The 215,238-nt window shown below is 44.9% G+C and overlaps 2 protein-coding genes and 1 long non-coding RNA gene across 5 annotated transcripts in view; 2 read left to right on the plus strand and 1 right to left on the minus strand.

Annotated features, from left to right (window-relative positions):
- The window catches only part of fpgs (folylpolyglutamate synthase), a 65,097-nt gene extending 24,361 nt beyond the window's left edge, over positions 1-40,736 (plus strand). The window contains exons 9-16 of the mRNA XM_085965487.1: positions 5,358-5,435; positions 6,892-7,039; positions 12,071-12,172; positions 23,315-23,412; positions 25,678-25,730; positions 28,646-28,721; positions 32,111-32,177; positions 33,682-40,736. Coding sequence (XP_085821613.1) covers positions 5,358-5,435; positions 6,892-7,039; positions 12,071-12,172; positions 23,315-23,412; positions 25,678-25,730; positions 28,646-28,721; positions 32,111-32,177; positions 33,682-34,100 — 1,041 coding nt within the window. The 3' untranslated portion in view covers positions 34,101-40,736. The remainder of the gene's footprint in view (positions 1-5,357; positions 5,436-6,891; positions 7,040-12,070; positions 12,173-23,314; positions 23,413-25,677; positions 25,731-28,645; positions 28,722-32,110; positions 32,178-33,681) is intronic.
- An 8,657-nt stretch (positions 40,737-49,393) lies between these two features.
- LOC147101684 (transforming growth factor beta receptor type 3-like) lies at positions 49,394-190,942 on the minus strand. 3 transcript variants are annotated; one of them, XM_085965489.1, is made up of 16 exons: positions 190,811-190,942; positions 133,471-133,637; positions 120,404-120,517; positions 102,219-102,378; positions 98,535-98,697; positions 93,526-93,673; positions 89,086-89,260; positions 84,414-84,520; positions 82,030-82,167; positions 80,052-80,093; positions 77,518-77,661; positions 74,300-74,569; positions 73,690-73,756; positions 57,199-57,240; positions 54,574-54,687; positions 49,394-51,780 (listed from the first exon to the last, which is right to left on the minus strand). In XM_085965489.1, the coding sequence occupies exons 1-16, from the start codon at positions 190,866-190,868 to the stop codon at positions 51,662-51,664; spliced, it is 2,028 nt and encodes a 675-aa protein (XP_085821615.1). In that variant the 5' UTR covers positions 190,869-190,942; the 3' UTR covers positions 49,394-51,661. The 3 variants fall into 3 exon arrangements, 2 of the variants coding, with proteins under 2 accessions (XP_085821615.1, XP_085821614.1); XM_085965488.1 differs by having other exon boundaries at positions 84,414-84,523; XR_015073337.1 differs by lacking the exons at positions 49,394-51,780; positions 54,574-54,687 and adding an exon at positions 61,913-62,059 and having other exon boundaries at positions 57,205-57,240; positions 84,414-84,523.
- LOC147101685 (uncharacterized) lies at positions 146,798-191,529 on the plus strand. Its single transcript, XR_015073338.1, has 3 exons — positions 146,798-148,100; positions 148,930-149,112; positions 190,913-191,529. It is a non-coding gene; the product is annotated as an uncharacterized LOC147101685 (long non-coding RNA).
- The last annotated feature ends 23,709 nt before the right edge of the window (positions 191,530-215,238 follow it).

Genomic DNA, 215,238 nt, shown 5'->3' on the forward strand with positions numbered 1-215,238 from the left:
CTGGTTCTGGACTCCCCGACCATCGGGAACATCCTCCCTGCATCTAATCTGTCCAGTCCTGCCAGAATTTTATAAGTGATGTGCCTTCAATAACCACAAAACTAGAAGTTATAGACTTTAATAAGTTGGCTTTTAATCACTAAGATCAGAGCTAACATCTCAACACACTGACTGGCTCGCAGGAATGAGTCATACAGATCCTGGGATCTTTATGTAAGAGAAGTCAGGGGCGGAGCCAAGAGCCAAGACCTGGAACATTCCAGGTTAGTCAGGAAAGAGGAAGTGAAACTATACACCGTGTGGGGGAGGGTAATATACATGAGTGCGAAACGAATACAGGCAAGCCAAACACATTTCATTACATTCACCCCTTCTTTAGATTTAGTCCATCGGGGTGATGTTTCTTAAAAGTTGGTATAAGTGAGTCTGTCAGGAGGTTTTGTGGTTCTCAGTGATCGGCGCAAAGCCGGTTGGGGTGCCTCTAGGGGAGTGGATTCTGGTTCCTCTGCTGTCCGGGCCTCCGCAGTGTCTTCCAGGTTATCTGCAGTGTCCTCCAGGTTAAAGTTGGGTATTGATACCTCTGGGCGTCCTGTCTCTTTTTTTGGTGTAGGTCTTCCTCGGGTAGTCTCTCATCATTCTCTCCGCTCCCCAAGGGAGCGAGGTCTTTTATGGAAACAGTGTCCTCTCGCCCGTCAAGAGTATTCGATATAGGCGTACTGAGGGTTTGCATGGAGGAGCTGTACCTTTTCCACAAGGGGGTCCGTTTTATGGCCTCTCACGTGCTTCCGCAATAGTACTGTCCCCGGAGATGTCAGCCACGCGGGTAGAGATATGCCCGAGGTAGATTTCCGGGGGAAAACGAACATCTTTTCGTGAGGGGTAGCGTTAGTGGCTGTACATAACAGAGACCTTATGGAGTGGAGCACGTCTGGGAGGACTTCCTGCCAGCGGGAGGTCGGAAGGCCTTTTGACTTTAAGGCTAACGTGACAGCCTTCCAAACAGTAGCATTCTCCCTTTCCACTTGCCCATTACCCCGGGGGTTGTAGCTAGTGGTTCTGCTAGTGGCTATCCCCTTTGAGAGCAAGAACTGGCGCAGTTCGTCACTCATAAATGACGTCCCCCTATCGCTGTGTATGTAGTTCGGCATGCCAAACATGCAGAATAGATTACCGAGACACTTGATGACCGTGGCACTGGTCATGTCTGGGCAGGGAATGGCGAAGGGGAAGCGGGAATATTCATCGATGATATTGAGGAAGTATACAGTACGGTCGGCAGAGGGAAGGGGTCCCTTGAAGTCCAGACTTAGGCGCTCGAATGGCCGTGTGGCTTTGATAAGGTGTGCACGGTCAGGCCTGTAGAAACGAGGCTTGCATTCCGCACAGATGCGGCAGGCTCTGGTCATTGCCCTGACCTCCTCGATGGAGTGGGGCAGATTGCGGGACTTTATAAAATGGTATAGTCGGGTGACCCCTGGGTGACGGAGGTCGTTGTGGAGACCCTGTAATTTGTCCGTATGAATGCTGGCACACATTCCCCGCGATAGGGCGTCTGGGGGTTCATTAAGGGCTCCCGGCCTGTACATAATATCATAGTCGAACGTGGATAGTTCGATCCTCCACCTGAGTATTTTGTCATTCTTGATTTTCCCCCTTTGTTATTAAACATGAAAGCCACCGACCGCTGGTCGGTGAGCAGGGTGAAACGTTTGCCGGCTAGGTAGTGTCTCCAGTGCCGCACTGCCTCCACTATAGCCTGTGCCTCCTTCTCGACAGAAGAGTGCCTGATTTCAGGTCCCTGAAGGGTTCGGGAGAAGAAGGCCACAGGTCTCCCAGCCTGATTGAGGGTCGCAGCTAAAGCAAAGTCTGACGCATCGCCTTCGACTTGAAAGGGAATGCTTTCGTCCACTGCACACAGTGCAGCCCTTTCAATGTCCTGTTTGATACTGGTGAAAGCCTCCCGAGCTTCAGCTGATAGTGGGAAGGACGTCGATTTAATGAGGGGTCGGGCCTTATCAGAGTAATTGGGCACCCATTGGGCATAATACGAGAAAAATCCCAGGCACCTTTTTAAAGCTTTGGGATTGTGTGGCAGGGGCAGTTCCTTTAGGGGGCGTAATCGGTCAGGGTCCGGTCCAATTACCCCATCTTCCACCACACAGCCGAGGATACAGAGACTGGTTGTGTTGAAGACACATTTGTCTTCGTTGTAGGTTAGATTCAGCTTTAGGGCAGTTTTTAAAAATCTCGCAAGATTTAGATCGTGGTCTTGCTGGTTGTGCCCGCAGATAGTGACATTGTCCAGATAGGGGTAGGTAGCTTGTAGTTTATTCTCGTCAACCATGCGGTCCATCTCACGTTGGAAGACCGAGACCCCATTTGTTACCCCGAATGGCACTCTGAGAAAATGGTAGAGGCGTCCGTTCGCCTCAAAGGCGGTGTATGGGCGGTCCTCTGTTCTAATGGGGAGCTGGTGATACGCGGATTTGAGGTCGATAGTCGAGAAGACTCGGTATTGCGCGATCTGGTTGACCATTTCTGATATGCGGGGTAAAGGGTAGGCGTCCAGCTGGGTATAAATATTAACAGTCTGGCTGTAGTCAATTACCATCCGTTTCTTTTCGCTATTTTTAACTATGACTACTTAGGCACGCCACGGACTGGTACTGCATTCAATAATGCCTTCCCGCAGGAGTCTGTCCACTTCCGCCTTGATAAAGTGTCTGTCTTCCAGACTGTACCGTCTACTTTTGGTCGCTATGGGCCTACAGTTCAGAGCAAGATTAGCGAATAAAGAGGGCGGGCTGATTTTTAAGGTTGATAGGCCACAGACTGTGAGTGGCGGCTGGGACCCGCCATATGCTAGCGTGACACTTTCGTGGTGGCACTGGAAGTTCAGGCCCAAGGTTACATTAACACAGAGTTCTGGCATCACGAGGAGTTTAAAATCCTTGTAGTCCGTGCCTTTTACAGTCAGTGTTACCACACAGTAGCCCAAAATGTCCGAAATGTGGGGCTTAGCAGCCATAGCAATTCTGCTCCGTGTAGGGGTTACCGTTAATGAGTGCTGCCGTACCAGGCTAGGGTGGATAAAACTCTCGGTACTCCCACAGTCAATTAAGCATTTCGTTAAATTCCCGTTTACCTGTATGTCCATCATGGATTTTGTCAACGGGTGTGGCCTGGATTGATCCACCGTGATCGAAGCCACTGTTGGGCCCTGGGCGGCCGTTGAGTCGGGAAAAGATGGCGGATCCCAAGATGGCGGCACGCACGAGGCGGTGACGGAGTTGGAAATCGGATTCCCCCTGCAGACTTTGCTAAAATGCCCCTTTTTCTTACACTTGAAGCATGTAGCGTCCTTCGCTGGGCATCGTTGTCTGGGGTGCTTGGCCTGGCCGCAGAAGTAGCATTTCGGGCCTCGAGACATTGCCGCTGTAGTAGGACTCCTGGGTGAACTTCTGTGTGGGGACTCCGGCGGTGTAGAGCTGGTCTGAGACCTGGATGGGGAAGATGGCTGATTCCAAGATGGCGGCCCGCTCGGTGCGCACGAGGCGGTGAGGGCCGCATGGCCGGAAGAATAAGAGTCAGAGTTTTTCTGGGCCACGTCCAGCGATCGCGCAGTGGCCACTGCCTTTTTTAAGTCCAGGACCACCTCCTCCAGCAGTCTCTGCCGGATATAATTCGATTTGAGGCCCGTGATGAAGGAATTGCGGACCAATTCGTCAGAGTACGCGTTGGCCGTCACGGCCTTGCAGTTACAGTCCCGGACCAAGTCCTTTAGGCCCTGTAAGAAATCGTCCATTGATTCCTCAGGTCGCTGCCTGCGTGTAGCCAGCAGATGTCTGGCGTACACTTCGTTTACTGGCCTCTGGTATTAGGCCTTCAGGATAGTAATGGCCTCCGTGTAAGAGGTGGTGTCCCGGATGAACGAATAAATCCGATGATTAACGCGAGTAGTCAGTAGACTCAGTTTATCTACCTCGCTAGCGGATGAGGCCCTCACGAAGAGTTCGAAGCATTTGAGCCAGTGTCCAAATTGATTTGATGCTTCAGCAGAATGTGGATCCAAGTCCAGACGCTCTGGTTTTAGGAGTCGATCCATCCTAGTATTCTTTAGTGATTAAAATTGATGTGCCTTCAATAACCACAAAACTAGAAGTTATAGACTTTAATAAGTTGGCTTTTAATCACTAAGATCAGAGCTAACATCTCAACACACTGACTGGCTCGCAGGAATGAGTCATACAGATCCTGGGATCTTTATGTAAGAGAAGTCAGGGGCGGAGCCAAGAGCCAAGACCTGGAACATTCCAGGTTAGTCAGGAAAGAGGAAGTGAAACTATACACCGTGTGGGGGAGGGTAATATACATGAGTGCGAAACGAATACAGGCAAGCCAAACACATTTCATTACAATAAGTTTCAATGAGATCCCCTCTCATTCTTCTAAACTCCAGCGAGTACAAGCCCAATCGTCCCAATCTCTCCTCATACGTCATTCCTGCCATCCCAGGTATCAGCCTGGTGAATCTTCGCTGAACTCCTTCCATGGCAAGAATATCCTTCCTGAGATAAGGCGACCAAAACTGCACACAATACTCAAGGTGTGGTCTCACCAAGGCCCTGTACAACTGCAGCAAGACATCCTTGTTCCTGTACTCAAACCCCCTCGCTATGAAGGCCAACATACCATTTGCCGCCTTAACCGCCTGCTGCACCTGCATGCTTACCTTCAGTGACTGGTGCACAAGGACACCCAGGTCTCGTTGCACTTCCCGTTCTCCCAATCTATTGCCATTCAGATAATCTGCCTTCCTGTTTTTGCCACCAAAGTGGATAACCTCACATTTATCCACGTTATATTGCATCTGCCATGCTTCTGCCCAATCACACAACCTGTCCAAATCATCCTGTAGTTTCTCGGCATCCTCCTCACAGCACACACGCCTACCCAGCTTTGTGTTGTCTGCAAATTTGGAGATATTACATCTATGAATGGAGATTTCCTGCTCCGATTGGCTCCCCATGGCCCACGTGATCCCAGGGGACGCTGCGAACTAACTGCGCCGCTGGGATACGCGAGCACTGCACACTGGCAGCTGGAGCAGGCCCAGGATCGGCATCCCACGCGGTCCCACAGCACAACGGCCGGCGCGCTATGTAAGTGCAGGTCGGGGGCTTGCGCCCGCGGGAAGCCTCCGACCCGAATTTCTGGCCCAGTGTGCTAAGTTAATGCACGTTCTTTCTTTTCTATTTTTCCCTTCCTTGTTCCCTCTCTTCACGCCCCCTCTGTCGCTCTGTAATGCCGGCCTCCGATTGTATGGTAAACTGATGAGTTTTCCTTCTGTTTTCCAGCCAGGAGTTCCGGCGTTCACAGTTTCGCAGCCCGATGGACCGATGGCCGTCCTTGTCGAAAGAGCAAAAGAAATTGGGGTGAGTGGTACTGGGGGCGGAGGGGGGAACAGTTCTGTTTTCAGTGGGGTCGAGTGCTCCTCGCGGATGAAATCTCCCTCTGCCGAGACCTGCGAGTGTCACTACCTGCAGTGAGGAGCATGCATATCTCTGGAGATGCACCAAAGATTTATCCCTGTGCAGATTTTAAATTAATGTCACCACTGCACTGACTCTTGCTAGGGGACAGGCAGTGCCTCCATTATCCTTTATTCTTTTTTATATATATATATATATATAAGGATCTGTCTGTCTGTCTGTTATACACTCAAAAGTTATAGAGCATACCTACACATGTTATATCAAAAGAAAGCTTATGATTAGGGGAGTCTCATAGGCGTATTTACTTTTTGGTCAGACAAAAATTGTTCGGACAGTATACAAAAAACGTTCAAAAATCCGCTCATTAGCGGTTGACCAATCCTACCGCTCATTAGCGTTGAGTGACGTGATGGTTGACCAATCCTACAGTTCAGTGACCTGATGGTTGTCCAATCGGTGCGTCACGGGGGGCGTTTCATTCCGTGTGTGGGCGGGACCTAATCCTGCAGCCTCCCGAAACGTAGCCGCCATTTTTTTCACTGCTTTTACTCAACAGCGAGCGGGGCAGCTGCGGCGGCCCGCCGGAGCGGGAGGTGAGTTGGGGTCACTCGGGCCGGGCCTGACAACCGCTCGGCCCGAGACACAGAGCGGCAGCGGCCAGCCGTCGACCGCGCGGCCCTGTAAACTGCCGTTTTACAAAAAAGCCGTGGCAACGCCGGGCCCCCCCAGCTAGTTCTATATACAGTGGGCACAGGCTACTTAACCATGGGGGGCATGCCCGCCTAGTCTGATCCCGTGCTTGTCTGGCGCGCTCTTGCGCACATTCTCCAGCAGCAAGCAGTCACTGAGTCCAGGAGAAATGGGAATTCTCTCTTTTCCCCCCTACCCCCCTCCCTCCCTCTGAGGCCCTACTGCTAATTCAAACCTGGGACCTCTTGGTCTGTGTGCCTCGGTTACCACCTGAACTTACCAACGGTGCCTCCAGAGTGAGCTGTTTCTCAGCTGCTGTGATACTTCCTATGTGTACAGGCAGCAGCATTTATCTCCGTCCACGGGGATCTGCTGTCCGGTTGAGGGTCCTGTTTATGGGAACGTTGCTGGAGACACTGGGAAGGTGCTGACAACATTATCTCCCATCCCTCACACAGTGCTGTCCCTTGCTCTGCTGAGGTCGCTGAATCAGGCTGGTTTACCGTACCCAAGTGAGCCGGTCATTCCTGCAGGGGTCCCCAGCAGGAATCCCGGACACTTTATTTCCCTCTTATCCCAACGTGGGGGCTAATTGTGCCACTGCCCCGGCTGAATGATTCGCAAGACTTGCCACTGAAATTTCTGAGATGCAAATTAAAGCAGCGAGGCTGGATAATGAGCTGCTTCCTTGTGCTTCTTTTCCCAGTGCTCCCTTAACGTCTGTCCGGATTTGGAGGATTTGCAGTCGGAGGGGGAGAAGCTGAGTTTGGGATTGGCGGGAGACCACCAGAAATCCAACGCATCTCTGGCGCTGCAGCTGTGCCGGACCTGGCTCCAGCATCATCGTCACCCAGGTGTGACGCTGCCGTCCTGGTTTTGGTTGCTCCCTTAGTAACGGACCGGGGGGAAAAAAAAAACACGTGGATTTGGATTGAGGGTATATGGGATTGAGAGTCTTGCGATCTTTCTTTGGGTTAAATATCTGCTTCTCTAGCCCCAATCTTGGTCCCACTGGGAGTCTCGCTTGTGTGTGTCCTCCCAGTGGCGAAGTGCCTGGCCACAGTAACTCACTGTGGGTGCAAACCTTGTGTCACCCTCTTGACGTGCTGCGCTCTCCAATTACAAGAATATATACTGTACTTTTTTTGCTGAATTTTGGGCTCATCGAGGTGAAGGACGTCAGAGCTGGTTGGAACTTTTTATTGTTAACCTTTTGTTACCCAGTCTCCAGAGGGCCTAGAACAGGTATAGTACACTTTGGGTGCAGTGTCCCGTTATCTTTACAGTTACAATGGCCCTGCTTGCTCACTGTGACATTTCCAGTTACCAGAGCAGCCTTCTGGACTCTCTGAAACTGATTGACAATTTAATCCAAAATTAGGGCAGTTTTGTGCCTCAGTGAACTGGATGAAGACTGCCCCGGGTATAATCATTAACCCGGGGGGGGCTGTGGAGGGGCGGCTTTGGCTCTGACTGGTCCGTGCCAGATTCAATATCTGCTCGAAGCTTCCTCCCCTTCCACTGTTTAAGTAAAGAAAGGCATTCCACAAAAACAGGCAGAAGTAAACACGGGACCCTTGCAACCCAGCGGAGACGGGAGACTTTAAACCCACCGCTCCGGGCTGGGTTTGAACTCAGAGGTGGGGAGGGCAACTGTTGTAATAGACTGTGCCAAGTGGTCTCTCGGTTACAGGGGTTTATGATTAACGTTCTTCTTCTGTTTACTTCTGCCTGTTTTTGTGGAACAGTGAAAGGGGAGGAAGCTTTGAGCAGATATTGAGTTTGGCACGGACCAGTCAGAGGCAAAGCTGCCCCTCCATACCCCCCGGGTTAATGATTATACCCGGGTTCAGTTCCTTCCATATCTTGCAGTCACGTGCTTCACAATCTAGCCAGGGAGGTTCTGGAAGCCGGATAGCGAATTAAACTGCTGCTCTCTCCCACCCCCACCCCTGTGGCTCAGTTGGGAAATATGGCATTTCTTCGTAATATTGAACCGAATGACCCAGAGCGTTCAAGGTTTAATTTGATGTCTGCGTTGAGTTAGTCCATCTCGGTTGGGGAGGTGGAAGAAGGGGGGGGGGCTACACTTGACCAGAGAGAGAGAGAGAGAGAGAGAGAGAAGGGGGGGGGGGGGGAAATCAACCAGGGGTCCTGCTGCTATTCGCTGCCCAGTGACTCCTGCTGGATGTTGGGGGAGGGCACCGCTGGCCTTGGCTGTGCTGCCCCCACCCGATGGCCGATTTATCTTGTGAATACAGACAGCGGGTGAAGAATGGCCACTTGGCGGTGGGGGGGATTGTGGGGTTGGTGGGTGCTATCGGAGGGGTGTCTGCACCTGTGGAATGGTACCCCCAGCATGAGTTGGTGCCTGAGAGGAAGCAGGGGAATACAAATCAAATTTGACGGGTTACTGGAGTTGCAGCTGTGGGGACAGAGCAGCTTGTTGTGGGGACAGAGCAGCTTGTTTTAAGTGGAAATGTCTGACCTGTGTCACTCTGTATCTTGGGAACCAGTGTCGGAAACATAATACTGGTTACAGTACAGGTATAGTGTTACACTGCACCTTTTAGTTTGGTTCAATCCTGTTTGACATCAATAATGAAACACTATTTTCAGGCTTCAGTTTATAGGCTGCCCGATCCAGCATGGCGCTCTCCTGCAGTACATTGCATGTAGCACTATGTTATAGTGAACATGAATACACCGTCTACTGTGTGGTTATTTGACTGCACAGAAATATCACACGAAGTGAGCATTCTGCAAGTCGTTCTGTGGTAGCCACGTTGAGAGTTACATAGAACATAGTATTTACAGCACAGAAACAGACCATTCGGCCCAACTGGTCCGTGCTGGGGTTTATGCTCCACACCAGCCTCCTCCCACCCTATCAGCATATCCCTCTTCCTTTCTCCCCCACCTGCTTATCTAGTTTCCCCTTAAATGCATCGATGTTATTCGCCTCAACTACTCTGTCTTCAATCTAAACAGAGGAAACTACAAAGGTGAGGGACAAGTTGGCCATGGCAGATTGGGAGACTACACTAAAAGGTATGAAGGTGGACATACAATGGCTAACATTCAAGGAAATAATGCATCATTTGCAACAAACATATATTTCTCTAGGGCATAAAAACCCAAAAGGAAAAGTGATCCAACCATGGCTAACAAAAAAAATTAAAGCTAGTATTAAGTCAAAGGAGGAAGCTTATAAAGTGGCCAGAAAAAGCGGTCAGCCTGAGGATTGGGATCTTTTTAGAAATCCGCAAAGGGGGACCAAGAAATTGATAAAGAAAGGAAAAATGGAATATGAGCACAAACTAGCGAAAAATATAAAAATGGATTGTAAAAGCTTCTATAGGTATATGAAAAGGAAAAGACTGGCGAAGGTAAATGTAGATCCTTTACAGTCAGAGACGGGAGAATTTATAATGGGGAATGAGGAAATGCCAGAGAAATTAAATAAATACTTTGTTTCTGTCTTCACGGAGGAAGACACAAAAAACCTCCCAGAAATACGAGAAAACCAAGGGTGATGAGAATGAGGAACTTAAAGAAATTATTATTAGTGAAAGAACAGTAGTAGCAAAATTAATGGGACTAAAAGTCGACAAATCCCAAGGACCGGATGACCTACATCCTAGGGTTTTGAAAGAGGTGGCCATTGGAATAGTGGACGCATTGGTTGTCATCTTCCAAAATTCTATAGATTCTGGAACGGTTCCTGCAAATTGGAGGATAGCAAATGTAACCCCGCTATTTAAGAAAGGAGGGAGAGAGAAAACGGGGAACTACAGACCTGTTAGCCTCACATCAGTAGTTGGGAAAATGCTGGAACCTATTATAAAGGATGCAATAACTGGGCACTTAGAAACTAATAGTAAGATTGGGCAGAGTCAACATGGATTTATGAAAGGGAAATCCTGTTTGACAAACCTATTGGAGTTCTTTGAGGATGTAACTAGTGGAGTAGACAAAGGGGAACCGGTAGATGTGTATCTAGATTTTCAGAAGGCCTTCGATAAGGTCCCACACACGAGGTTGGTGAACAAAATTAGGGCACATGGAATTGGGGGTAATATACTAGCATGGATTGAGAATTGGTTAACAGACAGAAAACAAAGAGTAGGGATAAACGGGCATTTTTCAGGATGGCAGGCTGTGACTAGTGGGGTACCACAAGGATCGGTGCTTGGGCCCCTGCTATTCACAATCTATATCAATGATTTGGATGAGGGGATTAAATGTAACATTTCCAAATTTGCTGATGATACAAAGCTAGGTGGCAGTTGCGAAGAGGATGTGAAGAGGCTTCAAGGGGATCTCGACAGGCTCAGTGAGTGGGCGAGAACATGGCAGATGGAATATAATGTGGATAAATGTGAAGTTATCCACTTTGGTAGAAAAAACAGAAAGGCAGAGTATTTCCTAAATGGTGAAAGATTGGGGAATGCAGATGCTCAAAGGGACCTGGGTGTCCTTGTACATGAGTCACTGGAAGTGAATGTGGAGGTGCAGCAATCCATTAGGAAGGCAAATGGTATGCTGGCCTTCATTACAAGAGGAGTTGAGTACAGTAAAGAAGTCTTACTCCAATTATATAGGGCCTTGGTGAGACCACACCTGGAGTACTGTGTACAATTTTGGTCTCCTTACCTAAGGAAGGATATACTTGCCATGGAGGGAGTGCAACGAAGGTTCACGAGATTGATTCCTGGGATGGCGGGACTGTCTTATGAGAAGAGATTGAGTAACCTAGGCCTGTATTCTCTTGAATTCAGAAGAATGAGAGGGGATCTCATTGAAGCATACAAAATTATTACAGGGCTTGATAGGGTGGATGCTGGGAGAATGTTTCCCTTTGCTGGGAGTCTAGAACCAGGGGCCACAGCCTCAAGATAAAGGATAGGCCATTCAGGACTGAGATGAGAAGACATTTTTTCACACAGAGGGTGGTGAATCTTTGGAATTCTCTACCCCAGAGGGCTGTGGAGGCTCAGTCATTGGGTATATTCAAAACAGAAGTCGATAGATTTCTGACTAGTAAGGGCATTAAAGGATATGGCGATAGGGCCGGTGAATGGAGTTGAGGCAGAAGATCAGCCATGATTTCATTGAATGGCAGAGCAGGCTCGAAGGGCCGAATGGCCTACTCCTGCTCCTATTTCTTATGTGGTAGCGAGTTCCACATTCTCACCACTCTCTGGGTAAAGAAGACTTTCCTGAGTTCCCTGTTGGTTTTATTAGTGACGATCTTATAATTCTGGCCCCTAGTTTGGACTCTTTCCCCACCCCCCCCCCCCCCCCCCCCCCCCACAAGTGGAAACATCTTCTCTAAGTCTACCCCATCAAACCCGTTCATAATTTTAAAGACCTCTATCAGATCATCCCTCCGCCTGAGTGGCCATGTTACAATGTGATGTTCAGGGAGATTATATTGGTGAAAGATGTTCAAGTGTCTGCTGAGCCGTTGTAGGCTGTACAGTCAGTGCCACACCAGATCTGTCTTGCTAACAAACGGGGTGGGGGAGGGAACCCTCAAATTCTAAGATGATGCTGTCTTGCACTCCGTGACACACTTTGTGTTACTGATCTCCGCTGTGCTGTTGAGGCAAGTTGATGAGATTCTGCGACAGACGCCTTCTAGTGGCTGGATTCAGAATAGCATCATTGGAGGCCTGACCAGTACCTCGGCTGTGTGGCCATTATGTGGTGTCGGGAGAATTGCCGTTTGACTCTACGTACCTGAGATGGCTTCACAGATTTTCATTTTATTTTCTGGGGTTGGGTTTTCAAGTGATCTGTTTCAGAGGTTCCTGTTTGCCTTTTATAACTGAACACGAGGGATTTGGAGCATCTGCGATGTCCTTTTTTGTTTCTTGCAGATTTTCCTCCGCTCCAGGAAACGCTGGACTTTGCCAAACAGCACACGAGGCAACGGCCGCCTGTCAGCTCGGCATTCCGCCCGACCACTGCCATGGTAGAAGGTAACAACCAACTGATGTGCCTCAATAATCCCGAGACTCGATGTTAGCGAAACAAAACAAGGCTTTTATTAACTTAGAAGATAACACGCAGTGGAGAGAGGTATCTTCCCTGGAGGTCTGCAGTACTGGCTGTGAGGCCAGACTGAGCTGGCTTACATAGAGGCCAGGTATGGGCGTAGCCCTACACACAACACATTCCATACATTCCAATACACAATACAATGGTGAGGAGAAACCTGAAACCAACCACAGTCACAGGCAATACAATGGTAAGGGGGAACCTGAAACCAACCACAGTCACAGGCAGTGATGAATGGAATATTTCATCACATTCACCCCTTCTATAGATTTAGTCTGTTCGGGGGTTTGGTAGTCCTCTGCGACCGACGTGGCTGTTGTGGTGTCGCGGGTGTCGGCTGGGTGTCCCCGGTGGCCTCCTGGGTCTCTGCCGGGGATGCCGCCAGGGTTGTTGAAGGGGTAGTTGGTGGGGGTGCCGTTGGTCGATGTTCTTCCGGGGGTGATGAAAGAGTAGTGGGTGGGTAAGAGTTGCTGTGGTCATTGTTGCTGCTATTGCCGTGGTTGTTGTCGTTACCGGCTGGGGCGACGTCTTTTATTGACACGGTGTCCTCCCTTCCGTCGGCGTGCCGGACATACGCGTATTGGGGGTTGGCGTGGAGTAGGTGCACTGGCTCCACGCGAGGGTCCGTCTTATGGCCCCTCACATGCCTTCGCACGAATACCGGACCCGGGGTGGAGAGCCATGATGGCATGGATACGCCTGAGGTGGATTTCCGGGGGAAGCTAAACATTCGTTCATGAGGCGTGGCATTAGTGGCAGTACACAATAGCGACCGTATCGAATGGAGCACATCTGAGAGGACTTCCTGCCAGCGGGAGATAGGGAGGCCCTTGGTCCTTAGAGCTAGAGTGACTGCTTTCCATACTGTCCCGTTCTCTCGCTCCACTTGACCGTTACCCCGGGGGTTGTAGCTGGTGGTACGGCTCGTGGCGATACCCCTGGACAGCATGTACTGGCGTAGCTCTTCACTCATGAAGGACGCCCCCCTATCCGTGTGGATGTAGCTCGGCATACCGAACAGGCAGAACAGGCTGTTGAGGCATTTAATGACCGTGGCGCTGGTCATGTCTGGGCAGGGGAAGGCGAATGGGAACCGGGAGTATTCGTCCACAATGTTCAGGAAGTAAACATTGCGGTCGACGGACGGGAGGGGGCCCTTGAAATCTAAGCTGAGCCGCTCAAAGGGCCGTGTAGCTTTGATTAAGTGGGCTCTATCAGGGTGGTAGAACCGAGGCTTGCACTCAGCGCAAGTGCGGCAGTTCCTGGTCAGAGACCGAACTTCCTCAATCGAGTAGGGTAAGTTGCGGGACTTTATGAAGTGGAACAGCCGCGTGACCCCTGGGTGGCAGAGGTCGTTGTGGAGGGTCTGTAGCCGATCCCCGGTGGTGCTGGCACACATCCCTCGTGAGAGGGCATCTGGGGATTCGTTAAGGGCCCCTGGCCGGTAAATGATGTCATACTCGAAGGTGGAGAGCTCGATCCGCCACCTAAGAATCTTATCATTTTTGATCTTCCCCCTCTGTTTATTATTGAACATAAACGCTACCGACCGCTGGTCGGTAAGTAGGGTGAAGCGTTTGCCGGCTAGGTAGTGGCGCCAGTGGCGCACTGCCTCCACGATGGCTTGGGCCTCCTTTTCCACGGAGGAGTGTCTGATCTCGGGCCCTTGGAGGGTCCTCGAGAAGAAAGCTACGGGCCGCCCCGCCTGGTTGAGGGTGGCCGCCAAGGCAAAGTCAGACGCATCACTTTCCACTTGAAATGGAGTGTTCTCGTCCACTGCCTGTAGCGTGGCCCGCTCAATATCCTGCTTAATGCTTTTGAAGGCGGCGTGGGCCTCAGCAGAGAGCGGAAAAGAGGATGCTTTCAAGAGGGGGCGGGCTTTGTCGGAGTAGTTGGGGACCCATTGGGAATAATAAGAAAATAACCCCAGGCACCTTTTCAGGGCTTTGGGAGTGTTGGGCAGGGGCAGCTCCCGTAGGGGGCGCAATCGGTCGGGGCCTGGTCCGATTTCCCCATTCTCCACCACGCTGCCTAGTATGCAGAGGCGCGTGGTGTTGAAAACGCACTTGTCCTCGTTGTAGGTGAGGTTGAGTTTTTGTGCAGTTTTCAGGAACCTCTCGAGGTTCGAGTCGTGATCCTGCTGGTTGTGACCGCAGATGGTGACGTTGTCGAGGTAGGGGAAGGTTGCCTGCAAGTGGTGGTCATCGACCATGCGATCCATCTCCCTCTGGAAGACCGAGACCCCATTCGTCACCCCAAAGGGGACTCTGAGGAATTGGTAGAGGCGTCCGTTCGCCTCGAAGGCGGTGTACGGGCGGTCCTCTGGTCTGATAGGGAGCTGGTGGTACGCTGACTTGAGGTCGATGGTGGAGAACACCCGGTATTGGGCGATTTGGTTCACCATTTCTGATATGCGGGGTAGCGGGTAGGCGTCTAGTTGGGTGTACCTGTTGATCGTTTGGCTATAGTCGATCACCATCCGTTTCTTCTCGCTACCCCTTACCACCACCACTTGGGCGCGCCACGGGCTATTGCTGCATTCAATAATGCGCTCTTTCAGGAGCCTGTCTACCTCGGTTGCGATAAACCGCCTGTCCTCCCAGCTGTACCTCCTGCTTTTGGTCGCTATTGGCCGGCAGTTAGGGGTAAGGTTCGCGAATAGCGAAGGCGGCTTTACCTTCAGGGTAGCCAGGCCGCACACTGTGAGGGGCGGCTGGGACCCACCGTACTTGAGCGTGATGCTTTGGTGGTTGCACTGGAAATCCAGGCCCAAGATAACGCTCGCGCATAGATTCTTCATGATTAATACTTTAAAATTATCGTATACAGTCCCGTTAACGGACAATTGTACCGTGCAGTAACCCAGAATGGTCGATGTCTGGGTTTTATCAGCCATAGAGATGGTACCCCGAGTAGGGACCACCTTTAGGGAGAGTTGTCGTGCCAGTTCCGGGTGGATAAAACTCTCCGTGCTTCCACTGTCAATTAAACATTTAACCCCGCACCCGTTTACCTCGATGTCCACCATTGATTTGGATAGCGGGTGGGGCCTGGTCTGGTCCACTGTGACCGATGCCACTGTAGGGCCCTGATCGAGACAAGATGGCGTCCGCGCTGTCTGCTCACAAGATGGCGGACCCCACGAGGTCGGGCACACACCAACTGCTAAACCCCGTGCACGAAGCCTTTGACCAATCGCTCTGTGACTGCTTGAAACGGGAATGGTAGCGTAGTGGTAATGTCACTGGGCTAGTAATCCAGTAAGCCTGGACTAATGATCCAGAGACGTGAGTTCAAATCCTACCACGGCAGCTGGGGAATTTAAATTCAGTTAATTAAATAAATCTGGAATTTAAAAAAAAAAAGCTAGTACCAGTAATGGTGACCATGAAACTATCGGATTGTCGTAAAAACCCAGCTGGTTCACTAATGTCCTTTCGGGAAGGAAATCTGCCGTCCTTACCCGGTCTGGCCTATATGTGACTCCAGACCCACCCAATGTGGTGTGACTCTTAACTGCTCTCTGAAATGGCCTAGCAAGTCGCTCAGTTGTAACTAACCGCTACGAAACAAAATAATAAGAATGAAACCGGACGGACCACCCGGCATCGAACTCTGCACCGACTACGGACATGGCAACGGCACACCCATCCCAGTCAACCCTGCACAGTCCTCCTCACCAACATCTGGGGACTTGTGCCAAAATTGGGCGAGCTGCCCCACAGACTAGTCAAGCAACAGCCTGACATAGTCATACTCACAGAATCACACCTTTCAGTCAATGTCCTGAACTCCTCCATCACTATCCCTGGGTATGTCCTGTCCCACCGGCAGGACAGACCCACCAGGGGTGGCGGCACAGTGGTATACAGTCGGAAAAGAGTAGCACTGGGAGTCCTCAACATTGACTCCGGACTCCACGAAGCCTCATGGCTTCAGGTCAAGCATGGGCAAGGAAACCTCCTGCTGATTACTACCTACCGCCCTCATAGATTCATAGAATAGTACAGCACAGAAGGAGGCCATTTGGCCCATCGAGTCTGCTCCTCAGCTGATGAATCAGTACTCCTCCATGTTGAACACCACTTGGAAGAAGCACTGAGAGTAGCAAGGGCACAGAATGTACTCTGAGTGGGGGCCTTCAGTGTCCATCACCAAGAGTGGCTCGGTAGCACCGCTACTGACCGAGTCCTGAAGGATATAGCTGCCAGTCTGGGCCTCTGGGGACTTGTGCCAAAATTGGGCGAGCTGTTCCACAGACTAGTCAAGCAACAGCCTGACATAGTCATACTCACAGAATCATACCTTTCAGTCAATGTCCCGAACTCCTCCATCACCATCAAGTCCTCAGGTGGTGAGAGAACCAACACGAGGGGAAAAACCTACTTGACCTCGTCCTCACCAATCTACCTGTCGCAGATGCATCTGTCCATGACCGCATTGGTAGGAGTGATCACCGCACAGTCATTGTGGAGACGAAGTCCCGTCTTCACACTGAGAACACCCTCCATCGTGTTGTGTGGCACTACCACCGTGCTAAAAGGGATAGGTTCAGAACAGATCTAGCAGCTCAAAACTGGGCATCCATGAGGCGCTGTGGGCCATCAGCAGCAGCAGAATTGTATTCCACCACAATCTGTAACCTCATGGCCCGGCATATCTCTCACTCTACTATTACCACCAAGCCAGGGGACTAACCCTGGTTCAATAAGGAGTGTAGAAGAGCATGCCAGGAGCAGCACCAGGCGTACCTAAAAATGAGGTGCCAACCTGGGGAAGCTGCAACACAGGACTACATGCGTGCTAAAAAGCGGAAGCAGCATGCTATAGACAGGGCTAAGCGATCCACAATCAACGGATCAGATCAAAGCTCTGTAGTCCTGCCACATCCAGTCGTGAATGGTGGTGGACCATTAAACAACTAACGGGAGGAGGAGGCTTCAAGAATATCCCCATCCTCAATGATGGTGGAGCCCAGCACGTGAGTGCAAAAGACAAGGCTGAAGCATTTGCAACCAACTTCAGCCAGAAGTGCCGAGTGGATAATCCATATCGGCCTACTCCCGAGGTCCCCACCATCACAGAAGCCGTGATATCAAGAAACGGCTGAGCGCACTGGATACAGCAAAGGCTATGGGCCCTGACAACATCCCGGCTATTGTGCTGAAGGCTTGTGCTCCGGAACTAGCCGCGCCTCTAGCCAAGCTGTTCCAGTACAGCTACAACACTGGCATCTATCTGACAATGTGGAAAACTGCCCAGGTATGTCCTGGCCACAAAAAGCAGGACAAATCCAACCTGGCCAATTACCGCCCCATCAGTCTACTCTCAATCATCAGAAAAGTGATGGAAAGTGTCATCGACAGTGCTATCAAGTGACACTTACTCACCAATACCCTGCTCACTGATGCCCAGTTTGGGTTCCGCCAAGACAACTCGGCTCCCGACCTCATTACAGCCTTGGTCCAAACATGGACAAAGGAGCTGAATTCCAGAGGTGAGCTGCGAGTGAATGGCCTTGACATCAAGGCAGCATTTGACCAAGTCTGGCATCAAGGAGCCGTAGTAAAACTGAAGTCAGTGGGAATCGGGGAAAGCGCTCCACTGGCTGGAGTCATACCTAGCACAAAGGAAGATGGTTGTGGTGGTTGAAGATCAATCATCACAGCCCCAGGACATCGCTGCAGGAGTTCCTCAGGGCAGTGTCCTAGGCCCAACCATCTTCAGCTGCTTCATCAATGACCTTCCCTCCAACATAAGGTCAGAAATGGGGATGTTCGCTGATGGCTACACAGTGTTCAGCGCCATTCACAACTCCACAGATGATGAAGCAGTCCATGCCCGCATGCAACAAGACCTGGACGACGTTCAGGCTTGGGCTTAAGTGGTAGGTAACATTCGCGCCACAGAAGTGCCAGGCAATGACCATCTCCAACAAGCGAGAGTCTAACCACCTCCCCTTGACATTCAATGGCATTAGCATTGCCGAATCTCCCACTATCAACATCCTGGGGGTCACCATTAACCAGAAACTTAACTGGACCAGCCACATAAATACTGTGGCAACAAGAGCAGGTCAGAGGCTAGGTATTCTGCGGCGAGTGTCTCACCTCCTGACTCCCCAAAGCTTTTCCACCATCTACAAGGCACAAGTAAGAAGTGTGTTGGAATACTCTCCACTTGCCTGGATGAGTGCAGCTCCAACAACAGCTCGACATCATCCAGGACAAAGCAGCTCGCTTGATTGGCACCCCATCCACCACCTTAAACATTCACTCCCTCCACCACTGGCGTACCATGGCTGTAGTATGTACCATCTACAAGATGCACTGCAGCAACTCGCCAAGGCTTCTTCGGCAGCGCCTCCCGAACCTGCGACCTCTTCCACCTAGCAGGACAAGGGCAGCAGGCGCATGGGAACACCACCACCTCCAAGTTCCCCTCCAAGTCACACACCATCCTGACTTAGAAGTATATCGCCGATCCTTCATCGTTGCTGGGTCAAAATCCTGGAACTCCCTCCCTAACAGCACTGTGGGAGTAACTTCACCACACGGACTGCAGCGGTTCAAGAAGGCGGCTCACCACCACCTTCTCGAGGGTAACTAGGGATGGGCAATAGATGCTGGCATTGCCAGCGACACCCTGATCCCATAAATAAATTTTTTAACAGTTCCAAGTGCCTTGGGCCAATCGCTCTGTGACTACCTGTTACAGGATCCATTGCTCATAACTTCCTCAGTTTCATAGAATTATATGATGGTACAGCACATTCGGCCCTTCAGTGCCTTTTCCCCACAGGCCACCTTAAGGAGTATCTCTCCTTCGCTGACTCGTGCTGTGGAATGTGGTGCTGGCTGCCCTCTGCTCATTCCTCATGTGTGAGCCTTGTCGGTCAGTTCGGGAAGGCTGTGTAGCGTGGCGGAGAGGGGGCTTCACAGCCGAGTCTGATTCTGTCCTCACTTTCTGGGGGTGGGGGGGCGGTCACTAGATAGTGATCGTCAGCAGGAACCCTGGCTGATTTTCTTTTTTCTCTCCATCTGCTGGCTTTCCCGGGGACACTGGCACAAATTGCTGCCTGCACCATCCGGCTGCCCCAACCTCACTCGCTCTGCCTACAGGCTGAATGCCCAGGCTGTTCTGGTTACCATGAGTGGGCCCCACTCTTCCTGGTTGCAATAGGGAGTTTGCAGGCACAGACACAAGTTTTGAGTTAGACATAGAAACATAGAAGCAGGAGTAGGCCATTCGGCCCTTCGAGCCTGCTCCGCCATTCAATATGATCATGGCTGATCCTCTATCTCAATACCATATTCCCGCTCTCTCCCCATACCCCTTGATGCCTTTTGTGATTAGAAATCTATCTATCTCCTTCTTAAATATATTCAGTGACTTGGCCTCCACAGCCTTCTGTGGTAGAGGATTCCACAGGTTCACCACCCTCTGAGTGAAGAAAGTTCTCCTCATCTCAGTCCTAAATGTCCTCCCCCTTATCCTGCGACTGTGATCCCTCGTTCTAGACCCCCCCAGCCAGGGGAAACATCCTCCTTGCATCCAGTCTGTTTAGCCCTGTCAGAATTTAATACGTTTGTCAGCATTCATTGTTTTTGTTGCTTTTTCTCAGTAAAAGTGGGAGGGTCTTCCCTCTGTCGCTGTACTGCCCCCTTATTCACATCACAAATGCCTCCGTTCAGCGGGAAGACTTCCATCCACATTGAAGGGGTTAGAAGAGAGCCAGCTGACCCTAAAATCCAAGGCATTTCTTTTCCACGACCAAACTTCTTTTTTTTTTGCTTCCTGGGCAGATTAGTACAGCGGAATTTTGGGGAATCTGGTACCAACCAATCCGGAATGGGAAAGAATGGGGTGTTTTTTTTTTAGCACAATCACGAGCTCCGGCTTATTCAGATACCTTAAGATGTAGAATGTTTGTGAAAATATGGCGTGTTTTCCAGTTCCGGTGTTGGTGGAATAGTAACAGGAGGAGGCAATTCAGCCCCTCGAGCCTGTTGCGCCACTTGTGGCTGACCTGTATCTCCGCTCCATCTACTCGCCATGATTCCGTAACCCTCAGTAGCCTAGCCTAACAAAAAATCGATCGATCTCAGTCTTGAAATTTTTATTTGACCCCCCCCCCCGTACCCACAGTCTTTGAAGGGAGAGAGTTCCAGGTTTGAGTGAAGCAGTCCTTCGCCCCTGAATGGCGTGGCTCTAATTTTAAGGTTGTGCCCCCTTGTTCTGGACTCCTCCCCACCCCCCAGCAGAGGAAATAAACTCATTTGCTGCGATTTGTGAGCTTGGAACCTGCTTTAACCATCAGAGGTTGAACACATTGGGTGGCGCAGGAGAATCTAGAGCCTCGTGCGCACGATTTCATTAAAGAACCCTGTGCTGGAGCGGAAGAAACGCCTGCTTGGCAACATATCAAGGGGCGGGGGGGTGGTGTTGCTGTAGATCTTATTCTTTGTTCTCGAGTGGCTGGCATTGCCCATCTGCAGCAATTACTTTGTTCAACCGAGTATCTTGCTGGGCCACTTCAGAAGGCGGCAGGAGCCAACCACATAGCGTGGGCTCGTCACAAGGCTTGGGATTTGTGGCCTTGGAGCCCGCTTTAACCATCAGAGGTTGAGCAGGTTGGCTGGAGCTCGGAAGGGGGTGTTCTTCCATGAAAGGCATTAGTGAACCAGTTGAGGTATTGTGACAATCCACCATTTTTCTCCCCAGGTGGCAGTCCATAATTTCACAGTTGCCATGGGAGTGTGAACTTATGAGTTATTGGATTGATAGCCCAGTATCTTAACCACTACACTGCTGTACCCTTGGGGATCGACTCTGTGGTTGTGAATTGGCCAGATCTCTTGTGGCTGAAGAAATAGAAATGTGTGCAGGTGCTGCCCTCTGGTGGATTTCGATAGTAAAATCACTGCATAACACCTGGTCATTGCAGCAAGATAGAAAGAACTGTCCTTTATTACATCATAGAATGGTTACAGCACGGAAGGAGGCCCGTCGAGCCCGTGCCGGCTCTCTGCAAGAGCACTTACACCCCCACCGCCCTTTCCCCGTAGCCCTGCAATTTTTTTTTCCATCAGATACTTATCCAACTCCCTTTTGAAAGCCGTGATTGAATCTGTCTCCACCACCCTTTCAGGCAGCCATCGGGTTTCAGCGTTCTTGAGTCTGCAAGTGGATCAGTTACGTGGGTAGCTGCTGATCCAGTTGGTAAATGGACTGAATGGTAGGGGATTGAGCCGTACACATTCAGAGTTAGAAGGATATGCTGAGGGAGGCTCATGTGTGGCATAAATGCCGGCACAGACCAATTGGGCCGAATGGCCTGTTTCTGTGCAGTATATTGAAATTATATAAATCAAATAGTGCATTGTGCATGGCTGCTGTTTAATTGGAGGAGGGTGGCGGGGAGGTTGAATTGACCCTCATAGACATGTAAGAGTTCCTGCTCCGGATTGTTATTGCTGGTGGAGTATACTCGTTTTTGGATGTCGGTGAGGATGGATCGTATTCATTTGCAATGTCCCCTGAAGTTGAATAGCCAACTTAAAGCTCTTGACTCATAGGTGAATAAGGGAGGCTTGAGTGAGGTACTGGTGCGTACCCCAGCAATGGTCAGCATCCCCAGGAGGAGATGAGAGAAAACTGAGGGAAGAAAAATTACTTGCATCAACACCATACTGAGTAACGGTGGCCCAAAATTCAGGGGTTGGGGGGGGAATGCTGCAGAATGCTGTTGGAGGGGGTGATGTACGAGAAATAGCTTCTCATTGAGAGGGGAGGAGGGCAGGGTCGCCTGAGAGATACACTGAGAGAATGATGGTTTTCTTTGCTTGGTATTTTCACTGGAGAAACATGGAGAAAGATGAGCTATAACTGGAAGCCTTTACCTGAAGCGGTGCTGAAGGTCGCTCGGAATTCATTCCGATGACCGGGACGCACTGGAGCTGTGTGTGATGTGCAGTGTCTTGTTTTGTTAAATTGTTACTGGGTGTCAAACTAACAACAAAAAAAAGAGGCGCTTTAAAATTGAAATTATATAAATCTGATATAGTGCATTGTGCATGGCTGCTGTTTAATTGGAGGGGGGTGGCGGAGAGGTTGAATTGACCCCCATAGACATTACATTAGGTTTTAGACTGCGCTCAGCTTTATTCTGACTGACTGGAGCTGCAGGTACTGGAGTGAGTCTGGTTGCCCTCTGCTTTTACAGTCTTTTTTTCTTCCCTCCTCTTCTGAAAGCATCGACTTTATCTCCAATTCGGGTTCCACGGGCATTGGCTAGATTCAGATAACTCGTCTGAATGCATCAGCCAAGGCAGTGAGCATCACAGCAGAACCAACCCCAGTCCTTATCCAATGTCCCCCCCCACCCCACACATGTCATTTCCAGCAGGACGTGGCGGGAACCCTGGCTTACTTCCCTCCGCCCCACCCAGCCGACCGATTAGTTAGCGCCTCGGCTGCAATCGTCACGAGAATCTCAGCCAGGCCCCTCGTTGTCTCCATGACTCATAAAGTCCCCACCATACTGGAGCACCAGGGGAGTTGAAGCCAGTTGTAGCACTCCTGGGGCCACTACATGCCGAGATCAACTAACTGAGACCGAGGATCGAACTTGAGACCCTCTTGTCTGGGCTGGTACACACAGTGCAGCGTATTTCCCAACTGAGCTACCGGTGAGAGAGAGCGACTAACACGCTGAACCTCTCCTTGTTTTTTGTCTAGCAATTGGCAAAGAATGATTAAGAACTGGGCAGTTGTTGTCAGCAATTCAGAAATCCACAGATTCACCTACACAACCAGTAGATAGCAGCACACCACAGTTCCTGCAGTGTATTAGTTACAGAGGAGGCAACATTGAATAATTTGTCCCCGGGTGCCCAGTGAGACTTTCCGATGCAGGCTTGAGTAATTGGCTGGTCCGATGTCCCTGGCATGGTTTGGGTCAGTGAGTATTTCTGCTGCAGACCTGTGTTTTCCCCCTGAAAGCTGGTCAGTGATTTTAAGTGAAGAATTCATTTGTTGTGTCTTCGCTCCTCTTTCCCTAGGATTACGCGATACAGAATGGCTGGGCCGATCGCAGATCCTGAAGCGAGGACCTGTGACGTATTACATTGATGGCGCTCACACAATTGGTAGTATAAAGGTGTGTTGGCATGACTCTAGGATCTGGCCTCTTCATTGGTGCTGTGGGTGCGACTTTGCATCTGTAGCACTGCGTCATTGACTTTTTGTCAAGGGCCGCTATCCCAACCAGTGCCTTGAACAAGGGCTCTCTGAACTGCTTGCAGCACGCTACACCATATGATCCGAGTCTGCGCATCCAATTCCCCACACACCGTGCTCCTGATTTCAATCGTCTAATTGTGGGCAGTTGCCAAACGGAAGCCAAAAACTCCCTCATAAGAGCAGGAGATAAACTCCAAAGCCAATAGCTGTGTTGTAACAGGGCCCTTTCTCTTTCTGTATGGAAGCCGGGATAGCCTTCCCTCCTAACCAATGTTCCCTCTTATTTTTTTGGGGGGGGCGGGTGTGCAGTCCCTTTAAGTGGCTGCGTGACCCGTTCAAATTTTCACGCATGCGTGGTTTCTCCCGTGTAAAAGCCGGTGGAGCGGCCTGCGCAGGACCTGCATGGTCGAGCAGCTTGGTGGAAATGTTGCTCCTAACCCTTGCTTTCCATTCCTGGGGAGGAATCCGCAGTGAAACTCCCAACATCCTGGAGCTGGACTGGCACTGAGTGGAGGACCAGAGACACCTGGAGCAGCAAGGCCCACAATGGTGCAAATGGTCATTTTGTGACGGAGAATTGACGGAGTGGAAGGGCTCCAGGCATTGATGTGAGCATTATGGAGTGGGGATGTCTGTATGTTTGTGGGGTGGTGTGGGGTTCATATCCCTTGTATAGGACTGGGTGAGATAAGAATGTGGAAAATCCACATGATTTCTGAGTTACAATCTGTGACTGTCCTGTATGTGAAGAGATGACACCACAGTTCGTTCTGCCTAACCTCAGTCACTCTCTGCCCACTGTGATGGCAGTTAGCAGAGTGTCTTTAAATAACACTACTGGGGAAACATATTTGCAAAGAGCTGTGTTGTAGGAACAGGAAAAAACAGTATAGCACTTGGGTCATGCTTACCCCAACTTAAGGCGCTAGAACATCAGGATTGAGATTCCCTCCTAAAGGATGAGTTCGCCCAAAGCTGGTCTTTGTGATGGAGACGATCTGGGGTCAGAAGCTCAGCTTGGGGTCAGATGGGACACTGAGATTTGTGAACAGTCTGGTTCAGTCCGAGATGGTGGCTGGGGAGGGGGGTGGAATTGCTGGCAAGAGTATGGAGTTTGGACAACACAAAGGCAGTGGAGGTGGTGGGGAGGTACAGCTGGGTGTCGAAGACATGTATGTGGAGGCTGGTATGTCTGTGGATGGTGTCGCAAGAGGCTGCATGTAGATGAAGATAAGAAAGGGGCTATGGATAGAGGGACTCTGGAAATAATGGCACCAGAGCGGAAAGACAAGTCATTGCTGGCGATGATCTGGCTATGGTTGGCTAGCTAAAGGTTGGAGCCAAGTGAGGATAGTCCCACAGAGTTGGACAACAGAGGAGAGGTGTTGGAGGAGCAGGGTGTAGTCAACCATGTCAAAGGCTGCAGAGAAAATGAGAGATAATGCAGCACAGTTCCAGAGAATGATTGTTGTCTTTGGTTAGGGCCGTGTTCTCCGGGGCAGAAACCTGGTTGAGAAATTGAAACAGGGTGTTGCGGGAAAGATGGGGCACAGATTTTGGAGGTGGCAACATGTTCAAGAACTTGGAGAGGAAAGAGTTTGTATTTGGGGGTGGTGGTTTGCAAGGAAAGAGGAGCAGTGGGTGTTTTTTGGGGGGAGGGGGTAATGACAGCAGTTTTGAAAGAGAGGGGGACTATGCACAGAGAGGGATAAAGTTACAGGAGAAGTTGTGATCCTGTACAGTTCTGTTCTTGGTGTGTGAGCATTATTGGTTACAGTAGCAAAGTGGTTATTGTCCCTGGAGTAGTAATCCAGAGGCCTGGCCTAATGATCCAGAGGCCCGAGTTCAAATCCCACCACGGCACCTGGGGAATTTAAATTCAATTAAATAAATCTGGAATAAAAAGCTAGTATCATAATGGTGACTGTGAAACTACCAGATTGTTGCAAAAACCCAAATGGTTCACTAATGTCCTTCAGGGAAGGAAATCTGCTGCTCTTACCCGGTCTGGCCTATTTGTCACTCCAGACCCACAGCAATGTGGTTGACTCTTAACTGCCCTCTGAAATGTCCGAGCAAGCCACTCGGTTGTATTTAAGAAGATGGCTCATCAGCACCACCTTGCCGGCGACGCCCACATCCAATGAATGAATAAAAAACAAAACTCTGCTCTTGTTTTCAGGCCTGTGTCAGGTGGTTTCGGGAGCAGTCACTTAAGGGGGCGAAAGCTGTGGAGTAAGTACCTGCAACTGTGTGACGTTTAACGGGATCGACACGAGCAGCTGCTTAGGGCTTGTACTATAATACCATGCCTGGACACATTATATCTGCAAGTTATTTACGTTGCAACAGGTTGCCCCACCGACAGCTCAGTGACTGAATACAGTGCCTGGCTGGCATTCACTGAGCCACACAGACAGACAGGCAGGTCCCAGGATTGATGCTGGTCTGTGCTGAGTGAGCAAATCTCGGTTTGAGCAGGCATTGAGGTGATAAAATGACCTCCATGCTATTTAACGAGGGGGTGGGTGGGGTGGGTGGGGGAGATAAATCAACCATGGTTCTCGCTTTTGATCACTGTCCAGAGACTCCTGCTAGAGGCATGTGTGTAGTGGTTGGGTGAGGCCAAAGGACTGAACAAGACTTGGAAAAGACCATTATGGTTCATGGGGCCAGAGCCAAACTCTTATCTTTCCTATGCCTTTTGCCAAATACTGTATAGGCTCTGCTGAAGTTTACCGACAATCCACCTCCACAGCTTCACCAGGCACTCCGCTCTGCACATTCTCTCTTTCTTCGACAACGCCTCCCAAACCCGTGACCCCTATCACCTAGAAGGACAAGGGCAGCAGGCGCACGGGAACACCCATCACCTGCAAGTTCCCCTCCAAGTCACACACCATCCTGACTTGGAAGTATATCACTGATCCTTCATCGTCGCTGGGTCAAAATCCTGGAACTCCCTCCCTAACAGCACTGTGGGAGCACCTTCACCACACGGACTGCAGCCGTTCAACAAGGTGACTCACCACCACCTCGAGGGCAATTAGGGATGGGCAATAAATGCTGGCCTTGCCAGCGAAGCCCACATCCCATAAACAAATTAAAAAAAAAACATTTATCACTCCCTCCGTGTGTGAGTGTATACGTGTGTGTGGAAGCTTTGTTATACCCTCTCCGAAGCCAAGATGTCCTTACAGTAGTATGGTGACCAAAGTCGCTCTGTACAGACTCACTGCTGCTGCCTGAGAATATTAGCAGACAGGATTGGGTTGACCTCAAGCCAAGGTATTTCCCATTGGTGTTATTTTGATGGCAGAGTTTACACTGTTCAAAACGTTAAAATAAATAGGCATCACTCTGTAGGCTCATCAGTCAAGAATGCCAGTCGTGGAGGGCACTGGCAACAGCTGCCACCTAGATAACTATTCCAGTCTGGGTCAGCGCCTACAGGAGAATTTAAAGTGAGCCTTATAAAGTGGGTGGCTGTATTCATTGTTTGAATACCGTGATCCTCTTTACTTACCTGTGTACTAGTACATTGCTGCTCACAGCACTCAAGAAATGTGTAGCCCGGAATTAGTCATCTTGGCTTAGATGGTAGGGTGGGGGCAATGGAACACACTGCCCAGACCCCGGGGGGAGGGGGGGAATGGAACACACTGCCCAGACCCCGGGGGAGGGGGGAATGGAACACACTGCCCAGACCCCCGGGGGAGGGGGGAATGGAACACACTGCCCAGACCCCCGGGGGAGGGGGGAATGGAACACACTGCCCAGACCCCCGGGGGAGGGGGGAATGGAACACACTGCCCAGACCCCCGGGGGAGGGGGGAATGGAACACTGCCCAGACCCCCGGGGGAGGGGGGAATGGAACACACTGCCCAGACCCCCGGGGGAGGGGGGAATGGAACACACTGCCCAGACCCCCGGGGGAGGGGTGAATGGAACACACTGCCCAGACCCCCGGGGGAGGGGGGACTGGAACACACTGCCCAGACCCCCGGGGGAGGGGGGAAATGGAACACACTGCCCAGACCCCCGGGGGAGGGGGGAATGGAACACACTGCCCAGACCCCCGGGGGAGGGGGGAATGGAACACACTGCCCAGACCCCCGGGGGAGGGGGGAATGGAACACACTGCCCAGACCCCCGGGGGAGGGGGGAATGGAACACACTGCCCAGACCCCCGGGGGAGGGGGGAATGGAACACACTGCCCAGACCCCCGGGGGAGGGGGGAATGGAACACACTGCCCAGACCCCCGGGGGAGGGGGGAATGGAACACACTGCCCAGACCCCCGGGGGAGGGGGGAATGGAACACACTGCCCAGACCCTCGGGGGAGGGGGGGAATGGAACACACTGCACAGACCCCCGGGGGAGGGGGAATGGAACACACTGCCCAGACCCCCGGGGGATGGCGGGGGGGAATGGAACACACTGCCCAGACCCCCGGGGGAGGGGGGGGCACACACTGCCGAGACCCCAGGGGAGGGGGGGGGGAACGCACTGCCCAGACCCCGGGGGAGGGGGAGGGGAACACACTGCCGAGACCCCGGGGGAGGGGGGAATGGAACACACTGCCCAGACCCCCGGGGGAGGGGAGGGAATGGAACACACTGCCCAGACCCCGGGGGAGGGGGGAATGGAACACACTGCCCAGACCCCGGGGGGAGGGGGGGAATGGAACACACTGCCCAGACCCCCGGGGGAGGGGGAATGGAACACACTGCCCAGACACTGGGGGAGGGGGAAATGGAACACACTGCCCAGACCCTGGGGGAGGGGGGAATGGAACACACTGCCCAGCCCCCGGGGGAGGGGGGGAATGGAACACACTGCCCAGACCCTGGGGGAGGGGGGAATGGAACACACTGCCCAGCCCCCGGGGGAGGGGGGAATGGAACGCACTGCCCAGACCCCCAGGGGGTAGGGAATGGAACACACTGCCCAGACCCTGGGGGAGGGAGGAATGGAACACACTGCCCAGACCCTGGGGGAGGGGGGAATGGAACACACTGCCCAGCCCCCGGGTGAGGGGGGAATGGAACACACTGCCCAGACCCTGGCAGGTAAGGGATATGGAACTGCAAGTGTGAAGTTGATATTGGGGTTTCTGATTATTGTGCTGTTCTTTTCTTCTGGCAGAGGACCCGTGGTACAAGTGTTGCTGTTCAACATGACGGGAGAACGAGATGCTGCCGCACTCCTCAAACTGCTCGTGGTAAGAATGGGCTGGACAGTGATTCATGTGGAGAACTGGAAGTTTGGTCTGGTTGCTCGGTGTGTCGGAGGACTAAAGTGTTATAATTAGGAAGGCACTTGTATGCTCCCGAGATTTTAGAGTTTAGCCTCGTCACTGCAGCCTCATCTCCTACCGGCCGGTTACAAAGTAAGAACGTAAGAAATAGAAGCAGGAGTCGGCCATCCGGCCCCTCGAGCCTGCTCCGCCATTCAGTAAGATCATGGCTGATCTTCTACTTCATGTTGAGCATATTCAAGGCTGAGATAGATAGATTTTTGGATTCTAGGGGAGTCGAGGGATATGGGCATTGGGCAGGAAATATATGCCCATTCTACTCGAGGTCTGTAGTGTGTTCCATTACCCTACCCTGCCAGTTTTCCGCCCGATCCCCATTTCCCTTGATTCCCCATGAGTCCAAAAATCTATCGATCTCAGCCTTGAATATACTCAATGACTCAGCATCCACAGCCCTCTGGAGCAGAGAATTCCAAAGATTCACAACCCTCCGAGTGTAGAAATTCCTCCTCCTCTCAGTCCTAAATGGCCGACCCCTTATCCTGAGACTATGAACCCCCAGTTCTAGACTCTCCAGCCAGGGGAAACAGCCTCTCGGCATCTACCCTGTCAAGCCCTCTAGGAATGTTATACGTTTCAATGAGTTAACCTCTCATTCTTCTAAACTTCTCAATCTCTCCTCCTAGGACAACCCCCTCACCCCAGGAATCAATCCAAGTCACACTGGTAGAAGCACAGGCCCTGTGTGGTACGTGGATAACGGAAGGAGTGGACAGAGTGAAAAATTAACTTGCAATGGGGAAAACAAACTGGATTTTCTTTACCTCTTCCAGTGGGTTACCTTCAGAGGACCCAATAGTTCAGGTTTTGAAAACCTTTGCTTGCCACGCTTCCTAAAGAATGTACAGGCAGCGGCCAGGGAACAGAGGAATGACCCTGGGGAACTGAGTGGCACAGTGGGCTTCAAACCCAGCTGAGACTGAGGGGATAAAAGTTTCTGCTGGCTGGAAGGGGTCCTATGTGAATGAGTTTGGGCAGTCTAGTTCCTAGCGGGCAGGAGCCTACAGCACAAAACCGCCCATACTTTAGTATTGAGTGGCAATGTCACTTGGATGGTCCTAAGGATGGTTGGCATGGGGAATGTGGAAAAAATGCCACACTGATGTACTGGGGAGTGCTGTTCTGATGTTGGGGTTGTCCCATCTAATTTAGGTTAACCAGCCAACAGAACCCCACATTGTTGGTGATGTACCTGCACAAGTGCACACAAAAAGGATACGACAAGCTCAACAAGCGACCGCTGCCCCCCCCGCCATCCAGCTCCACTCCGAGGGTTGGGAATCTTTGGAATTCTCTACCCCCCCAGAGGGCTGTGGGTGCTGAAACATTGAGCATATTCAAGGCTGTGATCGATAGATTTTTGGACTCTAAGGGGAATCCAGGGATATGGGGATCGGGCTGGGAAGGCGGAGTTGAGGTCGAAGATCAGCTGTGATCATATTGAATGGTGGAACAGGCTCGAGGGGCCGAATGGCCGACTCCTGCTCCTGTGTTCTTATAATTGTCTGGGAAAGGCAAACCCCCCCCCAAGCGAAGACTAACTATATTCTTTCTGCCTCTGCCTAGTTTATTCAGGCAGCGCTGGGTTATTCACCACCTGAAACACTCTCGCGCGTGACACCGCGACCTCTAGGGTGTCGTTTTTTGTATCTCGCCGCTGACGTCGTTGATGATCAATGTTCCCTGTAAAAGCTGCCCTGTGTTCCGCGCAGCCTATTTCTTTTGGTGCGCGGTCCCTTTAAATTTCCACCTATACGCGGTATTTACAAATGGGGAGGCCGGTGAGCAGCCTGGACGGGACCTTTCTCATTACTGCGCGGCCCCGCAGCTTAGAGGGAACGTGGTTGATGACACTCGACAGCTGAGAACCAGATTTGCGTTGACGTTGGCAGATCCAGCCTGGACTGGGAAATCTGAATCACACTTAAATATTTGCAAATCAGTTCCTGTAATTTTTTTTACGTGTCGAACAGGAAAGGTGAGGAAGATCCGTAGGATATGAATAAAAATCGCCCCATGGTGCCATCTATAACCGGTAATTTGTCTCGTTAGCCCACTCGTGGATCATAAATCAAATCCCACGGCTCCGCGCGTATCTGCTGCAAGTTTCTATCTCCTCGCCTCCCCGCATATTTATGATGCCCTGCACTACCCGTATCAAGAGGGCTCATGGTTTGCCCTGAGCTCCGCCTAAGCAGTTTACTGTCAGTCACTTGAGCTTTCCATTGTTTCTTTTTTTTTAAATTCCCTGCTCTCCAGTGAAGCCTCTGACTTCCTCTCCTGGTGCCGTAGCCGATTGGGAAATGAAACTCTGCACTTTCTTGATATTCCTGTGTGCGCGTATGTGGCTGTTCATTGAGTCTGAACAAGAAGTTGCTGTTTCTCTCTCCGTGCACGCACATCCTTTCGCTTCCCTCGCGCGCAACCGTTCATTACACTGTGTCCACGTCCTGTTGTTCTCTTGAGTTGAGGTGTCCCTCGGGCTGGATTATTTCTGTAAAATTGAAGTGATAAATCACGCGCAATGTATAAATTGTTTCCCGTATGTAACAATCAGCAGTTCCTGCTATGAGATGCTCCTTGTATTCTAGATTGTACAGTGAGTGGTAACCAGGCCAGTATTAATGTTGAGTTTCTAGTTCCATTCATCCTTTTCTTCGGTGAAGTTCCCTTTTAAATCTATTTATCTGTCCCTTTCTTTTAGTAGCGAAGTTTGTGGTGTGGGGCAAATGCTGTATCCTAACCCCCCTCTGCCACTGCATCTCGTAATACAAAAAGTGCCGCTGTTAGGACAGAATGCTCGGCACCTGTTTATGGCTTCTGGGTTGACATGTTATCCCTATTCTCAATCGTCTGGGTAAAGTGATGCCACTTGAGCACAGGTACATGAATCGGAGTAGAAGGGAGTGGAGAAAAAAAGTTTTGCGCAAGGGTGCGTTAGTTACAAAGCATAGAAGAAGCACAAGAATTGGCTGCGTGAGGAAAGGAGAATCTGTGAAGGAATAGTGAAAGTTCACAGCCTAAGGTGATGTCACCTTTTAATGTAACCTCTTTCTGCCCCCTCTGGCAATGCTGAATTCCTGATTTCAGCTGCTGGAGCAAAGAGCTGATGGTAAATCCGAGAGCCGTCAGTGGCTACTCTCCGATTAAGAGAAAAGCAGGAGGAGGTCGTGGGGTAGGTCTCTCTTTCGGGCAGGGTTGGTGCTCGGTGTAGGCAGACCGAGATAGCGAGGAAAAATAATGGGAGTCTTGCCCGCTGCTAATAAAACAACCTGATTTGTGATTTCTTTCAGCCTTGTCAGTTTGATTTCGCTGTTTTCTGTCCCAATCTCTTGGAGATGGCTCAGAACCTGAATGCTGGTAAGTGCAGTTCTCATAAATCACTTTTCTTGAAGCGTGGGCTGTAAAAAAGTGGCACTTTTAGGGGCTCCTTTGACGGTTCAGTGGGGGCGTATTGAGCTATACAGACCAAGGATGTCCCAGTTCATGGTGAAACATTGTTCTTTATCAGTATTTGGAAACTGTCCGGGGGAATCAGTGCAAGGTGTTAGACTAGCGCACTGGCACATGAAGATAGCTGACTCGCCTTTTAAACAGATCGTAATCCATCTTGGTCTAGAAACCGATCAATTGCTGATCAATAATAGCATTTTTCCCCATGACCCCTGGTATCATTTCAGCTGATAAGTACATTTTTTTCAATCGCTGTTTACGATGAGAAAGTTGAAACATTAGGACTCTATTCACTGCAGCAGAGAAGGTTACGCTGTGGGGGAATCTAATTGAAGTGTTCAAACTTGCGAGAGGTTGTGAAATATTAAACCGTGAAAGATTTTCACTGTCTGGTGAGTCAGTAACCAGGGGTTGTAAGATTCAGGATTAGTAATAGAAGTATAAAAGCATAGATATATTTAAGGGGAAGCTAGCTAAACACACGAGGGCGAAAGGAATAGAAGGATCTGTTGAAGGGGTTAGATGAAGAGTGGGAGGAGGCTCGTGTGGAGCATAAACACCGGCATGAACCTGTTGGGCCGAATGGCCTGTTTCTGTGCTGTAAATACTATGAAAATTTGCAATCTCACTCCGAAGGCATCGGTGTGGGGAATTAAGAAAGTGTTTAACTGGTGCCGTATGGGGTGCTGTTCTGCGGTTAGTGTTGAAGCACAATGTTGGGACTGGGACAATGCAGAGAAGTGGTTTTCAAACTTTTTCAGTCTGGGCCCCACTAAGGATCCTCTTGTTCTCTACTGGCGTTGGTAATACTGGCGCAAGTCATTTTATTACTGACTCAAGTATCGTAAAGATTAGCAAGGGAAGGTCACGAGCTCTAATTCTGTGGGGTTTTTTTTGAGATGCTAAGAGGTTGAACAAGATCAAATCTCATTGGCTTGGGTAACTTAGGTTGTACCCTCACACCGGGATTTAAAAATATCAGTTTGGCTCAGTTGGTAGCACTCAACTCTCGGCTCAGCAGGTTGTGGGCTCAGATTCTGCTCGATTTGAACATGTTTTCTAGGTCGATACCAGATTAGTACTGAAATAGTGTTACACTGTTGGAGGTGCCAATTTTGGAGGAGACATTAAACTGAATCTCAAATGCCTCGGGTGGATGGTAAAGTTCCTATGACCCCATTTAAAGAGCAGGAACTCCCCCCCCCCCCCCCCCCAGTAGTCATTCATCTCATTGCTGCTTGCGGAATCCTGCAGCGCTCTGCATCTGACCTGTTACACGAGGAGTATTCGATGCTGGCACTGTGCCTTATTCCCTAACACTAGCATCCTTCGTATAGATGAGCGCCAAAGATTTGCAAGAGGAAATAATGTGTTCATCTAGATTTGAGACGTGAATTTAACTTTTTTTCAGATCAGAAAAATTACACAGTCTCATTGGAGAACATTCTGAGCCGTTGCCTTGACAACCACCGTGCCTGGTGTCAACTAACGGAGGTGAAGCGTGACAATTTATGGAGCCTTCCAGGTGGTACTCTGGAGAGCTCCACCACACTGGTTAAGAAGGGTGATTTGGATGGGAAAATGCTACTGTTACACAAACCGGAGTGTGAGCAGATGACCACTCGTGCGCGCGTCTTCCCCTGCATCAACAATGGCCTGCAGTGGATAACACAAGGACGCGACCCTGATCTCCAGCCTTCATTGGCCAATCCACATCTGGCGGGGGCTACAGCACTGAAGGAAGCTTCCACCATACAGATCCTGATCACGGGTAGCCTCCATCTTGTGGGCGGGTGCCTGAAACTGCTTGACCAGTCCTTGTCTCAGTAAAAGCTGTGCAAAACCTATGCTCTTTTTTTGTCAGACCTTGCTGTGTGCCCCTATAAGGAGTGGGGTGGGGGCACAGGAGACATTTTCTAGGTTTGGGACAGTATCTGTTGTACTCGACTGTGTTCAAACACTAAGTACCTTTTATGTAAAAGCGTCAACGCAAAGGCAGAAGTGACGGCATTGGAGGGGTCAAGTGAAATCTTGCTTTTCATTTCACCAGAAGGTAGATGCGAGTCATGGGAATGAATGCCAGAAGATAGATTTTTCTGGCATGTTTTACGTGTGAAGTGAACTAATAGAGTATTGTTTAAATTTTTGCACATGAATTATTTTTTTTAAAAAGTCTTAATTTTTTATGGGTGTTAAAAACAAACTGGAAAGTAAGCTGGGTGCGGTCTGGTAGAGTGGTACACTCTCTTTGCCGCTGCTGTTCTGAAGTCGGCTGAGAGTAGTTGCACGGGATCACTTGACCTCTGATTTTCTTTCTTCCTTTCCTTCTGGGAAATGCATCATAGATTGGGCCTATACTCTCTGGAGTTTAGAAGAATGAGGGGTGATCTCATTTGAAACATATAAGATTTTGAGGGGGATTGACAGGGTAGATGCTGAGAGGCTGCTTCCCCTGGCTGGAGAGTCTAGAACCAGGGGGTTACAGTCTCAGGATAAGGGGTCGGCCATTTAAGACTGAGATGAGGAGGAATTTCTTCACTCAGAGGGTGGTGAATCTTTGAAATTCTCTGCCCCAGAGGGCTGTGGAGGCTCAGTCGTTGAGTATATTCAAGACAGAGATCGCTAGATTTTTGGACTCTAGGGCAATCAAGGGATATGGAGATCGGGCGGGAAAGTGGAGTTGAGGTCGATCATCAGCCGTGATCTGATTGAATGGCGGAGCAGGCTCGAGGGGCTGTATGGCCTACTCCTCCTATTATGTTCTTATCAGTTCTGGTGATGCATCACCAACCGTAAGTCAATACGAGGGAGAGTTGGACACTTCATTGCACTTTGTGGCTGTTCTGATGGACTCTCTTTTTCAGATTTTATTTTATTTTGAAGGTATCCAAAAGAAAAAGGCATTAAAAAAAGAACAGCGATTTTATAAAAATTAAAAAAAAATCACAATCAGTGAAACAGCTACCCAGTACAATTTGTGAAGAAATATTACCAACTATATTTGTGAGTTGTAAAGCAGAAATCTAGGGCAGGGGAGTAATCGTTAAAAGTGACAGCCAGATAGCATCTTCCATGTGAGGCAGAGCTTGGCTGAATGAGCTCGGTGCACATAACTGGGTGGGCAGGAATCCACAACGCCCCATGGTCTGGTTGTCATCTCTGGGAACAAGCTGCATCAATGGTGGTCTTGGGGATTTCACCAGTAAGGGTCCGTGGAACTAGGTTAGGAGGATGGCCAGCCAGCTAGGACAATGCCTGCGGGCAGGACACATGGAATTGCACAATCCTCCCCCGTCACCACAAATAATGACTCAGGCAGGGTCAGTTAGGTCAATGCATTTCTAATGTGAAAACAAATCAGTCCTTTTATCCATGTAGATTTTATCAGACTAACCTGTAGAAAGGATGGTATTATACATTTTTAAAAATTTCTTCCAGTGCCAACCTATCCATTCTTGAGCTAAGAGGACTAACTCCAAGAGGTTCCCAGCCCAATGTATTTGTAGAGTGGTCATCTGCCCTGTGCCGTACAAAAATGATCAACAGGTAAAGACCAACTGGTCCATCCAGCCTGTCCCATATAGTTATAGACGCCTTATGTATCATGATAAAGGCACGCCCTACCCACCTGGATCCATATGATCTCCTGGGAGAGGCAAAAAAACAGATTAAAAGCCCAAGACAATTGGGTGGAAATAAATATCTCACCGTAGCGTGGTCATATTCCCAGTATGTTGCATCAAAGAGTGGTCATGTGTGCCCAACATGCTATGTCAGAGTGGTGGGACACTGGTCTGTATTAGTGATTCTGCTGCATGGCGTATTTCCAATTTCAGCAGTGCCACAGGCAGAGGGGGAGAAGAGAACTCGGCAACGGTGTGAAAGGGGAAATCAGACGGTGAGTCACCGTGGGGTTGCTCTTGTGCACCACCGAGTGACTCGGTACAGAGCAACACTACTGGAGGTCTGAAGTGAATTACCAACTGGATCTTTCACTATAGTAATGTTGCAAGCAGCATGATCTGTTTTTAAAAAAAAATTAAATTAAAAAAAAAAAACCCATTGCAGTATTTTTTAGTGCTTATATGCAGGGCATAAGTTTGCATGTACTTAAAGACACTTTTTTCTTTGTGAAATTGTGCTTAGCCCCAGACCTCTTGAGATCGAGCAGGCTGCAAGGCAACATTGTGACTTGGGCGCTGCAAGACTGTATGCCGACAAAGTGGCAAGCTCTAATTTTTTTGGCTATTGTATTGCCTGTTGATGATGCTTTTGATTTTGTTGTGTTTACATTTTTACAGCTCCTCTGATTCAGAATACCCCAGTTATTGACACAGTAGAAACTGTTGTAGTTTTTCCTCCGATCACAGTAACAGGATGCGAACTCCGATTCCTTACAGTGCAGTGTGTTCATAATCTTCGCAGTGCCACTGAGGATTCACCAAGTGTAGGCCTATGTGCTTCCCCACAAAGAAAGAGGCAAAAATAGGAGACTCTGGCAGAGTCCGCTGTTCATAATCTTAGCAGCCAGCTATAAAACAACCTTGAGACGGGGCTCCAAGACATCCTAACGATTAAGAATAGTACCATGAACAGGATGGTCTATAAATCCAAGAGAAAAAACCACGCAGTTAAAGTTCATGTTCTGGTCGCCATAATAAGTGGCTGTTACGGATGCTGTAACCATATTAGTAGACAGAAAAAAAACTTATGGTTGTCACTGGCTGCTGATGAGATGTTCCTTCCTTCTAAAGACGAGCAGCTTTAGCAATTCTAAGTAACGACTGCTCAAAAGGAACAGGAAACTATTTAAGATCAGATTTCAAACTCCTAACTGTAAAGAGGAAAAAACAGCACATCACTGTATACTGTACTTAAATAGATCTAGAACTGCTGTGAATGATCTGATGAATTCAATGTTAGGTCTTAAACTGTTAAAAGCAGATTATTGTGTGATTTAGTTGATCCCCCGTGTTCTTGCTTCTAGTGTCAAATCTGATGGAATAATTACAAGCTGGACTACTATAATTTTTCCATATAACATGCACCCATTACATGGAAAATTAAACCTGTGATAAGTGTAGATTATACATGAACAAATTTTTAATTGAAAAAAGCGCCAGAATTTTTTTCTCGCATGTAACGTGAACTATTTACAATCCGAAAATGGACGTGGAATCCCAGCTGCATTTTTATATGCAAGAATGCATAATAAACGGTTGCTTTAATAATTTGTATGAAGCTGTACGTATGTGGATTTAACGGTCTATTGCCTTGATTTTAGACTGTGACCATCTCACAACTTGCTGTAATTGTTAATTGCCATGGAAAATAATTAATCAACAATGTTAATGGAGACCAAAAGGGGATCTCCGATTATCCAAACCGCTGCACTGCCCTAAATTTGCACACCTGGTTGTTTCTTTGCTTTGTTGTTTTTAAGCTTTAAAATTGCTGATTTTAGAGACGGATTTTGAGATGATGTTTTCAGTGACCTCATGAAATTCTGTTAGTGATATGCTACTAAAGAGAGTTCATACAAAATTTCAACTCTCTGGGTGTCTCTGAGGAGCAGTTTGAATGATTAGCATGCAAGAATAGAGGATGGTGGTGGGGAGGAAGGAGTTATTTAAAGTGATATTGTTTCCTTTTTAAGGAGTATTAAATGTCAGTTAAGAACGATAGTTTTCCTCTAAGGATTTTTAAAAATTTGTTTCTGGGATGTGGGCGTCGTGGGCAAGACCAGCATTTATTGCCCAACCCTAACTGCCCTCGAGAAGGTGGTGGTGAGCCATCTTGAACCGCTGCAGTCTGTGTGGTTAAGGTACTCCCACAGTGCTGTTAGGTAGGGAGTTCCAGGATTTTGACCCAGCGATGATGAAGGATCAGCGATATATTTCCAAGTCAGGATGGTGTGTGACTTGGTGGGGAATTTGGAGCTGGTGGTGTTCCCATGCGCCTGCTGCCCTTGTCTTTCTAGGTGGAAGAGGTTGCGGGTTTGGGAGGTGCTGCCAAAGAAGCCTGGGCAAGTTGCTGCAGTGCGTCTTGTAGATGGTACACACTGTAGCTACGGTACGCCAGTGGTGGAGGGAGTGAATGTTTAAGGTGGTGGATGGGGTGCCGATCAAGCGGGCTGCTTTTCCCTGGATGGTGTTGAACTTCTTGAGTGTTGGAGCTGCACTCATCCAGGCAAGTGGAGAGTATTCCATCACACTCCTGACTTGTGCCTTGTAGATGGTGGAAAGTCTTTGGGGAGTGAGGTGCAGCACTCGCTGCAGAATGCCAAGCCTCTGACCTGCTCGTGTTGCCACAGTATTTATGTGGCTGGTCCAGTTAAGTTTCTGGTCAATGGTGACCCCCAGGATGTTGATGGTAGGGGATTCGGCGATGGTAATGCCGTTGAATGTCAAGGGGTGGTGGTTAGACTCTCGCTTGTTGGAGATAGTCATTGCCTGGCACTTGTGTGATGCGAATGTTACCTACCACTTATCAGCCCAAGCCTGAACGTCGTCTAGGGCTTCTTGCATGCGGGCATGGACTGCTTTATTATCTGAGGAGTTGTGAATGGCGCTGAACACTGCAGTCATCAGCGAACATCCCCATTTCTGACCTTATGTTGGAGGGAAGGTCATTGATGAAGCAGCTGAAGATGGTTGGGCCTAGGACACTGCCCTGAGAAACTCCTGCAGCGATGTCCTGGGGCTGTGATGATTGACCTTCAACCACCACAACCATCTTCCTTTGTGCTAGGTATGGCTCCAGCCAGTGGAGAGTTTTCCCCTCAATTCCCATTGACTTCAGTTTTACTACGGCTCCTTGATGCCAGACTCGGTCAAATGCTGCCTTGATGTCGAGGGCAGGTACTCTCACCTCACCTCTGGAATTCAGCTCCTTTGTCCATGTTTGGACCAAGGCTGTAATGAGGTCGGAAGCAGAGTGGTCTTGGCAGAACCCAAACTGGGCATCAGTGAGCAGGTTATTGGTATGTGCCGCTTAATAGCACTGTCGATGACCCCTTTCATCACTTTGCTGGTGATTGAGAGTAGACTGTTGGAGTGGTAATTGGCTGGATTGGATTTGCCCTTTTTGTGGACAGGACATACCTGGGCAGTTTTCCACATTGTCGGATAGATGCTAGTGTTGTAGCTATACTGGAACAGCTTGGCTAGAAGCGTGGCTAGTTCTGGAGCAGAAGTCTTCAGCACGATAGCCGGGACCCATAGCCTTTGCTGTATCCAGTGCGCTCAGCCATTTCTTGATATCACGTGGAGTGATTCGAACTGGCTGAAGACTGCCTTCTGTGATGGTGGGGACCTCAGGAGTAGGCCGATATGGATCATCCACTTGGCACTTCTGGCTGAGGATGGTTGCAAATGCTTCAGCCTTGTATTTTGCACTCGCATGCTGGGCTCCACCATCGTTGAGGATGGGGATATATGGAGCCTCCTCCTCCCGTTAGTTGTTTAATGGTCCACCACCATTCACGACTGGATGTGGCAGGACTGTAGATCCGTTGACTGGGATCGCTTAACCCTGTCTATCGCATGCTGCTGCTTTTTAGCAATCATGTAGTCCACCGGTGTTGCAGCTTCCTCAGGCTGGCACCTCATTTTTAGGTACGCCTGGTACTGCTCCTGGCATGCTCTTTCTACACTACTTCTTGACCCAGGGTTGGTCCCCTGGCTTGATGGTAATGGTAGTGAGGGATATGCCGGGCCATGAGGTTACAGATTGTGGTGGAATACAATTCTGCTACTGCTGCTGATGGCCCACAGCGTCTCATGGATGCCCAGTTTTGAGCTGCGAGATCTGTTGTGAATCTATCCCATTTAGCACAGTGGTAGTGCCACACAACTCGATGGAGGGTGTCTTCAATGTGAAGACGGGACTTCGTGTCCACAATGACTGAGCAGTGGTCACTGCTACCAATACTGTCATGGACAGATGCATCTGCGACAGGTAGATTGGTGAGGACGAGGTCAAGTAGGTTTTTCCCCTTGTGTTGGTTCTCTCGCCACCTGTCACAGGCCCAGACTATGTCCTTCAGGCCTTGGCCAGGATCTCACAGGCAGGATTGTCCACATTATTTCCTTCCAATTTCTTAAGTGCATTTCTTTAATTTTGAATTTAGAGCAGTAACATCAAGAATTTATTCAGAAAATTAATTTCTGCTGAGTTTTTTAAAAAGTCATTAATTTATTTTTGCATTTTTACTTTATGTAAGTAATTCAAGTTTCTACTGAAAGTTGATCATGAGTCAACAAGTTTAGTGTATCATCAGTGATAACTTGAAATGATGCCTTCTAATGTAACTGGTTTGAATGATTTCAAACTGTAAATGGTGATTGAGAAAGTAATTCTAATCAATGTACTGCAAAGTTTTGGTGATTTGGCTGTAAATTATTATAGTTGTGTTTTACTGCACTATTTGATGTGAAACATGCATTAAAGAACTGACCTTTTTCATGTTGGTTTGATGCAAATCAGTACATACTATGAGTTGAAGTGCTCATGTTTGTTTAATACCCTAAAATGAATCACCTGCCATGGCTCTGGGTTCCCTTGCTATCTTCAGCACTTGCACCGTTTGACACCATTTTTACAGTTTAAAAAATTGCAAAAGCTCCCATTTAACAGCGCCTAAGTGGCGTAATGTGCTAGATACGAGTTTCCACCATCATTTTGGCAACTGTGGCGATCTGCTTGCCCAATGCCCATGGGGTTCTCATTTGCATAGCTGTGCCACTCACCTGATGGCTCTGTGCCTGGTAACTTCCTACATTTGTCATTAGTGCACTGGGAAAGTTTATATCCATATAAAACAGGCACAGCTGCTACCACAGTCACCTCATTCAGGCCGAAGTGAAGAGTTTGAGAGCTTTGAAGAGCCCCCAAACTTTTGCATGCTGATTGCTAGTTTCATAAGACTTTTTTCAGTTTTGCTCTCTAAGACTTGCACTTGACTCCTATCCCCCCATAGTGCTAGTTTGGACCCATCCCTCCATCCTAACCCAAGGCCCCCCCCACATACTCTGAACAACTCTGGAGAATGTATGGCATTCCTCTGGGTATACCTCTCTATGCCATCCTTATGGAGGAGCAACAACAGTGTGTGAAGGTAGGGAAAATAAGGCAGCATACCATAAGATGACTGCCAGGACCACCTCCCTCTAGGTGGCAAGGTTTATACTCCTGGGTGGCTTCCTGCCTGGCATATGCAGGAATCTGTCCCTGCTGTCTTCCAGCTTCTCCAGGAGGGCTTGCTGGTCTTTTGTGAAAAATTCACAGGCATTTGGTGAAATGCTGGGCGGTCATGGTGCCCTGTAAGCACAGCTGGCTTCAGTGTTCATTTCCTCCACTGTCGATAAATTTTCTGGGGAACTGTTTGGCAGGCTCCCTATTACACTCCCACATCCTGGATTCTCCTGCAGAAGTGATGACAGATGCTGTGCTATGCTAATGATGGAAATATATCTTGCATAGCTTTCTTTATTAGCACCTCCACACTGCTGGGCTTTGGGAATGCCATCAAATTCTGGTATTCAGCTTTGTTAAGGAGGTTCATTAAAATTTGATTACAAAGCAATTGATCAAAGAAATTTTTTAATTTTGTTAATCTTCAACTGGCTGTGCGTGCTACACTGTGTCTCAGCAATTGTCTCTCTCGCCCCTCCGCCCCCACAAACCTGAGATCTGTGCTTAATTTTTGCCATAAATCCTGGGCCACTGACAATCTGTCACCATTACAGGAGAAAAGGGAAATTTACACTAAGTTATATAACATTGTAAACTGGAACACAGGCCAGAGATAACATGAACCACATGTGACAGCTGACAAGGTTCAGTCTTGTGTTTGTGACATGCTATGTATTAGTTTATTACCTGTAGACCATTAGGTGCAAGATGGCCTCTGTATAAAGCAAGTTGTGAGTAATTGAATACATACTGGGAATCCCTAATAACTTGCATATTTTGCTGTACAATGTTTCCTGCTGCCACATCATTCTCTGAATAAAATTGCCATATCCTTCACATGACTTTTCAAACATATAATGGTGACCAGTTGACCCCTGAGGTAAGATGCTAAAGTCACAACCAATGAAACAGTATACAATGTAAAACTTGAGAAGTTAGGTATGTGACTCTTCATTTGTTCCAATAAATTTATGATGATTTTGAAAGTTACTCCCAGGATTATATATTATTAGAATGATGGTGAGCCTATGGGTTCTAACCTTTGTAGCACAAGCTAGCTGAGAAATTGACTGTACATAAGCAGTAACACACAGCCACAGATCGGTTAGCTGCTCTTTTCGGCAGTTAGCAGGCTCGTTATGAACTTACTTTTTTTTTTTTTAAAGTGTAATTTTTTCATTTGAGATCATTGAACAGTAGAATAACAATAGTAGTCATTGTACTGTTCAAGATGCTCTATTTGATATCAGTTTTCTTTCTCGCTTCACCCAACCCCTCTCGTTGGTGTATGTGCAAAGTCCTGGGAACAGGTGCAGTGCTCCCAGAGCTTAGCCAGTTCCACTGTGAAGCTGATAGCCATGGTGTATAATGGGAATCTGGAGACAACTTTCACTGACTCCCATTTTTGTTTCCCTTTCTTCCTGAGGTGGGGGTGGGGGGCGCAGTGGGAGTGCCTGGCCTCCAGTTACTGCCTATACATGTCAGCTCTGCATGTAGTGTTAATTGGTATTCAATTTTATATGGCTATTGGTTAAACATTAGCACGTGCTCCAATAAGTTTTTTAGAATATGAAAATCATATTCTATCAAGTAAAAGTTAAGAGTTGACTAAAATATAATCTTACTGAGGAGTTCTTGCAGCACTTGAGCATTTTGTCCTCCAAAACTGATGTTATAGAGTACCATTGAACCTGTTCATTAATGGTGCCAGGCTAGATGGTTCCATCGTCCTTATTTCAAACACCATAGATCCTGAGGACTTACTTTGGAAACGGCAAAAAATTGTAATTGACATTTTGCAAATATACTTGTTAATGAGCATGACAAAGCATGATACAGATAACTTGTAACGTTACTCTCATCTGCCACCCCTCCAAAAAAGGATTCTCTGTATAGTCTTGAAGTTTATTTGAATAAAATATTTGTGACAGTACTACAAATGCTACAGTACACCACAGCACAGGATTGTGCACATGGGAGAAAGTTATAAACAAAAGAACATCTGCTGGTTTTGCTGCACCTCCATTATACATTGTGTTTTAAGTGTGGTTTTATAATACATTCATAATGGCAAGGTGTGGTTATTACATATGTTCAGTGTTTTGGGGTAGAGTATCTTTTTCTAAAATGGGTATTTGGTTTTCTCCCAGCATTGCACATTGCTGGGCATGTAACCCAGCTCTTTATCTTTGTGATCAGTTATTAAGTGACACAAGCACAGGCTCTTCATCTCCCTACACAACTTGAAATAACATTTTGAACATAATTATGAGAAAAAGTAGGCACAAAAACATCACTTGAATAGCCCATATTTATTTTGTTTTATAACCAACTACTTATTCCACCTGCCACACCTTGTTTCTTAAAGTATTAATTTCAAATATTAAATTAATACATTTTAAAGCATTGTTTTGTTCTAGGTTCATTTCAACCATTGAGTTCCCATTATCCACAATTCAGCAACTTACACATTTAAAACATGACAAACTTGCTCAGGTCTGAATCCTAGGTTGATTTTCTGGTGCACGTAAATGAGATTACAGTATTTAGTCCTCAGCAAACCTTTCCATTCAGTTCTACTTTTCAACATTTTAATAATGTTTTACATGATTTAATAAGATTTTTTAGTCTATATGATTGAGCTATTCATGTTCCTAGAACAGGAACAGTTAACAATAAACTTTATAATACTGGCAGAGTAATAATATACATATCTCTTATACAAGACTGATACAGGTCAATAATTGTCTCTGTCTTCTTCGAAGACATTAAATCTTCAGAAAATACATACAGAAATAGAATTAGTGCTTCTATAAAAAGTTTATATAAACAGAATATTTAGGATCTTTCAGCTACTACTATTATAATTTCAATGAATATTCTGGCAACTGAAAATTCTGTAGGTCAACATATGCTACGGTTAAAAAGTACATACTTCAATATACTCACACATTGTTGATATCAAGTTACTACTTAAATTAGAAGTATTTTAATAAAAATGTTTGAGGATGGGATAACAGTTACTATTCCCTTACACATTTACATAAGCATATGGGCCAAAAAGGCTATATATTTTTGATATATTAAAAAAATCAGAATAAAATTGACTTGAAGGCTCTTGTTGGAAGGAAGGCACACAAATCCTCAACTTTTGCACAGATACAAATCTAATGCTATCCCCTTTTAGAATTATTGGTCAAAACAATATGCGTAAAAGGAAATGGCTTTTTGCAAAGGTACTTTTTTTTTTTTTTTTAAGTACACAAATGTTAACGAGTGTTTGTGTAATTATAGGGAATTTTCTGAAGTTGCTTTGTCCTTGTAATTGTTGAAATATAATTTGCACTTCAAAAAAAAAATGCAGATAATAGTTACCAGCAAAACAAATTCAGTTAAAAAGATCAGGTGTTTCTTGAATGATAAAAGTTGATGTAAAGAAGAAGCATTCTAAAACAAAAGAAAAAAATCACTCATAACATACACAAAAAAAATCTGGGAAACTCAGCTATCAGTTTCCCAGGATGTGCTCTGGATACATGCAACTGCTGTTTGTTCACTTGCGGTGCTGGAGCACATGATGCTTTAAAATTATGAAGGGGTTTGATAGGGAAGATGTTATCACTTATGGAGACCAAAACTAGGGGCCATAAAAATAAGATCGTCACTAATAAATCCAATCGGGAATTCAGGAAAAACTTTACCCAAAGAGTAGTCAGAATGTGGATCACACTACCACAAGAGTAGTTGAGGCAAATAGCATTGATGCATTTAAGGGGAAGCACATGAGGGAAAATAGACTAGAAGGATATGCTGATAGGTTTGGGAGGAGGCTTGTGTGGAGCATAAATGCCAGCAGAGATCAGTTGGGCCAAATGGCCTGTGCTGTAAATTATATGTAAAGTATGTTTCACAATAGGCTACCTAAAGGGAAAACAAGAATTTATACAACACCTTTTGGTACATTATCATATTTTCAATGTTTCTACTTAATTTTTTTATATAGTCCAAATAAGAGTTCTTTATCTTACTGCTGTTTATAACATAGGTTCTCTGTTTACCCATCTGCTTTCAATGTAGTGACAGCTTTTTTTTTTAATTGGCCGGAATGATGTCCCAATGCTCTAATATTGACTTGCTGCATATTTCCACATCTGATGCTGACTTGCAAGGTCTCATATTTCATTAGCATCTGGGCTAAATCTTTGTTTCTGCCATATACAAGTAGCTTGATGATAATGAACAGTAACTTTAAACAAACAGATTCTCAACCATTATGGTTTTTGGGGAAACAAGAGAGGTTTGAACGGCACCATTTTGATGATTCCATACCTTAAACAGTGCTAAACATATCATCTATTAATACTATTTGAAGTGCTTTTTGAAAGTGAGTGACACATGTAGAGTTAGTAGGCTGGGGGAAGGGAAGGTTACATGTTAGTTTGAAAAGTGCTAGATTTGAATGTTTACAAAAAATTAAATTAAAAAACTTGGGGCAACACTTTGCCAGTCACTCTGTAAAATGTGAGGGTCCAGCAAAACCTCTCAGTTCACAATTTTGTGACTGAAGGATGCACCCTGAACACACTGCATGTTTGCTTTTGCCTCCATAGCTGTAGATTTTGTTGTATGATTATAACAGACAATATAAAAACAAGGTCCATTATCAGAATGTTAATCAACACAAAGAACTTTCAAACATGAAAGCTCCATGGAGTGATCTCATTGCATTAGCAAAGAGTTATGAACAAAACTCAGAATTTTGACTTACTCCAACTTATTCCAGTCTAGAAAGGAATCGTAAAAACATTGAACAATTGCAGTCACAACTGCAACATTTTATATACTGTACTTTCAGTAATGCAGCCATGTTTTCTGGTATTTTAGGTAAGGTTCTCCCTCATTAAATTAATTTTCTAGTAGAATTCAGTCCTTATAGTTTGAAAGCACTCAATGTTCAATCTGCAGCAGCAAATCGAAGCAAAACAACATCATGCTTGACCCCTTCCGTACCCTGCACAAACACTGAAAATGGTGGACAAAGACACAGCATGAACATAGATAATAGATGGAAACTTCTTGGAACAAACTTTGGCCAAGCCCCATGAGCCTGCAATTACCAGGCTTCAGTGCATATGTACTTGCATCACAGAATGTGGAGTGAAATATCACATAAAACAATGTTTTGGGGAGATGGTCTTACTAAAAAGAAAACATTTTAACCTCGGTTTTAGGTGGTGCTATTAGCTGTTGCAATCATTAGTAATCAAATATGTCTCTATACAATATGTATGTCAGTTTTAATTACCTTTTTGTAAAATGTTTAATTTTACACAAAGCTAACTTTTTGATGAGACTGTTTAACGTGCCAGAAAATGTCACGATGGTTCTGAAGCTGCCAGAATTTCATTAATTTAAAAAAAACTTGTTAAATGTACAATGCTACAATTAAACCTTGACTCATAATGTTGAATACTATATTTGATTTACCACCCCTTCTGTACTCAAGATCAGTCCCTTTAAATTTTTATGAAAGATTTAATATTTTGCAATAAGCTACCTTTACAGTAGAATTTTACTTTTTATATTAGCTTACAGGATCTTTGTCATTTTAAAATCAAATGGTAACTAAAGCTTAATTGTAAAAGGGGAGCAGCTACTGATCATGGCTAAATTTATGCTGTCCCAGTTTCCCAGCTAAATAAGATTTTGAATACCAGATTGCCAATTTTGAAACACCTTGTTCAGAGATGACATAGGACATCCTGTTGTTAACTATTCCTTTAGTAGAAAAATTCTTGTGCGAATTTACTCAACTTATTTATTAACAAACATACTTGTTTATGTAAAGATCTGGGCAGGAAGGATGGGGGAGAAACTGAGTGACAGTGGCCTGGAACACTGATTTTCACATCTGACACCTCATTGATGGGATGGCAGTCTCTTGCCTCTGATAAATGTGAGAGCCCCATGTGAAATGAGTTTGAGCAGTTTCACCTGCATCGTAATGAGCATGGTTCCACTGCAGGAAAACTGCCATATTGCCAAAGTTCAATCAGTAATGCCATAGTGATAGCTGATGTGGGAAGATTCACTCTTGTACAGTAGGCGGCACTCTTCTGTGGTTGGTGCGGAGGTAAGAGTGGGGGGTGCTTTACTTGCTTCTAACCCATGCTTGACGCACTCAAATTCATGTTGCAAATGCTGGGATTTAAATAGCCATCAACTAGAAAGTTACTATGACAAAAAATTGTAGAATATTTGGGAACCAGAGATGATTTAAAGGGGAACTGGTTACACAAACAACATATGAATAAATAAATATGCACTATATTACTTTTGTGATGTGAATTTTTATGTAAGCCTCTTTACATTAAAAAAATTTATTGAAACATACAGTTCTCTTCCCTTTCTAAGAATGCATTTACATATACTCGCTCCAAAATCTAGAAATCTACAGAACAGACCTGCTGGCAACACACACACAGCCTGTTGGAAGGGTAGGTTACAGTGGTGACATCTAATAGTGCCAGTAATCAACTGAGAAGAATGTGGCCAATTCCCCAGGCTCTACCTACAGAATATTTATTAAATCATTTGCAAATTCTAAATGACCTGTGTTTCTAATAATCGCAGGGGGAGAGGGGGTGTTTCCAATAATCGCAGGGGGAGAGGGGGGTGTTTACGATAATCGCAAGGAGAGGGGGGTGTTTCTAATAATAGCAGGGGGAGAGGGGGTGTTTCTAATAATCGCAGGGGGGGGGGGGTGTATTTCTAAACATCAACTTTTGGATGAGAGTAAACAATCAGCCTTTTTTTGTTCTTGGAAGTGTAGCAAAAATTTAAGCAACTTTATCTGAACAAAAACCCATTATTAAAAAGTACAGAAATTGTAAATGCATTTCTTAGCTCAGTACTTAAATTCATGATTAAAAATTATTTCTAAGGTGAACAATTTAACAACAAACAGCAGAGGGATATATGTATCATGTAATGAGGTCAGTAAAGGTGCACTACCTTTCCCAATGGTCCACAAAGGCCAACATTAAATTAGAATTTATGACATGAAACTGGTCTTTGGATATGATATCCTGATTTGTGTGCTTACAGAAACATGTTTTTTCTTAAGCCCTCGTTTTTTTTTGTTATTTTCACACCTTTTATGTTGCCCTGATCTATATTTTCCCTAGCCAGCTCTTTGTGTCTCCACTAATGCCATTCTATGTCATTTGCAAATGGAATTAAATACTATTCCCCGTGGCTAACCACCATAATAGGACATTTATATAATTTTTGCATCCAACTCGTCTTTCCTTCCTCTTCCAATCTACAGGTCTTAACGCCCAAGCTTAACGAGATCTAATTACCGCTTGATTTATCTTATTCTTTTACATTACAAATTATCCTTCCTCTAGATTTCTTAATTTAAAAAAATTGATACAACTCATTGTGACTTTGCTGCTTGTGTGTTAATGCGATATGATGTGTTAAGCAGTTGGATGCACTGAGCTCAATATCAGTTCACACTGATAACTATAAGGTGCTAAGGGACATCAGATTAATAGCCTTTAAATTTAAAGTTTTATTGTAGCTCCTTGTTTCTGTGAAAGTGAAACTGTATGTTATAATTCAATAATATGGTCCAATATATGCTGCTTGCATAGTTTCTTCTGAACATGATCTTATATATTTTTATCAATGATCTCAAAAGGTGAAACACTTTTTTTTTAAATAACCATTTTAAAATTATTTGGATAGCAAAATACTGCAGATGTTGGAAATCTGAAATAACAACAGAAAATGCTGGAAAAACTCAGCAGGTCAGGCAACATCTGTGGAGAGAAATTTGAGTTGACGTTTCGGGTCGAACCCTTCTTCAAAACTGGCTTTGAAGAAGGGTTCGACCCGAAACGTCAACTCAAATTTCTCTCCCCGGATGTTGCCTGACCTGCTGAGTTTTTCCAGCATTTTCTGTTGTTATTTAAAATTATTTGATTTGCTACCCTTAATACACAGCTTCCCAATTGAGAGAATGGGCTGGGAAATACTCTCCAGCCTCCACATGCTGCTTTTTGACCTGTCACTAGGCAATGCCACTCTATAACCTGTCATTTTGAAAACGCTGGATTCCAGTCTTGAGGAATGCGTAGGACATATTGATGCACTGTTCAAGATCATAGAGCAACAGAAGGCCCGGAGAAAGCCATTTACATTCCTTTACTGATTTTCATAAAGCTTTGACTGCCTCTGGAAGAATCTGAAAGCTGAGAGTATCTGGCTAAATTTTAGATTTTATCTGGGATTTTTATTCAAAAATTGATACCGAGCCAAAGAAGGAGACCAAAAGCTTGGTCAAAGAGTTAGGCTTTAAGGACTGTCTTAAAGGAGGAGAGCTTAGGGCCTGGACGGCAAAAGGAACAGCCAACAATGGTGGGGCAAAGAAAGTGGGCAATCCACAAGAGGCCAAAAGTGGAGAAATGCAGAGTTCTCAGAGGGTTGTAGGGCTGGAGGAGGTTGCAGAGATAGGGAGGAGCGAGGCCATGGAGGGGTTTGAACACGAGGTTGAGAATTTTAAAATCAAGGCATTGCTTGACCGGGAGCCAATGTACGCCAGCGAGCACAGGGATGATGGGTGAATGGGTCTTGGTTTCTCCTATATTAATTGTTCAATAATAGAAGAAAAATTCCTCCTTTTTTCCCCATTTTCTTTAAAAAGAAAATTTTAGTCTAATTTGTATTTTCTACCCTCTGGTAAATATAACAACATGTATTTACATAGCACCTTTAACACAGTAACACTGATGGGGGAATGGTACAAAAAAATTTTTAATTGGTAATGATAGTGGTAATGGTTTGGAAATTAGGTTGAAATAGGGCTCAGCTGAAAAGCAATTGTCATTAGACATGGATTTTCTTTTTCATTTGCTAGCAGTGAATTCACACAAATGGCTGCTGGATTTGAGTTTAAATCCTGGCAAACAAAGCACTTCGAACTGTGATCGCTTTAATAATCATTTCTAAGGGCTACATGGATGCAGTGCTCAGTTGAGTCTTTGTTTTATGGCTCGTGAGCTCAGAATATAAAGATTCTGAGGATATTTAAAAGCATTCCTGGTAGTTTTAGGTTAATAATTCTGTAGTCAAAATCTATGTCCATGGTTTTGTTTTTACATAAAAAACAAACATTGAATGTAAGAAAGGTTTGCCTTTTTGATTCCCTGCGACATACCTTGTTTACAGAACATACCATCATAAGCTAGGTTTTTTTCCTCTTATTTACTCAGTCCATCACATCTTTCAATTTTCCCTTTTTTTAAAAAAAAGTTGCTACTAGTGATGCTGCAGTTTAATGTGTGCAGGGCGCAGAATTGCCCAATAGTTAAATGCAGATGATATCTTGATAAAATTGCGCTAACTATAGGAGTGCTTTCACTCTCCCAGCAGGGAACTGTACTCAAAGGGAGCATGGGACAAAGATGTAGGCCACAACACTGTAGCCCCGATTCTCTAACCTGCACTCCCGTCGATCGCAACTCCCTGCTGGGGGGCACAGGATTGTGGAATCACCCCTTATGTCAGTAATTGTTAAATTTCTTGCTTCAGCTAAAAGTCATGCTTTGGCTGAAATTTAAAGGGATGAGACTGGTTATAGTTGCGGCCATATAGGGGTGAATGTCATCACCCATCAATGACAGAGCACACCCCTATAGCTGGCATTACTACCGATAACATCTCCTGTGAGAAAAAAAGAGCCAAAAACTTATTAAATCCTCACAAAATATTTAAACAGTACTTCAATATTAAAAAAACACAAATACCTGAATATTCATGGCTTATTCTAGCCTTATGTTCAGACGATAGTAATAAATCAGTCAAACTTTTACCCTTCTGGCTTAAGACATCACCTGAACATTCTGAATGGATTACTGCATTGTAGTCACTGTCTGACATCATTATTCTCTAGATGCCTGGCAACAATTGGTAGGCAGTACTGCTATTGGAGTTGCTAATGGTACACTAATAGGAAATTTTTTAAAAATTGGGTGACAGCTACTAAATTTTTTTTTTTTCCAGCTGTTAAATTGGTCTACCGCTAAATTCACCAAAGTTTACTCAGGAGCATTTTTGCTGAAATGGTGGTTGCCATATAACAATGTATTTTAACCAGTCAGTGTTGTCGAAAGCATTGCAGATGATGGCTATGCAACGCTGCTGGTGGAACATGGGGTACTTTGGGTGCTACCGATGCTGTGGTTGGTGCTGCTGTTCTCAGATGCAGGTGGATTAGCAGGAACAGGCTGTTTCTTTTCAGAAGGACCTACAAAGCAGAAATAGGTAACAAACCAGTAACAAAAATTTTACCAGCACAAGTATGTCATGAACCTGTATACAAGTTTGCAGTATTTCCTTATTCATCTCCAAAAATGCTGTCACCAGTGTTAATTTAGTCATATATTCAAGTGTCCAATGGATGGTTCAGATTCCAATTTAGAATATATCCAAGTTGTCCATATTGGAAAACTTGTCATTTTACTAAAGTTTGGTGCAGTATTAATGTCCTTTCACTAGTACACTTTGTAAATATTAGGGTTGATTTTGCAGCTCAGACTTAAATACACAGCTACTAGTGTAAAACTAGCCAACTTCACAGTGAGCTGACTGCCCATAATTTGGTGGGGCCATTTCATACGAATAATTATTCTTAGTTGCCTCAGCAACTTTGGTCTTGTGCAAGGAGTTACCTTAATTGGAATGTGGGAGTGTGGGGGGAGGGTACCATAAAATCATGCCGTGGCTGAAATTTAAAGGGATGTGGCTGGTTATAGTTGTGGCCATATAGAGGGTAAAGCTTCTTACAGTCTTTAGAAAGGCACATTTGTTATTGTGCTACTTTAATTTACAATATCTCAAAGCTACTGATTACACAAGATGCACATAATTCAGGAGCACAATCGCAACCCGAAAACATCTCCCTCTGGTAAAGCATAAGTGGCAAAGGCACATCTCCTCCGACATGCCCAAACAGGCCTGGTAACAATGGGTCTATGCAAGGTCGTTCAAGTGCAGGTTGACCTGCCTTTAGTCATTTCTCAATAAATTCTCCTCATCCTCAAAGTCGACAAGGGCATGATGAATTCCCAGAGAAACGTCCATTGTACACTTTAGGCTGCTTAAAATGAAATGCTACAATATGAAAAACAAGCACACCAAAATTGCAAAAGGTAACAAAAGAATAAATGACCAAAATAAAGTAAAATTTGCCATTATCTGAGAAGCAAGCCATAGTTAACACAACACAGCTTTAAGAAAGAAAACCTCAGAGGCCAGGAGGGTCTTCCACTGCAACATTTTTGGGTCCTAGAGCACTGCCTTGCATTTTTGGGGCAAATCTTGGGAAATTGCAGGCCAGTTGAATTTTTGAAGTCTTAATGAGGCATTAGCATATTCTCAGTGAGAACATCCAGTGATTCCAGTCATCCAAACTGTTGCATAGAATAGGCACAAGGCTTACCGCAGAGAAATTTCTAGGCTGCGCTTCCCCCACCCCCTGGTACTGGTCACATGTATAACTGGCAGATCTGATTGTTACATTTCCCTTATTATTACTAAAACATGTTAAAGCCATAACATTTTATCTAGATATCTTTATCAGTCTTTTCTCCACTCTAACTCCTTGAACTGAACATGGGATTTCTGAAAGTTGGACACAGATGCCTCAATCAACTCCTAATTTAAGAATATTACATCTAACATTGTCTCTCAAAAGTTTCCTCAGGTAGAAGAACGGGACTATCAACTTTCATATAACTTGCTACTTTTCCCAACAAAGAGTGCTAGCTACTCTGTCATCATGATATATATGTTCAAAACAATGGTTTATAGGGAGGGCAATACTTTATTATTTTCACTGTATATAATTATAGAACCATACAGCCAGAAGGAGGTCATTTGGCCCATCGTACTTGTGCTGGCTCTTTGAAAGAGCTATCCAATTAATTCCACTCTCTGTTTTCTACTTGATTCTCTACTGTAATAACCTGATATTTATCATGAGCCTTCTTTTTCTGTTTCATTTTCATCTCAATTTCTTTAGTCATCCAGGGAGTTCTAGTTTTGGATGCCCTTCCTTCCCCCTCATAGGAATGTGTTTAGTCTGTACCCAAACTATGTCCTTCTTGAAAGCCTCCATTGTTCATTTGCTGTTTTACCTGCCAATTTTTGTTTCCAATCCACCTGGACCAGATCCTTTTCAACTCACTGAAATTAGCCCTCTTCCAGTTGAATATCTTTACCTTTGATTGTTCCTGTCTCTTCCATAACTACTCTAAACCTATTAGTTCAAGTTGTGCAATCCACCATCCCCAGCCAACACTGTAGCAATGTGTTCTGCTCTGTCAGCTGTGAATTACACTTCTGATGAAGAGTCTACACCTGAAACACTAACTCATCTTTTCTCTCCATAGTTGCTGATTGACTTGCTGAGTGTTTCCAGAAATTTCTGTTTTTATTCCACTTCATTAGTGGCTGCTTGAAGCTGTGTTTGGGGCAACTCTCACTATAATTTACTCCTCCTTCTCTGTGGGAGACACCTGGCCTCAGCTCAACACCCACTCCCGAAACTGGGAGCTCCTCATGTGGGGAATCACAGCCATAGACTATGTCATACTATTCTGTGGTGCCACTGCCATTTCTGGGAGTTTTAAATTCAGTGACAAGAATATTGTACTATGCTCCAGCAAGCAGATCATCAGATCTCTGGCCTCTGAATACTAGGTTGACATTCTGCGGCATACTTGCATCTGATGCGAGTAGAGTGGCAAACTCCTATTGCATCGAGCTGGTCCTTCTGGTAGGGAGTTGTGAATCAGGCCAACGACCTGTTCATGTTTTTAAAAAAGGATCTCTGTTACAGAAACAACCCAGAGCACAATCTGCTGGATGTAAAAGCAGTGGAAGAAATGGGTTGCCTCATGTGCCACTAGGCATGGAAGGGAATGAAGATATGGAAATCAAAGAGTGAATGTTGGAAACTGATGTTGAAAACTGCTGGTATGAGGTCAAAATAAAAGTATCTATAGTATTAATAATATACTGAGAAGTTGGTACTCACCAGTATGTGAATAGATATACCACAGAGCTGCAGTCAGCAATGCTCCAATGACAAATGCACCAAATGCAATTCCTAATACAGCAGACATGTCCAGTCCTTGGATCTCAGCAGGATCTAAAGCACAGAAATAAGAATGGCTTAATTAGAATCAAGCAACAAAATTTAAACTACACCAGACTAACAGAAAATATTCTGGTCTGCTAAAGTGTGCCAGAAATACATTAGCATCAAAATATTGATTAGAAAGTGCAATAATTAAAACTTCTTTTTGGGAATCTAGGCATGCAGAAATATCCACATTAGTGAGAAACAGTTTTCTTTACAACATGGGAATGTTGCAGCACAGCTTAAAAAATTATTTCAGTATTGGCATTACAGGTATTAGCTATTTTGAAAGAAATGTTACCTCAGCCAATTGCATTTTCAAAAAATACTTTGAATAATTCCATTTGTTCCCCTATCTTTCTTGCTATTTGTTTTATTGCTGGCTGTTTGTTCTAAGAGCCATCTGCCCAGTGTTTCAATGAAGACATCATTGGCTGCTTCTTGGAATATAGCTATTAATGTGCAGAATGATGTTTCTGGGGTCAGAGACTACCTGAACATTGAGTGCAAACTTTTTTGCTTCATGAAGGGTATGGAGCTGACAATGAAGAGCCCTGATGCCCACAAAAATCTAGGCTGACACTCCCAGTGCAGTACTGAGGGAGTGCTGCACTGTCGGAGGTGCCGTCTTTCAGATGCGACGTTAAACCGAGGCCCCGTCTGCTCACTCAGGTGGAAGTAAAAGATCCCATGGCACTATTTCGAAGAAGAGCAGGGGAGTTATCCCTGATGACCTGGCCAATATTTATCCCTCAATCAACAATCTAAAAACAGATTATCTGGTCATTATCACATTGCTGTTTGTGGGAGCTTGCGGTGTGCAATTTGACTGCCGTGTTTCCTACATTACAACAGTGACTACACGTCAGAAAAGTACTTCATTGACTGTAAAGCGCTTTGGGACGTCGTGAAGCCGTGAAAAGCGCTGTATAAATAAAAATATTTCTTTCTTTCATGGGTACCACGTGTAACTCTTTGTACTTGAGGGGATCATGCCACCCAATGATAGCTGTGCTGGTGTCGCCTTTCCATGGGAAAAATAATTAAGGTGTTTCCCCTTGCAAACATAGTGATTGTCACTTCCCTGACATGCATGCAGACTGTCTGATATGTCAGATGTTTCCTGGAGTGGTTTGGAAGGAGGCACTGTTGGAGGTGCCGTCTTTCAGATGCGACGTTAAACCGAGGCCCCGTCTGCTCACTCAGGTGGAAGTAAAAGATCCCATGGCACTATTTCGAAGAAGAGCAGGGGAGTTATCCCTGATGACCTGGCCCTCCCAGATTCAGATGTGCAACTGATGCCATAACTCTGTGGCAGTTCACCACTCTGACATCTTCATATCCAGGTACTAGTGTCAGTATAGTGACAGGTGTGGCCAAAATACCTCCAGGGTCAGGTCAGGTCAGGTCAAAGTCAGCAGCAACCAAGATTAATGAGGAGAAGTATTGACAGAGAAAAACAAAACTACAAAAATGGAAAACTATCCAGCAAAACCAACTAACATATGGAGCAAAATATAGTGAAGGATCCATGTACATACAAACCCCCTCCCACCAAAAGTGAAAACAATTATTGAAACCTGCTTCAGCAGGTGAAAGCCCGCAATTGGTGGTGTGCCCACTTTTGTGGGCGTGTCCTGTGCTATGGGCAGAGCCTCTAAAGACGTTTGATTTGTAGCCCCATGCTTGAATCTAAGAATTTTAATATTTAAATGAGAACCAAACCACCCTCTGGAAAATCGGGTGCCTCATGGATCGAGCGCATGAGGTAAAGCACCTAATTTTCTGGCCCTGCAGCTAACATAAGACATTGCAAAATTTATCCTACATCAGGCGTGGATCTCCTGTGGCATTGCTCGCAGTAAGTTTAGTAGATTACATGAGACTGTGCGGGTTAAATTGGATAAACTCCAAAAACAGGCACAGGCATCACGGTACGCAATTACCCTGCACCCGTTCATAGCTCATGAAATATATTGGTCCATCTAACACATACTGAAGTAATTTCACAGAAATCACAGAAACCCCAGTGCAGATAGAGGCCATTTCGGCCCATCGAGCCTGCACCGACACATATCCCACCCAATCCCCGTAACCCCTACACCAACACATATCCCACCCTATCCCCGTAACCCCACGTATTTAATCCCCCTAACACTAAGGGTCAATTTATCATAGCCAATCAACCTAACCCGCACATCTTTGGACTGTGGGAGGAAACCAGAGCACCCGGAGGAAACCCACGCAAACACGGGGGAGAATGTGCAAACTCCACACAGACAGTCACCCGAGGCCGGATTCGAACCCGGGTCCCTGGCGCTGTGAGGCAACAGTGCTAACCACTATGCCACAATTTAAAAGAGCAAATATTGTATTTTAGTAGCCCACATATGTTTAAGAGTTGAAATGTACTTTTCCTCCCCTATAAAAGATTTTAATTTTTCTATAATAAACAGATCTACCATTCACTTTACAAGAAACTTTTCAAATCTGGTACAACAGCCTGGCAAAGATACTAACCTTCTGGCCTGACACTTGTGGGGCCTTGGGATCCGGGACAATCTAGAAGATAATAAAATAGTTGATTATTTTAACAACCCCATCTTCTAACAAACCCTTGCAAGCCTTTCTAAATACATTATCAGTTTATTGTACTCATCATTACAATTTTGTTTGTAAATAAAATTTAAAAATCAATTGCCAATTCTGAAGATCTTAATAGTACTGATATTTCCAGTTTGATTATATAGACCGGGCAAAATATTTGAAAACAAAGTGATCACATGGTCTGACTACTGCTGTCACCATATGCTGTTTGGATGAATGTGAACCGTTTCTCTGTTACCCAGGTTTACGACGTTATAAATTGCATCACGAGATAATTACATATGAGGAAGGCCAGTCAACCCATCTTGGCTCTTCTGTCTAGAATAAGTCTAAAATCCCCTCATTGCAGCGTACAACTGCTTCTTAAATGATTCTTGGGGTTTTGCCTCCACTACTGTATCCAAAAGTCAATTCTGTGTATTGATTATGCTTTGTATGAAGAAAAACCTCTCGGTACCAGATTTAAATTTGTAAAAGACAAATTTAGGACTGTGTGGCTTGTCCTACTCTTTCGATTTAAAATAATTTTCCAGATTACTTTTTCCATGCCAATTACAATCTTGTATACTTCTATAAGATCACCTCCCAGATATCTCCTTTCTCCAGTCTTTCCTCATAACTGAGATCTTGAAGACTGGAGATTATCCTAATTTTCACTTTTCTTTGCACTGCCACCAGGACTTGAATGTCTCCTTTGCATCTCAATGATCAGAAATGGACAAAGTATTCAAGGTTTGGTCTGCCCAGAGCAATGTAAATTTTGATCGTGACTTCTTCAGACTTGTATCCTATTGTTTTGGTTATATAGTTAAAGATTCTATTGGCTTATTGATTGAGGGTCTGCACTGGTTGGATATTTTGAGCGTTGGCTCCTAGATATTTTTCAACTTCATTCTTAGATGTTTCAACACCATTCATAGACTACATGCATTGCTCATTTTTCCTTCCTACGTGCCGTACATGATCAGTTGTTTCTGGCTGAGAGAATTTCCTAACCATAAGATTGAAATCAAGCGAGCAGATGAAGTCAATCTGTTCACAATTGAAAATATTGCACAGATGCAGAGAACCTGTACTCTACAATCTAGTATTGTATATAGGTGGTGTTCCTTTCTTTACTGTCTGTTTATATCTCTGCAAGACCGCTTAAGTGTTGGTACAGTTAAGATCTGGTTCTGTGTGGCATTACATTACACTGTAATTTAAGGGGAGAAGAGTCCATCAGTGGGGACAATTTTTATAAAAACTTAAAGAACTTATCTGGCCCACTGTGCACCCATAGCCCTCGCCACATATTTGGGACACTGAAGCTGCACATACAATCTACCCACGTTTAAACACAGCTTTGACTAGGGAGACCCAACAAACTGCTGATTTTGCTGTCAGACATAACTCCTATATGTGCTTAGCCTTCCACTTTAGCCACAAAACAGGCTGATCATATCCTTTATTTGCTTCACTGATTGATTTCGGAAACTGATTGCATAGCACACATTTTTTCTTGTATGGTTTGAACCGAGAGGATGAATTGTCACCAACACTGTCAGTTTTCATTGAAGTAGAAGCTATTATGCACTACAACTGCAAATGGAACAATCAGTGTTTGTTGATCAGAAGAACAAAGTGGTTTCTCTCCGTGATTGACGGGAACTTATAATCAATATTTGCAGAGATACAAACAAGTATGTGTAAAGCTGACTGAATTGTTGGAATTCTGCCTAGCTCCCTGCATAATGTAATAATTCATAATTTTGTTTACAGCATTGTCTATTGTATACTTGAATTTAATATTAATTTTGTAAGAAAATCTCTACATCAGAGGAGTTTGGTTAAAGGCTAAAGTCAGTTTCAGTCCAACAGTTTTTTTTAAATGGAATTTGGTTATGTGATTGGACAAAGGACATAATTTGCATGAGACATTACTGTACAATGCACGAACACTGAAAGTGGCACGAGAAGACAATGCACTAAACTTGCTTTGTTAGTCACCAGGAGCAAAGGAGCTGTCATTTTCTAGCCAATGGGGCTCTTACCAAGGGTAACTGACCCATAAGCAACTTTTCTCACTGTAGGTACATTTATATATTGTATTTCTCGTATTTGCCAAATTTTTGTGCTTCATATTTCTAAACTTTAAGTAAACATATTAGTTCCTCTAGTCTGATCCAGACTGTAGGATACAATATTTACTATGGGAACCACTGTGAAATCACAGAGAAAAAGCTTCGATAAAACCCTATAAAACAGCTCATCTGCTGCTGAAACCTCATCCATGTCTTTGTTACATCTAGACTTGACTATTCCAACGCTCCTAGCTGGCATCCCATCTTCTACCTTCCGTAAACTTCAGCTCATCCAAAACTCTGCTGCCCGTATCCTAACTTGCACCAAGTCCTGTTCACCCATCACCCGTGCTCGCTGACCTACACTGGCTCCCAGTCTGGCAATGCCTCAATTTTAAAATTCACATCCTTGTCTTCAAATTCCTCCATGGCCTCACCCCTCCCTATCTCTGTAACCTACTCCAACCCTACAACCCTCCAAGATCTTGGTGTTCCTCCAATTCTGGACTCTTGCGCATCCCTGATTTTAATCACTCCACCACTGATGGCCATTCCTTCAGTTGCCACGGTCCTAAGCTCTGGAATTCCCACCCTAAATCATTCCGACTCTACCTCTGTCCGCCTTTCAGGCACTCCTTAAAATCTATCTCTTTGATGAAGCTTTTTGGTCACCTGTCCTAATAACTCATTATGTGGTTCTGTGTCAAATGTTGTTTGATAACGGTCCTGTGAAGCGCCTTGGGACGTTTTACTATGTTAAAGGCGTTATATAAATGCAAGTTGTTGTTGTTGAATTATTGCACATGTACAAAGTCATTTTCCAGTGATCCAGTTCAGGCCTCTCAGAAATCTTCAGCTGGACAAAATGACAGACTGTTTATTTTATCCAGAGGTTGAATCACTCTCGATGGCTCAGGAATCCAATGAGTAGCTGTTCCATAAGACTAGGAAAGTTCTGAGTTCAATTTCCAGTGTTTCCTGAGTTAGCTGATCTCAGCTGAAACGACGGTACAGGCACTAAAATGGGTTTCAAATCCCACCATTAACAAAAACAATGTTAACAACTTGCATTTATATATAGTGCCTTCAATGTAGTTGTTCAGTTCAATTCGCAACTCCTCAGATAATGAAGCAGTCCGTGCCCGCATGCAGCAAGACCTAGGCAACATTTAGGCTTAGGCTGATAAGTGGCAAGTAATATTCATGCCACACAAGTGCCAGGCAATGACCATCTCCAACAAGAGAATCTAGCCACCTCCCCATGACATTCAACGGGATTACCATTGCCAAATATCTCACAATCAATATCCTGAGGGTCACCATTGACCAGAAACTTAACTGGACCAGCCACATAAATACCGTGGCTAAAAGAGCAGGTCAGAGGCTGGGTATTCTGCGGTGAGTGTCTCACCTCCTGACTCCCCAAAGCCTTTCCACCATCTGCAAGGCACAAGTCAGGAATGTGATGGAATACTATCCACTTGTCTGGATTAGTGCAGCTCCAACAACACTCAAGAAACTTGACACCATCCAGGACAAAGCAGCCCGCTTGATTGGCACCCCATCCACCACCTTAAACATTCACTCACTCCACCACTGGCGCACCGTGGCTGCAGTGTGTACCATCTACAAGATGCACTGCAGCAACTCACCAAGGCTTCTTCGACAGCACCTCCCAAACCTGCAACCTCTACCATGTAGAAGGACAAGGACAGCAGGCACACAGGAATAATACCACCTCCAAGTTCCCCTTCAAGTCACACACTGTCCTGACTTGGAAATATATCGCCGTTCCTTCATCGTCGCTGGGTCAAAATCCTGGAACTCCCTCCCTAACAGCACTGTGGGAGTATTTTCACCACACGGACTGCAGCGGTTCAAGAAGGCAGCTTACCACCACATTCTCAAAGGCAATCAGGGATGGGCAATAAATGCTGGCCTTGCCAGCGACGCCCACATCCGAATGAATAAAAAAATAATTTTATGATTCTATGAAACTGGTATGTGATGCACCTGTTTTTTGGGCATAAAACAAGCACAAAGCATACCAATTTAGCGGTGGGACAGCCTGCGCCCAATCTGCACTGATGTTGGTCCCACTGCTAAACTCGTGTGACCCTTTTTCTTTTTAGGCGCCCAACGCTCGTTGAAGGACCCCATTAAGGAATTTGTTGGCAAGGGTTCTTCAGTCGTTGCCAACAACAGGTAGGTGAATTTAAAAAAAAATTCCCGTGGAGCCACAGTCCTCTCCCCGACTTTCCCCACCCCACCCACATCGTAGCCTGCTCCAACACCTCCTTCCGGAATTTACCCGAGGGCAGCCTGTCTCGCCGGTGAGGCAGGTGTCCTGACATTTATGTCTTTGCTCGTGCGAGCTGCCTATGGAGGCATGACCAGCGCTGGCAGCTCGCACCAATTATGCTGAAGAGGTCCAAGAACCAATTTCCATCCATCCTTGGGCCCAGACCAAAATCTACCCCCCAATTTTTTTTTAAATGACACCGTATTTCAGAAAGCACCGATTCCCTTCTTGACTTTAGCTGGCTTCTAATTGAACAACTTACTTCACCTCAGTTGCATACTTCAAAAAAATGTTCTAATGGAAATTTAGAATAGGATGCAAATGTTGGTTGCAATGAGTTTCAAGGTCCATCGTGCAAAGCCATATCCAATTCATTGCAGGTTTTCTTTGGTCTATGGTGTCTTGGGAGCTGAACAAACAGAAACAGGAAACAAGAATGTAGGAAAGGCTCAGCTCATGCACAGCTGCAGAGAGGGAAGGAAAAGCTGCCTTAGGAAAGATACAGAATATTGTAAAACAGGAAGGAAGATCAGATTTTGGGTCTGCCTGACACAATAACTTCATAACTATAAACAGTTCAGCACCAGTCCCTTATACAAACAGTTCTTTCTTCTAAAGATACTGTCAATAACATTTTTGAAGTATTTGTCAGCACTTTTAGCTACATAAATGATTTGGAAAGAAAGACACCAACTCAAGGTCAAGTTGGGGTTTGCAGATGTGTGTGTGCTTCTGAAAGTTTGAAAAATGAAAGTAGATATCAACCATTTATTTTTAACCCTATTTTTGTACATTTTTAGAGCTTCTTACTAATACTCTTCTCTGGCTAGGGATGATAATAGTTGTACGGTTAACTATTAATATTGCCCCACTGCAATGACAGTCATTATGGCAAGCTAGCTACTAGCCCTATATACATAAGCTGATTTCTTTGCCATTTAATGAGTGAAATTAAATGAGATTAATATTTTGTCAATTAGTTGCAAAATTTGAGATTTTGCTGACAGATCTAGAAATAATTAATGCTGACTATTTTCTCAACAATTAGTGTACATGCAAAGACAGAAAAATTAACAAATTATGTCTGGCACAAATATGTCACTTAGGTTACCAACTAATGTTCATGATTTAACTATGCCTTATAACCACAAACACCCATTTATTAAATTATGAAAGATAGTCATAAACATGTTCCATGGATTTTTCAAATTCCCAATCTTGATTACTAAATACAGTATTGAATAAATCTTCCTCTATTATCATAGTACCAGCGGATCAATGATTAATACATGAAAGCTGATCGATAAGCTTGACAACAGGATATTTGCTGTTACAATCTCCACCTAAAAAGGGTCAGCATCAGACTTCCCCTTCCCCTTCTTGTACAGATGCTGCACTTGGTAATTTATTTAAAAACAGATAGAATTCACGCAACTGAGTAAGGGACCTTTGCGTCACTAATCTATGATCGGAATGAGAAGAAAGAGCACCATCATCCTTCATAATAATTACTCTTCTACCAAGATCAGAATTTTCTTTGGGACATTTTTCATTGAGCTGATGTACAACTTATATGCTTATTGCCAGAAAAAGATAATTATTATTGTGCTGATCTAAAATTATTTATAAAGATATTTAATTAATGTATTATAAATGTGTAACATTTTAGAATTAATGATCAGCTACCCCATAGACCTAGGGGGAGAAATTCAACTTGTTTTGTCGTGTTAAATAAACAATATGGGCCGAATTTCGGGTTGCGTTCTTAAATCTGCCTAGTAATTCTTGGCACCAACAGTCAGGAAGCATGCTGCAGCAGTGTTATTTAAAGGGATACTCAGCTGCATTCAGCTAAGTCTCTGCTTAGTCTTTCTAGACTGATGGTGAGCTTCAAACCTTTTTTTGGTTATCTTGGCTGTGTTCAAAACGTGGACAGTGATTTTTTGGAATTTCAGCACTATCTGTGTGTAGGTGCTTCAGTACATTATGAGTGACATCATGGGTGTGTTGCTTGGTCTGCCATTGGGGCTGGAAGATCAGGAGCAGAAAGGAAGACAGCAAAGACTGGCAGAAGATGGCGAAGAGGGGAGGGCGCAGGTGTTATGGAATAGAGCACCGTACCTCAACTTAACTGATGAACAGTGTGTCCAGCAGCTCTGCTTCACGAGGGAGGTTGTGACAGAACTATGTCACCTGTTGCAGCACCAGGGCATGCACCCTACTGTCTCTGCTGTAAAAGACACTATGGCCCTGAATTTCTATGCATTAGGGTCATTCCAAGCTGCAACAGGTGGCATAAGCAACACAAGTCAATTTGCAGTCCACTGCTGCATCAGGCAGGTCACAGATGCCCCCCTCGCTAAGAACAACCAAATTATCACCTTCCCAATGGAACAAAACAGGAAGAGTGAGCTCTGGGCTTTGCCAGAATTGCAAGTTTCCCACAGGTGCAGGGCATAATTGACTGTAACCACATAGGCTTCCATGCTCATCAAGAACCTGGCATCTACCTTAACTGGAAGGACTTCCACTCCTTGAATGTCCAGCTGGTGTGTAACAACAACAGTGGATCATGCAGGTCTGTATCCTGTTTCCTGGCAGTAGTCATGATGCCTTTATTCTGTACCAGTCCTCAATCTCACCTCTCATCCACCCAGACTATCAAGTGTCAGGCTAGATGCTTGGGGACAAGGGGTATCCCTCTGACCATCTGCTTCATGACTCCCGTTAGGAACCCGAGCAGACACCGTGAAGCGCTACAATCAAAGCCACACCTCAACCATAGCACTGATTGAGAAAAATATTGGCATTCTAAAATAGAGTTTCTGCTGCCTGAATAGATCTGGAGGTCCTCAGTACAGCCCCGAAAGATTCTCCAGATCTGTCATGGTATGCTTCATCCTGCAAAGGGAGCAACTTGAGGAGGAAAGAGTGAAGGAGCAAGAGAATGAAGTTGATCAGGAAGTCGAGAACCAACAGGAAGAGCAAGGGCCAGCAATACTGCCAGCTGCTAGAATTCGATGGCAGCAAATCATAAATGAATGGAACAGTTGAATTATCCATCCCTACCCGTTGAAGGCAGCATCCATGCCCTCTGCACCGGGTTTAGGATGTGAGCTCACCCTCCAGCGAGCTAGTTCCTGGGCCAACCTATACCCCTAGCCTTGCTCCTGCGCACTTGTGCTGGGTGAATCCCGCAGTGCTGAACCCTGTAACTGACACTCTAAATGGCATGTGATGCCAGTTTCTGAGTTGGTGTTTGCAAGAGCAAGGTTGAGTGACTGTGTTTCTTCAAGAAAACTGTCCTCCTCCTCCTCTACCCAATTCACCAACAGTCCATTCCACCATGGCAGCTACTCCACACCCAGCAGATGGATGCCTTGTACTAAACACCAATGCAAAGAAACTGCTGCATAACAAAGTGGTTCATAACAGCCATTTCACAATTCATTATAGTGAACTTTGAAAAGTAAAAATCACCTTTGTGCAAATCCTTAGTGCCAGTCTTGTGTATATTGTTTGCCTATTCTGGTGCTCCTAGGAGGTGCTTCCCCAGTGGTTTCAGCAAGGAAAGTGGAATGCTGCTAAACTTTCACTGGGGACACTTGAGATGACTGTGGTGGGTGACCTCAAGGAGCTCTGGCCTTAAAGTCACAGCTGCAGTATCTCGGCAGCAGCCAGGGCAGTCTTGCCAGCTGGCTGCCTGGCACCAACACGAGCAGTGGTTGAGAGGCTGGTGGGGGAGCAGATGTGCTGTCTTCCTCAGAAATAATAGCATGTGCCTCTCCCATGGTGCCAACGCCACTGCTTTGGGGCTGAGCCCCAGCACTACCACTGCTCTGAGTGAGAACAGAGTGCAGGAGTGATGGCACATTTGGGAAGCCCTTATCCATGCTCTCCTTCATGCTTTCAAAACCAGAGGAATTGTTGGAACCCAAATCCAAGATGGCAGCAGAATGAGCTTCTATCAAAGTTGTAAGAATGTCACCTCCGAGGGACTGCCCAAGAAGAAGAAGAAGAGTGTCACCAGAGTCTCCAACACCGTGTACCCTATTGGAGAGTTCATAGAGCTGACCAAATACTCTGTGTTGACCGCATTGTTTCCGTGCCTTTCTGGAATATCACACACAAGTTGCAGTTGGACTTCTCCATGCTCACTCGCAGGTAGTCCAATTCACTGAGAAGTTGGTCATGCATAGCCATCAATCTTCTTCTATAGGCTGGACCATTGAAGGCAGCATCTATGCCCTCTGCAGCAGGGCTAGGATGTAAGCTCACGCTCCAGGGAACTAGTTCCTGGGCCAACCTATACTTTGCTCCTGCACACTTGTGCTGGGTGAATCCCGTAATGCTGAACCCTGTAACTGACCCTCTAAATGACATGTGATGCTAGTTTCTGAATTGGTGTCTGCAAGAGTAAGGTTGAGTGACTGTGTTTCTTCAAGAAAACTGTCCTCCTCTTCCTCTGCTCCTACTGGGCCCTCTACGTCTGCTAGACCTGGAAGGGGAAGAGAAGGACAAGAGTTAGCAGTTAGTGGTGAGGTTAAGCAGAAACAAATGAGTGACAGCTCAAAGCAGCTTGTGTTTAGGGAGAGATTTAAGTGAAAACAGACAAAGGGCAAGATGGCCAGACACCCGGTGATGCATACCCTCCAGCCTCGCCAGTCACTACACTCCTTAAGCGCCTCCCTCCATCTCCATGACCTCCTCTTCTTATGGGGAGAGAATGTGGACGGATGATGGCCCTCCTCCCTACTGTTGTATGCCAGGTTGTCCTGCAAAAAGAAAGGAAATTAGTTAAAAACAGAAAATGCTGGAAATACTCAGCAGGTCAGGCAGCATCTGTGGAGAGAGAAACAGAGTTAACGTTCAGCTCGATGACCGTTCATCAGAACTGAGTCATCGAGCTAAAACATTAACTCTGTGTCTCTCTCCACAGATGCTGCCTGACCTGCAGAGTAGTTCCAGCATTTTCTGTTTATATTTCAGATTTCCAGCATCTGCAGTATTTTGCTTTTGTATTAAGGAAATTAGTTAATGTGTGGCCTGGTGAAAAGTGTGACATTGTGCCCGTCAGTGCTGCTGTTACGTGAAATATAGCACAGGCGTGGGGAAGTAATTGTGTGAAATGTAGCAGGTACAGAGTGTGCAAATAGCAGATGAAGGTTCAATGAAGTTTGCTGCTATGATTGGAGGAGAGTTAAGGGAAGTGGGGAAGGGAAAGCTTCTGAGTGCAGGGCTAAGAAGTGTGAGAGAGATGTGAGGAGGAGCCTTACCTTAGCTACTCTGGTCAGATGATCGAATTTCTTGTGGTACTGCAGCCAGCTTTCACCTCTATGCATTGGTGCCAGGTAACTTGCCTTGGCACTCTTCTCCTGTCGGTTGGAAAGAGCAGTTCTCTCTTCCTCGTCACCTCCTCCACCAACATCTCCAGAGCAGTGTCTGAAAATCAGGTGGCCCCCTTCTTGCAACACTTCTGCCTGCCATTTCAACTGCTGAAGTGCAATTGAGATGACAACAGCCAAAGTACACCGCTCCTTTAAGAAATGCAGGCTGCCTTTAAATGGTATTGCTAATGTCCGAGGCTCCCCCACCCGCCCCCAATCAGTGGCCTGACAATAAATGTGAATAGCGCTACAGCTTGCTAATAATAATCAAATGAGGCACACACTCCAATTTTGCTTGTGGCTCTTGCTGATGCCACCCATTCCACACTTGAAACTGGCACGAGTTGAATTTCTTCCCTTAGATTTGTACAGTATGTAGGAAACTAAGTAAAAATGAATACTGGGTTTAAATTTATAGCATAAAGACTGAACAGCTCGGCTTATTTAACAATGGTAAATACTAATGATTAATTCATCAACAGAATTTCTTTCCAAGTGGTTCAGGCATATGCTGCTGTATTTTGGATAGATCTAATTTGCAACACTGAATTTTTCACCAATGAAGGGATTTGCTTTCTTTTATAGCCTGTGTTGAGCAAGTTTACAAAACTGTGATTCACAAAGATTTTTTTTTCTCTTCCTAGAATGCTAAATTTTGTGGAAAGCCAGACCCTGCAGAGAACAAATCAGCAACAGCAATGTTATTTTATTAATTGTGGGAAAGAGGAATAGCATGCCGACTGATTAAAAACCACAGTGGGGTACAAGCTGAATTTCTCCAAAACACATGTAACTCAAAATACTTGGCAGGGCACTCTGAAAATTAAATTTGTTTGTTCACAATAGAGACAATAAACCCAAAACAAAACTTTCAGTTATGCTAGAGCAGCAGGACAAGGCAGCACTGGTTCAGGGTTGTGAAGAGCAAATTTAGGATGAACATCCAGTAGTATTTATTTACGCAGAGGGTGATCAATAGTTTGAAGTGGTCACCAAGAATAATGGTTGAGGCGAGGACACTGGAAACAGCGAAATGCCGTAATGGAAAGATGTCAGGGTTATTGCTGGAAGGAGAAGAGCAAATGGGATGAACTCGTATTTGCATTTCAACTTCTTCAGATTTTAGGACAAATATTCAGAAGAAATTTGAAAAATAACAACGTAAACAGAATTATTCGATCTTTGTGTTCTCATTAAACAAGAAGATTTTTCTTTGTGTTTTATATGTAAACTCAAACTGCTTTTTATTGAATTCTTAACTGTAGTAAATATTACATTATCATTCATTTTGTAGAAAAAGTAGGCAACTATTTCAGAAAGTTCTGTAAAACATAATATGCAGCATTGAGAAGCTACCCAATGGGTTAGTAAATAATTTTACCATCTAATGTGGTACTGAGTCAATTAGACCACGAAGATCACTAGATTGAGCTAAATTGGCTAATCTCAGCAAGTTGGGCGGGGGGGGGGAAGGAATGGTAGTGCTGGCTTCCGATTACTATCCAATGCTGTAGAGTGCACTAGCGAGAGCCTCAGACGAGGACAGGTTCAAGACAACCGTGATATCCTCCACAGTTGAATAACCTGCCAACATTTACTGTCTAGGTTCACACAAGAGGGATAAGTTTTTGGCTTTGCACTCCCACCAGTAGAACTTAATCAAAATTCGGGCACATTGAATTTCTGACATACTGAATGTCTGACCAATTTGATTGAATTTTTCGAGGGGGTGACTAGGTGTGCGGATGAGGGTAGTGCAGTGGGTGTGGTTTACATGTATTTCAGTAAGGCTTTTGATAAAGTCCCGCATAGGAGACTGGTCAGGAAGGTAAGAGCCCATGGGATCCAGGGTGCCTTGGCACATTGGATCCAAAACTGGCTTAGTGGCAGAAGGCAGAGGGTGATGGTCGAAGGTTGTTTTTGTGACTGGAAGCCTGTGTCCAGTGGGGTACCGCAGGGATCGGTGCTGGGTCCCTTGCTGTTTGTGGTCTACATTAATGATTTGGATGTGAATGTAAAAGGTATGATCAGTAAGTTCGCAGATGACACGAAAATTGGTGGGGTGGTAAATAGCGAGGAGGGAAGCCTCAGGCTACAGGACGATATAGATGGGTTGCTCAGATAGGCAGAACAGTGGCAAATGGAATTTAACCCTGAAAAGTGTGAGGTGATGCATTTTGGAGGGACTAACAGGGCAAGGGAATACACAATGAATGGTAAGACCCTAGGAAAGACAGAGGATCAGAGGGACCTTGGTGTGCATGTACATAGATCCCTGAAGGCAGCAGAACAGGTGGATAAGATGGTTAAAAAGGCATATGGGATACTTGCCTTCATTAGCCAAGGCATAGAATATAAGAGCAGGGAAGTTATAATGGAGCTGTACAAAACACTGGTAAGGCCACAGCTGGAGTACTGTGTGCAGTTCTGGTCGCCACACTATAGGAAGGATGTGATTGCTTTGGAGAGGGTGCAGAGGAGATTTACCAGGATGTTACCTGGGCTGGAGCGCTTCAGCTATGAAGAAAGACTGGACAGGCTGGGGTTGTTTTCCTTGGAGCAGAGAAGGCTGAGGGGGGACCTGATTGAGGAGTACAAAATTATGAGGGGCATAGATAGGGTAGATAGAAAGGAACTTTTCCCCTTAGTAGAGGGGTCAACAACAAGGGGGCATAGATTCAAGGTAAGGGGCAGGAGGTTTAGAGGGGATTTGAGGAAAAACTTTTTCACCCAGAGGGTGGTTAGAATCTGGAACTCACTGCCTGAAAGGGTGGTAGAGGCAGGAACCCTCACAACATTCAAGAAGCATTTGGATGAGCACTTGAAATGCCATAGCATACAAGGCTACGGACCAAATGCTGGAAAATGGGATTAGATTAGACAGGGCTTGATGGCCGGCGTGGACGCGATGGGCCGAAGGGCCTCTTTCTGTGCTGTATAACTCTATGACTCTAATACTGCCAGTCAAGGCTCCCTAACAGAGGACAAAGTTGAAAAATTACTCCAAAGAAGCATGTCTAGTTGGTGTAGGTATCAGAGGGCTGCTGGAAGGGAGGTTTAAGAAACCCCAACTGGAAAGGCCTTTGTACATTTTTCATTCGGAACTAAAACAACAAAATATTTATGTTCAAATGCTCAAAAGGCTTATACATTATGAAAGCACTAATCTTAGTTTTTCTTGCTCTTGTCACATTAGGATTAATGTCTTGTTTTTACTGGCTTCTGTCCACATGCAAGATACAAACAAATCCTCTGCACCCCCTCTCTGACCATCATATATTCTAAATGTTTGATATCCTGCCAACAAGGTCACCTTCCACTCCTTCCTAAGGGCAATCCCACCCTGACTAGATGACACATTTCAAGTTCATCACCATGGTAACTGTAATTACCAGGAAAAGAACTGGAATGAAAGGACCTCAGGAGGTGCAAGTTGTCAGAGAATATGAAGTCAGCTGCCAAATTTCAGACTGCTCGTTTACAGCTTTACAGGGACAAAAACCAGGACAGCCCATTCCAATCATGAGAACAGATTTAACTTTTTCCAACCCAGCAGCTCCAGAACCATTTTAAAGAACAACAGCAAAACAGACCATTGCGTAATAATCAGTAAATGTAAAATTGTTTACCTTGAACAAACGAGACCAGACTAAGCTTTGCTTTTAACTGTGATTCTGTCTACTTAATGACAAAATTGTGAACACATCCTTTTTATTTACCCCTCCCTCACCCTACTTTTGTCCTGAAGATACTAGGGTCTAAATTCAACATAGTTGTGCCTGTTTTACAGGAGTAAAACAGGCAAAATGGTGACAAATTTAGCAGTGCGATGGCCCGTACCGGATTTGTACATGCACCCATACCACTGCTAAATTTGTCAGGGCCTTTGTTAGGCTGCCCTGGCGACCACCTGAAACAAGCACAGGCCTCAATTCAAATTGGAACCTCCATGGTTACAGGACCCATCCATAAAATTCATCTGCCTGGAGCTCCGCTCAGCATTACCTGGTCTATAAGCGGCCTAACCAGCGGTCCTTGCCGCCACCAAAGATGCAAGCTTTTTTTAATGATGTGGAGCCGCTAGGAGCAGGAGTGCTCCTCCCACATCCACAGCATTACTGTGGGCTGCAGCTGGCTCGGCTCAGGCGCCCTCCCATTCTCCTCCCCACTCCCCCCCACCCCAGGACTTACTTGAGGGTTGCAGCCAATGAGGCAGGCCCTAACTAATTTATCCCCCACCGACTCTTACCGATTCCTGACCAAAGGTATTATTCTTTACGCGAGTCTATGTAGTGTGTGAGCAGACTATTCACTGCGGAGACCACGTGAGCCCAATTTGTCCACTCAGAGTCCACAGTCCTGCACTCTCTGACAGAGGTTACTGAATAGTGATCAAGAAGAAGAACACTGATTGGCTTTTGCCCGCCTTAGCTCTGGAGTGCTGAGGCTAGTTATACTATGCCCCATCTACTGACCTGGCTGAGATCGGCTAATTCAGTATAGACCAAAATTTGAACCTGCTGTCTTTTGGTATCTATGGCTTAATGCTACACTGGGCAGTGTCTTTTACCCACTAGGCCATTGGCGATGCCCTGTATAATTTTCCATTTAAAGTAGTCAAATTTTAAGGTTTTAGTTACTGCATGCAGACCTGGCCACCTAATCATAGGAAGGATATTTTTGCCCTTGGGAAAGTAGAGCAATGAGCAATAAAGATGATTCCTGGCATCAGGAACTAAACTAAATTAAATGTTAAGGAAGCTCGGATTGTTTTCTTTGGAAAAGCAGAAAGTTTGAGGTAAATTGAAGTTTTCAAGATTATGAAGGGAATTGATAATGCTGACCTAAGCAAATTCTTCATGATGGTGAAGGGTTCAAGAAGCAGGGGACACATGTTAAAAATTAAGATGTCTGAAGGTCAGTTGGCACTTGTGAAGGTGGAAGGGGAATAAACTTGAGGAATAAGTCATCAGGGAAAGCCAGTTAAGTGGACAATATAATTGAATTCAAGGGACAGTTCGATGCATTTCAAGAGGCAAATGGATTTAGGGATATACAGAGAAGATGGGTAGCGAGGTCTGATCTATCAAAAGAGAATAGGCTTATTTGGCCTAATGGTTTTTCCCATTCCTGAAAATTCTTATGTTCTAATCAGATATCACTGCCACTGTCAAGTGCCACCTCCTACATACATTTGAAAAATGTATTTGAAAAACTGTTTACTAATTGCAAATTTATGTATTCTAGGAAACCAATTCAATAGTTGTTGTCAGCATTGAAAACAAGTAATCTTAAGGGATTTGAATATGTTGTGGAACAATCAGCAAAAGAATGTACTGTATAGGGTTGGAAGATGAGCAGAGAAGGTCATTGAAATGAAGGAAGAACAGAATGAAAGAAAAGACAGACAGAAACCCAATTTAGTGGGAAAAAATATGCTGTTATCATCAGAATACTTGAAACCACTCAGCTGTTTCTACAATCAGCACATTTCTCTTCTTTTGGTAAATTTACATTGAAAAAGGGGGCATGAATTGTTGTGCTCATCAAAATGCAGCTGGTAGCACGGTGGCATAGTGGTTAGCACTGTTGCCTCACAGCGCCAGGAACCCGGGTTCGAATCCGGCCTCGGGTGACTGTCTGTGTGGAGTTTGCACATTCTCCCCGTGTTTGCGTGGGTTTTCTCCGGGTGCTCCGGTTTCCTCCCACAGTCCAAAGATGTGCAGGTTAGGTTGATTGGCTATGATAAATTGACCCTTAGTGTTAGGGGATTAAATACGTGGGGTTACGGGGCTAGGGTGGGATATGTGTCGGTGTAGGGGTTATGGGGATCGGGTGGGATATGTGTCGGTGCAGGCTCGATGGGCCAAAATGGCCTCTATCTGCACTGTGGGGTATCTGTGATCTGTGATCTGAGTCAGCATTGTACTATGTATTTTTTCTTTAAACCATAACAAATGTGACCGAAGGGAGAAACCTGAAGGCTGCTTTAACCTTTGACAGCAGGTCAACCCTACCATGGACTACATGCAAAGTAAAGCTCTCTACATTGCTCCAACTATGGGATAAGTTTCCCCTATTGCTAAGTGTAACAAAAATCATAAATCCATTTATGATAAATGTGTTTGTTACACATATCGCATAAAATAAATCTCCCCCTAGTGTGCCTTAATGTCAGTCTCAGAAGAGGACCCCACTGCACGTGTGACATTTCTAATTCCCATACCTTCTGCCCTTTGAGTGCCAGATTCTGTCTGGTTTTGTTTTGTGGTGTTGTGCCCAATACGAACTAGGCAAAAACTGTTCTAAACTTATTTCACTTAGATCCCGTAAATCTAAAGAGAGAGGAGATTTTCCCCATCAGACCAGACTGGATCCTAAGCCAAATCCAAGAAGTGAAAGAATAATGGTTTAACCCATTGTGCCACTCTCTGTCCTTTTATGCCTTCACCCTCTCCTTTCTATTTGTTTGTCTTCACTTCTTTACCTTTCATTACACAAATTCAAACAAGTAATGATATTGTTCAAAGTAAAAAATTATGAAAAGCACAATAATTAAAAATACATTATAAAATTAAACAGTTTAATAATAAAAACTGAAACACTTCCACAACCAAGTGGTTAATGTGCTTCATCAGAAAGCTGAACTTACCAGTTTGTTGAGGAATACTGTTGTCAATTTTCAATGCTTTCGTTACTTTTTCCATAACAATGCAAGCCTAGGAATAACAACAGGTCAAACTATATTATTTTGATGTAACTCATTCAGTGATAGTGATGCGATCCAAACTACAGCCCTAGAAAGACACAAGATTCTGGGGTTTATTTTACATGCACTAGTAATACTGGTTCTACACTAAAATTCCCTCACTGTACTAGACTGCAAATTTACAATGTTATTGTCTTCTGCATAATATTGACAAAACATTCGAGTAACAACTTTTGATATACAGAAATTTTCATTTTCTATAGCAGCTAGGATCAATAGATTCACAAACCAGAAACAGTGGCACTATTCTACCTGGTGTTTTCATTTTGTTTTTCCAAACATTCCAGCTATTTTTCAGAACATTCATCTCAAGGTGTATTTCAAAAAATGTTGTATATTAAAAAATTGGTAGCATAATGCTGTGACATCACTAGCAAAAATGTAAAGATAGAGCAAAATTTGGACCAAACAGTCCTATAATCTCAAAGGGTTGATATTGTTAAAATATTTAAGTAAACCGTTAATATTGTTATATTGTGGAACAGTAACTTACCAAATCAGTACATGCTTTTATATTGCATTCCATGTCTACATCCTCAACAATTGGGCTCCATAAATTACGGAACATAAACTGGAAACGGTTGTGCAACATTTCTGTTCGACCACACTTTGTTTTATGTGGTTCTCGACTAATAAGAGCCACTGAGATGTTAGGAAGGATGACATCTTTATTTATTGAATTGATCGTAAACCTTGGGATGAGAGAACAGTTTTGAAATTCCATTTTTTGAAACACCATTGATCCCATCGAAGCAACTAAAATCTGTAAAAAATATGAAATTTCAATCAAAGCTGTGCAGCATAACATATTAAGAAATAAAATTTCTTCATTGTTAAAATAAAATAGAGCATCATATTGTAGCATTTCCTTTTCTAGGTTTAGGCTAAATTCAATTTCACCAAAAATCAGACAACAGTTTGTATTAGTACTTTGTGAAACATATCAATAATGTTGGGCATTTCATTCTCTGCAAACACTAATGTAAAAAAAGGATACACAGGAAGGAAAGTGTGCTGGAATACAAACGAAGACGAATGTTCCAAAACACTATCAATATGAGCAACCAATTTCATCAGTTGATTCATTGTGAATCATCCCACAACCCTCTTGCCATAGAAAACCACATGGATCTCATCTTCACCCAGATGAGTCACAAGCAGCTTTGGTATTGGATGCTGTAGTGGGTCCTTTAGCTGGAGAAGGATGGTATAGAGTTGAATATTTAGGAAAGAATATAGGCGAAGATTCAAAAAAAAGGATGGATCCATAAAAAGCTGAATAATTTAATCAGTTCAACATGAATTGTTTACTAGAAGGTATCTGTATGGTCTAATTTAAGATTGTGTTTGAACTTCAGATTTGAACTGGTTATAACTAATCTAATCAAATAAATATTTAATATATGATTATTTATTGAACAAATTTCCTTAATGTATTCGTCATTCACATATTACCACACAGTTAAATTTTGGAGAAAATTATTATAAATCTCATGTTATATATACATAAAATTATGGATGGTTGAGAGCAAGTAAAAAGTCTATAATGTACTTTGAAGGGTTAATTTACTCTAATTTAGTGCATGCATTAAATGAGGTTATTTCCCTCTCATCTTTTGAGTGCACATGTGGGAATGCACATGTTTACTCACAATGCTTTCTTGACGATCACATATATTACAACTTATACTCAACTGAGACACCAATCAAAAAGTAAATTAAAAAATGCAGCAACAAGTTAAAAGGGTGATCAGAGGGGCAAAGAGGAACCTAGAAATAAGCACAGCAGCAGAGACTAAACGTAATGATAAAAGATTATTTCAGTACTACAACAGTAATGGGGCAGTCAGAGAAGAGGTGAAAGCCATAAAAGATGCAAACGGAACTAAAACTGAGGATGAGTACAGGACAGTTAATATTATGACTGCTTACTTCCTCCACGTATTTACAGGGGAAGATATGAACAACATTATCCCTCCTGAAATAGAGTTAACCAAAGTAAAATTAATTACTTCTATATAAATAAGTTGGAAGTCTTGAACAGACTAATATGGCTCAAAACAAATGAGGCACTGGGGAAAGATGGTATTTATTCCAGAATGCTGAACAAGGCTAGGGAGAAGATTTGTAAACCAATTACTTCCATTATAAGGGATGATAAATTGACCCTTAGTGTTAGGGGGATTAAATACGTGGGGTTACAGGGATAGAGTGGGATATGTGTTGGTGTAGGGGTTATGGGGATCGGGTGGGATATGTGTCGGTGCAGGCTCGATGGGCCGAAATGGCCTCTATCTGCACTGTGGGGTTTCTGTGATTCTGAGTCACTGAACACTGAGGAGGTACATTGGAATCAGGCCAATGTAGTGCCCATATTCAAGAAGGGGGATAAAACTGACCACTGCAACTACAGTCTCACCTCCATTCTGTGTAATTTAAAGGAATCGATTACCAGGAGTAAAATTGAATATCTAGATAACAACCTAGTAAATAGTAGCTAAAATGGATTCATAAGGAAAACCTGACCAACCTCCTCGATTTCTTTAAGGAAGTAATAGTCCAAGTGAACGCAGTACCATATAGGGTATTGTGAAGCTCAACATAAGCTTGAGGAACAGCACCTCATCATTCTATTAGGCACTTTACAACCTTCTGGACTCAACACTGAGTTCAACAATTTCAGATCATAGCCTCCGCCCCCATTTTTTCGGACAGCAGCTGTTGCCTATAATCCCATTTACACCTCCTCTAGACCCATCTTCTGTTTCTCTACTTGTCCCATTACCATCTCCTTTCACCATCATCCCTTTTGTCATTTAATCTCTCCCATCTTCCACCCGATCATAAACCATCCCTTCTTTCCCTGTCTCTGTACTTGCTTAAAACCTGCTACATCTCTAACTTTGCTCTGCTCGATGGCATTACCTCAATAGCCTACCGTTACTGTGATAGTAGCATTGTTAAGTATCATATGTATTCTTGTATCAGCATAAGGCAGCAAGCAGTAGTGAGAGGAGTAAAAACACAATTACATTTTTTATGGAAAACAAGACTATTATGGGTTTATGAACAACCCTAGGTGGATGCCCCTTTAAGTGAAACTTTTTAAATGAGATTACATATTTGCATGATTTGTAGTTCAAATTGTTTAAACCATACAACCTCTATTAAAGAAAAGGAAGAAAAAACTTGCATTTCTATACCATGTTTTTATTGTCTTCAGGTTGTCCCAAAGTGCTTCAGAGCCAATTAAGTACTCACTGTTGTAATGTGGGCAAACACAGCAGCTAATGTGTACAGCAAGGCCCCACAAACAGCAAGGAGATAAATGTCCAGGTAATACGTTTTTACTGCCGTTGGTCTAGGGATAAATGTTGGCCAGGACACTGGGAAAAGTCCTCTGCTCTTCTTTGAATAGTGTCAGTACCTCTACAATCTACCAAAATGTACCCATTTAAAACAGTGAACAGTTTACACTGTCAAAACTATTTCATTATAGTTAAAAGTCTGGTAATTTTATAATAAGTAAATGTTATTCCTGATAAATGATTTGCCACATTTTATTCATCTAACAGGAGTCGACTGTACATATTTTATAAAGATTTCTGTAGGTGATGGAGTAAAAGAAATATAAGCATAATAGCCAGTCAGAGTTGAAACACATAAAAGTTAGACAATGCTGGATAAAACTGAAGTAAAATATTGTTGTACCTCTCCATAGACATGTGTGTTGTTGTAAACCTTTGAGGATGGTTTTTCAAAGTCAGGAAGCTCAAGAATTCTAATATAACCTCTTTCTACTGGAATGTTTAGCTTAATGATATCACAGAATGTTTTCACTCGTGGGCAAAGCACCTGATTAAGAAAAACAGGAGAAAATAAAATCGTAAGTCACAATGAATAGAATCTCATTATTAAAGGGAAGCTTAATTCCAGTTAAAATTATGAATGAAATATCGTGCCAGCCATTTTAAAAACAGGTGAGCAGTGAGATAAATTCATTGAAAAGAAGAAAGCACTTGCATTCATATAGCCCTTTTCCTGACCCCAGTACATCCAAAAGCGCGCTGCAGCGAATTAAGTACTCTTCCCCCCAAGTGTAGTCACTGTTGTAATGTAGGGAAATGCTGCAGCCAATTTGCACACAGCAAGATTCTGCATACAGTAATGAGATAAATGACCAGATAATTAGTTTTAAGGATGTTGGTTGACTGATAAATATTGGCCTGGACACCATAATTCCGCAGCTCTTCTTCAAATATGCCATGGGACCTTTTATATCCACCTGAGAGAGCAGACAGGACCTCAGTTTTACATCTCATCCACAAGGTGGCACCTCTGATAGTGCAGAATGTCCTTCGTGCTGCACTCAAGTGTCAATCTAGATTATGTAGTCAAATCAATGGAGCGGGCCTTGAATGCATGGTCTTTTGACTTAGAGGTGAGGGCACTACTACTGAGCCAAGGCTGACACCTTATGTAGTATTGTAATATTCAGAGTGCCAAAAAGTCAAGGAATTCAAAAACCAGATAGTCACTTTATATAAATACTTGGCAGCTGATAGTTCCTTATTTAGCAGATCTCCCGTAGTCGTTGTTCACAGCGAGTTGGAAGATACAATGTTTTAGAATAGGGGCATTTATGCCATGTAGGGTGTAACATCATGGCCACTGATTAATGATGACTGCTAAGTCAAATTCTGTTTTTATTACATTGTATTCTGGAATTTCTATCAGTACTTTGAGGATTAAGTTGCATGTTCATTATTGTATGAAGACTGTAAATAGTTAGCATTTATTATATATTTGCAGGTAGTGAAGGCTGCCCTTGAGCTCCAAATAGGGCCTATCTTTCAGCTAGAACCTAATGGAGTAACACTTCCAACACAGTGTCCTCAAAAGGTGCAGTCCTTCTCCTATCCCCACATTGTTGACAGGCTTGGTACATGTGTGTCAATTTCTGCAATAATTGGATCCAGGAGGTAGGTATAAAGCCACTTACCTCCCGGATGCAGCAGTCCCCGCCTCGGTTTAACTGCTGGGTTTCCCGAATTGTGTGAAACCCGTTCAGAGGCAGTTAAGTTCAAAATGGATGGGGGAAAAAAAGAGGCTTCCAGCCTCATTACAATATTTAAATTAATGCTCCGCCCCCTGGGAGCGGGTTCGTCGCCCGCCCCCCATCCTGACCTCTGGTAAAACGGGCGGGTTGGAGGCGGGATCAGGTCAGGAATCCCACTTTTAACAATTTAACTGCCCCCACGCTCCAAACCCACCCGTTTTTTTAGGGGAAAATTCCAGCCTAATTCTGCTTTACTTTTTATTATATTCCTGGCAGAGGAGCATTCTGCTGTGCAGGTATGATCTCTTTTGTCACTATTTTATTGTTGATGGTATTACAGTCGGTCCCCAGACATTCACTATGCAATATGAAGCAAGGCCTTCTGGGCTAGAAATTCAGTGGGCTTTGCGCCCAGTTACCGCCCAAATAGGGTTTCTGCGCTAGTGTAGGCGGGTGCGCTGATATTCAGCGCTGCGGTAATGGCGGCGGTAGCCGGTAGTGCTGCGCCGACACCGATGACGTCATCGGTGTGCGCAGTGCCCCGGTTCCGCCCCGCTTCCGGCCCAAACCCCATATTTAGTTGCGGCCGCCTCTTCTGCAGCGGCCGCAAACAGCGATTGAAAAACGGGGCCGTACTGCTGCGCTACTGGGGCGCTTTAAGGTGGAGGTGCGGCCGGCCGCTTTTCGGCAGCCGCCTGCCCGCACCTCCTTCCCCGGCCTCCTCCACCACCCCCCCCCCCCGCGGCATTGCCGGCTGCTTTCCGCGAGCCCGGCACTTCTCCGTGGTGCCGGGCTCATTTGCTGTTGCAGGCACCTCCCCCTTAAGAGAAGGAGGAGGCCTGCAGTACCGCAGCCTGCCGCTCCGCAGCGGGTGGCGCAGCGGGGCCTACAGCGCAGAAATTCAGTTTCAGCGCCCCAAGCGGGGGCGGGCACACCCTGGAATAGCGCCCGGTTCCGACTTGGGGCGCAAAAGCCGAATATCTGACGGGCGCACCTGGCTCCGCGCGCAGCGCTAACTTTTGGGCGTTAGCCTGCTGGCGGGCCTTAACTGAATTTCTAGGCCTCTGTGTTATGTTTGTGCTCGGCAATGGATGTTTTGGTACACTTTTAAAATTTACAAACATGCTGTGCATGGGAACAAAACCTGTTTGTATCAGTAATGTGTACTGAAAAGAAGGTTACTTACATCATGAATTATTTCAGTTCCATTGTACAACTTCACCTTTAGCTGTATAGAAAGGGATAATTTGTTAGAGTTGATTTTTTAAGTGTAAACTGATCGTTTTAAGTAAAAACAAGTATTTGGTCCAGTGGAATTTGACATATATTCTGTTTATGTATTTTAATTTATTTAACAGTTCCTTTATTCCCCCTAATTTTCATCCTCTTCTGAAGGCACCAACATGCTATAGTACTGTTCAACAGTCATCAACAACCCTCTATTACCTTGCTCATGTGATTATTGATTTATGATCTAGACAGATTGTCAGCAGGCTATTTGATCATGGGGGTGGGAAGAGAGGATCAAAGCCAAACCAGTTCTTGTCTTCAACCAATGTTGCTTCCTGCAAATTTTGCAGCAGGGGTTGCTGGATAGTGATAAGGAATGAGAATCCTGGCTGATTTTCCTTTCCCCCCTCCCCACAAGCCCAGAGATGCAGAGGCTAATTGGAGCATCCCATCACTGCCCTGAGATCTGCTAACTCAACATAGACCAAGACTCAATCCTAATATCATTGTTCTGTTTCCATTAGCTTTTTCTTAGGTCTATACAATATTGAAATACCTTTTTACCGGTATCATTACAATATGGGAAGGTTCTTGGACTCCCTTTTTGTTTTTATTCCCCCCCCCCTATTTTAAGGTCCCATGTGCCACACACCATCTCACTATCTGTTAGAAAATTGTGATCTATTCCAAGACTTCCACCACTCTTGAGCCAAATGCTAGGAGGTCAACAAGACTGGTCCTGGTGAGAGAGGGCTTTAGGTTTGCTCTGCAACCTCACAGCATGATTTCAGATGTTTCATCACGCCCCCCACCACAATCATCTGGTTGATTGTAACAGAACAGTACTTTTTGGAAAGGGATGTGATCTATTGGTGCTAGATGCAAGACCCTCACAAACTGAACTACCAGCTAGCTGTCATTAATTGTTGCATATTTTATATCTGGCCAAGTAGCACTCCTTTAAAAAAGGAAACAAATGGCTTCCAACCAGACTCTAAACACATTAACTAAGTGACAATCAATAACTTCTAGGAACTATGCTAAAATCATGCCCTCATTCATTTATTTCACAGTTCTTTCTCCTCAATTTTTTGTTTCCTTTCATCATTTTCTGAAGATGTTGGCTCATGCTTGAGTACCGTTTGATAGTGCATGCCTTATTCACTTGAGATTTTCATATTACCCCAGGTACTACACATAGGCCGCGAAATTCGGCTCCTTTGCGCCTGCCGTTAGCGCCTCTGGGGGGGGCGCTAACGGGATGCAAAGGCCTTATCGCCTGGGTGGGGTCCCGAGAAATTCGGTGGGGTGCTACTGAGGCGCTAGCGCCGCAGGCGATGGTGTCACCGCCGTGCGCCGTGACCCTTCAGGGCGGCCCTTGGCGTGATTCGTGGCCACCATCGCGCAGCCCAGCGCCGCATTTCAGTGTCGGGCTGCAGCCACGGCACCACGCCACCCTGGTGGGCTAGTGTGGGCCATCGGAGGCCCTGCAGAGCTCGCAGCGTCCCTCCCCTTTAACGGAAGGGGAAGGGCACTGAAACGTGTTAGCGCTACGCAGAGCGGCCGCGGTAAGCCGAATTTAGCGGCCGGGGTGGTACTTCCGCACCGGTCGCTAAATCTCCGGTGATAATTCAGTTACAGCCCCCAAATGGGACGTAACCAAATTTTGCCCCCATTGACTTTTTCCAGGTGCCTCTGTACGCACTTTTAAAGCATAAAATATGGTAAAATAATCACTGTAATATGTAAAAATTATTTCACTTTATAACATTTAGGACTATTTGAATCAAATGAACAGAATTTTCATTTAATACATTGATTTATGCTGATAACTTATTCAATTAGTTTTATTGTAGCTATATCCTGATAAAATCATTGTGTTAGTAATATAAACGTTTCTTGGAATTTTTTTTATTAAGAGGGATTACTCATACTATGTTCGTGTAGTTCTGACCATCTGAGCTCTTTGTAGTTTTACATTCTGTGTAAGGAAAGTATTTTAGGTAGAAGTGTGTTTCGTTACTGCTCGCTTTGCAGCTGTCATCCCGTAATGTGATTTGCTGAATTGAGTTCTGTGAAAAGAAAAAAGAGCAGAAAAAAAGGAAAAGATTAAATTAAACTCAAATATTAATACATATAAGCCTAGGATCAGTAAACTTAGTGAATAGAAACTGTATGGTAGGAGTAAGAAACACTGTTTTCCTCAACCGAGGACTCCCCTCCACTGTGGTTGACAGGGCCCTTGACCGTGTCCATCCCACTTCCCGCACTTCTGCTCTCACCCCTTCCCCTCCCTCCCAGAACCACGATAGGATTCCCGTTGTCCTCACTTTCGACCCCACCAGTCTCCACATTCAACCATCATCCTCTGCCATTTCCGCCACCTCCAGTGTGATGTGCCATCACCAAACACATCTTCCCCTCCCCTCCCCTCCCCCTCCTCTTTCAGAATTCTGAAGCGACACCCTAGTCCACTCCTCAATCACCCCCTCCCCTTCCCATGGCACCTCCTAGGCAAGCGCCCTTTTACCTCCTCCCTTCCCACCGTCCAGGGCCCAAACACTTTTTCCAGATGAAACAGCAATTTACTAGTACTTCTTTCTATTTAGTCTACTGTATTCGCTGCTCACGATGCAGTCTCCTCTACATTGGGGAGACCAAATGTAGATTGGGTGACCACTTCGTGACCCCGAGCTGCCGGTCACCTTTAATTCTCCGCCCCACTCCGACCTCTCTGTCCTCGGTCTCCTACACTGTTCCACTGAAGCTCAACGCAAGCTTCGGAACAGCACCGTATCTTTCGATTAGGCACTTTACAGCCTTCCGGACTCAACACAGAGTTCAACAATTTCAGATCATAACCTCTGCCCTAATTTTTTCGGACAGCAGCTGTTGGTAATGATTCTGCTAATCTCATTTACACCTCCTCTAGACCCATCTTTTGTTTCTTTACTTGTCCCATTACCATCTCCTTTTGCCTTGCACCATCATCCTTTTATCTTTTAATCTCTCCTGCCTTCCACCCTATCACAGACCTTGTTCTTTCCTCCCCTCCCTTTTCCCTGCCTCTGTACTTGATTAAAACCCGTTACATCTCTAACTTTAACCAGTTCTGATGAAAGGTCATCGACCTGAAATGTTAACTTTGTTTCTTTCGCCACAGATGCTGCCTGATTATTTCCAGCATTTTCTGTTTTTATTTCAAATTTCCATTATCCGCAGTAATTTGCTTTTTGTAAGAAACACTGTATTGGGCTAAAACAAGACAAATTTAGTTCAGTTTAGTTTTTTTTTGTTGAAAATATTACATTTGCGTAATCAAAAAAAAAAGCTGAAACCAAGCTAACAAAAACAACTCGGGTGGAGTTAAATAAGCACTTTACTCTCGAGTTTGATTATAATTTTAGTAGCTCTAGATTTCTAATTTGATCATGAGTTAGTTCAGATCACATCGAACTAAGCCTTCAAACCTTACTGTGTGGTATCTGTGCTTTGTACCCCACATCCAATGAGTGGAATGCCTTACTTTAGGGAAATAAGAGCTACTGACAGTACTTTCAAGCTTGTGGTGTGAAAAGTTAACGATGGCAGTATTTAAGCATATTCCATTTTTGACTTTTTATAGAATTACAATATTGAAATCTTGAAGTAGTTCATTTCAAAGTCTCTTTTTCAAAGAAAACGAGCTAATCTACCTTAATCATTCCTCATGATACACAGAATCATCTCATTGCTCATCTCTTTACTCTCGCAAGGGCTATATCTTCTCATGATTAAGTGACCAGAACTGCAAACATTGTCCAGATGGGACATGATCAACGACTTATACAATTTCCAGACAGGTCTGTAAATGCCTGCCCACCTGTTTCAGGCGTAAGGCTGCTTAAATATGCAATTCAGGGTCCCACACCAATTGAAAGACTTAATTTGCAATATTCAGGTACAAATTGGCAGAGTGTGTGCCATGCACGCTCTGTCCATTTGTACCAGGCAGTGAGCAGCCGAACCAGTGACCCTTAAAGGGACTGCCGGTGGCCGCTAAAGGGAAGGTTCATAATATTTCTTGGGAACATTTTTGTGGGACCAGGAGGAGCAGAATTACCATGGCCTGCTTCTGCCCCATGTTCTGTGTGGGAGCCAGGCAATTATCCACCCTCCCACAACTAGTGAGCTGCAGTGGGGCACCCGTTTGGTGCCTGTAGCTCGCCAGCAGCATTTAAATGAGGCCCAAAACCAAGGTTCCACTGACTTTGTGCCCATTTTCAGTGCAAATCTAATACCCCCTCCTTGTTTCAAGAGTAGTATACTTGATAGTTACCATCCCAAATTTGTTAACAGTGATTTCCATCTCTGATTCTCCACAGTGAACAGACTGAACATATTTGCCTGGAGACTCTGATTGCGATGCGGAAGTGTGGACATCATCTGCTGTGAAAATAGATAAATAGTCACCAATATTGTTTCTAAAAAATGTCCACATTCTCCGTCCTCCCGCCACAACTGCTGAACTTCATGCTATTCATTTCTACCTGGAAATGAAGTGGTTAGGCAATAGAATGGGAGAAAGTAATACATAATGAGCATTTACGAAATGACAGCATTCTCTCTTTAATAACTGGAAGGGCGCCAAGTCAAACTAATGTGAGACAATCTCAACTCAGTTCCAGACTATGGTTTCACAGCAGAAAACTGGCCTTCATTGTTGAGACAAATTAGGAGTATTACTCTGCATTTGACCCATGCTATATCCAATACTGTAGTTCTTTCCCCTGCACTGATTTTTTTTTTTTTTAATTGTTGCTTTTCTTTCAACCACAAACTTTGGATTTATTATGTTAAATTAATTTCTAATTAATTTTCAGAAGAAACAAAACCAGCAAGTTGGAATGTAAAGACTAACAAATGGGAGATTCCTACTGTGCAGGGGTGTCACATGATACATTAAAATAAATGCTATTTTGATGCATTTGTGTGGAGGCTTTCAACCAAGAGATTTGAAGCTGAAATAAACTATTCTTGTAAATAAGGAATTTTTTTTTTTATAAGCCATTGAAAGTTTGACTTGATTTTTCCCAGAACTTTTTAATTACATACATAAATATCTATATTAAAGGTTTTGCATATGGGATGCATTTCTATCCACGGTAAGCTTACTTACTACCTGTGTCACAAATTTTGAGCGAAATTTTTTATGGCAAAATCATGTGTCATCATATTATAATTGCAAAATTCTATTTGCTCATTACACAGAATGACATAGATTTTACAGCACAGAAACAGGCTATTCGGCCCAACTGGTCTGTGCCAGTGTTTATGCTCCACATGAGCCTCCTCCCACCTTCTCTTCTCTTCTTCTTAGGCAGTCTCTCGGAACTGAGGATGACTTGCTTCCACATTAAAAATGAGTTCGCAGGTGACTGATGAGTCCAATGCGGGACCTACAGTCTCTGTCACAGGTGGGTGGGGTGCTTGGGTTGACGTGCGCTCCTTGCGCTTGGCTTCCGCTTGCTCCCGGCGAAGAGACTCGAGGTGTTCGGCGCCTTCCCGGATGCTTCTCCTCCACTTTGTGCGGTCTTGGGCCAGGAATTCCCAGGTGTCGGTGGGGATGTTACACTTTTTCAAGGAGGCTTTGAGGGTGTCCTTGAAGCGTTTCCTCTGCCCACCTGGGGCTCTCTTGCCTTGCCGGAGCTCCGAATAGAGCGCTTGTTTTGGGAGTCTCATATCGGGCATGCGGACAATGTGACCCGTCCATCGGAGCTGATTGAGCGTGGTCAGAGCTTCGATGCTGGGGATGTTGGCCTGAGCAAGAACACTGATGTTGGTGCGCCTATCCTGCCAATGGATTTGCAGGATCTTGCGGAGGCAGCGTTGGTGGTACCTCTCCAGTGCTTTGAGGTGCCTGCTGTACATTGTCCATGTCTCTGAGGCATACAGCAGGGCAGGTATCACTGCTGCCCTGTAGACCATGAGCTTAGTGCCGGGTTTGAGGTCCTGGTCTTCAAACACTCTCTTCCTCAGGCGACCGAAGGCTGCACTGGCACACTGAAGGCGGTGTTGGACTTCGTCGTCGACGTCTGCCCTTGTTGACAGTAGGCTCCCGAGGTATGGAAAGTGGTCCACGTTGTCCAAGGCCTTGTCGTGGATTTTGATAATCGGGGGGCAGCACTGTGTGGCGGGGACAGGTTGGTAGAGGACCTTTGTCTTACGGATGTTTAGTGTAAGGCCCATGCTCTCGTATGCTTCGGTGAAGGTGTTTACGATGGTTTGGAGTTCGACCTCCAAGTGAGCGCAGACGCAAGCATCGTCTGCATACTGTAATTCGATGACAGAGGATGGGACGACCTTGGATCTGGACTGGAGGCGACGGAGGTTGACCAGTTTCCTGTTTATTCTGTAAATTAGCTCCACTCCAGTGGGGAGCTTACTGAGGGCGAGATGGAGCATTGCAGCAAGGAAGATTGAGAAGAGCGTTGGTGCAATGACACAGCCTTGCTTGACCCCAGTTCGTACGTGAATTGGGTCTGTGGTGGAACCGTTGGTCAGGATCACGGCTTGCATGTCGTCGTGAAGCAGGCGGAGGATAGTGACAAACTTTTGAGGGCAGCCGAATTTGAGGAGGACACTCCATAATCCCTCACGGTTGACAGTGTCGAAGGCCTTTGTGAGATCAAAGAAGGCCATGTACAGTGGTTGGTGCTGTTCCCTGCATTTCTCTTGTAATTGACGTGCGGTGAAGATCATGTCCATTGTGCCCCACCAATCTTCATCTAACCCTATCAGCATATACTTTATCCCTTTTACTCTCATGTACTTCCCCTTAAATACATCTATGTATTCACATCAACTACTCCATATGGTAGCAAGTTTCACATTCTAACCACTCTTTGGGTAAAGAAGTTTCTCCTGAATTCCTTATTGGATTTATTAGTGACTATCTTATATTTATGACCGCTATTTTAGGACTCCCGCACAAGTGGAAACATCTTCTCTACGTCTACCTCATCAAACTCTTTCATAATTTTAAAGACCTCTATTAGGTCACCCCACAGCCTTCTTTTTTCGCTGGAAAAGAGCCCCAGCCTGTTCAGTCTTTCCTGATGTTCTAACCTCTTAGTTCTGGTATCATTCTTGAAATGTTCACTTTCTCCAGTGCCTCTATATCCTTTCATCTTGCTGTAGTTGCAGGCCTCCCAGGATCGCTGCTACCTGCCTGACTCATTTGTGATCATCTGATTTAGGGTCTTGATCCACCACCTACTTGCCCCTTTCCTTTCCTCATTAGCAACTAATTCAACCTTCCACCTTAGGCCTCATGCCCCACCACTTTATGTCCCCCCAATCTCATAGACCCTGACACTGTGACCCCCAACCCCATGATCCCTTTCCTGACCCATAGCACCTCTCTGACCCCGCACTCCACCTAATTACCTTTTCTCCTCCTTATCCTTCAGAGGTTTCCTCTGAGCAACTAATCATCATGCTGGTTAAGTCAGCACTAAACTCTTAAACAACATGAATCCTTTACAAGCATACATTTGTAGAGTGATTAAACTCTACAAATGTATGGCATCAACTCTTAAGTGTTTAAGTAGACTGAGAACCTCTTTTGTACCTCAAATATTAAAAGCATTGTTTTTTTTAAACGTACCGTTCATATAGATGCAGGTGGAGCAATGAAATCTGCTATGGAGGAACTATATGCTTTAAATGATCATACTATACAAATTGATGCCATAACAAACTCAAAGCCTATTATTTAAAAAAGTGCAGAAATATTAGAGATTTAAAAATTTTTTTAGTTACTTTTCACCTCAATATGTGGGACATGAGCTCTGCCATGAGGGAATCATATACTTAAAGCGATTATACTATACTATAAACTCTAATTGGTGCAACAAGATCTGCCATGGGGACAATAAAACAATGTATCCTCCGACTCACCAGGAGCAACTCCGCAGGAGATTGCTAGTATGATTAAAAAAAGGAACCATAAGTGCATATTTGGTGGTGCTGGTAAGGTCTTTCTCACCCACTCATAAAAATCAGATTGTTGTTAAATACTATTACAAGAACGTGTTCCATTTTAAAACACATTTTAATAATGTTCAAAATCCTGATTATTATTGCCATCATGATGTTATTCCAGTTTTTTCCACAAGCTGTTCGACTGATATAGCATGGATTAAACAAATAGTGTGAGAAATATGGCTGAGAGACGACCTATGGTACCATCTCTAGAATAGTTTACTAACAGTAGGAACATTTACATGTACACAATATAATATTTAATATTCAGTGTATAGATTTAGAATAACTTTTTTTGAATATTATAATTTTAATAATGGAGCAAATTCTTTTATCATAGAATCACAGGAGGAGACCATTCGGTCCATCATGTCTGTGCCGACTCCCCAAAAGACTCGTCCAACTAGTCTCACTCCCTTGCCCTTTCTCCACAGCCCTGCAAATTACTTTCCCTCCACCCCACCAAGTATCTATCCAATTGCCTTTCGAAAGTCACCACTGAATCCGCTTTCACCACTCCCCAGGATCACAACAACTCATCACACCTCTGGTTCCTTTGCCAACTACCCCAAATCTGTGTCCTCTGCTTACCGGCCCTTCTGCCACTGGAAATCGTTTCTCCTTAGTTAATATATCAAAACCATTCATGATCCCGAACACCTCTATTAAGTCTCCCTTAACCTTCTCCGCTCCAAAATGAACAATGCCAGCCTCTCTTGTCTCTCCACGTAACTGAAGTCTCGCTTCCCTGGCACCACTTCAGCAAATCTCCTCTGCACCCTCTCCAAGGCCCCCGACACCTTTCCCAATTTTACTCTGCTTCATTTTTTGGAATTTGCCCATGCCATGTACCATTCCTGGCTCACATAGTTTACATGACATCATCACATACATGATTTCTTTGCCAACGAAAAATAATTTAATTAACATTTGGAAAGGCTGTGTGCAACTATTGTTCTTCTTACCACGAAGATCAAATTTAAGTTTGATCTCATCAACCAATGGAATCTCTGTCAACGATGTAGTAGCAACAAACTCGTTTTTAATAGCCCAATCCATCAGGTCTTCTGAGGTTTTTGGGAGGTTAGAAGCAACTGATGATTTCAATCCTGGCCATGTTCCATTGATTTTGTGAGATAGCTGAGAAATTATACAATATTGTTACTTAAATCAGAGTATCATTTACATTCAATTGCCACCTTTCCAACTTTTTATTTTGTCAAGCAGCAGGTTTGGTTTACTCTGGTAAAAACTAAGTACCTGTATAATGCACTCCATTGAGGAAATGATTTATATTTCCAAAATAATTAGAACTTTTTACATTGGTCAGCAAAGTCTTACATCAGTGATCATTACCACTTTTCATATTTTGGAAGACCATTGATTTATATTATATGTATATATTTGGATAAAGTACAAAGGGCACCAATTTGTGATGGCTATTAATAGTCAGTCTTAGTAGGAGCTTGGGCAGAACCAATCCAACTTTTATTATAAAATTCTCTGCACAAATTATGTTTTTTAAACTTTGAATTGCATCATCTTGTAGAAATGCAGTTGTCATAGGGGATTCGATAATTAGGGGGATGGACAGCTGTTTCTGCACCGCCAATGCGAGTCTTGCATGGTGTGCTGCCTCCCTGGTGCCAGGGTGGGGGACATGACAAAACGGGTGCAGAACATTCTCTGGGTGGAAGGTGAACTGCCAGAATTTGTGGTCCATGTTGAAATCAATGACATAGGAAAGAAAAGGATTGAGGTCCTATAGGCAGAGTTTCGGGAGCTAGGGAGGAAACTAAAGAGCAGGATCTCAAAGGTGGTAACCTCTAGATTACTTCCAATGTCACGTGCTAATGAGTATAGGAACAGCAAGATAAAGTAGGTTAATCTGTGGCTGGAGAAATGATGCAGGAAGGAGAGCTTCAGATTCTTGGGGCAATCAGGACCAGTTCTGGGGCAGGAGGGACCTGTACAAGGTGGACCAATGTCCTTGCGGGAAGGTTAACTAGTGCTGTGGGGGAAGGTTTAAACTAATGCAGAGGGAGGGAAACCAGGATGAAGCATCAGAGAGGAGAAACACTGCACATAGAGAACTGAGCGAGACAAACATCATCAGAATAAAGAGTAGTCCAGAAATAGGAGGGATCAGACAGGGGAACAATGCTAAGCAGGCTAAGGCAGGTTTGGAGTGTATATGTGTAAATGCATGGAGCGTAATAAATAAGGTTGGTGAGCTGCAGGCACTAGTTTGCAACATGGGGTTATAATATAGTGACAATAGTGGAAACCTGGCTCAAACAAGGCAGGAATGGAAACTTAACATTCCTGGATACAAGGTATTCAGGAGGAATAGGGAAGGGGGAAAAAAGAGGAGGGGGTGACAATATTGGTCAAAGATACTGTTGCAGCCCTGGAAAGGGATGATGTACTTGAGGATTCTAAGACAGAATCTATTTGGCGAGAATTAAGAAGCAGAACATGAGCTGTTACGCTGCTGGCTGTATACTATGGACCACCAAATACTAGAAAGGAGATGGAGAAGCAAATTTCAGAAAGATGTAAAAACGATAGAATAGTGCTAATGGGTGGCTTCAATTATCCTAATATAGACTGAGAAAAAATATGTAAAGGACAAGGAGGGAAGGAATTCTTGTATTGTGTACAGGAGAACTTTCTTGATCAGTATGTTTCTAGCCCAATGATGAAGGAAGCAGTGCTAGGTCTAGTTCTGGGGCAAGTGGAGGATGTTTCAGTGAAGGAGAATTTGGGAAACAGTGATCACAATATTAGATTTAGAGTAGTTTTGGAAAAGGACAAAGAACAATCAAAGGTGAAAGAAAGTAAAGAAAGATTTGCATTTATAAAGCACCTTTCACGAGCACTGGTTGTCTCAAAGTGCTTTACAGCCAATTAAGTACTTTTTTTTTTTTTTTTTTTAAGTGTAGTCACAGTTGTAATGTAGATACTCAATGGAATTCAGCTAATTTCAGAGTTGAAAAAGGATCTGATCCACGTGATATGGAAACACGATTATCGGATAAAACAGTAAATGAGCAATGGGAGGCCTTCAAGGAGGAGATAGTTCAGGTAGAGATTAGACACATTCCTAAGGTGGGGAAAGGAAGGGCATCCAAAGCTAGAGCTCCTTGAATGACTAAAGAAATTGGGATTAAAATGAAAAAAGTAAATATCAGGATCATTATACAGTAGATAATTAAGCAGAATTCAGACTGTGCAGAGAACTGAAAAAGGAAATAAGCAGGGCAAAGAGAATGTATGAGAAAAGATTAATGGGTAACATAAAAGGGAACACTAAAGTATTTTCTAAACATATAAATAGTATATGAATAGTCAAAGGATGTGGTCACTTAGTGGAGGCAGAGGGCATGGTTTAGGTACTAAATGAGTACTTTGCATCTGTCTTCACTAAAGTGGATGCTTTACTGTCACAGTAAAGGAGGAGGGGGTAGAGAAATTGGATCAGATAAAGAGAAGGTGGCAGTAAACAGCTGGCAGCACTCAAAGTAGAAAAGTCACCCGGTCCAGATGGGATGCATCCCAGTTTGCTGAGGGAAGTAAGGGTGGAAATAGCAGAGGCTTTGCTTACAATCTTTCAATACTCCTTCGATATGGGAGTGGTGTCAGAGGACTGGAAGATTGCAAATATTACAGCCCTGTAAAAAAGGGAAGAGAGATAAACCAGGTAACTATAGGCCAGTCAGCCTAATGTCAGGAAAACATCTAGAGACCATGGCCCTGATAATTACTGGGAGGGAGCGGGAGAGCGCAGGCGAAACCCTGAAATCCTCGGGACGCCAGGACATCATTATCATTTTTTGAAATCCGTTGCCCTTCGAAACCCGGCCGGCAACTGTTAAATTGAATTCAGGCTCCCAACTGCACTGTGGGAGCCTAATTTAAATATTATAATGAATGTTCCACCTTACACGCACATCTTGCAACTCGCCGGCGTAAAAACTGCAACGTGCGCGTACACATCATGTTGGGGGCGCTTACCTATTTATTAAAAATTTTAACCTCCCACACCCGCCTGTCGTGGGAGGGTTAGTATCAACTCCCATAATCTGGGATAAAATCGTTACTTGGAAAAACATGGGTTAATAAATGACAGCCAACATGGATTTGTTAAAGGTAAATAACAACAGAAAATGCTGGAAGCACTCAGCAGGCCAGGCAGCATCCGTGGAGAGCGAAACAGAGTTAATGCTTCAGGTCTGTGACCCTTCAGCAGAACTGGAAAAGGTTAGAGATGTAACAGGTTTTAAGCAGGTGCAGAGGCAGGGAAAGGGGGAGGGGAGGGGAGGAAGGAACTGAAGGAACAGTCTGTGCTAAGGTAGGAGGCAGGAGAGATTAAATGTTGCAAATGGGGATGGCAGAATCAGAGAATTAAAGTGACAGGCGACCAGAAGCTTGGGGTTACCCTTACGGACTGAATGGAGGTGTTCCGCAAAGCGGTCGCCCAATCTGAGTTTGGTCTCCCCAATGTAGAGGAGACCGCATCGTGAGCAGCGAATACAGTATATTAAATTGCAAGAAGTACAAGTAAATCGCTGTTTCACCTGGAAGGGGTGTTTGGGGCCCTGGACAGTGGGAAGGGAGGAGGTAAAAGGGCAGGTGTTGCATCTCCTGCGCTTGCACGGGAAGGTGCCAGGCAAAGGGGAAGGGCTATTGGGGGTGATTGAGGAGTGGGCCAGGGTGTCGCGGAGGGAGCGGTCCCTTCGGAATGCTGAAAGGGGAGGTGCAGGGAAGATGCGTTTGGTGGTGGGATCATGTTGGAGGTGGCGAAAATGGCATTGAATGTGGAGGCTGGTGGGGTGAAAGGTGAGGACAAGGGGAACCCTATCGTGGTTCCGGGAGGGAGGGGAAGGGGTGCAAGCAGAAGTGCAGGAAATGGAACAGACACGGTCAAGGGCCGTGTCAACCACGGTAGAGGGGAATTGTAACAGGTTTTAAGCAGGTGCTGAGTGCTTCCAGCATTTTCTGTTGTTATTTCAGATTTCCAGCATCTGCAGTATTTTGCTATTTTGTTAAAGGTAAATTGTGTCTGGCAACAATGAAATAACAGAGAAAGTATTCAAAACTGGAGGGTGGGAGATACTCTTACATAATGCAGGAAAGCGAAAATCAAATGGAGGTTGCATCCTCCCTTAAAATATCTTAAATGGATAGGTATCCTTGCAAGGTTTGCTTACTGGATATCAACTTCTCACCTTAGGCACAATAAAATGAAGAATACCAAATATAAATGCATCAATGTTTAGAAAGAGATATTATTACATGAATTATGTAATATTTATTTGACAAATGTTCTTCTCCCTAACAATAAATGTTCCAAATGATTACTGTAACTTCGATGATATATGATTCTGATAGTGATATGTTACCTTAAGGCGTAATGATGGAGGAACTGCTCCCTTGATGTTCAAGTTCATAGGCTGATTGCTCTGTATAATTAGCAAGACACTGCACATATGACAGTTATTCCCATGTGTAAATTCAACATCCATGTTAACGCTCCTCTTTCCTGAGCTCCTAATTTTGAGACCCCCAAAAAAAGATTTATCAGGAGTACAATATTGCATAAATGTACAAGTCACAACATTTTAATGTTTGACCATACAATAGAAATTTGATAAAAGAGCTATAAGAATCAACAAAATGAGTCCAGATATGCAAAGTTTAATATAGCTTGATCACCCAGCCTTTCCCTCAAATCTAAATTTGAAAGCTATTAGGAGGGATTGTGAAGGAATAAGCAATATACCTATTCAGAAAAATACACCATCCTATGAAAGAATTTTGACTTTATTAAAACATGACAAACTGGGCTTGAAAATCTAAAAACCTAACAACGGAGAAGCTGTAAACAGCATACAAGCTAGAGATAAGATAAGTTGTTGACACTGAATCAATAGCCTTATTGAAGCAGGAGGTTGGAGGTTCCTGAAAGTCTGAAGTTTTGGAAAGAACACAATGGTATACTCTGTTAAAGTGTCTTAAACCAACACTTTGGAAAGAAACACATAAATTAAAGAAACATATGTCTTTGTAAATATGACATCAAATGGAACACGGAGACACGAGTCTGTGTACAACCAGTTGAGGTAACTGAGAAGACAATGGTGCACCCGGTTGAGATGTTTTTAATTTACATGTCGTAAAACGATACAAACAGAAGATCTTGGTAAGAATGACATCAAATAGATGCACCAGCCATCACATTGTTTTTGTGTTAAGCTTGAGACACCTACACAGGAGACATAATTCTGCTTGCTACAAGCTGAACTAACTGTAAAAATAGCAGGGGTCAACAGAAAAATGACTAGAGATAATTAGCTTACATCAACAGAAAACTTCAAAGGAAATACCACTGAGAAAGGGTATAAAAATTGAACTTTCAAATGGGAAGACAGATTTGCTTGAAGGGGCAACGCAATTCTCAGCTTCAGAGGCAAGCTCTGTAAGTCTTTAACTCTTTGTGACTCGGGTATCAAAGGTATTTGATTTTGCTGGATATCCTGGAATAAGACTAAGAAATGTAAAAATGTAACGAAGTTAAGATTTGAGAATAAGGATCTCTGATAATAGAATTGTAAGATTTTTGTATTTGGAACTGTTAATGTTGCGATTGAAATACCTACTGTAATTACATGTCGGTTCTTTAATAAATCTATATTTTTTAGAATTGTCTCACATAGTACTTCTGTATCAAACTCACAAACTCAATCTCTGTGCACTCTTTGGTGAGGAGTTGCAGAATTCTGGGGGAGTTTTCCGGACCCTCATAATATCCGTAAGGTTACAATCTAGCTAAACTTATTAAAAGTGCTATCTGGAGGACGGTAACATCTTCAGGTTGTTCCTTTCCTTCAGGGAGAGATAGTCTGGACCTTTAGACCCAATTAAGCGTCTTTAGGATTCGGCTACCTCCAACTTTAGTTGAAAGTGAACGTCTGGGGAATAGGCCTGATCCGGGGTAGCCCTAAAGGGACTAGAACTAGTAATAATCCCTTTCAGGATGACAAAAAGCTTGGTCAAAGAGGTCGATTTGCGCTGGACGTAACTTGCGCTTGAAATTCCTCGATCTTTTGCACTCATTTGGCCGATTTCAGGCAAACTCCGCTGAAAACACCAGCGCAACCTAGCGGAAACTCTACACCATGTAGTTGTACCATTTATGTATTTTTAAATACAAATGATGATGAAACAATACGAATAAAACACTTTAATGATAATAGGCTAGAAACTACTTTTGGTGCTATTAATGGGTTAAAATAGTGGACAGTGGAAAGTTAAAGCAACAGATTAAGTATTTATTCACTAATATCGCCAATAGAAACATTGAGGTTAATATTCGATTCTTAAATTATTGGTACTAGATTATAAGGATGCGTTTCCCCTTCACATCCGACGAAATATGTTCTGGTCAAAGAATAGTGGAATGTAGACAGAAAACAAACCCACGGCAGAAAAAGAAAACAAGAAAAGATCTTTCAGATTATTTTCACTTTGTACTGGAATAAACATAAAACCTCAGCACAGTACATTTCTGGGAGAGGAGGTCAGGAACTCGGGGTGGGGGTGGGGGGAAAGAGGGGTTCAGGAACTCCGGGGGAGGGGGAAGGAGGTCAGGAACTCCGGGGGAGGGGGAAGGAGGTCAGGAACTCCGGGGGAGGGGGAAGGAACTCCGGGGAAGGAGGTCAGGAACTCCGGGGGAGGGGGAAGGAGGTCAGGAACTCCGGGGGAGGGGGAAGGAGGTCAGGAACTCCTGGGGAGGGGGAAGGAGGTTCAGGAACTCCGGGGGAGGGGGAAGAGGGGTTCAGGAACTCCGGGGGAGGGGGAAGAGGGGTTCAGGAACTCTGGGGGGAGGGGAAGGAGGTCAGGAACTCTGGGGGGAGGGGAAGGAGGTCAGGAACTCCGGGGGAGGGGGAAGAGGGGTTCAGGAACTCCGGGGGGAGGGGAAGGAGGTCAGGAACTCCGGGGGGAGGGGAAGGAGGTCAGGAACTCCGGGGGGAGGGGGGAGGGGGTCAGGAACTCCGGGGGGAGGGGGGAGGGGGAAGAGGGGTTCAGGAACTCCGGGGGGAGGGGAAGGAGGTCAGGAACTCCGGGGGAGGGGGAAGTGTGGTAAACCACTGTCATACCTGTCTGTGTCTGTATGTGTATTCCACTAGGTACAGGTCTGGACATGCCTCGGCTGACTCCTCCCACTATTCCAGGTATATAAGTGACTACCTCCCAGTCCCTTAGTATTCTGGACGGGTCGACCACTCGAGACAAGACCTTCATTCTTTAGTTAATAAAAGCCTGATTGTTACTCGCTCAACTTCAGTCTTTTGAGTAATTGATGGCGCATCAGGAAGGAGGTCAGGAACTCCGGGGGGAGGGGAAGGAGGTCAGGAACTCTGGGGGGAGGGGGAAGGAGGTCAGGAACTCCGGGGGAGGGGGAAGGAGGTCAGGAACTCCGGGGGAGGGAGGTCAGGAACTCCGGGGGGAGGGGAAGGAGGTCAGGAACTCCGGGGGGAGGGGAAGGAGGTCAGGAACTCTGGGGGGAGGGGAAGGAGGTCAGGAACTCCGGGGGAGGGGGAAGAGGGGTTCAGGAACTCCGGGGGGAGGGGAAGGAGGTCAGGAACTCTGGGGGGAGGGGAAGGAGGTCAGGAACTCCGGGGGGAGGGGAAGGAGGTCAGGAACTCTGGGGGAGGGGAAGAGGGGTTCAGGAACTCCGGGGGAGGGGGAAGGAGGTCAGGAACTCCGGGGGAGGGGGAAGGAGGTCAGGAACTCCGGGGGAGGGGGAAGAAGGGTTCAGGAACTCCGGGGGGAGGGGAAGGAGGTCAGGAACTTGGGTAGGGAGGGGGGAGAGAAGGTCAGGATCTTTGGGGGGGGGGGGTGGAAAGAGAAGAGACGGTCAGTAACTGGGAGGGGAGAAGAGAAGGTCAGGAACTGGGGCGGGGCAGGAGGAGGAAGAGAAGGTCAGGAACTCGGTGGGGGAGTGGGGAAGAGAAGGTCAGGAACTCGGAGTGAGGGGGGAGCCGAGGAGTAGGTCAGGAACTTGGGCGGGGGGGGTGGGTGGGGAGGGGGAAGTCAGGAACATGTTTGCAGGTGGGGCAAGGTCTTAACTGCGAGGGTGAACTCCGTCTGTTGCAAGTGAGCTCTGTTCTGTCTGGAGTAGGCTGTCAGAATGGCTCGAATTACACTTTGCAAAGTAACTGATTACGTAGGCAGGGAGGAGCTAATTACACATTCCAGAGAAACTACTGGGTGTGTCTTGTCCTCCAAGGGGACCAATCAGCAATCAGGACTCGTCATCCAAGGGGACCAATCAGAGCTTTTGGTATTGCGAATAAACACATCCAAGAAAAATAGATCAGAGTATTTTCTAATTGGTGAGAAGCTAGGAACTCTGGAGGAGCAGAGGGATTTAGGGGTCCATGTACAGAAATTACTAAAAACTAGTGGACAGGTATAAAAAAATAATTTAATAGTCTAATAGAATGTTAGCCTTTATCTCAAGTAAGCTGGAATACAAGGTGAAAGTTATGCTATGATTGTATAAGGCTCTGGCTAGATTGCATCTGGAGTACTGTGTTTATTTCTGGTCACTGCATCTCAGGAAGGATACACTGGCCTTTGAGGTGGACATTGCCAGCTACCCTGAATTTCTTTTCACTGGTGAAGGATGCAGCATCTTTAAAATGACTAACAGCTGACTTATACACCAAGCACTTTATGCACGATATTTGCTTTAAAAATCATCACTCATTGCCCTTTGACAGAACTAACTGCTTTTGTGGGCACTATAACTTTGGAAAGGTAAATTAAAATGCAGCTGAATAAGGATTTCCTCCTAATGCAGAAAAATTAAATAGAGGAGTCAATACAATTATTGAGATTATATTTGACACAGATAAATTGAAGCTGATTAGATGATCTACGATTCCAAAATAAATTGGGTTAATTGATACTTCGAGAAGCACCTGCAAGTACCTGTACACAGAAAATTATTCATATTTATTAACAGGTTAGTAATTTACAGATCCATTGCAATTAGATGCCTTTTTTTCCCCACTCCTGCTATTGCATTCTCAGGAAATGAACATTTTTAAAACTCCATGTTTCCACAATTTTGTTGGTGGGTCATGAATAATGATGAAAAAATGTGTGAAATACCTGTTTTATTAAAGAGAAAAATATGTGTGTGAGGAAGTTGCTCCTTAAATCACATTTAGCTTAAACTTTCCATTGATTACAATCACTTTACTGGGATATCTGGCCTTGGTTTTTCATAAAATACTTCACTACATTCACCTCATCACTTACATAACAAACAATATTTGTTTCTGAATTTTTTAAAAACGACAAAAAAGTGTTGAGTTAATGCATTCAACAAATTCTGTACCTGGAATAGGGTGTGGGTATTAGGTTTATGATGTGGTTTTGAGAAACGGCGTGTTGATTAGATGTCACACAACCCATCAAGTCTTTACGGAGAAGCTTGTTATCTAGATACTTTTGAGCATTGATATGAGACTGCTGTTCACATTCAGACGGAAGCATTTCATCTGTTTTAATAAAAAAAGAATAAGTAAGTTTAGTTTAAGCAATAGTGATTCCAGTACTGGCTGTACTACTGAAAAGAAAACCTTTAAAAAAAATCAGTGGAAAAAAACATAATCCTAGTAAGAGCAGGTTTGGTTTTAAAACAGTTGTTTCTCATTGAAAAACAACTAAGTTTTCAAATAAAGAAGAGTTCCAAGTTAAATAGAATGGTTTGAAAATTCTAGTGAAAGAAAAATTGTTAGGTATTTGGTCAGAAAAAAAATGAATAGTTTTTTCCAGACTGCTGGGTAGCTGCAGATAGCAAAGGCTCATTATCTAAAATGAAAGCAAAACAAAAACTCTATTACGCTCTTAAGATGGCTTGGTTGGTTAAAAACAATGGGCTGGAAAAATAATGGTGGTTAATGATTACGCTGTTACTGATGTGCAAATTGGCCAGCAAATTTAGGGGATTAAGAGATACGGCGTGAGTTGTGAACCTCTAGAATTGCTGGTTGATTTACGCAGCTCCACCATTTGCTTCGCACAAACGGCATCTCACCCTTAGCTTCCGTGTTATTTTTAAGGACTTGTTGGATTTGCACATTAATTGCCCACTAACTTACTACAGAAAGATTAGCCTGGTAATTAAGAGCGCAAGTATCCTTTTAATGATGTGATAATTGTTAATGCAATGCCCATCAACCTCTCTGGCTCTAAAAGGAAACAATTTAAATAGTTCAATCTCATTCCTGCCTGTAGTAAATTGTTGCTAGATATTTAAAAAAGTCAAATATAAAATTTACATTTATTTTTCTTACTTTTCCTTTCTGTCTTTTATTCTCTTTCTTAATCCAATCTATGTTTCCCTTTTCATTTCTCTTTCTGTACCTGTATTTCTCTTTCTTCTCCGTAGTTCCTCTGTTTCTTTCGCAATCCATAAATCTAATTGGTTAAGGAGATATACTGTTGGTCCCGCTGTTCACGAAGGTCCCAGATGTCCTGTTGCCCTCGCCACGCCGTTATCAGCTTGCACTCCCAGCAAGTTAAAGTGCAAAAATGTTTGCACTGAAGGGTGCAGAAAAAAGTCTAACTAACAGGGCACGCCTTGAGATGCCTTGCTCCAGCAACATCCTGCCCAAATACGCAACAGTAATTTTAACAGGGATCCTAGGTTTGATCCCTGGTCTGTGTTGAGCTTGCAGATGATGCAAGATGGGCAGTTGGGGTGCTTCAATTGACCCGGCGCAAAGAAGGGAAATTCAGCCACAGTTTCAACACCTGATTGTTATGCAGTAACTGAAAAATGCACATGTGTGGACATTAAAGACATGATTAAATTTGGGTGTGGTGCTCATAATGGTAAAAGAACCTGCAAATGAAAGTACCCCAGAATTCCCTTCCAAAGGAGGATGGAAGATAATTGACAAAAAAATTACAAATTGGTTTCAATTCATTTCACACCCAAGTTCAATCAATGGTGCCTTTCTTATAAGCAGGTTTCCCAAGTCTATTACTCCTATGAGGAATTCCCCTGTGACCTCAGCAAAGCTGGTAGAAGGCTGCTGTAGGGATCCTTGAGAGGCTTGTGGCCAGCAACTTCAAAGTGCTCGACCCTGCCTGCAGACTGCTGTACCTTCGCCTTCCCTGATGCTCATTGGTTTCCCCGGGCCACTAATGTCCAGGGCTTCCTACTCCATTTGGTTGAAGGCTATTATGTCTAGTACTCCTCTCCCTCGTATTATATACTGTTTTGTCCTACTAAAAGAGAGGCTGTTGAAAAAGTAGGTGCATCTACTGAAAGCGAGAGAAGAGGCAAGATGGAATGAGGACGGGGAGGTGATGAATAGAAAGCCAAGTGTGTGGAAGGTGAAGTTAGGAAGGCCTCCTGGGAGGAAGTGCTGGTTGTACAATTGCTAGTATGAGAAGAGAATGTTGTTAGTGTGTGGTGTGAAGGCAGCAAAGAGGTGAGTGTGTTTGGAATAAGAAAGGGAGGTGTTGCAGTGTGCCCTTGTGATTGTATGCTGAATGAATTGATGGAGGAGAAGGAATTATGGTGAGGGTGGGGGTGAGGGAGGGGGAGGGGGTGAAGTGTGTTGGGAGCTTTTGTTGAGGGAGAGATATGTTGAGGGAGATAAAGAGCTGTACACACCAATGCTGCATGAGGTCAATCAACCTCTTCCTACATAAAACCCAGGTGCTAGGGATGATGCTGCTGGCACCAACCATCTATGCCACCTCTGTCCAAGTCTGCAAGATAGTTGCCCAGGGTATACTCCTGCAGATACTGGGGAATAGCATCTCCCTCCTTGCCCTGACCTCCTCCACCAGGACTTCCAGGGAGGCATCTGAAAACCTGGGGGCAGCCCTGTAACTCATTTCAGAGAGTTCCCTCCTTGCAGCAGTATAACAATGAAATCTGAAAGCAGGGTATACAACCCACGCTTTAGGAGGTGCATTCCTGCTATAATTAGGCCTCGAGGGGCCCACCAGAAATTGCCCATTTCCAGAGTTAAAATCACCTGAACCTCAAGCTGGCAATGTCACGGGGTCTTGCCGCTCACCCCGCCCACCCAATTCTCACCCAGAGTTAAAATAGAGTCTAATTTGTCAGAGTGGTAACACCAGAGACCATAACCTGATGATGTTGTAGATTCTAATACATTTAGTTTATTTTGAGAGTCAAAATGTCAGCCAAGGTATTGTGCTTAATTTATATTTGTTCTCTTTTTTTTTTGCTAGAGGCTGGATTAAAGGGATTAAACTGAGGTACCAAGCTCAATTTCATTGAATACTTAGTGATAGCCAGGTGCTTTCTTTTAAAAAAAAAAGAAAAGCTGATAGGGCTGATTCCTCATTCCCGTACTCCCAGCAGTGAAGCCATGCTCAAAGGGAGTGCTACAGAGATAGGACTACAACACTATAGCCCCGAGTCTCCAACCTGTTAGCCTTGAGTATACAGCTCTCGAGTATACAGCTCCCCACTGGGATTGCAGAATTAGCTCATATATTTTTCCAATAGAATTCCTCACACACTCCAAACTTAAAACCAGGGCTTAAACTCACCCTGAGCTTTAGCTCTAACCTCACTCACGCCACACCCTACCATTCACACAATTTGGTCTCATCCTTAGACCATGAGAAGTAACATGGGAAATCCACTATTTAAAAGAAAATTTAAATAAAAGCTGAAAATGCTAGAAATAACAGCATCTGTCAAACAAAAAGACAGGTTAATTCTTCAGGTGCAAAACCCAGATCTGAGGAAGGATGTTACACCTAAAATGCTAACCTGTCTTTTCTCTTTGCAGATGCTACAGACCTGCCCTGTATTTCCAGTATTTTGTTTTTATATACATTATGTTTTAAAAAGATGTCTCATTTCAGTGTTCAGATGAGAGTTATAAACCCCCAGAGCTTTAGTTTGTCACCAGAATGATCACCATTTATATGAAACTGCAACTTTTTATACTTTTTAATGGCTTTTTTCCAGATACCAGAAGAGAAATTGCCCACACCTATTAAAATCTTTCTAAACACCTACCTTCTTTCACTTTTATTGTTATTGGTTCATAATTTTCAAGCTTAGCAAATGTAACGATTGAAGTGCAATTTTCCTCAACTAGCTTCAATAGGTCCTGTTTAGTTGAAGGCTTCTGAATTGTCCTTCTGTCACTGGTCAACAAAATGACCTTGTCAGAATACTGCAAAACAAAGAACTTTGACAATTAGAATAACCTCTGTAAAACACTTATTTACAGTCTTTCTTATTGATAAGTTTTACATAATACTTTTTAAGTTGACACAATTAAGAATGTTGGAATAGTTATTTTATTTCACAAATACATTAGGTAGCATTTATAGCAGGGATCTTTGTGAGTCTTGATAGAACACACTGTCACAATACTTGTGGGGGAAATTTCCTTTGATCACTATTTCTAAAAGAACACACTGATGATTTCATTAGAACTAGAGATCAAAGGCAATCCTCATTTTATGCTTACACTACCATTATTAAAAGATAGTTGCTAGAAAGTATTTTCCCTGTGTTATGTGCAAATGTAATTTTTCAACCCTTTTTAAAAAAAAGGGAGGGCTTAGGTGGAAAAGGTAGTATCAATACTAATTCTAAAACAAACAAAAGGGAAGAGAGTAGAGTAATAGTCAGAAATTGTGCTATGGGCACTACAGGTAAAGGGAAAACTAAAAGATGTAAACTTATTAAATCAGGAGAGAGAAATAAGATGTGCGTGAGGAAAAACAACATTAGAGCAGAAGGACAGGTTAAAGTGTGTGACCCAAATAAGTGTTATTTATACAAACGCACGGAGTATAAGGAACAAACTGAATGAATTACAGGTACAAATTCAACAGAGGGTACGACATGGTAGCTATTAATAAGACATGGCTGCAAGATGGTCAGGACTGGGAACTGAATATACCAGGTTATAAGGTCTACAGGAAGGATAGGGAACTGGTAGAGGGGGAGAAGTAGCCTTAGTGATGAAGGATGAAATTGCTTCAAATGATAAGAGAGGATATAATGAGAGGTAGGTAGGCAGTGGAGACTTTATGGGTAGAATTAAGAAATAGAAAAGGATTTAAGACTGTAGTGGAAGGCCCCTGGTAGCAGCCGTGAAGTGATAGAATTTATAAATGCAGAGATTGGGCAAGCATGAAGCAACAGCAGAATGATTTTAATGGATGATTTAAATTTTCATACAGGTAGACTATCCTTTATCCGAAAACCTCGGGACCAGCCGTGTTTCGGTTTTCGGAAAATTTCGGATGGTATTTTATAAGACTGGGAAATTTGTCGGGGGTGGGGGTCGGCGGGGGGTCGGGGTCGTGCGCACGACTTACGCTGAACGAAAACACTTTCGGTTTTCAGAGGATTTCGGTTTTCGGAAGTGCGGATAAAGGATACACTATCCCTTATCCGAAAGGGTGGGGGTCGGCGGGGGGTCGGGGAGAAAAGAAATATCGGACAGGCCGCTGCAGCTATCGGACGGGCCGCTGTATTGTTGGGTTCACTCTCCCGGTATACCTCCTTCACACTGCCCGGCTCGGCCTGCAATCTCCTACCCAGGAGGGAACTCAGTGACCCTCTGCCCTGCTCAGCGTAAGTCGTGCGCCACTCTGGTCATGTCGTGCGCACGACTTACGCTGAACGAAAAAACCTTCGGTTTTTAGAGGGTTTCGGTTTTCGGAAGTTCGGATAAAGGGTAGTCTACCTGTACAGTAAACTCTCTCTTATCCAGAACCTATGGGACCAGGATGGTGCCGGTTGATGAAAAATTCTGGATAACAGAGAGGTATACCTACCAAGGCAATTCTTAACACAAACAAAAATAAAAACCACTGACTAACTCGGCCACCGCAGGAGACTCGGACTCGGCAAAACGAGTGCTGGATGGATTCGGCAAGATTACCGGTTATCTATTTTGCCGGTTATTAAAGTATTCCGGATGATTAAGTGCCATTTAAACAAGAGTTTACTGTAGATTGGGATAAACAGACTAGCTTGTGTCAGAAAGGTAGCAAATTTCTTGAAAGTGTTCAGTGTAGTTTCCTGCAACAATATGTCCTCGAACCACCAAATTAGATTTAATAATGAGTAATGAGCCAGATTTAGTTAATAGCCTATCGGTGCGTGAACATTTATCTAATAGCGATCATAATATGATCAAATTCAACGTTGTGTTTGAAAGGGAGAAACGAAAAACAGCTATAAAGATTCTAGATTTAGGCAAGGCTGATTTCAATGGGACGAGACAGAGATTGTCCACAGTAAACTGGGCAAATGTGTTAATGGGTAATTTGACAGATGATCAGTGGGTGGTGTTCAAAAAATAATTTAATGTGATACAGACCAGTTTATACCCCAAAGGGGCAAAAGTTCTACTTGCCAAAAAAACCCAGCCATAGACGACAAGAGGTAAGGGACAACGTAAAACTAAAAGAAAAAGCATACAAAAATTCAAACAATAGCACAGATCCTGGAGAGATACAAAGAACAAAAGGTGACAAAACAGATAGCAAGAGCTACAAAAAGGGAGTATGAAAAGAAACTTGCAAGGGATATCCACAATTTTTTTTTACAATTATATTAGGGGAGGGTGGCCAGGAGCAATGTGGGCCCCTTGAAAACTGATAACAGTGATGCTGTAAATAAAAATAAGGAAATGGCAGACATGTTTAATACTTACTTTGTGTCAGTATTTACACTAGAGGAAGAGGATAGCATGACAGACATCCCATGGAAACTAATATTGAATCAGGGATGGGCACTCACCAAAGTTAACATAAACAAAATAACTGTAATGAAGAAAATAATGGCATTAAAGAGTGACAAATCCCCAGGACCAGATGGTTTCCAACCCAGGGTTTTAAACGAAGTATGTGAGCACATTGCAGATGCCCTAACTATAATCTTCCAAAGTTCTCTCGATTCAGGAACAGTTCCTTCAGATTGGAAAATTGCACATGTCACTCGCTACTTAAGAAAGGTGAGAGGGGGAAAGCAGGGAATTATAGGCCAGTTAGCCTAACATCTGTTGTCCAGAAATTACTAGAATTTATAATTAAGGATAGAGTGACTGAATACCTTGAAAATTTTTAGCTGATCAAAGCGAGCCAGCATGGATTTGTAAAGGGTAGTTCATGCCTGACGAAGTGAAATTTTTGAAGAGGTGACTAAAGTAGTGGACAGGGGAATGTCTATGGATGTTATTTATATGAACTTCCAGAAGGAATTCAATAAAGTCCCTCAGAAGAGACTTTTAGCTAAAGTCGAAGCTCATGGAATTGAAGGCAAATTATTAACCTGGTTAGGAAATTGGCTGAGCGGCATGACACAGAGAGTAGGGATAATGGGCCGGATTTGACTAGTGGTGCCCCACAGGGATGTGTTGAGGCCTCAACTAATCACTGCATTTATTAACGACTTAGATGATGGGAGAGAGAGCCACATATCCAAGTTTTCCGATGACACAAAGATGGGCGGCATTGTAAGCAGTGTAGATGGAAGCATAAAATTACAAAGAGATATAAATAGATTAAGTGAATTGGCAAATCTGTGAAAAATGGATTTCAATCTAAACAAATCCTAAAAAGGATTGATCAGAGTGCTTCCTAAATGGTGAAAAGCTAGAAACAGGGGAGATCCAAAGAGACTTAATGGTTCATGTACACAGATCATTAAAATGTCATGGATAAGTACAGAAAATAATCAAAAAGGCTAATGGAACGCTGGCCTTTATATCTAGAGGACTAAAATACAAGGGGGTAGAAGTTATGCTACAGCTATACAAAGCCCGAGTTAGACCACCCCTGTGTTCAGTTCTGGGCACCACAGCTTAAGAAGGATATACTGGCCTTGGAGGGAGTGCAGCGTAGATTTACCAGAATAATACCCGGACTCCAAGGGTTAAATTACGAGGAAAGATTACATAAACTAGGATTGTAATCCTTGGAATTTAGGGAGGTTAAGGTGTGATTTGATCGAAGTTTTCAAGATATTAAGGGGAACTGATAGGGTAGATAGAGAGAAACTATTTCTGCTGGTTGGGGAGACTAGGACTAGAGGACATAGCCTAAGTATTGAGCCAGATCTTTCAGGAGTGAAGTTAGGAAAGACTTCTACACGCAAAGGATGGTGGAAGTTTGGAACTTTCTTCTGTAAACGGCAGTTGATGCTCCGTCAATTGTTAATTTTAAATCTAAGATTGATAGATTTGTGTTAACCGAATGTATTAAGGGTACAGGAAACTTTATTATATCCGGCACCGACGGGACCGAGCTGTTGCCGATCTATCAAAACTGCCGGACATACCAGCGTTAATGTTGAAGCATACGGAGGTTTTCATCTCCGTATCGGACAACAAACACTGTTGCTTAGCAACAGCTTCAAACAGTCGGCCCGTACCTTGGAAGCGTCTCTGTAGCTTAGCAACAGCTTCAGAGAGACTTTCCAGAGCCTGACTGTTGGAAAAAAAAAAGCCACGAGAAGAAAAAAAACCTAACAAAATGGCTCCTGATTTCTGCCGGTAGATCAAGGTTTCCGGACATACAACCTCCGGATAAACCAAAGTCTCCTGTATATGGAGTTAGGTCACAGATCACCCAGGATCTCATTGAATAATGGAACAGGCTCGAGGGGCTAAATGGCCTACTCCTGTTCCTAAAGCATACATTCAAATTATCCATATGTAAAATAATTATACATTAGCTCATCTCCTGTGGCTTTCCAAATTATGATGTTAATTAATCTCACAACCTGTAACAGATAGCTGAAAGATCAAATGTGTGTTTGTGGGGAGAGAGGAGAAGAAATAGGACTTAAAGTCTTGCTTGAATAATATTTGATTGATGTTTAAAGAAATACATGCGTATTTCCAGAATTTTGTGTTTTGGAATTCCAGCATTTGCATTATATTTGTACTAGTCATTAATGGCTACTATTACCATGATTTAATTTACTAAATGTTACCTTAATCTTGAGAAGATACAGAAGTTCGCTTACACGGGATCTGCTAGTGTAAATGGTTTTACATATATTGGAGATAATTAGAATATATGTTTCAAATAAGTTGTAAAGCTACATTTGTACACACACACACACACACACACACACACACTCTAGCCACTATTTGTTAAATTGAAATAAAATTAATCATAAAATTGTTAGGCAATAGTACTACATTGAAATCTATTACCTCTTAAAACAGGATAAAGAAACAATGATAATTATTCACTGTCAATACTGAAAAGATTAGAGCTGTTATCTGGGAGTATGACTAGAACATAAAACAGGCAGCATGAGCTGACCCTTGAGGTGCCATTCCCCAATGTAGACCATTCATATGTAGACATATTAAGAGGACTGCCTTTTAGTGACTAACAGACTATTTATTCTTGGATACAATTAGAAAAAAAATGTTTATTTTCATAGCAACCCCCTCAAGTCTCAGCTGAACAGTTTGGAGCCAAGCTTTTTCCTAAACTTCCTTCGAGTAGGACAGGAAGCAAGACCTTTTTAACTTTTGTGCGTCAGCAGCTCAGAGTCTAACCTTTTAAAGGCCCTTTGGTGGCCCAAGGCCATGACAACAGAATTACTATAAAGTTTATTAAGGTGACCGCTTCTGACACACACAGTCTCTAGAGTTGCCGACTAAATTGCCATTATTTTCCCCAATATATTGTTATACCATATCAATCTAAGCAAGAAAATCCTACTTGCTAATCAGTAGAACAAAGAAAAATGTTCTATTTTAAGCATTCTGTTCAGCTTAACTCTTTAACTTTTGCATTTATTTAAAATATTATATGTAGCATTGAATAAGAGGCTGTCTGTAATTTTCATAGGGTTCAAAGATCACATTGTGGAAGACGTTAATGTGCCATGTACACCATTTTATATTAAAATAATCAATGCCCAATATTTTTCATCATATACATTTGGTTTGTGGTCTTTTCAAAAAGATCTAGATTACAGATTGTTCTTATAGAATTAGATATTTTACCACAGCTTAACTCAGTTAAAGTTGTAAAAGTTAGTAGACAGTTGAGGATAGTTATAGACTTCAGGACAACAGACAGGATGGTGAAATGGGCAGAAGCATGGCAACTTGAGTTCAATGCGGGGAAGTGTGAAATAATGCACTTTGGAGGACTAATATGGAAAGGCAATATACTATAAATGGCATGATTTTGAAATGTGTAGAGAGACCTTGGTGTCCATATAAATAAATCATTAAAGGTGACAAGGCAAGTTGATCAGGTGGTTAAAAAAGCATATGCGTTACTTGGGTTTATAAATAGAGGAATAGAATATAAAAGCAAAGAAATCATGCCAGAACTTTATAAATCAATGGTTAGGCCTCAGCTGACAATTCTGGGTACCACACTTCAGGAAAGAGGCAAAAGCCTTAGAAAGGGTACAGCGGAGGTTTATCAGGATGTTACCAGGGATGAGGGACTTCAGCTATGTGGAGAGGCTGGAAAAGTTGGGACTGTTCTCCTTGGAACAGAGGAGGTTATGAGGTGACCTAATAGAGGTTATCAAAATGATCAGAGGTTTTGATAGAGTAGATGGAGAAAAAATAGTCTCTCTGGTGAGTGGGTCAACAACCAGAGGTCATAAATTTAAAATCATTGGCAAAAGATCTAGGGGGCGATTTTATCAATGGGGACGTGATGGAGGCGGGACTGCTGCTTGTTGGGTTTTAGTCCCGCCTCCATCAACGTCCGGCCAACCCATGCTATTTTCCCTTGATTGACTTTGTTAAACCCGCCCAGCAGGCTTCAGGCCAATTAAGGGAAAGCCGGTGACAGAGAACGTCAGCGTATGACGTTTCATCTGTCAAAGATTGTCATCGTTCAACAGCTTGGAGAAGCTGTCAAACACTGACAATCTGTTCTTTGGTGAGTCCTTGTACTCCAGACTCACCAAACTTCTTTCCTGAGCAGAAATCAGATGGCTGTTGCATCGGAGAATGCGGCAGCCTTTCTGTCATCTCTGCCGTGGAGATGAGGCAGCTCTGCAGCCTAAAGCGATGAAGCCTGGAGGAAGAAGCAAAGGTAAGTAATCTTATTAAAACACTTGAGTCACCTCACACACTTACCTCTTCACACCTGCACTCATCACTCACCTGCACACTGGACATTTCAACCCCTCCGACACCCGCAAACCCACAGCTCGCCTCGCTGACCCTGGTGAGGTTCGGAGCCGTCGGGAAGCCCGCACTTTACGGCTCAAAATAGGGATTAGACAAAAAAACTGCCTGTTAACAGGCAGTTAATTGGCACTAATCCCCTTCCCGCCTTGCGGAGACGGGACCCGGTGCAGGTCGGGTACCCGCCTCCTGGGAAGATGGCAGAGGTGGGTTGGAGGCGGGATGGGTACCCCCTCCCAGATTCTGCCATTTTCCCGGCAGTCCTGCCTCCATACCCGCCTCCCTAGGGCTGGGGAAATCGTCCCCCTAGAGTGGAGATGAGGAGACATTTTTTCACTCGGAGCTGTCGGGGTCTGGAAAAGGTGGTGGAAGCTGATTCCATAAATAATTTTAAAAGGGAGTTGGACAGGTACTTGAGGATGAGGAACTTACAGGGTTATGGACAAAAAGTTTGGATGTGGGACTAACCATGACTGCTCTTTCAAAGAGCCAGCACAGGCACGGCAGGCCGAATATCCTTCTTCTATGCTGTAAGTTTTTATGATTCTATGAACTCCACTTTCCCGCCCTATCTCCATATCCCTTGATTCCCTTAGTGCCCAAAAATCTATCGATCTCAGTCTTGAACATACTCATCAACACAGCATTCAAAGGCCTCTAGTGTAGAGAATTCCAATGATTCACAACCCTTTGAGTGAAGAAATGGTCAGAGAAATGTCAAAGCTCATCACAAACATCTTTTTGGCTGAAAGCAATAAACATCCCAAGAGTAAAATTGCAAATAAAGGCTATTACAATATTCTTAAAACAACTATTTCACATTTTCTACTTAAAATTCCAAAAATACTAAAGATATTATCCATTTTAATTACGTTTTGTTATACAGCAGGAATACAAAGAAAAATGTAGATTTGCAGTATTCAGTTTTTTTTTATATCGCACCATGATTATTGTTCTTCATTATGGTCTTTATTTCACAGCAGACCACTTGCACTCAAAATTTTGGAAAGCTGCCTGTCACTCAAATCACAGACACCGTCACTCAAATCACAGACACTGCCACTCACCCTGCTGCTCAGACTCCTTCCTATACAGTAATCCACACAAAGAAACAGCGTCAGTTATAAACAATGAGATTCCACAGAGCAGGAATGCTGCCAGCAACAGGATAAAACAAAAGTAAAATGTGATGATATAATAAAGGAAGCAGTTTAAAAAAACACTAGAGGTTTGTTTGATTACAATTTTTCCAGAAGTGTAAATATGGGGTACTGTAGTGTAGTGGTTATGTTACTGGATTAGTAACTAGGGGCCTGGACTAATAATCCAGAGAATGCGAGTTCAAATCTCAAGAGAATTTGAATTCTATTTCTTTTAAAAACTGAAAATAATAAACTGGCATCAGTATAAAAATGTCAAATTGTTATAAAAACCAAATTGGTTCACTAATGTCTTTTAGGGAAGGAAACCTGCTGTCATTACCTGGTCTGCTCTATATATGACTCCAGTCCCATGCCAACGTGGTTGACTCTCAACTGCCCTCTGAAGTGGCCTAGCAAGCCACTCCATTGTAGCAGTTCAAGACATTCTCAGGGCAACCTGGGATGGGCAATAAATGCTGGCCTTGCCAGCGACGCTCACATCCCTAGAATGAATTAAAAAAATGTCTGTACCTTGGTTCCTACAGGCACCTTCTTGGAAAGTGGTCCATTAGTGCTTCCATCGCCACAGTTGTCTCACCTTCAATGTCCCTGTTCCCACCAGATCTTGGATAGTGTCCCATCCCTACCATTTCCCCTTGGTTCCAGTTCCATTCACTGCAAGCTTCAACACGCATGACGAGCAACTGGCTTGGCTGCTCTGTCACAATTTCCACATGACTCCCAGCCACACACCCCAGCCTCATTCCACCTTTGCACCGTTCTTTCAGATATTCTGAGGATATGAACAGCACTTTATAAATGCATGTTTTTCTTTTCTTTTGCACACTCCGCATTTTCTGTTTCATCCTCCCCTTCTCATCAAACTCATTGAAGATTAAATTGGGACACGTAGTGCCTGTTTTTCAGGCGCTACATGGCCACCTAAGCGTCCAAGATGCATGTGCACACTTCTGACGGAAAGTGCGCTGCACGCCATCTTGTTGCCAGAGCTTCCGTTATTCCCATGTTTACTTCCCTCAGCAACCTAGGGTGCATCCCATCCAGACTGGGTGACTTTTCTGCTTTGAGTGCTGCCAACCTTTTAAGTACCTCCTCTTTATCTATTTTTATCCTATCCAATTTCTCCATCTCCTCCTCCTTTACTGTTTTTTAGTGTTCCCTTTTATGTTACCTGCTAGTCTTTTCTCATACACTCTCAATGCCAAGCGCATGCGCTGAAAACCAGCATTTCTGATCTGTCAAGAATGCTCTTGACAGATCGGATGCCTGCCCTGGAGAAGGGCCTCTGCAAGCGGATAGTTCCGCTTTCTGGAGAACTTCCGCCCGCAGAAAACCCTTAGAAATCTTACACCTGGTAAAAGCAGGCATAAGGCCTGCTTTTACCAGCATAAGATTTGAAAAAAGTTTAAAAATTTTTTTCACTCATTTATCATTTAAAAATACTTTTAAAAAAAGGTACGTTTATTTTTAGCCTGGTAAAAAACTTTAATTATTTTTTTCAAAAAATTACATTTTTGTTTAAAATATTTAATTTATTGTAATTTCAACTAATTTTAAAAATGTGGGTTTTTAAACATTTATTTAATGTTTTACAGTGTTTTTGGGGTGCTCCCCATTCATATATTTGACAGGTCTATCTGTCAAGTGTATGAAGGGAGATTTCCTTCGATTGGCTCCCCATGGCCCACGTGATCCCAGGGACGCTAGTGAACCGCATGCGCCTCTAGGATACGTGGGCCCTGCACATTTCGAGTTGCCCAGGAGCGGAAGTGTCCGGACCTCGGGAGCCCTCAAGTAAGTCCGTAGATTTTTTCCAGATCAGAAGCCTCCGCACGCAGGAAGCCTCCGATCGGAAAATATGGCCCTATATGTCTTATTCACTGACTTTCCATCTGATGAAGAGAACAGTCATGCAAAGGACAAACTAAAAATGAGTGAAAACTGCAACAAAAAAAAATTGTTTTTCTTTATTAACATCTTCTCATGATATTAAAAAATAGTGCAGTTTTGAAAACATACTAAGATATAGTACATTTTTGAAGATTTTCTGCCCAACAATATCAATACCACTGGTGGTATTGGTTAAGTAGGTATTGGTTAAGTAGGGACTGAGAAATTAGTCTACGGTGCTACTGCCTGATGAATTCACACCCTGACCTACTTTCCGTTTGGGCTGTATGCCCATGTATTTCACTCCCACTCATTCTCGGCAGCAGCAGGCATTCAGCAATCAGGCAATGAGATTTGTGACGACATTAAAGGGAAGTTCGTTAAAATCCAAACTTCAAGGAACTGAAGGAGAAAAATTGTTTTATTCCAGATTTATATTTTCCAGCTATGTTTAATGTGAATGTATTTATAATTTAGCTAATATTTGATGTATACATTTTTCTTGCAATTGATGTTACTGTTCTGCCAGCTAATAGTTCATGTATTTTTCAAATCAGATCATGCAGAGAATGTTTATGTAATGAGAGAAGCAGCAGAATCACTGCTACCAATATAACTGAGAAACCTACTGCACAGTAACTCAAGAGTTCTACAGAACAGGAAGATCATTAAAGAAAATGTGACTTGTTAAGTGATGCCCACAATAGCAGTGCTCATTTCTCCCAGGATGTGCCACTGCATCTAGTTGGAAGATATATTGGGTCGGATGTTGCTGGAGCGGGGAATCTCATGACGTATGCAATTAGTTAAGACTTTTTCCTGCAATCTTCAGCTCAAAATTTTTTTGTGCCATAACTTTCTGGAAATGTGAGCTGGTAACAATGTGGCGAGGGCAAAGGGGGCATCTGGAAATTTAGTGAATGGTGGGACCAACTATCTCTTTAACCAATGAGATTTACGGACTGAGAAAGAAACAGGAATGATGGACCTGGAAATAGGGTACAGACAGAGAAATAAAGAGGGAAAGAAATATTGGATTAAAGAGAGAAAAAAGATACAGAAATGAAAAGTAGGAAAATCATTTAAAAAATTTAAATTTGACAGTTATATAATCTCTTAAGAACAATTCAATACCTGAAGGAATGAGACTTCAGAGTTTCTATTGTTCCCCTTCTGGGCCAGAGATTTTGATTGGCATTGCATTAACAATTATCACGTCACTAATAGGGTGCTTACGGTCTTACATACCAGACTTAACTTTCGGTGGCGAGTTTAATGGGCAATTAATGTGCAAATCAGGCAAGTTCTTTAAAATATCAGGGAGGCTAAGGGTGAGATGCCATTTGTGCGAAGCAAACAGTGGAGTGGCGTAAATTGACCAGCAAGTTCTGGAGGTTCACAACTCACACCCTCTCTCTTAATCCACTGAATTTGCTGGCCTATTTGCCAGTTAATAACGGCGTGCATCGATAACACACCGTTATTTTTCCAGCAAGATCCGGCCCATTAAATGTATTCCCTTTGGCAAGTACCTTTATCTTAAAGCCGGGGGGGGGGGGGGGGTTGCTTTCAAAGCACCCCGATCAAAATATTTCATACTTGAAGTGGAACCTTGATAAAATAAGGCATGCCAGGGACATCAGCAAGTACCAGTGCAGGTTTGGTTGCATCCACTGGGGTAAATTTTAACTACTGGGTAACTGACTGGCGGAGATTGCCATCCGGCCGCCCAATAGTGCCGATAGGAGGCCTGGTCCATTTTCATTGTCGGGCCTCATTACCATACTCCTGGCGGGCTACAGGCAGGAAGCTGGTGCCCTGGGGCAGCCTGCCAGCTCTGGACTGGCACAATATCAGGCAGCCTTTCCAAGAACGATGTAGGGCAGGAAGGGCGTTTTGTTCACAGGGCTGGTGGGAGAACCCGGTGCAGCACTATCCTAGGCTATTTTTGTGCAGCCCAGTTGGACGGCAAGCTGAAACTTGGCAGAGCATGCATGATGCAAGCTCCACCCCGTTCTGTCCTAAAATGACATTTGGAGTCCATATATATATATATATGTCATATAAGACCTCAATTTGTATATTAAAAGGGCCTACCGCCTGAGGTGCTTTGAAGATGGCGGCAGTCAGAACGCACTCCTAAATGAGGCAATAAGCCATTTTCAGGCCACCACCGTTTAAGCTTGGCGGCCCAAGTTAAAATCTATCCCTCTATATTTGCAAGTCCTGTCACATCTAACAATGACTGTTGAGAATTAGATTTGCAGGCTCTAGGTCAGAATGGATACACCTGTAGATCGCTTCCATCTGCTGTAAGCACCAGCAGTCAATCTGTTCCAAAGGGGCAGCAAGGTCAGCAGCAGGTGAGGTTACCAATTTTTTTTGCTTTCGCCTGCTTGCAGTCTTGCCTAGGGATCATCTGCACTATTAACCAGTGTGCTGGCCACAAATGTATGGGTGCATCAGTCAGCGTAGCCAGCTATTTTATCTCCTTTACTACTGACTAGCATCATGCGCATGACATGGTTGCCTAATGTTATCGCACTGCTGCAATTCCCAAACTACTGTGAGCTGAGCACTAAATGTGCTACAGGTTGCCTGGTCTGGCAAAACATTGTGGTATACATACTTGGTAAACAGTACAATTGGGTAGTCTATATTGGCAGCTTTCTTAAGGTGTGCTATCTTCTTCTACACGTTTCAAGATCTTGCAACTAGTGTGTACAGCACTGAACCTGCCCTCCACCTACCACCAGCCATGCTGCAGCACTACCCTCTGGAAGAGTGCCAAACAGAGTAAACCTCCTTAAACCCTATACATTAGCACATCCAACGCGCCAGCCATCAAAGGGTTCAAATACTGTACTGCTTCATCACTTGGCCATAGGCTTCATTTCCTGCCTCTGCATATATTTTTTATCTTTCACTCATTTTTGACAGCCAAAATTTCACCCCTCCCCCCCATGCACCTTTATTAAGGCTTTTTAACTGTTGCCCATTTAAGACAACTTTTAGAAAGGTTTTCAAATAATTCCCTTCCCCAGTACAGCCTTTATAAATGTTGTACAAACTTCTGTTTCCTTTTAAATTCTCCAATATGGCTGACACGGAACTTCCTATTTCCCACCATGCTGAGCCCCCAGCATTAGGTCCAATATGGAAGCTCATCCTCACAAAATTAAATAATTAAAACTGGCTGACCACAGGAAGTTCCAAGAAGTCGGTCTGTGGATAAGGTGGTGGGTGTAACGTTTTAGTGCTGAGACCGGATAATATACACCTTTATGTTTCAAGTGTTATGTATTTCAAGAATATTTGTTACTTTGATCTTGACCTGGTCATAATATTTATTTCAAAAGGGTGAAAAATTTGATATGGTCTCCAGCTTATACAACATTTGTCTTGCTCTTCCTTTTTGTCATATTGAATTGACTAAATAAATTATCTTTTCAAAACACACAAATATGGATGATTTTCATTTTTGTAAGGCGTAGAAATAAATAATCAAACAACTCAGGATTTAGGTTTGAAGTTCATTGTCTTCTCTTTAATCTAGAAAAACTTGGAGACAAATACTATTTTGAAGGGGATGCAAGAGCAGGGGGACATGGGGTGCATATTCACAAATCTTTGAAGGTGGCAGGACAAGCTGATAAGGTGGTTAGGAAAGCTTATGAGATACTGTACTTGGCTTTGTAAGTAGGAGCATTGAATACAAAAACAAGGAAGTCATGCTAAACCATTACAAACCACAGGTTAAGCCTCAGCTGGAATATTGTGTACAATTCTGGGCACCACACTTTAGGAAGGATGCCAAGGTCTTGGAGAGGGTACAGATGAGGTTACCAGGGTGATACCAGTGATGAGGGACTTCAGTTATGTGGAGAGGTTGGAGAAGCTGCAATTGTTCTCCTTAGAGCAGATATAATAGAGATATTCAAAATTATTAGGGGGTTTGATAGAGCAAGTATGGATAAACTGTTTCCTTTGGCAAGTAGGTCGGTAACCAAAGGTCACATTTAAAATAATTGGCAAAAGATCTATATGGGAAATGAGGAGAAATGTTTTCACAAAGAGGGTTTTCACAAAGAGGGTTGTTAAGATCTGGAATGCACTACCTGAAAGAGTGGTGGAAGCAGACTCCATAGGAACTTTCAAAAGGCATATGGACATGTATTTGAAGAGGACTAATTTGCAGGGCTATAGGGAAAAGCCTGGGATGTGGAATTAAATTTGGACAGCTCTTTCAAAGAGCCGGCAAGGCATGATAGGCCAAATGGCTTCCTTCTGTGCTGTAAGATTTTATGATTCAGCTGTTTTAAGTTTTCTGTTGGCAAGGGGGAAAAAATCCCATCAGTAAAATATCTCATACAAGACACCTGGTAACTTGGGCCAATGGGAATAACAGTACAGGAAACTTTGGTTTATCCGGAGGTTGTATGTCCGGAATACTCGATCTAACGGCGAAAATCAGGAGCCGTTTTCTGTAAGTTTTTTTTAGATCTCGTTCTTTTTTTCCCCCCAGTCAGCCACTGCAAGGTCTGTAGCTATAGCAACAGCTTCAGCTACAGACGCTTGCAGCTGCAGCCGACTCTTTAGAAGCTGTTGCTAAGCAACAGTGTTTGTTGTCAGATACGGAGATGAAAACCTCCGTATGCTTCAACATTAACTTTGTACGTCCGGCAGTTTTGATAGATCGGCAACACGCCGGTCCTGTCAGTGCCGGATATCACAAAGTTTCCTGTATGTCCAGAAAAATGTTTGGTAATGCAGTTGTTTTATGTAATGTTAAAATGGTTGTTTTGCTGGCAGTTTAAGTAAAAGAATGTACGCTTAAGACATTTACAGGCTTTATTAGAAAATAATAAATAGATTTGGCTTGATGGTGGCTGACTTGCTCAGAAACAAACACAAAACAGTAAGTGTTAATGACACACAAGATAAGGGATTAGCGTTCCCTTACATACTAAGGTTTATGACCACACTACCCTGGACATACTAAAGGAGATGGGTATTACTGCATGATGCAGTGCGCTCAACTACATTACCTAAAGAACTGACGGAAAACCAAATCTGTTGAAGACATCTTGATAGGAGAGCAACACCAGAGCCCACTTATAGAGAAAAAAGAATTGCAGTACAACAGAATGAAATTACTCTTTGCACTGTAGTAAAAAATATAATAAAGCAAGTTTTGCATAAAAAAGATGAAATTGGCTCCAGACAGACTGTGGAAATAGGACTACTGAATAACATCTTATGGTTGAAACAAAAGAAAGACTAGTTGCCATGGAAACCTACATAGCCTGTCTGTCCAGAGGCTGAAGTAAAAAGACTGTGTCACACCTCATGGATGATAAAAAAAAATATGGATCGCTGTGGAAATCTGTATAATTGAGCCACATCAAAGACAATGGATAAAAATGACCATGGGGAGGAAGTCATAACTCTGCCTCGCTGCTTCTTCCAGATCACTTCCTTCAAGATCACTTCCTTCAATGCTGCCCTGATCCTGAGAAGAGAACATGCTACGAAATTGCCAGTGGGCATCTCCACAGCCTTAACAACTATCAAAGCCTGAGCCAACAGTAAGTATACATAAAAAATTATTTTAAGGGACTGCATAATATAGGCCCTTTTCTCTAATAAAGGTATGCATTTTTGGAGTCAAATGGTTGTCCTTCCTTTTTTTGTTGTTGTTAAAGCAACACTTCTAAATTGTGCATGAACTATAGCTATTGCTCAACTCCAGGTCTGTATTTGTCTCATATATAATACATTATCCTATTCTTTTAAAGTTATGGTTCATGCCTGGTATTTCTTATTAGGATAACAAGCCCATTTAATTAAATAGAAAATTTAATGAGTCCAGGTAAAAAAGGCATTTGCTCAAAATAAAGAATAAATTCACATTGCGCCTTTTATCCTTACAGCACACATCACTAAATTAAATGGGAGTTAAAACTTTTGCTTATTTATTTTTACCCACTAGGAGAAACACAGAACTCTGGGCAATTTTTGGAAGATCGGATGTGCTAAAAGTATGCATAACTAAGAGGGCAATTAGAAAACATCTCCAACAATGCTGTTCAACTAGCTAAACAGCCACTTAAGGAATGAAATTCCATTCTTCGCACATTGGCTGCGCTAGTGGATTTTGCGATACTGGTGAAGAGAGGGAACTTCCACAGGTTTTCTGTTATTCCTTTACTCACATAGTGCTAATGCACTCCTAGTACAATTTCCATAAAGCCCAGGGAGTAGAGGTGGGGGTTTCCTCGGCAGGAGCAGAAACATGCTGGTGCTATTTTTTAGATTATACGCTACGCTATAAATGTTTTTGAATTCTTCATATTTAGTAAAAACAGTAAATTGGGGCATTAAATAAGTTTGACTTTGATATCCTGAAGTTCATTTCCATACTTTCTACCTCTAAAGATCATAGAATCATGCACCACAGACAGAGGCCATTTGGCCCATCGTGCCTGTATCGGCTCTTTGAACGAGCTATCCAATTAATCCCACTCCTCTGCTCTTTCCCCATAGCGCTGCAAATTTTTCCTTTATAAGTACAGTACATTGATGTATGCTGATGATACCCAGCTCTACCTCACCACCACCTCTCTCGACCCTTCCACAGTCTCTAAATTGTCAGACTGCTTGTCCGACATCCTGTACTGGATGAGCAGAAATTTCCTCCAACTAAATATTGGGAAGAACGAAATCATTGTCTTCGGTCCCCGCCACAAACTCCGTTCCCTTGCCACAGACTCCATCCCTCTCCCTGGCAACTGTCTGAGGCTGAACCAGACTATTTGCAACCTTGGTGTCATATCTGACCCCGAGATGAGCTTCCGACCACATATCCACACCATCAAGACCGCCTACCTCCATCTCTGTAACATCACCTGCCTCAGCTTATCTGCTGCTGAAACCCTCATCCATGCCTTTGTTAACTCTAGACTTGACTACTCTAATGCACTCCTGGCTGGCCTCCCTAGTTCTACCCTCCGTAAACTTGAGGTCATCCAAAACTTTGCTGCCCATGTCCTAACTCACACCAAGTCCCGCTCACCCATCTCCCCTGTGCTCGCTAACCCACATTGGCTCCCAGTTAAGCAACGCCTCGATTTTAAAATTCTCATCCTTGTTTTCAAATCACTCCATGGTCTTGCCCCGGTCTATCTCTGTAATCTCCTCCAGCCCTACAACACCCCTGATATCTCTGCACTCTGCCAATTCTGGCCCCTTGAGCCTCCCCTATTTTAATCGCTCTGCCATTGGTGGCCGTGCCTTCAGCTGCCAAGGCCTAAGCTCTGGAATTCCCTCCCTAAAGCTCTGTGCCTCTCTTTCCTCCTTTAAGACGCTCCTTAAAACCTACCTCTTTGACCAAGCTTTTGGTCATCTGCCCTAATATCGCCTTATGTGGTTCGATGTCAAATTTTGTTTGATAACACTCCTGTGAAGGGCCTTGGGACGTTTTACTACATTAAAAGGTGCTATATAAATGCAAGTTGTTGTTGTTATATATGATGGGACCACACCAGAGGAAAACTGCCATCAAAACCTGAATATGTCAAGGTATTCTATGCATCAAGACTCCCTATTGGCAGCACCAAATCAATCACCCCTATAGAGCATACCGACTGTTATTGTGCACAGTGACTGTCTTTGCTGACACAGAAACTGACTAAAAAGAGATAAGGAAGTCCTGATATAAAACTGAAACAGTATACATATTAAAAATCAGATACAAGGGATTGGTTTCAAGGCTGTAAAATCATGAGTGTTCAAATTAATCTAAAGAAACTGTCTATTTCTGAGAAAATGTGCTTTTTAACCAAATGTCCAGTTAACAGGATTTTGTTTAATTACGTGCAGTTAAAAATGCATCTATGAAATTACGGCAGAGTAAAAAATAAACTCTTTGTTGCAGATCTAAATAAGTGTCATTATAGTAACCAACTCTCTATATAAATTGATAACTATATAATACTTACATAGACTTCAAGTGGCATATTCATAGCACTCACATTCCAAACTACATAGTGGTTGCTGGTCAGAATGAGAACCATTGTCTTGTTGACACTAATAGGCTGCACATCCAAAAAAATCTGGAAGGACCAAATAACAAATGGTTAATGATCTATATAACAGTACATAGATTTATATCTAAGTATGAGAGATCTGTGCATTGGGATAACAGATATATTTTCATATTAGACTTTATGAAAATAAGTTAGTGGTGGGCACCGCAATAAAACAAGTGGAAATTCACGTATAGCATGCTGAGAGTTGACCTAAATGTAGTTGCTATTTTATGCTGCAGGATAAAATCTCCTATTTCTAAATTAAAAGTAATGAAATTGAACTTCACAGCAAAAAAATGACTCCCTTATAGCATCCTTGTTATTCTTTTAACGATATGCATCGTTCACATACTGCAAGACATAAGTTAAGATTCACTAGATCTGGGGAAAACACATACTTGACACACACATAAAATCTCACCATGACCTTAGAGATGGGCAGTTCTACATAGTCTCCTATTTCTATGTTCTATAAAGCCCCAGCCCTATATGATAGCATCATTCCATTTTGACTTAAAGCTAAAATTAAACTGATTAGTAATCAAAAACCACTAAAACCAAAACCCTGCCATGGGGTCTCGGGAGATAACTGGGTAGGATTTTGGTATGTGAAGGTTACATATCATTCAAAGAATGGAAAAGTATCTACAAGATAAGCAAACTTAATTGGCTGCACATTGTGATGCTACAAGTCCTAGCCAGAATGCAGATGACTGGGTAATTCCCCCCATCAAGCACACCTGGAGACTGCACTGCTGTAAGTAACTGGGATTGATTTTGTACACTTAATTTGTATTATTGAACTCTCTTCCACACAATGTATTTTGCTGGAGAAACAATCCCACTGTACTGAGAAGTGTGAAGTGATTACTTTGAGAGGACTAATATGGAAAGGCAGCATACTATAAATGGCATGATTTTGAAAAGCAGAGAGACCTTGGTGTCTATATACATAAATCCTTAAAAGGTGGCAGGGCAAGTTGATAAGGTGGTTAAAAAAGCATGTGTGTTACTTGGGATTACAAATAGAGGAATAGAATATAAAAGAGATCATGCTAGAGTTTTATAAATCAATGGTTAGGCCTCAGCTGGAGTAGTGTGGACAATTCTGGGCACCACACTTCAAGAAAGATGTAAAGGCCTTGGAAAGGGTATAGAGAAGGTTTACCAGGGATGAGGGACTTCAGTTATGAGGAGAGGCTGGAAAAGTTGGGACTGTTCTCCTTGGAACAGAGACGGTTAAGAGGTGACCTAATAGTGATTTTCAAGATGATGAGAGGTTTTGTCAGAGTAGATAGAAAAAAATTATCCCCTCTGGCGAGTGGGTCAATAACCAAAGGTCATAGATTTAAAATGATTGGCAAAAGATCTAGAGGGGAGATGGGAATTCCATCCCCCCGCCCCCGACTCAGAGTTGTCGGGATCTGGAACGCTCTACCTGAAAAGGTGGTGGAAATTGATTCCATAAATAATTGTAAAAGGGAGTTGGACAGGTACTTGAGGATGAAGAACTTTCAGGGTTATGGACAAAAAGCAGGGATGTGGGATTAAGCACGACTGCTCTTTCAAAGAGCCAGCACAGCCACGACAGGCCAAATGGTCATCTTCTGTGCTGTAAGTTTCTATGATACTCAGGAGGCTCTTTTTTGCTGTAGTTTCGGTTATGAGTTCGAAGACTCGCAAATCCCGTCCCGCCCTGCCTCCCACTCATTAATAATAATAATAATAATCAACTTTGTCATTGTTAGCGCACAAGTGCAGTACAACGAAATGTAGGCTTGCGGCTCCCGAGAGTGTACATTTAGATTAAGACATTTAAACATTCAACATACATTTGGTTTGTAATACATTAACATGAACATAACCATAATAAAATGCATTGGCAGATGTGCATTAGCTAACACAATGGTGCCAATATTCATGTCAAACTTAATTTACCATCCTCTCGCATATTAGGAGTCTACCAAAGTAATGCAGATGGGGACTCCCCGATAGGACTCATCGCTCCAGCTACCAAGAAAGATCTGTCAAAGATATTATGTAGAGCAGATCCTGGGGCTCTTTAGAGTAAGATATCACATATAATGTCACGCATCAACAACATGGCAACATTTTCTGAGTACTGAACACAGTACAAATCGAAGAAAATGATGAATGAAGAAACAATTATTTCAAAAATTCCTGCCATATCCTAACCCTCTAACATTCAAACTCTGACATCGACTTTTGCACTTTTGAAAGTACAAAAGATATCAAGTGATTTTAATCCAGTTCATTTTTAAAAGTGCTTAACCTATTACAATTTTCAAAAATTAGGTTTTAGCAATTTTTGTCAATCTTATTATAATATAAAGCTTGAAAAGCATATCATGATGTAGTCATTCAATGTTTTTTGTCACAGAAAACTCAGTAGGCTGCGCATGTGTTGCAGATTCATATGAATCATCAAATTGACAATGAATGGAAATAGTAGCCAGTTTCACACTTTAATGTATTTACTTAACAGTTTTCTTTTGTTACATATAATGCATGGAATGTTCCATATGCATTTTGTCAGTTGGGACACTCAGCAACTATGGGATACGTTTTCTTCTATGTCTAATGCTCAAGAGAACTACGATTACTAAACTATCACCGATTTATAATTACAGTTCAGTAAGTTCAATAATTTGCGATCTCTGTGGCGAAAACTTGCAATTTCTAAACGTGTAATTGATTGTAGTGCTGAATAGGGGATTCCTAGAGTGATGCAGCCATGACGTCATCAAGCTGTCTAAGCAGCCAATCATCATGAAGAATTCTCACAGACAGCAAACCAGGAAATAAAAAATGCAACTTTTATCCTCACTTTCTAAAAATGTTAGCGAGCAAAATAAAGATTCCACAAATATACAAATTAGTTTTTCAGAGCCAGAACGTTTGCTTCTAAGGATAAGGGGTAAGCCATTTAGGGCAGAGATGAGGAGGAATTTCTTCACCCAGAGAGTGGTGTGAACCTGTGGGATTCTCTACCACAGAAGGCAGTAGAGGCCAATTCATTAAATATATTCAAGAAGGAGTTGGATATATTTCTTAAGGCTAAAGGGATCAAGGGATATGGGGAGAAAGCAGGGACAGGGTACTGAATTTGGATGATCAGCCATGATCTCATTAAATGGCGGAGCAGGCTCGAGGGGCCAAGTGGCCTACTTCTGCTCCTATCTTCTATGTTTCTATGTTAGCAGTCAATACTCTGTTAAACTCCCAGTTGCACCGATTCCAACAAGGTCTAACATTTAATGGGGTATTTAACAGTGACATTAGCGCAAAAAAGCTCAAGTTTTTGTCAGTTCCACTGATTTCACTGATTGCCGGCTATGGGGTGTGGGGGGCAGCCACAGCGCAGCCTTTGTCTGAGAAGTACATGACTGACCGCAACTTTAGGATTTCCACATTTAGATGCGCATGCGCTAAATCCTGAAGTTGCGCTCGGATTCAGAGGGGTAATGACAGAGAACGCTGGCAGTTCCAGTCATTACCCACCGCAAAATAGGTATGCTCTCTTGTAACAATTCTCTGTTAAATGGGACTGAATAGAGAGCAAAATAACATATACGGAGATACAATTTAATAAGGACAGCAGTCACCAGGCTTTGATAAACTACACCGTAAATATGGTGTGGTTGATAGACACATTGAGAAATTAAGAAATTTGTCAGTTTAATCACCCTAGGTTGGACCACGATTTGTTCATCTCCATGACTGCATACACTTATAACCTTTGTTTCTAATAATATAACCAGATGCGTAGAACATTCAAATCTCATTGAAAGCGGAAATATTACTGTTTTAAAACAATTATCCATTAAAGTTTGCAATTTGCATGTATTAAAATAGAAACTACTCCCTGTGGGCAATCAGTGATCAAAAACTGGAGAGGGACTAACGTAAAGCTGAGCAGCAGTGCTTTGTTATAGAGCAGCTGCTGAATTGAGTGACATTTCCCAGAACATGCAGGTGGATGCGAGTGTTCCTGCAAACAGGAAAAGGAAGGAGTCATGGAAAAGTCCAAATCAGTTACTTAAATGATCAGTTCAGTGCTGACCTTTTTTAAACCGCTAAAGGTGAACTACATTATAATGTCCCATTAGCTATATGCATATAGACAGCAAATTATGGAAAGCATAATAGGCATTTGTATACACTGTATGAAATCTATAGTAAATGGTTATTTCAGATTTCCATACTGGAAGTGTAATAATCTCTTGTGTCAGTGCAACAAATAACTTTTGATCCATTTGCCTGGGTGAAAGTCAGTCTGGTTATGATCCAAATCAAATCATAGTTTTGAACAGCATTTACAAAATTGCTGTTGCTAATATCATACAAAAGCTTAATGTGTACTTAATAAATTATTCTCTCCCCGTTTAAATAAATTCCATTATATTTAAAATGGCTTCTTGTTAAAATAGCAATAACATTGCTGACAATAATTTCCACCCATGTGTCTTTTACAAGTTTATGTTTTTCCTCATCTTTTCCTTTGTTAGGACTCCAACTACTGACTCATTCACTTGAAAGGACAGGGCATCTGGGTCCTAAAATTTCTTAATGGCTTCCGCCATGCTTTTATAAAAAAACATTAATTATAGTGTATAGATGTGTTTGAAGTATATGCTCCTTCCATAGGGTGCACAAAACTGGAGAAACAGTCAACTTGCTTTAATAGAAATTCTCTGTTTGTAGACTAATATACATCATGGGAGATTAGTGCATTCAGAATTAGGAATAAATATTCAGGATACTAATTTTATAGAGCTTGCATGACAGAAAAATTCCCAATGCATACAGTTAAACCTCATTTACCCAAAAGATTTTGGAGTACATGAAAATAAATTGTTTAATTGTAGTGTAGCTCCCACAGACATAGAACAATTAGACAAGCACTTCCAGAAACATTTGCAACAATATGGAACAAAAGTAACAGTATATCAGATTTTAAATAAATAAAGTTAATCTCTTAATTAATACTTCATTCTCCTGCCAGCAATACCAGCAAGCACTGCAAGAGCTGATCTATGTAATTTGTTAGTTTATTTCCCCTCCATTAATCTGCTACAAAAATTAACACGGCTCCATTGCTTTTAATGGGATAATAATAGTTTGATTCTTTATACACCATTCATTTATGACAGAAAAAAAAACTTATAAAACAACACCTAACAGCAAATATATAGTTACCTTCTTGGTAAGTGCTGTCAGCTGAAATATAAACTGTCTATCTTGTTCTGGTTGCGGCAGAAACCCGGTTTTGTGTACTGCCGCAGAAATTAAATTCCACTGCTGGATACTGCCTGATGGAACGTATGAGCCAGGTAGAAATTTAAACAGGATGCGCTGTGCTGGGAAGCAAGTATAGCACCATTCTCCCGAAACTGGCACAGCAATGTAAAAGTGCAATAAACCTAGCTCTGGAAGCTTACTGAATTTTGTAGATGGGTACACGAAGGAGTGGTGAACTAGTAGATTAGCGATTTGATTTTGCCACCAATAGATTGGATAATGAAATATTAATCAAAAGATATATTGTACAGATGCTAAATTGCAATCAGATATTATCATACAAAATCTGGAAGTACTTGTGATTACAAAGTATTTGCAGCACAGAAACAGGCCATTTGGCCCAACAGGTCCATGCCAGTGTTTATGCACCACATATGTTTATGGGAGCTACAGTACATTATAGCTGCTTTTTATATTATGCAAAATCCATGGTTGTGCCACTAGCTCCAGACACATGGATCTTGCACAATCAGTGACAATGACAAAGTAACCTTGTCTAATTTGCTAAAGCCAGCTGCCACATGCTGGGCCAGGAACTTGCATAAATTGTTCATCCTTGCAAATTAGTGTAAAGTTGGACTTTGCAGCATTTGGGAATGGGAAGGGAAGAACTTGTAATTATATTGTCTACCTTCATGTCCTGTTTTAATTATTTGGTGTGGTTTGGTTTTGTAATAATTACGAATATGATCAGCCTAATGCTTCCTTTATACTGTCAAGTGTAAACCAAGACACTCTGAATTTCTGGGAAATTTCAATTTACAATTGATAATACAAACAATGCCCAATGCTGGCAAAACAGATACTCTCATTTTGCATTATTGCTTCTGTGCTGCCTCTCCCTCTAACTTAACCTCACTGTATGTATTTAACTTACTTATATATGTATAACCTACCTGTTGGGGCCGTTGCCCCTTTAACTTACCTTTTAGGGCCATTGCCCCTTTAAGACGCGCCTTAGCGTGCTGACGTCACGTCACGTACAACGTAGCGTGCTGACGTCACGGCACGTACGACGTGACGTGCGTGAGGCGGCTGCCGGCCCGACTCGGCCTTCCAGAAAGGCTGCCGGCACAGCCCGGCCTAGCGTCTTTGGCCGCATCTACCAGCCGCCGGGAGCGACGCGATCTTCCGCTCCCGCGGCAAGCATCGGCTCAGCCTGGCCTCCAGCTCCCGCTCCCGACTTCGGCCTCCACGGCCAGAAACGCGACCACGCGCATCACGTGACGCCCCAAGCGCGGACAACGCTACCGAGCGTGATGAGGTCATCACGCTCCCCACAGGACTGCTACGTAGTCCTCGTGGAGTCCTCGCTGGGACACAGACCTACACCACGGTGCTCCTACAGCAGCACAGGCTCCGGGCAGTTGTATTGTCCCCATGCTTGAGTCTTGGAAATTGTTTGTCTGTAAGTATTTTAGAATGCTATGGATGATTAATGTGCACTGTATGTTGTAGAAAATGTTTAGTTGTAACTTTTCTCTGCCTAGCTGATTAACTAGTAGCTGTATTTTCATACACTATGTACAGGGCTAATTTAAAGAGAATGCCTCCCAGTTTACTAAATGTACTGTGTTGCTCAGGCGTACCTAAATCTGTGTATACATATCAGTTATGCGCCTGTATACTAATGTGTGCTTCCATTTCTGTGTTGTATTTCAGTTTTACAATTAGAATCGTTCAGTAAAGTGTTACAAGAAAAGTCAAGCCTTGTGATTTTATTGGAAGATATCGAGTTGTTCGCTATCTGTCTAGCTCTGCATAGAATCGCGTTGCGAGGGCAGAACAGCTTCAGCTGAATCCAGGACCAAGCCAGAATTGGGGAATAAATAAACATTAATATAGACGGCTAAAGTTTTACACAACCATCTTCCTTTGTGCTAGGTCTGACTCCAGCCAGTGGAGAGTTTTTTTCCAATTCCCATTGACTTCATGATGGTTGTGGTTGTTGGAGACGAATCATCTCAACCCCAGGACATCGCTGCAGGAGTTCCTCAGGACAATGTCCTATGCCCAACAATCTTCAGCTGCTCCGTCAAACGACCTTCTCTCCATTTTATAGGGTTCCTTGATGTCACATTCTGTCAAATGCTGCCTTGATGTCAAGGGCAGTCACTCTCACCACACCTCTAGAATTCAGCTCTTCTGTCCATGTTTGGACGAAGGCTGTAATGAGGTCCGGAACTGACAGAACCCAAACTGAGCATTGATGAGCAGGCTATTTCTGTAAGTGCCCCTTAATCGACGACATCTTCCATCACTTTGCTGATGATTGAGAGTAGACTGATGGGGCAGTAATTGGCTGGATTGGATTTGTCCTGCTTTTTATGGACAGGACATACCTGGGCAATCTTCCACTTTGTTAGGTAGATACCAGTGTTGTAGCTGTACTGGAACAGCTTGGCTAGATGCACGGCTAGTTCTGAAGCACAAGTCTTCAGCATGATAGCCGGGATATTGTCGGAGCCCATAGCCTTTGCTGTATCCAGTACGCTCAGCCGTTTCTTGATATTACGTGGAGTGATTCGAATTGGCTGAAGACTGGCTTCTGTAATAGTGGGGACCTCAGGAGGAAGCTGATATGGATCATTCACTCGGCACTTCTGACTGAAGATGGTTGAAAACGCTTCTTTTGCAGTCACATGCTGGGCTCCGCCATCATTGAGGCTGGGGATGCTCATGGTGTCTCCTTCTCCCCTTAGTTGTTTAATAGTCCACCATCATTCACGACTGGATGTGGCAGGACTGCAGAGCTTTGATCTGATCCATTAGTTGTGGGATTGCTTAGCTCTGTCTATAGCATGCTGCTTCCGCTGTTTAGCATGCACTTAGCATGCACGCAGTCCTGTGTTGTAACTTCACCGGGTTGGCACCTCATTTTTAGGTTCGCCTGGTGCTGCTCCTGGCATGCTTTTCTACACGCCTCATTGAACCAGGGTTGGTCCCCTGGCTTGATGGTAATGGTAGAGTGAGGGATATGCTGGGCCATGCAGTTACAGATTGTGGTGGTATACAATTCTGCTGCTGCTGATGGCCCACAGCGCCTCATGGATGCCCAGTTTTGAGCTGCTAGATCTGTTCTGAATCTATCCCATTTAGCACGGTAATGAAGCTGTCCATGCCTGCATGCAGGAAGACCTGGACGACATTCAGGCTTGAGCTGATAAGTGGCAGTTAACAACATTCGCGCTACACAAGTGCCTGGCAATGACTATCTCCAACAAGCGAGCGTCTAACCACCGCCCCTTGACATTCAGTGGCATTACCATCGCCGAATCCCCCATCAATATCCTAGTGATCACCATTGGGCAGAAACTTAACTGGACCAGCCACATAAATACTGTGGCAACAAGAGCAGGTCAGAGGCTGGGTATTCTGCAGCGAGTGTCTCACCTCCTGGCTCCCCAAAGCCTTTCCACCATCTACAAGGCATAAGTCAGGAGTGTGATGAAATACTCTCCACTTGCCTAGATGAGTGCAGCTCCAACAACACTCAAGAAGCTCGACACCATCCAAGACAAAGCAGCCCGCTTGATTGGCATCCCATCCATCACCTTAAACATTCACTCCCTTCACCACCGGCGTGTCATGGCTGCAGTGTGTACCATCTACAAGATGCACTGCAGAAACTCGCTAAGGCTTCTTCGGCAGCACCTCTCAAACCCGCGAACTCTACCACCTAAAAGGATAAGGGCAGCAGGCGCATGGGAACACCACTACCTCCAAGTTCCCCTCCAAGTCACACACCATCCTGACTTGGAAGTATATCGCCATTCCTTCATCGTCGCTGGGTCAAAATCCTGGAACTCCCTCCCTAACAGCACTGTGGGAGTACCTTCACCACACGGACTGCAGCTGTTCAAGAGGGCAGCTCACCACCACCTTCTTAAAGGCAATTAGGGATGGACAATAAATGCTGGCCTTGCCAGCGATGCCCACATCCCATGAACGAATGAAAAAAAAGTACTGCCACACAACAGGATAGAGGTTGGCCTCAGTGTGAAGACGGGACTTTTTCTCCACAAGGACTGTACAGTGGTCACTCCTACCAATATTGTCATGGACAGATGCATCTGCGACAGGTAGATTGGTGAGGACGAGTTTAAGTAGGTTTTTCCCTAGTGTTGGTTCTCGCTCCATCTGCCACAGGCCCAGTCTGGAGTCCAGAACAAGGGGGCACAATCTTAAATTAGAGCTAGTCAATTCAGGGGCGATGTCAGGAAGCATTTCATGACACAAAGGTTAGTGAGAATCTGAAACCCTCTCCCCCAAAAAGCTGTTGAGGCTAGGCCAATTTAAAATTTAAAAATGGAGATTGATAGATTTATGTTAACTATGGGTATTAAGAGTTATGCAAGTAAATGGAGTTAAAATACAGATCAACCATGATCTAATTGAATGGCGGAACGGGCTGAATGGCCTACTCCTGTTCCTATCTTCTCCTAGATTAAAGATTTTTCTACCAAATGTGGCTAATTTCATAGTGACTGTGTCTGCAATTTCCCAGATTATTACTTTCAGGGGTTTTAATTTGTTATGCTATCAACAGCCAACTTATATAGCCCTGTCAATCTTTCTCCAAGATCTGTATTAGCCATTTGCATATGCATAGAAGAACTGATCAGCAAAAGAGAAAATAGTTCCTAAAGTTACAGGTCTGTAGTAGATATTAGATAGCCATCTTTCTCTCTTCCATCAGACTTTAGGAATGAAAAATCTGTGCAGTTGTCAATGCTTAATTGAATAGGTGAAATAGGAGAGTATCCAAATAAATTTTTAAAATCATGGTGTAATATATGTGCAACTGTATACATTAACGCATATACGTGTAGAAAATCCTCCTTCAAAGAAAGCCAGGAAACTATGATGACGAGTAATTTCCCACTTAACCTTTTCTACCATCCATCATTCATTTAATGAGATAATTTTAAAAATAGAATGCCTCTTACTTTACATATGATTTAATATTTTTTTCCAAATGTTTCCTGTAAAGAATTATTTTTATAATCTTGTTACTTGGAAATTTTATGCCAGCTACTAATCTACAATAAACCTAAAGCTATTCATTTCAGTTTTTGGAACTGTTGTACAATTTGTCTGAAGGCGTTCTCTTTTGATCAAATCACATGTACAACTGGGTCATTAAAATCAGCATATACAAAACAATTAAAATATTGGGCTACAGTTTCTATTTTTGCTTGTGTTTCTTGTAGATATAATTGTTTTCTGTTTGAACATTTTTTTTTCTTTTGCTTTCATACACTGTGCTTATGTAAACTGGTTTCCCGTAATTCTTCGATTCCATTTTAATAGAGACGGCTCCATGCTATGTTGGGCACTCTGCCAGCTATGTTCTTGCCAGACATAGGACATCAGCACTGCCTCTGTATATTTTATGATCTGTCTGGCAGATCTGTTTATATAATGTAATGTGAAGAACAGCTTTCATGCATTTCTCTTCTTAGAAAACTATCTATGGCAACCAAAAGGAAACAAAATGAAAAAGCATTTCTAATTTTTTAAAATGACCAAGTATAGACTGTATTAGGTAATTGCATTGATCCTGTGCTTCAGTGGGCAGCCACACTTAATGCAAGCACAGGTTTGAGATGGGACTATAACCTCGTGGTGTCAATTCTCTGACCCATGCTCCCGTTGGGTGTGGCGCCCCACGGGAAATGTAGAATTAGCAAATTTACCATTACAAAATATGAATGAGATCTAATTATTTTCCGTGTAGTGTAGAAATAACATGAATTTGATACAGCTGCACAAAATATGCTACAAGTGCGAGAGATTAAAGTACATATCTAAATTAGGCTACAGTTAAACTGAAGCTACCAGTCTCAGAACAGTATCTGTAGAATGCAATGCACAGCCAGTAGATCAGAATTATATTGTTTACTGTGTCATGTGGCAGGTCGCATGGCTAATTTGCAATGTTAAGAGGTAATAGCCTGCTTTCTTTGAATATTTTAGAACCATTGAAAATAAGTTTATAAAGTTCCCAGAAAGGTTTAATGAACACATCTTGGCACTTTTAAAATGCAGCTTCACACTGGGCTTCATTTTTACTATTGTTGGAGAAAGCTCAAACTGGAGTGAGGCTCTAGTGCTGGGGAATCAGATCAGGATCCGAGGCCGAGTTATACTGCCACTTCTGCATCAATATGTATCCAAAATCATTTTGGATCCATGCAAAAGTGGCAGTATAACTGCATGCTTAATTACTACAATTATTAACTTGGAATTTCAAACTTCCTTTGTCATCAAAGTTTTCTCACTTGGATTTGGAATAGGAAAATAAAAAAGACTTGGATAATAGAACTGGATGGAATAAAAGATCTTTTCTTGTTCTTACATTTTGGGTTATTGATTTTGATTTCCACAAATGACAAGTTACCTGTTCTGACTTTTTTCTAAATATGCTTCTCTTTTAAAAACACATTCACAACAGGAAAATACAACTGTGTTGCAGATCAACAAAGGCGTATTTATATTAAGGACTGAATGACACTGGATGACATAAATCACAGGCCTGTAGTACTGTGTATTATTTATACTGTTCACTTTAAATGGCATGTCATTTTACCATGGTTTAAATTCTCAACATGCAATATAGAGGAACAATCCATGGGAGAGATTTTCGACGGCTCCTTCAGGTGCTGAGGTGGCCAAAATGGGGTCTTGAGCTGAAACGACGATTTATCTCGCGTTTAGTGCAAGACGCCATCGTAGTAAAGGAATTGAAGCTTGCGCTAGGAATGGCCATTGAGGATCGTTAAGGGGCTGACTGTCACTTAAATTGCCTGCTAGCTCTCATTAATGAGGCTGCATGGGATTTTGATGGATAGCGCTTGACCTAATGCCCTCTCCTAACAGCGACCAACTGATTGGGAGTAAACAAGTCGTTGCAGAGGATTTCGAGCGATACTTAAAGGTATATCACCTTTTACTGTTCACTTGCTGCTGGCAGTTTGAAGAGGACTTTTGAAACACATTGGGAGACATTCTGGGACGGTTTGTCAAGACTTCACCAACACTATCAACATTTACTCTGGAAATTGTCTGAGGACTTCACCTAAAAAGAGTGAGTGCTCTACTACTCTACCTTATTGAAGTCACCAGGAGAAAAGGAGTGCTTGGTCATGGAAATTTGGCGAGGGGTCCCCCTTGTTCTGCAGGAGGAATGGGAGGAGGACATGAGGCCAGGCAGAGCAGTATCAGCTGCTGCAGGAGAGAAGGCGAGGTGGACGCTTTCCCCCCTGCGGGTACAGGACATCCCTCCTCCTCTGGACTTCCTCCACCTGGACCTCCAGTCCGTGTCCAAGAACCTGTGCGCCCTCTCCTTCGGTTCCTGAGCCATCCTGAAACCTGCCGCTGTGTGTCAGCCAGCACACTCCACACCTTCAGTGGCAGTGGGTGCGTGAAGTCCACATATACCGGTCCACAAAAATTGCTTCTAATCAGCACTTGAGTGTTAAACTTGCAAGTGTCTGTTTCAGCACCTCCAGGCAAGTTCAAATTATGGTAATCAGCAATCAGAACCAAAATTGCATGCTAAAATCAAACTTTAAAACAGCACAGCATCCATTTAGCGCCTGTTTTCACCCTTTCACCAAAATAATATAAATGCTTAAATTTGTTAAAATTACCAAACGGGGGCCATTGGAAGGAGAAATGATCAAATCGATGGCATGAACCATTTTGTTGACTGTAGATTTGCCATTGCACATGCAGCCTTGTTGCTTAAGGTGCGAGACGGTGACAGGATGGTTTGTTCCAATCTTTCCGACTTTACATTCATTGGTTGCCACAGGACCTATCAAACACAAAACAGTTATATTTTATTTTACTATAATATGGGAGGAAGAGTTAATTCAGGATGGAAAACTGAAAATTAAGCTAATAATTCAAAGTTCATATCAACAAGATGGAATTATGTACAATCTGCATTTGTCAGATCAAAATGATAGCATTATATCAACATTGATAACTTCATATTAGGGCTTTTCAGTTGTGAATTGATGTGTTTCTTTCCCTCCAACCATCTGCGATCATCAAAAGATCCAGCAGAATGCAGTTTCCAGTTTAAAATTTTATATGAATACATCATTTTATCTCAATAAGAATGTCCAAAATATCACTTGTGGTTGCAGAGATTAGTGTTACATAAAATTAATGCAAACACGACATCAAACTCAATAAACGACGAGCATTAAGGTATGAACAGATAAAATGAATAGTCCTTTTTACAGTACTATACAATGAACACATGATTTCCTGTAAAGTTTTTGCAAAGAATTTTACAGATAAACACAATCGGATAATAAACAGATTAGCCTACTTGTAGGTTGCACACATTCCCACCAACTACACTTTTAGCACTATCAAAAAGTTTGCAGTTCATAGTCTAGTTCAGTTGGCAGTATCCAGTCTGCAAATAGCATATGACAGCAAATTATTTTGCAGTCTGTTTAATACAAATGTAAGTTTTACCTAAATATGTGGGTGACCTGCCCTGTATAGAATGCTGCATTGTCAACACTATGTAAAGAAACTCAAATGCAGCATTCAGCTGGGAATCTCAAGATAGTGCTCACGTGGAGCCATAAACAATGACAGTGAGAATGTACAAGATACAAATTTTTTAAAAAACTGGGTTTACACAAAAGAAGTGACAAAACTCCATTCCCAGCATGGAGTTTTGTTCAACCGAAATGCAGATTGGAGAATCCGACAAGGTGGTCAGCACACCCAATTTGTGGTATTCCCAATTTTCGAGCCGGCATAGCCAACATGTCCTGATTGATATTGATCCTGAGAAACTGATGAAGGGTACACACCCAAAACAACAAATCCAACCTTCCGTCCAAGCTGCGCAGCCGCCTGCCAGTCCCGCGCAGCCTGGGATCAGCTTTTCCAATGTGAAATTTTGCGCATGTGCAAAACTTTGAATTGGCCATGCAGCCCGTTAAAGGGGCCGCGCACCCAAAAGAAAATGAGGGGGTGCATTACAGATGCTGATTGACCTGTTGTGTCCTGTTGTGTCTTTCAGAATTTTTTTTAATTTCAAATTTTCAGCATTTGCCGTTTTCCCTTTGTACTGATCCCAAAAACCCACTTATGTTACCATAACATGAGGGGCAGTGTAATGAGGGCAGTTACCTTGAAAAACTAATGCTGGTGGTTGGCGCTAGCACAGAAAAACTAGATGAAATTGTACTGAGGTGCCAATGATCAAGTCACATATCTTATAACCATGTTTAACCAAGGTAATGGTTAACTGTGTTTAAACTTCTGCATTTAAAAGTCAAAAGTTTCAATTTTGATCTGCAAGTGCTATATGGGGCAACCAGGGCACAGTTAGAAGTGCAGTCCAGCAAGACCACAACCTCAGGGCCTGAACTTCTTGTCAGGCATAATTAAGTATTCGTGATGCACACAGGACACACTACTGGCTGGAAGCTGGAAGGGAAGAGGAAATTTGCACACTTTTTGGGCACTGAAGGCAGCAGTAGCCTTAAAAAGGCATGTACTGTACAACAGAAGCCTTGGTAAAACCAGAAGGACTTTGAAAAGAATTACAGAGGTTACTGGAGCAGAATTTTTATTTTGTCAGAATAGTAGTAAGTTTTTAAATCCATTTACACTAGCCAAAAGCTGTATGTTGCATGTCTCTGGTGCATTACTAGCTGCAAAAATGACTACAAGTTCTGGAAGAAACAGCTGAAAGAGGGAGCGAGCAGGCACCAAATTTCCCTGATGCTGCACTGGAGGCCTTTACTGCGGGCAGTGGAGAGGAGGAGGGACATCCTTTTTCCCTCAGGAGGCAGTGGGAAGAGATCACTGAGGAGGTCAATGCCAGGAGCATTGCCCCAAGAACAAGGTTGCAATGCAGAAAAAAAAAATCAATGATCTAACTAGAGTTATAAAGGTAAGAACACTGCTAAAATACTTTCTCATCATAGCTGCCCCACTCACAGCCTCATTAGTTACAACACTCACATCACTCTTAACACTGCCCTCTCCCATTACCTTTCACTGTCCTGTAATCACTGCACCACACTTCAAACATCCTTCTCCTCATGATCACACTCTCACCGCTATTGTAACCCTTACCCACAACTCACATACGCTTGTCAGTAATTACACCATGACAGCCACATTCTCCAAACTCTTTACAAGACTCTCACTAACACACCACTTTTTCTTGCAGGAGAAGGTTGCACACAACAGCAGGCAACAGGCTGCCACCGGTGGACGAAGAGCCTGTCTGCATAACCTCTTTCCCCCTCCCTTGAAGAAAGCACCCTGGTTATAATGGGAAGGGGCAAAGTAGAGGCTGTAGCCACTGGCAACACTGGAGGAGATGTTGCACAGGGTTTTGTTTTTTACATACCTAATCCCCTTTGACTTTTCTGACTTCTCCCTTAGCCCACACACTCTGCATGACAAGTCAGAGATGATTTCAAAGCCCACTTATTTCTCTCTGCTCTCCCTCACACCACAGACTAACCCTTGTCCCTTTGTTCATTTCAGCTGCTTGGAATGTCAATGCCCCACAGCCAGTGGAGGAAGAGGAGCACAGTGCTCATGAACAGTCACTTGATTAGACTGTCGCAAACACCAGCTCAAATAATGACACTACACGGACTTTAGAGGCTAGGTTAGAGGAGGGATCTGTATGTGCGGAGTCATCGGGCACAAGTGCGCAGGAGCTAAAGCAGAGGGATTTGACTCCACAGGTGCTAGCTCGCCAAAGGGCAAGGCCGTATGGTAATACCGCTGCAGAGGATTCAGATGCTGACCTTGAGGGACCAGGCTACCAAAGAAGGCCCATAGACATATACCGGGAAATGTTTGGTGCACTGGGAAACCTGCCAGAGAGCTTGTGCACAATATCGTGGAGCATGGAGGAGTCCAGCTCAAGGCTTTGCACAGAGCATGGAGACTATTCTGTCCAACAGGAGCTAAGTGGTCAGCTCCATCAGTACCGCAGTGGAACCCATCATGGTGGAGCATGTTATGACAACTCTGACAGCTACTACGGCAGCACATACTGCTGCCTTGGAAGCTCATAGGGCTACTATGGCAGCTGACACTGATGGCATGGAAGCTCAGATGGCTTCCATCTTGGCTATGGGGACCACTGTTGAAAGGGGCTTCCAGGGTGTCATGGCATTTCTGCACTCCAACAGATCCCTAGGAGTGCTGAGGTGCAGCCCCAGGAGAGTGGCCTTGGCTCCATGGAAACCATCACCTGCTGTCCTCTCTCAGGATGACAGGATGCCTGTTCCCCCACCAGACACTCTGGCAGTGCCCTTGCTAGTGCCACTCATCCCAAGTTGAGATTCTGCAGTCTGCAGTCAGGCCCTCTAGGCCCAGAGCTGCTCGAGGTTGTCCTCCAAGACCATCTGAAGTGTCCTGAACGGAAGCTCAGGAGCCTTACACCTCCCCAAGCTGTAGCCACTGGGGAAGCACCTCACAGGAGCACCAGGACAGGAAAACAAGCACACAAGTCAGGTACTAAGGGTTTGCACAAAGGTGTTTAGTAATTTTCTTTGTCTAGCAGGCTAGCCGTTATTCTGCACATTAAAATTACAGCAGGTCTTAATTGCATCATAGGACCCCGACTTACATAAAATTCATGAGGCTTGCACCCACCTGCAGCGACAGCCTCCTCACTGAAGTTCCTCAATACTATTAAAATGCCACCAGATGGGAACAGAGTGACTTGGGGCCAGTAAGTACACTCGGCCCATTTTAATCCCTCACTTGACTATTTCCTGCCCGGCTGGGGGCAGGGGGTTTAAAATTAGGATCTCTATATTTCTCTAGTGTGAATGGCCAAGTACGAAATGTGTACTTTTGATCTGTTGTCTTTCTGTACAACTTCCTCTTGGAACCATCAATAAATAGCTAGCTAACAAATAATCATCGTCTTTCCTCAGGCCTCAGGAAGCACAGCCCTATTTTCTAAGAAGACTGGGAATGGCTTCCAAACAAAAAGTTTCATTCACTTGCATTCAGTGTCCCTATTTGACTAAAGCACAGTCACTATGCTACTGGATGATCACAGCACTAAAATGACAATTCTCTGCTGAGAAGCAAAAATTAAGAATTTCTACAGTAAATATACACTGTTGGGCATTATAAAGTCATGGGCCGAGAAATTCGAGCAGCAGAGAACAATTACCGTGCCTGAACGGATAAGCCCGAGGCGCACCTAATACTGGGCTCGGGCCTTATCATCAAGCCGCGGACACCTGATGGACGCCTCCAGGCAGTTCACCAGAGAAAACGATTCAGAAAAGAGGCCGCCAGTAGCGGCCCTCAAGCAAATCCTGATGGGACTCCAGGAAGGGTGGGCAATCAGGAGAGAAGCTAGCTTTGGCTGGGAGGGAGTAGATCAGTTGGGATTGGAAGGGTAGCAGCGGCGATTGGGGAGTCAAGGTTGTGATCGGGTGGAAGAGGGAGCAGTGGCTGGTGTGGTTAGGACGTGGAGCCGGGAGGAGAATTCCTGCTTTTGTTACTGCAAAGAATGTCAGTGGAATGTTAATTATCTAAAATGAAATCAATAATCAGAACACAGAAGACTAATTTAATATTTCCCTCACAATGGATGTATTATGATAATTACAATGGGAAGTTGCTTGTAAAACAGTGATGTTTATTCCTATTAGAATTTGTTCCCTCTAAAATATCTACATTTTCTTAAAAGGGTATTTTTACAAAAATATACTTCCATACTCTCGAATAGTATAAATCCTTCCACTTTTCAACAATGTGGAAAGTTTGAAAAATATTAATAATGTTAGGAGTTTAAATATTGCTAGATCCTGCAACACAGAACTATAGCTCTACACAATTATCACGTGCGTAACATATATAGAATGTGTTCCAAAAGAAATAATTTAAATCTTACAGAATCCCATGGCACTTTTGGAAAGGACATTGTAAGACTATTTTAATAAAGAATGTACAACAATACAGTTCAAGATGGAAACTAACCTCATTTGCCTCAAAATTTGCTTAATACAGGAAACTTTCGTTTAACTGGAGGTTAAATGTCCGGAAAGCTCTATCTACCGGCAAAATTCAGGAGCCGTTTCCTATAAGTTTTTTTACTTCTCGTTGCTTTTTTTTTTCCAGTCAGGCTCTGCAAGGTCTAGCTGAAGCTGTTGCTTAGCTAGAGATGCTTTTAAGCTGCAGCCGACTGTTTTGAAGCTGTTGCTAAGCAACAGGGTTTGTTGATTCACACGGAGCTCAAAAGCTCCGTATGTTTTAACATTAGCGCTGGTTTCTACGGCAGTTTTGATGGATGGTACGGCACCAGCCCAGTCCCGTCAGTGCCGGATACCAGAAAGTTTCCTGTACTGGTATTAGATTCAGCAATAAGGGTATTCATTTAACAAGAATACTTAAATCTTATCCGAAACATAACCTCTAAGTTGGTATGAAGAGGAAAGTTTATTTTAAAAATTGCAGCAACTGGCAGGTTGAGTTAGCCATTATAGAATGTGAATATTCATAATTTGGCCTATAACATATACAAAATTGTTCAGGTTCTGTAAAACAGATTAGTTCTTAGTAAAAAAAAAATCCTTACTTCCTATTAGCTGACCCCATTGTATCCCTAATCAGGTTGTATCCCTAATAAGGTTGTAACATCCTTGCCTTCCTATCACATGATGTGGATCTACAGACACACAGTCTGGCTGCATGCAACAGAAGTAAAACTACAATAGCAACGATCAGAAAAAGTGTATCAATGGCCCAGAAATTCGGGTCTCCACAGGTGAGTACGCACAGGGTACTCACCCATAGGCCCAATGGAAGTGCCGGTTTCCTGCATGCACTACGCACACGCGGGAAACCGGCACTTCCGTTCCCCTGAAAGCAGGGGTTCAGAGGTCAAACGCGTGCGCGGGAGAGGCTGCGCGTGCGCATCGAACTGCATTTTTTAAATTTTTTATACAGGTTTTCCCGGGAAGGTAGGCCTGCAGAATTTAGAAATGTAAAAAACAGGTAAAGCAGGCGTGGTGAATTAATTAAAATTAAAACATTTTTTCCACAGGTTTATTATTTTTAAATACTTTAAAGCAAGGTAAGTTTATTTTTAGCCCCGTTAGAAAATAAAATTATTTTTTTCAAAAATTTAAATTGTTTTAAGTTATTTCATTTAATTTATAGTTTATTAAAAAATGTGATTTAAAAAAAAATTATTTGAAGATTTAGTGATGTTTTGTAAGAAGAAAGGGCCTGTAGTATTTCTAAGTTTGTCAGCACTTCCTGTCAGACTTATGAATGGAGCATTCCCTGCTCCGATTGGCTCCCCATGGCCCACGTGACCCCAGGGGACACTTCGAACTAACTGCGCCCCTGGGATACGCAAGCACTGCGCGCCGGCAGCTGGACCAGGCCCCGGATCGGAATTCCACGGGGGCCCACAGCTCAATGGCCGGCGCGCTAGTTAAGTGCAGATTGGGGGCTTGCACCTGCGGGAAGCCCCCGACCCGAATTTCTGGGCCCATGTGTTTGTTTTATCACACTGGGAGTCAACAATAAAAGACATATACCCCACTTCTACAGGTAAAGTGGGGTTAGAGGATGGAGTTTAATTGGACCAGAGCATGCGGACATAATTATGTACCCAATTTTACGGGCTAGAAATTCATTGCTGCCCAGGAATGGTGGGTATAATTAGAAAAGTTGGAGAATTAGTGCTCGGCCCTAATGCTTTAGACTGCACGCAAAATTCATGCTCAAAGAAATAATTGGAGTCCTAATTCAAGTCTTTAAGCCCAAACTCATTGGCGTTACACGCAAAGGGTGTGTACGGAGCAGTCCCGTGCAATAAAATTTTAAGTAGGTTCACAGACTCCCAGGCCGCCTTTTCTGCAGCCTGGAGGAGTCCGTGTTTCATGTTTATATGGAGTGCGAGATGTTGCAGCCCCGCTTCCATTGTTTGAAGGGGCTGCTCCTCAATTTTTGACTGCACTTCAGTCCCACCCTCTCGATCTTCGGTCACCCGGTGTGGAGGGGAGCGGGCAGATCGGGGGACCTCCTCGTAGGACTGCTCCTGGGCCTGGCCAAAGTGGCCATCAACTGGTCCAGGCAGCAGGCGGTCAAGGGGGTCGTTAGGCCCGTCTGCCTGCCTCTCTTCCGCGGCCACGTTCGCGCCTGGGTGGCCCTGGAGATGGAGCACGCGGTGTCCGCCAGCAAGCTCGATGCCTTCTGCGACCGGTGAGCACCGCAGGGACTGGAGTGCATCATCACCCCCGGGAACCAAATTTTAATTTAATTTATTAAGATTCCTTTAATGTTTTAAGTTAAGTTACATTTTATTTGTTTTGTGTGCATCAAAAGAGTACACTCAAAGGGTAGACCAATATCAGGTGCAGTCTAATCGCAAGTCATGATTGCCACAGGCTTTTTCCAGTTCTTAAAGGGGAGCTTCACTGATGCTGCAGAACCTCATGCCCAGTATTGTTGGCTGTGCAGCTGCCTCAGCAAGCAGCAGGTCGTCAAGGAGAAGGAGCTGGAGGACTGAAAAAGCTGTACTCATGGCAGATCCACGCCCCAGGGAGAGAGCCCGCAGATTCTGCGAACAAGCATTGGAGGCATTGGTGTTCGCTGTGGCGAGATGGAGGGCAGTGCTCTACCCGGCAAGTGGCAGGAAGCCCTTGCTGCAAGTCTTCCGCACCATGTGGAGGGAGGTAGTGCAGCACGTCTCGGGCAACACTGTGGTCCCCAGGGCCCCCACACAGTGCAGGAAGAAATTTAACAACCTCACTCAGGTGGTCAGGGTGAGTGAATGCTTCTACAAATGCTACGTACCACCACGTGAACCACAGTCTTCACACACTGCCCAAAGCACCACACCCCCAGCACTCATCCACCAACAATCACTACCTACCAACACTCACACCCAAATCTCACACCTTGCACACAATGACAGCTATTCAACTATAGCAGGCACATCACCCAAACACATTGCTCCACACTCACTCACACACTTTCCTTTCTCTTGCAGGCCAAGGTGGCTCATAACAGGAGGAAGGAGGAGCGCACGGGTGGGGGACAAGCCGACACCCAACCACCGTCTGCGCTGGAAAATAGAGTGCTGCAGATTATTGGGTGCGAGGTGGTGGGCACCGTGGCCACCAGTGACGTTGACCCCCTTAGGGACAATAACGGTATGCTCATCCCTACTCCTTCTTCTCACATCCCACTTCCCCCTCACCCCACAAGTGTTTTGCACTTTCCAGCTAATCATGCTGTATGCATGCATTTCTCCCTGCCTTTCTCCCCTCACGCAGCTTAACCCAACTCTTGTGCCTTTATGCTTTCAGATAATGAGCAAGCACCTGAACAGCCTGCCCCTGAGGGCACAGTAGAGAGCGAGGCGGGAGAAGAGGAGGGGGCGAACACACCAAGTCAATGCATGTCTCACCTGCAGGCACCAGCTCAGACACTGGCACTACGCTTTCTTTAGAGACTAGTATAGTAGTGGGATCTGCACAGGGTGAAGCACCGGGGATGAGTGAGCTGCAGCAAGGCCATGGGGAAAGGGTAGCTCAGGGGCAGCACCCCGGAGGGCAAGTTCTGCTGCACAGGACTCAGATGAGGACCTCGATGGGGCGGCGTTTTGAAGAAGGGTGATGGGCATACACATGGAGATGATAGGTGCAATGGCAAGGGTGCCCGAGATCCACTCGGCAATGATAAGGAGTGTGGAGGAGTCCATCCCCAACATTGCATAAGGTTCTGCGCACACCATGGAGCCCATCATTTCCAGTCTGCAAAGGACGGTAGACTCCCAGAGAGACCATGGTGACCCAGACCTGATACCGCGTGTGATGGGCGATCTGGCAATTTCCATTGCAGCACAGGCGGAAGCGATGCAATGTCTTAGTGCTGTAATGCAGTCTATGCTTGGTGGCATCCAATCTCAGACTGCTCTCATGCAGTCTCAGCTTGATGCCACGCAAGCTCTGACTGCTCCAACAGATTGCTATAGATGCGGAGGTGCTGCCCCGGGGGAGTGGCAGTGGGTCAGTGGAACAGGAACCTGTTGTCCTCTCAGGATGACAGCATTCCTGTTCCCACCACTGCCACTCTACCAGTGCCCTGGTCATTGCCTGTCATCCAGCCAGCCCAGACTGCTGCCGCCCATGCTGAGGTGGTGCAGTCTATAGTCGGGCCTTCCAGGCTCAGGGCGGGTTGAGGACGTCCTGCAAAGCCATCTGAAGTCTCCCACACGGACAATCAGCAGCCTTCCACCAGACTTGTTGCAGCCACTGGGACAACACTTCGTAGGAGCACTAGAGCAGGCAAAGGCACAGTAACAAGAGGCACTAAGAGATTGCACAAGGGTGAATAGTTAATATTTTTGTTGTAAATATGTGTTCACTGATTAGTGATAAATTTATTAATTCAGTTTGGATTCTTTTGTGGTGTCTCTCATTTCAGCTTTGCACTGTGAAATGGCCTGCGACAAGGATGGTCTGATGGGGATGTGGTGAGCAACAGGGATCTTGGGTTTAATTCATTCGAACCACAGTCTGAAGATTGGTGTGGGAGAAGTGGGTTTCGATTCATGGGGCGCTGGCACCAGTACTGGGGAAAAAGAGAGCTGTTCCGTTGGAACGGACTACACCTGAACCATGCTGGGACCAGAGTTCTAGAGAATTGAATAACTAGGGAGGGGTGGAGAGAAATCTGGAATGCTAAAGAGAAAAGACAAGGAAGCAGTGCAGGAAAGTGATTGGGGTAAGGATAACCAATTGTGTCAGGAAGGGACAGAGTGTACAATCACAAGAGTGCACGAACAAATAGGGTCCGGGTAAGAAAAAATGGTAATAAGACAAATAGGGTCATAGTACAAAAAAATGTTAAGATGTCTAAAAATGTTAAAAAGACAAATCTAAAGGCACTGTATCTGAATGCACGAAGCATTCGTAATAAGGTAGACGAATTAACAGCGCAAATAGATGTAACCGGATACAATATAATTGCGATTATGGAGACATGGCTGCAAGGTGACCAAGGCTGGGAGCTGAATATCCAAGGATATTTGATATTTAGGAAGGACAGGCGTTGTTAATAAAAGGATGAAATCAGAGCAATAGTGAGAAAGGATATTGGCTCAGAAAATCAAGATGTAGAATCAGACTGGGTGGAGCTAAGAAGCACCAAGGGGCAGAAAACATTGATGGGAGTTGTTTATAGGCCTCCAAACAGTAGTGGTAATGTAGGGGATAGCATCAAACAGGAAATTAGAGATGTATGTAACAAGGTTACTACAGTAATCATGGGTGACTTTAATCTACATTTAGACTGGCCAAACCAAATTAGCAATAATATTGTGGAGGATGAATACCTAGAGTGTGTACAAGATAGTTTTTTAGATCAGTATGTTGAGGAGCCAACTAGGGAACAGGCTATCCTAGATTGGGTATTGTGCAATGAGAAGGGGTTAATTAATGATCTTGTTGTGCGGGGTCCTTTAGGGAAGAGTGACCATAACATGATAGATTCTTCATTAAGATTCTTCATCAAGATGGAAAGTGAAGAAGTCCAATCCGAAACTAGGATCCTAAATCTAAACAAAGGAAACAACGAAGGTATGAGGAGTGAGTTGGCTATGATAGATTGGGGAGCTTTATTAAAAGGCATGATGGTGGATAGGCAATGGCTAACATTTAAGGAACGAATGCATGAATTGCAACAGTTATACATTCCTTTCTGGTGCAAAAACACAAAAGGAAAAGCGGCCCAACCCTGTCTTCTCCACCCTCACCTGTAATAAGCACAAAGAGCTCATGGATTTCTTTGTTATTAAGATTGAGACCATCCAGTCAGCTGCCTCTGCTGCTTCTCCCTTCCACTTGCACACCAAGCCAAACTTCTCCCCAGGCTCCCCTCTGCCCTAGCTCTGAACCTGTGTCTTTCTCCAATTTCTCTCCCATTTCCCCTCTTGTCCTCTCTGAGCTCATCTTGGTCAAAGAGCCACCTCCGGCTCCCTTGAACCTATTCCCATTAAACTGCTGACCACCCAACTTCCATTCCTAGCTTCCATGCTAGCTCATATTGTAAATGGTTCCCTGTTCGCATGTACAGTTCCTCTCACTTTTAAAACTGCCATCATCTCCCCCTCCTCAAAAAACCCTCTTTCAACCCCTCTGCCCTTGTAAATTACCGCTCAATCTCCATCCTTTCTTTCCTGTCCAATGTTCTTGAACATGTTGTCATCTCCCAAATCTGTGCCCATCTTTCATGCAACTCCATGTTTGAATCTCTCTAATCAGGTTTCTGTCTCTACCACAGCACTGAAACAACCCCGATCAACGTCACAAATGACAGCCCGAGTTACAATTACTGTGGTACATTTTACCTTCTCATCCTCTCTGCAGTTTTTGACATGGCAGACCATACCATTCTCCAACTCCTTTCCTCTGTTGTCCCGCTCAGTGGGATTGCCCTGCTTGGTTCAGCTCATCCATCCGATTGTAATCAGAGCATCTCCAGCAATGGCTCCTCTTCCTGCCTCACACCATTACCTCCTGAATCCTTCAAGGTTCTGTATTGGCCCCCTTACTCTTCCACCTCTACATGCTGCCCCTTACCGACATCATCCGCTGACATGGGAATCAGCTTCCACATGTACGTTCTCAACACTCAGGTCTACTTATCCATCTCTCGACCCCTCCACTAACCGTGTTGTCATGTTGCTTGTCCAATATCTAGTCCTGAATGAGATGCAATTTCTTCTCGTTAAACATTGGAAAAATCGAAGCCATGGTCTTTGGCTCTGACCACAAACTCCATACCTTCACCACCAATTCTATCCTCCTCCCTGGTCATGTTCTCGGATGAACCAGAATGGTCGCAATTTTGTCCTCCTATTTGCCCCCAAGCTGCATTTCCCACCACATAATAACCATCACAAAGATCGCCTACTTCCACCGCTGCCTCAGGCCACATGCCGCTGAAGTCCTCATCCATGCCTCAGTCACCTCCATACTCAACTACTCCAATGCTCGCCTAGCCACCCTCCCATTCTCCAACCTCTAAACTTCATCAAAAAATTATCTGTTAGTAATAGGTAAATATATTTAATAGTATTTGTTAGCATAAAGAACTTAGATAAAAGTGGAAAATGACATCATTTTTGGTTTTAGTACAAGTTTATATTTACCTTCACGAAGCACAGCTGAAATATCAAGATGTTATCTGAGCGGAGACAGCTCAGAAAACTGCTCCACAGTCACTTGCAAGTGTGCAATCATCGTGACAAGTTTACATAGTGTTTGCTACTATAAATTTCTATGTCCACATTGATTATGGAAAAAGTTGACACAAAAAGTGCATAAAAAATGACAGGAAGTCAAATGGCACAGACAAGAAGTGCATGCAGGCACTAAATGAGTCAGCGGATATGCTGTTTTATCCATCCATCCATGTAACATACATTAGCTCACTAACTTACAGATCATTCAGTTTTGTAGAAGCATTAGTGGTATTTTTAGATTTTACTCAGAAAAATAAATTGGCGAAGGGCTTTCAGTTTCGAACATCACGGGGCTGGATTTTCATGGGTAAGACGGGGGGGGGCTCCAATGCGGGCGGGAAACCCGAAAGAACGGGTTTCCCACAGGCCCTGTTGACTTTAACGGCAGGGCCTGATTTGTATCTAAAGCCTGTTTCCCACCCATAGCCAGCCAGATGGAGAGGCTGGCTGGCTGCGGACATGTAAGCCTGCAGCACTAGGCTGCACAGAGGAGGGAGGGAGGGAGGGAGTAGCTGGGGGCCGGCACCGGCCTCGGCCTCCATAGGATCGGGGGGGTGGGGGGAGGAGAAGGAAGATCGGGCCTCCTTATGATCGGGGGGAGGAAACAAGGAAGATCAGGGCCTCCGTAGGATCGGGGGTGGGGCTGGGGTCGAGAACAAGGAAGATCAGGGCCTCCGTAGGATCGGGGATGGGGCTGGGGTCGAGAACAAGGAAGATCGGGGCCTCCGTAAGATCAGGGAGGGTGGGACAAGGAAGATCGGGGCCTCCAGAGGATCTTGGGAGGGAAGAATAGATTGGGGCCAGCCACCAGAGGATCGTGGCCGGCCTCAAGATAAATCGGTGGGGGAGCCAGAGAGGGGAATCAGATTGTGGCCAGCCTCAGGATCATCGGTAGGGGTGCGGGGGGGTCGGGGAAAGAGATCGGAGGCCTCGTGAGGGGGTCTCCAATCGCTGGGAGTGGGCTAGGCAGGGACCCTGGATCCAGGAGATAGGTATAAGAAATAGGAGCAGGAGTAGGCCAATCGGCCCCTCGAGCCTGCTCTTAGCTCCTGGATGCAGCAGTCCTTGCCTTGGTGTAACTGCCAGTGTGTAAAATCTGATCAGCCATAGTTAAAAAAAACAAAATGGTGGTTAAAGAGGCTTCTAGCCTCATTAAAATATTTAAATTGACATCCCATCTCCTGGCAGCTGGTTGGCTGCCCACCCTGCCCCGCCTCCATTAAAACCGGAAGTGGGCGGGTTGAGGTCGGGATTCCGATTTTTATCAATTTAACTACCCCCACGCTCCAAATTTTTCGGGTTAAAATTCCCCCCATAGTTTCAGGTGCAATATAAAAGGAACATTCAGCTTTACAGTGAACAGTGCTTTGTGTGTGGGCTCCCGGAAATGCCCATTTTAACTGGCAGTTGCCTCAAGGGTGATTCTGATTTACACTGGCGTGCACAAGGGTATAAACAACTAAATGTACATTTTGAATCCTCAGCATTGCTACTCAATAGTGCAGCATTTTAATCTTGTACCATTAACATGAATAATTTCATAGGAAAGTGGTTGTCTCCTACTACTACATTCTTTCCGTTTTGTTTTACTCGTTTCCTGTTTATGTACCATGATGATACAAAGATTGGTACAGCAAGTACCCAGAGATGGCATCATCTCAGTAACTGCAGGATTGATGTTATCTGGAACCAAAATAATTGACAGAAAGTTGCAAGAGCTGGGTTTCAGACTCTGCCTCCATAAAATTATTGGGGTGAAATTTAACCCCCAAAAACAGATGGGTTGGGATTAGGTGAGATGCAACATTTTTTTAAGTCTCAAACCCAAGAAATGGCGATAGAGAAATCGTGAAAGGGAAGGGAAGGGAAGGATTGGAGGTGCACTATGTGAAGGCGAGGAGAGGGTGCAAATTGGAAGCAAAGTTGATGAAATTTTCCAGTTCGGGGTGAGAGCATGAAGCAGCACCAATACAGTCATCAAAAGAGGTGAGGGAGGGGACATGAGTAGGACTGGAACAAAGAATGTTCCACATAACCTATGAAAAGGCCAGGACCCATACGGGTTCCCATGGCAACACCTTTTATTTGGAGGAAATGAGAGCAGTTAAATAAGAAGTTGTTCAATGCAAGAACAAGTTCAGCTAGGCAGAGTGGTGGTGGTGGATGGGGACTAGTTGGGCCTCCATTCAAGGAAGAAAGCGGAGGGCCTGTAGGCTGTCCTAGTGGAGATGGAGGTGTAATGGGACTGGATGCGCATGGTGAAAAGGAGACGGTTAGGGTCAGGAAATTGGAAACTGTTAAAGTGACAGAGGGCGTCAGAAGAGTCGCGGATGTAGGTTGGAAGAGACTGGACAAGGGGAGAAAAAATAGTCGCGATAGGAAGAAATAAGTTCGGTGGGGCAAAAATAAGCTGAAACGATGGGTCTACCAGGGCAGTCCTGTTTGTGGATCTTGGGAAGGAGGGAGAAGCAGGCTGTGCAATGTTTGGGGACTATGAGGTTGAAGACCATGAGGCCGGGGTTGGGGCGGGGAGATCTCCAGAGATTAGGCGTCGGTCTGGGAAACAATGGCTTGATCTTCGGTGGAGGAGTCGTGGTCCAGGGGGAGGTAGGAGGAGGTATCGAGAGAGTTGGTGTTCAGCCTCCGCAAGGTAGAGATCTATTTGCCAAACAACAGCGCCCTGGTCAGCAGGTTTAACGACAATGTCAGGGTTGGTCCTGAGAGAATGGAGTGCTGCAAGTTCAGAGAGAGTGTAAAAAGTAATAAAGACTTAACTTTTTGGGCATTTTCTGATCTTGCCTCTTCTTCCCATTAGGTTAAAATGGTTTCCCTTCTCAGGCTGATGGTTAAAATAGCAGTCGAGCCCCATTGACATTATTGAAGCCTGATCTGCACATTTAAAGTAGGAGCCTGCCGCTTTCCAGCAGCTGTCCAGAATGCCTGCTCAGAAAAGCAGCTTAAAACCGTAATCTGTGGGACCAGTGCGGGACCTCGGCAGGTGAGTTCCACAAGCTATTTTAATTGTCCAGGCAAGCATAGTTAAAAATGACTCCTTTAGTGTTAATATTCAATCCCAAAAAAACCCTCGATGTACACAAAATGCCCTCAGTGTTGTTCTATAAACAATGGGCTGCTCTTGTAAACTACCTTCAGATATATAGATTTGGCCAACTGACAGTGGTATTGTGTGTTTGGTCAGCAATATTTTATAAAGCTACTAAAAAGATGTCCTGATTTCCACTTCCAACATAACTAAACCTGGTTCATCTGTAATAAATTAGTTCTATTAAGATCAACATAATGTGTGCTAAATTTGGTTGACCTGATCAGATTATTTAAAACTTCAAGGGGAAAAAATTCGGTTGCTTTGCGCCTCTCGTTAGCGCCCCAAGGGGGCGCCAACGGGGCCCAAAACACCTAGCGCCCGGGCGTGGCGCTGCTAACACCTCCCGCGAAATTCAGCGGAAGGTTAGCGCCGGCGGTAGCCAGTAGCGCCCCGAGTCTCCAGCGATGACATCATTGCCGTGCGCAGCGCCCCACCCGCAAACTTGGCTCGCACCCACTGACCTACCAACGGACACTATGTCTGACAGGGTCAGGGTGACGTTTTTGCGGCCGGGGCGGCATAAATTAACGGGCAGGTGCCGGGCGACCATTTTTTTTTGGGCCGTCTGCCAGCACCTGCCTCCTCTCGCCTCCTCCTGCAAGGTGCCGGCCGCGATCGGTCAGCCTGGCACTCCTCTCGAGTGCCGGGCTCTTTTGCCGGTACCCCGCTCCCCGCTGGTCCAGCAGCTCCGGTGCGTGCTGCGCTAGGCCCTTCTCCTTTAATCAGGGGAGGGAGGCCTGCAGTGCCGCAGCGTGATGTGCTGATGCACGTGGCGCTGCTGTACATAGTGCCGCGATATTCAATGGTAGCGCCCCAAGCAGGAGGCTGGGCGCTACCATTCAATTTCAGGCGTGGATGTGCTAACTTTTTCAGGGCGCTACTTTTAGCCAATTTTCCCCCCCCAAATGTTTTGCAAAGAAACCTTCAGAGATTACAAGTATTTAAAGCTTGAGTATTTAAAAAAAATAAAAATAGAAGTGCACATCTTCTTAATGTAAGTAAAACTGATAATTACAAAGTAATTAAAAGTGACTGTTACATAATGTTATTTCCCTTAATGTAGCATTCCTAACAAATGGAGTTAACATCCGGATTTAGGTCATACAATTTCCAATGATATCACAGTAGAAAACTAGATGTCACCAATTCTGTACAAAGCAACTAACTGTCTTACAGCCTGTATATATCAAGCTGATTTTCGTGCAAAGGCTATTTTATAGAATAATAAAGTGCAACACTTGTTTGAAAGTTATACAATAAATTCACTTAAATAGCTATTAGTATACTTCAGTCCTGCTGTGAGGTCTTCAGATAGTGGTAACTCAATTAATGTGTTAAATGAGCTGTAAATGCTGCAAAATGCAGTAATCAGCTATCCCTAGTCAGTCATTATTTTCCATAGAAACTAGTAAATACTCTTTCATTCCACAATATGTATAGGAGGCTGAATTAAATACCACAGTACTTAACAGGGAAATAATTAATTTTTTAAAAATCTAAGTTTTGATTGGATTATATTGGCCAAGAAATTGCAGTTGGCGGCGTAGTTATGGAGTATGCCGCCGACCTGTGAAAAGAATACGAACTTACCTGATGGGGGCCCTCCTTTGTGACACTGCATACTCGAGGGCAGCGTAATGGCCCACGAATTCCAAGGGCGCAGCAGGTGCGGAACCATACCTGGGATAACGTGGGCCTTGTGCTCCAATCAGTACAACAAAAGGAAGGTGTCTACCTCCAATACGGATAACTTTCTTTCTATTGCATTTCATCCGATGTATTTTCAGAATAATTATAAGGATTAGGAGAGTAAATAGTTCCAAAATGACCCGTTCTCTCTCTCTCCCCCACCCCCCAACACAGACCCACCTAAAAACATTATTTGGAAATTAGTTCTTAAATCTAATTTAGGAATTAGAGTTCTGATAAATTGTTGAAGCTCTTGTGAAATTTCATATAAAATAACATGGACAGGTGATACAAACATAAATACAACAGAGCCCAAACAAGATCTGAAAAATCTGTACGTTAATCATTGGAGGTGTTTCGGACAGTTTTACAATTCATTACCTCACATTCCGGAGCTAATAGAATGAGTAACTGTCTTTATCTAATCCCCTTACGCTGATGCAAACAGGCCCTGCGCCTATTTGCATCAACCGTAAAATTTTCGGATGTAATTGCTGGGAAGTGGATGGGCAATTAGCCTAACTCTGCGCCAACAATTGAGATTTCTAAGGTGGTGCGGATCATCAGTTCAGGCGTAACTTGACAGATCGCAAGTTTGGGATTTAGCACATTCAAAGGTGGTATGAGAGTATGCCGTCATACCCACCGCAAATTCTGGCCCTCTAGAATGTTCAAATAGGGTATGTGGTAAATAAGGAGGCGGCATTTAATACAATTGTTTCTGCACTGATGATTGTATGAAGCACAATATAACTCTAGTTTGAGGCTATTCATGAGTACAAACGGAATGTTAGAGTCATAGGCCTAGAAATTCGGTATAGCCGCGTTTGGGGCGCTAGTCCTGGCGATGCGCAAAGTTTAGCGCCAGGCGCAATTTAGCGCCACCTAGTGCGATATTGGGTTGCAGCGCCCCTAAAGGTGATTGCGGCGCTAAATCAGGCGCTGCACGCTACTCCTAAGGCGCTAACCCGGCGGCGCAACCCAATTTCACGGCGGCGGGGCGCAGCGAGGGTGCTGTCAATAATCACTTTCCCTGAGACACACTGGCGCCGGCCAGCTCTTAAAGGGGCAGGTCAATTGGCATCACCAGACACACTCACTGCCTTGTAGGCCTTCAAAGCGGTGGGAGCCTACCTGTGGCGCACCAGCCTAGCAAGACATGGAAAGGGTGAGGCAGAGGGTGGAATGCCTCACTGATGGGGCATTGGATGCTTTGGTTGGCGCAGTGGAATCAAGGCCAAGGAAGATGGTCGGAATGTGATTTATGTTTTGGACAGTCTCCCGGGTGTGAGAGGCAGATATGTGTCTGTGTATTAGTTTTGCTTTCTGTTGCCATAGCTTTCTCATGTTTGAAGGAACCACATTTTGTGTAATGAAATACTTTCTTCATTTACAATGGCCATGCCTGCTATTTACATGCATCTTGCCCTTCACAGGCTTGGGGGTATCAGACCGGTTCCATTCCTGTTCTTGGAATGGCAGCAAGCATTCCATGAGAGGGGCCTAGAAGCTACTTCTGATCAGCCTCTGACGCGCAGCCTGAGAAGAGCCGCTCGTGTAGAAGTTCAGGCCAGCAGGCATCTTCTCAGCCACCGACAGAGATGTCCTGCACCTTATGAGGCTGCAGATCTGGCTGAAGCAGCTGGCACAGCTCAGTCACCACCTCCTTTCTAAATCGCAGCCTTCGGACACACTGCTCCTCCGGCATGTTCATGTAGGAAAACTGCTGTCGGAAAACCCTGCCAGCGTAAGGTCTGCTGTGGCGACGTCTGTTGGCCCTCCTCCGTCTGGCCATGCCCGCCCCCCTCTCCCAGCATTTCAGTGCCCTTTCCAGATGATTCAGCAGCAGGACTTCCCCTCCAATGCAGCCCCCATAATAAGTGTTCCCCGTTGTCAAGGCTCACCAACAGCAAGGTGATGGTCAGAAGGCTGAAGATCGTCTGTCTGTGCTGGCTCAGTGGTCAAATGGCTCTCCGTGTGCAGCTCAGCAACTCTTTGTAGCTCTCGAGGAAGTTGTGCTCCAAAAATGGCTGCCGCTTTTAAACCACACCAGTCCCCTTTAAATAACGCTCCTCCAGCCCGAGAGCGACTTGGTAAGGTCCAGGTAAGCTGTCACTATTAGCGCCAGGCGCTACGGAGAGGGGCGCCACTGAATTTCCGGTCCGGGGTGCCCAAAAGGCGTTGCACACTCAAATGACATCATAATCAGCCTGCGCCCATGAGCGGGTGCTAAGATTTAGCGCCGGCGCTAAATGCATGCTCAATATGGGGCGAGGCACCTTGTGCCCGCCCGGAAATTGGCTAGCGCCCCACTTCTAGGCCTCTTTAGGCGTTAATCGGTGGCGCTAACAAGCGAATTTCTCCCCCATAGAGTTATACAGCACAGAAAGAGGCCCTTCAGCCCATCGTGTCTGCGCCGGCCATCAAGCCCTATCTATTCTAATCCCATTTTCCAGCACTTGGTCCGTAGCCTTGTATGCTATGGCGTTTCAAGTGCTCATCTAAATGCTTCTTGAATGTTGTGAGGGTTTCTGCCTCTACCACCCTTTCAGGCAGTGAGTTCCAGATTCCAACCACCCTCTGGGTGAAAGTTTTTCCTCAAATCCCCTCTAAACCTCCTGCCCCTTACCTTGAAACTATGCCCCCTGGTTATTGACCCCTCTACTAAGGGGAAAAGTTCCTTTCTATCTACCCTATCTATATCCCTCATAATTTTGTACACCTCAATCAGGTCCCCCCTCAGCCTTCTCTGCTCTAAGGAAAACAACCCCAGCCTGTCCAGTCTCTCTTCATAGCTGAAGCGCTCCAGCCCAGGTAACATCCTGGTGAATCTCCTCTGCACGCTCTCCAATGCAATCACATCCTTCCTGGGAGTGGGCCTTTGGCGTAGCGGTAGCATCCCCACCGCTGGGCCAGAAGGCGTAGGGTTTCGAACCCCGCTCCAGACAGTCCCGGCAAGTGGAGTCAGAGCTCCGGCTCTAAATTCTGGGTTGACATCCAGCGCGATACTTGCGTCCGTGGGTGTGGGTGGCCCCCCCCCCTCGTATGGGTTGTGGGAGCCCGTAAAACCCTCCCGCCATAGGACTAACCACCCTAATGGCTGGTACGAAGATGGTTACGGTCACGGAAGGAGCGTTAATCGCGGCCAGAAATCCTTCCACCACTTCATACAGTTCCCCAAAGGGAACAGTTTGAAGCCACGTACGACGACATCCTTCCTACAGTGTGATGACCAGAACTGCACACAGTATTCCAGCTCTGGCCTAACTAGCGTTTTGTACAGTTCCATCATAACCTCCCTGCTCTTATATTCTATGCCTCAGCTAATGAAGGCAAGTGTCCCATATGCCTTTTTAACCACCTTATCTACATGTCCTGCTGCCTTCAGGGATCTATGTACATGCACACCAAGGTCCCTCTGATCCTCTGTCCTTCCTAGGGTCCTACCATTCATTGTGTATTCCCTTGCCTTGTTAGTCCTCCCAAAATGCATCACCTCACTCTTTTCAGGGTTAAATTCCATTTGCCCATCTGACCAACCCGTCTATATCGTCTTGTAGCCGGAGGCTTCCCTCCTCGCTATTTACCACTCCACCAATTTTCGTGTCATCTGCAAACTTACTGATCATACCTCCTACATTCATATCGAAATCATTAATGTACACTACAAACAGCAAAGGACCCAGCACCGATCCCTGCGCTACACCACTGGACACAGGCTTCCAGTCACAAAAACAACCTTTGACCATCACCCTCTGCCTCCTGCCACTAAGCCAATTTTGGATCCAATGTGCCAAATTGCCCTGGATCCCATGGGCTCTTACCTTCTTGACCAGTCTCCCATGCGGGACTTTGTCAAAAACCTTACTGAAGTCCATGTAGACGACATCAACTGCACTACCCTCATCCACGCACCTAGTCACCCCCTCGAAAAATTCAATCAAATTGGTTAGACATGATCTCCCCCGACAAAGCTATGCTGACTATCCTTGATTAATCCTTGCCTCTCCAAGTGGAGACTAATTCTGTCGCTCAGAATTTTTTCCAATAATTTCCCTACCACTGATGTTAGGCTCACTGGCCTGTAATTCCCTGGTTTATCCCTACTACCCTTCTTGAATAATGGTACTGTACTACGTTAGCTGTCCTCCAGTCCTCTGGCACCTCCCCTGTGGCCAGAGAGGATCTGAAAATTTGTGTCAGAGCCCCTGCAATCTCCTCCCTTGCCTCACACAGCCACCTGGGATACATCTCGTCTGGACCGGATGTTGGCAAGCAATACGAGAGCACGTTAAGGTGGTAATCTCACTCTGCCTGGGATGAACACCAGCCTTTTTACAACTGCAACCAGTGCAAAGCCATCTTTTCAAATTTTATTTTAAAAGTTTAAAATGGTATAAAACAACATTTAAATTTTTTATGGTAATAAAGGATGGACAGGAAGGTGCCTCTTTAGTAACATTAAAAGTTTCACTGACACTCCAATTCTGGTGAGTGGAGTTCTGTATATCTGTTCAAGTACATATATAGGGTCCCGTGTTGTCTAAAAGTGTAACTCAGTGTTGCCAACTTGCATTGGTCTAAAGATTGTACTGGTATATAACAGCATAAATTGATATCATGTGACAAAGTATACAATGTCTACATGCACAATTTTGTAAAATAGATTTATTATAAAGTATGGCACATTATTAATCAATCCTCTGGCACTGATTATGGGCAAAATTAGAAAACAAATTGTGCTTCTACAACAACTTGCATTTATATGTTAGTATTTATATTATTCACGTTATTCTTGCATTTATGCTATATAAATATATAAGTTATTATATTCTTCTAACTCTATCACTGCTCATCATAGTGTCAAATATTAATATTTTTAAATCCCAAATTAAATGCAAATGAAATCAAAGTCTACTAATTAAAATGGATGATGAAGTTGAAAGAGATCATGGGGTTTCAGTAGACTCAGTACTCCATGTCCAAGCACAAAGCAGCAATCAATAAAGCAAACAGCTATACAGTCAAAACAGTAGTCCACCTCGGAGAAAGTCAAGTTCAAACTGTGTAGTACTCTCATTAGACCACCACCTCAAATACCATGTCTGTTTCAGGTCAATTAGACTTTAAGGGAAACATTCATGCCCAGAAGGCAATTCAGAACCAGTATCTAGGAGCACAGGACTAAGTTAAAAGGAAAGACTGAAGAAACTTGGGCTTTTCAGCTTCTAAAAAAGAGGTGAATCTTAAACATATAAAACTGGCAGAGGAGATCACAGCAGCACAGAGTAAGGGGGAGAAAGGAGATGCTAGAAATTAAGCAGTTGGCATCAGGGGCTCAGAAGCATGGGGCAAGGGGTTGCCACAGACAGATGTGGAGAAATAAAGCAAGTGACATAGAAAGAGGAAGAGCAAGAGGAGAGAAATAGATTGTGAATGGAGATCATGGAAATGCAGAGATGTTGGACTAAGTAGCAGCATTTTGTTCCTATTTTCCCCCTCTAGAATTAGCACAAGAAATGTGCAAGTGCAACCTTCCAATCCCACTTCCCATCATTGAATCTAATTGCAAAGAACTACTGCAGCTTTGAAGTTCCTGTTGCTGTCCCCTTCTACTTCACCTGTGTCTTAGCTCATTTTTTTCCACAATATTGTTGTCTATGAAGGTCTGAAATGAAAAATCCAGATCTGTCACATCCACTTATATTGAGTCTTTGTGCAGTCCTGAGTATATTTCAACTTATTTGATATAATTATTGTGAATAAAATAGTTCTTTTTAAAATATTTGACCTTGGTGACTATGTTCTGTAAAATAATTACATAACAGTTCCATAGGCAAACTACTAAAAGGTGTAACAGACAGAAGGCCTATATATAAACTTTGCTGTCTCTAAAGACTACAGAACCCAAGGACTCAACAATTGAATAAAATCTTTCAATCCAAGGACTAACCTCTGCAGTCATCTTTCATACACACCTATTGTCCTACACTTCCTCAAGTGCACAAACCATCAACCCTGAATATTTAGTAATGCCTTTAACATAAACAAGCTCTTATCAGAGGCAAACAGAAGGCCATATCCATCCCTTCCTGCCCTGCTCTAGCTTAGCTCTCTAAAGCATTGTATAGTCACTCCAGCATGTGCACTGAATCCAAATAGTAATTTTAGAAAGCTAAAATTTTTAATTCCTATTCAGAAACACAGAATACTGTATTTGTATTTTCAAATCGCCACCAACAGCCAAATTCTATACTTATGTCAAGTTTCACCCTTCCTCGAGTCAGCTGTCTTCACTTTCCTGCCTCGGCCTTAGTCAGACTAAGATTAGATGCCTTTCCTTCAGGAACAAGAAAAAGGCTAGCAGTCAAAAGATAATTATAAAGAAAGACGGCTTTATCTCTTCTCTTTGAAATGACACAGATTGCTTCAAAATTACTGTGACTATTGTTATCAAGGCAAATGTCGCAGCCATTTGGAAATTCCTATAAGGAGCAATAAGATGAATAACCTGTCAATCTTTTTCTGGTGATGTTGGTTGAGGGAAGCATGTTAGGCAGGACACCTGGAGAATTTCCTGCTCTTCTACAAATAGTATCCTATATCTTTAACATCCACGTGAGTCATTGGAGAAGGTAATTAAGGCCACAGCTTTGCATCACATCAGAAGGACATCACCTCCATGAATGCAGCATTCCCTCATCACTTACTGAAATGTCAGTCTAGGTTATGTGCTCAAGTCTACAACCTTCTGTGTCAGCCGTGGCTCAGTTGGTAGCAGCCTCACATCAGAGTCTGAAGGTTATGGGTTCAAGTCCCACTCCAGGGACTTGAGCACAAAAGTCTAGGCTGACACACCAGTGCAATATTGAGGGAGTGCTGCACTGTTGGAGGTGCCATCTTTCAGATGAGACGTTAAACCGAGGCCCTGTCTGCTCTCTCAGGTGGATGCAAAAGATCCCATGGCTCCTGCACCACTGCATCTGGATTCCCCAAGGTTCTATCCTTAGCTCTTTCCTATTTCTCATCTACATGCACCCCTTGGCAACATCATCCGAAAACACGTTAGGTTCCACATGTACGCTGCCGACACCCAGCTCTATATCACCACCACCTCTCTCGACCCCTACACTGCCTCTGATGTGTCACGCTGCTTGTTCGACATCCAGTATTGGATGAGCAGAAATGTCCTCCAATTAAATATTGGGAAGACCAAACCCATTGTCTTCGATCCTAGTCACAAACTCTGTTCCCTTGCCACCAACTCCATCCCTCTTTCTGGCCATATTCTGAGGCTGAACTAGACTGTTCGCAATCTTGGCATTCTATTTGACCCTAAGCTGAGTTTCCGACCCCATATCCTCTCATCACCAAGACCATAACATCATCCGTCTCTGCCCCTGCCTCAGCTCATCTGCTGCTGGAACCCTCATTCATGCCTTTACACTATAGACTTGATTATTCCAATGTTTTCCTGGCCGGCCTCCCATCTTGCACCCTCTGTAAACTTGAGTTCATCCAAACTCTGCTGCCTGTATTCTAACTAGCACTAAGTCCCGTTCACCCATCACTCCTGTGCTCGTACACCTACATTGGCTTCCAGTACGGCAACACCTTATTTTTAAAATTCTCGTCCTGGTGTTCAAATCCCTCCAGCCCTACAACCATCAGACACCTCTGCGTTCCTCCAATTCTGGCTTCTTGTGCATCCCCGATTTTCTTTGTTATCCCTTCAGCTGGCTAGGCCCCAAGCTCTGGAATTCACTCCCTAAACCTCTCCGCCTCTCCTCCTTTTAAGATGCTCCTTAAAACCTACCTCTTTCTGTCCTAAAATCTCCTTATGTGGCTCGTGTCAAATTTTGTTTGATAAATCGCTCCCGTGACGCGCCTTGGGACATTTTACTACGTTAAAGATGCTATATAAATGCAAGTTGTTGTGACACTAATGGGACTTTAAGAAAAATAAATCAGCAGACCCATTGTCACAAAGATCTTGGCAGCATGAAAAAAAAGAACACATAAAAATTAAGAAAAAGCAGTGGCTTGAAAATTCTTCATGGAATCTTCTTACTACACCTTTTAAGAGAGGATATAGGTAAGGCAAAGCAATCAGCGGGGACTTATGGTTAGAATTGAGGAATAAGAGGGGGCTTAAAACTGTAATGGGAGTTGTCTGCAGGCCTCCTGACAGCAACAAGGAAATGGCAGAATGTATTAATTCTGAGATTAGAGAGGCTTGTACCAAGAGCAAAGATGTTTTAATGAGAGAGTTGAATTTTCATATAGTTTAGGAAGTTCAGAGTGGCTCAAATCAGAAAGGTAGTGAATTTCTTGGGTGTATTCAAGATGTTGGTTCTAGAGCATACTGCTCTAGAACCGACAAGAGGACAGACTATACTAGATTTAGTAAAGAGTAACAAGCCAGAATTAGTTAATAAAGGAACATTTTCGAACAGTGATCATAATAATGATCAAATTCAATGTTGGGTTTGAAAAGGAGAAACTTAACAAAGTTACTAAAATTCTCGATTTTAGTAAGGCTAACTTTAACAGGATGAGACAAGACCGATGACAGCAAACTGGTCAAAATTGTTATCGGGTGAAGCTACAGATGAACAGTGGGAGATGTTCAAAAGAGAATTTAGCTTAATACAGGACCAATATATACCTACAAGGTGAAAGAGTTCTACTTGCCAAATAAAACAGCTATGGTTGACGAAAGAGATGAGAGATAACATAAAACTAAAGGAACGAGCATACAAAAAGTGCAAAGAATAGTGTAGATCCAGGGGTCTGGGAGAGATATAAAGAACAGCAAAGGAAGACAGAAAAGATAGCAAGAGCTGCAAAACAGGAATACGAAAAGGAACTTGTGATGGCTATCAAGATTAACACAAAATGTTTTTACAATTATATTAGAAGGAAAAGGGTAGTCAAAGGTAATGTGGGCCCTTTAAAACAGATATGGATAATATTGCAAATGAAAATAAAAAAAACAGCATTAGGAAAAATAATGGCACTAAAGATTGACAAATCCGCAGAATCTGATGGTTTCCATCCCAGGGTCTTAATAATAATAATAATAATAATCAACTTTATTGTCATTGTTAGTGCACAAGTGCAGTACAACGAAATGTAGGCTTGCGGCTCCCGAGAGTGTACATTTAGATTAAGACATTTAAACATTCAACATACATTTGGCTTGTAATACATTAACATAAACATAACCATAATAAAGTGCATTGGCAGATGTGCAAGCTTTAGAGTTTATTTGTGGAGTTCAGTAGGAGGACAGCCCTGGGAAAGAAGCTGTTCCTAAATCTGGTCGTACGGGTGCGAATGCATCTGTAGCGTCTCCCAGATGGCAGGAGGGCGAACAGACTGTGGCTGGGGTGGGTATGGTCTTTGATGATGGTCCGTGACCTCCGTAAACAGCGTTTCTGGTATATGTGCTCTATGGTCAGTAGCCGGGTGCTGGTAATGCGTTGGGCAGTTTTGACTACCCGCTGCAGGGCTTTCCGGTCATAGTAGCTACAGCTGCCATACCATACTGTGATACAGTTCGTCAGGATGCTCTCTATTGTGCAGCGGTAAAAGTTAGAGAGGATCAGGGGTGACAGGTTACATCCCTTCAGCCTCCTTAGGAAATATAGGCGCTGCTGGGCCTTCTTCACCAGAGAGGAGGTATTGAGGGACCAGGAGAGGTCTTCCGTGATGTGGACTCCGAGGAACTTAAAGCTGTCCACCCTTTCCACCACAGCCCCATTGATGTGGATGGGGGTGTGACTTCCGCCTTTAGACTTCCTGGAGTCCACAATGATTTCTTTGGTTTTCTTGATGTTAAGGGCCAGGTTGTTATCGGCGCACCACTTCACGAGATGCTGGACCTCCTCCCTGTAGGCTGACTCATCGTTGTTGGTGATCTGGCCTACTACCGTGGTATCATCCGCAAACTTGATGATGGTGTTGGAACCATGAACAGCCACACAGTCGTGGGTGAAGAGGGAGTAGAGGAGGGGGCTCAGCACACATCCTTGTGGGGCCCCTGTGTTCAGGGTCAGGGGTGGGGAGGTGTGGTTACCTAATTTGACAGACTGGGGTCTGTTTGTTAGGAAGCCCAGGGTCCAGTTGCAGAGGGAAGTGTTCAGGCCAAGAGTTTGGAGTTTGGTGGCCAGTGTTGGGGACGATAGTGTTGAATGCTGAGCTGTAGTCTATGAACAGCATTCTGATGTAGGTCTCTTTACCATCTAAGTGATTCAGTGCAGAGTGTAGAGCAGTTGTGATTGCATCCTCCGTTGATCTGTTTGCACGATAGGCAAACTGGTGTTGGTCAAGAGAGGCGGGAACACTGGCTTTGATGTGAGCCAGGACCAGTCTCTCGAAACACTTCATTATGATGGGTGTGAGTGCGACAGGTCGATAGTCGTTCAGGCACGTCACAGCCGTTTGTTTTGGCACAGGAATAATGGTAGCGGTCTTGAAGCATGTAGGGACTACTGCCTGGGCCAATGACAGATTGAAGATGGCGGTGAAGACATCAGCCAGCTGATCAGCACATTCCTTGAGTACCCGTCCAGGGATGTTATCCGGTCCAGCAGCCTTTCGTGTGTTCACTCCGCGTAGAACACCCCTTACGTCGGAGGTCGACAGAGTGAGCACCTGGTCTTCCGGGGGTGGCAAGACTTTGGTAGCCGGCTCCCTGTTGTCCCTGTCGAAGCGAGCGTAGAAGTTGTTAAGCTCCTCCGGAAGGGAGGCATCGCTAACCGGGGGGCTGGTGTTTTTGCTCTTGTAGTCAGTGATGGACTGGATGCCTTGCCACATGCGCCGGGGGTCCGAGTTGTTGTGGAAATGATCCTCTATCCGCAGTGTCTGTTTCCTTTTGGCAGTCCTGATACCCTTTTTTAGGTTGGTCCTAGCTGCACTGTAAGCCGCCGCGTCGCCAGATTTAAATGCTGTGTCGCGTGCTTTCAACAGCGAGCGGACCTCTCCGTTCATCCAAGGTTTCTGGTTGGGGTATGTCCTGACGACCTCGACGCAACTGTTAATGTAGAATAGCACTGTGGATGCGTATTCCTCGATGTCATTATGGGCAAACATGCCCCAATCAGTGCGTTCGAAGCAATCCTGAAGCTCCGAGACTGCCCCCTCTGGCCATACTTTCACTGATCTCACTGATGTTCTCACTCTTTTGATGAGCGGTTTGTATGCCGGGGCTAGAAACAGGGAGAGGTGGTCAGACTTCCCAAGGTGGGGGCAGGTAATGGCCTTATAAGCATCTACAAGCTCGTGTAGACTTGATCCAGTGTGTTCTCCCCTCTTGTGGGGCAGGAAACATTCTGGTGGAATTTCGGTAGTACAGATTTTAGGTTTATGTGATTGAAGTCCCCCGCGACGATAAAAGCTCCGTCTGGGTGCGCAGTTTGTTGTTCGCTGATGGCCCTGTAGAGGTCCTTCAGTGCTAGTTTGGCATTAGCGTGTGGTGGGATGTAGACCGCAGTGATGATAACAGCCGTGAATTCCCGAGGCAGGTAGAAGGGTCTGCACCTTACCATGAGGAATTCCAAATCAGCCGAACAGGATCTATCGATTATGTCCGTGTTAGTGCACCAGGCATTGTTAGTGTAAATGCACAAACCGCCTCCCTTGCTCTTACCAGAGTCTGCAGTTCTGTCGGCGCGGAAGACCGTGCATCCTTCTAGTTGGATGGTGGTGTCAGGGATGCCGTTGTTCAACCAGGTCTCTGAAGATCGTGGCGCAGCATTCCTTTGTCCTTTTCTGTGAGGAGAGATCAAGTTTGATCTCATCCATTTTATTTTCTAGTGACCCGACGTTGGCCAGGAAAATACTTGGGAGGGTTTGTGTGGGGCCCTCTTCAGCCTATTTTGGATTCCGGCCCTCTTACCCCACTTCTGCTTGCGTTCTCTGCGCGGTCTGCGCCGACTTCCGGCTGGGGAAGGACGCCACGCTGGTCCCGGGCGATGTCGGGAGGCAGATCGATGGCGCCGAGTGTGAGCCGCACGCAGTCGGCCCCAATGTCGAGGAGCGTCTGCCGGCTGTACAGTAGGTCTGCCCTCAATTCCCATATCAGCAGAGTCCAGAAGAGACTCAGAAAGAGGGTGAAAACGCTCAGTCTCGGGAGAGACAAAGCCGCTGCGTCCATGCGCGCCGCCATTTTTTTTTTTTTTTTTTTTTTTAAGGCAGTAGGTGCGAAAAATCGCAGATGCTTTAGCCATAATCTTCCAAAGTTCTCTTGATTCAGGAATTGTACCTTTATATTGGAAAACTGCAAATGTAACTCCATTATTTAAGAAAGGTGAAAGAGAGAGAAACCAGGAAATTATAGACCGGTTAGTCCAACATCTGTTGTGGGGAAATTATTGGAATCTATAATTAAGGACAGAGTGACTGAGCAGAGAGAAATGTGAGCCGAGTAGTGATTGGATTTGTAAATGGTAGGCCATGTGTAACAAACCTGATTGAATTTTTTGAAGAAGTATCTAAAGTAGTTTATATGGACTTCCACAAGGCATTTGATAAGGTTCCACATAAGAGACTGTTAGCTTAAATTAAAGCTCATGGAATTAAAGGCGAATCATTGACTTGGTTAGGAGATTGGTTAGGCAGTCACCCTCCACACACCCCTGTACACTGCACGTCTTCCATCGCTGCAAAGTCCATCGGTGAGCAATTCTAGAAAAAAATCTCAGATTGGTATTTAGACTCGTTACAGATTCTCATCAGGAGGCATCTCAAAATTCAGTACTGCTAAAAGCAGATTAAAACTATATATATAACTCCCAGGTGATTTTTTATTATTTCTTTTCATACTATGTTGAAATCATTTCAAAAACTTTCTTTAAGTACTGCATACCATACAATTTTCAAAATCTGGCACATTTCTATCTTTATAATTGTATTATCACATGGTTTGTCACATCGTTTAGTATGAGCATGCTCAGTTCGCTCTGGCTTAGTCACTCATTCTGTCTCTGTCCTTCATTTGTTCTACCCACATACTGTATATTACATTTTGGCGATGAGAATGGGATCCCAAAGCCATTTTTAGGGATCATGGAGGACACAGTGTTCAACCTTTGAGTGGAAAAGTTGAAGGTGAATTTGTGACACCTAAACTGAATTTGTTGCTATGTTTTACTGTTAATGTGATGCAGAATTGTCTGTGCTTCGCCTTCGGGTGTATGAATACACAGCAACAGCAGCGTTGATTCTCACAGGTACACAGGTAGCATGCTGAGTCACTGTTCAACGGGATCGGGACAATTATGGCCGCACCTATGGGATTCATTGGAAGCCTTGGCATGTATGACCGAGCTCGCAAACCATTCAATTCTTTGAGCGGATAGAAATGCTTTACATTATTGAGACTGAATGTGCAGATGAGAATGTTCAAGCTGAAAATAAATTAATGACTGAATGGAAAAAAGCAATGGGCCAGATGTCTGCGGAATGTTGACAAATTTACTCGCGCCAGGGAAAGCGAAGGATGCGTCGTTTAAAGACATTGTTGAGAAACTCGAGGACTATTTCGACCCAAAGCCATTAGAAATGGCAGAGAGCTAGAAGTCTGGTACCAGAAACCAAAAACAAAGTGAAACCATCAGTGAGTACATTGCAGTTCTTAAAAACCTGTCTGCATTGTAACTTCGGCACATTTTTAGATCGTGCGTCGTGACATGACATGGAAACATAGAAAATAGGAGTAGGAGTAGGCCATTCGGCCCCTCGAGCCTGCTCCGCCATTCAATGCGATCATGGCTGATCATCCAAATTCAGTACCCTGTCCCTGCTTTCTCCCCATATCCCTTTAGCCTTAAGAAATATTTCTAACTCCTTCTTGAATATATTTAATGAATTGGCCTCAACTGCCTTCTGTGGTAGAGAATTCCACAGGTTCACCACTCTCTGGGTGAAGAAATTCCTCATCTCAGTCCTAAATGGCTTACCCCTTATCCTTAGACTGTGACCCCTGGTTCTGGACTCCCCTGCCATCGGGAACATCCTTCCTGCATCTAGTCTGTCTAGTCCTGTTAGAATTTTAAAAGTTTCAATGAGATCCCCTCTCATTCTTCTAAACTCTAGCGAGTATAAGCCTAATCGACCCAATCTCTCCTCATATGTCATTCCTGCCATCCCAGGTATCAGTCTGGTGAATCTTCGCTGCACTCTCTCCATGGCAAGAACATCCTTCCTCAGATAAGGTGACCAAAACTGCACACAATACTCAAGGTGTGGTCTCACCAAAGCCATGTACAACTGCAGCAAGACATCCTTGCTCCTGTTCTCGAATCCTCTCGCTATGAAGGCCAACATACCATTGGCCTTCTTAACCGCCTGCTGCACATGCATGCTTACCTTCAGCGACTGGTGCACAAGGACACCCAGGTCTCATTGCACTTCCCCTTCTCCCAATCTATTGCCGTTCAGATAATAATCTGTCTTCTTGTTTTTGCCACTGAAGTGGATAACCTCACATTTATCCACATTATACTGCATTTGCCATGCATCTGCCCAATCACCCAACCTGTCCAAATCATACTGGAGTTTCTCTGCATCCTCCTCACAGCACACACGCCCACCCAGCTTTGTGTCGTCTGCAAACTTGGAGACATTATATCTAGTTCCCTCGTCTAGATCATTTATATATATTGTGAATAGCTGGGGTCCTAGCACCGATCCCTGCGGTACCCCACTAGTCACTGCCTGCCACTTGGAAAAAGAGCCGTTTATTCCAACTCTTTGCTTCCTGTCTGCCAACCAGTTCTCTATCCAAGACAGTACCTTACCCCCAATCCCATGTGCTTTAACTTTGCACGCTAATCTCTTATGCAGGACCTTATCGAAAGCCTTCTGAAAGTCCAAATATGCCACATCCACTGGTTCTCCCTTATCTATTCTACCAGCTACATCCTCAAAAAATTCCAGTAGATTAGTCAAGCATGATTTACCTTTTGTAAACCCATGCTGACTTCGTCCGATCCTGTCACTGTTTTCCAAGTGCTCTGTTATTACATCTTTTATAAATGGACTCTAGCATTTTCCCCACTACCGATGTCAGACTTACCGGTCTATAATTCCCCGTTTTCTCTCTGCCACCTTTTTTTAAATAGTAGGGTTACATTAGCTATCCTCCAATCCATGGGAACTGTTCCAGAGTCCATAGAATATTGGAAGATGACCAGCAATGCATCTACTATTTCTAGGGCCACTTCCTTAAGTACCCTAGGATTAGATTATCAGGCCCTGGGGATTTATCGGCCTTCAATCCCGTCAATTTCCCTAACACCATTTCCCTAGAAATACTGATTTCATTCAATTCCTCCCTCTTATTTGACCCTATGTTCCCCGACATCTCTGGGAGGTTATTTGTGTCCTCCTTTGTGAAGACAGAACCAAAGTCCGATTAGGCACTTTGCAGCCTTCCGGACTCAATATCGAGTTCAACAATTTCAGATCATAACCTCAGCCCCCATTACATTTTTATATATTTTTTATCCACACCTTTGGTTTGTGCCTTTTCCCCTTTTTTTCTCTCCCACATGGCAGCTGTCTCATTCTGCCAGCACATTTCACACTTCATCTAGAGCCATCTTTTGTCTCTTTACTTGTCCTATTACTATCTCGTCTCGTCTTGAATACCTCTTAATGTCTCTTCACTTCCCTTTTGTTCTTTCATCCCCTCCCCCATTTCCCAGCCCCCAAACTGGCCTTTTAATCTGTTTCATTTCCTGCCTTTTTTCTCAGTTCTGAAGGGTCATCGACCTGAAACGTTAACTCTATTTCTCTCTCCACGGATGTTGCCTGGCCTGCTGAGTTTTTCCAGCGTTTTCTGTTGTTATACCAAAGTATGTATTTAATTGATCTGCCTTTTCTTTGTTCCGCATTATAAATTCCCCTGATTCTGACTGCAAGGGACCTACGCTTGACTTCACCAATCATTTTCTCTTCACATATCTATAGAAGCTTTTACAGTCAGTTTTTATGTTCCCTGAAAGCTTACTCTCATACTCTATTTTCCCCCTCTTAATTAATCCCTTTGTCCTCCTTTGCTGAATCCTAAACTGCTCCCAATCCTCAGGTTTGCTGCTTTTTCTGGCCAAATTATATGTCCTCTCCTTGGATCTTATGCTATCCCTAATTTCCCTTGTTAGCCACGGTTGAGTCACCTTTTTTGTTTTATTTTTATGCCAAACAGGGATGAACAAATTCTGTAGTTCATCCATGCGATCTTTAAATGTTTGCCATTGCCTATCCACCGTCAACCCTTTAAGTAATATTCCCCAATCCATCCTAGCCAACTCGTGCCTCATACCATCGTAGTTTCCTTTATTTAAATTCAGGACCCTAGTCTCTGAGTCAACTACTTCACTCTCCATTTTATTGAAGAATTCGATCATATTATGATCGCTCCTCCCCAAGGGGCCTCACACAAGATTGCTAATTAATCCTTTCTCATTACATAATACCCAGTCTAAGATGGCCTGATCTCTAGTTGGTTCCTCGACATATTGGTCCAGGAAACCATCCCGTATACACTCTAGGAATTCCTCCTCCACAGTATTGTTACTAATTTGGTTAGCCCAATCTATATGTAGATTAAAGTCACCCATGATAACTACTGTGCCCTTATTGCACGCGTCTCTAATTTCCCGTTTAATGCCATCCCCAACCTCAGCATTACTGTTTGGGGGTCTGTATACAACTCCCACTAACGTTTTCTGCCCCATGGTATTTCTCAGCTCTGCCCATACAGATGCCACATCATCAGAGCTAATTCTGTTACTATTGTGTTAGTCTTCTCTTTAACCAGCAATGCTACCCAACTTCCTTTTCCTTTTTTCCTGTCCTTCCTGAATATTGAATACCCCTGGATGTTGAATTCCCAGTCTTGGTCACCCTGGAGCCATGTCTCCGTAATCCCAATTATATCATATCCGTTTACATCTATTTGCGCAGCTAATTCATCCACCTTATTACGAATGCTTTTCGCATTAAGACACAAAGCCTTCAGGCTTGATTTTTTAACACTCTTAGTCCTTTTAGAATTATTATTTACTGTGGCCCTGTTTGATTTACACCCTTGATTTCTCTGCCTTCCACTTTTGCTTTTCTCCTTACTGTCTTTTGTTTCTATCCTTGCTTCCCTTTCCTCTGTCTCCCTGCACAGGTTCCCAACCCCCTGTCATTTTAGTTTAAACCCTCCCCAACAGCACTAGCAAACACTCCCCCTAAGTTTGTGTGTGGACTGGTTGATGAGCGCACACTGTTCAAATTACTGAACACTCCGAACCTGACGTTTGGCATAGCTTGCAAAATTGCCCTATGGCCTCTAAGAATGCTAGGGAGCTCCATCCAACTCAAGTGACTAGTGCAGCTGAGGTCTACAGTTACAAAGCCACTGCCGAACCTAAAGCAGCGAGACCAAGTCAAAAGCAAGTCAGTGAGAGCAGTTCAGTGAATGGTTATCGCTGCAATGGAAATCACTCACCACAGACCTGCCAATACAGAAATGCAAGTGTTTTCACTGCCAGAAGCAAGGCCATATTTCAACAGCTTGCAAAGCTAGATCGAAAGCAGGAAGTAAGAACCATTCTAGTGGCAATGCAAAGCAGCGACAACAAAAAGGGAGGAATTCACAATATTGAAGTGAACCCATCGGATATTGAAGAACTAAGGATCTACAGTATCTATGCCACTAGCGGCAACTCTTGCAGTTGTGAGAAAAACTTCCAATTAAAACTTTTGATCAATGACCAATATATTGATATGTGTATCAACACAGCAGTGGACTGCTCAATCATGAGTAAGGACACACGAGAGTAAGTTTAATCAAATACCACTTACAAAGAGTACCATAGAGTAAAAAACCTACTCCGGAGAAATCCTAGAGATATGTGACAAATGGAATGTACAGTTCAGCACAACGGCCAGTCAGTAAAGCTGCCCATTATTGTAGCAAGCTAAAACAACAGGCCAACCCTTGTGGGCAAAGACTGGTTGAGAAAGTTGAAACTAGACTGGAAAAACATCTTCAGTGTAGATGCTTCAAAGAAGCGATTCGACACAATGCTGAACAAGTATAAAAGCATGTTCTCAAACAGTTATGAGGGCATCACTGGGTATGACACGCATATCCGCATCAAGTCCAACACAAAGCCTGTCTATTGTAAGGCAAGGCCGGACCCCTATGCGTTGAAAAGTCAGGTGGAGGAAGAGCTAGAGAAACAGAGAACAGAGTGCTAGTAAAAACTGACAAAAGTGAATGGGCTACCCAGATTGTGGTAGAGCCCAAAGCAGACAAAACTGTACGCTTGTGCGCTGACTACAAAGTTACTATATCAACCAAGCAGTTGATGATGAACAGTACCCGTTACCTACATCACAAGATTTGTATGCAGCACTCTGTGGGTCAAAGGTTTTCTCTAATCTTGGCCTTTCGCATGCTTACGCTCAACTGAATGTTGACAAAGAGAGTTAATAGTATCTCACTATCAACACACACAAGGGACTGTACTCATACATCAAGCTGCCATATGGTATAAAGTCCTCTCCTAAAATCTTACAGGTTACAATGGATAAGATTTTGCAAGGAATTCCAAATTGCTTATGCAATCAAGATGATGTGCTGATTGCAACAACAGCAAGGAAGAAAATCTAGAAGTGTTAGATTTAGTGCTTCAAAGGTTGAATTCCCACAATGTAAAATTGAAAAAGGGCAAATGTGCTTTTGTGCAGCCCGAGGTTGTGTGCCGTGGTCTGAAAGTTGATGCAAATGGCTTGCAACCAGTGAAGGAAAAGATTGATGCTGTCATCAATGCTCCAAAGCCACAGAATGTGTCTGAGTTAAGATCTTTCCTTGGAATGGTCCAGTACTATTCACATTTCTTACCTGAGTTAGCAACCATGTTAGCTCCATTGCATGAGCTCCTCAAGAAGGATGTCCAGTGGAAGTGGACCAAAGCGCAACAGGAAGCTTACGATGCTTGTAAGAGAAGTCTCTCGAGCGATGCTCTACTTGTGCACTACGACAGAGCATGAGCTTAAGTTAGTGTGTGAGGCTTCTAGATATAGTGTGGGAGCTGTCATAGCCACGTAATGGATGACAGCCAAGAGAAACCAATCGCGTTCGCATTGCGAACCCTCACAAAGAGCAAAAGAAATTACGCGTAAATTGAAAAGGAAGCACTCGCCATAGTGTTTGGAATCAAGAAATTCCAACAGTTCCTGATTGGCAGAAACTTTACCCTGATAACCGATCACAAACCATTCCTAGCAATATTAGGGCCTAAATCTGCCATCCCTGCAATGGCCACATCAAGAATGCAACATTGGGCAATGTTGTTGTCACAATATGACTACACGATTGAATATCATGCTTCAAAGCAAAACGCAATCGCAGATGCCTTGTCTAGGTTGCCACATGAAGACTCGTGTCGGGAGTGAAGGTGAGATTTTCACGCTAGGTGCAGTTGACAAAGACTTTCCCGTGAATGAAACCGAGATTGCAAATGAGACTCAAAAGGACTCGGTACTGAAAAGAGTGTATGAAAACACCTTGAATGGATGGACTGATCAGTGTCTGGACACAGAGTTGAAACCATTCCATAACCATCGTACTGAATTGTCTTGTGAGCAAGGTTGTATCAAGTGGGGAAACAGAGTGGTGGTACCTTCTTCTTTGAGAGATAGAATTCTGGTCGAAATTCATACTGAACATCCAGGGATCGTCAGTATGAAATCAAATACAAGAAGTTTTGTTTACTGGCCTGGATTGGACAGTGATCTTGAATTACTTGTCAGCAAATGCAGTGCTTGCCAAAATTGCAGAAACAAACCACCCAAAACTCCACTACAACCCTGGTCATGGCCAAGTAGACCTTTTCAGAGAGCGTACATGTAGACTTCTGTGAGAAAGCAAATGATTATTTCCTGGTACTTGTAGATAGTCACTCAAAGTGGATTGAAGTGAAACACATGGGTTCAAATACTACAACTGAACGTACCATAGATGAGTTGAGGTCTATCTTTGCATGTCATGGTTTACCTGAAGAGCTTGTTTCTGACAATGGCCCTCAGTTCCGTTCGGCTCTATTCCAAGAGCTCATGAAACACACTCTCGTTCCACCATAATAAACTTTCTTGCTTCCTTGCATGAATGATTGAAAGCCACGATAGTAAATATATGAAAAATCAAACATAAAACAGGAAGTATTTTTTTCCTGACTAAAAAAATAACTTGCTAGGTACAAAGAAATAAGAACGACCATGGTGAACATCAAAAACTCCACATTATATCTGCCTCTCCAAGGAACACGTCATCTCAAAAATCTTTGCATTATCCAAGTGACTAATCACACAACTTGATGTACAGTATAGTACATAAAACAAGTACTTATTGGACAATCTAACTGAAGTCTTACTCTGGGAATATGCAGCACATTTCCTCAAACTAAATATATTCTTCTGGGATTAGTGTTTTTTCCAAGGATTTTAATAGGGCGTGAAGAATTTTGCTGAATGTTTACTAGTTGCTTTTAGGAGACCTCCCTGGAGTAGATCTTGTTCAAAATGAAAAACAAACTATTTTGGTTGAACATAGATAATAACCAAGTATGGTAGTTGCTGGTTATAATTTAACAGAGAGGAGGAAATCTGCTCAATCAGCACTTTTATCTGTGTCCTCAATATAAACTTACTTTTCTTCCATGTCAACAAAGCAGACATGATCAGTTGAATTGACAATGAGATGGGACTGGGAATATATATATATAAATATATAATATATATTTTAAATTTCATGTTTTTAAAACTACTAAATGCTTTTGCTTTTTCCCCCCCATATGCACAAATCTTCCTAGATAAAATTGTTTTGGCAGTTAGTCCAATATTGTTTTCAAAAAGTTGTACATGTGAAGCTTTAAGGTTCATTCACAAAATAATTTACACTTTCTAACAGAAAGTTTCTATCTCAAGAATGCTCAAACAAAATGATTAAAAATAAGATCTGTGGCATTACTCAGATAAAAATTTTAAAAAACTTTTCCTCTTAAGGTCTCCCATCTTTTCTGGCCTCCTCTATCTCTCTTTTGTTTATCTGTATGCGCCTTGTTTTCAAATCCCTCCATGGCCTCGCCCCTCCCTATCTTTGTAATCCCCTCCAGCCCCACAACCCTCAGATATCTGTGCTCCTCTAATTCTGGCCTCTTGAGCATCCCCAATTTCAATGCTCCACCATTGGTGGTCGTGCCTTCAGCTGGCAAGGCCCTAAGCTCTGGAGTTCCCTGCCTAAACCTCTCTATCTCCCTTTCCTCCTTTAAGACGCTTCTTAAAACTTACCTATTTGACCAAGCTTTGGTCATCTGCCCTAATATTTCCTTATGTGGCTCAGTGTCAAATTTTGTTTTATAACACTTCTGTGAAGCGCCTTGGGACATTTTACTATGTTAAAGGCGCTATATAAATACAAGTTGCTGTTGTTGTAGACATTTTCTCTCATTGTCCTTTTTCTAGCTCTTTGTCTCTTATTCTTCTCACTCTTTCTGTAACTTCCTCGATCAGTACCTCTCGTTCTCTGGTCATCTTTCTTTGGTTTGTCTCCCATGCCCTTTATAGCCCCAATTTTAACCTGTGCTGAGAGATGGCGAGGCGGTCAGGGATTACAATTGGGGAGGGGAGGGGTGGGAAGCCCAGTACAGGCCCCAAGGTTTCCCTGTAGGGCACAAACACTACAGCTCCTCCTGGCCCACAAGGAAGCAAAAAATATTTTAAGTAACTTACATCACCTAGGCCTGCTCCCACATGGCATCAGGTTTCGCTGGCAAGGCCGGTACCAGGCGCTGAACATGGGACTGTGCGTTAAAGTCTACTTAGGGTCCGAATTACGTAATTGGACTGTGACTTTTGAATATTTACGAGGCTTGCCTGCCTGCAGTGAATGTGTTACACGCCTCTCAAAACCCGGGAGTTAAAATTATGGCCGCAAGAGTGCGGTGCCAAGCTAGAGGGCACTGCCTCTATTTTAGCTCCCGCACACTCTGTTTTCATACGGCGCGGAGGGTTAAAATCAACCCATGTTTCTTTCACATTTGTTATTTTTTCTCTCTCTATATGTATAGATCTTTCTTTATTTTAACCCAGGCCCACCCTGCAGGGTCCAGGGTGGACGGCAACCCCCGCCCCCCATGACGTGTTTGGCGTCGGGCTCGGTCAATTTTAACTCCCAGGCTTCATTTAAATAAGATTAACTGGCTGCATTGCAAATCAGGCAGCCCGCCCTCATGATGAGTGCACAACTCATGAAAACTGGTTGGCAGACAGGAAGCAAAGAGTTGGAATAAACGGGTCTTTTTCCGAGTGGAAGGCAGTGACTAGTGGGGTACCGCAGGGATCGGTGCTAGGACCCCAGTTATTCACAATATATATTAATGATCTAGACGAGGGAACTAGATGTAATATCTCCAAGTTTGCAGACGACACAAAGCTGGGTGGGCGTGTGTGCTGTGAGGAGGATGCAGAGAAACTCCAGTACGATTTGGACAGGTTGGGCGATTGGGCAGATGCAGTATAATGTGGATAAATGCGAGGTTATCCACTTTGGTGGCAAAAACAGGAAGGCAGATTATTATCTGAACGGCAATAGATTGGGAAAAGGGGAAGTGCAACAAGATCTGGGTGTCCTTGTGCACAAGTCGCTGAAGGTAAGCATGCAGGTGCAGCAGGAGGTTAAGAAGGCAAATGGTATGCTGGCCTTCATAGCGAGAAGATTCGAGTACAGGAGCAAGGATGTCTTGCTGCAGTTGTACAGGGCCTTGGCGAGACCACACCTTGAGTATTGTGTGCAGTTTTGGTCACCTTATCTGAGGAAGGATGTTCTTGCCATGGAGGGAGTGCAGCGAAGATTCACCAGACTGATACCTGGGATGGCAGGAATGACGTACGAAGAGAGATTGGGTCGATTAGGCTTATATTCGCTAGAGTTTAGAAGAATGAGAGGGGATCTCATTGAAACTTATACAATTCTAACAGGACTAGACAGACTAGATGCAGGAAGGATGTTCCCAATGGCGGGGGAGTCCAGAACCAAGGGTCACAGTCTAAGGATAAGGGGTAAGCCATTTAGGACTGAGATGAGGAGGAATTTCTTCACCCAGAGAGTGGTGAACCTGTGGAATTCTCTACCACAGAAGACAGTTGAGGCCAATTCATTAAATATATTCAAGAAGGAGTTAGATAGATTTCTTAAGGCTAAGGGGATCAAGGGATATGGGGAGAAAGCAGGGCCAGGGTACTGAATTTGGATGATCAGCCATGATCGCATTGAACGGCGAAGCAGGCTCAAGAGGCCAAATGGCCTACTCCTGCTCCTATCTTCTATGTTTCTATGTTTCTAACTCAAGGCCTTCTTGAAGCGGACATGCATCTCTTAAAGCAAGGTTGCATCCCTAGCCTGTAATATTAATTGTAAAACTGTGAAATACTTTGGCCTAGAAATTCGGTTGGTTGCGCCAGCGATTAGCGCCTAAAGAGCCCGAGATTTGGGGCGTTACCCAATTTTCGGACGTGCGCAGTGATCCCAGCGCATCCTGCCATATTGAGTAGCCTGTTAGCACCAGTGCTAAGTCTTTGCGCCCGCTCGCGGGCGCAGCCAGATCATGACATCATTTCATTGTGCAACACCTTTTTGGCGCCCCGTACCGGAAATTCAGTGGCGCCACCCCCTCCGTTCCGCCTGGCGCTATTAGTGACAGTTGGATGGAACGTTACCAGGTCCTTCTCGGACTCGGGGGGCGCTCTTTAAAGGGGACAGCACTAGTATAAAAGCGGCAGCCATTTGGCCTGGCCATCCTGCTCGCTGCTGGAGAGAGTTGCAGACCTTCAGTTACAGAGAGTTGTTCTTATTGAGCCAGAGGAGCCTTGGGACCTTCAGCCCTGTCCAAAACAGTTGGATCCAGAAATCTGACTGCGTCTTACTCGTCGGCCAGAATAATGGGAGCTGTTTTGGAGGGGAACGTCATCCTGGCTGAACAACTGGCAAGGGCACAGAGACGGAGGGAGAGGGGGCCGGGATTGGCCAGAAGGAGGAGGGCCAATGGACGTCGCCATATCCGACCATACGCTGCCAGGGTTTTCAGGCAGCAGGTCTCGTACCTTACCATGTCGGAGGAGCAGTGTCTGCGAAGACTCAGATTTGGTAAGGATGTTGTGACTGAGCTATGCCACCTGCTTGCTGGGGATCTGCAGCCGTGGATACGGTGCAGGACCACTCTGTCGGTGGCCGTGAAAGTCACTGTTGTGCTCAACTTTTACGCCAGCGGCTCGTTTCAGGCAGCAACTGGGGACATATCAAATATCTCTCAATTTGCGGTGCATTGCTGCATCCGGCAAGTGACAGCTGCCCTCTACAGAAGGAGGCGCGAATTAATCACCTTCCCTGTGACCTTGGAGAAGCAGGGGGAGCGCGCGCAGGGCTTCGCGGCTATTGCGGACTTCCCCATGGTGCAGGGGGCCATTGATTGCACACACGTGGCTTTGCGGGCGCCATTACAGAATCCGGAGGAGTTCCGTAACCGCAAGGGGTTCCACTCCCTTAATGTGCAGCTGGTCTGTGATCACCGGCAGGTGATCATGGCGGTGAACACACAATTCCCTGGCAGCAGCCATGACGCGTTCATCCTGTGGCAGACCTCAGTGGCTGACCTTTTTGAGGCCCCGGCTCACCCACGAGGCTGGCTTCTGGGCGACAAGGGCTATCCTCTCTGCCCATGGCTCATGACCCCGCTCCGTTTGCCCAGCACCCCGGCAGAAGAGCATTACAACAACAGCCATCAGGCCACCAGGAACATTGTGGAGCACACAATTGGTGTGCTGAAGCAGCGTTTCCGTTGTCTAGATCATTCGGGGGGCGCCCTACAGTACTCGCCGGAGCATGTGGCGCGCATCGTTGTTGTCTGCTGCATGCTCCACAATCTGGCCATTCGACGCACCCAGCCAATGCCAGCCGACCCTCAAGGTCCAGCAGAGCAGGCGGATGAGGAGGAGGAGGAGGAGGAGGAGGAGCATGCGGGCGAGGAGGATCAGGAGGAGGAGGAGGAGGAAGATGGGAGGGCTCTAGAAACTGGAAGGGCCGTTCGTCAGAGGCTCATAAGGACTCGGTTCTAGGCCCCTCGGACGGAATGGTGGCTGTGATTCGAACAGCGCCCTCCGGCTCGCAGTAAGCCTATGAAGGCCTCGATGATTGTAAATAGTGTACAGCTCGATTGTAAATAAAAAGTTTTCTTTATTTTCAAACAAGTGCTTCCTTCCAGCATGACAACCTATTGGTAACAGAAATCATAACTAACAAACTAACAGATAACTGTCTGGCAACCCGGCGAAACTAACCAAAACATAACAAACAAACACAGCAGGTGTGGACGGCCTTAAATCCGGAAAAAAGGCACGTCTTAGCACCTCCCTCTACTGGTGACCCCTTGATGGAGACCGACTCCTCTTACGAGGTCGGCCCCTTCCCTCCCCGCAGCTCCTCCGTAATTGGACCCCAGTGGCTGCATCAAGGCTGGGGGACGCCTGCTGAGTGTCTGGAAGCGCTGAAGCCCCTGAGGGATGGCCTGGACGACCTCTGGGCTTGGAGGGCCCGCAAGCAGGCTGCTCCAACTGGGCATGTCTGCTAGCAGTCTGCCGCGCAGGTGGTGGCAGCTGCACTGCTGACGTGCCAGCGGTGGCATCAGGACTGCTCACATGCAGAGAGAGGACATCTGCACCATGGTCGGCCGACACACTAGCACTCTGACGGGGCCGCACCAGATCATCCGCCACAATCGACTGCTCCACAGATTCATGGCCTGCTGTGGTGCTGCAAGAGCCTGGGGTGATCCTGCCTGATGCAGCTAGGGTGGCAGCAGAGAGTGTTCGCGTGGCCTCAATTTGCGTGTGGACGAGGCCAGCAAGTGAATGCATGGCAGCAGTGAGGACCCGCGTGGCAGGTGCCAGTGCTTCGGAAAAGCCATGGACAGTCCTTTCCACTGCTTTGGACAAGGCCGGAACAGTCCTTTCCACTGCTTCGGACAAGCCCTGGACAGACCTTTCCACTGCCTCGGACAAGCCCTGGACAGACCTTTCCACTGCCTCGGACAAGCCCTGGACAGACCTTTCCATTGCTGCCCCGAAGCCCTGGACAGACCTTTCCATTGCTGCCCCGAAGCCCTGGACAGTCCTTTCCATTGCTGCCCCAAAGTCCAGCACACTCTTTGCCAGTGTGTCGATCGACTCAGGCATCCTCCCCACTGCAGCCATAAGCTCAGTGTGCCTGAGCGCTCATTTCAGCAAGGCTACGCACCTCCTCTGCACTCCGTGCAGCAGTCATGGTGGCCTGCCTCGCCCTCCGGGGAGACGGCCCCAGAGCGTCCCTACCCCCCGCGCGTTGCTGCAGGCCGCTGGTTCCTGCAACTGGCTCCTCATCAGAGCCCCCCCCCTCCCTCCCCTCAAGGGAACTACTATCCCCAGTCTCCACATGCGGTGGCTCCCCTGAGGCTGGCGCGGATGGTCCGGCTTCCTCCTGGTCGTCGCCTCCGGAGGCACTGGCACTGGCAGCATGAGGGGCCGGCTCCCAAGCTGGTGATGCAGCATCTGAAAGCAGGGAGGTTGAAGAGTGGCTTTAGCAAAAGGAGTTTGGCAGCAAGGGATGCAACAGTGTGGCAATGCTATGACATGGGTCCACATTGAGAAAGCATGCTGGCGGGGGAAACAACTGGAAGGTGACAGCTGTAATAGTTGAGAACCTTACCATCGCTGTGGACAATGGGGTCGGCAGCTGCAGTGGTGACAGGACCACTCAGATGTCCTCCCACAATCTGGTGGACTCTCTCTCCTCGAGATCCGTCAGAGGCTCCAGTTGAGGACGGCCTCCTCTGGTGCGAAGCTGTTCCTTGCGGTTTCTCGCCAGCTTCGCCTGCAGGGCAAAGGACGGGAAGTGATGTTACATGATGCCCTGAGTTATGATCTTATGCCCCCCATGGTGGAACAGCCCTTACATGATGCCCTGAGTTATGATCTCATGCCCCCCATGGTGGAACAGCCCTTACATGATGCCCTGAGTTATGATCTCATGCCCCCCATGGTGGAACAGCCCTTACATGATGCCCTGAGTCAAATGTGCATGTGTGTGACCAGAAAGGGCCATGGGTGCTTGCTGACAGATGGCCAGTGGGGCATAGCGCACCCTGTAGCCATAAAGTCAGGTGCTAATGGTGGGATGCATAAGTTTACATTAACTCCACTCACCCTCATGACCAGAGTGAGGTCGTTGAATTTCTTCCTGCACTGCACAGGGCTCCTGGTCGCCATGCTGCTGGAGTTGACCCTCTGAAAAACATCCCTCCAAGCTCGTCGGTAGTCCTTATGATTAGGCCTCCTGCCATTGTCGGGGTAGAGGACATCTCGCCGGCACTCCACTGCGACCACCAATTCCTCCAGAGACTCATTGTTGAAGCGCTCTGCTCTCTGCCTCACCCTCTCCATATGCTCCAAGTTTTTTGCGCCAGAGAAGGGCCTGCGCCGATTTGCAGGCCTACAAGGCGCAGACTGTGGATGCTGGAGCTGCCTGACCCACCCCTTTAAGAGCTGGCCAGTGCCTGGAAGTCTCGTGGTCATGGGTAATTGAGAGCACCTGCGCTGCAGCTGGACGCCCCGATATTGGGTTGTGCCGGCATGTTAGCACCTTAGGTGCCCCGTGTAACGCCTGAACTCGCGCCTCAATCACCTTTGGGGCGCTGCAAACCAATATCGCACGAGGTGTCGATAAGTTGCGTCTGGCTATAAAATTTGCGCTCCGCCAATTCTAACGCCCAAGCGAGGCTATACCCAATTTCTAGGCCTTTGAGTTCACAGATGAGTCGAACGGCTGCTCCTCACTTTTCAAATGACTCCCTGGAGGTCCAAGTGGAGGAAGCGAGAACAAGAAGGGAGCAGCTGTACACCAAAGCTCGCAAAGGCATCTCCAAGGCCAGAATGAAGTCAGTGACACCAGCATCACCCACAGGACTTGGGATCAACAGACAAAGAGATTCAATTACCTCAGAAGACAAGGGTGAGTCCAGCTCTTTACCTTCCCACCTCTCAGCACTCCGGTCACCCCTCCCCCACCACACTTAATAATTCCCACTTCTCCATCACTTCCTTCAGGATAGCACATTGACATATTGCCACACCTCTTTCTCATTCTAAACAGGCCTCTTCCTTTCCTCTCTTCACATACTTACATCATTCTGTTCTCACATACTACCACTTGCACAACTCCTTTCGAGGGTCTTGCGAATAGTCGTCGTCTGCTGCACCCTACACATAGCGCAGCAGCGAGGCTTGGTTCTGATGAGGAAGACGCCGCTGAGCGCAGAGCCTCATCGGAGGACGAGGATGAGGAGGCTTACCATGAGGTTGATTAACGAGGATGAGAAACACCTGGACGACCCGGCAGTCCCATTGCGACCAGTACGCGAGCACGTTGCTGCCCATCACGTCAGGGATACCTTCATCAATGGCAGATTTCAATAACTTCATGCAGCTCATACATATGACTACCACGCACGTACGCAGGTTTGCATCACCCAACACCATGCAGCGGTCAAACAATAATTCGTTCATTTTGACTCTCACCACCATTGCTGGGTGTGAAATGACCCCTGACCCTTCAGTCTGTTACTTCCATTTCATCACATAAATTTGCCAACGACCTCCAAGTATGACAATTAGATGATTTATTAACAGCACTTCATAGCATACTAACATGACATTGATAAAGAAAGACACACCCGAGTGACTACCCTTGTGACTATTTGTGTGGGATCTTTCTTTTCTGGGTGCTTCTACGTTGTGCTACTCCTGCTGCTTTAGCAGAGGTCGAGGCAGCCGCCTTATCTACGTGCTGCGCCTGTTTTGACGCCTTTGGCGGTCGTCCTCTGGGGTTTGGAGTCACTGATGTCTCCGCCAAAGTCTGCTCCTCCTGCAACTGTGCATGCGCAGACTCGGCCATCTGGGGCTCTGACCGAGGGGTTGGCGGTCAGAGCGCTTGGAGCGGAGCCCTCACTTCCATGTCCCCTCTCACCATCGCCCCTCTCATGAACCACCCGCACTTCCCTGCTAGCAAGTAGCTGGAGAGCACCTTGCTGCACTTCAGTGGGGCCATGAGGGTCCACCTCTATATGACATCCCTCCTACAAAGGATGTCGATGAGCCTCTGGTTTCTCTCCTCCATAGATGGCCATCTCTCCTCCATTTTTCCCCCCATCTCTCCTCCATAGAGGAGTATCTATTTTGAAGAGAAACCATGTTCTCATGCGACTGGCTCAGTGTCTCCTCCATGCAGGTGGCCATCCTATCCATGGAGGAAGCTATAGTTGCCAATGAGTGCGCCATGGTGTTGGTCATGCTGGAGATGGACTCCTCCATTCTCTGCACACTCGCAGTCACAAAACCAGTCAGAGCCTCCTGCACTTGTTCCTGCAGCTCCAGGATTGCCCTCTTCCTGGATGGCCCGAGGTTCAGCGTCTGCATGCAGCTGAACAGAGCTAAGAGACTCCTGCGCACTCCAACGAAGGGTCTCCACTGCTGTCAATGTCTCCACCATCTGCTGCTACTCAGTTGTGATCTGTGAGACACCAGGTGGCAACACTACTCTATCTCGTGACATACCCACCGAGGTGTGCGAGTCTGCGCTGGTGCTGGGTTGCGTTGTCTGAGATGACGCTGCGCCCTCAGAGGCAGAGGCTCCTCTGAGGAGTCTTCTTGTTGTTGCCCCTGGACATTGGGGGGTGGGGGGGGGAAGGGGGGCACTTGATGGACCTGTGTTACAGATACAGGATGTCTACTGCAGGCAATAACCATTATCCACATGATGAGCATTCATCTCGTCTTGACATCACTCTCCATATGAGGCAATGATGAAAGGTATGCAATTGTATGGAAATTCATTCTGTCACCAGCTTCTTCTACTGAGCCCCTCTCTCATTCCCTCACTTCCGGAATGTCCACCACTCCAGCAATCTCCAGTGCTGCCTCATCTGCACTTGTCAGATATAACATGGTTTGTGGAGGCCATCCTCCCATTCTCTCCCTCTTATTGTGGGTTATCTTTTCCTGCAAGGAGGGAAAGAAGAGAAGGTTCAGTGAGAGTGATGGTATGAGTGTAAGGAATGGAATGGCATAGAGCTTTACACTGACAATTAGATGAAGTGAGTTAGCAATACCAAGTTGCCTCCTTTTGTGTTGTTAGTTGCTGTCATTGCATAACGATGAGGCTCAGTGTGAGGGCTGCATAGTAGGATGGCGACCTGATAGTGTAGATAGAGTTAGAGGGATGGATGAAGGTACAAGAGATGTTGGGCTGTATTGCGTTGTGCAGGAGTAGGGGTGGCAATGTAGAGTGGTGCGAATGTGATGAGACAGCAGCATCAAGGTAATTGTGGCTTAATACTCACTTTTCCTGATCTTACTAGATCATTGAACCTCTTGCGGCACTGTGGCCAAGTGCGAACCACCACTGACAGCCCCGCAACCGCCTGCGATATCTGCAGCCACGCTGCCTTTGTCTGCTGGGGAGGCCTCTTCCTGCTGTCCGCAGGGAAGAGAACCTCCCTACGTGCTCTCACTCCCTCCACAAGATGATGGAGGGACTCATCTCTGAAGCGAGGTGCTGCTTGTTGGCGCTGCAAGTTCATAGTGCAGAGACTCAAACACTGACAGCACTGAACGCTATCCATTTGCAACTGACAGTAACTGGGGCCATGGCCCCTTTAAATAAACCAACAATAATCGCGTCATCTGGTGACGTCACCCGACCCGCACCCTTTAATAGGGCCCGAAAACGCGCAAGGTGCAAGGGCCACTAGGGCAAGATTTGATTTATCGACGGGATCCACGCAGCAGTGGGGTCACCCCCCGCCGCCAACCTCTCCCACCTTGAAGTTGCCCAGGTAGGCGAAATTGCAGCCAAAGTCTTGCTACAATCGTACAGGGCCTACAGTATTGTGCACAGTTTTGGTCTCCTTATCTAAGGAAGGATATACTTGCCTTGGAGGCGGTGCAACGAAGGTTCACTAGATTGATTCCTGGAATGAGAGGGCTGTCCTATGATGAGAGATTGTGCAGAATGGGTCTATACTCTCTGGAGTTTAGAAGAATGAGAGGTGATCTCATTGAAACATACAAGATTCTGAAGGGAATTGACAGGGTAGACGCTGAGAGGTTGTTTCCCCTGGCTAGCGTGTCTAGAACTAGGGGGCATAGTCTCAGAAAAAGGGGTAGGCCATTAAAGACTGAGATGAGGAGGAATTTCCTCACTCAGTGGGTTGTAAATTTTGGGGAATTCTTTGCCCCAGAGGGCTGTGGATGCTGAGTCTTTGAGTATATTCAAGGCTGAGAAAAGAACATAAGAAATAGGAGCAGGAGTAGGCCTGGAGACTCCACTTTCCTGCACTATCCCCATATCCCTTGATTCCCTTAATGTACAAAAATATATTGATCTCAGTCTTGAATATGCTCAACGACAGCCTCCACAGCCCTCTGGGGTAGGGAATTCCAAAGATTCACCACCCTCTGAGTGAAGAATTTTCTCCTCATCTCAGTCCTAAGTGGCCGACCCCTTATTCCGAGACTGTGACTGCTGGTTCTAGACTCCCCAGCCAGGGGAAACATCCTCCCTGCATCTACCCTGTCAAACGCTGTAAGAATTTTGTATGTTTCAATACGATCACCTCTCATTCTTCTAAACTCTAGAGAATATAGGCCTAGTCTACGCAATCTGTTCTCATTGATTCCTGGGATGGGGGGGGATTGTCCAGTCTGGTGAACTTTTGTTGCACTCCCTCTATGGCAAGTATATCCTTCCTTAGGTAAGGAGACCAAAACTGTACACAATTCTCCAGGTGTGGTCTCACCAAGGCCCTATATAATTGCAGTAAGACGTCTTTACTCTTATACTCAAATCCACTTGTAGTAACGACCAACATACCATTTGCTTTCCTAATTGCTTGCTGTACCTGCATGTTAACTTTCAGTGATTCGTGTACAAGGACACCCAGGTCCCTCTGAACACCAACACTTCCCAATCTCTCACCATTTAAAAAATACTCTGCTTTTCTATTTTTCCTACCAAAGTGGATAACTTCACATTTCTCCACATTATATTCCATTTGCCATGTTCTTGCCCACTCACTTAGCTTGTCTATATCCCTTTGAAGCCTCTTTGGATCCTCCTCACAACTTACATTCTCACCCAGCTTTGTGTCATCAGCAAACTTGGATAGATTACATTTGGTGAATAGCTGAGGCCCAAGCACTGATCCTTGTGGTACCCCACTAGTTACAGCCTGCCAACCCGAAAATGACCTGTTTATTCCTACTCTCTGTTTTCTGTCCGTTAACCAATCCTCAATCCATGCTAGTATATTACCCCCAATCCCATGAGCCCTAATTTTGTTCAATAACCTCGTGTGGCACTTTATCGAATGCCTTCTGAAAATCCAAATATCCCACATCCATTGGTTCCCCCTTATCTATTCTGCTAGTTACAACCTCAAAAAACTCTTAATAGTTTCGTCAAACACGATTTCCCTTTCATAAATCCGTGTTGACTCTGCCCAATCCTATTATTATTTTCTAAGTGCCCTGTTACCACATCCTGAATAATAGATTCTAGCATTTACCCTACTACTGATTTCAGGCTAACTGGTCTGTAGTTCCCCGTTTTCTCTCTCCCTCCTTTCTTAAATAGTGGGGTTACATTTGCTACCTTCCAATCCGCGGGAACTGTTCTAGAATCTATGGAATTTTGGAAAATGACAACCAATGCATCCACTATCTCTATAGCCATCTCTTTCAAAACGCTAGGATGTAGGCCATCAGGTCCAGGGGATTTATCGGCTTTCAGTCCCATTAATTTCTCCAGTACTATTTTTTTACTAATACTAATTTCTTTCAGTTCTTCATTCTCGCTAGACCCTTGGTTCTCCACTATTTCCGGGAAGTTTTTTGCGTAAAGACAGATACAAAAGCATATAGAACGATAGATAGATAGATATTTGAACTCTAGTGGAATCAAGGGATATGGAGATCGGGCGGGAAAGTGGAGTTGAGGTCGATGATCAGCCATGATCTTATTGAATGGCGGAGCAGGCTCGAGGGGCCGTATGGCCTACTCCTGCTCCTATTTCTTATGTTCTTATGTTCCAGAAGGCATTCAATAAGGTTCCACACAAGAGACTGTTAGCTTAAAGTAAAGCTCATGGAATTGAGGCAAATTATTGACCTGGTTAGGAGATTGGTTAGGCGGTAGAAGACAGAGAGTAGGGATAATGAGTATGTACTCAAATTGAAAGAAAGTGACTAGTGGTGTCCCACAAGGATTTTTGCTGGTACCTCAACCAACGTTCCCTATAAGCTGCACAGCCGCACAGCTCTATGCCGGTCCCATCAATGTTAAAGTTCGCGCATGCATGAAGCTGTGAATGGGCCGCGTCGCCCCTTAAAGGACATGCGCACCCAAAAAAATAATTACTGGGAACATTGGCCTCAACTATTTATTAATGACTTAGACAACACAATAGTGCGCCATATATCCAAGTTTGCCAATGAAGCAAAGATTGATGGCATAGTTAGTAGTGTAGACAGGAGCATAAAAATACAAAGAGACATTAATAAATTAAGTGAGTGGGCAAAACTGTGGCAGATGGATTTCAATGCAGGTAAGTGTGAGTTCATCCATTTTAGACTAGAAAAGGATAGATCGGAGTATTATTTAAATGGTGAAAAGCTAGGAACAGTGGAGATCCAGAGAAATTTAGGGGTCCATGTACACTGATTATGAAAATGTAGTAAAAAATAATCAAAAAGGCTAATGGAATGTTAGCCTTTATAACTAGAGGGTTGGAATATAAAGGGGAGGAGGTTTTGCTACAGCTATACAAAGCCCTGATTAGACCACATCTGGAGTACTATGTGCAGTTCTGGGCACCGCACCTTCGAAGGGATATACTGGCCTTGGAAGGAGTGCAGCGCAGATTCATCAGAATGTTACCATGGTGCCAAGGGTTAAATTAGGAGGAGAGATTACATAAATTAGCCTTGTATTCCCTGGAATACAGACAGTTAAGGAGTGGTTTGATTGAGGTTTTTAGGATTTTGAAAGGAATTGATAGGGTAGATAGAGAGAATAATTTTCCACTGGTGGGGGGGGGGGGGGGGGGGGGAGTCTAGGACAAGCGAACATAACCTTAAAATCAGAGCCAGGCCATTCAGGAGAGAAGTTAGGAAACACTTCCTCACATAAAGAGAGGGTAGAACTCTCTCCCACAAAAAGCAGTAGAAAGGGGTCCTTTAACAAGCGTTAAGCTCCTAATTTACATATTCAAGAGGCCTCACGCCCGTTTTAGGTGACCACCCAAGGTAACAAAAAATGGACCCCATGCATTTGGCAGTGAGACCCAATGCCAGCGCAGATTGGATGCAGGCTGTCCCACTGCTAAATTGGTATGCATTGTGCGGTTTTATTGCCTGATAAATGGGTGCAACGCTTACCAATATCTACCCCCATGATTCCATTTTAATTCAGCTAACTAAAAGGTTGAGTTTGAGTAAACTGGAACCTAGGAACAAAATCCAAGAATGCTTCCAAATCTGATTAAAAGAAATAAGAACGACTAAGCACGGCATAATAGCAATGCCATATTTTAAGCTTACCGGAAAGTGATTCTGCACCAGTATTAAACAGCTATCAGATAAGTGGGCAGTGCTGACTGTGGCATTAAACAAGACACAAGGGTGTGAACCACAACATGATATGTAAATATGAAAGTCAAAAAAACAAGGCGAGACTGGCTGGCAACAAGCAGCACCAAAATGTCTCCCAGTCGGCCACACAGCAAGATTCTTATCTTCATTTGTCTTTAGTGTATGTTAGTTGGCTGTGATATTACAACTGCTGAATAAGGGTAAGCTCCCCCAAGAAGCAGCTGAAAGGCTAAACGACTGCCAGATCCCATCTATAGTGAAATTAATTAAGCCAAATCATTATTATTATGGCATACAATGAAATTTGTGCTTGATAAACTAATAAATGTTAAAATTTCACTTGACTGTAATACTGACCAACAAGAGGACACAAACTGTTTTTTCGTACTTGCACACATCAACTTACAGGCTTTTGGTAACATTCTCATAGTAATAAATTTAAAAATTGCAATTTTTCTCCTCCCTTAATTCAATAAAAACACTTAAGAGAAACATCACACGAAAGGAAAAAAATATTTTAACCAAACACTATAGAATGAATACTGAATAATTTCCACTTCAAATGTTCCCTTTAAATAGATCTTTTCATCAGTACACAAGCTGTGAACTGCTATATATACTTTACTAGCTGAAGTGCCCGGCGGTGCCGAGGCTTTTTCGAGGGCATGTTGTTGTTGGAAGAGAGAGAGAGAGCGCGACTGGGGGGTAGAGAGAGCGCGATTGGGGGGGAAGAGAGAGCGGGTGGGGGAAGAGAGCGGGTGGGAAGGGGGGGGGGAAGGGAAGGGAGGGGGGGGAAGGGAAGGGAGGGGGGGGAAGGGAAGGGAGGGGGGGAAGGGAAGGGAGGGGGGGAAGGGAAGGGAGGGGGGGAAGGGAGGGGGGAAGGGAGGGGGGGAAGGGAAGGGAGGGGGGGGAAGGGAAGGGAGGGGGGGGAGGGGAAGGGAGGGGGGGGAGGGGAAGGGAGGGGGGGAGGGGAAGGGAGGGGGGGGAAGGGAAGGGAGGGGGGAAGGGAAGGGAGGGGGGGGAAGGGAAGGGGGGAAAGGGAGGGGGGGAAGGGAGGGGGGGGAAGGGGGGGCAAGGGGCGGGGGGGAGGGAGGGGGGGAAGGGGGGCGGGGGGGGAAGGGGGGGCGGCAGGGCGGGGGCGGAAGGGGGGGGGCGGGGGGGAAGGGGCGGGGCGGGGGCGCCCAGGCCGAGAGCCCCTCTCTCCGAGCCCCGCCCCCCCCCGGCCGAGAGCCCCGCTCTCCGAGCCCCGCCCCCCCCCCCGGCCGAGCCCGATTGCGGCTCGGAGAGACGGCAGGCGGCCGAGCCCCGCCCCCCACCCGGCTGAGCCCGATTGCGGCTCTGAGAGACGGCCGGCGGCCGAGCCCCGCCCCCCCCCCGGCCGAGCCCGATTGCGGCTCTGAGAGACGGCCGGCGGCCGAGCCCCGCCCCCCCCCCCCCGCCAAGCGCGGAACAGAGACGCCGCGTCTCACCTGCTCCTGCTGCGCGCGCGCGCACCCTGACCCTCGTGGCTGACGCCGTTGCCCTGGGTAACGTGACACGGCCGGGGGGGGGGGGGGGGGGGTGAGGAGCTTAGCAGAAGCGCAGTCACCTAGCTCGGGCCTGGCTGGGCAAGAAAGGCGCAGGCTTTGAGGCCTAAGAAAAAAACGGGCAAAGGTAGGAAAAAGAATGTTCAGGTTAGGTTTAAAAACAATTTAATAAATTCAATTTTATTTTGGTGGAAATGTATATTTGAAAAGAAAGACGCAGGAAGCAGGAAAAAGAATGGAAGCAAGATGGCGGCGACTCACCTCGGTTCAGAACGATAAGGCCCGGCCACACACGCACCGATTGGCCCGGCGGCACACGCCAGCAACCCGGCGTACGATTGGTCGAGCTCGAGGTCACTCTGTTGCTAATGAGCGGATAATGAGATGCTAATGAGCGGAATGTTGAAGGTTTTTGGGATACCGCGGGCGCGATTTTAGCCCGGCCGAAACGTAAATACGCTTAAAACCGTCTCGGAAGCGTAAGCTTTCTTTGGAGGTAACGCGCGCGTAGGTATGCCCTGTAACTTTCGAGCGCATAGCCCGACAGACGCACAGGCGATGAATGACAGAATGACAGAATGACAGAAGTACCGATTTATATATATAGAAGATAAGATACTTACAAGAATGTTTGTTCACCCCCCACCTTTACATTAAGAATGCTTAGTAAATTGAAGTTTACCAGTGCTACTTTCTGGCAATAATAGTTTAATTACATCATAGCATTTTTTAAATTTCCTTTTCTCCCCTCCCCTTTCTCTCCTGAATGCCTTAACTCCTTGTTGTGGTCCAGTTCCACAGGCACTGGGCGCTCCCTCAGATATCTCACCCAAGTGACTATTATTTATGCGCGTTCTTTGACAGAGTGCAGGTGGGTTATTCAATTGCAGGTAGTATCAGCCAAACCTAATCTTATCCTCACCCAATCCCTATATATGTGCATTTCCAGCTGGGGTCACCGGACAGAGATCAGGAACTAGAAGCCAGGGATGCTAAATCCACTTATAACAACAGAAAACGCTGGAAAAACTCAGCAGGCCAGGGCAGCATCCGTGGAGAGAGAAACAGAGTTAACGTTTCAGGTCGAAGACCCTTCACCAGAAATCCACTTGTAGTGTTCCTACTGAATCCTGGCTGAGATCAGCTAACTTAGTACAGACTGGGGATCAAACTCGGGATCATTCCTGGTTTGTATGGTTCAGCCACTCACGGGATAAATTTGGTATGCCAACAGGGTAGCCCATTTCCTAAAGTGACTGTAACGATTTTTTAAAAACTCTTAATTAAAAAATTGTAACTTTTAAAAATTGTATTGGTTCTGAATTGTCAACTGATTTATGGTTTTGCAGGATGTATGCTAGATATTCATTCCATTGACCGTGGCTAGATGCTGCATCCTGTGGAAGTCTGTTGGTTTCAACACATGCAGCCTGACCAATTCTTTGCTTATCAAACTTAACTCTTTAAAACTTTTTCAAATACTGTAATAGTTTAAGATTGGCCTATTTCTTGCTAGATTCCTATGATGGTGTAGTGTAAAACATATAAAATTAGAGAATACACAATGGGAATAGGCATGGTTATGATACTAGACTAGCAACCCAGAGGTGTAAGCTCAAATGCTATCATAGCAAGTTATGAAACTGAATTCAATAAATCTAGTCATTTGTGGGCTGGCATTAGAAAGAATGACCAAAAAGGCTGGCAGATTGTTATAGAAACCCAACTACTTCAACAATGTCCTTCAGAGAAAGGAATGTGCCACCACTACCTTTTCTAACTAACATATGACTCTTAATGATCTAGCAAGCCTGAAAAAGTAGTTAATGAATAAGTCCCACCCCATATTCTCAAGGCAATTCGGCATGGGCAATAAATGTAGCATTAACAAAAAAACTGAACCAGAAAAAAGTTACCAAATGACAGCGAGATTCATGTCAGAGAGATTCACAGAATCACAGAAATCACAGAAACCCCACAGTGCAGATAGAGGCCATTTCGGCCCATCGAGCCTGCACCGACACATATCCCACCCGATCCCTGTAACCCCTACACCAACACATATCCCACCCTATCCCCGTAACCCCACGTATTTAATCCCCCTAACACTAAGGGTCAATTTATCATAGCCAATCAACCTAACCTGCACATCTTAGGATTGTTGAAGGCCATTTGATGGTGTATTTGTTAAATAAAACAATTTCCGCTATGTATTTTGTTTAAAACATATATTACATGATGATGATATTCAGGTATATTTGAGAAATGAAATCCCAGCCAATGAAGTACATCTGCAGTGTAATCACTACGGTAATGTAGGAAATGTGGCAGCCAATTTTCACACAGGAAGGTCCCATTAACAGCAATGATTTTTATGACCAGATAATTCGTTTTTGGTGACGTTTGAAGGATATATGTTGGCCAGGCTTTGAGGGTGTCCTTGAAGTATTTCCTTGAAAAAGTGTAACATCCCCACCGACACCTGGGAATCCCTGGCCCAAGACTGCACAAAGTGGAGGAGAAGCATCCGGGAAGGCGCCGAACACCTCGAGTCTCTTCGCCGGGAGCAAGCGGAAGCCAAGTGCAGGCAGCGCACGTCAACCCAAGCACCCCACCCACCCGCCCCTTCAACCACCGTCTGCCCCACCTGTGACAGAGGCTGTAGGTCCTGCATTGGACTCATCAGTCACCTGCGAACTCATTTTTAATGTGGAAGCAAGTCATCCTCGGTTCTGAGGGACTGCCCAAAAGAGAGAGCAAGAGATAGATATGTTGGCCAGGACAGTGGGAGAACGCCCCTACTCTTCTTCATGGGATCTTTTATGTCCATCTGAGAGGAAAGCCAGAGCCTCGATATAATATTTAATCTAAAAGACAGCACCTCAAACAATGCAGCCCTCCCTTAGTATTACACTGAAGTACAGCCGAGATTATGTGCTCAAGTTTCTGGAGTGGGGCTTGAACCCATGAACATCTGAGTCAGTCGCGTGAGTGTTACCCACTGAACCTGCCTGCCTGAACTATGTACAGGGCAAGGACAAATCTTTAAGTTAATTGTTAACGTTACAACTTACCTCTATGTTAAGATTCAGAAAATATTGTGCTGTAATGCCATGAGTTGTGCAGTAGGTGTGATAAAATGACACAGAAAACTGTCATGATCTCTTGAACAATATTATATTTTGAATTAGGAAGGGTGCTCTCAATATAACCACTTTGAAAATAAAACAAAAAGCAGACCAACAAACAAATCATTCTATGGATGGTCTATTTTTTATATCAATACATTTGAAGTTTAACCAATTTTGATATAAAAATTCTCCCAGCCTCGGATTCCTTAAGCAAAAAATTGAAATTTCCATCTTCAAAACATTCTTGAAATTTCGTACTTAACATCTGCTTTATGTATTTACTCGTCCATTTAAGAAATTCAAATAGTAAAAGCTGAGAATTTTGGAAGGCAGCCTCATTAAATCTATTGCCCATCTATTCCACTGATGACCATTCGTTTGGTACATGTACAGTTAAAAAAAGTATGCTCTCGGTTACTGATATAAAAATATTTAATATTAATTTACCTGCTTGCATCTGTGATCCTAAAGCGACTAATATGATTACCAGTAGAATTGTCTCCATGGTTTTATTTTTCCCAATGAATGGTTCTTCTATCCTGTATCTAGGAGGCGATGCACCGGAAGCTGTACTTCTCCCAGCGAAAGAGAAATTTGTTGGAATTGAGTTTCGGAGAAATCTCAAAATGACTGAAGACCTTACTCCACAAATCCAGCCTCAAGATGTGTTAGAAATCTATTAGAAAAGTAAAAACGCAATTAACTGTCGCAAAAAATAAAATATTTTGTCCTTTTCATCTTTCTAAATCAGAACCCCATGGCAACCATTGGTGTACATTAACTGTATCTCTGGGAGAGTTCAGCAAAGTCAAACTTTTCAAAAATCGTTCTGATCTTGATCTATCGTTTTAGGAAATAGATTAGATGGGGGATTCAGAGTATAGTTCGTTATTTTGCGCTAAACAGTCCCATTTTGTTAAATATATAACTATGTATCGTTGAAAGAATTTATAATTAACCTAAAATTGTATTACTTTTGTAATCTAACCTCAAATCAAGCCTATGGCCATGAATTGGTTAGTTTTTCCACCCCAGAATTCTAACATTAAAAGCATTAGGGTGACTAGTGGCCACAATATTTTGTTTCTTTTACTTTTATTAATGAGTCTGGGATCATTTTCTAACATTGTGTTATAGCTCTGTATAATAAATACTTATATGCCGGATATCTGCACGAAAGTCAATTTATCCATCCGCTTAACTACTCAATGTGTCATTAAACAATGGACCTAGAAACTCAAGTCTCAGGGGCCCAAAAGAATTTATTTTATAAAAGGATAAATTTTATTCCCTGGAAATGTAACAGAGCGCAAAGAGCATTTTTCTACCTGTGAGGATTATAAACAGCTGATGAACATATTTCAGTAAACTGTTGGAAGAAAAATTTGCAATTTAGCTCATCTCTCCATTTCATATACAATTAAGTGATTATGCTGGCCCACAGCAAGATCCCACCAACAATAATATGAATGAACAGTTAATCTAGAAGATTGGCCAGAAGACCAAGAGTTCTTTCAAGGGTGCCATGGGACATTTTCTTGCACCACTGGAACAGACAAATGGGGTTTAACCCATCATCGGAAAAGGAGGACACTTCAGACAATGCAACACTTTTTGTGTCATCTTATATTATGCGGACAGGTCATTGCGTGGTTTGAACCCACAACTTTCTGAATCAAGGGCAAGTGCTCCACCAACTGCAGCAAAATAATATCCTTACAGGAGAAGCTTGTAGTACAATTAAGTGTGAAATGCCTAATTCGAAATAACCCGTATTAATGGTCAAGTGCTTTGATAATCTTTCAAAATCATTATTCATACTGATTACAGAATATACATTTCAATGCGCTTTCCAACCAAATACGGAAATCTACCCCTACTCGAATACACTACCTACATTAAGTTAAACACATCACAGTATTACTTAGTTACTTAAAGCACTTGTCTAACACTTGATAGGTTACAATCAAGCGTTATTGACTCATGCATTCAACCGACAGCAACAAGTGAACTTCGCGTTAAATGCATTACAGATTCTTAAACCATACTTAGACTCGGCTCCTTTCAGGATTATTTCACAAAAGTTCATCTCACTTTTACAAAAAGAACTGAGACAGAAAGCGTAAGAGCGCTATTACCAACAGAATGGCATTCACCACTGTAAAGACAGTTACTTCCAGAGTTTGCTACGATCTGTCTGTTCCCTTTAGTCAGGATCCCGGTTGGCGAATACAGTATTTTGACAAATAATCCCATCAAAAATCTGACTTTTTACAAATGCACCTGTACCAGTGTGATCTGTATTACTGTATTGGACACGCCAAATACAGTAGTCAAATCACATTTTAGTGCCGATTTGATTTATAAATTAAATCATATATATACCAGCACAATAAATCGTTATCTGTATCACTGACTCAAAACTTTTTTTCTAGGTCTGGGGACTGTTGAATAGTTTTAATCGTAGAAATTCGCCAAATCTCGTTTTTTATATAAATCTGAGGCACAAATGAGTGAACTCAAAGCATTAAAAAAAAAGTATTAGACATAAAGTTTCTACAAACTTCTACCCAGCAGCCGAGCGTGAATCGGTTACCTGCAAATACAATTTAGGTAGTTGACAGAGCCCTTTTCTTTTTCGTTGCTGTTCCCCGTCTCGCGTGCGAAGAACTAACCCTTTAACTCAATTTTTTGACCCCTGTATAAACTTTTGGTGAAACTTTTTCCTGTCTGCTCGAAGCAAAGGCGGAGCTTGCGGCGCGTTCTGCCCTTCCAACTGAGTGACAGCTGAAATATCGAATCAGGCGCTAAGATTCGCTCTTTGGACCCGCCCCCAACCAGACTGACTGGCCAATCGGCATCGAAAGGCGGCGGGATCATTGGGATGCGGTTGAATGACGCCACCGGTCGTCCAGTCACAGGAAAACGTAATTCATATTCGTGTCAAAAAACCGTGGGAGGAAAACAAATAAAAAATACATTTTTCCTTCAAAGTATGCCATTTAATAGGCGCATTTAATAACTTTTTTTTAAATAAACAAAAACCGTAACAATCACCAATTTTGGGAAGACTCATACCAGTCTGTGATTAATCATAAATATTTTCCAATTGCGTCGTTATTTCCCCGAGTCTTTTTTTTTACTTTTTACTTAAGTGCTCCTACAAAATAAACATGGAAAACGTTTCAGCGGTAACTGGCAAATTTGACTACTGTAATGAAAACAAGTTACAAAAGTACTTTTCTTACCTCAGTTTAGGCAGTTCTAAATTTCCCAATTTCTCTTTTTATTTCCTCCTTTGCCCTCTCCAAGAAATAACGGTCTGAAATGGCGGTACTGACTGCGAGCTCGGGCTGTGCGTTTTTTCTGTCAAGATGAGATTTTCCTGTTCCGTGTCTTCCTCTCGTCATGCACTTGTGAGTAAACTTGTTTTTCTCCTTCACCTCTTGTCTCGGAAAAGGCGAGAGCGGAAAAAAATGCCTCCAGCCGGCGCCGGGAAATCCGATTGGAGAGGCGTCGCGTGGGGACTATTAGGCGCGGAGCGGAGTGGCGACCGTTGGGCGCGCGTGAGGGTGAAGGGAAGCTCAGCGCGCGAGGATCAAGAGTGGGTCGGGAGAGGAGAGGAGAGGAAAGGGGGTGGGGTGAAGAGCGGGCAAGGGAGTGGGGAGGATAGGGAGTGTGGGAGGTGTGGGGGGTGGGGTGGCGAGGGGTGTGGGGGGTGGCGTGGCGAGGGGTGGTGGCGAGGTGGGGAGGGGCGAGGAGTGGGGGGAGGAGCGGGGGGGTGGGTGGGTGGGGCGGGCGAGGAGCGGGGGGGGGGGTGGGTGGGTGGGGGGAGGAGCGGGGGGGTGGGGCGAGGAGCGGGGGGGTGGAGGGTCGAGGAGCGGGGGGGTCGAGGAGCGGGGGGGTCGAGGAGCGGAGGGGCAGGGGAGGGGTGGGGGAGGAGGGGCGAGGAGTGGGGAGTGGGGGAGGAGGGGCGAGGAGTGAGGGGGGAGGGGCGAGGAGTGGGGAGTGGGGGAGGAGGGGCGAGGAGTGGGGGGGGAGGGGCGAGGAGTGGGGGGGGAGGGGCGAGGAGTGGGGGACGGGGGGGGTGGGGGACCGGGGGGGTGGGGGAGGGGGAGGGGTGGGGTGGGGGAGGGGGAGGGGTGGGGGCGGGGGGAGGGGAGGGGCGGGGAGGGGGGGGCGTGGGGAGGGGGAGGGGTGGGGTGGGGGAGGGGGAGGGGTGGGGGCGGGGGGAGGGGAGGGGCGGGGGGAGGGGTGCGTGGGGAGGGGGGCGCGGGTGGGGGCGGGGGGAGGAGAGAAGCGGGGAGGGGCGAGGAGAGGAGCGGGGAGGAGCGAGGAGAGGAGCGGGGAGGGGAGAGGAGAGGAGCGGAGAGGGGAGGGGCGAGGAGAGGAGCGAGGGGAGGGGCGAGGAGTGGAGCAGGGAGGGGAGGGGAGAGGAGCGGGGAGAGGAGTGGAGCGGGGAGGGGAGGGGCGAGGAGAGGAGCGGCGAGGAGCGGGGAGAGGAGAGGAGCGGGGAGAGGAGAGGAGCGGGGAGGGGCGAAGATAGGGAGTGGGGAGAGAGGTGGGGAGGGGCGAGGAGAGGGGCGGGGCGAGGAGAGAAGCGGGGAGGGGCGGGGAGGAGCGAGGAGAGGAGCGGGGAGGGGAGAGGAGCGGGGAGGGGCGAGGAGAGGAGCGAGGGGAGGGGCGGGGAGTGGAGCGGGGAGAGGAGTGGAGCGGGGAGGGGAGGGGCGGGGAGAGGAGTGGAGCGGGGAGGGGAGGGGCGAGGAGAAGGAGCGGAGAGGAGCGGGGAGAGGAGAGGAGCGGGGAGGGGTGAGGAGAGGAGCAAGGAGGGGCGAGGGGAGGGGGGAGGAGCGGGGAGGGGAGAAGATGGGGAGGGGGGAGGAGGAGGGGAGTGGGGAGGGGAGAGGAGTGGGGAGGGGAGAGGATTGGGGTGGGGAGGGGAGAGGAGTGGGGAGGGAGTAGGTGGGGAGTGGGGAGGGAGTAGGTGGGGAGGAGAGAGGAGTGGGGAGGGAGTAGGTGGGGAGGAGAGAGGAGTGGGGAGGGAGTAGGTGGGGAGGAGGAGAGAGGAGGAGGGGAGTGGAGAGGAGTGGGGAGGAGGAGAGGAGTGGGGGGAGAGGAGGGGGAGAGGGAGGAGGAGTGGGGAGGGGTGGGGAGGGGAGGGGAGCGGAAGCGGGGTGGGGAGAGAGGAGCCGGAGCGGAGGGGGGCAGAAAGGAGCCGGAGCGGAGGGGGGCAGAGAGGAGCCGGAGTGGAGGGGTGGAGAGGAGCCGGAGCGGAAGGAGAGGAGAGTAGGGGGAGAGGAGCGGGTGTGGAGCTGGGGAGGGGGGAAAGGAGCGGGCGTGGGTAGGGGGGAGAGGAGCGGGCAGGGGGAGAGGAGCGGGAGGGGGGAGAGGAGTGGGTGTGGAGCTGGGGAGGGGGGAAAGGAGCGGGCGTGGGTAGGGGGGGGAGGAGCGGGCGGGGGGAGAGGAGCGGGCGTGGGGAGGGGGGAGAGGAGCGGGTGTGGAGCTGGGGAGGGGGGAAAGGAGCGGGCATGGGTAGGGGGGATAGGGGGGATAGGAGCGGGAGGGGGAGAGGAGCGGGAGGGGGAGAGGAGCGGGCGTGGGTAGGGTGATGGGGGGAGAGGAGGGTGCTTGGGGGGGGGGGAGAGGAGGGTGCTTGGGGGGGGAGAGGAGGGTGGTTGGGGGGGAGGGAGGTGGTTGGGGGGGAGAGGAGGAGGGTGGTTGGGGGGAGAGGAGGAGGGTGGTTGGGGGGGGAGAGGAGGAGGGTGGTTGGGGGGGAGAGGAGGAGGGTGGTTGGGGGGGAGAGGAGGAGGGTGGTTGGGGGGAGAGGAGGAGGGTGGTTGGGGGGGAGAGGAGGAGGGTGGTTGCGGGGGGGGAGAGGAGGAGGGTGGTTGGGGGCGAGAGGAGGAGGGTGGTGGGGGGAGAGGAGGAGGGCGGTGGCGGGAGAGGGGGAGGGTGGTGGGGGGAGAAGCGGGGGGAGAGGAGGGTAGTGGGGGTGAGGGGGAGAAACATAGAAGATAGGAGCAGGAGTAGGCCATTCGGCCCCTCGAGCCTGCTCCGCCATTCAATGCGATCATGGCTGATCATCCAAATTCAGTACCCGGTCCCTGCTTTCTCCCCATACCCCTTGATCCCTTTAGCCTTAAGAAATATATCCAACTCCTTCTTGAATATATCCAACTCCTTCTTGAATATATTTAATGTATTGGCCTCAACTGCCTTCTGTGGTAGAGAATTCCACAGGTTCACCACTCTCTGGGTGAAGAAATTCCTCCTCATTTCTGTCCTAAATGGCCTACCCCTTATCCTTAGACTGTGACCCTTGGTTCTGGACTCCCCGACCATCGGGAACATCCTTCCTGCATCTAGTCTGTCCAGTCCTGTCAGAATTTTATAAGTTTCAATGAGATCCCCTCTCATTCTTCTAAACTCCAGCGAGTACAAGCCCAATCGACCCAAACTCTCCTCATACGTCATTCCTGCCATCCCAGGTATCAGCCTGGTGAATCTTCGCTGAACTCCTTCCATAGCAAGAACATCCTTCCTCAGATAAGGCGACCAAAACTGCACACAATACTCAAGAAGTGGTCTCACCAAGGCCCTGTACAACTGCAGCAAGACATCCTTGTTCCTGTACTCGAACCCTCTCGCTACAAAGGCCAACATACCATTTGCCTTCTTAACCGCCTGCTGCTCCTGCATGCTTACCTTCAGCGACTGGTGCACAAGGTCACCCAGGTCTCGTTGCACTTCCCCTTCTCCCAATCTATTGCCATTCAGATAATAATCTGCCTTCCTGTTTTTGCCACCAAAATGGATAACCTTGCATTTATCCACGTTATATTGCATCTGCCATGCTTTTACCCAATCACCCAACCTGTCCAAATCATCCTGGAGTTTCTCTGCATCCTCCTCACAGCACACACGCCCACCCAGCTTTGTGTCGCCTGCAAACTTGGAGATATTACATCTAGTTCCCTTGAGGGAGAGGAGGGGTGAGGGGGAGAGGAGGGTTGTAGGGGTGTGGGGGAGAGGAGGGGTGTGGGGGAGAGGAGGGGTGTGGGGGAGAGGAGGGGTGTGGGGGAGAGGAGGGGTGTGGGGGCGAGGAGGGGTGTGAGGGAGAGGAGGGCAGTGGGGGTGAGGGGGGAGAGGAGGGTAGTGGGGGTGAGGGGGAGAGGAGGGTAGAGGGGGAGAGGAGGGTAGTGGGGATGGGGGGAGAGGAGGGTGGTGAGGGAGGGGGGAGAGAGAGGAGGGTGGGAGGAGGAGAGGGGCGGGCGAGGATGGGGAGGAGGAGGGGGCGTGCGAGGATGGGGAGGAGGGTGGGAGGAGGAGAGGGGCGGGCGAGGATGGGGAGGAGGGTGGGAGGATCAGAGGGGCGGCCGAGGATAGGGAGTGGGGAGGGGAGAGGGGCGGGCGAGGATAGAGAGGGGCGAGGGGTGGGTGAGGATAGGGAGGGGAGAGGGGAGAGGGGCGGGCAAGGATAGGGAGAGGGGTGGGCAAGGATAGGGAGGGGAGAGGGGTGGGCGAGGATAGGGAGTGGAGAGGGGTGGGCGAGGATAGAGAGTGGGGCGGGCGAGGAGGGGGCGGGTGAGGATGAGGGAGGGTAGGGAGAGGGGCGGGAGGATAGGAAGGGGGTAGTGCGAGCTGGGATAGCGAGTAGGACGGACGGTGATAGGGAATTGGGCACGCTAGAGTAGGGAGAGGATGAGCTAGAATAGGGAGAGGGTAGGCAAGAATAAGAACATAGGAGCAGGAGTAGGCCATACGACCCCTCAAGGGAGAGGGGGGCAAGGATAGGGAGATGGGGGCTAGGATGGGGAGGAGGCTAGAATAGGGAGGGGGGTTTAGGCCGGAGAGAGGGTGGGCAAGGATGGGGAGAGGGTGATCGAATGCAGGAAGGCAAAGGGAACATGGCAGGTGATGGGGATGCGTGATGATGGACAAAAAATGGTACAATGCTTTTCTTCTAATAAACCCATAAAGAGACATTTTAATGAATATTTAAATGAAGCACCTGCCTTTGCCTCTCCTCACCAGAAACTATTACAGGCACAAAGTATACAGAGATTTGGCAGGATGGAACTTGGGCCCATTTTTCACTACCAGCTGCCTGATTTATGCCATAGCAGTGGGCAGCTAGCAGCAGAAAATCCAGACCAGTGTGTCTGCAGGGAACCTAAAAAGATAAGAGGAATATATAAAAATCTCTAAGTATTTTAATGTTTTACATAACGCACACTTGTGCAAAATGCGCACACTCCCAGCTAAAAGTTTTTCATTGTACTACATGTTAGGGATTCAGGCTGTTATTCAATGTAAAACAATAAGTCTTATACATAACAAATTACAGTATGTTGGTATATACTGTGCAACGTGCAAAAGGTCAAGAAAAATCACAATATTTGTATTAGTGCAAAAAATGTTGAAAATTGTTAACAAGCTTACACCTAAGACATCCAGAAGGCAGGACAGTAATGACGTTTAAAGTGCAGACTCACAGACCTTTTTTAAAAAAACACAGGAAAGTATGAGATCAACTGATAGGAACATGCAGCCAAACAACCTTGGAAATAGGAAGCAGACAAGACTGAAGTATATCACTGGAAAATCTGTTTGGAGTCACAGTGACATAAAGGGCAAGGTATTAGAAGTGCACAAAGGGCGGTAACATTCTTGAGAAGAAAGGAGCCAGTGGTGTCAGTTTATTTTCTGTCTGAATTAATCCAGAAACTATAACATTATTTTGCCAGACATAGCACCAAATCTAAAATATTTCCTTTGTCTCTGTTGTTGACCTCTTTTTTTTTTTGCTTTGTGATTGCCTCGTCTAGATTTTAACTCCTTATTCACATAATGCTCACAAATTAAAATACTCATTTTTAACCATGCCCCAAGACTGAACCTGGAAATAGAGTGGCACTGGAGACTTGTTCCTTCTCTAAAACTTAATGGTGCCCTCAAAGGATATTTTTATAACTTCAAAATGGCGTACTACCCACACTCTTGGGATGAGCGGGTGGGATTGTTAGCATCTATACACAGACCTGACCTGCTTCAAACATTTTGGACCTTGAACACGAGTCATAAGCTAACTGATGTGTTGCAGGAACAATTTTGGTACAGTTGCTGTTGGAACATAGGAACAGGAGTAGGCCATTGAGCCCCTTGAGACTGTTCCGCTCATCAATGAGATCATGGCTGATCTGTGACCTAACTCCATATACCCGCCTTTGGCTGATATCCCTTAATACGTTTGGTTAACAAAAAGCTATCAATCTCTGATTTAAAATTTACAATTGATCTAACATCAATTGCCATTTGCGGAAGAGAGTTTCAAACTTCTGCCACCCTTTGTGTGTAGAAGTGTTTCCTAATTTCACTCCTGAAAGGTCTGGCTCTAATTTTTAGACGATGCCCCCTAGTCCTAGAATCCCCAGCCAGCGGAAATAGTTTCTCTCTATCTACCCTATCTGTTGCCCTTAATATCTTGAAAACTTCGATCAGATCACCCCTTAACCTTCTAAATTCTAGGGAATACAACCCTAATTTGTGAAATCTCTCCTCGTAACTTAATCCTTGCAGTCCGGGTATCATTCTGGTAAACCTACGCTGCACTCCCTCCAAGGCCAATATATCCTTCCTAAGGTGTGGTGCCCAGAACTGTACACAGTACTCCAGGTGTGGTCTAAGCAGGGTTTTGTATAGCTGCAGCATAACTTCTACCCCCTTGTATTCTAGTCCTCTAGATATAAAGGCCAGCATTCCATTAGCCTTTTTGATTATTTTCTGTACCTGTACATGACATTTTAATGATCTATGTACCTGGACCTCCAAGTCTCTTTGGACCTCCACTGTTTTTAGCTTTTTACCATTTAGAAAGTATCCTGTTCTATCCTTTTTAGGTCCAAAGTGGATGACCTCACATTTGCCTACATTGAAATCCATTTGCCACAGTTTTGCCCATTCACTTAATCTGTCGATATCCCTTTGTAATTTTTTGCTTTCATCTACAATGCTGCCTATCTTTGTGTTATCGGCAAATTTGGATATATGACTTTCTATGCCATCATCTAAGCTGTTAATAAATACTGTGAATAGTTGAAGCCCCAACACAGATCCCTGCGAACACCACTAGTCACATCCTGCCAATTTGAGTACCTACCCATTATCCCTACTGCCTGTCTCCTGCCGTTCAGCCAATTTCCAAACCAGGACAATAATTTACCCTCAATTCCGTGGGCTTCTACCTTAGTTAACTGTCTCTTATGTGGGACTTTATCAAATGCCTTCTGGAAATCCATATAAATAACATCCATAGACATTCCCCTGTCCACTACTTTAGTCACCTCTTCAAAAAATTCAATCAGGTTTGTCAGGCATGACCTACCTTTCACAAATCCATGCTGGCTCTCTCTGATCAACTGAAAATTTTCGAGGTGTTCAGACACCCTACCCTTAATTAGGGACCCTAGCAATTTCCCGATAACAGATGTTAGGCTAACTGGTCTATAATTCCCTGGTTTCCCCCTCGCCATTCTTAATTAGCATTGTGACATGCGCAGTTTTCCAATCTAAAGGAATGGTTCCTGAATCGAGAGAACTTTGGAAGATTATAGTTAGGGCATCTGCAATGTGCTCACCTACTTCCTTTAAACCCTGGGATGGAAACCATCTGGTGCTGGGGATTTGTCACTCTTTAGTGCCATTATTTTCTTCATTACTATTAGTTTACTTACGTTAATTTTATTGAGTCCCTGTCCCTGAATTAATATTAGTTTCCTTGGGAATTCTGGCATGCTATCCTCTTCCTCTACTGTAAATACTGATGGAAAGTAATTATTCAACATGTCCGCCATTTCCTTATTATCATTGACAATATCACTGCTTTCAATTTTTAAGGGGTCAACATTGCTCCTGACTACCCTCTTTTTCCTAATATAATTGTAAAAATTCTTTGTGTTGATTTTGATATCCCTTGCATGTTTCTTTTCATAGTCCTGTTTTGTAGCTCTTACTATCTGTTTTGTGACCCTTTGCTGTTCTTTGTATCTTTCCCATTCACAAGGATCTGTGCTATTTTTTGCATTTTTGTATGCTTTTTCTTTTAGTTTTATGCTGTCCCTTACCTCTTTAGTTGTCCATGGCTGTTTTTTTTGGCAAGTAGAGCTCCTGCCCCTCAGGGGTATAACTGGTTCTGTAACACCTTAAATTCTTTTTTGAACATCTCCCACTGATCTTCTGTCGTTTTATCCATTAACAGATTTGCCCAGTTTACTGTGGACAGTCTCTGGGGGGAAAATTCAGTATCGCCCCATTTGGGGCGCCATTATCGGCCGTGCACAAAGTTTAGCGCCCGGCGCTAATTATCGCCTCCGACGGCAAACTTGGCTTTTATTGCCCTTGAAGGTGATTGGAGTGCTAAATCAGGCGCTTCACACCTGTCTTAAAGCGCAAAGGCCGAGCAGCGAGGCGCTACCTCAGAGCGCTGGCGAAGCAAGCAAGGAAGGGCAAATCAAAATGAACCTGCAAAGTGCTGCTCAGTACTCAAAACCCCTTCACACAGCGTTGAATCTCTCCAGAAGTGTGTCTCTCTCTCAGAATGCGTGGTGCAAAAATGTCACCAACAAAAAAAGGCAGGAAGCGGTCACCTTTAAATAGCGCTCCCCCAGTCCCTTTCTAACTGCAAAACACTCCCCTCAACCTGTCGTTGCTAGCGGCAGACGGTAAGGCAGGGGGCGCCACTCAATATCCGGTCCGGGGCGTTGCGCACTCGACTGACGTCACGATCTACCGGCACAGGAGATCATGGCGGTAGTGTTTAGCGCCGCCGCAAAATGTCTAGTTAATTTCGCGCCCGGGCGCTAGTTGCTTTGCGCCCCATTAGCGTCCTCTTAAGGCGCTAACTGGAGGCGCAAACAACTGAATTTTTACCCCTCTGTCTCATACCGTTGAAGTCGGCCTTACCCAAACCTAGAAACTTAGTAGCTGTTTTGTATTTTTCCCTTTCAAATGCTGCGTTGAATTCGATCATGTTATGATCGCTATTCGATAAATGTTAAACAAGTCCCTGGACTCAGGAAAGGTCCCGGCAGATTGGAAAACTGCTAATGTAACACCCTTATTTAAGAAGGGAAGTAGACAAAAAGCTGGAAACTATAGACCAGTTAGCCTAACATCTGTGGTTGGCAAAATGTTGGAGTCCATTATTAAGGAAACAGTAACAGAGCATTTGGATAAACATAATTTAATAGGACAGAGTCAGCATGGTTTTATGAAGGGGAAGTCATGTTTGACAAATTTGCTCGAATTCTTTGAGGATGTAACATACAGGGTGGATAAAGGGGAACCAGTGGATGTAGTGTATTTGGACTTCCAAAAGGCATTTGACAAGGTTCCACACAAAAGATTACTGATCAAGATAAGAAATCACGGGATTGGGGGTAATATACTGGCATGGGTGGAAGATTGGCTATCTAACAGAAAACAAAGAGTTGGGATAAATGGTTCATTCTCGGGCTGGCAATCAGTAACTAGTGGTGTTCCGCAGGGGTCAGTGCTGGGACCCCAAATCTTTACAATCTATATTAACGATTTGGAGGAAGGGACCGAGTGCAACATATCCAAGTTTGCCGACGATACAAAGATGGGAGGGAAAGCAATGAGTGAGGAGGACATAAAAAACCTGCAAAAGGACATAGACAGGCTAAGTGAATGGGCAGAGATTTGGCAGATGCAATATAATGTTGGAAAGTGTGAGGTTATGCACTTTGGCAGAAAAAATCAAAGAGCAAGTTATTATCTAAATGGAGAGAAACTGCAAAGTGCTACAGTACAAAGGGATCTGGGGGTCCTGGTGCATGAAACACAAAAAGTTAGTATGCAGGTGCAGCAGGTGATCAGGAAGGCCAATGGAATCTTGGCTTTTATTGCAAGGGGGATGGAGTATAAAAACAGGGAAGTCTTGCTGCAGTTATACAGGGTATTGGTGAGGCCACACCTGGAATATTGCGTGCAGTTTTGGTTTCCGTATTTAAGAAAAGATATACTTGCTCTCGAGGCGGTTCAGAGAAGGTTCACTCGGTTGATTCCGGAGATGAGGGGGTTGACGTATGAGGAAAGGTTGAGCAGGTTGGGACTCTACTCATTGGAGTTCAGAAGAATGAGAGGCGATCTTATCGAAACATATAAGATTGTGAGGGGGCTTGATCGGGTGGATGCGGGGAGGATGTTTCCACTGATGGGTGAGACTAGAACTAGGGGCTGCGCTTTCAAAACTGAGATGAGGAGAAACTTCTTCACTCAGAGGGTAGTAAATCTATGGAATTTGCTACCCCAGAGAGCTGTGGAAGCTGCAACATTAAATAAATTAAAAATGGAGATAGACAGTTTCCTAGCAGATAAGGGAATTAGGGGTTACGGGGAGAGGGCAGGGAAGTGGACGTGAGTCTAGATTCGGATCAGCCATGATCCTATTGAATGGTGGAGCAGGCCCGAGGGGCCGTATGGCCCACTCCTGCTCCTACTTCTTATGTTCTTATGTAATGTTCATGCACAGTTGGCTGTTAACGAACTCTGGCTCATTACTCATTACTAAATCTAACATGGCATGCCCCCTTATTGCCTCTAGGACATATTGTTGTAGAAAATTATCCAAGACACACTCAAGAAATTCACTATCTTGCTGACAGGTGCTAGTCTGCTTATCCCAATCTATATGAAAGTCAAAATCCCCCATTAAAACCACTCTGCTTTTGCTACACACTTGTCTAATGTCTACATTTATACAGTCTAGCACTTCACAGCTGCTACCGGGGGCCTATACATAACTCCCTCTACAGTCTTAAATCCTTTCCTATTTCTTAATTCTACCCATAAAGTCTCCACTGCCTGCTTACCTCTCGTTTTATCCTCTCTTATCTTTGAAGTGATTTCATCCTTAATCACTAAGGCTACTCCTCCCCTCTGCCATTTTCCCTAACTTTCCTGTAGACCTTATAACCTGGTATATTTAGTTCCCAGTTCTGACTGTCTGCAGCCATGTCTCAGTGATGGCTACCGTGTCAAACCCTCCAATTTGAATTTGCGCCAGCAGTTCTGGGTGGTGGACTTCAATGTCCATCACCAAGAGTGGCTCAGTAGCACCACTACTGACCGAGCTGGCCGAGTCCTGAAGGACATAGCTACCAGTCTGGGCCTGCGACAGGTGGTGAGAGAACCAACACGAGGGGAAAAACCTACTTGACCTCATCCTCACCAATCTACCTGTTGCAGATGCATCTGTCCATGACAGTATTGCTAGCAGCGACCACCACACAGTCATTGTGGAGACGAAATCCCATCTTCACACTGAGGACACTCTCTATCGTGTTGTGTGGCACTGCCACTGTGCTAAGTGGGATAGATTAAGAACAGATCTAGCAGCTCAATACATGAGGCGATGTGGGCCATCAGCAGCAGCAGAATTGTATTCCACCAAAATCTGTAACCTCATGGCCCAGCATATCCCTCACTCTACCATTACCATCAAGCCAGGGGACCAACCCTGGTTCAATAAGGAGTGTACAAGAGCATGCTGGGAGCAGCACCAGGCATACCTAAAAATGAGGTGCCAACCTGGGGAAGCTGCAACACAGGACTACATGCATGCTAAAAAGCAGAAGCAGCATGCTACAGACGGGACTAAGCAATCCCACAATCAACAGATCAGATCAAAGTTCTGCAGTCCTGCCACATCCAGTCATGAATGGTGGTGGACCATTAAACAACTAACTGGAGGAGGAGGCTCAATGTATATCCCCAGCCACAATGATGGTGGAGCCCAGCACGTGAGTGCAAAAGACAAGGCTGAAGCGTTTGCAACTACCTTCAGCCAGAAGTGCCAAGTGGATGATTCATATCGACCTCCTCCTGAGGTCCCGACCACCACAGAAGCCAGTCTTCAGCCAGTTTGATTCACTCCACGTGATATCAAGAAATGGCTCAGCGCACTGGATACAGCAAAGGCTATGGGCCCTGATAACATCCCGGCTATCTTGCTGAAGACTTGTGCTTCAGAACTAGCTGCGCCTCTAGCCAAGCTGTTCCAGTACAGCTACAACACTGGCATCTATCTGACAATGTGGAAAACTGCCCAGGTATGTACTGTCCACAAAAAGCAGAACAAATCCAATCTGGCCAATTACTGCCCCATCAGTCTACTCTTAATCATCAGCAGAGTGATGGAAGGTGTCATCAACAGTGCTATCAAGCGGCACTTACCAATAACCTGTTCACTGATGCCCAGGTTGGGTTCCGCCAAGACCACTCGCCTCCCGACCTCATTACAGCTTTGATCCAAACATGGACAAAAGAGCTCAATTCCAGAGGTGAGGTGAGAGTGACTGCCCTTGACATCAAGGCAGCATTTGACCGAGTGTGGCATCAAGGAGCCCTAGTACAACTGAAGTCAATGGGAATTGGGGGGAAAACTCCACTGGCTGGAGTCATACCTAGCACAAAGGAAGATGGTTGTTGTGATTGAAGGTCAATCATCACAGCCCCAGGATATCGCTGCAGGAGTTCCTCAGGGCAGTGTCCTAGGCCCAACCATCTTCAGCTGCTTCATCAATGACCTTCCCTCCAACATAAGGTCAGAAATGGGGATGTTTGCTGATGACTGCACAGTGTTCAGTGCCATTCACAACTCCTCAGATAATGAAGCAGTCGATGTCCACATGCAACAAGACCTGGATGACAGTCAGGTTTGGGCTGAAAAGTGGCAAATAACATTCGCGCCACAGAAATGCCAGGCAATGACTATCTCCAACAAGCAAGAGTCTAACCACCGCCCCTTGACATTCAATGGCGTTACCATCGCCAAATCCCCCACCATCATCATCCTGGGGGTCACCATTGACCAGAAACTTAACTGGACCAGCCACATAAATACTGTGGCAACAAGAACAGATGGAGGCTAGGTATTCTGCGACGTGTATCTCACCTCCTGACTCCCCAATGCCTTTCCACTATCTACAAGGCACAAGTAAGGAGTGTGATGGAATACTCTCCACTTGCCTGGATGAGTGCAGCTCCAACAACACTCAAGAAGCTCGACACCAGCCAGGACAAAGCAGCCCACTTGATTGGCACCCCATCCACCACCTTAAACATTCACTCCCACCACCACCGGTGTACCGTGGTTGCAGTGAGTATCATATACAAGATGCACTGCAGCAACTTGCCAAGGCTTCTTCGGCAGCATCTCCCAAACCTGAGACCTCTTCCACCTAGAAGGACAAGGGCAGCAGGTGCATGGGAACTCCACTACCTCCAAGTTCCCCTCCAAGTCACACACCATCCTGAATTAGAAGCATATCACCGATTCTTCATCGTCTCTGGGTCAAAATCCTGGAACTCCCTCCCCAACAGCACTGTGGGAGTGTAATGATCAATAACATGTCATTCTATAGTGGACACTAGGTGGAGCCGTAGAGCTGTATATAGCTGTATGTATAAGACTACACTACCCAGCTGTATGTATATTAAGACTACATTACCCATGAGGCACTAGGCTACCCACAAGGCAGCAATCAAGATGGAAGCCTCTACAGATACTGTACCTAGTCCACATGTGCTCAATAAAAGTGTCTAGCAAAAGCTAGCTGTGTTCATAATAAGAATGTCTATTTATTAATGAACATAAGATGGTGCCAGGATGGTGAAGATCTGCTGAAAATTGTGAAAAGCGACATGGAGAATTTGAAGCCACCAGAGCGTTTGAAACTCACAGGAAACATCGACTACAATTGGCAGACTCTTAAACAACAATTCGAACTCTACATTGCAGCCATCGGATTCAGTACGAAGCCAGACGCAAGGAAGATAGCGTTGCTGCTTACGGTTGCAGGCCCACAGGCGATAGAGGTATTTAATACATTTGTATTTAATCCAGAGGAGAACAGAGAAAAATTAGAAGATGTGCTAAAAAAATTTGATGCACATTGCTCTCCCAAAAAGAATGAGACCTATGAAAGGTACATCTTCTGTTCTCGGACACAGCAGCAAAATGAGACTTTTGATAGCTTTATAACTGATCTGAAACTGAAAGCACAGACATGTAATTTCTCTGAGCTCAAAGCATCCATGATTCGTGACCAGATTGTGTTTGGTATTCATGATAAAAAAGTCAGGGAACGTCTGTTGAGAGAAACCAAGCTAAATTTGGAAAATGCGGTGAAAATATGCCAAGCCAGCGAGCTAGCTCGAAAGCACGTGAAGACTTTCAGTGAAATCAATAATGATGCGATTGTAATGAGGGATAATGCTGTTGTCGGTGCTGTGTCCTACAAGGGGAAGAAACGTGGGCAGAACAGAAATGAAAAGCAATCGGAGGATGAAATTTTTAATTGTAAACGCTGTGGTTACAAACACCAGTTAAGACAATGCCCAGCGTTTGGAAAAATGTGCACAAAGTGTAATGGAAAGAATCACTTTGCCAAACAATGCTTTTCAAAAGTAAAAACTAAGAAAGGGCAACGAGTTAATGTAATTGAGGACACTGATTTAAGTGAGACATTTTTTGTACGAATGGTGTCATGTGACAATATCAAAAAGGATACAGAAAATGTGCAGCCCTCAGAAATGGACAATGCTGAACATAAAGTTAATGCAGTAAAAGAGGACAAATGGATGATCCCACTGCAGGTAAATGGAGCATTAGTTACCTTGAAACTAGACACTGGGGCAAAAGCAAACTTAATCAGTATGAGTGACATTAACAATATGAAAGAAAAGCCCAAAATACAGAAAAAGTCAGTACTACTGAAGGACTATAATGGACAGAAAATAGATAGCTTAGGTGTATGCAGACTCAAAGTGACAGTCAAAGACAAAGTGCATCATCTCATGTTTTCTGTTGTGGCTGAAAGACTTGATTCACTACTGGGTGACAAAGCTTGTGAGGACTTAGAACTGGTCAAGAGAGTCTACCGTATAAACTGTGCCATAAGCAGACCAGATGACTCGGTGGATTCTGTAGTGAATAATTTCCAGGATGTGTTCAAAGGATTTGGAGTTCTACCATTCACTTACAAGATCCAGCTAATGGAGGATGCTCAGCCAGTGGTACATGCTCCACGAAGAGTTCCAGCACCCCTGCGTGACTGGCTCAAGAATGAACTGGACAGAATGACCACACTAGGATTCATCAGGAAAGTCGAAGAGCCAACAGACTGGGTTAACTCCATGGTATGTGTAAAGAAAAAGAACAATGATCTAAGAATATGCATGGATCCAAAGGACTTAAATGCAAACATAAAACGTGAACACTACCAGATTCCCAAGCGAGAAGAAATCACCAGTGAAATGTCAGGTGCCAGATACTTTACAAAGCTCGATGCCTCACAAGGATTTTGGCAACTAAAACTGGACGAAGAGAGCACCAAATACTGTACCTTCAACACACCATTTGGCAGGTATTGTTTCCTCAGAATGCCTTTCGGGATAATATCTGCATCTGAAATCTTTCATAGAGCGATGGAACACATAATTGAAGGTCTGGAAGGAGTTCGGGTCTATGTTGATGACATCATCATCTGGGGCTCCACACTGAAAGAACACAATGAGAGACTGACTAAAGTGCTACAGAGCATACGCCGGAATGGACTGAAGCTCAACAAAGCCAAGTGTCAGTTTGGCGTCCAGGAAGTCACTTTCCTAGGAGATAATCTATCTGGTAAAGGAATAGAGCCAGATATGGAAAAAGTAAACGCCATACTCAAAATGCCCTGACCCACTGACAAAAAAGGAGTGCTACGCATCATGGGGATGATAAACTTCATTGGAAAGTTCATTCCTAACTTGTCAGCCAAGACAGCCTGTCTGCGAGACCTGCTACATAAAACAAATGAGTTTGCATGGACAGAAAGACATGAACAAGAGTGGATAAACCTCACAACAGTGCTGACAACCACACCTGTACTCGCCTTCTTTGACCCAACAAAAAGAATCAAAGTGTCAACGGATGCATTAAAAGATGGCCTAGGTGCGGTCTTGCTACAAGCAGAGGGTGAAGATTGGAAGCCTGTTGCCTATGCCTCCAGGTCTATGGCTGATACTGAGTGTCGATACGCCCAGATTGAAAAGGAATGTCTAGGCTTGGTAGTTGGACTAGAAAAGTTTCATGGCTACATATATGGACTTCCCACCTTCACAGTTGAGATAGACCACAGCCCTCTGGTTGCCGTCATAAAAAAAAAACCTGAATGAGATGTCTCCAAGGATTCAACGACTCATGATGAAGCTGCAAAGATATGACTTTGAACTGATCTACACACCAGGCAAATACATAGTGTTAGCAGATGCACTATTCCGAGCACCCACAATGAGTCATGTGAGCTCTACTGAAGAAGACGTGGATGTTCATGTGAGTATGGTCACTGCTGCGCTGCCCGTGTCAGACACAAAATCAAAGCAAATAGCAGAAGAAACAGTAAAAGATACAGTATTACAAACAGTAATAGAGAACATTCATCATGGTTGGCCAAAAGGTTCCTGTCCAAAATATTTTCACATAAGGTCAGAATTGAGTGTCGCAAGTGGACTATTACTAAAACAGAACAGAATAGTCATTCCACAGGCTCTACGTCAAGACATGCTCAAAAGGATTCATGAGGGACACCTCGGAATTGAAAAATGCAAAAGGAGAGCAAGAGACACTGTTTATTGGCCTGGCATAAATAAGGACATTGAGAACATGATAGGCAAATGTGAGAAATGTCAGAAACACCAAAACAAACAAGCAAAGGAACCAATGATAGTAGCTGACATACCAACAGCACCATGGCAAAAGGTTGGTATGGACCTTTTTCATTTAAATGGTAAAGACTATCTAATAGTGATTGACTACTATTCTAACTATCCTGAGATGGCGCTGCTCTCAAGCACCACAGCAAGCAGTGTCATAATGCATGTGAAATCCATCTTTGCCAGACATGGAATTCCCAGGATTGCCGTTAGCAACAATGGTCCGTGCTTCAACTGTAAGGAGTGGCAACAGTTTGCAGCACATTATGACTTTCAGCACATCACATCCAGTCCTTTGTATGCTCAGTCAAATGGTAAGGCAGAGAAAGGTGTTCAAGTTCTCAAGCAGCTACTGAAGAAAGCGACAGAAAGCAAGTCTGATCCTTACCTCGCCCTGCTGAGCTACCGAGCCTTACCTTTAGACTGTGGTTCTTCACCTGCTGAACTACTAACGGGTCGCAAGTTGCGCACCACGCTACCCTGCTGTGCAAAAGAACAGCAAAGTGAGGAACTGAGACAGAGACTTCAACTGTTAAAGCTGAAACAGAAATCATACTATGACAAGTCATCCAAAACTCTAAAACCATTGACAAGGTATGATGTTGTCAGGATTGAGGATCCAGATGCATGGAACAGGAAAGCTACAGTTCTTGAGGAAGTAGGACCAAGGTCATACACTGTTAGAACTGAGGAAGGACAGATTCCCAGGAGGAACCGCCGTTCCCTCCTAAAAACACAAGAGACTATTCAAGAGCAGATTGATGACAATGCCGCAACTGCATCTTGTCATTCACCGCCAGAACAATCTCATGAAGACACATCAGACTTACCCGTGTTGAGAAGATCCACACGTGAAGTAAAAAAGCCTGATAGACTTAATCTTTGAGTACAATGTAAAGCTTTGAAAATGTGTTGACTGTTTTGAAAATGTTTGTTTATAGAGCACTAACAAAAGTGTTACTGATATTATCTATTGTTTTCTTGAAAGTTGATTGATATTGATTTTGTTAAACCTCAAAGAAAGGGGGATGTAATGATCAATAACGTCATTCTATAGTGGACACTAGGTGGAGCCGTAGAGCTGTATATAGCTGTATGTATAAGACTACACTACCCAGCTGTGTGTATATTAAGACTACATTACCCATGAGGCACTAGGCTACCCACAAGGCAGCAGTCAAGATGGAAGCCTCTACAGATACTGTACCTAGTCCACATGTGCTCAATAAAAGTGTCTAGCAAAAGCTAGCTGTGTTCATAATAAGAATGTCTATTTATTAATGAACATAACAGCCACATAAACACTGTGGCAACAAGAACAGATCAGAGGCTAGGTATTCTGCGACGTGTATCTCGCCTCCTGACTCCCCAAAGCTTTTCCACCATCTACAAGGCACAAGTAAGGAGTGTGATGGAATACTCTCCACTTGCCTGGATGAGTGCAGCTCCAACAACACTCAAGAAGCTCGACACCAGCCAGGACAAAGCAGCCCACTTGATTGGCACCCCATCCACCACCTTAAACATTCACTCTCTCCACCACCGGCGTACCGTGGTTGCAGTGAGTACCATATACAAGATGCACTGCAGCAACTTGCCAAGGCTTCTTCGGCAGCATCTCCCAAACCCGAGACCTCTTCCACCTAGAAGGACAAGGGCAGCAGGTGCATGGGAACTCCACCACCTCCAAGTTCCCCTCCAAGTCACACACCATCCTGAATTAGAAGCATATCACCGATCCTTCATCGTCTCTGGGTCAAAATCCTGGAACTCCCTCCCCAACAGCACTGTGGGAGTACCTTCGCCACACAGACTGCAGCAGTTCAAGAAGGCGGCTCACCGCCAACTTCTCAAATGCAATTCGGGATGGGCAATAAATGCTGGCCTTGCCAGCGATGTCCACATCCCATAAAAACAAATTTAAAAAAAAGTTAATTCAATTAATTCCTTATACTCTGTGTGTTTGTACAAAGAAGGTTTATTTGGACCACACACCCTAGCCTGTCCTTCAGCTCTAATGTTTTACTCACTTGTACCTTATTTCTCTCTCCTGGTTTAATCACTCTACATCTTTTAGTTTTCCTTTTACATGTAGTGTCTAAAGCACAATTTCTGACTGTTACTCTACTCGCTTCCATTTAGTTTGCTTTTAAACTACTATTTGTGCTTCAATTTCCACCTGAGCCCCCCTTCACCCCCCCCCCCCCCCACCACCATCTTCCAAATAATATGTTGAACTGAAACCCTGTCTGCCCTCTCAGGTGGACATAAGAAAATCCGACGGCGCTATTCATAGAAGAGCAGGGAAGGTGTCCTGGCCAGCATTTATCCCCCAACCAATATTACTAAAACAGATTATTTGCTCATCTATTTCACGTTGGGACTTTGCTCTGCACAAATTGGTTGCTGTGTTTCACTACGTTATAACAGTGACTACATTTCAAAAGTACTTTGTTGGTTGTGAAGTGCTTTGGGACATCCTGAGGATGTGAAAGGTATCAAATAAATCCAAGTTCTTTATATCTTCTGCCACCCTCCAACAGCTTGCCCAGCTAGCCAATCCTGAACTACTTAGATACCCCTGAAGTTCATAGTGTTTTAAAGAAAAGGGCTAATTGTACAATAAATAACTGCTAACCATACAGTTGGTTGCAACTGGATGTGACATTTAATCAATTAGCCAGTTCTCAAGTTCCTTTATTTATCTCCCATATTGTTGTTTATGGACAGAAACAAAAGTTGTGGTCTTCTTCCAGTAATTGTGCGCTTCTCTCTTACTCTGTAATTCTTTTAGTCCTATTTTCTGTTTACTATTGATTGTATTCTATTACTGTCTTTGCATTTTATATTATTTTCCATTTTTGTAATTCTCTATCCTGTTTCTCATTTTTATCTTTACTTCGCCATCATTATCTCATGTTCCTTCTAGTTTTAGATTATTTCTTGCTATTTTATGTATCACTTCTTTTTTCTCATTACCAAGAAGCAAAATTAAAGGAAATCCCCTATTGCTTTCTTGCAGTTTTCAGTTTTATCTTAGGCAGACAACTTTTTAAAATTATTTCATGGGATGTGGGCATCGCTGACAAGGCCAGCATTTATTGCCCATCCCTAATTGCCCTTGAGAAGGTGGTGGTGAGCAATGTTCTTTCTTTTTTTTGGATGTGCGGCCCCTTCGCGAAACTTTACATTGAAAAAGCCGGTCACGGGCTGCGCAGAACTGGCAGAGAGGTGCGCGGCCACACGAGAACATTGGTGGTGAGCTGCCTTCTTGAACCACTGCAGTCCGTGTGGTGAAGGTACTCCCACAGTGTGCTAGGGAGGGAGTTCCAGGATTTTGACACAGCAACGAGGAAGGAACGGTGATATATTTCTAAGTCAGGATGGTGTGTGATTGGAGGGGAACTTGCAGGTAGTGGTGTTCCCATGCGCCTGCTGCCCTTGACCTTCTAGTTGGTAGAGGTTGCGCATTTGGGAGGTGCTGTTGAAGAAGCCTTGGCGAGTTGCTGCATTGAAAAAAAGAAACACTTGCATTTATATAGCACCTTTCACGACCACCGGATGTCCCAAAGCACTTTACAGCCAATGAAGTACTTTTAAAGTGTAGTTACTGTTGTAATGTAGGAACATTGCATCTTGTAGATGGTACTCACTGCAGCCACGGTGCGCCGGTGGTAGAGGGAGTGAATGTTTAAGTTGCTGGATGGAGTGCCAATCAAGCGGACTGCTTTGTCCTGGATGGTGTTGAGCTTCCTGAGTGTTGTTGGAGCTGCGCTCATCCAGGCCAGTGGAGAGTATTCCATCACACTCCTTGTTTGTGCTTTTTAGATGGTGGAAAGGCTTTGGGGAGACAGGAGGTGAGACACTCATCACAGAATACCCAGCCTCTGACGTGCTGTTGTAGCCACAGTATTTATGCGGTTGGTCCAGTTAAGTTTCTGGTCAATGGTGACCCCCAGGATATTGATGGTGGGGGAATTCGATGATGGTAATGCCATTGAATGTCAAGGCGAGGTGGTTAGACTTTCCCTTGTTGGAGATGGTCATTGCTTGGCACTTGTGTGGCACGAAGGTTACTTGCCACTTATCAGCCCAAGCCTGAATGTTGTCTTTTGCATCGTGCTGGGCTCGGCCATCATTGAGGATAGGGACGTTTATGGAGCCTCCTCCTCCCGTTAGTTGTTTAATTGTTCATCACCATTCACAACTGGATATGGCAAGACTGCAGAGCTTTGAGCTGAGCCGTTGGTTGTGGGATCGCTTAGCCCTGTCTATAGCATGCTGCTTCCGCTGTTTAGTGTACATGTCGTCCTGTGTTGTAGCTTCACTAGGCTGGCACCTCATTTTTAGATATGCTTGGTGCTGCTCCTGGCATGCTCTTCCACACTCCTCATTGGTCACTCCTACCAATACTGTCATGGACAGATGCATCTGCGACGGTTAAATTGGTGAGAACGAGGTCAAGTAGGTTTTTCCCCTCGTGTTGGTTTTCTTGCCATCTGCCACAGGCAGCTATGTCCTTCAAGACTTGGCCAGCTCTGTCATTATTGGTGCACCCAAGCCACTCTTGGTGATGGACATTGAAGTCCCCCACCTAGAGCCCTTGCTACCCTCAGTGCTCCTTCCAAGCGGTGTTCAACATGGAGGAGTACAGATTCATCAGCTGGGGGAGGGTGGTAAGTGGTAATCAGCAGGAGGTTTCCTTGACCATGTTTGACCTGATGCCATGAGACTTCATGGGGTCTGGAGTCAATGTTGAGGACTGCCAGAGCCACTCCCTCCCAACTGTAAACCACTGTGGCCCCACCTGTGGTGGGTCTCTCCTGCTGGTGACGGACATTGTTTTTCATAGCTGTTTGATACAACTGAGTGGCTTGCTATAACAACAGAAAATGCTGGAAATACTCAGCAGGCCAGGCAGCATCCGTGGAGAGAGCCGCAGTATTGTGCAATTATATGAGTGGCTTGCTAACCCATTTCAGAGGGCAGTTAAGAATCAACCACATTGTATCTGCCCTGAGAGTCAACCACATTGTACCTGCCCTGAGAGTGTTTGATAGGATAGTGTCGAGGGAGCTTTACTCTGTATCTAACCC

This window comes from Somniosus microcephalus, chromosome 23 (genome assembly GCF_052327205.1).
Source record: "Somniosus microcephalus isolate GS21.2 chromosome 23, FLI_Smic_1.0, whole genome shotgun sequence".
NCBI lineage: Eukaryota > Metazoa > Chordata > Chondrichthyes > Squaliformes > Somniosidae > Somniosus > Somniosus microcephalus.

Bases quoted from the DNA above. Each gene is read 5' to 3' on its own strand.
- LOC147101684 (XM_085965488.1), bottom strand. From the start codon at position 190,868: ATGGAGACAATTCTACTGGTAATCATATTAGTCGCTTTAGGATCACAG. The intron at 74,570-77,517 runs GTACAACAATAT...TATTTTTTACAG, and splicing joins ACACACATGTCTATGGAGAG to ATTTTAGTTGCTTCGATGGG. The intron at 73,757-74,299 runs GTAAGTTACTGT...TGTTATTCCTAG, and splicing joins TAAAAGCATGTACTGATTTG to GCTTGCATTGTTATGGAAAA.